The 283,844-nt window shown below is 44.5% G+C and overlaps 21 protein-coding genes, 1 long non-coding RNA gene and 1 other non-coding gene across 31 annotated transcripts in view; 17 read left to right on the top strand and 6 right to left on the bottom strand.

The window, feature by feature from the left end:
- Positions 1–22,978: 22,978 nt before the first annotated feature.
- On the top strand, positions 22,979–25,704 carry LOC143329302 (uncharacterized). The gene is made up of 3 exons (XR_013077878.1): positions 22,979–25,181; positions 25,333–25,385; positions 25,495–25,704. It is a non-coding gene; the product is annotated as an uncharacterized LOC143329302 (long non-coding RNA).
- Positions 25,705–25,716: 12 nt separating this feature from the next.
- On the bottom strand, positions 25,717–38,826 carry LOC143329301 (prohibitin-2-like). 2 transcript variants are annotated; one of them, XR_013077877.1, is made up of 11 exons: positions 38,758–38,826; positions 37,587–37,716; positions 35,817–35,901; positions 34,744–34,823; positions 33,945–34,129; positions 33,013–33,142; positions 32,548–32,651; positions 30,982–31,059; positions 28,800–28,876; positions 27,455–27,915; positions 25,717–27,418 (listed from the first exon to the last, which is right to left on the bottom strand). XR_013077877.1 is itself a non-coding variant. In XM_076745135.1 (10 exons), exons 1-10 carry the CDS (start codon positions 38,776–38,778, stop codon positions 27,900–27,902), a joined length of 906 nt encoding a protein of 301 aa, XP_076601250.1. In that variant the 5' UTR covers positions 38,779–38,826; the 3' UTR covers positions 25,717–27,899. The 2 variants fall into 2 exon arrangements, 1 of the variants encoding a protein (XP_076601250.1); XM_076745135.1 differs by having other exon boundaries at positions 25,717–27,915.
- Positions 38,827–40,438: 1,612 nt separating this feature from the next.
- On the top strand, positions 40,439–52,482 carry LOC143329715 (CYFIP-related Rac1 interactor B-like). 2 transcript variants are annotated; one of them, XM_076745732.1, is made up of 11 exons: positions 40,439–40,554; positions 43,851–43,924; positions 44,040–44,161; positions 44,637–44,742; positions 45,041–45,177; positions 47,188–47,265; positions 47,472–47,588; positions 49,369–49,448; positions 49,589–49,715; positions 50,487–50,557; positions 50,761–52,482. In XM_076745732.1, exons 2-11 carry the CDS (start codon positions 43,852–43,854, stop codon positions 50,828–50,830), a joined length of 981 nt encoding a protein of 326 aa, XP_076601847.1. In that variant the 5' UTR covers positions 40,439–40,554; position 43,851; the 3' UTR covers positions 50,831–52,482. The 2 variants fall into 2 exon arrangements, with proteins under 2 accessions (XP_076601847.1, XP_076601849.1); XM_076745734.1 differs by lacking the exon at positions 40,439–40,554 and adding an exon at positions 42,260–42,345.
- A 12,473-nt stretch (positions 52,483–64,955) lies between these two features.
- On the bottom strand, positions 64,956–68,807 carry LOC143328790 (transcriptional regulator Myc-2-like). Its single transcript, XM_076744111.1, has 3 exons — positions 68,584–68,807; positions 66,382–67,033; positions 64,956–66,060 (listed from the first exon to the last, which is right to left on the bottom strand). Exons 2-3 carry the CDS (start codon positions 67,022–67,024, stop codon positions 65,486–65,488), a joined length of 1,218 nt encoding a protein of 405 aa, XP_076600226.1. The 5' UTR covers positions 67,025–67,033; positions 68,584–68,807; the 3' UTR covers positions 64,956–65,485.
- Positions 68,808–77,354: 8,547 nt separating this feature from the next.
- Positions 77,355–80,389, top strand: LOC143329737 (uncharacterized). Its single transcript, XM_076745762.1, has 2 exons — positions 77,355–77,841; positions 78,360–80,389. Exons 1-2 carry the CDS (start codon positions 77,670–77,672, stop codon positions 79,850–79,852), a joined length of 1,665 nt encoding a protein of 554 aa, XP_076601877.1. The 5' UTR covers positions 77,355–77,669; the 3' UTR covers positions 79,853–80,389.
- A 5,327-nt stretch (positions 80,390–85,716) lies between these two features.
- LOC143329738 (uncharacterized) lies at positions 85,717–88,561 on the top strand. Its single transcript, XM_076745763.1, has 2 exons — positions 85,717–86,182; positions 86,701–88,561. The coding sequence occupies exons 1-2, from the start codon at positions 86,011–86,013 to the stop codon at positions 88,023–88,025; spliced, it is 1,497 nt and encodes a 498-aa protein (XP_076601878.1). The 5' UTR covers positions 85,717–86,010; the 3' UTR covers positions 88,026–88,561.
- A 4,783-nt stretch (positions 88,562–93,344) lies between these two features.
- Positions 93,345–96,491, top strand: LOC143329735 (uncharacterized). Its single transcript, XM_076745760.1, has 2 exons — positions 93,345–93,521; positions 94,046–96,491. Exons 1-2 carry the CDS (start codon positions 93,350–93,352, stop codon positions 95,620–95,622), a joined length of 1,749 nt encoding a protein of 582 aa, XP_076601875.1. The 5' UTR covers positions 93,345–93,349; the 3' UTR covers positions 95,623–96,491.
- A 7,650-nt stretch (positions 96,492–104,141) lies between these two features.
- On the bottom strand, positions 104,142–106,816 carry LOC143329736 (tripartite motif-containing protein 16-like). Its single transcript, XM_076745761.1, has one exon. The coding sequence runs from the start codon at positions 106,460–106,462 to the stop codon at positions 104,774–104,776; it is 1,689 nt and encodes a 562-aa protein (XP_076601876.1). The 5' UTR covers positions 106,463–106,816; the 3' UTR covers positions 104,142–104,773.
- A 2,965-nt stretch (positions 106,817–109,781) lies between these two features.
- Positions 109,782–115,884, top strand: LOC143329582 (immunoglobulin lambda-1 light chain-like). Its single transcript, XM_076745559.1, has 5 exons — positions 109,782–109,824; positions 109,917–110,243; positions 112,566–112,607; positions 113,765–114,067; positions 115,675–115,884. The coding sequence occupies exons 1-5, from the start codon at positions 109,782–109,784 to the stop codon at positions 115,848–115,850; spliced, it is 891 nt and encodes a 296-aa protein (XP_076601674.1). The 3' UTR covers positions 115,851–115,884.
- A 2,731-nt stretch (positions 115,885–118,615) lies between these two features.
- On the bottom strand, positions 118,616–118,780 carry LOC143329920 (U1 spliceosomal RNA). Its single transcript, XR_013077908.1, has one exon. It is a non-coding gene; the product is annotated as a U1 spliceosomal RNA (small nuclear RNA).
- Positions 118,781–127,307: 8,527 nt separating this feature from the next.
- LOC143329597 (immunoglobulin lambda-1 light chain-like) lies at positions 127,308–131,816 on the top strand. The gene is made up of 6 exons (XM_076745576.1): positions 127,308–127,350; positions 127,443–127,770; positions 128,964–129,001; positions 130,487–130,798; positions 130,929–131,003; positions 131,410–131,816. Exons 1-6 carry the CDS (start codon positions 127,308–127,310, stop codon positions 131,556–131,558), a joined length of 945 nt encoding a protein of 314 aa, XP_076601691.1. The 3' UTR covers positions 131,559–131,816.
- Positions 131,817–135,497: 3,681 nt separating this feature from the next.
- LOC143329558 (immunoglobulin lambda-1 light chain-like) lies at positions 135,498–142,367 on the top strand. The gene is made up of 6 exons (XM_076745527.1): positions 135,498–135,540; positions 135,633–135,948; positions 138,873–138,916; positions 140,362–140,673; positions 140,804–140,878; positions 142,039–142,367. Exons 1-6 carry the CDS (start codon positions 135,498–135,500, stop codon positions 142,185–142,187), a joined length of 939 nt encoding a protein of 312 aa, XP_076601642.1. The 3' UTR covers positions 142,188–142,367.
- A 4,486-nt stretch (positions 142,368–146,853) lies between these two features.
- On the top strand, positions 146,854–152,819 carry LOC143329606 (immunoglobulin lambda-1 light chain-like). Its single transcript, XM_076745589.1, has 7 exons — positions 146,854–146,896; positions 146,989–147,310; positions 149,231–149,268; positions 150,550–150,861; positions 150,992–151,066; positions 152,150–152,230; positions 152,663–152,819. Exons 1-7 carry the CDS (start codon positions 146,854–146,856, stop codon positions 152,809–152,811), a joined length of 1,020 nt encoding a protein of 339 aa, XP_076601704.1. The 3' UTR covers positions 152,812–152,819.
- A 5,063-nt stretch (positions 152,820–157,882) lies between these two features.
- Positions 157,883–164,402, top strand: LOC143329854 (immunoglobulin lambda-1 light chain-like). The gene is made up of 6 exons (XM_076745971.1): positions 157,883–157,931; positions 158,024–158,345; positions 161,391–161,428; positions 163,280–163,591; positions 163,722–163,796; positions 164,218–164,402. Exons 1-6 carry the CDS (start codon positions 157,889–157,891, stop codon positions 164,364–164,366), a joined length of 939 nt encoding a protein of 312 aa, XP_076602086.1. The 5' UTR covers positions 157,883–157,888; the 3' UTR covers positions 164,367–164,402.
- A 2,979-nt stretch (positions 164,403–167,381) lies between these two features.
- On the top strand, positions 167,382–176,057 carry LOC143329855 (immunoglobulin lambda-1 light chain-like). Its single transcript, XM_076745972.1, has 6 exons — positions 167,382–167,424; positions 167,517–167,843; positions 173,471–173,518; positions 174,934–175,245; positions 175,376–175,450; positions 175,902–176,057. The coding sequence occupies exons 1-6, from the start codon at positions 167,382–167,384 to the stop codon at positions 176,048–176,050; spliced, it is 954 nt and encodes a 317-aa protein (XP_076602087.1). The 3' UTR covers positions 176,051–176,057.
- Positions 176,058–182,408: 6,351 nt separating this feature from the next.
- Positions 182,409–187,891, top strand: LOC143329856 (immunoglobulin lambda-1 light chain-like). Its single transcript, XM_076745973.1, has 7 exons — positions 182,409–182,451; positions 182,544–182,856; positions 184,950–184,954; positions 185,171–185,212; positions 186,608–186,919; positions 187,050–187,124; positions 187,558–187,891. Exons 1-7 carry the CDS (start codon positions 182,409–182,411, stop codon positions 187,704–187,706), a joined length of 939 nt encoding a protein of 312 aa, XP_076602088.1. The 3' UTR covers positions 187,707–187,891.
- A 6,188-nt stretch (positions 187,892–194,079) lies between these two features.
- On the top strand, positions 194,080–207,537 carry LOC143329857 (immunoglobulin lambda-1 light chain-like). The gene is made up of 5 exons (XM_076745975.1): positions 194,080–194,122; positions 194,215–194,529; positions 203,752–203,790; positions 205,184–205,486; positions 207,064–207,537. The coding sequence occupies exons 1-5, from the start codon at positions 194,080–194,082 to the stop codon at positions 207,237–207,239; spliced, it is 876 nt and encodes a 291-aa protein (XP_076602090.1). The 3' UTR covers positions 207,240–207,537.
- A 5,865-nt stretch (positions 207,538–213,402) lies between these two features.
- Positions 213,403–219,809, top strand: LOC143329545 (immunoglobulin lambda-1 light chain-like). Its single transcript, XM_076745513.1, has 5 exons — positions 213,403–213,445; positions 213,538–213,851; positions 215,978–216,029; positions 217,490–217,801; positions 219,357–219,809. The coding sequence occupies exons 1-5, from the start codon at positions 213,403–213,405 to the stop codon at positions 219,509–219,511; spliced, it is 876 nt and encodes a 291-aa protein (XP_076601628.1). The 3' UTR covers positions 219,512–219,809.
- A 13,704-nt stretch (positions 219,810–233,513) lies between these two features.
- Positions 233,514–238,192, top strand: LOC143329560 (immunoglobulin lambda-1 light chain-like). The gene is made up of 5 exons (XM_076745528.1): positions 233,514–233,556; positions 233,649–233,972; positions 234,604–234,642; positions 236,074–236,376; positions 237,802–238,192. Exons 1-5 carry the CDS (start codon positions 233,514–233,516, stop codon positions 237,975–237,977), a joined length of 885 nt encoding a protein of 294 aa, XP_076601643.1. The 3' UTR covers positions 237,978–238,192.
- Positions 238,193–241,331: 3,139 nt separating this feature from the next.
- Positions 241,332–249,745, top strand: vcpip1 (valosin containing protein (p97)/p47 complex interacting protein 1). Its single transcript, XM_076745387.1, has 3 exons — positions 241,332–244,144; positions 246,362–246,448; positions 246,624–249,745. The coding sequence occupies exons 1-3, from the start codon at positions 241,495–241,497 to the stop codon at positions 247,415–247,417; spliced, it is 3,531 nt and encodes a 1,176-aa protein (XP_076601502.1). The 5' UTR covers positions 241,332–241,494; the 3' UTR covers positions 247,418–249,745.
- A 3,008-nt stretch (positions 249,746–252,753) lies between these two features.
- On the top strand, positions 252,754–258,180 carry dusp28 (dual specificity phosphatase 28). Of its 7 annotated transcripts, none has more exons than XR_013077894.1 (5): positions 252,754–253,037; positions 253,481–253,742; positions 254,599–254,997; positions 255,915–257,749; positions 257,791–258,180. XR_013077894.1 is itself a non-coding variant. In XM_076745806.1 (4 exons), exons 3-4 carry the CDS (start codon positions 254,653–254,655, stop codon positions 256,002–256,004), a joined length of 435 nt encoding a protein of 144 aa, XP_076601921.1. In that variant the 5' UTR covers positions 252,774–253,037; positions 253,481–253,717; positions 254,085–254,652; the 3' UTR covers positions 256,005–258,176. The 7 variants fall into 7 exon arrangements, 4 of the variants coding, with proteins under 4 accessions (XP_076601921.1, XP_076601920.1, XP_076601918.1 ...); XR_013077893.1 differs by having other exon boundaries at positions 252,774–253,037; positions 253,481–253,851; XM_076745806.1 differs by having other exon boundaries at positions 252,774–253,037; positions 253,481–253,717; positions 254,085–254,997; positions 255,915–258,176.
- A 349-nt stretch (positions 258,181–258,529) lies between these two features.
- Positions 258,530–263,203, bottom strand: proca (protein C (inactivator of coagulation factors Va and VIIIa), a). The gene is made up of 8 exons (XM_076745575.1): positions 263,132–263,203; positions 262,532–262,689; positions 262,261–262,285; positions 261,074–261,184; positions 260,411–260,551; positions 259,897–260,015; positions 259,361–259,478; positions 258,530–259,190 (listed from the first exon to the last, which is right to left on the bottom strand). The coding sequence occupies exons 1-8, from the start codon at positions 263,199–263,201 to the stop codon at positions 258,604–258,606; spliced, it is 1,329 nt and encodes a 442-aa protein (XP_076601690.1). The 5' UTR covers positions 263,202–263,203; the 3' UTR covers positions 258,530–258,603.
- Positions 263,204–276,609: 13,406 nt separating this feature from the next.
- saga (S-antigen; retina and pineal gland (arrestin) a) overlaps positions 276,610–283,844 on the bottom strand; it is an 8,497-nt gene continuing 1,262 nt past the window's right edge. The window contains exons 2-16 of the mRNA XM_076745402.1: positions 283,725–283,798; positions 282,580–282,640; positions 281,605–281,649; positions 281,151–281,350; positions 280,668–280,727; positions 280,514–280,581; positions 280,241–280,376; positions 279,959–280,043; positions 279,691–279,763; positions 279,393–279,530; positions 279,230–279,307; positions 278,675–278,689; positions 278,269–278,321; positions 278,104–278,113; positions 276,610–277,658 (exon numbers count right to left, since the gene is read on the bottom strand). Coding sequence (XP_076601517.1) covers positions 277,535–277,658; positions 278,104–278,113; positions 278,269–278,321; positions 278,675–278,689; positions 279,230–279,307; positions 279,393–279,530; positions 279,691–279,763; positions 279,959–280,043; positions 280,241–280,376; positions 280,514–280,581; positions 280,668–280,727; positions 281,151–281,350; positions 281,605–281,649; positions 282,580–282,640; positions 283,725–283,772 — 1,194 coding nt within the window. The 5' untranslated portion in view covers positions 283,773–283,798 and the 3' untranslated portion in view covers positions 276,610–277,534. The remainder of the gene's footprint in view (positions 277,659–278,103; positions 278,114–278,268; positions 278,322–278,674; positions 278,690–279,229; positions 279,308–279,392; positions 279,531–279,690; positions 279,764–279,958; positions 280,044–280,240; positions 280,377–280,513; positions 280,582–280,667; positions 280,728–281,150; positions 281,351–281,604; positions 281,650–282,579; positions 282,641–283,724; positions 283,799–283,844) is intronic.

Below are 283,844 nucleotides of genomic sequence, written 5' to 3'. Positions count from 1 at the left end.
AGGAGAGAGACAGACAGGAGAGAGACAGGAGAGAGACAGACAGGAGAGAGACAGACAGGGGAGAGACAGGAGAGAGACAGACAGGAGAGAGACAGACAGGGGGGACAGACAGGAGAGAGACAGGAGAGAGACAGACAGGAGAGAGCCAGACAGGAGAGAGACAGACAGGGGAGAGACAGACAGGAGAGAGACAGGAGAGAGACAGACAGGAGAGAGACAGGAGAGAGACAGACAGGAGAGAGACAGACAGGGGAGAGACAGACAGGGGAGAGACAGACAGGAGAGAGACAGGAGAGAGACAGACAGGAGAGAGGCAGGAGAGAGACAGGAGAGAGACAGACAGGAGAGAGACAGGAGAGAGACAGACAGGAGAGAGACAGACAGGAGAGAGACAGGAGAGAGACAGGAGAGAGAGACAGACAGGGGAGACAGACAGGAGAGAGACAGACAGGAGAGAGACAGGAGAGAGACAGACAGGAGAGAGACAGGAGAGAGACAGACAGGAGAGAGACAGACAGGAGAGAGACAGGAGAGAGACAGGAGAGAGACAGACAGGAGAGAGACAGACAGGAGAGAGACAGGAGAGAGACAGGAGAGAGAGACAGACAAGGGAGACAGACAGGGGAGACAGACAGGGGAGGTTTTGGGGGGTCACGTGTCTCTGAATGAGGGGTGGAAACATCTGTCCTAAGATCAATAAACGTCTGGGTTTGTCAGGTATTAGGGAGGCGTGACGGTGCTGAAGCTGCAGCTTGTGTGTAACGATGCTGCTCAGCCTGTTAAATGAGCTTAAACAATCGTGTACTTCACGTGGAGTTTGTTGTGATGAATTGCACACGTCACTGTTCAGGGTCTCGAACCTGTGACTGTTGTTAACTTTCATTCATTCATCAGTGAACCAGCTGAAAAGGAGCAGAACCAGAAGAGTAATCTGAATCCATCTCTGTTTTCTAATGTCTTATTCATTTATTTAAAACCTTCTCATTAGATCAGTGCCAGGTCATGTGTTTGTACTGCTACCAGTATTACTATCAGTACTACCAGTATTACTATCAGTACTACCAGTATTACTATCAGTACTACCAGTATTACTATCAGTACTTGTACAAACATCAGCGTCGTTAATATTTAAACTTGATCTCAGCTGTCGACGTCATGTTTCTGGAGGTCAGCAGGTCAAACTGAGGCTCTGACCTCGTTATGATACAGCTGAACTGAGCATGCTCAGTCTGACGCACACGCACACGCACACGCACACGCACACACACACACACACACACACGCACACACACACACACACACACACACACACACACACACAGAGTCAGACAGATGTCCCTGGCTGCAGCTTGCAGCCCATTAGCCATGTTTAATTATTGATCTCTATAGAGTCCTGCAGCAGGCAGATGGACACACACACGCACACACACACACACACACACACACACACACACACACACGATGTTGTCATCAGTCAGTGTGTAATGTACGTCTCTGATAATTTCATTGAGAAGATGATTCACAGCTGAGGTCTGACAGTAAAAACATTTCTGATTTCTGCTGTTTGTGACAACAACAACAAACACGCGTGTGTGTGTTCATCCTGACGTGAACAAACAAACACGCGTGTGTGTGTTCATCCTGACGTGAACAAACAAACACGCGTGTGTGTGTTCATCCTGATGTGAACAAACAAACACGCGTGTGTGTGTTCATCCTGACGTGAACAAACAAACACGCGTGTGTTCATCCTGACGTGAACAATCTGTATTCAAACATGAAAACCATCACTGAAACACGCTGAGCTGTCACACCACTCATATGAACAAACAGACCCGAACCTGAGAGCTCGGACTCGTGAACGGACCTGTCAATCAGCCTGAAAGAGAGAGCGGCATCCAATCCTGTGCTTTGAGTTGTGGAGTTGGGCGGGCTTTAAATTCAGTTCAAAAGCGAATACATTAATGTTTATGTGTATTAATTTCCCCTTTGCTTGATTCTGTTGTGCCTCTAATTTCCTTTCATTGATCGATTGATCAGAAGACGTCCAAGAGGAGCGTTCACTGACCCTGGTGCCACAGTTATGTTGAGTATGGACCATCTTCATCAGAGGACACGGACACTGAGGAGGACACGCTTCGATACCGTCGTACGTGTGATGCTGTTCGACTCCGAGCTGCACCGATTCACTTCAGCACGAGTCTGATGGGACGCTTCGTAAATGCAGAATAACATTATTTTGCCTCACCTGAAGTTGAGTTTAGCTGTGAACCCACTGCACCGAGCAGAACATGGATGACCAAAGCGACTCTGAGTCAACGGTGACATGAGACGTTTGGAGAAGCCTCAGTGTGAAATAGAGGAATTTGAGTTTTCTGCACACTTAGACAAAGTTTTAGCAGCGATAGATTCACAGCAGAGTCGTTGTTCCATTATTATTCCTAAATATGTCTGAGATGCAATTTCAGCTCCACTCCAAAAGATTTTCATCGTATTTGTTCTTGACAGCTTCCTCTTCGACCCAAAGAGGATTGACTCGTTTTCCTGAAATGTCCTGAGAGCCTGTTCTCGATGAGTCGCTCTCCTCCACTTTCCAATCCACCGCTAAGAGTTCTCCATGTGACTGACGTCGTACCAGATTCCAGCATCAGAAAGAAATAAAAGGGGCCCGAGAACGGAACCCTGAGGCATCCCACGTGTAACACTCTGATATAATCCCACCAACATCGAGGTAAGAACTGACCCATGTTACAGTTTAAAACCCGTGCATCGTATCTTTGACGACAGAAAGTGTGATTCACTGTTTTAAGGCTATTTGCAAATCAAGCAAGATCATGCCAACAGACTGTCCTTCATCGCAGATCGTGTCTGAGAAACATGACGTCTGTCCTGGGGTTGCAGGGAGCTGCCTCGGTCCTTTACTGTAAACTGTTATTCCTTTACTGTGTACTAATGTGTAAATCAATCAGAATTTCTATGTTTTGCAGTTTCATTTAAATGTTTTTGAACTTGATTCCCTCAAATCTATAAATGACATTTATTAACGCTGACACAGTACTGACGTATACACTCGGTGTGCACTTCATGAAGTGAACTTCTAAAGTAGTTCAAGTGTTCTGTACGTTCTGCTCTTCCTAATAAAGTTGAGTTTGTTGATGCTGGTTTTGCAGCTCTGGAACGACCTCAAAGCTAAAACGTTTCTTTGGTTTTAACTCTGAGGTCAAACTTAGTTCTGGTCTTAATCTGAACGAGTTTCTAATACTCTGCATCTCTCAACATCCTGCAGTACAACGTCACCTGTAACTGTGACCTCAGCTGTGGTCCAAAGTAACAAAGTACTTTGACTCAAGTTCTGTACTTAAGAACAATATTCAGATACTTGTTCTTAACAATTCATGTTGCTTGTGTCACTTTTACTTCACGTTACCTCTCACTGTGTCTTTCAGTCCACTTCAGATGAAGAGTTTATGAGAAACATATGATCGTTTTATAAAATACAACATATTCTTGAAAATGAAAGCAGTGGTTTGTCACCTTTAACAAAGATCAGTACAGTTTGGGCTGAGGCCGAAAGACAAATCTGATGTTTCACAAAACAGAGCAAATACTCTGTCCAAAGTCCAGAAACTGAAAACTGGTTTGTGTGTCAGTACTATTTAAAGCAGCTCCACCTGCAGCAGCTCCAACAGTAACATGCTGCTCTGACACTGAAGCTTCAGTCTGAACAAAGTGATGAAGTCACAGAATCAGAGGTCAGACACAGGAGACATGAAGCTGACAGTACTGCTGTACTTTTACTGCATGAAGCTGACTGTACTGCTGTACTTTTACTGCATGAAGCTGACTGTACTGCTGTACTTTTACTGCATGAAGCTGACAGTACTGCTGTACTTTTACTGCATGAAGCTTACTGTACTGCTGTACTTTTACTGCATGAAGCTGGCAGTGCTACTGTACTTTTACCAATGACACTTTAACTACATGAATCTGAGAATACCTGTGTACTTTTACTACTGACACTTTTAAGTAAATAAAGCTGGCAATACTTCTGTACTTTTACTTCAGTAGGAATTTGAATACAGGGGATTTCTCTGCAGTAATGTATTGGTATGTGTATGTAGGATGTGAATACTTGGTCCACCACTGGACCTCAGTGGTAACAAAGACTGAATTCTACAAACTTCTAAAGGTGGAATTCATGTCCCAGTTGTTGAGTTGGATTGGAACAGACTGTACAGGTGTACCTAATAAAGTGGCCATAGCAGCAGCATATATGTTAAAGCATTATTCCACATCACATCAATTATTCACATCTACGTTGTCTCTGCATTTATGTTAAACAAAGCGCTTCATGCAAAGCTTCATGTATAATGATGATAAATCTGTATTTTACGTGTTTGGTTGATTTTATTTTTTGGAACTTTCAGCCTTCAGAACCTCATTCAGAAACTCACTGATTTTAATCTGAACGCTCAGCGACGAGCGGCTGCTTCTTCATGTTCAAGCCTCTGCCTCCATCTGCTGGCAGGGGACAGACAGACAGACGGGAGGAGACCGCACGCACACACACACACGCACACACACACACACACACGCACACACACACACGCACACACACACACACACACACACACACACACACACACGCACACACATGCACACACACACACACACACACACGCACACACGTTTTTGTTTTTGTGTCTCCATCTCGTCTTCTCTCTGTCGTCTTACTATCAGCCTGTCTCACTCTATATTAAACTAACTTGCAGATATAAAGTTTGACTGATATTCACTTACTGACAAAATCTTTGTTTTTCTAACCAACCAAGAAACTGAAGCAGGAAAACCAAATTCCAAATTATAATAATAATAAAATCAGTCAAACACTGTGTCAATATTCTTTTTACTGTCAGTCATCAGAATCTGTTCTGATGGACGAACGACAGCATTCTGTCTGTTTAACACTTTGTTTTATGTTTCTGTCTGTTTGTTTTTAATTTTAATTTTTTGTTTCGTTTTCCTCATTTTGCATCTGCTATTATTATTATTATTGTTTTATTATTGGCATTGAAGCATTTTGACTTGTTAAACTCATAATTCTAAGATGTGAACTTCAGTTCACTGAACTTAAAGCTGTCAGATGATAAAAGCTGATTTCATGACATGATTGTGGTGTGTGTGTGTGTGTGTGTGTGTGTGTGTGTGTGTGTGTGTGTGTGTGTGTGTATGTGTGTATACATATACATATATACAGTATATATACACACACACCACGTCAGTGGAGGTTTGTCTGTATCTGCTGCCCTCTGCTGTTCACACTCTGCATCACCCAGCAGACGGTTATCACCTCATGTTAAATAAAAAACTAAACGTGGTTGAAGACTGAACGAGTGAGGATTTACTTCATAATGTCGACGTCCACTTTAAAGACCCATCAGACAGAATACATCAGCACTGTCCTATTTATTTCCTTTATCTGTGCTTTTCTGATTTACATGGTTTCATTTACTGTATTCTACATTTATTTCCCCCTTTTTTTTTTTGCTTTTTTCTCCATTTTCTTTCACCGTATTCTCTGCGGCCTCGACTGGTTTTCATACAGTGTTTTTTGTGTTTGATTGTTGCACTGATTCACACATGTAGGTCTCGTCCTTCTGATCATAAAGACTTTTGAACATTTTTGGTGAATTCACTGCCTTTCTTGTGGAAATAATTCTGATTCTGACCTGAGAGCAGCTTCAGTCCAGGGTTTTGCTCTGTGGTGGGACGTCACTGTTCAGGTTTGATTTATGAGAAAAGCTGCAGAAGGTTTCATCCTGTGTCTTTATGAAGTGTCAAAGTAGACAAAAATCCTGCATTCAAAATGTCACTTGAGTAAAACTAAAAGGTTTTAGCATCAGAATCCCCTGAAGGAGACGTCCTTCTGCTTTCCTGCCGTCTGTACTGTGGCTGTGCACAGGTTCCTGCTCAGTGAAGGATTATTAACATCACCTCAGGTGTGCTCACGCCCAGTCTGGCCTCTAAATAAACTGGCTGAGATCATCTGATCCAGCCCGTCTGACTCCTGTGAGCTGTAGATTCTTCCATCGTTCTCGGCTGATTCCACTGAGACAGAATGAGCCGTCATGATGCACAAATATCCAACGCATTCACAGCAGCGTTCCGTAAAGATGGCCGATCACAGGTAAAACTACCTGAAGTTAAAACACGCGGACAGACTGTCGCGTGTGAAGACGTTCTGTCCCTGTGAGAAGTACAGCAGAGACGGTTTGCAGTGATGGTGAACGTCTTCGGTCGTCAGTACTCGACCGTTTTCCTGCTCAGCTGCGTCCGTGTGGCGGCAGAAGGCCGCCGAGGTCTTCAGCTTCGAGTCCCAACCTGAACTGAACTAACACCAATTTTCACCCATTCCACTTCCATTATCATGTCTGATTTAAGGTGGAAATGATGCGTCAAACAGCTGCTGTGAGGACAGAAAAACTGTTAAAACTCCTCGATTGAAAATTTTACTTCAGTGAAGTACAAAAGTACAGTATTAGCAGTAGGAGATTTGAGTATCAGAATGAAAATATACTTAAAGTACCAAAAGTAAAAGTACTCATTATTATCTTTGGATTAGAATTATTGATTCATTCATGTGTTCATCACTTTAATGTTGCAGCTGTGAATGAGGAGTTCATTTCGGTTTCTTTATGCACCGCTGGGCAGTTTCACTGCTAAAAATACATCACTGTGTTTCTTGGTCATACTATGTGGAAATAATGTACATCTGAAAGTAATAAATAGTGAAAATAGTGAGAAATGTGGTCACAATGAGCCCAAAGTGACGCCTTCACCATGTTTGTCGTCCAAAGCTCCACATGAGTCCAAACACATCCAGATCATTGAGATCATTGAGAGGAAAAACAGCAAATCAGACGTGTGAGAAGATCAAACATCAATGATTCCACAGCAAAAATTCATCAATCAGTCAACCAAGTGATTAACCGACTCGTTTTATCAGCTGAACATTTTCACGTTTCGTGTGTAAAAAGCTTAAAGCTGCAGATGAATGTTGTGGAGTAGAAAGTTTAACTGCTCTTCAGTGAAAACACGTGTCCACGTGTCTGAGGAACATCTTTTATGATTTTATTTTACCACTGAGGGAAACGATGAGATTGTTGCTTTTCTTTGGAGACGTCACACATTTCCAAACACCTCGAACCTTTTCTGTGACTCACAAAACAAGCATCAGTTTAAGATGAAGGCTGAAGGCTCAAACATCATCCACACAGCACAGACTCACCTGAGTGTCCGCAGGCCTGCTGATTATCACAGTGTGCACTCTCATTGAGTTTTTTAAAAGCCTCCAGCTGCATTATTGATAGTGTCATATTGTTGAGTGACGTTGTGCTTAGAGCGGCAACGATTCGCTAATTAATCGATTGGCAGTTGATGAAAAACTGACTGTTTTTCAGCATCTTAAATGTGATGATTTGCTTCTTTTCTTTGAGAATTATTCCAAAAACAGTCTTCCTTATATCACTACATGATAGCAAATGTGTCAAAATTCCTCCAGGTTTCTGTTTTAATGTCACGACCGGAGCTGCAGTGAGAGTCAGGATACGTTTCCCTTTCGAGGACTTTTTAGTACTTAAGTAATCCTGCTATTTATGTAGCCATCCAACTGTACTTTAGCTGTTATTGTGCTGCAGAGGGCTGAAACTGTCAGCTCTGTGGTGACTGTACTGGGTTAAAGTCAGTCTGAACAGGTCATAACCAGGTTGAACTAGTTCACAGACGCTGTAGGAACAGAGAGGAGGGTCCCGGAGTGCCTGGACTTCAAGATGCTGACTGTAATCTGGAGGAAGAAGGACTCAGATGGTGTGGAACCGCCACCATACCAGCTACCATCAGTGCTGACAGGTGTAAGGGGAGGGACTGAGAGCAGCTGTGATTGTTGAGTCAGTGTTTACCTGAGACCAGGTGAAGTCAAAGGAAGGTCCGGTAACCAGAGATCAGTCCGATCATGAACGCTGGAGAGTCTTCCACGATACGAAGAACGATCCGCGCTGAGGGAGTGTGGAGGAGCGGCTGATTGAGAATGAATCTCAGGTGAGTGATCAGGTGAGCGTGGCTGGCAGGAGAGTGAGAGTGGAAAGTGCTGACAGCACAGGTGAACAGTCATGGCTGACCTGTTTTTTACGTCATATATGTAACAGTAAAGCACCTGTTTTAACCCAAATCATGCTTGTTAGTGCAGCAGCTTTGGTGACTAAACCTGAACAAGCTGAACCGTTTCGTAACATCAACAATGTGAGGATGAAGGTCACGAAACCTGGTTCAGACGTTCATGTTCCCCTCAGGATGAACGGGAATAACTCTGGTGATCCTCTGATGTTTTATGTAGCGCCACCATCAGGTCAGTGTTTGAATGTGTCCAACACTTTGGCTTATGAGCAAACACCTGCAGAACTGATGACATCAGCCTCAGCTGTACCTTGACTTTATGCTAACATGCTAAACTAAGAAGGTGAACATAGTAAACATTATAGCATGTTAGCATAGTCTTTGTAGGTGGCACGGTGGCAACACTGTCGCCTCACAGCAAGAAGGTCTGGAGTTCGATTCTCGCTGCGGGCACCGGGGGTGTGTCCACCATGCAAAAAAAAAAGAGGTCTTTCTGTGTGGAGTTGGCATGTTCACCCCGTGTTCACCCCCACTAAAAAACCTGACCAATGGTGACGGCGAAGATGGGTCCCCGGGCGCCGGTCTGGCTGCCCACCGCTCCTGGTCTGCCGTGGAGGAGGGACGACCAGGATGGGTGAAATGCGGAGGACAAATTTCACCTCGTGTGCAGTGTCCTGCATGTACGTGTGTGTGGCAAATAAAGGGGAATGTCTCCCCCCGATTCTTCTTCTTCTTCTTCTTTGTGAGCATGTTAGCATGCTGATGGTAGCATTTAGCTGAACGTGTGCTGCAGAGCGGCTGCAGACCGTCGTCCTTTGCGTCTCTGCTCGCTCCTCACATGCTGCATGTTCCCTTTGATGTTTTGATGATCTGAAGACTATTTTCACTTTCCACTGGTGGACTGCAACTTTTCTTCAACGTTGCGTCCAGTTCATGGATCTTTAGAAATGAAAATTAAAGATCAGTGCAAGTAAAATCATGAACCAGTGACTTCTGGTCAAACAGTTGAACAGTGAGCGTCAGTCCTCGGTGCGCTTCATGTTCTCAACGTGTCTCTTGATGTCTGTAATAATGGCTGAAGCCTCTAGAGGGCGCCAGCAGACCTGCAGTCTGCTCTCCTTTGTTACACACTGGTTCTAAATGCATGTGTGGGTTGACGCACAGTCTTATCATTCTGTGTAATGTAACAGAGGAGGTTTGGTATTCGTGCTGTTTACCATGAAGCCCCCTTCATCTGCTGTCTGTCCCCTCCCAACCCCCCAAAACCAGCCGGCCCACACCGCCCGACATCAAACACTCCTTTGATACGGGATGGCCTTTATGTGTGTGTGTGTGTGTGTGTGTGTGTGTGTGTGTGTGTGTGTGTGTGTGCGTGCGTGCGTGCGTGTGTGGAGGGGGTTGGACCCCGTGAAGGGGGGGTGAAGGCGTTTCCATACCATAGAAGTAAAGATCTTTTCCCCTCTCATTATTTATTCTGGAGTAAAGTCTGAGGTGGATTCAGGTTATGAAGCCGCAGCAGAAGTTCATCTGAGATTTTACTGTTTTAGTGAACAAACTCCACGTTATGTTAGAGCCACGTTAGAGACGTAAAGACGTGTAGAAATCCCTTAAGGACAAAAAAACCTGCAGCAGAAATAAACTATTTCAATTCAGTTCATATTTAGGATTATTTCAGCCATGAAAAGGTGAATTTTATGTTACACAAAAGATTTTGACGTGATTCAAGTGTTTTCTAACAGTCAGAGACACTGAATATGTAAAAATGCCCTTTGGTGCATGAAACGTCACTGAAAACTTGACAAACAGACTCTGTCTCTGCAGGACAATTTAACAGGATGTGAAGACGAATTAAACATGAAACTGAATATTTTCATGAGAACTGATTCATTTTGAGATAAAGCTGGATGTGTCTTTGTGACGGAGAAACATGTTTTATGGAAGTGTTTTTTCAGTTTTCAGAATAAAAATCTCATTTAATGTGAAGCAGATGGACACACCTGTGTGTGTGTGTGTGTGTGTGTGTGTGTGTCCAGCTGACCTTTCCACTCATGAATTTTCAGTCACATGTTAAAGTTGCTTTATAATTTAAAGTAGGCCTACAGTGTGTGTGTGTGTGTGTGTGTGTGTGTGTGTGTGTGTGGTGTGAGAGCGCTCGCATGTCTCTGAATGTAAGAGCTGCATGTGAACGTGAAGCTGCAGACAAAGACAGAGCTGCTTTTGTTCTTCCATGACAGAAAAGGCCTCTGCAGCTCCTGAAATGGCGGCTGAGGAACGAGCCGAGCGGGAGGAGCGAAAGCCCGGAGCGGAGCCGGAGCTCGGGACGGATCTGGAGTCTGATCTGGTTTCAGGTTTTCCACTTTGAAATCAGCTCATTTGTCATCCTGATTGGTGCAGATATCCAGTTTGAAACATGTGCGACTGCCTGAGGAGCGAAGTTTGGTCAAATTACTGCTGACAGAAAAGAAAGTCTGTCCTGCTGAATCCCACCGTGACGACGCCACAGCGAGCAAACACATGGCCTCCACACACTGCGCCGGCCCACAGACACTGTCAGCATTCACAGGAAGCAACGCAATCAGTTCCTTGAAAGACAAAACTCAGTGTTTACGATCAAGGTTTCATTTTCTTGATTCCTGCGTTTGGTCTGAACCATCATGAGATCGACGAACCTTAAAACTCCAAACATCTGGACAGAGTCTGCTCCACTGGTCGAACCTGAACGAGCCACAGCTCAAACTCTGTAGTTTTATTCACGCAATTACTCCTTTGGGTTCATCTTAGCGTTTGGTTTACTTTGAGGTCAGAGGTCACGTCTCTGTTAAAAAGGACTGATTCGTGTCATGTCTGTAGATATGAAGCTACCACCAGCAGCTGGTTAGCTTAGCTTAGCATGACGACTGGAAACGTGAGGAAACTCTGCATGTCGTCATCATGCCATGAGAGTCCAAATGAAGGCAGCAGCATCAGCACCGAACTGCTCCGTCTGACCTCTGCAGCTCAGAGCTGATCTCAGAACAGGACGTGGAGGCGAAGCGTCTGTCTCGCCTTCTGACTCTCATCTTTGTCTGTTGTTACAGCTGACGAGTGAAAGGTGTGAACGAGTGAAAGGTGTGAACGAGTGAAAGCTTCCCGCGGATCGAGGAGGTAGAGGTTGTAAATATTTCATAAATAAAAAACATGAGAGACTCGTCTCGACCCCTCGGGGGAGACACGCCCAACAGGAAGTGAGCGACAAACTGAAAACATGACCTGGCTTTGACTTCCTGTTCCTCGTCTCATCAGATTACATCTTCTGTTTTTCTGTCAACAGTAACTTCGAGTGTCCAACAAGTCCAGGGTTTGTCTCTGAAGTGTAGAGAAGTAAAAAGTAGAAGAAGTACTCAAAAAGTACAAATATGTCAAAATTGTGAAGTACTTGGTTACTGGTCTGGACGAAGATGTTTTTTGTGTTTTTAGTCCACATTCGGATCTGGTCTGTGGACACACTGTGGGGCGCTTTCCAGGTGAACGAAGGAGCGAACCCTCGAACACGAGCTCCGTTATCTCCACATCTAAAACCCGCCGCGCTCTTTTCTCTCCACCCTCCAGAGCGGCTGCAGACGTGCTCCAACAGCACTTCATCTGAAGCACGCCGAGGCCTTTAGGGCCACACAAAGCCACGGAGGCTTGAGGAAGCGAAAGCTGCACTTCATTCAGGATAACTGACCTGCAGTCAGTTTCAAACTGGGTGAAAACAGGTTTTCTGCGGTTCAAGTCAAACCTAGTTTCTGTTTGCTTTGCAAAAAAAGAACCTGTTTCTTCTTCTGACGGAAGAGTTCAGATACTCGACTGAAGTAAAAGTACTTTCTGAGAGTAAAAATCCTACATTTGAAACTGTACTTCACTGATCCAGAATCAGCAGGAAGATCAGGTCAAATGCAGAGTTTCAGAATGGCTTTGTTACTGTCAGAGGAAAACCTCTCATGTACTACATCATACCATTGTACTCCTCGTATCCTCGTATCTCCAATTTTGGGAATTTCCCTGCTTATAAACGAGTGACAGAAGAAAAGAAAAATCAAGAACAGAAGAGACAGAAAAGAGGAGAGAAGTGTGGAAGAAAGGTCCAATGGAAATACAGAAAAGTGGTTATTCAGATTTAATACTGAGAATAAAATCTGGAACAGTAACTTCAGCTTTCAGCTGAATGACGAGCACCAACGTAACTTTTCTGACTGGAGTTTGGTGGAGAAGCGGAGTGGAAACACTCCAGTGAAGCAGCAGAAACTGAAAAATGTGCCTCTCAGTATGTGTGGTGAAGAGGAAGGTTTTGAAGTTTCAGCGGCTCATTCAGCCAACCACCGACAAACATGAAGAGACATGATGATCCATCTATCACTGTCAGCTTTTCCTCACACGGAGACAAAAACACACACACAAACACACACACGCCCTCCTTCATAATAGCCAGTAAGTCTGCGTTTCTAAAAATACAGGACTCGCCCTCCGAGACTCCGGGGAAGCACAGTCACTCCCTGCTGGAGGCTTTTTGGTGGCTGGAGGTTTGAGACGTTTCCCCTCAGACCATACATGGAGTCCTGACTGCAGGAGGAGGAGGAGGAGGAGATGAAGGGTGAGGAGTCCTGAGGAATACACTAACACAACATGAACAGAGGAGCTGCAGTGTGTCTGCATTTTCTCAAATCAACCGAAAAATATCAGACTTTTAAACATGATTTGATACGTGGACGCTCCTCATTTTCCTTCAGCTCCTGACTGTCGAACGGAGGCAGAAAACCCCTGAAACAATCATATAACAAGACAAGTCTGCTGATTCTCCATGTTCCTCATCATCAGACCTCAGGTCAGGCTGATGGATCTTCTTCCTCTGAGCTCCATTAAAAACTCATCAGTGAGCTTCACTGTTGTTCCTCCATCACCATCAACACACACACACACACACACACACACACACACACACCGTCCTGCTGCCTCAAACACTCACTACAGCACCAAACGTGGATTCATCCGCCGCTGGAAATAGTCCCTACAGAAGCTCTACTTGCTCCTGTTCGACTGCAGTAACCACAGCGAGCCGCTGCTGGAGGACTGTTGTTGTGCTTGTTGTTTGTTTTACGTCCTCTGTAGGAACCAATGGGCTTGGAGCCGAGCGACACAGACAGGAAGTGAAGTTGTTGAGATCTGATGATAAGAAAGACTTAAGAGCTCACAGCTTAACGCACACACACACACACACACACACACACACACACACACACACACACACACACACACGAACACATTTACACACACTCATGTTTGTTGTGTTCACATGTGACCGAGTCCACATGAAATGACCTGTTTTCATACAAGTTATTCTGACCTGATGCACCAACATCAGGTCAGAGTTTCCAGTTTAATGAACACTGAGATCAAAGAGGTGAGACAGAAGTGATCTGTAGATATTGATGATATTCCCGTTCCCCAGAGGATTGATCACATGACACATACATATATGATAATCTCTGATCATCTGAGGATTTCTGGAACTCTCCTAACCAATCAGACGATCACGCCCACTTCACGCTGTGATTGGTGGGCTGTGTGGAGGAGAGGAAGGAGCCGCAGTTTGAACTCCTCTCCTCCTCTTTCACACTTCACTTTACATGAGGACGACCGAGCGCAGCATCATGTGCTCAGTTTATATGATTCCTGTACGGATTTCTACCAACAACAAACACAAACAGTCTAATCTAAAATAATTTGCTGTCCACCCACAAACACTCAATTTTCTGTAAATCATCTTGTGAATCAATGTAAAAAGTATATTCATGGATGTAAATAACATTTTCAGAAGTGTTTACAGTCACAAACCAAAATGTGCGTCTGTGGACGAAGGACACGCTCGATGTATCTGGAGTCACAAGCAAAGCTCCTTCTTCTTCTTTGGTGCTACGTAACGCCATGCGTGTGTTCCAAAATCAAACACACACCGTGACTGTACTGTCTGTCCAAGGGCTGAGACGCATTAGCAAAGGCTTCGCTGTCAAGCTTCAGTTCGTCCGTCCACGTTGTTTGACAGCAGGACTTTGTTTTGGTGAGTGTCAGGATGCACGGTGGCAAACACGACCAGGAATCCTACAATATACTGTGAAGCTTTATATTCTGTTGTTATAATACCACAATTCAGTCATATCCAAGTTTGAGAACTGACGCGTGTCCCCCTGTGACTCGTCTCTGTCCTCCGTGTGTCTGTGGCAGACTTGGACAGTATCGTCCAGAGGTCGCACAGTCAGCGTGTCACCAAAGAAGAAGAAGGGGCTTCGCCTGTGAGTCCACAAAGGGACAAACTGCACAACATCTGTCCCAAAATTGCTCAGATACATCAAGCGTGCCCTTAAATCCACAGATGCAGATTTTTCCAGTTTGCAAGCAAAGTGTTTGATTTGTAAATGCAAAAGTAAAGAGAAACATCTGAAAATGTTATTTACATGATGAAGACACTTTTGCATTGGTTGAGAAGATGATCTATGACACGCTGAGAGGTGTGTGCGTGTGGATGGTAAAATATTTGTGGATTTTACTTTTTGGTTTGTTTATTGTTGGTAGAATCTGTCTCTGTGTTCCTGGTGTGGACACACAGAAGCAGTCAGGACACGACCTTTCAGTCAGGACATCCGGCAGGCAGAACCCCTGCAGACGTGGACCGAGGCCTTACCTGTGCAAACAAACCCCTCGTCACAGGTTAAGACCCTCATTAAAGGGAAAAAAGGAAAATCAGCTCGACTTTTCTGGCCTTTTAAGTCCCTCAAACACAATTTTAGAAGAAGTCACTCTCAGTGGATCCGCTCGTATCAGTGATCCTCCTGAGACCTCCCAGATTCATCCGGAGACGCCGGGGGAATCCCCAGGTCAGGAACCAGGAGGGAGAACAACGTGTGTGTGTGTGTGTGTGTGTGTGTGTGTGTCAGTTTAAAGAGAAAATGTAGAGCTCAGATAAGAAGATGCTGAAAGTGATCGTCACCAGGAAGCCACAGGAGACACTGAGGTGACGCCAAAGGACAAAACCAGCGGAGGAAATGCTGGTTTGATGAGCTCAGAAGCTTCTCTGCATAACGAATGGACAGGACAGCGAGGTGTTTCCTGCTGCACCACAGCTCTGGACTGTAGCGTCGTGCTGAGCCTCGTTCTTGTGTCTTCTTGTTACTGACGCTCTTGTGAAAAACGACTCGTCTCTCCTCACTGAGCTAAAATGTCTGCGCACATGTTCCAGCTGCGGCAGTCTGGCTGCGTTCACCGTCTTCCTGTTCAGGATGAAAACAAATATTTGCCGTTTGTTGGCTCTGAGGCGGAAATGTGAAGAATGAGGAAGTGCTGGCGTGTTGGTGTGGAGCAGGCGAGCTGCAGGAGACGGCCCGCAGGCTCTAAAACGTATCGGCTGGCCGAGATCACTCTGCACACTTCCTGTTTTTCTCTGCAGCTTCACACAGAACAGAAACATGAAATCCCCCCGATTGTTGACGCCCGACTGTGAATCTGAGCAGTGAAAGTGATGACAGACGTGAACAGACTGGGGATCTGATTCAGAGCTAAAAATACAGCAGCTCATTATTACCTTTGCACAGGCTGTGATGTGAAAACAACACACTGCTGATCGCTTCAGCTTTACTTTTCTGTCCATGTCACATCTTCAGGGAAGTGCCACACAAGATCAGGTGATTAAGAGGTATTCAACATACATAAAAAGTCTAAAGTCCTAACAGCGTCCCCTGGAGGCTGCAGTGGTCATTGCAGATCATTCATCCATTTCAGTCTGACCAGAGGTGGCGCTAACAAGCGTCCACGGGAATGCTAGCAGCTGCATGCAGCTACACTGAATACCCCAATGATGCTAACTTGCTGCTGTTAATTCATTATTTTAACAGGGAGCAGACAAATAAACCTTGTTATGTACGTCGTTAAGAAGACGCAATGCAGCTGATGTTTTGAGTATAAGACGTCGAGCTGAGGCTGCGGTGAGGCCGTCGTCCCTGCTGAGATTAAAACAGGCAGACAAATAAGGGGGTTGGGGTTAGTACGGGATGGTTCATCACAACCATCCAGCAAGATCACAGACTGCACGCAGCTCCTCCACACTACACACCTAACGCGTATTTAAAGATTTGAAGTGGAATAGAACAAAACAATAAAACTACTTTATATTCACACGGAAGATAATTAGTTAAGATAGTATATATATATGAAATATGTTCAGTATTACAGTGTAATATGAAATTGTAGTGCTAAAACTAGAGGTGGTGGGGCTGAGTTCTTCCTGCGTCAGGTTAGCCTGGAGGATGTCCTGGACTAAACGACTACTCTTCAGATTTCGGTGTTTCTTGTGAATAACTGTGAAGTTTGTCTTGAGTGTGGCGCCGGAGGAAAGGTCAGGAGGTCACCAAAAATCAGCAGCCGCAGGTAATTCAGTGCCAACGTCAACATTTCACCTGATGAGGAACAAACTGCTGCTGCAGCCAGACCTCACTGAGCCTATCAATCGATACGACCGCCATCCTCCATGTCTGACACACACACACACACACACACACACACACACACACACACACACACACACACACACACAACACTCTGTCATCAGGAGGGGAAGGGGGTGGATGTCAGGGGAGGAGGTAATTTGAGATGCATTTCCAGTCTCATGAAGCAGCAGACTGAAGACCGCTGATTGTTTCTTCTGGGTCCTAATGTCCTCTTTCAACCATCAGGTCTCACCTTTGTGTCTTTCTTCAGCGCCTGAACACTTGTGACCTCTGACCTCTGGTGGGCTGCTACTGTCTGAGTCTCACATTGACGGTTGAAGAGGGTTTAGAGAAGAGGTTCAACACAGTTATGGTCAAATGATCTGAACTGTCAGTCAGACAGTTAGACTTGATCCAAGAAGTGCTCGGACATCAACACAGGCAGCAGCATCGTGATGCACCAATCAAAGGCACCCTGTGGAGGTCTGGACCACGGGTAGCACTGCTGAGCAACGTTTTTATGATGGGATCCTGAACTGAAAACAAATTTACTGAATGTAAATTTAGTTCATGTCATGTTTCCTGCAAGTCACTTTGGACCTGAGACCTGCAGCGATTCAACGGGACCAGATCGGATGAGGCTCATTATTTGGACCTGGCTCGACTCGAGTCCTGGGTCAGGTCTCTGTTAGTAGAAACCTCTATTGTGTGTACACAGATTGGCCTAGCTTAGCACAATGACTGAAAGCAGGGGGAAACTGCTAGCCTAGCGCCATCAAAGCTCTGTACAGGGAGCTAAAATGTTGGAGTGCTCCTTAACAGCAACACTTAAATGTGTGGGCAGCAGGGAGATTACAGCCAGCAGCGACGGGGTGTTTAGGTGTCAGTATCTGATGAAAGCTTTCCGAAAAACAAAGCTGGAGAGACTTTAGTTTGAGGCCTGAAATGGTTTCCATCGTCAAAGGCAGTGGTTTCTGATGAGATCCGTTTGTGGCGTCTCAGAGGGGAAACTTTGTGAGGAAACCCCCTCTGCCCACGAACAGGTTCCTGCTGGTTTCTGATGCACCTGAAACCATCTCCCTCCCGTCAACTGTCTGTCTGTTGACAAAGAACGTTGGAGAAAACAAAAGTCACGACTCCACAAACCAACAAAGAAGAAAGGAGCTTCAGGTTTCTCTGTGAGAGTCAACCTGGAGGCGACGTTTCCCACAGTTACACCACCAAAACCAGAAGTCACTGAACACAACACGAAACCTGACAACACATGCTGCTTTGTGTTTTATCTATAGCAGAAGGGTCACATGTTCATCTGCGGGCATCATGACAGCACTCATCGATCCAATGCAAGCCGATGCTTTCTGCTGTGTCTGCAGTGTCTTCTAATTGCATGAGTGAGGGGCCACAAGCTGAAATAAAACTAAATCACTCACCAACCAATAAGAAAAGTAATTTAGCATTTCAGTTAAACAAAGCTGCGGGAGTCCCAGAGGACAGACTACAAACAATGTGAGCAGCAGAGGTGGAGATATCCTGATCTTTACACCACACCTGTTTGCTACTGTGATGACATAAAGCTGCGTTCACAGGCTGTGGGACTAACCATGTTCAACATTTGAGGACTCCTCCTTTGTTTTTTGTATTTCATGTACACGTCTGGAGTCTGGGTGAACCAGCACCAAAAAGGTTTGACTCCCGCCTCCTCATGTAAAAGTACTCCATCACAAATCCAACCCAAATCAAAATATAGAAGTATTATCAGCTAAATTTACTTAAAGTGCTACAATGACAAGTACAGCCGTTATGACTGGTATAATAAAAAGTACATGACTAATACTGAAGCATCAATGTTAGAGCAGCATCTTCTAGTTGGAGCTGCTCCGGGTGGAGCAAGTTTCAACCACTTTACATACAGTTAGCTAGTTTAGTCAACCTATGGGTCAGGCCCCTCCAAAGGGTCACCAGATACATCCGAGGGGTCGTCAGATGATTAAAAACATCATGACAATAATTTCACACTGAAATAAAACCACTTTAAAGACAGACACTCTACACATCATCAAATACAGGCTTGTTGAAACGTTAATGTGGGCGATTTTTCCAACTGAGACATTGTGTTTAAAAACTACTGTCTGCTTAAAGTTAGCTTGTATGAGTCACTATGTGTGTGTTTCTCAGCCCTCTCTAACCGTCATGAAACAGTGAAACTCTGAAGTCTATTATGTATGTTGACCCCCGACTGCGGTAACTGCTGCCACGTTAAATATGGCTAACCTGAACGCTGGCTAACTATAGCAACATTTGTGCATCTCACATATAGCTGCTGGTTGTGTTAGCGAGCCAGATACACACCAGCCAGAATGTACATTAACAAGATTTATTCCTCTGCAGTGGCATTAAACGCATGAGCCGATAACTGTGCTGCATTCAGAGGTTAACGGGATACTGAGGGCTGAGGAGCAGTAATGTTAGCCGTGATAAATAGCAAAGCTATGACTACGTACTGATGCTCACCAACAGATGTGTTCCCAGCCGTTTGCCTGGTAGAGAAGGTGCTAGAAGAACTGTTACCTTTTACCCAACTCATAGAATAGCATTGAGTTGTAGAGCTAACAGTGATCACTATAGCCTAGCTTGTGAATGCTAATACTAGCTTGGCAACCTTCAGTTTTAAATGCATCAGCACTGGTGTCATTGCCTCCTACAAGGTTATGCACAGAACCTTAAATACAATGTAGATCAGAGATTGAACTGTTGACCTGAATAATGATTGAGGTGTCCACATATTTGATTTTAAACAGCCAATCAGAGAGCAGGATTTTCTGCGCCTGAGAGTTAGAGTCTGTAGTCCAGCAAACAACCAGTCTGACAAAGAGTCCCATCAATCAACCGCCAGTCAGCGACACAAAGCTACTTTACATGAGATGGTTATTAGACTATTAGACACGGACTTTAAAACATTCACCAGTTCAAACAGGAAATCCTGACTTAAAGTGAAGCACAAAGACAAGCTATCAATGCAGCCGTTAAAGCCTTCAGCCTGCAGTCATTAGTCCGACAGAGAAAACCAGTGTTTGAGTTACGCTCAGGGATGTGACGGCAAAGATGCTGCGTGAGGAAAAGCTATCAAAAGGCTCGTTTATGTGTCAAACGCACATAATTCAGGAGCTGCTGAACAAAGAGGACGCAGGCAAGCGTGACGGAGGCTGGTGTCTCTGAACTGGGACACCGGCTCCCGATCGTCCCTGCAGACCTTCACGGCAACAGGGAGCAGGAAAGAGAAGCAGGTTAATTAGCTCGATCAGATCAGCAAATTAACAGCAGAGCTCCGATTCAACAGGAGGGCGGCACCTTCACAGTCGACTCGGAGAGCAGACAGGCAGTTCGTGATGAAGCTGAGGTCTCAGCAGGAGGCTCGGTGGGGGGTTTCAAGGGTATTGTCAGGGTTATGTGACCTTTGACCCCCAGGCCCTTTATTATCAGCTCTGATGGCGGCAATCTGGGATCGATTAATGGCTCCTAAGACTTAAAATAAGGTATTATGTTTTGGACATTGCTGTTGAGTGAAGGTTTACTGGTAGTAACTAGTAGTAATATCTGTAAAATTAAGTGTAGTGGATTTATGAAGTAGCATGAAAGGACTCAAGAAAAGGTACAAGTACATTTGGCAGTGAAAATACTCTAAAGGTTAGGACTCACACATCTTTCCCAGGTTTGGTGTGTTTCACAAAAGCGAGACAAAGTCTTTCTCATTGTTCACTGCGCACAAGCTGGTGTGAATCATACCTCGTCTTTTCAGTGGACATGGTCTCCGGTGGGTAAGCAGAGGGAGGTTGACGAAGGGTTTGTGGGTGAAAGCAGAAACAGCAGAGGCCTCTGGAAAACGGACTCTCCTTCACGCTCGGCGAACGCCGTCATCATCTCCAGAACTCATCCCTGCAGGTCACTGTGATATTTCTCATGTGTTGTCATCCTGCAGCAGCCAAAAAATTGCCTGTCTGTCATGAAAACAGGGTCATGTTTGTTAGCGTAGCATCAAGGACACAACAGTGAGGATAGACCGCTGACATCCTGCCCCATGTTACGTTAGCTTCACCTTCTCCATGAACGTTTTACCGTGGGTGTGAAAACTCCCAAAAAAAACTATAGCTAACAATGTCTGACAGTCGCTAGCTCACAGCACCAACTGTAAACACCTGCAGACGTGTTGGTCTTCAAAGAGTAAACAAGAAGAACTTCTTGTTTCTAGCGGACCATCGATTTCCCTAAGAAGACAGCTGCCATTGATTCTAGCTGTAGCTAGCTGGATGATTAAGCTAATGAGACGAATGGTTTCGAGGACCGCTGGGCTAACGCTGGCTGGAATTTAAACTTTCCAAATCCAATACAGATCAGGACAGAACACAGAGCCGTGCAATGTTAGCCATGCTTCTCAGCCTTTAAGGCAACGCTAGCACTCCTATGAGTGTTAGCCACACATGCTAACATTTGTAGCTAACATTAGAACAGACAAACACTCTTTCTGTTAGGCTACAAAAGACAAAAAACATTAAAGTCTTTGTATAAAGAGCGTCCAAACTCAAACCCAAAGCTCGTCAGGCCTCGTTAAGCTAAACTCTGGGGGAGGGACTATGCAACAGTCAGTCCTGGCCAGTATGACGACCAGTACGATGTGAGCCAGGCACTGGGCACGTCACCAGTAAGCAGTCATAAACAGTGGTTTGGTCAGATTGTCCCATTGACTGTGACTCACTCTGCTCTGCTGTTAGCGCCCTCTGCTGCTCACAGCTGAGCAGAACATGTCGTGTTTCCTGTCGACACTGCGGAGAGCTGCAGGGCTCCTTCGTCACAGCCCAGCAGCCCCCCCTCCCTCCACCCGCCTGGCACGGCACGGCACAGCACCGGCAGCAGGTCGCCATGGCGACCAGCCCAGACTGCCGGTCACCACAGTGTGAGGTCAGTGTTTCCATGGCGATGGAGCAGATGAACGGTAATCCGTCCTTGTTTGTGCACCGTGGAAACGGGGGGGGGGGGGAGTCGTGAGCATGTGTTAGCATGAGTGTGTGATCTCTTTCAGTAAAACTGCAGCCCCCCCCCCCCCCCCGTCGCTCTTAATAGTGAATTTGCCATCACGCACTGCAGATGAAGCAGGAACCGGCGGAAGATTAAAAGGTGCTGATGATGAGGAGCAAAAACCAGGTCACCGAAAACAGGCGGCGTTTCACTGCTGCCGCTGCACCATCAGCTGCTGCAGGAAGCTGAGAGAGCTGCAGCAAAGACAGCAGAGGACAGGACGGGAAGGACAGGAAGGACAGTCTGACAGACACACACGCTGAGGGCAGCCTCTGCTGGTACTTCACCGTGTGCGCGCATTGTATGTGTGTTTCCTGTGTGTAGTGAGCGTCTGTGCAGAGAAATATCAGAGCTGTTATCATCTATCAGTCACCTCGTGAAATAAAAACAAATGCATCTTTAAAGGGGGGGGGGGGGGGGGGGTTGTTGGTGATGCTGCAGTTCCGACAGCTGCCACTAGATGAAGAGTCATATGTTACTGGTATCATCTTTAATTGATGAGGAGATTCATGAGAATATGTCGGGGGGGGGGGGATAAATCACACCACCCCCCCTCCCGTCCCAGCACCATCAGCACCACCTGTGATCAGTGCGTAACCTGTTTCAACAGACGTTTAAAAAGCACGTTTTCACCAGCACAAAGTGAAAGTGGTCTTCTTGGCGTCAGTCTGCAGCTCCACACACCTTCTTCCTCCATCGTGATGGGTGGAAAAACCCTGATTACGCTGCCGTCATGTGACAGTCGACCTCACGGTGAAGATCCACGCGCAGCTCTGCAGGTCTGTGTGTGAAAACAGGTGAATTCAGAAAAGGCGTTTCTGGACAAACTGCAGCCGCTGCAGATCAACACCAGCAGCACATTCATCATCTCTGACTCCTCTTTTTTCTTCCCTCCCTCCTCCTCCTCCTCCTCCTCTTCTTTTTCTCTCTGGCATCTTTCAAACGGTGCAGAGGCTCCTGATTGGCTGGCTGACAGGCTTGGTGTGAGGTTTGAGGGGGCGTGGAGCTGCAGCCAATCCGGTGCTCCCTCCGTCTCCCAGCCCCCTTTTTTTCTTTTTTTTTTAAACCTCCCATGAATATTCACCCGCCTGTACCATAACCTCCCCCTCCCCACCCCCTCCTCCCCTCCTCCCCTCCCCTCTGAGATTTAAATCTGCTCCTGCCCTCCCCCGCCTCCTCCTTCCTCTTTCTTATGTAGAAGAACAGCAGCCTCTTGCAACATGGAGGGACGGCAGCTCGCTTTGTGTCACCAACACAATGGACTCCAACAACCCCCACCCCCCAACCTCCTCCCTCCCCTGCCACCTCCTCCCTCCCCTCCCTCTGCAGATTTCAGGTTGCAGTGCAGCAGCTCGGTCTGAACTGCAGCCTCTCTGCTCAAGCTATAAATAACTCGGCGGCCATCTTATCTTTTCTCTTTTTTGTTGTTGTTGTAACCCTGTGTGTGGGGGGGGGGGGACTCTGGGGACAAATATGACGAGGGTCACGTGACCAACAAAATTAGCCGAAGGCCTCGAATCTTCAGCATTGGGGATCTGCTAAAGAGGAACAAGCGACTGAAGACTGATAAATGAACAGATGATGCAGAGCAGATGTCTTTTGTCAAGTTTCTTTAACGTGAATCGTTTTCGTTGTGTGTTTGTGGCTTAAAATGATGCATTCAGGGTCTGAGGATGTTGGATTTTGTTCAGATGGTGAAACCCTCGGAGACAAACAGGCTGTCTTCACAAAGAGTTTGACAAGTCACAGGACGAGAAGCTCGGTGTCAGATAATAAAGTGAATCATGGCTGAATTCCATTTAGCTGACTGCTGTCACTGTCATGGCTTACGAGGACGCTCGAATAGAACACAGCCATCATTAAAGCAGCGATTATCAACACTTTTAAGTGACACTGATAAAGAATGAATGTTTCCGTCTACTGTTATGTGAATATGACACAAAAATACGTCAGTTTAATGTTGTTAGTAGCAGAGTTCTCCTAAACTGACTCATCTCGCTGAAGGTGAGACCCTCTTCTTCCATGGTGACCATCTTTGAAGGTGCAGTGTGTCAAAACTGTTGAATCCATGCTCCTCTAACAAACACGCGGCAGCATATCTCCAGAGTAACTGCTGCTAATTGTAGCTGCCGTTAGCTAGTTAGCTCAGTTAGCCGTGGAGCTAATGGTCATATTAGCTAACCTGGCCTGGCCTGGCCTGGACCAGGACTCTGACTTCCGGGACGCTAGAGACACGGCGGTTCGGGTGAGGTGTGAAGCCGGAGAGGACCGAGAGGGAAGTCAGGCATCACCTCCGGTAGCCTGAGCGGGGGTTACATCGGGGTCAGTCCTGGGTGCCAGGAGCCAAACCCACGAAGAAAACCACTTCAGAGTTGTTGGACTGAGGGCAGACTGGACGCCACAGTGACTCACTATCACCTCTTGAGGTACAGAGTGGTACTGGGAGACAGGACTTCCCGCTGCTGTACCCTTTCCCCCTGGCTCCTCTCCCCGTGCACCATCAGCGGCACCTCCAGTCATCAGTCTGTCCAGCTGCTGACGCTTGTGGATTGCACCGCCCTCACTGGGCTCATCTCTAGCTGGGATGAGTCTGCCTGCAGGTGGAAGACTGGCTGTCTGGAGGCCTGGTGTGGACAGAACAAAGGAGTTCAATGCTGTAAAGACAGCAGAGATGATTGTTGATTTCTGGAAGCAACCACCCCCGCCCGCCCCCTTCACCCTGTGAGACCCCCCCAGTCGACACTGCGGAGTCCTTCCACTTCATGGGCACCATCATCACCAAGAAAGGCCAGCAGAGGATGTACTTCAGCTGAAGTTCATGCTGCCAAAGTCTGGGACGGTGCACTTCTACTCCGCCATCTCTGAGTCCATCCTCACCTCCTCCCTCACCATCTGGTACACTGCTGCCACTGCCAAGGGCGAGGGCAGACTGCAGCGCATCATCCGCTGTGCTGAGGAGGTGATTGGCTGCAATCTGCCACCCCTCCAGGACCTGCACTCCTCCAGGACCCTGAGGCGAGCAGGAAGGACTGTGGCCAACCCCTCCCACCCGGACATAAACTTTTTGAGACATTCGTCTCCGGTGGGCGGCTGCAGTCCCTCTCGATTAAATACACACTTCACGTTACATTAACGTAAAGTGTTCACATCTGACTCAGTGTGACATTAACACACATATTCTTTATCGTTCATGCCGTGAACTTTTGCACATTCCTGCATAAAACTACACAGCTTGTTTATTTGTACATAGTTTTTCATACTCTACTGTATGTTAGCAGTGGTTGACTTGCAGTACTTCGTTTGAGTGTTTTTACTGAATGTTCCCTGCACGGCTCCAGCCTCCACATCACCGTGCAAAGAGTAAGTACAGATGACGGACAGATGGACAGACTGATGGACGGACTGATGGACGGACTGATGGAGCTGTCGTCCCTCTGTCTTAAGGTAGTGATTCCACTTGATGTCCTCAGATTTCTTCTTACTGTCGTCCTTTAAGGCTTTTTGTATTTAAATATTAAATATTCACTTCTTCATCACCCTTGCTCTTTTCTCCACCTTGCCGTCTTGTATTCTTGTGTCCTGTTTATTTTTGTAGCTCATCAAGTGGAGGTGATGTCAGTTTAAAGCGATGGTGGAAGAGGGCTGGAGGTAAGGGAATAAAGAAGTCTTATGATGGGTTTAACTGTAACATGTTAAATACATCAGAGGTTGGTAGCATGAATATTTACGATATGCCGTGTGTTTGTTGGCTTTACAGGGAGGAAACAGTCTGTAAATCAGTCAAGGTGACCCCACGTTCTGTCATAACACACCTGGAACATCATTCGTCTACATGCAGCCTAACCCTAACCCTAACCCTCTGGAAACCGTCACCGAGAGAACACACCGAGCGACTCTTCCCTCTCTGATCAGATCAGTTCACATTTTGAGAATATCTGTTCTTGTGCGAGTTGTGTGTAGAGAAAAGTTTAGAAAGCCACGCTGGCAAAGTTCTTTTTATTAAGGTGAGAGTGAATATTTTCAACTAAAACAATTAAAAAAAATGAGCATGTTCATTTTCTGTGCTGTTTGTCAGCAGAAAATCTCAACATGAAAAATGATTTTGATTACAGAGACTCATGATAACATCTGACAGCTGAGATGTCTCCTGGTTTGGAGAAGTGTGTTATTCAGAGTAAATTAACGTCTGAGCATCATCTGAAATTACTTGAACAATTAGTCGATCGATCCAAGTCCAGCGCCAGAATATTACCCGTCATCAGTCCTGATGCCTGATCGATCATTGACCAATCAGACCATCAGATCACAGACACAGCTTCAGGAGCGACGCTGCAGGTGAGACGTCAGTCCAGGTTCAGAAAACAGGTGAAATCCTGTAAGAAAAGCTGATTATCAGTGTGAGCAGGCTCAGCATTATAAACTCAACTGCTTTCCAGGAAGGACACCGAGGTCACGTCCTTCATTTCCTCTGAGAGTTTGACTATTTTTAGAGACCCCAGGACGAGTTTACGTACGATAACAGATGCACACACAGCCGACTTTTTAAGTTCTGATCTTCTATTGGTTCACATATTTAAATGTCACAGCATACATTATCTGTTCAGGCATATTTCCATGTGAATTTATTGGGTGAATTTTGCTTTAACTGACGTCAGGATGAAGGATTTGGCCCTCTGATGAGACAAAGACGTAAAAAACTTCAGGTATTTGTTTAAGGTAAATTTAATTAGTGCTTAAACCTTGAGGAGCAGACCGGACGTCTGAACCCAGAGTCACACAAACACACAGAACATACAAGCGTTTCATTTACACTCGGCGCCAACAAAGAGAGCGTGTGTTCGCTCGCCCGCGGCCGCGTGTTGGACGAGGCCGCTTCTCCACAGAAATACTCGCTGGTATTAACGACCGTGACTCAACAATGTTCATGTATAGTTTGAGGCTGAGCAGAGGCTTTGCTCAATGAAACGCTTATTGAAGTGTTGCAAAACACAAAAGCTGCTGCGAGAAGCGAGTCAGAGCAGCTTCGACCTGCTGACATTGGCTCCTTCAACGCCGTCTCAGAGGATTTCTGTGGTACCAGACGGTGGTGAAGTCCGTCAGCTGCTTCTCCTCAAACCAACAACATCTATGATCCACAGGCTTCCAGGTTAAACCTTCCCCTCAGACCAGGATACACGACCTTCATCACGTAAAGCGTCAGTTCACCCAAATCACGAAGACATTTTCTAATATCTAGCTTGATTGGAGTCAGAGGAGGCTGCAGCTCGTCAGGGGAAAGTACTGCCGACGGTCTGAAAGAGGCGTTGATTTTAACGTTTTATGCTCCACAAACGAAACTCTAGAGTTCAAGCAGCTAAAATAAAGCACAAATGCAGACAATCGATTGACTTTGATGTTGATGTCATCACTGCGGGCTCTGAACGTGTGACCGACGTTTATTCGGCCAAACGAGGAGAAAAATAATCAAGGGAACAATGAGAAGATTAACACGCAGCTTTACTTGGAGGTCTGAAGCCTCAGCGAACAACCTGCAGCTTTCTGCATGCGTGAAGGATGCAGAGAGTTTCAGGAACAACGTCAGATGAATCTGAGACTCAGACCACCATTCAAGAATGAAGTCCGTCATCATGTAGAGGAGAATTCAGGTTATCTACAGCTTCATTCTCATCCTGTGATCACTTCTCTGTCCTCCCTCAAACAGCAGAACTGAACACGACAAACGTCCTGTGCTGCTGTTTGTGATTTTGGAGAACTGACGCTTTAAAGGATTCCTGGTGTTGGTTAAAGGCTAATTTTTCACATTTTATTCACAGGACGTGTTTTACGTACTTATTTTAAACTCTTTATTTTCAGTCGGGCGTTGGTGTGATCAGCTGAAAAAGTCTCAGCAGGAACCAAAATGACTTGTTGTTTATCAGCTTATTTCAGGAACAAACTGGACTGATGAAACCACAAAGCATCTTTCCAGCTGAAGGCTCACTGAGGATGAAACTCGACTCTCAGACGGAGCGAAGGGATTCACGGGTAAACCTGCAGCTAACTGAAAACCTGACGCCGAGTCACGGTGGCCGAGAGGTGAGAAATGAGTGAGTGAGGAAGAGGAGTTCTTTGTGTAGAAACGGACCAGGAGGAATGATGACAAATCGTCGGGGAGGCGTCGTCTTACTTCAGCAGCAAACTGAAAGAAACAGAGATTTAACGTCACAACTCGTCAGTGACAGTGAGTCCTCGACGATTAGCCTAGCTTAGCACAAAGACTGGAAGCAGGGGGAAACTGCTAGCCTAGCTTTTTCAACAGGGCCAGATTTTCATAAGTTTTTAAACAAACACATTTTCTCTTCTTGTGTTAAACTAAAACTTCGGCCTCATCATCGTCATTACTTGTAGAACTACTGAACTACTAAGTGTACTGCAGTAATTGAGAGAAGGTCCAAGTACACAAAAATCAGTTTTGACTGGAGAAAAGAATCTAAACTTACTGTCAAAGAATGAACAGAATAAAGAAACAAACAGCTGATTAAAAGAAGAAAACACCTTCAGCTCGCTCACTTTTCCACACTTGGCTCGTTTAGATGATGTTTAAACGACCTGTCAATCGATCGATCAGATCATAGCCACAACATGATTAGCAGCTACTCTGATAATTGATTTACCGTTTGAGCCACTTTTCAGGCAGAACTGTCCTGATTCTGATTCTCAAATATTTAAGGAACATTTGCTGTTTCTACACGTGACAGTAAAGTGAGTCATTCTAGATGAAACGACTAATCAACAGAATCACTCCTAATCAGCCTAATCAATCATGAAAACAATCATCTGTTGCAGCTCTAAACATTCAGCAACTTTGGCTTAATTTGTCAAAGTTTCCAAAACTTGTTTCTCTTCCTCAGCTAAAGGTGTGAACTCATTCAGTATTGAGACTCAGGTTTGGTATGGTCACAGTATTACAGACGTTGTATTGACACCCGGCCGACCTCTGGCCGAGCTTTCATCCTCGCTGCTGCAGACGGTTTGTGGTGACGTTTAAAAGGTAAGCTGGACAAAAACAGTGTGTGGACTCACTCGAAGTTGCTTTTATCCTGCAGGTTGAGCACCAGGCTGTCAGCGCTCAGGTAGACTTTGTTTTGGGACTGCGCCACCTGCAGGTCAAACACACACAGTGAGTGAGCAGGAGAGAACACAGGTGGAAGGTTTCTCAGGCCCGACCGAGCTGCTGCTGCTGCTGCTGCTGCTGCTAAGGAGCACAATGGGAACATTGTCAGAGCCTCAACACTGAGCTGATTCACAGCGCGGCGAACCGTCCGTACAGGAAACACACGCCACCGCCGGAGCGCCGCGTCCACATGACGTGACTGTAATCTGCAGGCCGAGGGCGCCGTGAGCTCACGCTGTGAGGTCGAGCCACTAAAAGGCCGCTCAGAGCCGTTAATGAGTGATCTAATCACTGATACTCAGCACAGAGGCTGCACTACACGGTTCAAAATAAAACTTCATGAAAAGCCCCGTCAGAGCTTCCTGTGGAGAGAGCCAGCGGTTAGCGTCACACGCACCAACATGTCTGATAGAAGCATCAAGGTCTTCCTGTTTTATATCTTAACCCCAACCCGAACCTCTCACAGCTTTATCAGACCGTGTGCGTTAGCGTGATTTACAGACCAAAAACATCGTTAGCTTCAGTGCTAATGTTCTATAACGCACCTATTAAGTGTTTATATGGATTAAAAGAAGCGCCAGCAAGCAGGAAATGAACTCCACTGTGATTCCAGCCTCCAGGTTTTCTAATCTTACTCTGTGCTGGCACACTGAAATCATCTGAACAGGTTAACCAGGTATGAACCCCGATCAGGACACGCGCTTTGAAATCTGCAGCTTCTGAGGAGCATCAGGTGCTTTCTCCAGCTGTTTCTCATCTTATTTTGGGATGCGAATGCGTTCCATTGCAGCTTCAGACAAAATGAAATGAAATCCATAAAACATGTTAACTTTTAACTGTAAACACCCAAAGATGAGAAGCTGGAGGTTTGTTTCTGTCACTTCTGTCAAATTCATGCTCAGTTGGCGCCACCTGGTGGCCTCACGAGCTGCTTCACTGCACTGCACCTGCGGTTATCAAACTGGGGCTCCGGACCCATCAGGGGCCACAGGAATGCTGGAGTAAAAGAAGATATTCCATCTTTTAAAGGCTGGTCCTCTCAGAAGACACTGACGCATCACTCAGGACAGGTTCGTCTTGAACAGCACTCAGGTGCCCACGCGAACCCTGAAGCAGGTTTTTCTTGCTGTAGTCGCTCCTCCTGCTCACACTCGTCTTCAAAGATCTCTGCCCAGCATGTTTTCAGTGGAAGCGATGGGGACAGAACCCACGGCTGTCGGGTTCATTCCAAACTGATCTGAAGTCAGGATCAGATCACGTGCAGATCCTCCACAGTGACAGTTCAGAGCATCGAATTCAACTAAAACTACATTCAACTAAAACTACATTCAACTAAAACTGTCACTTTGGAAGAAATCTGCCAGTCAAACTCAGACAGCTGAAGCCTCAAATTATCTCCAGAGAAACTTTTTAATACGTTTCAGCACAAAACGAGGCCTCAGATCGTTTCCTCACATTGAAAAATGATGAAGGAATTGATCTTTTATTGGCTCTATGAACAAGAGGGATGACTGCAGCAAGAAGAACCTGTTTAATGACGCAGACTGTGGTCATGTGACCGGCACACACTCTGTACCAGATACTTCACAGAAAAGGACAATACAGTTTAACGTTGGCGAGTTAGAATGTTTTTCACCTGACGATGTCTGTCGAGCTGACTGTGCTTCAGACGTTCGCGCTCCTCAGGATGAACTGTCATAACTTTATTGATCCCTGACTTTTCATCTAGCGCCATCATCAGGTCAACACCTGAACCTGTCCAGCACTTTACGCATGTTAGCCTGCCGATGTTAGCGTTTAGCTAAAGCACGGCTGCAGGCTCTCAGCCTGGTTTGTGGATAGGGACTCTGGAGGTGGACCTGCTGGGCCTTACTTTAGATGGTCTGCTGATGTCTGGCTCTGAGGGGCTGCTGCTGGCTTTAAAGGGATGAACTCTGCAAACCAAATGTCGTGCCTGAGGATAATCAAGTTTTACTTTCATTCATGATAACTGAGCGTCTTGTGTGCTGCTGCTCAGCGTCCTGGACCTCCCGATGTCCAGACGAGTGTTTCCACATTTTCCTCTTAACCTTTCAGAGCGGCGTTTCTTACCGTCTTGGCGATGTTCTGCGCAGCCCGGATCTTTCGGAGTTTCAGGTAGCCCGGGTTCTTCGTCACGGCCTCGCCCAGCTGCCACACACATATTTGAACTGTTAGTGTATTCACAGAAGAACAGTGTTACACGTCTAACAAAAGTCGACCCGAGGCTGATCCGCAGCAGGCTGAGCCGGTCTCTCCGAGCAGAGAAAACACTGATCATCAGGAGGATCAAAGCTGCAGGCGGCCTCGCCTTTAATATTCTCACGCATGTTGACAGGCAGAAAATAATTACTGCATATTTGGATGAAGTGTTTGTTTAAGTGTTTCTCTGCATAATGATGAGGGCAGCTCGAGTCTGTTCACGCCAGAACAGGAATTTATCTGAGGTCTGGAGGTGGTTCTCAGTGTTCATTAAACAGCTAAATAACTCAGTTAAATGAGTTTAACGCAGTTAGGAATTACCGAATGGCTCTGCAGACACAACACGCAGACATCGTTAAATCTGATCCAAACAATCCTCTTACTTCATGACATGTTTCCATGTTTCACACACTGTGGAAAGAGAAGCCACAGCGTGCTGGATGATCAGAGACATGAACACCTTCTGTTCAAACACCCCGAGGACACAAACAGCAGCAGAAACAAGCAGGCCGTCACCTTCTGGAAGCACAGCTGCTCACCGCAGACTTCAGGCGCCGCCGTTTGTTTGTTAACTACAAACCGTGTTGATCTGCTGAGAGCTTCATTTTCTCCAGCTTTAAGTCTGGGTCAACATGTGATGGTCTCCAGAGCATCCTCACCACGGTAACCAGCTCAGCTCTGCCCTCTCTGTTAATGTCAAACAGTGACCTAAACACAGAGCATGTCTTCTTCTTTGTCTCTCGTGCGACGCGACATTAGAGCTGCAGGTGAACAGACGTCTGTGTATTCAAACTACCTGACCTTTAAGTCAACGCTACTAGCAAGCTAAGCTAACTAGCATTGACCTTCTGAGTGGAAGCTACAGGGCGTCTCTTTTATGTAATGCCACCACAGATTTCTCTTCTTCCATGTCTAATTAACAAAATCTGATCCATACAAATACAAAAGAAGCTGTTCACACGCGGCCGGCGGCAGCGGTGGAAGTAACTGAGTACATTTAAGTACATACAAGTAGTGCATTTAAGCACAACTTCAGGTATTTTTACTTTGCTTGAGTATTTACATTTTATGCTGCCTTACACTGTGTACTTATACTACGTTTCAGAGGGGAATGATAAAACATGAAGCTGTGCTGCAGGTTAACTATCCAACAGCACATAACGTCATTAAAATGAGCTCCATGTCCACCAGCTGTCCCATGAAAACACTGCTACTTTAATACTTTAAGTACATTCTGCAGGTAATACTTTTTCACTAAGTGAAACTGATTTTTCTTTTATTTTTTTTTACTTGTACCAGTATTTTTGCATGGAGGTATTAGTACTTTTGCTTCAGTACAGATCTGAGTACTCCCTCTGCGCTGGCTGCTGGACGCTCGGCGTGGACTCTCAGACCGCCTCCTCCACGCTGACAGAGGACATTATAAACTCAGCTCACCATCTTGGCAGCCTGAGCTTCTCCTTCAGCCTGGATGATCTTCTGTCTCTGGTCCTGTTTGGCTTTTTCCACGTAGAACTGAGCTCGCTGCGCCTCCTGCTGGGCTGGAGAGGAACAGACACACAGTCACATTAGGCCTCTGTGTAACTTGCATTCTGCTTAGTTGTATTATGTTAATACATGCTTCGAGACAGGACTGACAGTTTAGGGCCCTGCTGAGAAACCTTTACCTTTAAACAAATCTTTATGTAAATCCTCCCCCCTCTGCCCAAATAACTTATCTACCACATCACAGTGACGTCACAGTCAAAGCTGCCTGAACCATGGATTATCTCTATTCAGCGACTTTCAAATGTCTGCAGAACTCAGTCAAATGGCAGCCTGGAGGTAAACCAGCTCAGAGTCAGACACGCTCTAGAGCACGATGTCGGCCCGGGGGTCTGATGACTTCCTGTGTTTCCTCACCGACTTGCTTGGCCTCCACGGCGGCGGTGTACTCTCGACTGAAGCTGAGCTCGGTGATGGCCACGTCGTCCAGGATGATGTTGAAGTCTTTCGCCCGCTCGAACAGCTCTCTGCGGATCAGCAGGGACACCTGGAGCGGGACGAAAGCTGGAGGTCATTCCCTCCTCTGAGGCAAGGTCGCCCCTGAACCACATCTTTTCTCTCTGCGTACCTAAACGTTTGCAGTCTGCAGTGCTGCTGGACTGTACTGGAGCTGTTTCTATTATTCTGTGTCAGGGGGGCCTAAATAACAGAATCACCTCTCACACCGTAATCTATCATAAGGTTTCTGCATGTTGTGTCCACTTTATTAGGTACACCTGTACAATCTGAAGCAATCCAGTGCAACTGTTCGGCCATAAAGTCGACTTTTTCTACACCTGCACTGTTCAGCTTGGCGACAACTCAATTATATGTTTTAGCATCGAGGTCACACAATTTCTGTATTTTGAATGTGATTTCCTCAAATTCTACCTATTTATTAATATCGATGCAGTATTGAAGTATACACTCAGTGTCCACTTCATTCAGTAAACGTGTTCAGGCTGAAGTTCAACTGTTCCTCATAAAGTTCAGTTTGTTGATGATGGTTTAGAACGACCTCAAAGCTAAAACAGCTGTTCAGTTTTAGGTCAAAGTTAGTTATGGTGTTACTCTGGGCTGCATTGTATTCACTGGTGTTTCTAATATTCTGACCACCTCTGAATATGACGCGGTGCAGTACAATGGCACGCTGAACTACAACTTCTGACAGCTCCAACAGAAACCGAACAGTACGAGCTTCATAAAGGTAAACGCTGCTGCAGAGCTGTGGTGAATTGTGAACGTGTCCCTAATAAAGTGGCCACTGAGTGTAAACGCTGTTTTTTGACAGTTGTGGGAGCGTTTGGTACCTGTGCTCTCTGCGTGATGAGCTGCGAAGCGTTGAACTTTGCCACCACGCTCTTCAGCACCTCGTTGACGATGGACGGCAGGACGCGCTCGTCGTAGTCCTGTCCCAGCTGCTGGTAGAGGACGGGCAGGTTGGACGCCAGCGGCCGGGACAGAACTCGCAGCGCGATGTTCACCATCTGAAGGTCTGAGCAACGACAGTCAGAACGAGACAGAGTTCACAGCTGCTGAACGAGAGCCGAAAACAACAAACATTTCATCTGGACCTGCTTTTAAAGAACGGAGACGTGGACGAGCTCTTCAGCGCTCTCTGCTGGACAAACTCTGCCACGGAGGCTGTAAATTAAAGAATCCACTGTACTCTTTACTCCACTACACCGAGCTGTCAGCTTCAGCTACTTTGCAGATTATTAACACAAAATATAATCAAGCAATAAATCCTGATATGTTAGTACAGAATAATGGATCCAGCAGTATTTTTTCCAGCCGCAACATGAAAGTGATGAACACATTAATGCTTCAGTAATTATGATCCTATAATACAATAAACATGATTCTGAAATGGGCCATTCTGCACAATGAGTACTTTTACTTTTCTACTGAAGTATCATTTTGGATGCAGGACTTGTAACAGTATGTGTACACTGTGGTATTACTACTACAGTAGCAGATCTGAGTACTTGTAGCACTGGTGCGAGTTAGCGGAGCGTATAAACTGAGTGAAACACACGGCGTGCGGCTGGCTGAACGTTTCCATCAGGACGCTTTCGTCCATTTCAGCGTCACGTTTCTGTGTCTGACCTTTGCTTCCAGTGAGGGACGAGATCTTCCTGGGTCTGGCTCTGATGTCATAGATGATGGGATACTGGAACCAGGGTATCCTGAAGACAACGACACACAGTGCGTTCATGAAAACGACCCATCAGGTCAGCGAGGACGCCGCGTCCACGAGGTGTGTTTAAAAAAGACAAAAACACAGATCTGCAGACGAAGACTCATCAGAAGCCATTTCATGAAACTAAAGGAAGCAGAAAGGTGAAGGTTAGTTTGTGTCATGTCATCATGAATCCTTCTATTCTCTCCTCGCCGTTTGTTTACGTTTAGAATGAATGCGCTCTCCTTTAATTTTTCCTTTTTTTGCAGGTGAGACTTTCCACAGCAACAGAGCGAAGGTGAGACAGACGAGGACATTCTGAAGGACTCCGACCGGCCGAGACAGACGAGGAGCTGCTGCGTCGCACGAACGTTTAGTTTTAGGACACAGACCAGAAACTTCTCATATAAATGACCTATAACTCAAAACGTAGTGAGAGGCCTTCTCATGTGGTCGTTTCATACAAACTGGAAATGATCCATCAAGAAACGACAGAGTGCAGCCTGATCTGCACATCAATCATTCTAACAAAACATCCAGGCTTTTTTCTTCTGATTGTTACAACTTTATTTAACCAGGTGAGGATCACAAAATGTCTTTCACAGTTACAGGTAACAGCTAGTGTTCCTGACTGCCAATCTAAATGTGTTCCAGTGCATCTGCTCGGGGAAACATGGCCGCCTGTCTCTGACCTTCACATCAGCACAGTTTAAAGGAGACGGGGGGGGGGGGGTCAGGTAACTCTGCTTCCTGTGATGTCAGGTGTGTTTATGTCGGTGAACGCCAGCCGACTGATCTTTCTGCCCTGGACGACTGTTCAGTAAATAACGCTGGACTGCAGCATAATTGCCACCTTCTCCTACCTTGTTCCAATTCTGGGTGCTGACTGATTGGCAGTTACCTGGAGGTTAACGTCACCTGTGCTGTGTGTAGGATTTAACGTGCTCTCTTGAGTCAGGTGGATCATCAACACGTGTGCCATCCTGGCGAAGCGTCCTACCTGAAGTGGAGTCCCTCAGCAAGGACCGTGTCCATCTGCATCCCCCCGATCCTGTTGAAGATGATCGCTCTCTGACCTCCTTCAACTGGAGGACACACAAACGCTCACATCAGACCGAGTCCGACAGAAGCCAAAATACTCGGTGGCTGAACAGGAAGTGTTGAATCATTAGTTCAACAGACTAGTGTCTGTTTCCAGGTTTCATTTCGGTCAGAGGAGTGAGACAGCACCATTAGTTTCTACAACAACCTAAAACACAAATAAGACTCAACCATTCCTGTAAAATAAGATCATCTATTGTTCACCTTCACACTCTGACGTCTTTAAATGAGGAGGAATGGCACTGACTCCATAAACTTAACATCAACGGTCCTTGGAAATAAAAACCTGCGATCAGCTGTTTCCTGTTGACATGAATTAGCTGTCTGCACGTCTCTACTGCCCAGCGTTTTGTCTTCAAGGCTGTTTGGCTTCTTTCTGACTGCGTGTCTTTTTCTGATGATGAGAAGTGGACATTATGTCTGCTTCTTATTTAACTAAAAAACAGCTGAAAATGTAAAAATGAGACACACTCTCTTTGTTTTCTTTGCTTTTCCTGGCTCACCTGTCATTCCTTCCTTCCTCTTTTTCCTCTCCTGTCCCCTTCCTCCTTCCATCCTACTAACCCTCCTCATCTCCTTGTTTCCTACCTCACCTCCTGTCTTACCTAAAGACAACAGCAGCAACAGTAAACTTCATGACAGCGGAGTCACTGTACGAACTCGATAATCTCTCACTGGAAGCAAATCTAAAACGTTGGTAGAATAAATCATGTTCTGACATCGCAGCAGTGAAAGAAGTGAAGTTTAGAGAGAAGAAAGTCAACACATCAGTCAGTATCCGTCCTTCCTCGTGTCCTCTGTCCTCTGCAGAGGTGATTCACTGCCTGTAGTTAACGCTGAGATGAGGACTGCTTTGTCTCAGCCAGCAAACTTGACAAGAGTTTACCAAATTTTAACAGCTCTTTAACTACATACAGACAGCTTTTGTCTTAGCTTGTCTGTAACAACTCGCTACTAGCTGAGCTAGCATGCTAATAGCGCAGACGGATGAAAGACCGTAGACTCACTGAAATATGACTTTTCTACATGTTTACATGTTCATGCTGATTGAACAGGGGTCCTGATGTTGTCTCTGCACTCTCAAAGGTTTTATTGCACTCAGAAATGAGTTGTAATACGCTCTATTGCAGTCATATCAGCAATGAAGACAAAACGCTGCTCTGGTGCAGACTCACAGTATGATGACTTTTTTAAATCAACCTTTATTTAGACAGGTCATCTCACTGCAAACACGCAGTCTTATTCTCAACAGAGACCTGAAAAAACTTGGTGGCCACAGACCTTTGAGCCACGATCATCAGAGACAGAATACAGCAGAATAAACGTATTTATTCAAACTGATTTAATACTAGTATGTTTTTTCCAAGCTTGAAAAGGCGTTAATAACATTACCCAGTTTATGTAGGACTTCCACATCACCTTTTGTTTTGTTGCACTGCAAACCACAGAATTACAAACTGTAAATATCAAAGTGATTTTAATCTCAGTCATTTTCTAGAAGACCAGCTGAAAAAGGAACCAAAGGTAACGGTGCAGTTTTGGTCTTGACTGTATATACTCATCACTACACAGCCAAATTCAACTGTTCCAAACAGTCACTTGTGTGTTCAGGTGAGAAACAGATGTGTACATCGTGTATGTATACATGAAAAAACGGACATTACACTACCTGTGTACGTTGCTTCCTTCACTCCATAAGCCAGAGCTCCAGCACCGATCAGCAGTTTGACACCGATCCCTGCGCCCCGAGGTCCTGATGACATCCTGCCTGCTATCTGCCGCAGCTGCTGCAGAAAACCCTGAAACACAAACAACAAGCTTTCAGACGAGTAAAGCAGCTCTTAAACAGGTTACAAACCAAACATCACAACACACGGTGGGCTGATTTTAAGGTAAATAACAGTGTGATTTCGTTTCAAATAGAGTTCTTATTGGTTAAAAATTACACAGACATGACACTGGTGACCTTCACACTGGGTGGCTAACCCTGTTTGACACCTCCCAACAATTTTACTAACGAATTACAAACTCATTCCCACATGTGCACAGGACCTGCCAAACTCCATTCAAAAGTCAATGGTTTGGATGTTTGCTAGCACAAGCAAATGATGACAGTTAACGTTGGTCATAAGCGATGGTCATTTCTTATTTCATGAGCTCTATTCTGTAATTCGTCTGCGACATAACTTACAGAATATAAAGAATAGACCAACATTTCTATTTGCTTGCTTGGTGTCAACCGCTGTGTGAATAGCTTGAATAACATTAGTGAATTAAGGTGCAACTAGTTCGGTTATCCGCCTGATTTTTAAGTTTTTTGTACAAGTTTAAGCTGCTCGGTGTATTGCATGTAGATATACATATACCGAATTGAAGAGGAAGTTCTACAAAAATCTATACAGTTTTAAAGGTTTATTTCATAATGCGTGTTCATGGGCCGATAAGCGAGGAAAAATTGAGTTGGATTTTTAGACGGACGCTGGGATCCCTGCTACCTGACGGAACGAAACTTCGAGACGAACTTACATATTCCTGCAAGGCTGTTCATGAAATGTGAGGCAACCAGCATTAATTAACTTTAACAAACGCCCCACCGTTACTATCAAGCTTCATCTTTGACTTGAAGCTTCCTGAATACAGTTTAAATAACATGATTTTAACTGTAAGCTAGCTTACAACAGCTCGACTCACGTGTGTGTAGCTAACTGCTGTTTTAAACACGCTAATGTCGCGAGCCGGCGTACAAAGAGCGGGAAACAGCAGATCCGTTTAACCGAACTGAGTGCAGAAATGTGACATATATTCATTTAATACACAATTAAAAGCTAAAAAACACTTACACCGGGCTCTTTATTCGCCATGCTCGTCCTTTCCGTCTAGTAGAAAACCAAGTGAAGAAGAGTACCAAGGTCATGCGTGATGACGCACTTCCGTGCGTGCGGGGAAACATGGGAAATGTAGGATTTCAGGTACTATCCTCTAGTACGTACCAGCCCCTTCATGCTACTCATACATTGAACGTAGGCCTGTGTACAAATAGTACAATTAGAATGGAAATACAAATAAAACAATATGCACATATGCTGACATAGATACAATATATAGCTTCTGTATACACTCAGAAAGTATGGGCAGCATAACTCTTCTTTGCCTTGCCTCCTTCTTTCCTTGAATGTACCTCCTCCTTCATATAACTTACCCTCCTGACCTCTTTGTTTCCTAAATCTTACCCTTTCTTTTTCCTCCGGCTCTTCCTTTCTTTTTAGTTCCTCTCTTCCCTATCTCCTCTTTTCATCCCCTTCCACTTCCCTTGCTTTTACTGACTTCCTCCTTTCCTTTCACTTCCTTACTTTTAATTAAACTGTGCTTCTTCTTGACACCTGTATAAAAAACAGCTGTTTTGTGAGTGGAGTTTGGTGCAGTTGCTCTCATTGATGCTGCTGCTTCCTGCTGTTACTGCATCAACAAGGTCTGCATCTTGTTTTAACAAGATGAGAAAATCCACCGTGAGCCAGAGAAGTTTGAACAAAGAAAGTCAACGTAAACATTTCAGCTGTGTATTAAAGATGTTTAAGAACAACTTCCTGTTGTGGATCTTGAGAGTCCAAGTTTGAAATCTTCGGTCAGCATCGTTTCCACAGAAAAGCTGGAGAACGTTTTGATGCCAGATGCACTGCACCCACAGCGAAACAAGATGGAGATTTGTGGAAACGGTGTGGGCAAATTAGTGGAAATCGACGGTATCACGAACAAGACCGTCTACCACAACATCTTAGTACATCATGGAATCCCTTCTGGACTGAATCTGATTGGGCGTGGGTTCATATACCAACCAGACAATGACCCCAAGCACACTTCAGAGCTGTGCGGAGACTTTGACCAAGAAAAAGGAATGTGGAGTTCTGGAACTGATGGACTGAGATTTGAGATTTAGTAGATTCAAAGATGGGTCGCACAAAAGTTTCATCCAAAGCGAGTCTGTGGGAACAGCTAGAAACTGGAACTCAAGAACAAAAGAGACTGTTGAGAAGTACAGAAAAACAATGGCAGCAAGAATGCAAGCTGCTATCAAGGCCAAGCAGGCCGTACAAAATATGAAGTTTTTTGGTTATTATGTGTGAAAAAGGACTATTTAGTCATTTCAGTTTGTTATTTTCTAAATATATAACAATAACATTTTTAGTTTTAAACAAGTTTTTGAAAGATTTCTAAAATATTTATGCTTTCTGGTTTCTATGACAGATGGTCTAATAAAGTTGTTAAGCACTGTATATATTTATATATGTGTATATATATTTATATATATATGTGTGTGTGTGTGTATATGTCTGTATGTGTGTGCTTATGGGAATGTGTGTGTGTGTGTGTGTGTACATTTGTGTGTTGTCAGCTGCGTGAGGTGTCTGCCCTGAACGCAGCTGCTGCCTTCGCGGCCCTCTGATTGGCTCAGGGCTCAGTTCCTCCTGAGGAAATCACTCCTTTTATAGTTAACGGAGCGTCGAGCGGCTGTTTTCCGGGTTCATACCCACTCAGCATGTAGAGGAGGCGGACCGCCGGGAGACACCTGGACCACCGCGGACACGCCGGACCCGCACACACGCTATCGATCCGCACTTATCGATTAGCCATCAGTGAAGGTGAGGAGCGCGACGGGTCGCGTTCGGGGCCGGGAGGGGGGAGTCTGGTGGATCCGGACGGGGGTTCCGTCCTCTCTGGGTGGATCCTGGTCTCAGATCAGACATGTCAGGTCCTGCAGACTCACCAGGAAAGAGCTGATCTGATTTCAAAGTTCAGTTTGACTTTTTATTGTGTTTATTACGAGGCCGAGGAGGCGGTCTGCACGGCTGCTCTGAGATCAGATGTTTGAGAAGGTCTTAGCCGAAGCGACACACACACACACACACACACACACACACACACACACACACACACACGCACACAGAGTGTGAGGTAACGAGTAACCGCCAAACCTGCATTTAGCAGGTAACTGCAGGGGAGGTAACTGTACTTCAAGTATTCCACTTGGTCAAAGTTTGCAGTCTGGAGGACAGAAATGATGAGAAAACTCATCAGACACGATCAATGCTGGAAGAAATATTCAACAAGTATCAATACCACAAGGCAGTACCACCAAACAGCGGGGGAAAAGTACTGTGCTTGAGTAAATGTACTTCTTTTTTGAGTATTTCCACTTTATGCAACTGTGTACTGCGACTCTGCTCATCTCACAGGGAAGTGTTGTACTTTTTACTCCCTGCACGTTTATTTGACACTTTGTACATAAAAACATACAATATGCTTCTAAGATGTGATGCAGTACTACCTATACTATACTACAAATCTACCCATGAGTACACAAAGTATCTAAAATTGTCTCTGTATTGACAGACTATGACATTAAAATGTTCTGATGTGTCTGTGATAAAAACAGAATGATGAAATATTCTAGACTAATAAACTGTGAACGGAGCCTTGATGAGGTACATTTGATACTTTAAGTCCATTTTGGTGGAAATACTTTTTACTGAAGCAACATTTTTAAATCAGGACTTTTACTTGTTTTGGAGTATTTTCAGACTGTGCTTTTTCTACTTTTACTTGAGTACAGGATCAGAGTACTTCTTCCAGTACTGAGAGTTCCTCTGTGTATCCTCAGGAACCCAAAGTGAGTTTTCAGAAGTATCATTACTTCGAAACAATCCCAAGTATTTTAACACTGTGGTATTAATGATTTCATCTTAGTAAATGATGTGAGTACTCCTCCAAATACTGCGTCACACGCAGCTTTCGGACGTCACAGGCGTGACGCTCAGAGTACGAGCAGAGAACGTGACAACGTGATCGTGTTTCCTGACGTTCTCTCGTGTTCTGGACGAAGATCCAGACATCAGATGAACTGAATGCTTTTGCTGTTTGATGCATCCAGTATCTGGCATGTTTGAAAATGACTTCAGCATCCAATCAAAATGGCCGTTGAGTCGTTTTCTTTCGATTGGCTAATTGATTGACGTGGAAACACATCAGCTGTGGTGGAAGACGAGACTCCCGTCCTTCAGATGAAGTAGAAATACTCCCAATATGACAGTAAACAGCTGCTGCGTTCAAAGCCTCCTCGAAGTGACAGGAGTATAACCAGCTGAATGTACTATAAGTACCACAGGTTGAAGTACTCGACGACACTCGCCGGTCGTGTGTTCTGTCGTGCTCGGCGCGGCGCGGCGTTGTTATTGGCACAGTGTCTCACCTGATCTGAGCTCAGTCTGCTTTACTTCCTCTGGTTTAAATTTAGGCCAAACTTTCAGAGACTTCATCACTTCCTCTTTTGGCTTTTTTAACGAGAAGACGCTGCTTCCAGTTCAGTTTGCAGCTCAAAGCTGGTCGCTGTGCAGAGCAGCAGAAAGCTTTCAGACGGTCGACTCTCCTTCACAGTAAGTCCTCTCAGCTCGTTCAGTCAGCGTCAGGTGCAGTTTGCTGTGCAGACTCCATGTTTGTTACTGGAAGTCGTCTGAACGTCTTTCTGTAGAACAGAGCAAACGTTGGACCTTCAGACTTCAGCTCAAACACCATCGTTCTGAACTTTGATTGTCTTTGGGGCTGAGATCATTGGTGAGGCTCTCTGAAGAACTTTAAGAGCAAACACCTGCAGAGCTGATGACGTTCCCATCAGCCTCAGCTGCACTCAGTGTGTGCTGCTGAATGTTAGCATGCTAACATCCTTCAAGTGTCAGCCTGAAGGCCTTAAAACAGAAACTCTGTGAACATCAGATTAGAGAAGCTGCGAACAGCCGATGATGAAGCATTTCTTCAATCATTGAAGTTCTGCCTGTTGATCTCTGCTTCTGTCTTCTTGTACTTTGATGTGGATGTTCCTGATATGGGCCTGAAGCTCTGATCTCTCTTCTCACTTCACAAACTGTCTTCTGTAACGTAAAACTCGGTCAAACTCAGCGAATCGGTGTCTCGCGCTGCGTTCAAACCACTTATATTTCTGACAGACCACAGAAAACGTCACGGCCATTTAAGGCGTTTGACTTTCTGGACGAGGAGTCTCGGTGTAGCACAGCTTGTCTTTAGATCAGCGCTTCTCAAAGTCTGGACCTCGGTCCACATCCGGACCGGGCGGCGAGTCGATCGGGACCCGACCCGTGCCGTCACCTGGCGTCCTGCGGGTCACATCCAGCTCGCCACAGTCCCGTCCGGACCGCAGAACATTCATGACTTCAGACAATGGGCACGTCTGATGTACAGTACTGAGTAAAAGTACTTTGTCACGTTCCTTCACTGGTGTCAAACATCAGATCCTCAGAGGTTCAGCAGATCTCTGGATCCTTCTGTAAAAGCAGCAGATTACTTCCTGCCCAGTGAAAACCACGTATCTCCACATGTGTGAATGTTGACGGATGAAATGTTCCTGAATGAGCGGCGGTCCGACCCGCAGACACCGTCTGTGAACGGCCTCTGCGTGGTCGGCCTCTGTGTGGACGTCTCTGCGTGGTCGTCTCTGCGTGGTCGTCTCTGCGTGGACGGCCTCTGTGTGGACGGTCTCTGTGTGGACGTCTCTGCGTGGACGTCTCTGCGTGGACGTCTCTGTGTGGACGTCTCTGCGTGGATGGCCTCTGCGTGGACGTCTCTGCGTGGACGTCTCTGCATGGACGTCTCTGCATGGACGGCCTCTGCGTGGACGGCCTCTGCGTGGACGTCTCTGCATGGACGGCCTCTGTGTGGACGTCTCTGTGTGGACGGTCTCTGCGTGGACGGTCTCTGCGTGGACGGTCTCTGCGTGGACGTCTCTGCATGGACGTCTCTGCATGGACGGCCTCTGCGTGGACGTCTCTGCGTGGACGTCTCTGCATGGACGGCCTCTGCGTGGACGGCCTCTGTGTGGACACTCATCACTCCAGTGACTGAAACTGTTCAAACTGTGTGTTGGCAGCATGGGGAACCTGATCAAGGTGTTAACCAGAGACATCGACAACAATGGAGGAAACTTCTTCCTGGACTTTGAGAGTGAGACACACAAACACACACACACACACACACACACACACACACACACTCACACACTGCTCTAACGAGACAGCAGAGAGCGTTTGACCTTTGACCTCTGCGTATCTCCCTGCAGACGCTCAGCCCACACAGTCGGAGACGGAGGTGTGGGAGAAGGTGAACCAGGTGCTGACGGAGGCTCGGGTCATCCTGGACGACCTGCAGGCGTACAGAGGGGCAGGAGAGGAAATACGACTGGTGAGTACATTTACAGTACATTTGAGGTAGAAGTACTTCGCTCTTTTCTTTTCATGCTACTTTCTACTTCTACTTCACTCCATCTCAGGGGAATGTATCTGCTAGTTACTTTGACTATGAATCCAGGAGTCACAGTAATCTTTACTGTGCCGAGTACTTTTACTCTGAAGTACATTTGATTATACTGACATACTTTTACTTCAGAAACATTTTCATTGCAGGACTTTAAGTTGCAGTGTGGTATTAGTACACACTTTTCTACTTTACTACTACTTTAAATAAGGATTTGAATCTGTTTTCAGGCTTTTACTGTGAAAAGACACAACTGTTTCCTGATGAGTGTGCGTGCGTGCCTGTGTGTGTGTGTGTGTGTGTGTGTGCGTGCGTGTGTGTGTGTGCGTGTGTGTGTGTGTGTGTGCGTGCGCGTGTGTGTGTGTGTGTGTGTGTGTGTGTGTGTGTGTGTGTGTGTGTTCAGGCCATACAGAGTCCTGGTGTGGAGGGGGTCCAGGAGAAGGCCTGGTCAGCTGTGGTTCCTCTGGTCACTAAGCTGAAAACCTTTTATGAGTTCTCCCAGAAGCTTGGTAAGAACCTGGAGACAAGCTTCAGATGAACGTCCTCTTCTGTCCTCTGGACTCTGTGTGCCTCCTCAGACTCAGCAGGAGGTCGATCAGTGTCCACAGACGCCTCCTGCTGTGGCTGTAATGAGCAGTGCAGCCTGTAGGGGGCGCCGGCAGAGCCTGAGGCTGCCCGAGGAGACGTGTTGGCAGTGTTTCCTGTTACATGTTCAGGAAATGATGTCTGACTTTTACTCATGGAAGAAAACGTACCTGTCCCTCTGTCTCCTCCTCGTCCCCCCCGTCTCCCCGTCTCCCCTCTCAGAGTCCAGTTTGCGGTGTCTCCTGGACGTCCTCACCAGCTCCGCTTCGACTCCCACTCAGCACCTGGAGCAGAAACAGGCTCTGGCTCGTCAGTTCGCCCACATCCTGCACTTCACGCTGCGCTTCGACGAGCTCAAGGTCTGCTCCTGCTCCTCTGAACCTCCTGCACCTCCCCCACCCCTCTTCTTCTTTACCCCCTCTACAACTCCTCTTCTTTACCTCTTCTACTGTTGCCCCTTTTTACCTCCTTCACTCCTCCTCTTCTTTACCTCCTTCACTCCTCCTCTTCTTTACCTCCTTCACTCCTCCTCTTCTTTACCTCTCCTTCTCCTTCCCTTTTTACATCCTTCACTCCTCCTCTTCTTTACCTCCTTCACTCCTCCTCTTCTTCACCTCCTTCACTCCTCCTCTTCTTTACCATCTTCACTCCTCCTCTTCTACCTCCTTCACTCCTCCTCTTCTTTACCACCTTCACTCCTCCTCTTCTACCTCCTTCACTCCTCCTCTTCTTTACCACCTTCACTCCTCCTCTTCTACCTCCTTCACTCCTCCTCTTCTTTACCTCTCCTACTCCTCCCCCTTTTACCTCCTCCACTCCTCCTCTTCTACCTCCTTCACTCCTCCTCTTCTTTACCTCCTTCACTCCTCCTCTTCTTTACCTCCTCCACTCCTCTTCTACCTCCTTCACTCCTCCTCTTCTTTACCTCCTCCACTCCTCTTCTTTTTTACCTCCTCCACCCCTCTTCTTTACCTCCTTCACTCCTCCTCTTCTTTACCTCCTCCACTCCTCTTCTTTTTTACCTCCTTCACTCTTCCTCTTCTTTACCTCCTTCACTCCTCTTCATCTTTACCACCTTCACTCCTCCTCTTCTTTACCTCTCCTACTCCTCCCCTTTTTTACCTCCTTCACTCCTCCTTTTCTTTATCTCCTCTTCTTCACCTCCTTCACTCCTCCTCTTCTTTACCATCTTCACTCCTCCTCTTCTACCTCCTTCACTCCTCCTCTTCTTTACCACCTTCACTCCTCCTCTTCTACCTCCTTCACTCCTCCTCTTCTTTACCACCTTCACTCCTCCTCTTCTACCTCCTTCACTCCTCCTCTTCTTTACCTCTCCTACTCCTCCCCCTTTTTACCTCCTCCACTCCTCCTCTTCTACCTCCTTCACTCCTCCTCTTCTTTACCTCCTCCACTCCTCTTCTACCTCCTTCACTCCTCCTCTTCTTTACCTCCTCCACTCCTCTTCTTTTTTACCTCCTCCACCCCTCTTCTTTACCTCCTTCACTCCTCCTCTTCTTTACCTCCTCCACTCCTCTTCTTTTTTACCTCCTTCACTCTTCCTCTTCTTTACCTCCTTCACTCCTCTTCATCTTTACCACCTTCACTCCTCCTCTTCTTTACCTCTCCTACTCCTCCCCTTTTTTACCTCCTTCACTCCTCCTTTTCTTTATCTCCTCTTCTTTACCTCCTCCACCCCTCTTCTTTAGCACCTTCACTCCTCCTCTTCTACCTCCTTCACTCCTCCTCTTCTTTACCTCTGCTTCATCCACACCTCCCACTCTTCCTCTCCTCATCTGACACGTCCTTTTCCTTTTACTCTACTTCATACTTCACTGCAGTACATGTATCTGACAGCTGTAGTTACTTTACATGTAAACACTTTGCGGCTCTTCATTTTAATTATTGTTTTTTTAAATTAGATTTCTTGTTCTTGACATTTGCAGTACTTTTCTTGTCTCTCACTGTGTTTATTGTGGCTGTTCTCTAATGAAGCACCAGGGCTGAGCTGATGGAGTACGATGCTTCGTTATAAATGAAACAATATGAGAAAAACCTAAATTGAGCTCCAACTCGACCGACTCCAGCAGGAACATCCTGCTTTGACATGAATGAGGAGACACAGTGATCTAATGAGACCAGAGACGAGAGGACAACAGACACAGGGGACACTTTACTGCTCACTCTGTAGTTTTACTTTTAATACTTTTATTGCTTTTACTGATTATACATCAGTTAAGTGACATTTTGAATGCAGTACTTTTACTTGGAAAGGAGCCTTGTTATACTGCAGTATTGCTACTTTTCCTGAAGTAAAGGATGTGAACACTTGTTCCACGCTGTCCTCTTCACGGGCTTCGTCTCTGCTCCAGATGACCAACCCGGCCATCCAGAACGACTTCAGCTACTACCGTCGAACCATCAGCCGCATGCGGATCAACAACCTGTCGGTAAGACGAGCGTCCTGCTGTCTGTCCACTGGCTCAAAATCAAAATCCATTTTTAATCTTGACTTTTTGACTGAAAGCTCTTTTCTAATCTTAACGTTGACAACAATCTGTCATCAGACCAATCAAACGTGGTGATTTTTGGTTTTGTCACAATATAAAACTGATCGCTGAACAGTTTTCCATTGCGACCTGTTGCTTTTTTTCAGGCCGACGCAGGAAATGAGGTCAACAATGAGCTGGCCAATCGGATGTCTCTGTTTTACGCCAGCGCCACTCCGATGCTGAAGACGCTAAGTGACGCTACGTCAAAGTTCGTCTCAGATGTGAGTCCGTCCATAGATTTATATTCCAGCTTTTTATGTAGATTTTATGGTGATTTTATCAACACATTATATGTTTTAATTTTCTACATTTAATTTTCTTATTTTTATTCATTCATTCCTTTTGTAATGAATTTTGACTGGACCTAAATAACCTTTTTGGGTTTCTTGGTCGTTAAAAAAACTGCAGGAGACAAAAAGTAGGAGACAGGAAGACAAACACTCAACAGTTCTGGGTTGGTTAATTCAAAGTTAACGCTGATTTACAGAAAAAAGAAAACGTCATTGAAGGTTTTATTTTGCAGGTGCAATGAGCATTTCAGCCTGTAGGGGTCACTAACGGCGCTGTAGACTGTTTCCATGCTGGTGACAGCTGTGGCTGGAGGCATGACGTCCTCAGGCTGTCTGTCCCTCTGTCCCATTCTAGTCAAACAGTATCAAACACTAATTATGACAAAATTTAGGTAATATGATGAAGTGATGGGCTTTCATATCCCAAAGGTCAAAGGTCAGCTTCACTGTGACATCATAATGCTGTGCAGAAACACTGTCCTGATCCTGAATCAGTGACTGACCTTCAGACTGTCTGATGGTTCAGATCTTCTGCCATCGGTTGAACTCGTCTGTGAAGTGTCCACCTTCTACAGTCTGCAGCTTCTCTGCAGCAGCGTCCATGTTTGAGCATCGTCGTCCAGCAGAAGCTGATTGGTTGAGCAGATGTTGATCTTCAGGTGATGGTCGTCGCTCCCTGTGATGAAGCTCTCTGTCCGTCCTCTGAACTCCTCTGGACAAACAGTCTCTAAGTGAAGACAGCGTGTCTCTACCTGACTCCACAGACAGAACTTCGTTTCACCAACAAATACTCTGAAAACCTTCAATTAAACTCCTTCAGAGTCTTCACTACATGTATGATGTGAGTCTGGACAGACATGATGCAAACTGCAACCATGAGGCAGAATTCTAGTTGTTGTTGTCATAAAGACCAGCAGAGGTCGCCCTCCCTACATGTTCCTGAGGGTTTAACACTGCAGGGGAGTCAAAACGCTCCCAGTGTTTCAGGAAGGTAATGAAAAACATGAAAGGAGTACAAATACACTTTTAGCAGCGTAGTACTATATGACTCAGTTTACTCCAAGAACTCCCATGAATAATATTTAGTTATCATTCTTCCTGTCTTTGTCTCTATATTTGTTTTATTTGCTCTCTATTTTATATTATGATTTTCCCCATTTTTTATTTTATTGTATATTTTTAAAGTACAAAAAAATAAGCAAAAACAGTGGTTGAGTGTAACCAAGTACATTTTCTCAAGTACTGTACAGAAAATGTACTTGACTCCACTGGATTTAGTTAATCTGTTCCACACAACATGTATCCTTAGCATGTACTGACTGTCAGAGGCTGAACTACCCAACAGTAGATGAAGTAGAATTACCTTCAGCAGTACCTGGAACAGCTACAGCGTGAAAATGCCACTCAGACATAAACACAACTGTAAAAATGATTAAATATTCTGAAAGGTAGTTTTTTTGCATAAAGAGTACTTTCTGTACTCCGTTGCTTAAGTTGAAATGAGTATTTTTACTCTGTATTTTACAAGTATTACTACTTTCACTTAATTAAGAGATTTAAATATTTCCCACCACCTAAAACGTCTCCTGTCCATATGGTTTGACGTTCATGCTGATTGTTTCAGTCTGAAGCTTTGATGGAGTTCATGTGACATTTATGAACCTGCCGTGTTTATTGAATCAAACTTTATTGATCTGTTGTTGTGCTGCAGAATCCAGACGTCCCGATTGAAAACACGACGGACTGTCTGAGCACGATGGCCAGTGTGTGTAAAGTGATGCTGGAAACACCGTGAGTCCTGATGTGTGCCTGAACGCATCATCACAGCCACCTGTCTCAGCCATGAACCAACACTCTGTGTGTGTGTGTGTGTGTGTGTGTGTGTGTGTGTGTGTGTGTGTGTGTGTGTGTGTGTGTTTGTTTGTGTGCAGGGAGTATCGCAGTCGTTTTACCAGTGAAGAGACGCTGCTGTTCTGCCTCCGTGTGATGGTCGGTGTCATCATCCTGTACGACCACGTTCACCCAGCTGGAGCCTTCGTTAAGACCTCAAATATAGACGTACGTTAGGGAGACATGAAAATCTGTTTTCTGAAGTGTGTTAAAAGGAGGTACTGGTCTTACAGTCTGAGTTTGTTGGGCAGGTTGTTCCTGGATTCAGATTCTCTTCCAGTGATGGCTCGACCCCTTTAGCCTTACTCTTGTCTTACACACGGGAACAGCTGACAGGTTCCTGCCTTGTGAGGACCCCTGACTCTGTGCAGGGTTATGAGGACGCAGTAACTCAGATATAGTCTGAAGCCACAAAGTGCTTTAAAGTTAATGAGTAAAATTGAGAGCATAGACATCCAGTTTTGAACTTGTATTGGACCATCTTTAATGGTAGACAGGCTAGTGTGGAGTTCAGACTTCGTTGGGACGTACATGTATAGCTGTGTATCATCAGCATATTAGAGGAAGGAAATGCCACCACTGCAAATGATATCACCTGGTGGGAGCTTATGTAATGAAAACTGGAATGGACTCCTGGGGCACTCTAAAGTGTACTAAAGACCAAGATACTGACCCTATGTTCATTATAAAACGCCTTAAATTTAGCTTTTAACTCACTAGTTTTAAAAATTCAGTCATCAGAGGATTCTCCACTGCCTTTTCATGGATGGAACATCATCTGGTCTGTTCTTGGGTCCCTTTTGGATCAAAGATGATCTGGTTTGGGTAGGCTTCCATGGGTCTATCTGGGCCTTTGAAGACCTCCACCGCCTTGTTCCTGTTTCCTGTTTCCAGCTATCTGCTTCAGGATCAGTTAACTCTCTGTTTGCCCGTTTTCAGATGAAAGGCTGCATCAGAGTGCTGAAGGAGCAGCCGCCCAGCAGTGTGGAGGGATTACTCAACGCTCTCAGGTCAGACAGACTCCAGATACCCCACAAATATTGAGTTTAAGAAGTCATAAACATTATCGTCATGTACGAAGTGTCCGAGGGAATAATAGATGAATTGTGATTTTTTTTTTCCCCATTAAACTCCACCAGTAACCTGATGCTTTTCTCACTTGATATTATAATTATTATATCGAATGGTTAATGTGCCTCCTCCATCCCTGCAGGTATACGACCAAACATCTGAACGATGAGGCTACCTCCAAGCAGATCAAAAACATGCTGCAGCCAAATTAGCTCAATGCCTCTTGAGCAGAAGTGAAACTGGAACGATACAGGGAGACAAAAGTGTTTTGGTCCAAATTTCAAATGAACTACTGAACAAACCTGTAGCTGATTTTTCTTTGTTTAACCTCAGTCGTCGTCGTTTTTTAATCTTATTTGAGAAAAGCTGTTTTTTTGTTGTTGTTGTAAAAGAGAAAAGAAGAGAAACCCTTTTCCACCACGAGAACCTTTTCTAGAACTGTTTTCGAGAACCCAGGAACTTCTACACTGAAAGAACCTTCTTCTGGTTAAATTCCTTGGCTGCAGTTCCTACCTCAGAACAAAGTCTCTGTGGCCGAGGTGAAACTTTTCAGGACTGAACATCACTGATTGGTCAAACACACAGAATCTTAAAGGAAAAGTACGCTTTATTACAATTTGGGTTTTATTTTTGTAACTCCGGCCATCAATTCTCTGGGTAATGATATTCATTTGCTCGGCCACGTTTGATGAACCGTGTTCAACCAGCCTCCTACAGCAGCATGAGCAGTGGGTCTGAAAGTTTTGGTTGTTTCATTTGAGAGATTTCTGTTGAAGTGGTGCTCAGGTGGAAAAAATATGTGCTCTAATCGGAGTTAAGCAACATTTGAATCAAACTGAATGACAGCACTGGGATTGTTTTTATGATAAACTCCTAATAAATAATAACAAAGAATGCTTTTTCAAACTTCAACAGTTGCTGTTTTTATATTTAATGTTCAATAGAAAATCCTAAGATTTTAAACCAAGATGATTAGTTTACCTTAATGTCATTACAGATAAAACTGATGGCTGCAGAGTTCTTCAAACATGTTCGGATGCGCTGTAGTTTTTCTTTAACAGCTTCTTAAATGCAGAAAAACAGTTGCTCGTCAAATGATGCCTGAATCCTAAATGTCACCTTGTAATTTTCCTGGTTTGCAGGGGAAGCTAACACAGACATGCTTGCTCTACAATCGTTTTGAATGTGTGACGCTTTGGAAATTTTCCATCTTAGTTTTGAAATAATTTCTATAAAAGTCTCTCTGGATCTTTGAGCATCATGTGACCTGCACTTGCTCACTTCCCTAAAAGGCCACACAGCCCAAAGGATGTACATTTCCTGTGGTTTCTGGATTCTTGGGTGGAAAAAGGTCAAAACGCTCAGTAGCCAGTTTGTTTTGGGGAACTGAAGCAGCTCATTCTTCCTCAGAAGATGAGCTGTTGGCGTCTCTCACATCCAGTAAAACTGTGTTTTGTGTCTTGTTTGGGCTCAGGTGACTTTTCTGCTTTATGTGAAGCCTTTTCTAACTCAGTGTTTCAGTTTTACGAGAGGAGAGGCTTTAGGGACGAGGACTGACTGCAAACATCCGGTTAACGTTCCCGCCGCCATTAAAGAGCAGCTCACAGCTGATTGATGTGATTTCTGTTTTTGCTGTGATAAACTGGCTACTGAGAGCAGTTTGGGATTAGTTTGAGAAGGAGAACCACTGTGAGGGAGAAGATGCGGTACTGATGTGACTGATGCGGACTTCAGTGGAACTGCTGACTGGAAATCTTTCCGAGCTTTGTTTGCCTTGTGTGTCGATGCTGCAGTGTCAGGGATTGTATGGCATTAATTGTTTTAACTGATGTTTGTGTTGGCCAAATAAAGTTTTTACATTTGTAAGAAACATGTGATTCTCCTGTTTTTTTTTTTGTTTTTTTTTTAAATCAGCCTTTTTGAAGATCTAAAGTGAAACACTGCTGTTTTCTGTCTCCATTCAACGATGGATGAGTATCTTCTGCAGCACTGGACAGTCATGTGATCATCTCATTATTTTAACAAAGATTCAGCAACACTGAGAAAAAAGAAAACATCCCATGAGCCTCAGCCACTGCTGCGCTGCAGGAGCTGGACTCCGGAAGCTGCAGTTGATGTTCGGCTTCTTTAAACTGATAATCGTTATACTATCGTTCTGTTGGGCCTCTCAGCTGCTTCTGACACAGCCAATCATTGTGAGTCATTATGAGTCTGGTTACAGTGGTTTGTGTCTTACCCACAACACAGAGCAGTTCCTGTTTGGATTACAAACTTCCTCTTCTACCCATTTTCCTGTGGGGTACCACAGGGATGCATTTCAGGCCCGTTTTATTCTCTATTTTGGACACATCCCCTTTGACTCCTGTCTGTTGACGTCTGTCTGTCGGGTGCGTCGTGCTGTCGATGCTGCAGAACTGGTCGTATCACATGTTGAATGGAAGCGTTTCTGAAGTCGATCAGTGTTTCTCAGCAAACACGTTTCAATACAGTTAAGACGTGTTTCACTGAAAGGTTTTACAAACACAGGACAACTTCAGATACTTTGTGGCTGCAGCTTTATCTGAATAGTGAAAATTAAAGATGAAAAAATGGCACATTCCTGCTTCTCCATCACAGACTTCAGAGGAGAAATGACCGACACGAACAAGAAAACACGTTTTCAGTATAATCAGTGTTTGGTTAAACACATGGTTCGCCTCAGAGGGCAAGAGATAAACGGCTTCAGCTTTTCAGAGAGAAGAGTGAGCAGACGTGACCTCAGGATGAGGCTTGTTGCTCTCTGTCTCCTCTCTGTTGTCCATCAGTCCCACAGTCTACAGTCCAGGTGCTTGTCCCTGTGCCGGCTCGCTTCAGCCTCCTTTCTTTCTGACCTCCTCAGCTCATCACCTCCTCACGTCGATCGTCTGATCGATCACTCAGAGGCTGCGGACGAGTCGGTCGTCATCTCTTCCCTCCTGTCGGTATTTTTAAATCCTTAGTGAGACTCATCGTTTCATTTCTGCTTTTCAGCCGACACAAAATGTTCTCTGGCTACACTATTGTTTTTATTCTGTCTGGCACGCATTTCGCTGATTTAGCGTATTTATTCATCATCTTTTATTATATGAATCTATTTTTAACTCAAGTTATCACCAACTAGAAATAAACTGTCTCGACCCGACTCAGCGTTTCATGTAAGACGCCAGAATTTAACTCCACTCTGATCCTCTCTGAGATTACAGTTAGCTGTGTTTAACTGCACCCAACACACACACACACACACACACACACACACACACACACACACACACACACACACACACACACACACACACACACATACACACGGAATGTGTTGCTTCCTGTCAGATATTTCTTTCTTGGGAATTAATCAGCTCCAAAGAATCTGAAGAGGTGTGTGTGTGTGTGTGTGTGTGTGTGTGTGTGTGTGTGTGTGTGTGTGTGTGTCTTTGCAGACATTGTGGGACATGATGAGAGCAGGAGCCCCCTTTAACTCAAGCTGTGTTTAACTCAGATGACCTTCGACCTTTAAGCTGCAGTCACGTTAAACTTCGCTCAGTTCAATTTAGCCCAAAACGGACCGAACGTCAAGTTTCTGACGAAGGTAAGAGGCAGGTATATACCTCTGCCCTCTCTGCCCTGACAAGTTGAATATTTGGTCCAAATCTGTCGATCTGCAAAATTCAGATCCACAGAAACTTGAACAAACAACATGTTTGCACATGATTTGAGTATTTCATGATGAAATGTGACAGAGTTCAAAATTACAGCATAAACACTGTGTTTGAGTGAGGAGCGAGCGTACGGTGGCCTGCAGGGACAAACACAGTCGGTAACGTTGGATGACTCAAACCTGCACCGTGTTTTCCTCCGCTGACTCCAATCAGGTCAAATATTATCATCATCACATCCGACACGTTTCCTTCACCTGCCAGTCAGAAATAAACCTGTGTGGTTTTTATTATCACACGCAGACGCTCACACAGGTGGATCAGCTCCCACCTGCACTTCCTGTCATCTGCTTCCAAACCGGCAACTGTCACACTTCATTCATCCAGCTCACCTGACAAAAGCTCACCCTCTTCATCACATCCTCCTCCTCACTCTTCCTTTTAAAGCAGTTTTATGAGCAGCAGTGGAAGAAAGACATCTTTTACTTCAGTAAAAGCAGCAAATGTAAAAATACTCTGCTACGAGTTAGTAAACGTACAAAAGTAAAAGTACCGTCAAGCAGAAAGGCCATACCCAATCACGATCCTCTCACCTGTTACTGGTGAACCTGCGTACCTGTGGAATGTTCCAAACAGGTGTTTCGGGAGCGTTCCACGTCGCTCACAGCCGTTTGTTGCTTCTGTCCCAACTCGTTTGAAACGTGTTGCTGCATCAGATTCAGAATAAACAGATAATTACAGAAACCACCGAAGCTGATGAGGAAGAACGTCAAGTCAGGTAAAGTTCTTCCACCAAACTGGAAAAAACATTTCTGGATGGGCGTCCACATACTTTTGGCCATATTTATAGTCGAATAACGAGCCGAACTTGTTCTCCTGAACCACCGGCTGGTTTTGTGCTCTACATTTAAACTTTTTCAGTTTTAATCCTCACATAGTCTGAATTTGCGCACGTGCACAGCTGCCGCCCATATAAGGAGTTTCCTTCCTCCTGGTCAGGGGGGTCGATGCCAGCAGGAAGCAGGAGACCGCTCCTCTGTTTGACTGATAACGCCGCTTGGCATCATGGGTAAACACAGGACACATGTGATGCCTTATCAGCGGGCAGTTTGCAGCTTTATCAGCTCAGCAGCTCGAGCTGTCAGGTGTGGAGTTTTAATTTTAGTGTCGTTGGTTAACCAGACAGCAGCTGTCGGATCAGATTACACTAAAACTAATACGACTGTTTCCTCTTCGTCTTACCTCCTGCAGCCTCGTTGCTGTCGCAGACTCCGACGCCACAGGATGGAGAACATTTACAGCTGCTACGACACGCCATGGTTCTGCTCATCCAGACACATTCAGGAGGAAACATCAGCGTCTGGATGGAGCGTTTCTTTCTTCACATGCACAGATATGAGCTCTGCACGGAGCCGGTTCAGGGTTCAGGGTTCAGGCTCTTTAAGCACCCTTACAGGATGCGTCTGGTCTGATTGTGCATGTTTATTATAGCCATTAAATCTCATGTTCTGTCTCACTTCCTGTCTGCGGCCCGGCGGTTCCGGCTGAACACATAAATCTTTAAAACAGCTCACAAGTCTCAGAAACATTCACTCAACATTTGTTACTTTTAGAAGAAGCGATGTTTGTCAGTATTTTTATGATATTGATTGGATTTTTTTGATTGAAATGAAACCATCAGTGTTAAAAAAAAAAAAAACTCCATTAGAATTTATCATCATCATCATCATCGTCTTGGAATAGTTTATACACTGATGCAGTAAAGTACATTTGTTCAGTCCTGTACTTAAGTACACATTTGTGGTACTTTTTGTGGCTTTACTACTTTTTACTCCACTACATTTATCTGACACCTTTAGTGACTTTACAAATTAAGATTTTTCCACACAAAACATATGAAGAATTTAGAAAATCTGATGTTTTGTTATGAATCAAAATACACAGCAGATACAGCTTGAACGATTATTGGATGGACAGAAAATGAGCTGGCAACTGTTTTGAGAATCCTTTGAAGTGACAGTCTGGGAGATTTCACTCCTGGTTGATTTGGTGCGCCTGCAGTCACTGGTTTTAACAGCTGATGCCGTTTAATTCAGAATTCTGGGGGCGACACAGCAAACTGCTGTTTTCTTAATAAAGCGGTCACACACTCATTTTCTCCTGCTCCCTCTTATTCTATCACTAACTGCAGCTTTTCAAACAGATCAGCAAATGCTGAGAATGACCGTTGTCTTGTTGTGTGGACGCATTTTTGATGAACAGCAGTCAGTGTAAAGCTCGCTGACAAACATGCATTTCCTGTGACTACTTCATAATAAAAGTCTACTTGTGTTTCAGCAGGTAAATGCTTTTAATGTGAAGCCGGAGCAGCAGGAAATGTGAAGTTTGCAGTAGCATCAACATACAGGATTTTTTTGGGGATGTTGGGACAGACACCCAGTTAGTGATACTGCAAATACATAAATATTGCAGTACTTTCATCAGTGAGCCACAGCCTCACTCAATCAGTGACAGACGTTAACAGACATTTATTAGAATCCAAATATTTGAGATTCTAACTTTAAGTCATGTTTGCTGTGGAATCATTGATGTTTGATCTTCTCACATGTTTGATTTACTGCTTTTCCTCTCAGTGATCTCAATGATCTGAATGTGTTTGGACTCATGTGGAGCTTTGGACTGTTGGTTGGACCAAACAAACATGGTGAAGGCGTCACTTTGGGCTCTTTGTCACCACATTTCTCACTATTTCCATGACATGAATGAGGAGTCACAGTAATCTGATGAGATCAGGTAGAAGAGGACAACCGTCTCAGGGGACACTTTACTGCGCTGAACACTTTACTGTCAATACTTGAAGTACACTTTCCTTGTACTGACACTGATGGCAGGACAAAGTGTTTGTATAAAACGTGGCCTGAATTCAAAAAGTCTACGAACGTGAAGAACAATCTGACAAACGGCTGCAGGAAGCAGCTCAGCTGTCTCACCTGAGCTGTGAAGAGTCTGAATAAACGCAGTGGATGTCACAAACCACAGCAGATGAGGCTTCTTTTAAAGGCTGCCTGCACTTCTTAGAAAAACTCAGGTGGAGCGTTTGAAGCTCAGGAAACACTGCAGTATTTTTAGCCGCTGTTTGATGTACTTTTACAGAAAATGTTTGACGCGGCTTTCACTTTGTTTCTCTTCACGCCTCAGCTGTCATGAGTGGAAAAACCGTCTTCAGTGATGGAGAACAGTGAGAGCAGAGACGAAGGCAAGCGAGGTTCGTGCTTTTAAACAACAAGGTGATACAATGTGCTCTAAGAAAGACAATGAAACCAATAACTATGAATAACGAAGCAGCCGTGTTCACCTGGAACCTTTCACTCCACTGAAGGCCATGATGCCTCATGTGAACACTGAATCTGAATAAACTGGCTGATTCTTTGAATACTTCAGTGACGATGATGATCCACTCCACCCGTACTTCAGTTGCTGCACCTGAAGAGAAATCTTGATGTGTGTGACTTCCATCATTTCTTTTGTTGACCCTGTGCTGCGCTCTTTGATCTGACACAGGACAGGGTAGAGGTCTTCAGGTAGACCAGGACCTTCAGCAGGAGACTGGCATTCATGTTCTGTGTGAAACTAAAAGTGAATGTGGATTTCTGTTGTAACTGAAGTAACGTAACTAATGCACCTATTTTAGGCCAAACCATGATCTTTTCCTAAACCTAACCTAAGCCTAAACTTAACCAAAGTACGACCGTTTCTCAACATTAACCGTGTTTATCGTCTCAGCAAGCTTTACTTTGAAAGTCTAACCGGACGTCTCTGACTGCAGGTTAGATAATTATTACTGCTAACTTGACTGCAGAGCCCTGCTGTTAGTACAGACAGTGAACTAACCACAGACACTCCTCTGTCCTGCTGTTAGTACAGACAGTGAACTAACCACAGACACTCCTCTGTCCTGCTGTTAGTACAGACACTTGAACTAACCACAGACCTCTCATGGACTCGAGCTGTGGCGTTTAACTCATGGTGGTCTGTGGGCTTATGGGAAATGGTGTTCGTTAAACAGGTGCTCGTTAAGATGCTACTTTGCATCAGAATAAGCAAAGCGACAAACCACAGCCAGTGTGCACGTGGACGCGCTCGCAGCTTGTAGATGAAGGGATGAAGACGCTTGTATTCACACACAGCTGACGTGATGAAAGGCCTCGTGTCACAGTGCAGAGACAGTCAAGGTCGGCCTGTTGGTGACGTCTTAACCGCCATCGATACTCAGCGAGCATCAAAGCATTGATCCAGCTCTGCTGGTTGTGGAGGAGCTGTGGGCTTGAGAGGAGGTGCTGAGGGGAGACACCCGTGACTCACAGTTGGCTCATGACACATTGACACATTCATTCTTTCCAAATTTCACAGCACGTTTCTTTCTTTGGTCACAGATTTTTTTCCTCAGAGGGAAAATTCCCCTCAGAAATCTTCATCTGTGATGTTTTCTCTCATCAGTCGACCTGAGACGATCGTTCTCTGATGCCCTCAGCGGGGTGCAAACGGAGTACATTCACGCTCAAGTACTCTACCGAAGTACATTTTTGTGGTACTTGAACTTGAGTGTTCAGTTTACTTCATACTTCTTTTTTACACTATATTTATTTGATAACCTTAGTTCCTCTGCAAATTTCCATTAATATACAAAATAAAACCAGCACATAAACAATGATGGAGGTTAAGATAAAATCAAATAAAGTTAAAATTCACAATCAGAATATAAAGCTCTTAAAATGATCTCCACCTTTACCAGCTGCAGCATTAAAGTGCGGTGTGACCACGTTAACTGAAGTAAATGATCTGAGTAAAGCTGAGGACCTCTGAGGCAACGTTTTCGTGGCTCACGTTTCCAAACTTTGCATTTTCAAACTATTTTGTGTTTTTTTTTCTTTCAAATGAAATTTTGTGTCATGAAACAACACAATTTCAAATATTTTCTCTCTGTATTATTGGGTGCTCACTCAGAGTAACTCTGCAAACCACAGTAACAGAAAATCTATTGTGTCATTGAACGAATGCTGCGTCTCTGGAAACTGAGCGCTGTCCTGTGGTCGCAGCTTTTTCTGCTGGTGGTCCGACAGAAGAGTTTCACTTTCCAATCACGCTCAGGAAGCCCTGCTGCAGATGCACTCAGAGGGGCAGGGTGGTGCTCGGGGGTATCATCATGGTATCCCATGGGGGCTCAGCAGGATGGATGGGGAAGTACCGGGTGGTGCCTCGCTGAGAAAATTTGCCGTTGTCAGTAAGCATGTTTTGACAACTTTTAATTTTACCTGCGTTCATACAGGCGGCTCCAAAAAACACCACGCGGGTGGAGAAACCACCGTCTGGAGGCCCCGAGCTGCTCGTTGTTGTTTAAAGGCCCCCATCAGCTCGACCTGATGACTAAAATCGTCACACAGAGGCAGGCTTTTTCAGTTACTGAGGCGGACCAAACTTCATGAATAAAAGTGTGAACTCAGTGGAGCTCAGTCTGTAGGCGCCCACAGTCCTGACAGAGACGCACAGTAAGTGAGAACACCTGTCGGAGGCGATGGCGCATGTGGGGAAGTGAAGAGAAACTCACTGCAGCTATGTCGAAGAGCTTTGATTCAGTATTTCCTTTTTGGCGTGATGGTGGAACTGTTTTAATAATGTATGACTTATTTCCATCACTCACTGGCTGCAGCTCCTCAGATGTCAGGATTTGCTGCTTTTTTGTCATAAATGAGACTAAACTGAATATATTTAGGTTCTGGAGATAATGGGAATTTAAAGACGTCACCTCAGACTCTGGGAAAACAGCCAGTTTCCACCATTTTCACCAGTAGTTGGTGCTCTAACATTCATTGTGGTTTGATCAGTATTCGTTTGAGCAACATCCCCATATCTAAACCTCTGTGGTGGACTCACTTCAGCCAGCAGGATCCCTCAAAACTCACTTCATGTCCTCAGGGGACATGGACACTCTCTAAGTGGCCAGGGGGTGAAGTACATTTTCAACATTGGACAAAAATCAGGAAGAAACGCAAACAGTTCAGACGTCAAATTTACGAATGATGTGATGTGAAACTTGGCTTTGCTGTATGAGGTCATGCTAGCAGCTAAATGCTAACCTGGTGTTAGCATGCTAACAGCTGAGGCTGATGGGATGACTTTAGTTCTGCAGGTGTTTGCTCATAAACCAAAGTGTTGAACACATTCAAATGTTGACCTGGTGGTGGCGCTAGAGTAAAAATCAGAGGGTCACCAGAGTTATTAGAGTTCATCCTGAGGGAACGTGAATGTTTGATCACATTTCATCACAGTCATTCAACAGCTGTTGAGCGTTCCAGTCTGAACACAGCGGTGGACCGACTAACGAACCAGCGGTCAAACACAGATCCATGACGCTGGTTTGAAACCTGGAGAGACGCGTCTGAATGAATAATGAAATGAATCAATGTAAATATCAGATCTCCATAAATGATCTAGCATTCATGAAGAGATGAACGCAGCTGCAACGTCAGATTTAAAACATGGAATAGAAGCTACGACCTGAAAATACTCTGAACGTGAAAAATGATCAAATCCAGCGTCTGAGGGACAGAAGTGAGTCGTCTCTGGTCACAGCTGGCAGCAGCAGCAGGTTTTCTCAAAGATTTCTGTGGAAACGTTAATAAAGAGCTGCTGGTGGATTGTGGCCTGCTGATTTGCATGCTGATGTTTCGAACAGTTAAACAGCTCGAGGGCAGGCTGTTGTTTGCTTTACCTGGAAACACTGTCAGCAGAGGCTCCCGCTCTGTCTGCACACTGCAGACTGTTAACGAAACCTCAGGCTGAGGTGAGAGGGCAGATATCAGGTGGGGCTTCCAGTAAAGAGACTGGACGGAGACTAGAAGCAGTGGGAACCTGCTGGCTGAGCTCAGCTCTGAAAACAGACTTAAACTCCAGATTGAAGCTTTGTTTCCTCTGGGAGACGGATTGTTTCCTCAGTAGTGAGACATCACCTGTTGACCTCTCGTTAGCAGCAGGTTACAGGTAACACAGAGCAAAGCAGCCCTTGTGACACTTTATATGAAGGATCAACAAAACTAAATCTCCAGAGATATTTTATAGGAATCTGTCGTCCTGTTCAGATAGACATTATTATTTTTCAAGGTCATCTGAAAATCATTTTTATTGTTCAGTAAATTATGAAGCGCTGGTGGCAGGAAATTCATAACCAGAATGAAAGTGAAGCAAATCACACTTTAAAACAGAACATTCAGGTTTTATTCATTCGCAGGAAACGAAGCAGCCAAACACGATCCTGGTTCAACCCCCCAGACGTGATAGCGATGGAGCGACACATTGATCAGATTGATTTGTGATTGGAGGATGTTTGTTGCTTTATTGATGACTGTGAACAGGTGTCAGTGTGAATGGGTGTCAGGGTGTGAATGGGTGTTAGTGTGAATGGATGTCAGGGTGTGAATGGGTGTCAGGGTGTGAATGGGTGTCAGGGTGTGAGCGGGTGTCAGTGTGAATGGATGTCAGGGTGTGAATGGGTGTCAGTGTGAATGGATGTCAGTGTGAATGGGTGTCAGTGTGTGAATGGGTGTCAGTGTGAATGGGTGTCAGGGTGTGAATGGGTGTCAGTGTGAATGGGTGTCAGTGTGAATGGGTGTCAGGGTGTGAACGGGAGTCAGGGTGTGAATTAGGCTTTTAATTCACGATGCTGGAACACAGTTTTAATACTTTTGGACCCTGTGAAAAATGCACAACCATGGCCTGATTTTCTTGACTCTCAGGAGTGAAAACATGGTGTTGCACTAATTTAAGGCTCCAATTACTTTTTTCTTCACAGATCTAACGTTCAGTCATCATCCTCTGAGGAGCTCTAGTGTCCTTGTCCCTTCAGGTCACATCTTTTATACTGATGTCCTCTATCGTCCCCCTGCAGGATGCCTGCATGAGCTGGAAAACACGTGGAGATTCTCTGATGACAGAGCTGAACAGTGTATTTTGTATGGACGTCAGCATTTACTGTCACAAACAAACACCTGTTTGGACTTTGAACTTTAAGATCAGGAAAATTCACATTTTGCTTTATTTCTATGTCTAAAGAGCAGAAACACATCCATGATCTGATGTTTGAATAGAAATGTTGACACACCACAATACTGGTATAATCAATTTTGGACAATTTCCAATTTTTTTCCGCCCTATGTGACACACCTGGCCATGTAAAAACAGACCTCATCTCATGTCTGCATCCTGCTTCCTGGATCACAGCACCGTTATGCAGATCACGGCACCAGTTATTAACTCTGGAAATCTCCCTGAACTCTGTGGAGTTAAAATTAAATCTGGTCTGGGCGTTCACCGACGTCCAGCCAGCGCTGCCAGGAAGTCAGTGACTGTTGGCTCTTATTTGAATACCTCAAATGATGCGATTAAACAGGAGGAGGAGGCTGCCTCTGAGGAACCACACTGTTAATTGATTAACCTCTGTTTCAATTCATTTCACACATTTAACACTTTCACAGCAGCTCCATTAAACTGAGACCTAAAACTGTAAAACGGCAGTTTACACGCCGACAAACCAGCAAAGCTTCCCAATGAAGATGTCCGTGAACATTTACTGATATGTTCAGGGTCAGTAATTCGCAGCTTGCCTGATTGACTGACATTTCTTTCTAAATATATTAGTTGTCGCTAATTATTAAGATAATTTCTAGGAAGCAGGTTTCCTGTGACAAAGTATGCATCAGTCAAACTGCTGGAAACCCCCTTTGTGAGTTTTTAACCAGAGCAGGCAGGATCTGACCTTCTTTCTGCAGCTCGTCAACCAGTGCCGCGAAGACAGACAGAGACACAGAGTTGTTGGAGAGTTCAGGGACACTCTGACAGCTGGCTGCCTTCCAGCGTGGACACTCACAGCTGATAGACTTCAGATCAGGTGACACAAACTGCTTCACCTGAAGCAGACTGAAGGTAACGGACATTTTTCTCAAGGATCTCCACAACCATAATGAGCAGCTGAGAACCTCAGATGTCCCTGAAAGCCTCATCTGACTATGCACGCAATGACTCTCAATGAATCAGCCCAAGTCCATGTTCAAAGAATGTTTCCCATCTCCTCTGTCTGTCCCACGGGACCTGAACGCAGCATAAACATGAGCCGATGTGTGAGGTGGCTGAGAGGTCTGGAACGCATTTTTACGTTGTTTCAAGTACTTCAGGAACCTCCTCTGTCACCTCTAGACCCTCAAAAATGACATTTAACGCCCCCTAAAACCACCAGAATCCTCAACAATCCACCAACCTTTCAACAACCTCACAGTCACCGTTCACCACTCAGAACCTCCAAAAGTACATTTAAAACCTAGTTAGACCTCTAGAAACTCCTTAGAGACCTCTGTCTCCTCCTGAAGGTTGTTTTAATCCTTCCAGAACCTCTTCAGGGAGGCCAAACCAAATTATAGACATTTATAGAGCGTGAAGTACTCTAGAACCTCCTCAGTCAGCCCCGCTACCTCAAAAAACCTCTCCACAGGTGAGACGGCAGGACGTCTGCTGGCGTAAGAAAATAATGGGGGAGGTTCATGTGTCCGTCACCGTCTGTCCTCCCTTTCCGAGTCCTTTTCGTCTCTGTGTGGGACGTCGGAGCCCATAGTGTCTTTAGGTGCATTATGTCTCGGTGTGGGGACCTGGGAGTTTATTCTCAGCTGTGAGTGCATCCTGTTATAAACCACAACACGCTGCAACAAGCACAGACGACAGGAAGTGTTTCTGGGGGACACTAAAAAGTGACGGACACGGCTGGGTGACTGTTTTTTGGTGGGAAAAGAAACTTGTTCATCACTTTTTAGTGTGGCTTGGAAACCCTTCCTGTCGTCGTCTGAGCTTCCTGCAGCGTTTGTGTGTCTGGCTGTGTTTTGTGGAGCTGCAGCGTGTTGACCTCTCCGGGCCACCGTACTCTACAGCTGTGCTGCATTTTAAAGGATCATCAGTGACATTTGGGGACTTTAGGTTCTGCTGATTATCTTTAAGATCCAGCTGACCAACGGCGAGGGTTCACAGACGAGCTCATCGCTGACCGTCCTAGACGACGTCGGCATGACTCAGCTGTCTGCACTGTCAGCATGACTCAGCAGAGTCGCTGCGATGCATCATTCTATTGGCAGAAAGACGGCCGTGACACGGTCCAGTCATCTAGTCAAGTCACACACACTGTAAAATCTGAACCAGCAGTGACCGTGTGTGTGTGTGTGTGTGTGTGTGAGAGAGAGAGAGAGAGAGAGATCAGTTTTATGCTCCATCTTAAACATCTCATGCTGGTGTGTTACACTTATGTAAAGTCATTCTTGTTCTCCAGGTAGTCCTGGTCCTGTGAGGCATTGTGGGACGTGAACTCCCAGAATGCACTGTTTTTGTTTACCGAGCGGCTCAACCTTCACCTGGTTTCTCTGAATTTAGTCTGGAAATCACAATGTGACCACATCAACTCGCTCTCGGAAGAAAAGGCTCTGAACGTGCCTGACCTCCCCTGTGACCTTTGACCTCTGGCTCCTAACACAGGGACTAGTTTAGCAACTAATAGAATATAAGTCACTTTACAATTATCTGGTTTTCTTCAAATGACCAATTTTCCTGTGAAGAAACACGTTTCACACACACTCGTAAGTTTGTCAGGACCTCCAACATATGAAGGGCTTTTATTTTGAAGAGCTTGCAAGGCCTCTGATGCACTTCCTCTTGTGCAGCTAATGAATACAAAAATATAAACTATTTGGAAAATGAAATAATTAAAAAATATATTTTTAAAAAATCCATGCTCTGGGGAGTAATTGTTGATTAAATAAGATTAAACTATTGATCATGATCAGCTGGGACTTAAAGTCATGTGACACAGTCAATCAGATGATGAGCTGAAATGTATTTTTCCTAATCCAACGTCTGAGTTTTGTACAAAACATAAAGAAGAAAAACAATTTTAAATTAAAACGTGCACAAGTTGTCGATAAGAATAACATAAATATAAACAGACACAGGTTGACTGAGCACAGACCAGCAGCCACTTCCTGTTTACCTTAGTCATCATTTCTGGAACTTAACACAAAAGAATGAAGCGTTATTCTTGTTAGCTGCAGTCCAGACGATCTGAATCCAGTTTGTGACACAAAAGAGAAACTCGCCTGAAAACTAATCCAGTTAATGTAAAGTCCTCAGCTGCTCCAGTCTGTGTTTCAGCTCTCTGTTCCTCTTCCTCAGCTCGTCCTTCATCGCCAGCAGCCTCCTCTCGTCCTCTCTGACCTCTGCGATGAACTCGGTCGCCTTTTTCAGGATCATCACCTTCGCCGCCTTCTCGTTGTTGGCCACCGCCGGGACTTCGTCCCTCAGAGTCAAGAAGCTCATCTTCAGCTCGTTCCTGCGCTGTCTCTCCAGCACGTTGTGAGTCCTGCGCTTGTCGTCGTCCTCGCCGTCGGACCGTGGACTCCAGCACCTGCGGCCGCCGCTCTGCCTCGCTGCCACCGCCGCCGGGCAGCTCCTCTCCGCCTTCATGCGTTTCCCAGCAGGCTGCTGGTGGCTCGCTGCGGGCTGCGGGGCGGCGTAGTTGTGCTGATGGATGTTGATGTGAGAGCGTTTCAGCACCAGCGGGGAGGCGTCCGGTCTGCTGCTGGCGTCCCACCGCCGCAACGCCTTTCGCCTGTCCACCGTCACCACATCGACCTCCTCGTCCTCCTCACCGTCTTCCTCTTCCTCTTCTTCTTCTTCTTCTTCTTCATCTGGGGAAAAGAAGGAAAACATTCTGGTGGTCAGTGTGTGGAACAAGTGTTGGTTATACTTCTGCTCTGCTGGTCAGATACTGACAACAACAACAACAACAACAACAACAACAGCCACTACTGATTATCAATAACACTAATAACGTTTCTGCAGCACTTCAAGTTTACAGAGTTTCTAATTCAGTGACTGGAGGCAGAAATAAAAAGCAGCTGTACTGAAAATCTGAAGAATTAAACTATTAATAAAAGACAAAGTGTGAAAATAAGACCTGGGCTGTTTGAACATCATTATTATTATTATTCATAAAATCCTGTTTCCACCTGATTCACTGTCACTGCTGCTGAGCGGTGGTGAGTCCACACACAGTTCTGATGACGCCTCCATCGCCGCTCCATGGCAGCTTCTCTCGCTCAGCGTGCTGTACGGAAACACCACAGAGGGGTTGATGCAGTCTGTCGCTGCTGTGTGGAGGTCCTGCAGGTACCCCGTGTTCACCTGAGAGCGGCCCGCCTGCTGATCGGCTGCTCTGTCTGCGGTGGTGTTAGTGTTGCTGGTCGCGGAGGAGTCCCGGCGGGCGCGGAGGGAGGCCAGCCTCTCGGACACCACCTTCTCCAACTTGGTGGCGGCTGCGAAGCTGCTGCTCCACATGCAGTCCTGGATGATGAAGGACTGGAGGAAGGCTGCCGAGGGGTTGCGGTCCTCGTCCAGCAGGTCAGACACCACCTCCAGGTGTTCAGCGGCGGACAGCGGGACGTCAGACAGGGAGGGTCTCCGGCTGGGGGAGAGGGGAGGCGTCGGCAGCAGCTCAAACTTCTTCCAGATGTCCTCGCCCGGGCCTGGGAGGAGCTGGCTGCGTGGAGGCAGGTAGAAGTCCTCCTCCTCGCCATCCAGGAGGAAGTAGGGCTGAATCGTGTCGTAGTCATAATCATAGTTCCTGCTCAAAACGGTTAACACCGGCGGCATTACGGCTGCCTGTGAGGAGACAGACAGGCAGAAATGAGCAAAACAGAAATCACAAATTCTGATCTCAAGAGTATCTGCATGCGAGGGAGACGCCAGCAGCTGCCGCGGTCCACGTTCCTGTGTGAGTGTCTAAGAGGGTAGTCACGGCAGTGACACAGAGATGATCATCAAGCTTCTTCAAGGTCTTCAAATCAACCACAGAGCAACACCAACACTTTAACTATTTCACGCTCCGACAACAAAACGTGACGAGGCACAAACACAACACTAAATGTTACTTGTTTTGATGCCACATGGCAGCATGTAGTGTGATGTTGAAATCCTCTGTGAGGTGGACAGATACACCAAACTCCATTAAAAATGTGGCAGTTTAACATTCTTGAAATGGGCGTTTTCTCATTTTAAAATATGACTCAAAGAGCGGCCTTTTCTCAGGACATCACTCTTATTTGGTGTGTAAATAACCCAGAAACGCTCTAAAATGGGTCATGCTGGATTCAAAGCAGAGATTGTGTGTACTGGGTGTTGTTTCAGTGCGGTTCGTTAAATGGCATGTTTTTACAGGGAGGTTTGGCTGACACAGTTCAACACATTCACACACCATCCAAAAAACTGTCCTTTTCTTTGATGAGCCTAGTTAACACATAAAATAGACTAAAATATAAAGAGCACTTATTAATAGATGACACCTTTATTCAGTAAGTAAAAATCCACCAAAAAGCACAAAACAGCTACAAAAAACAGATATTTATTTGACCAAACGTTAACGAGGTTGGGGTCAGAAATACTACCAGCCTTCAGTTACTGTCATGGCTCAGATGATCTGCTCTAACTCTCTACAGCTGAAGGGCTTTTTGATGACAGTTGTTACCTGTCAATACGGTAAAAACTGTCGGTCTATTCGGCAGCGATAACTTGGACATTAACTATCACACAAGACTTACCCGAAGAAACAGTAAGTTTGAGATTCTTTGGTGTAAAGTTAAAGGTTGTAAGTGCTAAATCTGACTCAAATACAAAGATTCATTATCAGAGGAGGACACTCATCACTCCGGCATGTAAAAAATAACTAAAGAGCACGTGTTAATAAAAATAATAACTAAAAACTCAGACGGTGTAATAAGTCAATACACTCCTCAACAGCTCCCACCATCATTTAGGCTGGCGTAAAAAAAAACTTAACAAACAACTCTTCAAATATGACTAAGAAACAAATTCTGTTTACAGGAAATATACCGAGATTATTCTGCCAGATTCCGTGAAAAACAAGGATTACTCAGGTACTGACAGGTGAGGCTTTAGTGCTCTGCAGTTACGCCAGTTTCCACCATAAAAATATAAAACTCCATTTTAAAACCATGAAACCACCGTTTTAAATAACAGCTATCAAAATACAGTTTGTGACCATGTTGAAAACTGACTGCATGAACAAATTCGGCATGTTTTCATACTGATTTGGCGACAAGCCGTCCCCGTGGGGACAAAACTGTCCCGTAGAGACCCGACAGAGAGCGGAAAGAGTTGCATAACGTTACCCGTTAGCCTCTACTAAAACTCACCGTTACGACTCCCAGAATTAACTTGACGTGAGAACTGAGTGGAGCGCAGATGTTCCCGTGAGTGAAGGCTGAATGTTCAGGCTGCGTTTAATCCAGCAGGACCGGCCGCGAAAACTAAATCCTCTCTCAATCAATAATCGATCGACATAATCTATCAAAGAGCAATCTGAACGCTCCGCTGCTCCTCTGCGCGTGACTCATCTCAACCGGCCGCGGGACATTTAATACTCCGGTCCGGCCTTTTTTTCTTCATCCGCCCACGTCACAATTTTCGCGCCAAATGTGAGCTACGTAGTAAATTAAAACGACTCGTGAGCGTGTTAGCAGCAGCGTGAACACTAATTAAACTATTGTTCCCATAGCAACAGACAACTTTCTAACAACTTAAATAAAACTTTGAGCTCAAACGGAGCAATAAGATGCGCTAAATATGGGAACTATTTTCCTGCGCGGAGGTGCAGTGAAGCGGTGATGTCAGAGGGTGGTCTGTGACCAGTAAATGATGCAGAGGCACAAAGTTCCGGGAATTCAGCTCACATTCAGCCATGAAGTCATAAAAATATAAATAAATAAAATAAAGTAACAAAGAAGAAAGGGAAAACTTAGAGGGGAAATGTGCTAGAACAAAATAACCAAATGAACAGTGAAATGAAATATTCTAAAAGGTCATAAAGATATCAAAGGACAAATAAAATGCAGAAAATTACAAATAACATGAAATGACAGATGATATTATAAAAATGGGAAAAATTGAAAGTTTAAAAGGAAAAATGTGCTAAAATAAAATAACAAAATAAATGGTGTTATAAAAATAACATTCAAAATAGATTACAAAAATATCAAAGGAAAAATAGAATACAAAAACAAAAAACAAAAAACATTACAAATAAAATAACATAAAATGACATGGAATAAAAGTATGTTATAATAAAAGTAAAAAGAACAGAGAAGGAGAAAATGTGCTAAAATTAAATAAATCAGTGAAATATCACAACACAAAACACGGCAGAAGCAGTTAAATAACCAAAATGTTTATGCAGTGACTAACACTAGAACACAACTGGATATGATTTTGAATATTCTCGGACATCAGTGAAGGTTTGTTTACATCAGTGATGGATGTAAACAAAGCAGAGAAACAGGCTCATGGTTCCGGTTCCAGTGAGTTCCTCCTGCGGTGCTGCTGCCCTCTGGTGGCCGCAGCGGCTCACTGCTCCAATCGACAGGTTTTTTCTTTACTGATAATTTCTTCACATTTATTTGATGTAAAATGTTACTTCTAATGTACTCTGTAAAAATTCTCCATTACAAGTACAACTCCTGCATTGAAAATGTCACTTAATTTAAAGTATGTAAGTATATTATTATATGTATATCAATACATTATTCTTATTCATCAATATTTTGAACTATTTTCGACAGGACTGCAGCTATTGATTATTATCAATTATGGATTAATCAGCTGATTATTTTCTTGAATCAAACAATTGTTTGTTTTGTAAAAAATCAGAAAATAGTGAGAAATGTCATCTCAATTTCAGCTGAGACGATGATTGTTTAGTCCAACCAACAATCCAAACCTCAGAATTATTACAAATACAGTCAAATTATTGAAGGGAGAAGCAGCAAATTTTCACCTTTGAAAAGCTGGAAGAATGAAATGTTTTTACATGACAAATATTTAAATGATTATCAAAATAGCTGCCAATTAGTTTTCTGTTGGTTAGTTGTTTCATCTGTGCGTCTTGCAGAGAGTTTATTTATGTCATATTAATTTGTTGACATTTGTTATTGAACTTATGCAGCTGCTGTCAAGAGGGAAATATTCCCCAGATGACCAAACCATCACTCGACAGGATTTCTGAAAATCACTTTTCTCTTCCAAATCAACAGAAGCAGCAGGAGGACGAGTTCCAACTCACAGCACAACTGCAGTGAAGCAATGAGACAAAACACAGGTGAATCTGGTTCCCTCCGATCATCAGTCAGGTGGTACCCATCCGTCAGGTAAATGTCCATCTTTCAGAAAATCCACGTTTATAATTTCTCTTAGTTTAGAGAATGAGAGGGTGCTGCACAGTCGTGGTGGTGTTAATGTTAACTTCTGAAGTGCCAGCGTGGACCAGTCTGTGTGTTTGTCTCTGATAACAGAGCCTCTGCTCTGCACTGGAGTCCAGACAGAACCCTGCACACCTGCCTGCAGCTGGCTCATCACCTGTCCCCGGCTGCTCACCTGCCTGCAGTGCATCCACTCCAGCCCTTCAGCCATTCCTTGCCAGATTGTTGGATTGTTGTGTTTGAGGCAAATTGAATATGCTATTTGTGGTGATTCAGTGTTTTTGTGTTACTAACTCATCACCTGCTCATCACCGACTAGCCTCCAGGCTAACCCCTACCTGCCAGACGTTCATGCTCACACCAGGCACATTCTGCCATCACCTCCACCTCCCTAATTCACAACATACCTGAAATGAAAGCATGCATTACCTTTCAAGCATCATACTGGCCAGGAATGGCCATGGCAATGTTTCCGTACTGAAAGAGTGTCACCTTGGTCACTTATATATAACACACACATCGGCCACTTTATTAGGTACACCTGTTCAACTGCTCATTAACACAAATGTCCAATCAGCCAACCACATGGCAGCACTTCAGGCACGTAGACACAGTGCAAAACTCTGATTATCTTTATGCTGCCTGCTGTTCAGTGGGGCAGCAGAGTAAATGGCAGTTTGACAAGAAACTGACCGCTAAGAGCCTCTGCATCATTGCACTCAGGATCAGGAGAGACGCAGTTCTGACTGAAGGCGGCGGAGAAGCGAGCAGCAGTGGGAGGGTTAATAACCCGGCATCTGTGGGCAGCAGCGGGAGGTTTAACTGAGTTACACACGGCAGCTTCAAAAAGTACAGGCATATGATCTGAGAAAAACACTTCACAGAGCTCCAAGTTAAAACAGGCAAACCATATGATAGAACAAGATCAAGTGTGTGTCCCTGTACAGACTGTACAAGATTAAAAGAGTCGATTATGTTTAAGAAATCCCTGGACAACACACATGAATATTACAATCACTGACAATCAGGACCCGGTCATTTTTCAGCATGATATCAGATAAGAACACAGAGAAGTCATTTAAAAAGCAGTGGCGGCTGGTGAATTTTTGTCTTGGGGGGCACACTTAATTTACCAAACCAAAAAGTGGAGTTGTCAACGCTGGACCACAAGAATTAATGTATATTATGTTTAAAATAGACAGTTAAATGCAGGTGAATGTCACCAGTTAGTGAATCTGAATTTATCTCCCCAGTGTTTGATATGTTTGGCTCCAGATAAGATAGAATTGGTCCACACAAACCCTTAAAATCTCCTTTTCCATCATTAAACAAACTAAGAATGTGTAAATATATTTTTTACTTCAAAAATAAAAAGAGAAACAATTCATTTTCACAGCTTCCAAGAGAACCAAGCGCTTCTTCTGTCCAGCTAATTGTTTGGAACAACATGTTTATATTTACATACTAAATAAATTTAAAAAAAAAAACAAAAAAACAAAACAAATACACACACATGAAACCAACAAACACTGAACGTTTTATTTAAAAAAACAATCAAACCATCAGGCTTAAAGCCCAAAGTGCTTCTGTTAGCTAACATTTATATTAACAACCTTAAATGACAATGAAAACACAGCAAATCCTCATATTTAAGACTATCAAAGCAACAAAACATCGTCCCTTTGTCTAAAGAAAATAAGTGAAGCCATCAGGCTTTAAGCCAAACGTGCTTGATCACGTTGGTCAGGGAAGCCAAATAAAGCAGCTGCCTCACTGCGTCACGTGAGCCGAGACGTCTTCTCAGAGCAGCTCCGTGAAAAAGAGCGCGCACATCTCCTCCCTCTGTCTTCGACTGCTGTCTGATGAAGACGTCCGGCCGTCAGGTCCGAGCTCCTTCACGCTCAGTTTCTCCTCTGAACGGCGCTGTTTTCAGTGGCTTCACTGACTTTTCTCAGTTTATTTACTCCTTTTTCGGCTCTCTCTGTGATTAGCTAATGATCTTGTTTGCTAATTGCTCCGACACTCTGCGCTCAACGTCACTCGCTTGGCGGTTTTGATTACAGGCTCGCGGTGAACAGACCGCTCGCTCTCTGCTGCCACCCCATGGCCGGTGGTGTGTATAGCGATCAGAGGGAGGCAGCGGTCTCCTGTCTCGTATCTCTTGTATTGAAGAGGAACGAACTGCGCATGTCAAAGTTATAACGGGAGTCAATGGGGAAAGATGAGTCCGCCCGTGGCCGGATATATGTCAGCTGTTAGTAACTGCGGACAATGTAGGACATTTCTAATCTGACTATTTAATGCAGAATTTACATTTTAGTAACTCACTTCAGACTATATTATTCATTTTGCCCTTTTAAAGCATAGAGTGTACTTGTAAAAGTCATTTTAAAAAACGTTTTATTAAAGGAAGGGCTGTGTGATTCTACATGATGTGAGACAGAGGGGGCGGCGCCCTAGCGTCCTCTATCGGCCAGCCACCCCTGTTAAAAAGTCTCTGTTGTATTTAGGAGGCCGATAAACCACAGCACACAGCACTGCGTAAGGACTTCCCAGCTCAAACAAACTTGATTCAAAGCTGGGGAGAGCCGATGACGGCGATATCGGTTTACATTGAAAATCGCTTTGAAAAATAGTTGCAATTCCTCCTCCTCGACCAGATGTCCGTGGAGAATTAAAATAGCAACACTCGGCAGGTAAGAGTTCTGTAAAAGCACCGGACTCACCAACACTCAGCCAAGTCTCGGTAACAAAGAGGAAATCCAGTTCACAAGATGTGAAGAAATCCTTCAGGATGAATGTTTATTCGCAAGCGATCTTGTGTTAACCAGGCCAAACCTGGCTAGAACTGGTGGGTCTGGGTGAGCAGCTGACAGTGGGTCCCGGCGGAGAGGCCGCAGGTTCCCCGGATCCACTCCGCGCCAGCGAAGACGAGGACGGCAGGGACCGCGGGGCAGGAACAGGTCATCCGAGCCGGCCACCGGTACCAAGCAGACAGCGACGGCGTCCAGCCAACACCGAGAGACACAAAGGCAAGGCACCACTCCACATCCGCCATGATCAGGACGCACCAACCCAGCCCTCAGCCTCACAAGACAGCCGCCACGCTTACCCCGGCGGCGGTGGTGCCGAGGGAGTGCAGAGTTTGATGTCCATAATGATCTAAGTTGACCAGATCTTCAGTGGAGATTCTCAGATCTAGCAACGTTTGCCGATCATACACCAGCAGAGAGTTGACATTATGTGCAACAATTATTATAAACAGAATAAGCACACACAGTGCCCGGAGCGGCCGACGGAACGCCTCACACACTGGCGCCATCTTCCATCCAGACCACAAACTGTCATGTTTTATGTCATGTATTTCTATTATATTGACTCTTTCTGTCTCTTTCACCTTTGTTGTTCCTTTTTATTTTACATTGTGTTACTGTTAATTAGTTATCTTTGATCAGGACATATCCTTTCACTCCCATGTAAAACAAATTTCAAGGGCTGCCTTCTTTCACCTACGTAACATTGCAAAAATCGGGCACATCCTGTCTCAAAATGATGCAGAAAAACTAGTCCATGTATTAGTAACTTCCAGGTTGGATTATTGCAATTCTTTACTATCAGGCTGCCCAAACTTGTTGCTGAATATTCCCCAGTTGTTCCAGAACGCTGCAGCACATGTTCTGACAATGAAGAGGAAGAGAGATATTATATTTCTCCGATATTAGCCACTCTGCACTGACTCCCTGTAAAATCTAGAATAGAATTTAAAATTCTCCTCTTTACTTAGAAGGCCAAAAATGGTCAGGCACCATCTTATCTTAAAGAGCTCATAGTACCTTATTACCCCACTCGAACACTGCGTTCCCAGAATGCAGGCCTACTTATGGTTCCTAAAGTCTCCAAATGCAGAACAGGAGCCAGAGCATTTAGCTTTCAAGCTCCTCTCCTGTGGAACCATCTTCCAGTCTTTGTCCGGGAGGCAGACACTGTCTCTACATTTAAGAGTAGGCTTAAAACCTTCCTTTTTGACAAAGCTTATAGTTCGGGCTGGCTCAGGCTTGCCTTGGACCAGCCCCTACTTATGCTGCTATAGCAAGAGACTGTCGGGGGACCGTCAAAGATACACCGAGCTCCTCTGTCCTCCTCTCCCTCTCCATCTGCATGCTTTCATGTCCTACCACGGCGTGTTACTAATTTAGCTTCTTCCCTGGAGTCTCTGTGCTTTCTCGTCTCACAGGTTCCCATGGATAGTGGCTGAATCTGGATTGTGGATTACAGCTACGTCTCCTGTCATGGCCCTGCCTGACATCCACTGCAACTGCTACGACTATTATTACATCCACTGTCATTGTTACTGTAATTGCATTTCTGTCTGTCTCTCTCTCTCTCACCCAACCGGTCGAGGCAGATGGTCGCCCACCCACAGCCTGGTTCTGCCTGAGGTTTCTGCCTGTTAAAAGGCAGTTTTTCCTCGCCACTGTTGCCAAGTGTTTGCTCATGAGGGAATTGTTGGGAATGGGAATTCTTATTACTCATCTTCTCTTTTACTGAATCAGAAGCATTCACTTCTTAAAGCCAAATGAATAACCATGTCATATGATTAGGTGTGTGCATGTGCCATAATCTGCTGACCATGACACCACCTACAGTATGTTATTATGCACTGATGAAGTCAACCTGTTGTCTTGATTGTACAACACATTATGACGTGCCTATTGTGTCGACATTGTTCTAATGACAGAACAAAGTGCTCCTGTCTACAAAGATAATGTATTGAATATGTGACAGGTTGATCGATGTTCAAAGTATTGTTGTTCATTTGTTTGGTTAATAGGAGACCCCACAAAGTACTTTTACTGCACTTGCAGATAATTCTATTATTTTCCACAGATCTGATTTTTAAGATTGTTATTTGTGAAGCGTGACATTGTTTTTGTTTCAATATGTTTTGGTAGTTTGGTAATGCTCTGCACAGTCTGTGCTGTACTCACAACACCTGCCTGTGTGCTGCTAGACAGCTAGCGAACCATTTAAGAAAACTCTGTACACAAGGCTTTCATTTCTTGCTTTTATGAAGCCATCTTGTAGTTAACATGCCAGTTAGTGATAAATGATGACAATGGTGACAAATGTTGACAAATGTTGGCAAATGGTAACTGTAACATACAGAAAAATGCAATTACTGTCTATAGTACATGTGGTATGCTAACACAAACATGTAGCTAATACATGTTGGTAACATCGGTATCCGCCAACGGAAACACAATTGACTTTGCAAACTTACTCAAAACACTAATTTATAACATTTATGGTGTCTATATAAGTGCTTTGTACACGTAATACTTACAAAGACGAAAAATTTCCCAAGGCTCAAACGCTCTAGAGTCAACACAGCGTATTATGAGGGTTTTATGATGTTCTTTCTGTCGTACTGCTAGCCAGTCTCTCGTGAGAGAAAAAAACACCAAAGATTGTCTATTTATGAGATGAAAAAAAAAACGATCCTTTACGAAGGGTGTCTCACTCTGATAACTTTTAACCATAGCATTTTAACAGTTTTTAACCATGAAATTAACTTATTTATTTAAACATTATGAACTTATTTGTGACCTTACGACTAACTATTATGAAGTTATTAATGATTTTGATCCAAAGGCACGACACAGTCTTTGTTGCCAGGTGGTGTTCGTGAGCATGTGGCAAGCACCAGGGACAAAAAGAATGGTAGTTTCTGGTAGAATGGTAGTTTTCTCCGGCAGCAGAGGAGACATGCAGAGCAGGCCGACTACTGTGAGATCAGTGTTATGTTGTACACTGATGTTACGATAATAAACCTTGTTGCACTGAAGGCCTGGTGTCCGCCTGTCTCTGGCTGCTGCAACATATATAATCAAACACCTTCTCCTGCTCCGGGCTCTTTCTTGTCATCTCACAATCGAGACAGCAAAAAGGGAGTCTGTCTGCAGGCGTCAGAATAAACTCACAGAAAGACAGTTGAAGTGGTAATAAATAAAAATAAAAATCCAAGGTTCTTACAAATCCACCGAAAGAGAAGAAGAAACTAAAAATCTAAAACAATGTTTTTCTCTCTCTTCTTCTCCGTTTCCTTTTCAACAATGGGTTCCAACAGCAGTGAAAATAAAGCATCTGAAAATGTACCTCTGATGTGTTCCCCCAATATTCGGTTTATGATCACAGAATTTGGTGCTTTGATAGAGACCAAACTGTATTTTCCACGGACTCAGAATGTCCAGATAAACCTGTCAGAACAGACTCTGTGCTGTTCTCTTTATCTGAAAACGTTTAACATCTGAATTATGACCTGTTGTTCTGTGAAGCTAATGAAGCTAACTTAGCTTGCTAGCTGGAAACACGTAGACATGAACGTAGCAGCACATCAGAGTGAGCCAACAGGTTGAACGGAGTGTGTCTGGAGGAAAAGTTGCTGTGAATCAGTAAAAATGTCTAAAGTCCAAAGGCTGAGAGCTTTTGTGGAGCAGCGACTAACTGCGGCTGCTGAAGAGATAATTGAGCTGTTTGAAAGAACGATAGCAGAGTACGAGGAGGAACTTTGCGTCTCACACTACATCCTCCGATACAGTAGGTGGCGATATGCACCGTGTAAGAGTTGCGACCTGCCATCAAATCTCATTAAAAAAAGAAGAAATGGCACCGGAAATAATTCTACTTCTCGTGGCCAACGTGCTCATTTTCCCGTTAATTATCACGCGTCGTTGTAAAACAAAGTCGGAGTGAACCAGCAGAGTTTTTATGTGGACAAAGTTTAAGGAAACTTTCGGAATGTTTCACCACGGACGCATCTCCTGTTAAACCTGTCAGAATAGACTCTGTGCTGCTTTCTTTATTTGAGAAGGTTTGGAATCTGACTCATCTGTTGTTCTGTGAAGCTAATGAAGCTAACTTAGCTTGCTAGCTGGAAACACGCGGACGTGAACGTAGCAGCACATCAGAGTGAGCCAACAGTTTTAACGGAGTGTGTCTGGAGGAAAAGTTTCTGTGAATCAGTAAAAATGTCTAAAGTCCAAACGCTGAGAGCTTTTGTGGAGCAGCGACTGACTGCGGCTGCTGAAGAGATAATGGAGCTGTTTGAAAGAACGATAGCAGAGTACGAGGAGGAACTTTGTCGACAACGAAAACTACTGGACGCTGTTTTCCAGCCTGAAGTCCGGTTACACAGAGCAGGTTTGACTCTTTACTGCTTATTCTCACTGCAAACTGCTGCAAACCTGCTGACATCCTCTGATTTGAGAAAGAGTTCAACTTCTATCAGGACTCTCAACATGTAATATATTAATGAAAGCCTTGAAAATATTACAAACATAAGGTATGTTGGGCTTCAGTGATTGTGCTATATAGTGTCGTCTCTGTCTGCTGTGAGACAGTTTTGTCTGTATTGAAGTTCCAAATGAAAGTAGAAAACACTCAAAGATGATGAAGTGTGTGCGGTATGGTTATCTGAAACCACTGGATTGATAGAAGATGTTGGCTGTGTCGCCCAGCCCTCATTACCACACTGTTATTTTATGGCGTTTGTGCTGTGATGAAATGCAAAGTGCACGATATGTTTGGAGTTTGTTTTAGTTTGAAAGACTTCCAAATATGTTCAACATCTCTCCACATTGAAGAAATTGGTGGTTTAAAAGTTAAGAGGAAATGACCGTTTTCTAAAAGGTGTGTATGTGTTTCATGATCCTCCACAGACGTCCAGCAGCTGTTGGTGAGTCAAGAAGAGGATCCTCCTGAGCAGCAGGACTGTCTGGACAGTCTGGACCAGGAGGAGTCCCCAGAGCTGCCACACATTAAAGAGGAACAGGAGGAACTGCGGACCAATCAGGAGGGAGAGCAGCTTGGAGGGCTGGAGGAGGCTGATATCAGTAAGTTCACACTCAGTGTCCCTGTGAAGAGTGAAGAAGAGGCTGATGAAGAGGAACCTCAGTCCTCACAGCTTCATCAGAGACAAACAGAACAGATGAACACAGGATCTGATGGAGAGGACTGTGGAGGACCAGGACCAGACAGGAACTTTAATCCAGATCATTTACAGCCAGATGCTCATGATACGACTTCAGACTCCTCTGAACCCGAGACGGACGACAGTTGTGACTGGGAACCTCCGTCAGGTTTAAAGCCTCTGCAAAACAATGAAGAATCTGGAAGTGATGTGGAATGTAATAGTGGAAAAACCTCATTTAGCTCTTGTGCTACAAGCCCTGGCTCAAAGGAACATCTGCAGAAACACAATGGAATCCAAACAGGGGAGGATCCCTTCAGTTGTTCAGTCTGTGGTCAAAGATTCACACACAGCTCATCTTTGACCTCACATTTACGAGTTCATAAGGGAGAAAAACCTTTCACATGCTCAGTTTGTGAAGATAATTTCAGTTCCAGAAGCAGTTTGTCCAAACACAAGAGAATGCATAACAGGGAGAAACCATTCAATTGTACAGTTTGTGGTAAAGGATTTGCACAAAAATCACATTTGAGAGGACACTTGACTGTCCACACAGGGGAGAAACCATTCAATTGTACAGTTTGTGGTAAAGGATTTGCACAAAAATCACATTTGAGAGGACACTTGACTGTCCACACAGGGGAGAAACCATTCAATTGTACAGTTTGTGGTAAAGGATTTGCACAAAAATCACATTTGAGAAGACACTTGACTGTCCACACAGGAGAAAAACCATTCACTTGTACAGTTTGTGGTAAAGGATTTGCACGAAAATCACGTTTGAGTGACCACTTGATTGTCCACACAGGGGAGAAACCATTCAGTTGTACAGTTTGTGGTAAAGCATATGCACGAAAATCATGTTTGAGAGGACACTTGATTGTCCACACAGGGGAGAAACCATTCAGTTGTACAGTTTGTGGTAAAGGATTTGCACATAAATCATATTTGAGAGGACACATGACTGTCCACACAGGGGAGAAACCATTCAGTTGTACAGTTTGTGGTAAAGGATTTGCACATAAATCACATTTGAGAGGACACTTGACTGTCCACACGGGGGAGAAACCATTCAATTGTACAGTTTGTGGTAAAGGATTTGCACATAAATCACATTTGAGAGAACACTCGACTGTCCACACGGGGGAGAAACCATTCAATTGTACAGTTTGTGGTAAAGGATTTGCACGAAAATCACATTTGAGAGATCACTTGTTAGTCCACGCGGGAGAAACCATGTAGTTACAGCGTTTGTGATAAAAAGATTCATTGTGTGCTGGTGAGAGCAGTGGAAGTCAATGAAACTGCAGAGATGCTCGTCGAGCCAACTTTTCCAGCAGGATTACGACATTGAAAGCAAGATTTGGCTCAACGCTGATCATTTCAAAACTGTGAAATGGACACTAATAAGTTGCGCTTCATCGTTTCATCTGAGGTGAAGCCACGTGGTCATTTTAACTCTGTTCTGTTTGTGTCTACATGTGCCTTTTGATATTACATGTCGGGCTGTGTACCAAACCAGTTGCTTATCTGGACAGATAACTAAGTAAACTTTGTGGTGCTTGTCATCCGTGATATGTTTCTCAACCATGAACAGATTGTTTACTGAATGCTGTGAGAGTAAAAAAAACCCCACATATCTCAGTGCAGATCCAGCAGTGCATCCGCCCCCATCGTGCAACTTTCTGAAGTGCTTTGGTTTCATTTTTTACAAAACCTCATCGGTTTGCTAAAACATCAGGTCACTGTTTGTTGTGTAATGGGAATTCATGTTATTCATCTTCTCTTTTACTCAATCACTTGCATTCAATGTTTTAAAGCCAACTGAACAACCATGTCATGTGATTAGGTGTGTGCGTGTGCCATTATCTGCTGACCATGTCACCACCTACAGTATGTTGTTACGCAGTGATGAAGTGAACCTGTTGTCCTGATTGTACAACACATTATGATGTGCCTATTGTGCTGACATTGTTCTGATGATAGAACAAAGTGATCCTGTCTACAAAGGTAATATATTGTATATATTCTATCAACTTCTCCTGCTCCGGGCTCTTTTCTTGTCATCTCACACTCGAGACAACGAGAAGGGAGTTCGTCTGCAGGCGTCAGAATAAACTCACAGAAACACAACAAACGACTCTGTGCTTTTTACAAAATTGCCAGAACAAACTTGGCGTTGTCGGCAGGATCACCCATGAGGCGACGTTCGCGACTCGGCGCTGCAGGTTTTCAGTGATCAGCTGGAGTCTGGGACTCCAAAACCCCGACTCTCCCTATCAAAGTCGGTAGAGAAGCGGGGGACCTGACACGTGAGGACCGACGTCCACTCACTGGCGTGATCCAGAGAACTTTTCTGGCACACAACCTTTCTGGTGAGTAAATTTGGAAAGAGTAAAAGGTCCTCACCACTTGGGGTGTGTTGTAATAGACATATTAACAGGGCAGGTTTTGGAAACTGTTGTAGAGTCTGGGACTCATAGATACAGCCCCTGTGCACATTAATAAAGCTTTGAATGTTACCATCAACGAACGTTAAGTTTTAGGTTTGCAGTTGTAAGAACGCAGGGGTTTAGAATAATTTTACATTACACTCTCACTTGCAAAACAAAAAGGGATTTTAGTAAAAATGAAATGAAGGTTAAAAGAAAAAATCTTTAGAGGAAACTACCAGTAAATATCTACACTGATTAGTTGAAGTGGCAATAAAAATAACCCAAGGTCCTTACAAATCCACCTCAAGAGAAGAAGAAACTAAAAATCTAAAACAAATGTTTTTTCTCTGTCTCTTCGTCTCCTTTTCCTTTTCAACAATGGGTTAAAACAGCAGTAAAGATAAAGTAAACAAAGTACTGACCAAATTAAAATCTGGGTTCAGGAGTGTGGGTTCCCATGTACTGGCAGTTTAAGCCTAAACCAATTAGAACACTTGAGAGTCCAACTAACAGCAAAGGAAAAAATCAGTCAGACAAAGCAAAAGAAAAAAGGAAAGCTGTTCAAACTGGGAAGCTTTTGACTGTTGGCTCACTGAAGCCAACATCAGGGACAGAAAACAAAAGGCAGGAAAGCTACACTAACCTCTGCATCTCAGTGCCTCAAACTAGATCCTGATCTGGACTCGGCTCCGTCCAGAAGACAGCCAGCACCAGCTGCGGGCCGAGGAGGAGCGGCCAGCGCTCCGTAAACAACTACAACTACAACTACAGCCACAGCCCAAGCCACACCTTCACGGCCCGAGAGACCAATACATCACCCAAGAGGGGAAAAAGAGAGACCTCCACCTTATCCTACCAAGTACTGCATACCGCATACCCCTCCCCCACGGGATGCACGCACAAGACAAGGCACCACTTTCAAGTCAACAAACTACACAGAGGTCCACAACACACACACAGTGGCCTCCAAAGACCAGCTGCCTTGGGGGGGATCAACCCAGTTACTGCCAGAAGGGGGCAGGCCATGGGGCACCTTGCGCTTGTTTTACGTGTGGAATGATGGGACACTGGACTAGAGAGTGTCCGAAAAACAAGGAAAATGAGGAGACCGAGGCCGATTGACAACGGGCGGAGCAGAGGACAGTGACGGACACAGCAGACCACTCCACACAGCAGATAAGTAAAAATGCATCCACTGACATGCAAAACACAACAGAAATAGACACACACAGGAAGCAACACCTCATTTCACAAGTCATTCAACATCTGAAGTCTACACAATAAACTGGTGAAGAAAGAATTTCTGAAATCTACACAAATTCACACAGAAGGCATACAAGAAAATGCCAAAATACACACTCACATTTGAGGGACAAGACATCACCTTTTTGGTAGACTCAGGTACCACAGAATCAGTTATGCAGAAGATATCAGCCCAACCCCGAAACTAAGCGGCAGGTATGCAAAGACGGTGGGCGCATCAGGCACTCACGTCATAGAGAAGTACACAGCCCCACTCTCGTGTCAGGATAACGCCGAGGGAAAGCTTAAACATTCATTTTTGCTGTCAAAATGCTGTCCTGTGAATCTGTTCGGAAGAGATTTCATGTATCACCTAGACATAGTTTTGGTTTCCACTCCCCAAAGTATTGTTGTGACAAAAAGTCCCCAAACAAAATCCTTTTTGAATACGGTGGGGAAGACCTAGTGTGTGCTTATCAGTGGATGATTCCAGACACTCCACTCAACTCCGTCAACAACACAGTGATACAGGAGGCCAAGACACTGGCTGTAGACACACACACTGACATCATGACATCGCAAAACCTGCACTGCACTTCTCACATCTCTCAGGGAGCAGACAGTGAGTTCGAGGAATCTTGGTATCAGGCAGATCACAACAGGGACACTTGGGCTAAACTGGTTATACTGGACTCATAATCAATGTGCTGTGTCAGTAAATCTGTCTGATCCATCTCTTCAAACCCTGTTCAGGTTACCACACTCCTGCCCCCATGTTTCACTGGTCAAACCCAAAAACGAAAGGTGGAAGGACTTGGGACGTTGGATAAAAGAATACGATGAGGCCTCCGGGTGGGGAAAACATCAGATCCTGGTGTGGATTTCAATATAATATATATAATACTATATATAATATTCAATATTGAATTGAATTGAACCGAAAGAAGAAAAAGAAGAAGAAGAATCAGGGGGAGACATTCCCCCTTATTATCACACAACACTGCACACGAAGGTGAACACGAAGGTGAAATTTGTCTTCCGCATTTCTCCCATCCTGGTCGTCCTTCCTCCATGGCAGACCAGGAGCGGTGGGCTGCCATCCAAGCAGCGCCCGGGGACCCAATTCCGTTTTGTCACCATTGGTCAGGTGGTGATGTTTTACGGAGGATACCCCAGGTGAACACGGGGAGAACATGCAAACACCGAAAAAGGTTTTCTACTGCAGTGACTGCAGTACAGACTGCTGAGCTCACGCCAGAACCAGATTTCCAATCAGACACAGAGGTAAAAGATTTTTTTTGATTCATTCTTTGACAATCACATTTTCATAAAAGACGTCTCTGAAATTCCTGAGTTAAATCAGGTACCATCATGTTTGTGGGCGAAACACAAATATGATGTAGGACTGATTAAGGGCGCCGAACCGGTTGTGATCATAGACCATGCAAAAATCAGTATTTTTTGAAGAAAGATGCAGTCGAGGGCATCAAATCAGTGTTTGATTCCCTCCTTGAAGCAGGAGTAGTCATTCCGTGTGAAAAATCTCCTGTGTGAACACCAACCTTTCCCGTAAAGAAAATCAGAGATGCTGGGCAACCTGATGAGTGGAGATTTGTACAAGATCTGGAAGCAGTAAATGCTGCAGTCCACATGCGCACCAAATGTACCAAATCCATACACGATCCTCTCTCACGTTCCATCCGACAGGAAATGGTTCTCTGTCGTTGACCTCGCAAATGCATTTTTCAGTATCCCAGTGGATAAGGACAGACAATTTTGGTTTGCGTTTCGATTTGAATCCAAAATGCATACTTTCTCGCAGCTCTGTCAAGGTTACAAATTGACGACTTGAGCTTGATAAGTTGCATAACTGTGTCGGCATCTCTGGTTCAGCTTGAAAAAGTTTTCATTTCTACTTTACAAATACATATTTTCATGTCAGCATCAACAATCGTGTCCTCCTCAGATCCCTGCTCTGTGGTGTCCCTCAGGGGTCGGTCCTCGGACCAGTCCTGGTTCCTCCAGCTCATTTGTTCAGCTGCTTTCAGGACGTGTTATTTCACTGTTATGCTGATGATACACAGATCTGTTTATCTGCTAAACCCAATAACCTCAACCAACTGTCTTCCGTCCGTGATTGCTTCGCTGCCACCAAAGAATAGATGTCCCTTAATTTCCTCCGCCTTAACTCTGACTAAACAGAAACTCATTATTTATCCTGATACAACTGATTTTCCTCTGCAGGTGATCAGCTTATTGGTCCATTTCACTCTAACATCTACCGCTAAGAATCTCTGATCAGTTCATGACCTTTGACCAACATGTTGCTGAACTTGTTCAGTCCTGTTTTCTGAAGCAGTCCGTTCAGAATGCAGCTGTCAGGCTCTTGACGAGAACCAGCCGACGTTCCCACGTTACTCCTGTTCTTGCTTCCCTCCTTTGACTTCCTGTGAAATTCAGAGTAAACTACAAGATCCTGATGATTAATCCTCTGGAATCATCTTCCTCATCTATCAGATCTGTTGAATTTTTCTAAAAATTTATTTCTACAGGCAGCCTTTTCATAGATGTTTGTTCTGGGCTTTGTTTTTTGTTGTTTTTGTTGTCTGGTCTGTCTCTCATTGTGCTGTGTTTTATATTGTATTTTTAGCTTATTTGTTTAATCATTTTTATCTTTTAATGTGTGAACAGTACTCAAAATTGCTGTATAAATAAAGCTTTACTTGTACCAATGATGTAACTCTGAAGGCATGATTAAAAAAACACTGCTCCATGATATTAATGTGCACTGAACAGACTTTTTTTCCATTTCCATTTGGCCTGAAAGAAGTTAGCGTAGCTTGCTAGCAGGAAGTAGCCGGAGACAGAACTCAGCCACACAGCGCGAGTCGGAGAAGCTTTGATAGAGACCAAACTGTATTTTCCACGGACTCAAAATGTCCAGATAAACCTGTCAGAACAGACTCTGTGCTGTTCTCTTTATCTGAAACGTTTAACATCCGAATTATGTCCTGTTGTCTTGTGAAGCTAATGAAGCTAACTTAGCTTGTTAGCTGGAAATACGCGGACGTGAACGTAGCAGCACATCAGAGTGAGCCAACAGCTTCAACGGAGTGTGTCTGGAGGAAAAGTTGCTGTGAATCAGTAAAAATGTCTAAAGTCCAAAGGCTGAGAGCTTTTGTCGAGCAGCGACTAACTGCGGCTGCTGAAGAGATAATTGAGCTGTTTGAAAGAACGATATCAGAGTACGAGGAGGAACTTTGCGTCTCACACTACATCCTCCGATACAGTAGGTGGCGATATGCACCGTGTAAGAGTTGCGACCTGCCATCAAATCTCACTAAAAAAAAAAGAAGAAATGGCACCGGAAATAATTCTACTTCTCGTGGCCAACGTGCTCATTTTCCCGTTAATTATCACGCGTTGTCGTACAACAAAGTCGGAGTGAACCAGCAGAGTTTTTATGTGGACAAAGTTTAAGGAAACTTTCGGAATGTTTCACCACGGACGCATCTCCTGTTAAACCTGTCAGAATAGACTCTGTGCTGCTTTCTTTATTTGAGAAGGTTTGGAATCTGACTCATCTGTTGTCCTGTGAAGCTAATGAAGCTAACTTAGCTTGCTAGCTGGAAACACGCGGACGTGAACGCAGCAGCACATCAGAGTGAGCCAACAGTTTTTAACGGAGTGTGTCTGGAGGAAAGTTGCTGTGAATCAGTAAAAATGTCTAAAGTCCAAAAGCTGAGAGCTTTTGTGGAGCAGCGACTGACTGCGGCTGCTGAAGAGATAATGGAGCTGTTTGAAAGAACGATAGCAGAGTACGAGGAGGAACTTTGTCGACAACGAAAACTACTGGACGCTGTTTTCCAGCCTGAAGTCCGGTTACACAGAGCAGGTTTGACTCTTTACTGCTTATTCTCACTGCAAACTGCTGCAAACCTGCTGACATCCTCTGATTTGAGAAAGAGTTCAACTTCTATCAGGACTCTCAACATGTAATATATTAATGAAAGCCTAGAAAATATTACAAACATAAGGTATGTTGGGCTTCAGTGATTGTGCTATATAGTGTCGTCTCTGTCTGCTGTGAGACAGTTTTGTCTGTATTGAAGCTCCAAATGAAAGTAGAAGACACTCAAAGATGATGAAGTATGTGCGGTATGGTTATCTGAAACCACTGGATTGATAGAAGATGTTGGCCGTGTCGCCCAGCCCTTATTACCACACTGTTATTTTATGGCGTTTGTGCTGTGATGAAATGCAAAGTGCACGATATGTTTGGAGTTTGTTTTAGTTTGAAAGACTTCCAGATATGTTCAACATCTCTCCACATTGAAGAAAGCGGTGGTTTAAAAGTTAAGAGGAAATGACCGTTTTCTAAAAGGTGTGTATGTGTTTCATGATCCTCCACAGACGTCCAGCAGCTGTTGGTGAGTCAAGAAGAGGATCCTCCTGAGCAGCAGGACTGTCTGGACAGTCTGGACCAGGAGGAGTCCCCAGAGCTGCCACACATTAAAGAGGAACAGGAGGAACTGCGGACCAATCAGGAGGGAGAGCAGCTTGGAGGGCTGGAGGAGGCTGATATCAGTAAGTTCACACTCAGTGTCCCAGTGAAGAGTGAAGAAGAGGCTGAGGAAGAGGAACCTCAGTCCTCACAGCTTCATCAGAGACAAACAGAACAGATGAACACAGGATCTGATGGAGAGGACTGTGGAGGACCAGGACCAGACAGGAACTTTAATCCAGATCATTTACAGCCAGATGCTCATGATACGACTTCAGACTCCTCTGAACCTGAGACGGACGACAGTTGTGACTGGGAACCTCCGTCAGGTTTAAAGCCTCTGCAAAACAATGAAGAATCTGGAAGTGATGTGGAATGTAATAGTGGAAAAACCTCATTTAGCTCTTGTGCTACAAGCCCTGGCTCAAAGGAACATCTGCAGAAACACAATGGAATCCAAACAGGGGAGGATCCCTTCAGTTGTTCAGTCTGTGGTCAAAGATTCACACGCAGCTCATCTTTGACCTCACATTTACGAGTTCATAAGGGAGAAAAACCTTTCACATGCTCAGTTTGTGAAGCTAATTTCAGTTCCAGAAGCAGTTTGTCCGAACACAAGAGAATGCATAACAGGGAGAAACCGTTCAGTTGTACAGTTTGTGGTAAAGGATTTGCACGAAAATCACATTTGAGAGGACACTTGACTGTCCACACAGGGGAGAAACCATTCAATTGTACAGTTTGTGGTAAAGGATTTGCACAAAAATCACATTTGAGAAGACACTTGACTGTCCACACAGGAGAAAAACCATTCACTTGTACAGTTTGTGGTAAAGGATTTGCACGAAAATCACGTTTGAGCGACCACTTGATTGTCCACACAGGGGAGAAACCATTCAGTTGTACAGTTTGTGGTAAAGCATATGCACGAAAATCATGTTTGAGAGGACACTTGATTGTCCACACAGGGGAGAAACCATTCAATTGTAAAGTTTGTGGTAAAGGATTTGCACATAAATCATATTTGAGAGGACACATGACTGTCCACACAGGGGAGAAACCATTCAATTGTACAGTTTGTGGTAAAGGATTTGCACATAAATCACATTTGAGAGAACACTCGACTGTCCACACGGGGGAGAAACCATTCAATTGTACAGTTTGTGGTAAAGGATTTGCACGAAAATCACATTTGAGAGATCACTTATTAGTCCACGCGGGAGAAACCATTTAGTTGCAGCGTTTGTGATCAAAGATTCATTGTGTGCTGGTGAGAGCAGTGGAAGTCAATGAAACTGCAGAGATGCTCGTCGAGCCAACTTTTCCAGCAGGATTACGACATTGAAAGCAAGATTTGGCTCAACGCTGATCATTTCAAAACTGTGAAATGGACACTAATAAGTTGCGCTTCATCGTTTCATCTGAGGTGAAGCCACGTGGTCATTTTAACTCTGTTCTGTTTGTGTCTACATGTGCCTTTTGATATTACATGTCGGGCTGTGTACCAAACCAGTTGCTTATCTGGACAGATAACTAAGTAAACTTTGTGGTGCTTGTCATCCGTGATATGTTTCTCAACCATGAACAGATTGTTTACTGAATGCTGTGAGAGTAAAAAAAACCCCACATATCTCAGTGCAGATCCAGCAGTGCATCCGCCCCCATCGTGCAACTTTCTGAAGTGCTTTGGTTTCATTTTTTACAAAACCTCATCGGTTTGCTAAAACATCAGGTCACTGTTTGTTGTGTAATGGGAATTCATGTTATTCATCTTCTCTCTTACTCAATCACTAGCATTCACTGTTTTAAAGCCAAATGAACAACCATGTCATGTGATTAGATGTGTGCGTGTGCCATAATCTGCTGACCATGTCACCACCTACAGTATGTTGTTTCGCAGTGATGAAGTGAACCTGTTGTCCTGATTGTACAACACATTATGACGTGCTGACATTGTTCTGATGATAGAACAAAGTGATCCTGTCTACAAAGATAATATATTGTATATAATCTATCAACTTCTCCTGCTCCGGGCTCTTTCTTGTCATCTCACACTCGACACAACGAGAAGGGAGTTCGTCTGCAGGCGTCAGAATAAACTCACAGAAAGACGACGAACGACTCTGTGCTTTTTAGTACACAATTGCCAGAACAAACTTGGCGTTGTCGGCAGGATCACCCGTGAGGCGACGTTCGCGACTCGGCGCTGCAGGTTTTCAGTGATCAGCTGGAGTCTGGGACTCCAAAACCCCGACTCTCCCTATCAAAGTCGGTAGAGAAGCGGGGGACCTGACACGTGAGGACCGACGTCCACTCACTGGCGTGATCCAGAGAACTTTTCTGGCACACAACCTTTCTGGTGAGTAAATTTGGAAAGAGTAAAAGGTCCTCACCACTTGGGGTGTTTTGTAATAGACATATTAACAGGGCAGGTTTTGGAAACCGTTGTAGAGTCTGGGACTCATAGATACAGCCCCTGTGCACATTAATAAAGCTTTGAATGTTACCATCAACGATCGTTTAGTTTTAGGTTTGCAGTTGTAAGAACGCAGGGGTTTAGAATAATTTTACATTACACTCTCACTAGCAAAAAAAAGGTTTTAGTAAAAACAATGAAATGAAGGTTAAAAGAAAAAATCTTTAGAGGAAACTACCAGTAAATATCTACACTGATTAGTCGAAGTGGTAATAAAAATAAAAATCCAAGGTCCTTACAAATCCACCTCAAGAGAAGAAGAAACTAAAATCTAAAACAAATGTTTTTTCTCTGTCTCTTCGTCTCCTTTTCCTTTTCAACAATGGGTTAAAACAGCAGTAAAGATAAAGTGAACAAAGTACTGACCAAATTAAAATCTGGGTTCAGACAGCCAGCACCAGCTGCGGGCCGAGGAGGAGCGGCCAGCGCTCCGTAAACAACTACAACTACAACTACAGCCACAGCCCAAGCCACACCTTCACGGCCCGAGAGACCAATACATCACCCAAGAGGGGAAAAAGAGAGACCTCCACCTTATCCTACCAAGTACTGCACAACGCATACCCCTCCCCCACGGGATGCACGCACAAGACAAGGCACCACTTTCAAGTCAACAAACTACACAGAGGTCCACAACACACACACAGTGGCCTCCAAAGACCAGCTGCCTTGGGGGGGATCAACCCAGTTACTGCCAGAAGGGGGCAGGCCATGGGGCACCTTGCGCTTGTTTTACGTGTGGAATGACGGGACACTGGACTAGAGAGTGTCCGAAAAACGAGGAAAATGAGAACGAGACAGAGGCCGATTGACAACGGGCGGAGCAGAGGACAGTGACGGACACAGCAGACCACTCCACACAGCAGATAAGTAAAAATGCATCCACTGACATGCAAAACACAACAGAAATAGACACACACAGGAAGCAACACCTCATTTCACAAGTCATTCAACATCTGAAGTCTACACAATAAACTGGTAAAGAAAGAATTTCTGAAATCTACACAAATTCACACAGAAGGCATACAAGAAAATGCCAAAATACACACTCACATTTGAGGGACAAGACATCACCTTTTTGGTAGACTCAGGTACCACAGAATCAGTTATGCAGAAGATATCAGCCCAACCCCGAAACTAAGCGGCAGGTATGCAAAGACGGTGGGCGCATCAGGCACTCACGTCATAGAGAAGTACACAGCCCCACTCTCGTGTCAGGATAACGCCGAGGGAAAGCTTAAACATTCATTTTTGCTGTCAAAATGCTGTCCTGTGAATCTGTTCGGAAGAGATTTCATGTATCACCTAGACATAGTTTTGGTTTCCACTCCCCAAAGTATTGTTGTGACAAAAAGTCCCCAAACAAAATCCTTTGTTGAATACGGTGGGTAAGACCTAGTGTGTGCTTATCAGTGGATGATTCCAGACACTCCACTCAACTCCGTCAACAACACAGTGATACAGGAGGCCAAGACACTGGCTGTAGACACACACACTGACATCATGACATCGCAAAACCTGCACTGCACTTCTCACATCTCTCAGGGAGCAGACAGTGAGTTCGAGGAATCTTGGTATCAGGCAGATCACAACAGGGACACTTGGGCTAAACTGGTTATACTGGACTCATAATCAATATGCTGTGTCAGTAAATCTGTCTGATCCATCACTTCAAACCCTGTTCAGGTTACCACACTCCTGCCCCCATGTTTCACTGGTCAAACCCAAAAACGAAAGGTGGAAGGACTTGGGACGTTGGATAAAAGAATACTATGAGGCCTCCGGGTGGGGAAAACATCAGATCCTGATGTGGATTTCAATATAATATATATAATAATATATATAATATTCAATATTGAATTGAATTGAACCGAAAGAAGAAAAAGAAGAAGAAGAATCAGGGGGAGACATTCCCCTTTATTATCACACAACACTGCACACGAAGGTGAACACGAAGGTGAAATTTGTCTTCCGCATTTCTCCCATCCTGGTCATCCTTCCTCCATGGCAGACCAGGAGCGGTGGGCTGCCATCCAAGCAGCGCCCGGGGACCCAATTCCGTTTTGTCACCATTGGTCAGGTGGTGATGTTTTACGGAGGATACCTCAGGTGAACACGGGGAGAACATGCAAACACCGAAAAAGGTTTTCTACTGCAGTGACTGCAGTACAGACTGCTGAGCTCACGCCAGAACCAGATTTCCAATCAGACACAGAGGTAAAAGATTTTTTTTGATTCATTCTTTGACAATCACATTTTCATAAAAGACGTCTCTGAAATTCCTGAGTTAAATCAGGTACCATCATGTTTGTGGGCGAAACACAAATATGATGTAGGACTGATTAAGGGCGCCGAACCGGTTGTGATCATAGACCATGCAAAAATCTGTATTTTTTGAAGAAAGATGCAGTCGAGGGCATCAAATCAGTGTTTGATTCCCTCCTTGAAGCAGGAGTAGTCATTCCGTGTGAAAAATCTCCTGTGTGAACACCAACCTTTCCCGTAAAGAAAATCAGAGATGCTGGGCAACCTGATGAGTGGAGATTTGTACAAGATCTGGAAGCAGTAAATGCTGCAGTCCACATGCGCACCAAATGTACCAAATCCATACACGATCCTCTCTCACTTTCCATCCGACAGGAAATGGTTCTCTGTCGTTGACCTCGCAAATGCATTTTTCAGTATCCCAGTGGATAAGGACAGACAATTTTGGTTTGCGTTTCGATTTGAATCCAAAATGCAAACTTTCTCGCAGCTCTGTCAAGGTTACAAATTGACGACTTGAGCTTGATAAGTTGCATAACTGTGTCGGCATCTCTGGTTCAGCTTGAAAAAGTTTTCATTTCTACTTTACAAATACATATTTTCATGTCAGCATCAACAATCGTGTCCTCCTCAGATCCCTGCTCTGTGGTGTCCCTCAGGGGTCGGTCCTCGGACCAGTCCTGGTTCCTCCGGCTCATTTGTTCAGCTGCTTTCAGGACGTGTTATTTCACTGTTATGCTGATGATACACAGATCTGTTTATCTGCTAAACCCAATAACCTCAACCAACTGTCTTCCGTCCGTGATTGCTTCGCTGCCACCAAAGAATAGATGTCCCTTAATTTCCTCCGCCTTAACTCTGACTAAACAGAAACTCATTATTTATCCTGATACAACTGATTTTCCTCTGCAGGTGATCAGCTTATTGGTCCATTTCACTCTAACATCTACCGCTAAGAATCTCTGATCAGTTCATGACCTTTGACCAACATGTTGCTGAGCTTGTTCAGTCCTGTTTTCTGAAGCAGTCCGTTCAGAATGCAGCTGTCAGGCTCTTGACGAGAACCAGCCGACGTTCCCACGTTACTCCTGTTCTTGCTTCCCTCCTTTGACTTCCTGTGAAATTCAGAGTAAACTACAAGATCCTGATGATTAATCCTCTGGAATCATCTTCCTCATCTATCAGATCTGTTGAATTTTTCTAAAAATGCATTTCTACAGGCAACCTTTTCATAGATGTTTGTTCTGGGCTTTGTTTTTTGTTGTTTTTGTTGTCTGGTCTGTCTCTCATTGTGCTGTGTTTTATATTGTATTTTTAGCTTATTTGTTTAATCATTTTTATCTTTTAATGTGTGAACAGTACTCAAAATTGCTGTATAAATAAAGCTTTACTTGTACCAATGATGTAACTCTGAAGGCATGATTAAAAAAACACTGCTCCATGATATTAATGTGCACTGAACAGACTTTTTTTCCATTTCCATTTGGCCTGAAAGAAGTTAGCGTAGCTTGCTAGCAGGAAGTAGCCGGAGACAGAACTCAGCCACACAGCGCGAGTCGGAGAAGCTTTGATAGAGACCAAACTGTATTTTCCACGGACTCAAAATGTCCGGATAAACCTGTCAGAACAGACTCTGTGCTGTTCTCTTTATCTGAAACGTTTAACATCCGAATTATGTCCTGTTGTCTTGTGAAGCTAATGAAGCTAACTTAGCTTGTTAGCTGGAAATACGCGGACGTGAATGTAGCAGCACATCAGAGTGAGCCAACAGCTTCAACGGAGTGTGTCTGGAGGAAAGTTTCTGTGAATCAGTAAAAATGTCTAAAGTCCAAAAGCTGAGAGCTTTTGTGGAGCAGCGACTGACTGCGGCTGCTGAAGAGATAATGGAGCTGTTTGAAAGAACGATAGCAGAGTACGAGGAGGAACTTTGTCGACAACGAAAACTACTGGACGCTGTTTTCCAGCCTGAAGTCCGGTTACACAGAGCAGGTTTGACTCTTTACTGCTTATTCTCACTGCAAACTGCTGCAAACCTGCTGACATCCTCTGATTTGAGAAAGAGTTCAACTTCTATCGGGGCTCTCAACATTTAATATATTAATGAAAGCCTAGAAAATATTACAACCATAAGGTATGTTGGGCTTCAGTGATTGTGCTATATAGTGTCGTCTCTGTCTCTGTCTCATTTGAGACAGTTTTGTCTGTATTGAAGTTCCAAATGAAAGTAGAAGACACTCAAAGATGATGAACTATGTGCGGTATGGTTATCTGAAACCACTGGATTGATAGAAGATGTTGGCCGTGTCGCCCAGCCCTTATTACCACACTGTTATTTTATGGCGTTTGTGCTGTGATGAAATGCAAAGTGCACGATATGTTTGGAGTTTGTTTTAGTTTGAAAGACTTCCAAATATGTTCAACATCTCTCCACATTGAAGAAAGCGGTGGTTTAAAAGTTAACAGGAAATGACCGTTTTCTAAAAGGTGTGTTTGTGTTTCATGATCCTCCACAGACGTCCAGCAGCTGTTGGTGAGTCAAGAAGAGGATCCTCCTGAGCAGCAGGACTGTCTGGACAGTCTGGACCAGGAGGAGTCCCCAGAGCTGCCACACATTAAAGAGGAACAGGAGGACCTGTGGACCAATCAGGAGGGAGAGCAGCTTGGAGGGCTGGAGGAGGCTGATATCAGTAAGTTCACACTCAGTGTCCCTGTGAAGAGTGAAGAAGAGGCTGAGGAAGAGGAACCTCAGTCCTCACAGCTTCATCAGAGACAAACAGAACAGATGAACACAGGATCTGATGGAGAGGACTGTGGAGGACCAGGACCAGACAGGAACTTTAATCCAGATCATTTACAGCCAGATGCTCATGATACGACTTCAGACTCCTCTGAACCTGAGACGGACGACAGTTGTGACTGGGAACCTCCGTCAGGTTTAAAGCCTCTGCAAAACAATGAAGAATCTGGAAGTGATGTGGAATGTAATAGTGGAAAAACCTCATTTAGCTCTTGTGCTACAAGCCCTGGCTCAAAGGAACATCTGCAGAAACACAATGGAATCCAAACAGGGGAGGATCCCTTCAGTTGTTCAGTCTGTGGTCAAAGATTCACACACAGCTCATCTTTGACCTCACATTTACGAGTTCATAAGGGAGAAAAACCTTTCACATGCTCAGTTTGTGAAGCTAATTTCAGTTCCAGAAGCAGTTTGTCCGAACACAAGAGAATGCATAACAGGGAGAAACCGTTCAGTTGTACAGTTTGTGGTAAAGGATTTCCAGTAAAATCAAATTTGAGAAGACACTTAACTGTCCACCCAGGAGAGAAACTATTCAATTGTACAGTTTGTGGTAAAGGATTTCCACGAAAATCATGTTTGAGCGAACACTTGACTGTCCACACAGGGGAGAAACCATTCAGTTGTACAATTTGTGGTAAAAGATTTCCAGTAAAATCAAATTTGAGACGACACTTGACTGTCCACACAGGAGAAAAACCATTCACTTGTACAGTTTGTGGTAAAGGATTTGCTCATAAATCACATTTGAGAGAACACTTGACTGTCCACACAGGGGAGAAACCATTCAATTGTACAGTTTGTGGTAAAGGATTCACACGAAAATCATGTTTGAGAGGACACTTGACTGTCCATACGGGGGAGAAACCATTCACTTGCACAGTTTGTGGTAAAGGATTTGCACAAAAATCACATTTGAGAAGACACTTGACTGTCCACACGGGGGAGAAACCATTCAATTGTACAGTTTGTGGTAAAGGATTTGTACGAAAATCATATTTGAGAGGACACTTGACTGTCCACACAGGGGAGAAACCATTCAATTGTACAGTTTGTGGTAAAGGATTTGCACATAAATCACATTTGAGAGGACACTTGATTGTCCACACGGGGGAGAAACCATTCAATTGTACAGTTTGTGGTAAGGGATTTGCACGAAAATCACATTTGAGAGAACACTTGACTGTCCACACAGGGGAGAAACCATTCAATTGTACAGTTTGTGGTAAAGGATTTGCATATAAATCACGTTTGAGAGATCACTTGTTAGTCCACGCGGGAGAAACCATTTAGTTGCAGCGTTTGTGATAAAAGATTCATTGTGTGCTGGTGAGAGCAGTGGAAGTCAATGAAACTGCAGAGATGCGCGTCGAGCCAACTTTTCCAGCAGGATTATGAAATTGAAAGCAAGATTTGGCTCAACGCTGATCATTTCAAAACTGTGAAATGGACACTAATAAGTTGCGCTTCATCGTTTCATCTGAGGTGAAGCCACGTGGTCATTTTAACTCTGTTCTGTTTGTGTCTACATGTGCCTTTTGATATTACATGTCAGGCTGTGTACCAAACCAGTTGCTTATCTGGACAGATAACTAAGTAAACTTTGTGGTGCTTGTCATCCGTGATATGTTTCTCAACCATGAACAGATTGTTTACTGAATGCTGTGAGAGTAAAAAAAACCCCACATATCTCAGTGCAGATCCAGCAGTGCATCCGCCCCCATCGTGCAACTTTCTGAAGTGCTTTGGTTTCATTTTTTACAAGACCTCATCGGTTTGCTAAAACATCAGGTCACTGTTTGTTGTGTAATGGGAGTTCATGTTATTCATCTTCTCTTTTACTCAATCACTTGCATTCAATGTTTTAAAGCCAACTGAACAACCATGTCATGTGATTAGGTGTGTGCGTGTGCCATAATCTGCTGACCATGACACCACCTACAGTATGTTGTTACGCAGTGATGAAGTGAACCTGTTGTCCTGATTGTACAACACATTATGATGTGCCTATTGTGCTGACATTGTTCTGATGATAGAAGCAAGTCATCCTGTCTACAAAGGTAATATATTGTATATAATCTATCAACTTCTCCTGCTCCGGGCTCTTTCTTGTCATCTCACACTCAAGACAGCGAGAAGGGAGTTCGTCTGCAGGCGTCAGAATAAACTCACAGAAAGACGACGAACGACTCTGTGCTTTTTAGTACAAAATTGCCAGAACAAACTTGGCGTTGTCGGCAGGATCACCCGTGAGGCGACGTTCGCGACTCGGCGCTGCAGGTTTTCAGTGATCAGCTGGAGTCTGGGACTCCAAAACCCCGACCTGACACGTGAGGACCGATGTCCACTCACTGGCGTGATCCAGAGAACTTTTCTGGCACACAACCTTTCTGGTGAGTAAATTTGGAAAGAGTAAAAGGTCCTCACCACCTGGGGTGTGTTGTAATAGACATATTAACAGGGCAGGTTTTGGAAACCGTTGTAGAGTCTGGGACTCATAGATACAGCCCCTGTGCACATTAATAAAGCTTTGAATGTTACCATCAACGATCGTTTAGTTTTAGGTTTGCAGTTGTAAGAACGCAGGGGTTTAGAATAATTTTACATTACACTCTCACTAGCAAAAAAAAAAAGGGATTTTAGTAAAAACAATGAAATGAAGGTTAAAAGAAAAATTTTTTAGAGGAAACTACCAGTAAATATCTACACTTGATTAGCTGAAGTGGTAATAAATAACAATAAAAATCCAAGGTCCTTATAAATCCACCTCAAGAGAAGAAGAAACTAAAATCTAAAACAAATGTTTTTTCTCTGTCTCTTCGTCTCCTTTTCCTTTTCAACAATGGGTTAAAACAGCAGTAAAGATAAAGTGAACAAAGTACTGACCAAATTAAAATCTGGGTTCAGGAGTGTGGGTTCCCATGTACTGGCAGTTTAAGCCCAAACCAATTAGAACACTTGAGAGTCCAACTAACAGCAAAGGAAAAAATCAGTCAGACAAAGCAACTGGCTACAGGTATGATGGCGGTGTGTGAGTCCTGCCTTCCCACCCTCTCGAAACTACGGGAGAGCATCTCCGGTCTGCGGGCCGACCTCAAGGAGAGGGACAAGATCCTGCTGGACTTCTCCACTGTCGCCACGGCCCAGGCGAAACATATCACCTACCTGCGGGCATCCGGCGCTGGTGACCGGTACATGGCGGCCAACACCACCCACCACCCTGCCGTGGACCGGCTCGATCACCACCGGAACTCCGGCACCAACACTGACCGAGTCCCGCTGGCACCGACAGGGAGCCAAGCCCAAGACATCGGCACCTTCCACTTCCTGCCTTCGCACCGCGGAGTCGCACTGCTTCACCGGGGAGGATGGGGTGGAGGGTCCAGTAAGCTCAACTCCACTCAGGCCAGGGGAACCCTGGTCGGTGGTGCCCCGGGGCGCTGGAGCTCGGCCTTCTCCTCCTCCACCACCTCCGGAGCTGCCACTGGACAACTGGTTCAACATCTTGAGCCTGCAGGATTTCCCTCTCGTGCCTTTTTAAACGGGACAATCTCCACCCCAACCAGGAGGGTTCACGGCTTTTATCAGTCAACATCGATCTCACCGTCCGGTCCAGCATTTCAGCCACCTCCTGACTAAATGGTACGACTCACTCACCCGCACCCTCGCCCACCACATGTTTTACCAACACCATACACACCTTTACATCAGTAACCTCCTCTCAGCCACCAAAAACTCAGGACATTCACCTCATTAGAACCATCACTTCACACAGACAGTTAAAACCCAGGAATGATTTTAGACCCAGCACTGTTCTTAACATTCCTTTAAAACACCATGTTAAGCGCACGTTCAGCACAGATATTAAATTAGCTGTGCTGAATGTGTGCTCTCTTTTAAACAAATCTTTTATCGTAAACTATTTAATTTTAGACAAAAAGCTAGATGGCATTCTCCTTACAGAGACATGGCTTGGCACCGATGCACCTGTTGTTCTCACTGAGGCTTCCCCACCAAATTTTAACTTTTTATTCTCTACTAGGGGGGGCAAAAAAGGAGGCGGAACTGCATCCATCACAAGAATTACAATGTCTGCCAATGCAGTCTCTTTTAACAGTTTTACATCATTTGAGCACCATGCCTTTGTTTTTAGCAGCCCTCCTATTCTCTGCATAACGGTCTACAGACCACCCAAGTATTCATCCTGTTTTATCAGTGAATTCTCCGAATTCTTATCAATCATTCACACCACCTACAACAGGATTTTGATAACTGGTGATTTTAATCTACATGTAGACAACAGCTCAGACCCAGTATCCAGAGAATTTTTAAACCTCTTAAACTGTCTGGATTTTAAACAGCACGTTACGCAGCCGACCCATGACGGGACACACCCTGGACCTGGTCATAACTTATGGCCTGTCCGTGGGTGTGTCCACTGTTGTGGATCTGGCTGTGTCTGACCACTGTTGTGTGTTTTTTAACATCACCAGTTTTAATCAGCGGGAGGCTCCAGTGAGAACAGTGAGGAAACGCTACCTAACTCCTGAAGTGGCTGCAAATTTTATCCAGATTTTACAGAGCACTCCTGCAGAGATTTTACCAGCACCCTGTGATTTTATCGTTGACAATTTTAACAGCAATTTGAAGTCAACGCTGGACTCAGTGGCTCCTCTTTTAACAAAAACAATTAAGAAAAAACCTATACCTCCGTGGAGAAACGAGGAAATTAAGCAACTGACAAGAAACTGCAGGAGTGCTGAAAGGAAATGGAGACAATCAAAACTAACAGTCCACTATGAAGTTTTATGTCAACACCTCAAAACTTACAATAGCACTATTAAACAGGCGAGAATCTCTCACTTCAAAAAACGAATCTTCGACCACGAAAATAATCCCAAATTTCTCTTCTCCACAATTGATCTTTTAACAAACAGTAATTTTAACAGATCTCATAAGACAATAACAAATACCCTGTGCGAAGACTTTGCAGACCACATCAGGTATAAAATTGATAACGTCAGATCCAGTCTTTTATCTCAACAGGTTTTAACCACCAACACGTCTGGATCACAGGTTCTACCTGAGGAAACACTGGAGAGTTTTGCCCTGGTTGATGCGAGGACACTTGGTCGAGTTTTCTCCCAGGTAAACCCTACAACCTGCCTCTTAGATCCAATTCCCCACACTGTTTTTTAAATCACTCTATGGATTCTTTGAGGAACAGCTGTTATACATGGTGAATTGCTCTCTTCAGACGGGTGTCTTCCCCACCTCCTTTAAAACAGCGGTGGTGAAGCCCCTTCTGAAGAAGAGCAATTTAGACCCCAACATTTTGAATAACTACCGACCTGTATCCAACTTACCTTTTTTCAGTAAAATTTTAGAAAAACTAGTTTTTAACCAAGTTAATGACTTTTTAAACAAAAATAACATTTTAGAAAGGCATCAGTCTGGTTTTAGGATGAACCACAGTACCGAGACAGCCCTCTTAAAGATTTTAAACGATATCAGGTCCAACTTGGATAACCACAAGCTCACAGTCTTGGTACTGCTGGATCTAACCGCCGCCTTCGATACAGTAGACCATCGCATTTTATTAGACAGGCTGAGGCACCTGGTCGGCCTCTCAGGTCCTGCTTTTAACTGGTTCGTCTCATACCTCACTGACCGACACTTCTTTGTAAGTTGAGATGCATGTTCCTCAGGAACCCATGAGATCAAGTGTGGGGTTCCCCAGGGGTCAATTTTAGGTCCAACTCTTTTTAATCTGTACATGCTACCCCTCGGGGACGTCATCAGGAGGCACGGCATCAGCTTCCATAGTTATGCTGATGATACGCAACTGTACATGGCCGTGTCTCCTGATGACACGGAGCCAATTGATGCCCTCTTTAACTGCATTTTAGACATAAAGTCATGGATGGCAGATAATTTCCTTCAGCTCAACCAGGACAAAACAGAGGTCTTAGTCATTGGTCCTGGAGGCCAGAGAGAGAAACTTTTACCAAAAGTACAAGATCTTAAAGGTGACATATTATGACAATTTTTCAATAAGTTACATAGGTCTATGATTTCCATAAAACATGTTTTTGATGCTGTTTGCTGGAAATAGCTTTTGGGAAAAGATTCTTGCCCCCCTCTATATCCTTCTTTTTCAGCCCCTTTCAGAATGTGCCGTTTCTGGTGTCTGTAGCTTTAAATGCAAATGAGCTGCTGCTGTCCCACCCATGTCACCGTGGTAACGGGGAGAGCGTAGACTCACGTAGCTCTGCCCGTGCGAAAGTAGCGGACATGACGGTAGTGAATAGACCGAGTTCTTCAGTAGTTCAACCGTACATGTTCTAACCTGGATCGGATCCTGAAGGAGGGAAGGCTCCTACAGAACCTCAGAGAATTCAACAGGACGCTCCTGAAAGGTTAGTCAAAATACATCTTTCTATCTTTTTCTCTTCAACACGGCCTGTACAGGTGGCAGCGTGAGAGGCCCGCAGTTCAGACGGTCAATGCTCACGCTAGGAAGCACCAATCCTAACTTGTAGCATACCAGATTGACGGGGAGAAACTCAGCTAAAAGCCTCTACCAAGGATTGCCACCCAAACAAAACATAATTCATATCGCCTTGTTGGTCAGGCTGACAGCAGACGGGAAAAAACTGTTGTTGTGGCGTGAGGTTTTGGTCCTGATGGACCGCAGCCTCCTGCCAGAGGGGAGTGGCTCAAAGAGTTTGTGTCCGGGGTGAGAGGGATCAGCCACAATCTTTTCTGCACGCCTCAGGGTCCTGGAGGCGTGCAGGTCCTGAAGAGATGGTAGATTGCAGCCAATCACCTTCTCTGCAGACCGAATGACACGCTGCAGTCTGCCCTTGTCCTTGGCGGTGGCAGCAGCGTACCAGATGGTGATGGAGGAGGTGAGGATGGACTCGATGATGGCTGTGTAGAAGTGCACCATCATTGTCTTTGGCAGGCTGAATTTCTTCAGCTGCCGTAGGAAGTACATCCTCTGCTGTGCTTTCCTGATGAGGGAGCTGATGTTCGGCTCCCACTTGAGGTCCTGGGAGATGATAGTTCCCAGGAAGCGGAAAGACTCCACAGTGTCAATAGTGGAGTCACAGAGGGTGATGGGGGCGGGTGAGGCTGAGTTCTTCCTGTAGTCCACAACCATCTCCACTGTCTTTAGAGCATTTAGCTCCAGGTTGTTCTGATTGCACCAGGTCACCAGATGGTCAACCTCCCACCTGTAGGCGGACTCGTCGCCATCAGAGATGAGTCCGATGAGGGTGGTGTCGTCCGCAAACTTCAGGAGCTTGACAGACTGGTGACTGGAGGTGCAGCTGTTCGTGTACAGGGAGAAGAGCAGAGGAGAAAGAACACAGCCCTGGGGGGATCCGGTGCTGATGGTCTTAGCGTCGGAGAGGTGTTTCCCCAGCTTCACGCACTGTTTCCTGTCAGACAGGAAGTCTGTGATCCACCTGCAGGTGGAGTCAGGCACACTCAGCTGGGAGAGCTTCTCCTGAAGCAGAGTTGGGACGATGGTGTTGAAGGCAGAACTGAAATCCACAAACAGGATCCTAGCGTAGGTTCCTGCGGAGTCCAGGTGCTGGAGGATGAAGTGGAGGGCCAAGTTGACTGCATCGTCCTTTAAGGTGGGCATTGGTGGAGGTGACTGGAGCTGGAGCTGTTCAGAGGTGTCGTGGGGGATGGTTGCTGGACTGTCCCTTTGTCTTTCAAAGCGGCAGTAGAACTGGTTCAGGTCGTTGGCTAGGCGTCGATCGTTGATGGAGTGGGGGGCTTTAGGCTTGAAGTTAGTGATCTGCCTGAGCCCTTTCCAGACAGACGCAGAGTCGTTAGCTGAGAACTGGTGTTGGAGCTTCTCAGAGTACAGCCGTTTAGCCTCTTTCACCGCCTTGCTAAACTTGTACTTCGACTCTTTGTATCTGTCTTTGTCCCCACTCCTGAAGGTCTCTTCCTTTGCCAACCTTAGCTGCCTGAGTTGGGCTGTGAACCAGGGTTTGTCATTGTTGTAACTCACCCTGGTGCGTGATGGAACACAGCAGTCCTCACAGAAGCTGATGTAGGACGTCACAGTCTCCGTGTACTCATCCAGACTGTTGGTAGCAGTCCTGAACACATCCCAGTCAGTAGAGTCCAAACACGCCTGGAGATCCTCCACAGCCTCACTGGTCCACTTCCTTGATGTCCTCACTACAGGTTTGCAGAGCTTTAGTTTCTGCCTGTACGCAGGAATCAGGTGCACCATGACGTGGTCAGAGTGGCCCAGTGCAGCACGGGGGACGGCGTGATAAGCATCCCTGACGGTGGTGTAACAGTGATCCAGAATGTTCTCCTCTCTGGTCGGGCATTTGATAAATTGTCTGTATTTAGGGAGTTCGTGGGTGAGGTTACCTTTGTTAAAGTCGCCAAGGACAATAACTAAGGAGTCCGGGTTGGTCCGCTCCACACGCAGTATCTGGTCCGCGAGCATACGCTGTGCGTCCTGCACGTTGGCTTGCGGCGGGATGTAAACGCCGACCAGAATGAATGAAGCGAACTCACGGGGTGAATAAAAAGGCTTACAGTTAATGGTGAAAGATTCCAGGTCAGGAGAACAGTGCTGCTGGATCACTGTCACGTCCTTGCACCAACCACTGTTGATGTAGAAACAGATTCCTCCACCTTTAGTTTTGCCGGAAAGTTCCGTGTCTCGGTCCGCGCGGTGGAGTTGGAAGCCAGCCAGCTGCAGCGCAGAGTCCGGTATTAATCCACAGAGCCACGTCTCGATGAAGCACAAAACCGCAGATGAAGAAAAGTCCCTGTTTTTACCCAACAGCAGTTGTAATTCCTCCAGTTTGTTGGGCAGTGAACGCACGTTAGAGAGAAATATTCCCGGTAACGCTGTGCGTAGTCCGCGCTGGCGAAGGCGCACGAGTGCGCCGGCTCGTTTTCCTCTCCTCCGGCGTTTCACTGCGTGAGCAAGGGTGAGCACACCTTTGACCAGTATGTCCAAAATTTCCACTGTTGGGAGCAGAAATTTAGGAAATAAATCCTCTGGTGTTGCTCCCCTGATGTTCATGAGCTCTTCTCTGGTGAAAGAGCTCCGGGTACCGTCACAAAAAACAGAGTTAAAACACAAAACAAAACAAAACAACGCGCACCAACACACCGAGGCAGCCGTCCGCGGCGCCATCTTGATCGACACCTGGAGTTATACAAATCAAACTGATTTGAATTGAATTGAATCATCTGTCAGTGATCTGCTGACATCTGATAGAGCTCACTTAAAGACAGTGGTGGACAGTTTGAGGTACTTGTACTTTGAGTATTTCCATGTTGTGCTGTTTCATACTTCTACTTTCCGACAGCTCAGAGGGAAACGTTGTACTTTTCACTGTGTAGAAAATTGACATCAGGAGGGTTTTTACAGGCAGAAGCGTGACTGTGGTGGAAAACACACAGCAGCTTCAGCTGAGCCGTCGATCAGCAGCAGCAGCCTTATCTGTCCGCCGCAGGGGCTCATGGGAGGTCCCAGGACCTGTTAGGAACCACGTGGCCCTCCTGTGATCTCTTTCCCAGGAGAGTTGGTGAAAACGTCCCACCAGTGTGGCAGTAATTATGTGTGCTGGTATCAGAAGAAAGACACAGAAACATTCAGAGTGATTCTTTATAATGAGAAAACATCCAGAGAGAGGAAACAGCCGTGATGATGCAGAGGCCAGAGGAGAAGGGCCAGACTGGTTCAAGCTCATGGAGAGACAACAGTAACAGCTGACGACAGGAGACTGAGACTGAGGCTACGATCACGTTTGTTCAGATGGTGGGTTCAGTGACCCTTGTTCATGCACACATTCGATCAGACACACAATCAATCAGTTTGAATCTCAGCTGTCAAAGAAAATAATGATTGACCTCCTCATTGATTACCATCAAGATAATTACAGTTTGATTGAAGCTCGTCGAGCCTCGTTTGTGCGTCGACTTGACAAACAAATAAACGTCAATGTGATCATAGATTTCTGTTCAAATGTACAAAGTGCTGAGGACAAAATGTCTCCGATGGAGGACGGTCTGCTGCTTTCTCTCTGAAGACTCGTGCAGTGGAGGAGAAACAACAACATCCAAACAAATCAATGCAAATATTCAGCAAACATGTGGAGCACAGAGAAGTTTCTGTTTTCATGCAGAGAAAAGTCAGTTCAGGTCAACAACAATCATCCTGAGCAGTGATGGCCTCCATGGCTGAACAGACACAGGAAGGAGCTCCACCTGAAGACACTCAAACACTGACAGAACAACCAATGAGAAGAGCCCAAAGTCCCGCCCACACTGTTTGATTGACAGCTGATCTCTGTGCAGTGAAGAAATGCCACAACAATCAGCTCTCAGCAACAAACATGAAGACAAAATAAGTTTGAGAATGAAAACACAGAGTTTAACCCGCTGACCCTTAAACGACTTCTGACTGTTGGAGTTTACAGAACTCAGCAGAGTCTCCAAACCACCACAACCGAAGTCCAGCATAGAGAGGCTGAGTGAACGTGTTCTGGACTCTGTGGAGGAGAGTCATGGTTTCAGAGACGCTGTAGAAGGACAGAATACCTGCACTGTGATCCAGGTACACTCCGACTCTGGAGGACTGAGGACCTGAGACGGGAGTTTGCACTTTGTTGTACCAAAAGTTATAACTGTTGTTGTTCCAATCTAACGCCCAAGATTTGTCATTGAATCCAAATACAGATTCATTCGAGCTCCCTGATGCGCTGATATTCTTGTATGCGACTGCTACATAAACTCCTCTCCCTCTCCACTCCACCTCCCAGTAACAACGTCCAGTCAGACTCTCTCTACTCAGGACCTGAAACCAACCAGTGAATCTGTCTGGATGATCAGAATAAGACTGTCGTTCACTCATTAATGTTACTTTTCTGTTCCCCTCAGATAATAACAGATATGTGTTTGCTGTGTTTGGATCCAGTGTGATTTCACGTGAATATTTTAAGAATCCAGCTCTGGTCTTGGGCTCTGGTGCTGACAGTAAAACATCCACTTCAGTCACTGTCAGTGAGACGTTTGTCCATTTGTCCCTCAGAACGTCCTGTAGTTTGTCTCTGACTGCTGACACAGCAGCTGTCACGTCCTCAAAGTACCTCAGAGGACGGATATTGATGTTGGACGAGTCTGTAGGTCCACTGAGTGGTGACAGTGAGGGGTAGTTGTGTAGAAACTGGGTGTGATCCTCTGTGTGTGAGAGCTGCTTCAGCTCAGCATCTTTCCTCTTCAGCTCAGTGATCTCCTGCTCCAGCTTCTCCTCAAGCTCTTTGACTCGACTCACTTCAGCTTCCTGCTGGGATCTGACCTGCCGCTTCACTTCAGAGCTTCTGTTCTCCATGAGACGGATCAGCTGGCTGAAGATCTTCTGGCTGTCCTCCACTGCTTTATCAGCAGAGCGATTGATAGCCTCCACCTCCTGCTGAAGCACCTTCATGTCTTTCTGTCTGTCCTGGATTCTCTGCTGGATGTCTTGTCGACTCACCTCCAGCTCTCTCTGCCTCTCAGTCCTTTCTGCTGCAGCTGAGACTGTGTCGTGGCCTTTATGTTCATCCACAGAGCAGAGATAACAGATAGACTGCTGATCAGTGCGGCAGAACATCTTCATCACCTCATCGTGACGAGAGCAGATGTTCTCCTGGAGCTTCTTGGAGGGCTCCACCAGCTTGTGTTTCTTTAATGGAGCTACTTCATAATGAGGCTGGAGGTGTTTCTCACAGTAAGAGGCCACACAGACCAGACAGGACTTGAGGGCTTTCAGTTTCCTCCCAGTGCAGAAATCACAGGCCACATCTTCAGGTCCAGCATAGCAGTGATCAGCAGGAGCAGCTTGGAGTCCAGTCTTCTTCAGCTCCTCCACTAAAGCTGCTAACATGGTGTTTTTCACCAGGACAGGCCTCGGTGTGAAGGTCATCCTACACTGAGGGCAGCTGTGGATGTTCCTCTCATCCTCTTCATCCCAGAAGCTTTTAATACACTTCATGCAGTAGCTGTGTCCACAGGGAATAGTCACCGGATCCTTCAGTAGATCCAGACAGATGGAACAAGAGAAGGTCTCCCGGTCCAGCTGAACTCCTTTCTGCGCCATTTCACCTCTCAGAGTCAACGACTGTGTGAGTTTCACTTTCTCAGAAGTGAAAGCAGTTTGAGCTCTGATCTAAACAGCATGTGTCTCTGCAGTGAATGAGGCCTGTCAGCTCCTGCACTTCACCACATGTTGGTTACACCCATCTTCAAAGTGTAGATCTGAAGGGGAGGGAACCAGGAAGTATGTGGACAGAGTGGAGCTGCTGTGTTTGAGAGCAGGAGGAAGAGGGAGGAGGAAGAGGGAGGAGGAAGAGGGAGGGCTTATCAAGCTCTGATCCATTCAGGAAGAGGAGCAGCTCTGTCAGTTTCACTGTTTCCTGGTTTAGGAGCTTCATTAAAAACCTGCTCCCCATCTGAGAACAGCAAAGGTTTTGGTGATAAAATACTTCTCGGCTCCTTTTTTGATGGCTCCATATTTCTCAAACTCAACTTCTGTTCAGTTTTCTCTTCCTGGTTAAAACAGTTGACTGACAACAGACAGTTTTTGTTATGGTCAGTGGTCGTTGAACAAAAAACAAGGAGTGAACCCAAAAATACAGACTTAACAAAAAGGCTGAGCGGAAATAGTCCAATTGATTTATTTAACAAAATAAAAGCAACCACAATCCACCAAGTCCAAAATCCAAAAACAAAAGCAAAACCAGGAAACCCATCTATTAACCCAACTGGGAAACCAGGACCAGACTGGAATACTCACTATAGCCACGGGGAACAAGGAAAACCACACGCAAGAGGATGATGCCACAAGGACAAAGGAAACACACAGACTTAAAAAGACGGGGAACAAATCAGACTCAGGTGAACACAATCAGAAAATCACACAGGTGGAAACAATACAGGAAGTAAACTAAGGCACAAGAGGGAAGGCTCCCAAAATAAACAGGAACTATGACAAACTAGTCTGGATCCTGACAGTTTTCAAACCAAACTGTCAGGAAATACTTTGTTCTCACATGTTTAATCATCTGCCTCGAAGCATTTGTGATAAAACATTTGATTTTCAGAATAGCAGAACTATGACCGATATTTTGGGGAAACGGAGGAAGGTTTGAGGTGAAAGTGCTTCCACTGACTGAAGGAAATTAAAAGAGAAGACGGTGACTGTGGCGACGCCCTCTGGCCTGCTGCTCGCTCTCAGTCTCTCTGAAAGCTGCTGTCTTCGTCCTCTGGAGACACTCTGTCCATCCGCTTTGGTTGATTCCTTTCTCATGTTCCCCGCCAACACCTGCACGCCATATTTCCCACGCAGCCACATCACACCGCTGACTTCACTGATGGCCACACCTCAGCTCTTTTGGAATTGATATTTTTAACGAATTATTTCATTTTTGGTGGCTCTCCCTTTGTTGGAGCTGGTCACAGTGAAGAAACTCCTGGAATAGATTTAAAGATAAAATGTACAGCGTGTAAAACGTGTCACAGTCGTTGTCATCATGCAGACTCAAGCTCCAGCCCACAAAGGCTCATGAGACAGACGAATACAGCTGCTGTGTTGAAACATCTGTCAGACATGAAGTGACAACTACCTTCAAACTCCACAAGTACAATCAGCCATTAACTTTCCCTACTTGGCTGTAGATACTTGACCACATTGACGACTTTCTGCTCCTCATTCAAGGGACTGAAAGGTGTGGAGTCCCAGTTATTGAACCTCTGCGGGGTCGTTATCAAGGTCATTGACACCACTTGACTCGTTAGTGCTCCTGGCTGTGTAACAGCAGTCACTGGAGTCACCTGAGGACAGGTGTGAACAGCAGATGTAACATGAGGTCAATCATTGTTAAAGGGAAGGGATGAAAGGACAACGTTGTAGGTGGAGGACGAGTGGTGTCGTAGACCTCCTCCTCTGTTGACTGCTGGTTTCCCTGAATGAAGGCCAAGTCAGTTAGTCGAGGCACAGAAGTAGAAGTACTATTAGTACTAGTAGGAGCAGAAGAACCCAGAGGCAGTAGCAGTTAAACTCTCAGATACCTTTGTGTGTGAATTAGTGTGGCCTTGTAGCCACTAGAGGGCAGCAGTGTTCAGGATTTGTTCCACAGAGTAACAGCAGTACAGCAACTCCAGTAAAAGTAGCAGTCGTAGTATTAGTACGAGGTGGTGATGCAGTGTGTGGTTACAGACACTAGAGGGCAGCTGTGTGACAGTTATAATCCTGACAGCAGCAACAATGTGGACCTTTTTCTGGCAGACATTTTGAGCCGTGACAGCTGGAAATGAATGTGGAGTAATTAATAACATTAATAACTGCTGCTTTTCACCTCTGTGTTCCAGTTCTGGGGCCTCGGATTCATTCATGCTGACTCGTTAACATGTCATGAGAACCATCATTAATGTGACGACTGACACCTGAAGTGCACTTTGACATATCTGCTGCAAAACATCAGGACAGGAGAAGCAGTACTATCAGTACCTGTAGTAGTGGTAGTAGTAGTAGATCATGTAGCACAGTTCATACTCTGCTTACATACACTCAGCTTAAAAAAACAGGAACAAAATACATAAAAACATAAAAAGCAGAGGTGGAGGAAGTATTCACATCCTTTATTGAAGTAAATGTACTAATACCACACCGTAAAAGTACTCTGGTAGGAATGAAAGACATATCTGTTCCTTTTCATTTTATTGATAATTTGTATTTATGCTGTTCATGATTATATTTATTATTTACTGTTTGTGTTTCTTTCTCTTTTGTTGTTCATTTATATTTTACATTGTGTTACTGTTATTATTACTGATAATACCCACAGTGTCATGTATCATTAAAGAAATTCTTCTTCTTAGGATGTATTATTATTATTATTATTATTATTAACAGTGGTACCAGTATTAGACAGCAAAAATTAGGAGAAGCATTACTGTATTTCTCAACATCTTTATTGTTTATTTATTCATTTCTTTCTCTTCAGTTTATTCATCTATTCAGTGATCTGCTGACATCTGATAGAGCTCACTTAAAGACAGTGGTGGACAGTTTGAGGTACTTGTACTTTGAGTATTTCCATGTTGTGCTGTTTTATACTTCTACTCTCCGACAGCTCAGAGGGAAACGTTGTACTTTTCACTGTGTAGAAAATTGACATCAGGAGGGTTTTTACAGGCAGAAGCACGACTGTGGTGGAAAACCACACAGCAGCTTCAGCTGAGCCGTCGATCAGCAGCAGCAGCCTTATCTGTCCGCCGCAGGGGCTCATGGGAGGTCCCAGGACCTGTTAGGAACCACGTGGCCCTCCTGTGATCTGTCAGCTCGTCCTGGTTTGGCCTCAGCTGCATCAGAGCCACACTTCTCCCCAGGTTGACCAGAGGAAACACCACTGCACAAAATGCTTCTCCTCCCAGCTGCTGCTCTGTGCTGCCTGTGTTCAGGTGAGTGTTTCCAGCCAGTCGGGAGCCAGAAAAGTCCACCTTTCACCGACACTGTCGCGCTGACCTTGGTCTCTCTGTCTGTGTCTCTGCAGCGCTGGCAGCCATGGCAGCAGAGCTGATTCAGGATGATTTAACATTGACCAGGAGAGTTGGTGAAAAAGTCTCCTTCAGCTGTGGAGGAACTCAGCAGTGTGACCTTCCATATGTATTATGGTTCCAGAAGAAAGACACAGAAACATTCAGAGTGATTCTTGCTATTGACACGAGTAATGGTCAAGTTCAGTCAGATTCCAATCATCCTCAGAAAGATGATTTCTCAGCTGTGAATAAACAGAACGGCTGTGAGTTGCAGATCCAGAAAGTTCAACCCAGTCATTCAGCCTCCTACTACTGCTCCTGTTTGAAGAGCGATCTCCACAGTGAGAAATGATCCCTGCAGCCTGAACAAAAACCAACAGATGAGCAGATGTCAAACAGTGTTTGTGACAGGAAGAGAGCAGTAAACCACAGCCCAGGTTCACATATTTCAGCTCCATCTCAGCCAGAGGCACAAACACACTGAACTGACAGATTCATTTCATATTAGATTCATTCAGATTTCCATCAGATATTCCAGCAGGATTTCTGTAGTTTGACACAGTGAAGACAAACGAACAGCAAAGAAACACCATGAAGGAACCAGACAAGAGGAAACAAGTAAGACATAACACAGACAAAGGCTGAAACAACAAACATCAGTCATTTTTCATTCAGGCATTTTGGACAAAAAAAACAAGAAACTGCAAAGATCTTTGAGATGAAGATGAAAATCCTCGTCTTCGTCCTGCTGCTGGAATAAAGTCCATTCCTCCTCACAACACTAATGTGCTCTGAATGAAAACACTTCCAGCAGCACTTGTTGTTGAAGACCTTTCAGCAGATTTCACCACATCGTTTCACTTCATGACATCTGAAAAGACAAATCTTGGACACGTCAGCTCAGGACTTTGTCCTTCTTGCAGCAGGTTGTGAGGACGCTGATTTTGTTGGACAGATTTCCATCAGTTTCCTGTGGATGTTTCTGGTTCCCAGAGGAGGAACCCTTTACACATTCATGGTGACCTCCTGACCTTCCCTCTAGCGCCACCGTGAAGACAAAAGTGTCTCTGCAGCAACACTTCAGCAGCTTGAAAGTGAATTTCTTGATTTTAAATAAACTGAGTGAAAACTTGAAAGAATTCAGCCCTTTGTGACGTTTAAATCTGCACAAATCAATATTTTAATGTGCTACAAACATGCTAACCTGGACGAGCTGCAGGACAAAGTTAACGCTCTTCAGTGGAGTTTGATGCTCAACAAGCAGCTTCCACAGACCTCATTCTGACAGAGACAGTGTTCTGCAGCAGGTTTGTGCTAAGCTAACAGCTAAGAAGCTGAAACCTCCTTCAGAAGCAGAATTTGTGAAGCAGAGCCTCGTTGCTGCTGTGGAGCTGAGAGCAGCAGACAAAGTCGAATTGTCCAGAGTCAGTTTGTCTGAATAATTCATGGAGATGAAGGAAAAGCTGAGTGAAAACTCAGTGATAGAAAGTGTGTGTGTGATCTGACCTTCATGGTGGACGTGACCAAGAACATCTCAGAGCTGAACCTCGAGCTCCAGCAGCTTCTCAGCCCTCTGCTGAAGCTACAGAGGAAACACTGAGCATGTTCCTGCTCTGAGGAACAGAAGCTGCTGTGACCTCTGAATCTGCTGCTGAGGTGAAACTCCTTCAGGTGTTTGGTGAGAAGTTTCAGGACGTGAAGAGTCGACAAAAGGAACTGAACATGTTTGCTGTTTAAGGTGGAACCAGCTGACGTTTCTGACAACAGACAACATGAAACCACTGAGCTGCAAAGCAACGAGCTGCTGCTGAGAGCAGCTCTGTTCAACACTGACTCATCATCATCATCATCATCATCATCTTCATCATCAGGACCAAGGCCAAGGGGGTCAGGAGGCCTGAGACCACCCTGATGCAGTGAGCCTTCTTCTCCTTCTCAGGTGCTGCCCAATCACCACCAGGACGACACATGAAATGAATCTCATGTGTACAGAACAAAACAACAACAACAACAACAACAACAACAACAACAACAACAACAACAACGTGTAAATTTCGGACGACTGTGTTCCAGACAGACTGTGAACATACATGAAGAATATGAATCAGGGAGGACGTCGAGTAACTTCCAGGTGTCAAACGGACAGAATGTCAGAATGTCTTTAGTTCTGCAGGTATTTGGTCATGAACCAAAGTATTGGACACATTCAAATGTTGACCTGAAGATGGCGCTAGATGAAGAGTCAGAGGACCACCACAGTTATTGGAGTTGATCCTGAGGGGAACATGAACGTCTGAACCACATTCAATGGTCGTCCATCCAACAGCTGAGACATTTCAGTCTGAAGATTAAATATCAAACTCTCATGAAGTTCATCCTCTGGGGACCAAGAATGTCTCAACATCATTTCACGTCAATCCGTCCGTCCATCCTGTGGTCCAGGTCCAGTGGACAGATAGACATTAGCATCCATAGAGCAACACTGCTGCTGTGTGAAAGACAATGAAAGCAGAGACAGTCGTGTTGATGTGAACATTAGAGAAACACATGATGGAGCTGAAATATGACACTGGTTCATCGTTTGGACTCGTTCACCTCAGCTGACACATTCAGCAGCAGACGGGTTTTTGTCTCACTCTGTTTCACTGTGGGGGGAGGTGCAGTCTACCTCATCTTTGGCTCTGGGACTAAACTGTTTGTAACAGGTGAGAATAAACTTTCATTTTCCTTCAGTTGTTCTATTGAACAAGTTGAAAATGTGTTTTAATGAGTTTCTGCTGCTTCAGACTTTCCATGTTGGTTTGTTCATAATTAGCTAAAAAATAATAAATAATAACAAATATGAAGTATTTATATGTATTTTATAATCTGTGAAAAAGTCAAGTGAACAAATGTCAGTAAATGTATTTTGAAAAGCTGATGACTTTAAATCTGTTCTATTAATAAGTCATTTTTAAAGGGTGACATGGACCTCATGGAAACTGTATTTTATATGATGGTACATATGTCTAAGTGGAAGATATATTTATACATGAAGACAAACAGACACTGAATATGATATATATTTCACATTAACACACAACATAAGAACATTTAATATAAAAAAAACAGAAAATGATGCTGAATATAATTTGAAATAAGGAGAAGTAAATATATTTAAAGTATGTGGTGATAAATGTGATGTATTACACAATGTACACAATATAATTACAACAATACATTGTTATATTATATTATATTATATTTGAATTTCCACTCGAGGATCAATAGATTTTGACAATTTTAAATGACAGTATAATATATTGAAGACAAATCATTTTAATTCAGTGTAAAAGTTGAAAATATTGATGTATTTTTTGTTTGCTTTTAATGATTTGATTTAACTTTGTGCTGATAAATATATAATATTCTGAATATGTTGTAATCATCGACATGACAGTTGAGTTTCATGTGAAGATAAATACGGTCTTTGTTCTAAAATGTATTTTCATCCTGATGGAGACAAAATATTTTTCATTCTATCAAACCAAATGTCCTAAATATATAGTTTTATATGGTCATATATTATTAGTAATAGATGTGACGTTATGCTGAATGGACGTGTTATATTGAAATGAAGAATTTCCAAATCCATCATCGTCTTTGTTCCTCATATAACATCTGCTGACATCAGCTGCTCGTTGTGTTTGATCTGAAGCTGAATACAGTACATGTAGTGAACTTTGTGCTGTATTGATGAGCAGTTTAGTGATCAGAGTCCACGTAGTTTCCAGGATCAGACTGAATGCAGTGCAGTGCTGTAAGCTGCTGCTGACTGTGTCAATGTGTGTCTGTGCTGCTTGTTGCTGCCGTCAAACTTCAGATGAGCCCGTAGCGAAGCCCGTGGTGAGCGTGTACCCGGCAGCGTCCGGAGGCCGCCTGGAGGGCCAGAGCTCCCTGCTGTGTGTGGCCTCAGCCATGTTTCCTCCTGTGGTCCGGTTCTCCTGGAAAAGACGGAAGGACAACGGTCCTCTGGAGGAGCTGCGCCCTGCTGAGACGGAGCAGCTGGAGCTCAGAGGGTCGGGACGCACTGCCGCCATCTTGCTGATCCGTCAGAGAACAGAGATCAGCAAATATAAATACCGCTGCTACGTCCAGCACGAGGGGGGCACAGCGGAGGCTACACTGGAACAAGGTAATGAAGGCTGACTGACTGTGTTCAGCAGTAAGGGCTGTATATCAGTCTGTTCACTTTCTGCTCATCACTTCCTCATTCTGAATTAGAATGCACAATATTCTTGTCTTTGACGATGGTCACCGAGTCAATTCAATTCAATTTTATTTATAGAACGTTAAATCACAACTGAAGTTGTCTCAGGACACTTTCCATAAAGAGCTGGTACAGGCTGAGCTCTTTTATCTACAGAGACCGAAGACTTCCCTCATGAGCAAACACTTGCCGACAGTGGCGAGGAAAAACTTCCTTTTAACAGACAGAAACCTCAGGCAGAACCAGGCTTTGGGTGGGCGGCCATCTGCCTTGACTGGTTGGGTGAGAGCGAGAGAGCGAGAGAGAGAGAGAGAGAGAGAATGAGAGACAGACAGAAATGCAATCACAGTAACAGTGACAGTGGATGTAATAACAGTCGTAGCAGTTGCAGTGGATGTCAGGCAGGGCCATGACAGGAGACGCAGCTGTAATCGACAATCCAGATTCAGCCACTATCCATGGGAACCTGTGAGACTCCGGGGAAGAAGCTAAGTTAGTAACACGCCCTGTTACCATCTTTGACAGTCCCCCGACAGTCTAATGCTATAGCAGCATAACTAGGGGCTGGTCCAGAGCAAGCCTGAGCCAGCCCGAACTATAAGATTTATCAGAAAGGAAAGTTTTAAGTCTACTCTTAAATGTAGAGATGGTGTGTGCCTCCCGGATGAAGACTGGAAGATGGTTCCACAGGAGAGGAGCTTGATAGCCAAATGCTTTGGCTCCTGTTCTGCTTTTGGAGACTTTAGGAACCATAATTAAGCTTGTATTCTGGGAATGTAGTGTTTTAGTGGGGTAAAAAAGTACTATGAGCTCTTTAAGATAAAATGGTGCCTGGCCATTTATGGCTTTGTAAACAAGGAGGAGGATTATAAATTCTATTCTAAATTTTACAGGGAACCAGTGCAGAGTGGTTAATATCGGAGAGATATGATCTCTCTTCCTCATTTTTGTCAGAACAGATGTTCAGATGTCACGCAGGAGGTGTGAATCATGGCATCAGATGTGTTGTGTGTGATGCCACGGTCTTGTGTGGTGAACAAGAAAAGAAACGAAAGAGAAAACGTCCGTGGATGCGCTATAACATGAAAAGCAAACCCAAGAGGTGGTGTAAAAGTTCGGCCTATTTGGTCATTAATATACATCGACTGGGTTGCATTTTGATAACAATCAAGACACAAGTCCTCCCCCTCGCCATGGTTGCCTGTCTGCCCTCTGGAGAGAGCACCTGATTGGTCAGCACTCAGGAACATGTGGTAGGAGATGTCCCACTAGGCATGTCAAGACAGAAAAATTCTGACATGCTAGTCTTGTCATCAGGGTGTGGTGAGACAAAATCGTCTCAAAATTAGGCAAGATTCATGCAGTCTGATCCCAGTATTTCAGTGTCCAATGGCACATCCAATCCCACTGAGAGTGTATAGATTTAGGGCATCTGTCCTACATTTAGGGCTCTGAAGGTGCTATAGACTGACCTGGGAAGATTGACTCTGTGTGTGTGTGTGTGTGTGTGTGTGTGTGTGTGTGTGTGTGTGTGTCAGTGTCAGTGTCAGTGTCCTTCCAGTCTCAGTGCAGGGTGAAGCTGCTCCTGCTGCTGTACTCAGTGCTGATCGTCAAGAGTCTGGTGTACTGCTGTGGACTCTCTCTGCTGATGATCCTCAGAAACAAGGGACCGTCCACCAACAGCACACATGCTGACTGACTGTTTTCTGCTCGCCATCAAATCTCATCCCTTCATCTCATCTATCATCCTAAAATATAAATACACATATATATCTGCGGTTATTGAGTGTACATTCTGTGGTAAAGTGTTATTTTGATCCTCTGCTTTATTTCCTCTTTTCATTGTGGCTTTTTTAAGTTTGTACTATTTCGTCTCTTCTTGTTTTTCTTTTGAATACATGATGCTGAGTGTGGCGGGTTTGTCAAATTCTTTCACTCAAACATTCTCAATAAAGTGAAAAATCACAGCGTGTTTCATCAACTTCTCTGTTTTCATGGACCTCAGTTTGGCTTCAGATCAAATCATCAGAAACAGAATCAGCTTCATGGACCATGTATGTTGGCAGCTACAAGTCATTTGACATACTTTCAGACAGCAGCAAGAACAAATGTACAGGAAGACGTGAACGCTAGCAAGCAGCAAAACAAGGACAACAAAGCTCGTTAAAGGTAAGCTCACATGAACACGGAGCTATTATATCCAAGTCAGTAGGTGTGGGTGTGCCACCAGGTTCAGTGCTGACCCCCTCTTCTCACCGTGTCAGTGTGGATGTAAACCTCTACGCCGATGACACTGTTGTTTCCACACATGAACAAACAGCAGGGCGAGCTGCATTGAAGCTACAGCTGCTATAAAATGACGACACGGCAGCTTGATCAGTCGGGCTGAAGAGTGAAGAGATGAATTAGAAACTGTCTTTGAGATGATGTTGTATGAATGTGTGAACACTCTGGTCCTTTCCCACATGTCCTAATATGTTACGCTATGTTACATGTTGAGGTCAGGCTGCAGAAGTCTGAGCCTCTGAGTTGAGGATTTGAGCTGTTTCTCTCACAGATGAATCAGACAGATCAAAGCTGAGACAGTGAGCACTGAGCGCTGAACTCAAACTCAAGTTCCTGGAATGATTCTTTAACCAGAGTCCATGGTTGTAACTGTCATTGTGTTATTCATGTGAAGAAGCACAGCTAACGGTGAGGAGGCTGCAGAGCAGAAAGCCACACAGCCTTCTGCTGCTGGAAAGGAAGTGCTGATTGGCTGCCAGCGACTTTTTCTGAGTCCTAATAACCACTGAGAACAAATTCATATCAGCTGCTGTACACACTCACAAACTCCTCTCCTGCATACATTAAACTCAGAAGCTTGAACTCCTGTTTGCATTTTCACTGCAGAAAGAAGTGAGACATGTAGGATTTCACGTCATTATTTACAGTCAGTTATTATCGAAGCATCTTGACAACATCCTCAATGTTGAGTCAGTCTTCCTGTTTGTTACAGTGCAGCAAACTGAGAGAGGTCAACCTGACAAACACTGACACGAAACTAAAAGAAACAAGGCTGAAGACTGAAATCAACTCAATGTCAAACCAAATTCATCCACTCATCCTCAATGCTCTTCACCTGTAGTTAATCATTACATACACAAGCCTGAAACACAAGCATGTTAGGTTGTCATCATCTTTGGGGATATTAGATCGATTTAGAATCATTTCCTGGAGACTTATCCTCACCATAACCATTACCATGACCAGTACTTGCGTAACCTGAAATGTTTTCATGATGGGCATTTTATCCTCACAAGTATGGCGAGTCCCCAGAGTGTGACTGTGTCAACAGACTTTTGTCCCCACTATGCGAGCAACACAGAAACACACACACACAGAGAAACACACACACACACACACACACACACACACACACACACACACAGATATGGGCCTACAGCTATGGATATTTCATATTCATTCACGTTCACAGTTAGTGAGGGTTGGCTCAGGCTTGCTTAGGATCATGCCTTTGTTACGCTGCAATAGGATTAGACTGTTGGGGGACGTCCAGAGATACACTGAGCTCCTCTCTTTCTTCTCTCCTTCTCCAGCTGTATGCTTCATGTCTTACCAAGGCTTTTTACTAACTTAGCTTCTTCCCCAGAGTCTTTGTGTGTTTTGCCATCTTGCAGCTTCCCGTGGATTGTGTCTTAAACTGGATTATGGATTATAGCTACAACTCCTACCATGGCCCAGCCTGACATCCACTGCAACTGCTCGTACTTTGAGCCATACAAGGAGGTTTGTCCTCAACACTGTTGCCGAGTGAAACACGCGATTTAAATGAATCTCAGACAGGATGGCCTCACTATTCCTTCCATCTTACTCTCCATCCCTCAGCCCCACTGAGGATGTTTTCTCCTCACGGAGGTGGAAAATTTATGATGACCGTCCACATGATCACACGCTTGGACACAGTGAGATAAGATAAGATAAGATAAGATAAGATAAGATAAGATAAGATAAGATAAGATATGACTTTACTTTATTCATCACAACAACATCACATGCATATGCCATGCTTTGGTGAACACACACAAATATCCAACATGCACATGCCATGCATCAGTGAAATTATTTCTTCTACGTTTAACCCATCCTGGTAAGTCCTTCCTCCGTTGCAGACCAGGAGTGGTGGGCTGCCAGCCAATGGCGGCGGACCCAGTTTCTTCTTTTCACCATTGGTCAGGTGGTGATCTTCTTGCATGTTTTTAGTGGGGGTTCTTTATGGAGGAAACCCCAGGTGAACATGGGGAGAACATGCAAACTCCACACAGAAAGGCCCCTTTTCAGCAGCAGGCACCGAAGCCATGGTGGAGGACACACCCCCAGCGCCTACAGCGCCCCAGGCGGGAATCGATCCCGGGACCTTCTAGCTAGACAGTGTTACCACTGGTCCACCGTGCCACCCAAAATGAGGGGAGAGCGCATACGCAGTCCCCCACTACCACAAATTATGCAGTCAAGATTCCCACATGTGGGGAACTCGCACGGGTCAGCACATCCCTCAGTGCAATGGATGCGCCTCGCCATGGGTGAACCACCTTGTTGATCATGGTATCTCCCCTGCCAGGTAAGTATGAAAGCTGAATGTGTGGACATATCTGCAGAAGGTTGTCAGGGATGGCAAAGGTTCTTTCCCAGGTGTTTGACAGCAGAGGACAGAAGGTGTGATGTGGACAAGAACTTGTTCTCAAATGCAGAAGACAGGCTGGACGAGCATTTGTTACGCCCCAGTCTAGGGGAGCCAAGACGCAACATAAAAGAGTGACAAAAAAACAAACTTTGTCTCCAAATCAACAAATATTCTACGACCAAACCCAGGTTCAATGGTAAACAATCAATTTATTGTTATTAACAAAAAGAGACCTGATGTACAGGTAAAAAAGGGCCACAGCCAAAACAAAACAAAATAGTGCTAACTATATACAGTGTTACAAACTACCAACCAAAACCTGGAGAAGATCCAAAACCCACCACCAAAAACCACACTACCAAAACTAACTCTACCACAATCTACAACCGAGATCTGGGGACAAAGTTCTTGAGTCCAAAACGCCAGAAACATAGGAGCCACTGCTGTCAAGCCGAGTCCCCCGGTGAATGAGAAATCCCTGGTTTAAGAGAGGCTGGATGCTGCAGCAGGGACCAATTGGAGCGCAACACCACTTGGCTTACGGAGGAGGGCAGGACCAGCACAGCTGCTCAAAAAAAAAGAAGAGCACACACTCACACACAAAAACATGAACCGGACAAAAGAACGCCACAGGACCACACAGGAACAAACACATAGCACAATACGGCCAGGGCCGTAACACCCCCCTTCCTAAATATCAGACATTCCCCTACTATGTCTGATACCTCAGGAAGAGACACGAGACAGAGCATCAGCTAACACGTTTTCTGTGCCTTTTTTATGTTTAATTTCCAGGTTAAAATCCTGGAGCAACAGGGACCACCTCATGAGTCTCTGGTTTCCGTTTCTCATCCGGGCCAGAAACACGAGAGGGTTGTGGTCAGTGTAGACCATCACAGGCACAGGACTGGAGCCTACATAGACTTCAAAGTGCTGTAAAGCTAACAGCAATGAAAGGGCTTCCTTTTCAATGGTACTATACTGTACCTGATGCCTATTGAACTTCTTGGAGAAGTAGCAAATAGGGTGGTCAATACCACGGTCGTCTTCCTGCAGCAGCACCGCATCTGCACCGCTGGCGCTTGCGTCCACCTCCATCTTGAGGGGGCGCTCAAAGTTAGGAGCAGCTAGAACAGGTGTGCTACAGAGGAGGGCTTTGGCTGCCTGGAAGGCTTTTGTGCAGCCAGAGGACCATTCGAATGGGCGGGAGGTACTGGTTAAACTAGTGAGTGGAGCCACAACATCTGAGAAATTCCTACAGAACCCGCGATAATAGCCAGCCATCCCTAAGAAACGGCGAAGCTCACGCCGCGTCTGAGGCACAGGGAAGTCGAGGATGGTCTGGACTTTATCAGCAAGGGCCCGCACCTGACCCTGACCTACCTGCTTACCTAAGTAGGTCACAGTGGCGCGACCAAACTCACATTTGGCCAGGTTTAAGGTTAGGGAAGCCTGCTTCAACCTACCAAAAATTTCACTCACCGTTTTGATGTGCTCAGACCACGTGTCAGAGTATGCCACAATGTCATCTAGGTAGACCTCACAGCTCTTAACACCGCCTAAGACTTTGTGCATAAGGCGCTGGAAAGTGGCCGGCGCATTCCTGAGACCAAAGGGCATCACAGTGTATTGTAAGAAACTGTCTGGAGTCACGAAGGCAGAGATTTCTGAAGCACGGGGAGTTAAAGGGACTTGCCAATAACCCTTTAACAGGTCGAGCTTTGTGACGAATTTAGCTGCACCAACTTTGTCCACACAATCCTCCATTCGGGGCAGAGGATACGAGTCAGCCTTCGTCACATTATTGACTTTTCTAAAGTCGGTACAGAAGCGAGGAGTTTTGTCAACTTTGGGAACCAAAAGGCAAGGAGAACTCCATGCACTGGAACTTGGGACAGCTAATCCGTTTTCCAACAGATAGGTGACTTCTTGCTGGAGAAGTGCACGTTTTGTGGGGTTGACGCGGTAAGCGTGCTGTTTGATAGGAGGCGTATCCCCCACATCAATGTCATGCGAGATGGCGGTGGTACGAGACGGAGTATCAGAAAACAACGTCAGGTGACTTTCGATTAATTGGGAGATATCTTTTCGAGCAGGCAAGTCTAAATGTTTTAAGTGATGTTGCAAATTTTTCAGGTAGTCTGAGTTTTGGAGACGAATGCACGAGTCTCCATGGCTAAGATGTAAACCGTTGCTCTCGGGGCTGTATTGGGACGGAGGCACCTGCGCAACCGTGGACACTACAGCTGGAGGAACGGAGGGAGAAACTGAGGAACGAATGAAATATGGCTTCAGCATATTAATGTGGCACACACGGGATTTTCTCCGACGGTCAGGGGTGCATATGACATAATCAGTCTCACTCAACTTTTTCTGGATGTCATATGGGCCACAGAATTTCGCCTGGAGGGTGGAACCAGGGATTGGAAGTAGGGACAACACTTTGTCACCAACTTCAAATCTTCTCTGCACAGCTCTTTTATCGAACTTACGTTTCATTTTCCCCTGGGACACTGAAAGAGCGCTGCGTGCGGTCTCGCAGGCTTTGTGCAGACGCTCTCTGAAAGAGCTCACATAATCGAGAACACTTTGGCTGGAGCTAGTCGTTTCTGACAGGTACTTTTCTCTCAGCACGCGCAGAGGACCACGCACGGTGTGTCCGAACACCAGCTCTGCAGGACTGAAACCTGTCGATTCCTGCACACTTTCTCGTGCAGCTAACATGAGGAATGGCAAACCTTCATCCCACTCTTTTCCTGTTTCTAAGCAGAATTTCCTAAGCATCGATTTTAATGTTTGATGGAAACGCTCAAGTGCGCCCTGAGACTGTGGATGATACGCGCTGGATTTTTGGTGCTGAATGGACAGCGACGCCAGGACCTGTGCGAACATTTTTGACAGAAAATTTGAGCCTTGATCGGTCTGAATGGATTTCGGCATCCCGAATGTGGAGAAAAAGTTGATGAGAGCCTTAATGACAGCTTTGGTTTTCAGGGTGCGCAGCGGAATGGCCTCGGGATAACGAGTGGCGGTGCACATCAAAGTCAGAAGGTACTGATGGCCGGATTTGGATTTTGGAAACGGACCTACACAATCGAGGATTATGTGTTCAAAGGGTTCACCTAACACTGGAATTGGATGCAGTGGAGCCGGAGGAATCACCTGATTTGGTTTACCACTTACCTGACAAACGTGGCATGAACGACAGAATCTGGTCACATCGCCTTTCAAACCTGGCCAAAAGAAATAACGCAGGATACGCTGGTAAGTCTTCTTTATTCCTAAATGGCCTGCGAAGTTGTCATGTGCCAGACTAAGAACTTGTGGACGAAGTTTCTGAGGGACCACCACTTGTTGAACTGAATCCCAACCAGAATTTACAGAGGAGGGAGGGCACCAGTTATGCATTAACACACCGTCGTTAATGCTATAGACAGAGGGGCATGTGCTTGTGTTGGCCACAGATGAGAAACAGTCCGCCAGAGACGGGTCAGCTTGTTGTGCTTTGATGAACTCGGTCCTGTTGACAGAAAAACACATGTTAGCGTCAGCTGGTAAGAGGTTATCGTAGACAGACGTTTGACATTTTTCTGGTGATGTTTCTTTTTTTCCAGCACTTTTCACAACATCCCCCGAACACAGAAATGATTCAGATAAGTCTAACACATCACCAAATTTACGCGACTGTGCGCGTGTGACAGCACAAGCGGGGAACACAACAGTCGGGTTGACAGCAGCAGGAACAGAAACACGCGAATCAGCAACAGGGGTTTCAACCACTTCGGGGTTCGGAAAAACTTTTTTCCCTGCCAGATCATTGCCGAGGATCATGGCAACCCCTCGCATAGGCAACTTACTGCGCAAACCAATTTGCACCGGGCGAGAAACAAGTGGCGATCGCAGAAACACAGTGTGGAGTGGCGCTCTCAAAACGCTCATTTTCACTCCCCACACCAGAGCATCAGAACCACAAAATGAATCGGGTGAAAAAGGCAACACTGTTTGCAACATCAGAGACTGTGTAGCTCCGGTATCACGCAAAATTGTGATTGGCACCTGATCCTCCTCTTTCCCTGTCAGAGAGACAAAACCTTTAGAAATAAAGGGCCGGTAACTCTCGTCAATCTCATCTCCGTCGTCAGTGTCGACTGGAGGCTGAGCAGGAGCAGGCTGCACAAAACCCACACTCTTCGGCTTGTTGGCACTCTGACTGTCTTTACGCTGGAGAGCAGGACAGTTGGCAATCAGGTGACCTGTCTCATGGCAGTAAAAACATTCACGAGTGTTAGAAGCAGCGGTAGAGCGCTGTGGGCTTTTTGGTGAAGACTTAATATGTTTACCGGTGCCGATAGCCGGAGTGCGCTCGCGCTGTACCGGTGAAAAAGCTACACGGTGCGTCAAAGCAAACTCATCCGCGCACACAGCAGCTTTGGACAATGAATCCACTTTCTGTTCATTCAAATAAACAACGATTTTTTCTGGAAGACACGTTTTAAACTCTTCCAGCAGCAGCAGCTCACGGAGCTGGGGAAAGTCTGTCACTTTACTGGCGGTGCACCACTTATCAAAAAGAAGAGACTTCTCTCGCGCAAACTCAACATAAGTTTGGTTTGTACCCTTCTCACGCGACCGAAACTTCTGCCGATAGGCCTCAGGGACGAGCTCATAAGCTCTTAACACTGTGGCTTTCACCACATCATAATCTAAACTTTCAGTAATCGACAATGTTGCACAGACTTCCTGGGCTTTTCCCACCAACTTACATTGTAGCAAGAGGCTCCAAACATCTCTGGGCCACTTCAAAGTAGCTGCAATGCGCTCAAAAGCATTGAAGTATGAATCCACTTCGCTCTCTCTAAATTGAGGTACTAGGGCAATGTGCCTGCTAACATCAAACTGTTCAGGAGTGGAGGGGAGAGGCATACTCACAGTGGTTGGTGTTTTTCGGTTTGCTGGATCAAGCTCTAGGGCCCTTATGCGGAGATGCATAAGCTCAACCTCGCGGGTTTTTGTCTCGAGCTCCACCTCTCTTAGGCGGAGGGCCAGCTTCAGATCCTCTGTATCCACACCAGCCTGGATCAGAGCGATCGGATCTGTGCTTCCCAGACTGAATGAAGGAGCCTCCGCTCCAACCTTCACCTGGCCGCTGACAGTGTCTGTGGCCGTGGCAGCCTCCGCTCCCACTTCCTCATCTGACACGTCAGACGCACTGACCGCCTCACGCGCAGACTTCACAATACCTTTCTCCACCAACTTCGCTATCAAACACTGTTTAATGTCAATCTTACGGGCATTTAAAGGCACATTAATTTGGAATAAATTTGCGAACAAAAACAAGTCTGCTTTTGTGCACTTGTCCAGCTTACTTACCGCAGGATTCTGTACAAAATCATCAATATCGAAAGCCATACTATCTGTTCAATTAGGAAAAGCTGCCAACCAAACTTACCAAAAACTTACAAAAGTAGAAAAAGAACGGACGAGCCCCCACTTTATGTTACGCCCCAGTCTAGGGGAGCCAAGACGCAACATAAAAGAGTGACAAAAAAACAAACTTTGTCTCCAAATCAACAAATATTCTACGACCAAACCCAGGTTCAATGGTAAACAATCAATTTATTGTTATTAACAAAAAGAGACCTGATGTACAGGTAAAAAAGGGCCACAGCCAAAACAAAACAAAATAGTGCTGACTATATACAGTGTTACAAACTACCAACCAAAACCTGGAGAAGATCCAAAACCCACCACCAAAAACCTCACTACCAAAACTAACTCTACCACAATCTACAACTGAGATCTGGGGACAAAGTTCTTGAGTCCAAAACGCCAGAAACATAGGAGCCACTGCTGTCAAGCCGAGTCCCCCGGTGAATGAGAAATCCCTGGTTTAAGAGAGGCTGGATGCTGCAGCAGGGACCAATTGGAGCGCGACACCACTTGGCTTACGGAGGAGGGCAGGACCAGCACAGCTGCTCAAAAAAAAAGAAGAGCACACACTCACACACAAAAACATGAACCGGACAAAAGAACGCCACAGGACCACACAGGAACAAACACATAGCACAATACGGCCAGGGCCGTAACAGCATTGTTGTATTTTTATATGTGTGGCTGTCCTCTACAAGTATGTGCTGTAGAGTGAATGTGCAGAGTTTTGTTTTGCATCACTGGAAGTACTTCAGTGTCATTTGTGCAGTTAGAATTACTCTCTGCAAAATGAAATCAAATGAAGCCGATTGAAGCAGGCTGCAACTTTTCTGTGTAACAGCAGCAGCAGTAATCGTAGTAGCAGTCGTAGTATTAGTACGAGGTGGTGGTGCAGTGTGTGGTTACAGACACTAGAGGGCAGCAGTGTGACAGTTATAATCCTGACAGTAGCAACAATGTGGACCTTTTTCTGGCAGACATTTTGAGCCGTGACAGCAGGAAATGAATGTGGAGTAATTAATAACATTAATAACTGCTGCTTTTCACCTCTGTGTTCCAGTTCTGAGGCCTCGGATTCATTCATGCTGACTCGTTAACATGTCATGAGAGCCATCATTAATGTGAAGACTGACACCTGAAGTGCACTTTGACATGTCTGCTGCAAGACATCAGGACAGGAGAAGCAGTACTATCAGTACCTGTAGTAGTAGTAGTAGTAGATAATGTAGCACAGTTCATACTCTGCTTACATACACTCAGCTTAAAAAAACAGGAACAAAAGACATAAACACATAAAAAGCAGAGGTGGAGGAAGTATTCACATCCTTTATTGAAGTAAATGTACTAATACCGCACTGTAAAAGTACTCTGGTACAAATGAAAGCCCTCATTGAAAGTCTTACTTCAGTAAAAGTACGTAAGTACAATCAGGACAGTGTACTTCAAGTACTGAAAGTACTCTGCAGTAAAACGTCCCCTGTGACTGTTCGACTCTTCTGTCTGATCTCATTAGATTATTGTGACTCAGTGAAACTGGTTCCATTCCAACACTTTCAATCAGTTTCTGGAATATCTGCAGCTGAAATGATCAATTGAAAGAAATCGTAACATCACAGCACCAACCTGGACCTTCCTCCCTCAAGCTCAGAGTTCATTAACATCCCCTCTGAAAGAGAACGCCTCTCCAGTCGATGGTAGTATCTCCTCCTGCAGAGAAAACCACTGACATACATACAACATACAACCAACATGAGGGGAAAGGAGAAAACCAAGAGGAGGTGGAGGAGAATCAATAACAACACCAGGAATGATTCTGTTGAGTTTATCTGGATTCATATAATGTGCACATTGATACCAATAACACTGATGATAACATCACTAATTCGAACATATATCGACATATCTGTTCTCATTATTTCTTCTTTTCCTGTATTGTTCATGTTTATTTATACAGTTCATTGTATATATATGATTTATTTCTGTCATATTTACTTTATGTCTCTTTCTCCTTTGTTCTCTTATATTTTACATTTTGTCACTGTTGTTATTACTGATAATACCCACAGTATCATGTATCATTGAAGATGTAATAATAATAATAATAATAATAATAATAATAATAATAATAATAATAATAATTATGGTATCAGTATTGAAAGTAGAAGAAATTGGAAGTAGCATTTGTGTACTTTTTTAATTGTCATTAATTAATTAATTTTCTCTCTCTTTAAGTTAATCATCTTTTTTTTTGACTTATCTCTGTTGCTTTACTCTCCTTTAGTTTCCTTTCTTTCACCCGTCGGCCTCATAGACCGACCATTCAGAGCACACACACACACACACACACACACACACACACACACAGTTAACATTACCCTGTTGTGTGATTCTCTGATTCAATGAAGTGTCCTGAATGTTTTCTCTCTTCTGACTCTTCTTGTCTTCATTATGTTGTTTTGTCTTTTTTGTCTCAATAATTGTGAAAAAGGTGATTTTCCTGTTGGAGTTGGTTGAGGTGGAGCTCATTTTCAACTCTTTTGTAAAGGACTGAAACTAATGATTCTGTTCATTCTGGATCAATCTGCTGATTAGTTTCATTGATCTGCTCAGTATCGACTCGTTTTCATGTTTCAGGTGTAAGTTTGTGATCTGCTGACATCTGATAGAGCTCACTTAAAGACAGTGGTGGACAGTTTGAGGTACTTGTACTTTGAGTATTTCCATGTTGTGCTGTTTTATACTTCTACTCTCCGACAGCTCAGAGGGAAACGTTGTACTTTTCATTGTGTAGAAAATTGACTTCAGGAGGGTTTTTACAGGCAGAAGCACGACTGTGGTGGAAAACCACACAGCAGCTTCAGCTGAGCCGTCGATCAGCAGCAGCAGCCTTATCTGTCCGCCGCAGGGGCTCATGGGAGGTCCCAGGACCTGTTAGGAACCACGTGGCCCTCCTGTGATCTCTCAGCTCGTCCTGGTTTGGCCTCAGCTGCATCAGAGCCACACTTCTCCCCAGGTTGACCAGAGGAAACACCACTGCACAAAATGCTTCTCCTCCCAGCTGCTGCTCTGTGCTGCCTGTGTTCAGGTGAGTGTTTCCAGCCAATCGGGAGCCAGAAAAGTCCACCTTTCGCCGACACTGTCGTGCTGACCTTGGTCTCTCTGTCTGTGTCTCTGCAGCGCTGGCAGTCATGGCAGCAGAGCTGATTCAGGATGATTTAACATTGACCAGGAGAGTTGGTGAAAAAGTCTCCTTCAGCTGTGGAGGAACTCAGCAGTGTGACGGTTCTTATGATTATGTGTTCTGGTACCAGAAGAAAGACACAGAAACATTCAGACGGATTCTACGTGTTGACAGGAGTAATGGTAGAGTTTATTCAGGTTACAATCATCCTCAGAAAGATGATTTCTCAGCTGTGAATAAACAGAACGGCTGTGAGTTGCAGATCCAGAAAGCTAAACTCCTTCATTCAGCCTCCTACTACTGCTCCTGTGGGAAGGGTGGTCTCCACAGTGAGAAATGATCCCTGCAGCTTGAACAAAAACCAACAGATGAGCAGATGTCAAACAGTGTTTGTGACAGGAAGAGAGCAGTAAACCACAGCCCAGGTTCACATATTTCAGCTCCATCTCAGCCAGAGGCACAAACACACTGAACTGACAGATTCATTTCATATTAGATTCATTCAGATTTCCATCAGATATTCCAGCAGGATTTCTGTAGTTTGACACAGTGAAGACAAACAGCAGCACAGAAACACCATGAAGGAACCAGACAAGAGGAAACAAGAGAGACGTGATACAGATAAAAGGCTGAAACAACAAACATCAGTCATTTTTCATTCAGGCATTTTTCCAACAAACTGCAAAGAAGATCTTTGAGATGAAGATGAAAATCCTCGTCTTCGTCCTGCTGCTGGAATAAAGTCCATTCCTCCTCACAACACTAATGTGCTCTGAATGAAAACACTTCCAGCAGCACTTGTTGTTGAACACCTTTCAGCAGATTTCACCACATCGTTTCACTTCATGACATCTGAAAAGACAAATCTTGGACACGTCAGCTCAGGACTTTGTTCTTCTAGCAGCAGGTTGTGAGGACGCTGATTTCGTTGGACAGATTTCCATCAGTTTCCTGTGGATGTTTCTGGTTCCCAGAGGAGGAACCCTTTATACATTTATGGTGACCTCCTGACCTTCCCTCTAGCAACACCACCATGAGGTATTTGGTCATGAACCAAAGTATTGGACACATTCAAATGTTGACCTGAAGATGGCGCTAGATGAAGAGTCAGAGGACCACCAGAGTTATTAGAGTTGATCCTGAGGGGACCATGAACGTCTGAACCACATTCAATGGTCGTCCATCCAACAGCTGAGACATTTCAGTCTGAAGATTAAATATCAAACTCTCATGAAGTTCATCCTCTGGGGACCAAGAATGTCTCAACATCATTTCACGTCAATCTGTCCATCCATCCTGTGGTCCAGGTCCAGTGGACAGACAGACATTAGCGTCCATAGAGCAACACTGCTGCTGTGTGAAAGACAATGAAAGCAGAGACAGTCGTGTTGATGTGAACATTAGAGAAACACATGATGGAGCTGAAATATGACACTGGTTCATCGTTTGGACTCGTTCACCTCAGCTGACACATTCAGCAGCAGACGGGTTTTTGTCTCACTCTGTTTCACTGTGGGCTTCATCTTTGGCTCTGGGACTAAACTGTTTGTAACAGGTAAGAATAAACTTTCATTTTCCTTCAGTTGTTCTCTTGAACAAGTTGAAAATGTGTTTTAATGAGTTTCTGCTGCTTCACACTTTCCATGTTGGTTTGTTCATAATTAGCAGAGAATTCTTGCAGCCGTGCAGCTTTTGTCACATCAAAAAGGTTCAAAACTCATGAAAAGATGTTTAAATCTCACTGCACAACTCAAGTTATTCTTTATTTGTGCAGGACATCAAAGTGATTGATCCAGAAAAAGTTTGATCTGAGCAATGTTACAAATATGAAGTATTTGATCATGTCAGTAATTCAGCATCATCTCTTGTTTTAATGAAACCAGATAATCTGTGAAAAAGTCAAGTGAACAAATGTCAGTAAATGTATTTTGAAAAGCTGATGACTTTAAATCTGTTCTATTAATAAGTCATTTTTAAAGGGTGACATCGACCTCATGGAAACTGTATTTTATATGATGGTACATATGTCTTTAAGTGGAAGATATATTTATACATGAAGACAAACAGACACTGAATGTGATGTTATCATTCATTTATGCAACACAATTACTTTATGCCTGCTAATTTATATATATCTATACATGACAGATGATAATTTCATGTAGAATGTCACACATACAAATATATTTCACATTAACAAACAACATAAGAACATTTAATATAAATATAAACAGTAAATGATGCTTAATATAATTTGAAATATGGAAAAGTAAATATATTTAAAGTATGTGGTGATAAATGTGATGTATTACACAATGTACACAATATAATTAGAACAATACATTGTAATATTATATTATATTATATTATATTATATTATATTATATTATATTATATTATATTATTATTTTATATATGTATGTCCATTCGAGGATCAATAGATTTTGACAATTTTAAATGAGAGTTTAATAAATTGAAGACAAATCATTTTAATTCCGTCTAAAAGTTGAAAGTATTGATGTATTTTTTGTTTGTTTTTAATGATTCAATTTAACTTTGTGCTGATAAATATATAATATTCTGAATATGTTGTAATCATCGACATGACAGTTGAGTTTCATGTGAAGATAAATACGGTCTTTGTTCTAAAATGTATTTTCATCCTGATGGAGACAAAATATTTTCCATTCTATTCTTTTTCAAACCAAATGTCCTAAATATATAGTTTTATATGGTCATATATTATTAGTCATAGATGTGACGTTATGCTGAATGGACGTGTTATATTGAAATGAAGAATTTCCAAATCCATCGTCGTCTTTGTTCCTCATATAACATCTGCTGACATCAGCTGCTCGTTGTGTTTGATCTGAAGCTGAATACAGTACATGTAGTGAACTTTGTGCTGTATTGATGAGCAGTTTAGTGATCAGAGTCCACGTAGTTTCCAGGATCAGACTGAATGCAGTGCAGTGCTGTAAGCTGCTGCTGACTGTGTCAATGTGTGTCTGTGCTGCTTGTTGCTGCCGTCAAACTTCAGATGAGCCCGTAGCGAAGCCCGTGGTGAGCGTGTACCCGGCAGCGTCCGGAGGCCGCCTGGAGGGCCAGAGCTCCCTGCTGTGTGTGGCCTCAGCCATGTTTCCTCCTGTGGTCCGGTTCTCCTGGAAAAGACGGAAGGACAACGGTCCTCTGGAGGAGCTGCGCCCTGCTGAGACGGAGCAGCTGGAGCTCAGAGAGTCGGGACGCACCGCCGCCATCTTGCTGATCCGTCAGAGAACAGAGATCACCAAATATAAATACCTCTGCTACGTCCAGCACGAGGGGGGCACAGCGGAGGCTCCACTGGAACAAGGTAATGAAGGCTGACTGACTGTGTTCAGCAGTGATGGAGCTTCATGTGGACACGCTGTCACAGAGAGCAGAGGAGCAGAGGACGGACATGTCCACCGCCACTCCAAACATCTCCTCCTTTTCTGTTTCAGAGGTTCCAGCTCCAGCAGCTTTCTGTCCACCAGAGAGAGAGCCAGCAGACCTGGAAGCTGTGCAGCAAGCTGACTGTAAGATCACCTGCTGCCTCTCTGCATTGAGGACTCTGAGGGTGCTATAAAAACTGTGGGGATTACATGTTAAAGCTCCACTATAAATGCTTCTGTATTAAGAATGAATGGAAGGACTCTGTGTGAAGTGAAAGGTGTCTCTGGTAGTTGTGAATCCACAGAGAATCATCACCAACTCTGCAGCTCTACGGAGCTTTTTAGCCTCTTTCAGCTCCCAGCTTTTTGTCTTTGATGAAACAGGAAGTCAAATCCTGTTTGGGGCCCATAAAGAGCTCGTTGAGGCCCCGGCTTGTTGTATTTAATAAGGTCCTTTGAGCTTTCCTTCAAACTGTAGCCGACCACTGTCTGACTCTGTGTGTGTGTGTGTGTGTGTGTGTGTGTGTGTGTGTGTGTGTGTGTGTCTCAGTGTCCTTCCAGTCTCAGTGCAGGGTGAAGCTGCTCCTGCTGCTGTACTCAGTGCTGATCGTCAAGAGTCTGGTGTACTGCTGTGGACTCTCTCTGCTGATGATCCTCAGAAACAAGGGACCGTCCACCAACTGCACACATGCTGACTGACTGTCTTCTGCCTGCCATCAAATCTCATCCCTTCATCTCATCTATCATCCTAAAATATAAATACACATATATATCTGCAGTTACTGAGTGTACATTCTGTGGCAAAGTGTTATTTTGATCCTCTGCTTTGTTTCCTCTTTTCATTGTGGCTTTTCTAATAATAGAAAATGAAGCTGAATCATTGGCTGCCTGCTGGATATTTTATTGTTTGTGCTATTGTGTCTCTTCCTGTCTTTCTTTTGAATACGTGATGCTGAGTGTGGCGGGTTTGTCAAATTCTTTCGCTCAAACATTCTCAATAAAGTGAACAATCACAGCGTGTTTCATTAACCTCTTTGTTTTCATGGACCTCTGTTTGGCTTCAGATCAAATCATCAGAAACAGAATCAGCTTCATGGACCATGTATGTTGGCAGCTACAAGTCATTTGATTGTGGTTGGAAGCAGCTCTCCATATACTTTCACACAGCAGCAAGAACAAATGTACAGGAAGACATGAACATCAGCAAACAGCTAAACAAGGACAACAAAGGTCTTTAAAGAAGAGCTCACATGAACACGGAGCTATTATATCCAAGTCAGTAGGTGTGGGTGTGCCACCAGGCACACCCACACCTGCTGACCCCCTTTTCTCACCGTGTCAGTGTGGATGTAAACCTCTACGCTGATGACACTGTTGTTTCCACACATGAACAAACGAGCTGCTTTGAAGCACAGCTGCTATAAAACGATGACACGGCAGCTTGATCAGTCGGGATGAAGAGTGAAGAGATGAATTAGAAACTGTCTTTGAGTTGATGTTGTATAAAATGTGTGAACGCTCTGGGCCTTTCCCACATGTCCTAATATGTTGTATTGTGTTACATGTTGGGGTCAGGCTGCAGGAACTGTCACTAAACTGTCACAATCAGTAAAGCTGTTCGAATGAAAGTGCTTCACTGTCAGAGTCAGTGTGAGGTAATAAAGTGGGATCACAGCAGACTGCAGGAGGTTGAATATATCTGCTTTTATTTCAGCGTTTCAGCTCTGAGTTGAGGATTTGAGCTGTTTCTCTCACAGATGAATCAGACAGATCAAAGCTGAGACAGTGAGCACTGAGCGCTGAACTCAAACTCAAGTTCCTGGAATGATTCTTTAACCAGAGTCCATGGTTGTAACTGTCATTGTGTTATTCATGTGAAGAAGCACAGCTAACGGTGAGGAGGCTGCAGAGCAGAAAGCCACACAGCCGTCTGCTGCAGGAAAGGAAGTGCTGATTGGCTGGCAGCGGCTTTTTATGAGTCCTAATAACCACTGAGAACAGATTCATATCAGCTACTGTAAACACTCACCAACTCCTCTCTTGTATACATTTAACTCAGAAGCTTGAACTCCTGTTTGCATTTTCACTGCAGAAAGAAGTGAGACATGTAGGATTTCACATGTTGGGATGTCATTACTTGCAGTCAGTTATTATCGAAGCATCTTGACAACATCCTGAATGTTGAGTCAGTCTTCCTGTTTGTTACAGTGCAGCAAACTGAGAGAGGTCAACCTGACAAACACAGACAGGAAACTGATAGAAACGAGACTGAAGACCGAAATCAACTCGATGTCAAACTAAATTCATCCACTCATCCTCAATGTTCTTCACCTGTAATTAATCATTACACACACAAGCCTGAAACACAAACTTGTTAGGTTTTCATCATGTTTGGGGACATTACATGGACTTAGAATCATTTCTTGGAGACTTACCCTCACCATAACCATAACCATGACCAGTGCTTGCATAACCCTAAAGGTTTTCATGATGGGCATTTTATCCTCACAAGTACGGCGAGTCCCCACAGTGTGACTGTGTCAATAGACTTTTGTCCCCACAATGCAAGCAATACAGAAACACACACACACACACACACACACACACACACACACACACACACACACACACACGCACACATGCACACACACACACATACATACACACACACACACACACACACACACACACACACACAGGCCTTCAGCTATGGATATTTTAGATTCATTCACATTCATTGTTAGTGAGGGTTGGCTCAGGCTTGCCTAGGATCAGCCCATAGTTACGCTACTATTGGATTAGACTGTTGGGGGACGTCCAGAGATACACTGAGCTCCTCTGTTTCTTCTCTCCTTCTCCATCTGTATGTTTTCATGTCCTACCAAGGCTTTTCACTAACTTAGCTTCTTCCCTAGAGTCTTTGTGCTTTGTTGTTTCGCAGGTTCCCGTGGATCGTGTCTGAACCTGGATTATGGATTTAACCTAGAACTCCTACCATGACCCTGCCTGACCTCCACTGCAACTGCTCGTACTTTGAGCCATACTTCCATCATTGGTGTTTCTGTCCTAATACGTACATATATCACATACATACAGTACATATCACAAAGGTTCCTTCCCAGGTGTTTCACCGCAGAGGACAGAAGGTGTGATGTGGACGAGAACTTGTGGTCAAATGCAGAAGACAGGCTGGACGAGCACTGTTGTGTTTTTATATGTGTAGCTGTCCTCTACAAGTATGTGCTGTGGACTGAATGTGCAGAGTTTTGTTTTGCATCACTGGAAGTACTTCAGTGTAAGTTTGTGCAGCTAGAATTACTCTCTGCAAAATAAAATCAAAGAAAGCTGAATGAGTACGAGGTGGTGATCCAATGTGTGGTTACAGACACTAGAGGGCAGCAGTGTGACAGTTATAATCCTGACAGCAGCAACAATGTGGACCTTTTTCTGGCAGACATTTTGAGCCATGACAGCAGGAAATGAATGTGGAGTAATTAATAACATTAATAACTGCTGCTTTTCACCTCTGTGTTCCAGTTCTGGGGCCTCGGATTCATTCATGCTGACTCGTTAACCTGTCATGAGAGCCATCATTAACGTGAAGACTGACACTTGAAGTGCACTTTGACATGTCTGCTGCAAAACATCAGGACAGGAGAAGCAGTACTATCAGTACCTGGAGTAGTAGTAGTAGTAGGAGTAGATCATGTAGCACAGTTCACACTCTGCTGACATACACTCAGCTTAAAAACAAAAAACAGGAACAAAAGACATAAAAACGTAAAAAGCAGAGGTGGAGGAAGTATTCACATCCTTTATTGAAGTAAATGTACTAATACCACACTGTAAAAGTACTCTGGTAGGAATGAAAGACATATCTGTTCCTTTTCATTATATTGATAATTTGTATTTATGCTGTTCATGATTATATGTTATTTATTATTTACTGTTTGTGTTTCTTTCTCCTTTGTTGTTGTTTTGTATTTTACATTGTGTTATTATTATTATTATTATTATTATTATTATTATTATTATTATTATTATTATTATTATTATTATGTATTGATTATTATTAGGATTTATTGTTATTATTATTGTTGTTGTTATTATTGTTATTATTATTATCAACAACAGTGGTAGCAGTGTTAGACAGCAAAAATTAGGAGAAGCATTACTGTATTTCTCAACATCTTTATTGTTTATTTATTCATTTCTTTCTCTTCAGTTTAATCATCTATCAGTGATCTGCTGACATCTGATAGAGCTCACTTAAAGACAGTGGTGGACAGTTTGAGGTACTTGTACTTTGAGTATTTCCATGTTGTGCTGTTTTCTACTTCTACTCTCCGACAGCTCAGAGGGAAACGTTGTACTTTTCACTGTGTAGAAAATTGACATCAGGAGGGTTTTTACAGGCAGAAGCACGACTGTGGTGGAAAACCACACAGCAGCTTCAGCTGAGCCGTCGATCAGCAGCAGCAGCCTTATCTGTCCGCCGCAGGGGCTCATGGGAGGTCCCAGGACCTGTTAGGAACCACGTGGCCCTCCTGTGATCTCTCAGCTCGTCCTGGTTTGGCCTCAGCTGCATCAGAGCCACACTTCTCCCCAGGTTGACCAGAGGAAACACCACTGCACAAAATGCTTCTCCTCCCAGCTGCTGCTCTGTGCTGCCTGTGTTCAGGTGAGTGTTTCCAGCCAATCGGGAGCCAGAAAAGTCCACCTTTCGCCGACACTGTCGCGCTGACCTTGGTCTCTCTGTCTGTGTCTCTGCAGCGCTGGCAGCCATGGCAGCAGAGCTGATTCAGGATGATTTAACATTGACCAGGAGAGTTGGTGAAAAAGTCTCCTTCAGCTGTGGAGGAACTCACCAGTGTGACAGTAATTATGTTTACTGGTACCAGAAGAAAGACACAGAAACATTCAGAGCGATTCTTGCTATTCACAAGAGTACTGCTGAAATTTATTCAGGTTACAATCATCCTCAGGAAGCTGATTTCTCAGCTGTGAATAAACAGAACGGCTGTGAGTTGCAGATCCAGAAAGCTAAACTCCTTCATTCAGCCTCCTTCTACTGCTCCTGTGGGAAGAGAGATCTCCACAGTGAGAAATGATCCCTGCAGCCTGAACAAAAACCAACAGATGAGCAGATGTCAAACAGTGTTTGTGACAGGAAGAGAGCAGTAAACCACAGCCCAGGTTCACATATTTCAGCTCCATCTCAGCCAGAGATTCATTTCATATTAGATTCATTCAGATTTCCATCAGATATTCCAGCAGGATTTCTGGAGTTTGACACAGTGAAGACAAACAGCAGCACAGAAACACCAAGAAATGATTAGTGGAATTGAGGGTGGACTGGTCATTGGGAGGACCAGGAGGTTTCCCAGTGGCTGTTGTCGAGACCTGGTAGAACTCTATTGGCTGACAATGACAGATCTTGTCTCTGCTGCTGGACACCACAGAGGCTCCTGAACTCCAGGTGTGGAGAACCTTCAGGGAACCAGTGTGTCAAAGTTTGCCTGTGGGGACGAGTTCACAGTGAGGAAGAAGGTGAATCTCAAGAGTCATCACAGCTACAAACATGCTGAACTGGAAGAGATGCAGGACACAGTTAACGCTCTTCAGTGGAATTTGATGCTCAACAAGCAGCTTTCACAGTTTCTGACAGCCGACAAAATGACATGCTAGATGGAAAGTCCAGCTCCAGCAGCTTCTCATCTGTCTGCTGTCAAACGTGAAATCATGTGAAGTGAAACTAAAGCTACAGAGGAAACACTGAGCATGTTCCTGCTCTGAGGAACAGAAGCTGCTGTGACGTCTGAATCTGCTGCTGAGGTGAAACTCCTTCAGTTGTTTGGTGAGAAGTTTCAGGACGTGAAGAGTCGACAAAAGGAACTGAACATGTTTGCTGTTTAAGGTGGAACCAGCTGATGTTTCTGACAACAGACAACATGAAACCACTGAGCTGCAAAGCAACGAGCTGCTGCTGAGAGCAGCTCTGTTCAACACTGACTCATCATCATCATCATCATCATCTTCATCATCATCATCATCATCATCATCATCATCTTCGTCATCATCATCATCATCATCATCATCATCAGGACCAATGCAAAGAGGGGTCAGGAGGCCTGAGACCACCCTGATACAATCGCTGGCCCTCCAGTGAGCCTCCAACAACAACGTGTAAAATTTGGACGACTGTGTCACAGACAGACTGTGAACATACATGAAGAATATGAATCAGGGAGGACGTCGAGTAACTTCCAGGTGTCAAACAGACAGAAAGTCAGAATGTCTTTAGTTCTGCAGGTATTTGGTCATGAACCAAAGTATTGGACACATTCAAATGTTGACCTGAAGATGGCGCTAGATGAAGAGTCAGAGGACCACCAGAGTTATTGGAGTTGATCCTGAGGGGAACATGAACGTCTGAACCACATTCAATGGTCGTCCATCCAACAGCTGAGACATTTCAGTCTGAAGATTAAATATCAAACTCTCATGAAGTTCGTCCTCTAAGGGAAATTCAGGGGGAGGAGGGTCTGCAGTTCAGTGTGCTGAGGATCTCATTGCTTTTTGCAGATGATGTGGTCCTGTTGGCATCATCGGTCTGTGAATGTGAAGCGGCTGGGATGAGGATCAGCACCTCTAAATCTGAGGCCATGGTTCTCAGCAGGAAACCGACGGATTCCCTACTCCAGGTAGAGAATGAGTCCTTGCCCCAAGTGAAGGAGTTCAAGTACCTCGGATTCTTGTTCACGAATGAGGGGACAATGGAACGTTAGATTGGTCGGAGAATCGGAGCAGCGGGGGCAGTATTGCGTTCGCTCTACCGCACCGTTGTGATGAAAAGAGAGCTGAGCCAGAAGGCAAAGCTCTCCATCTACTGGTCAATCTTCGTTCCTACTCTCACCTATGGCCATGAGGGCTGGATCATGACCGAAAGAACTAGATTGCGGGTACAAGCGGCTGAAATGGGTGTCCTCAGGAGGCTGGCTGGCATCTCCCTTAGAGATAGGGTGAGAAGCTCAGTCATCTGTGAGGGACTCGGAAGAGAGCCGCTGCTCCTTTGCATTGAAAGGAGCCAGTTGAGGTGGTTCGGGCATCTGGTAAGGATGGCCCCTGGGCGCCTCCCTAGGGAGGTGTTCCAGGCACGTCCAGCTGGGAGGAGACCACAGGGAAGACCCAGAACTAGGTGGAGATATTATAACTCCACACTGGCCTGGGAACGCTCCGGGATCCCCCAGTCAAAGCTGGTTAATGTGGCCCAGGAAAGAGAAGTTTGGGGTTTCCTGCTGAAGCTGTTGCCCCCGCGACCCGACCCCGGATAAGCGGTAGAAGATGAGGATGAGGATGAGGCTCATTGAGAGTTGCAAGAAGAATTATAGACTCAGTGTGATCAATCAGGTCTCTTTAATACATGCAGCAAGTACTCATGAGACTCATGAAGAGTGTTCTCTGCAGATCTCCACAGTGTCTTGACTTTTATACTGTCTGGCAACAAAAGGACAACTGGTTGTCACATGTACCTGGTGTTGGTCAATCATTCCCTCAGAACAATGACCATTTGGGGCATTCATCCTGTTTCCCAGGGTTTATACAATGAATCGCAGCCTAAATTTCCCCCTTCATCCTGTTTCCCTCATTGAATGTCCTTTTGTCCTCTTTCTCACCTTAGTGAGAAAGGGCCACAAAGACTTTTACAATTCATAGACTGATTCCTGGGATTTATAAGTCATCTAATTCCTACCATCCTCTGGGGACCAAGAATGTCTCAACAATCCGTCCATCCATCCTGTGGTCCAGGTCCAGTGGACAGACAGACATTAGCGTCCACAGAGCAACACTGCTGCTGTGTGAAAGACAATGAAAGCAGAGACAGTGGTGTTGATGTGAACATTAGAGAAACACATGATGGAGCTGAAATATGACACTGGTTCATCGTTTGGACTCGTTCACCTCAGCTGACACATTCAGCAGCAGACGGGTTTTTGTCTCACTCTGTTTCACTGTGGGCTTCATCTTTGGCTCTGGGACTAAACTGTTTGTAACAGGTAAGAATAAACTTTCATTTTCCTTCAGTTGTTCTCTTGAACAAGTTGAAAATGTGTTTTAATGAGTTTCTGCTGCTTCACACTTTCCATGTTGGTTTGTTCATAATTAGCAGAGAATTCTTGCAGCCGTGCAGCTTTTGTCACATCAAAAAGGTTCAAAACTCATGAAAAGATGTTTAAATCTCACTGCACAACTCAAGTTATTCTTTATTTGTGCAGGACATCAAAGAGATTCATCCAGAAAAAGTTTGATATGAGCAATGTTACAAATATGAAGTATTTGATCATGTCAGTAATTCAGCATCATCTCTTGTTTTAATGAAACCAGATAATCTGAGAAAAAGTCAAGTGAACAAATGTCAGTAAATGTATTTTGAAAAGCTGATGACTTTAAATCTGTTCTATTAATAAGTCATTTTTAAAGGGTGACATCGACCTCATGGAAACTGTATTTTATATGATGGTACATATGTCTTTAAGTGGAAGATATATTTATACATGAAGACAAACAGACACTGAATGTGATGTTATCATTCATTTATGCAACACAATTACTTTATGCCTGCTAATTTACATATTTCATGACAGATGATAATTTCATGTAGAATGTCACACATACAAATATATTTCACATTAACAAACAACATAAGAACATTTAATATAAATATAAACAATAAATGAGGCTTAATATCATTTGAAATATGGAGAAGTAAATATATTTAAAGTATGTGGTGATAAATGTGATGTATTACACAACATACACAATATAATTAGAACAATACATTGTTATATTATATTACATTATATTACATTATATTATATTATATATGAATTTCCACTCGAGGATCAATAGATTTTGACATATTTTAATCAGAGTTTATTACATTGAGGACAAATCATTTTAATTCAGTGCAAAAGTTGAAAATATTGATGTATTTTTTGTTTGTTTTTAATGATTCGATTTAACTTTGTGCTGATAAATATATAATATTCTGAATATGTTGTAATCATCGACATGACAGTTGAGTTTCATGTGAAGATAAATACGGTCTTTGTTCTAAAATGTATTTTCATCCTGATGAAGACAAAATATTTTTCATTCTATCAAACCAAATGTCCTAAATATATAGTTTTATATGGTCATATATTATTAGTCATAGATGTGACGTTATGCTGAATGGACGTGTTATATTGAAATGAAGAATTTCCAAATCCATCGTTATCTTTGTTCCTCATATAACATCTGCTGACATCAGCTGCTCGTTGTGTTTGATCTGAAGCTGAATACAGTACATGTAGTGAACTTTGTGCTGTATTGATGAGCAGTTTAGTGATCAGAGTCCACGTAGTTTCCAGGATCAGACTGAATGCAGTGCAGTGCTGTAAGCTGCTGCTGACTGTGTCAATGTGTGTCTGTGCTGCTTGTTGCTGCCGTCAAACTTCAGATGAGCGCGTAGCGAAGCCCGTGGTGAGCGTGTACCCGGCAGCGTCCGGAGGCCGCCTGGAGGGCCAGAGCTCCCTGCTGTGTGTGGCCTCAGCCATGTTTCCTCCTGTGGTCCGGTTCTCCTGGAAAAGACGAAAGGACAACGGTCCTCTGGAGGAGCTGCGCCCTGCTGAGACGGAGCAGCTGGAGCTCAGAGGGTCGGGACGCACCGCCGCCATCTTGCTGACCCGTCAGAGAACAGAGATCACCAAATATAAATACCTCTGCTACGTCCAGCACGAGGGGGGCACAGCGGAGGCTCCACTGGAACAAGGTAATGAAGGCTGACTGACTGTGTTCAGCAGTGATGGAGCTTCATGTGGACACGCTGTCACAGAGAGCAGAGGAGCAGAGGACGGACATGTCCACCGCCACTCCAAACATCTCCTCCTTTTCTGTTTCAGAGGTTCCAGCTCCAGCAGCTTCCTGTCCTCCAGAGAGAGAGCCAGCAGACCTGGAAGCTGTGCAGCAAGCTGACTGTAAGATCACCTGCTGCCTCTCTGCATTGAGGACTCTGAGGGTGCTATAAAAACTGTGGGGATTACATGTTAAAGCTCCACTATAAATGCTTCTGTATTAAGAATGAATGGAAGGACTCTGTGTGAAGTGAAAGGTGTCTCTGGTAGTTGTGAAGCCACAGAGAATCAACATCAACTCTGCAGCTCTACGGAGCTTTTTAGCCTCTTTCAGCTCCCAGCTTTTTGTCTTTGATGAAACAGGAAGTCAAATCCTGTTTGGGGCCCAGAAAGAGCTCGTTGAGGCCCCAGCTTGTTGTATTTAATAAGGTTCTTTGAGATTTCCTTCAAACTGTAGAGGACCCCTGTCTTCATGTAAAGCTGGTTGTCCCATCTGGAACGACATAAGATCAGATTTTATTGATCTCACACCAGGGAAATTTAGTCGTTACAGCCAGCAAGTTACAAAAAGTAAGTACAGTGGCAAAAAGAGGTGAAAATTAAAATGTAGACATTTACAAGACACTGAATAGAAACACGACTACGAATATGTACGTTTGTACAGATTATAAAATAATAGTAAATGACAACAAGGAAAAGTTTTACTCATGAAGATCTGATGATGTTTTAATGAAATTTACTCCGTTGAACAGACTGAAACATTGTGTGTGTGTGTGTGTGTGTGTGTGTGTGTGTGTTTCAGCGTCAGCGGTTCCGGCTCCAGCGCCTTCCTGCCCTCCAGAGAGAGAGCCAGCAGACCTGGAAGCTGTGCAGCAAGCTGACTGTAAGATCACCTGCTGCCTCTCTGCATTGAGGACTCTGAGGGTGCTATAAGAACTGTGGGGATTACATGTTAAAGCTCCACTATAAATGCTTCTGTATTAAGAATGAATGGAAGGACTCTGTGTGAAATGAAAGGTGTCTCTGGTAGTTGTGAAGCCGCAGAGAATCAACATCAACTCTGCAGCTCTACGGAGCTTTTTAGCCTCTTTCAGCTCCCAGCTTTTTGTCTTTGATGAAACAGGAAGTCAAATCCTGTTTGGGGCCCATAAAGAGCTCGTTGAGGCCCTGAATCGTTGTATTTAAGAAGGTCCTTTGAGCTTTCCTTCAAACTGTAGCCGACCACTGTCTGACTCTGTGTGTGTGTGTGTGTGTGTGTGTGTGTGTGTGTGTGTGTGTCTCAGTGTCCTTCCAGTCTCAGTGCAGGGTGAAGCTGCTCCTGCTGCTGTACTCAGTGCTGATCGTCAAGAGTCTGGTGTACTGCTGTGGACTCTCTCTGCTGATGATCCTCAGAAACAAGGGACCGTCCACCAACTGCACACATGCTGACTGACTGTTTTCTGCTCGTCATCAAATCTCATCCCTTCATCTCATCTATCATCCTAAAATATAAATACACATATATATCTGCAGTTACTGAGTGTACATTCTGTGGTAAAGTGTTATTTTGATCCTCTGCTTTATTTCCTCTTTTCATTGTGGCTTTTCTATTAAAAGAAAATGAAGCTGAATCATTGGCTGCCTGCTGGATATTTTATTGTTTGTGCTATTGTGTCTCTTCCTGTCTTTCTTTTGAATACATGTTGCCGAGTGTGGTGGGTTTGTCAAATTCTTTCACTCAAACATTCTCAATAAAGTGAAAAATCACAGCATGTTTCATTAACTTCTTTGTTTTCATGGACCTCAGTTTGGCTTCAGATCAAATCATCAGAAACAGAATCAGCTTCATGGACCATGTATGTTGGCAGCTACAAGTCATTTGATTGTGGTTGGAAGCAGCTCTCCATATACTTTCACACAGCAGCAAGAACAAATGTACAGGAAGACATGAACATCAGCAAACAGCTAAACAAGAACAACAAAGCTCGTTAAAGATAAGGTCACATGAACACGGAGCTATTATATCCAAGTCAGTAGGTGTGGGTGTGCCACCAGGTTCAGTGCTGACTCCCTTTTCTGACTGTGTCAGTGTGGATGTAAACCTCTATGCTGATGACACTGTTGTTTCCACACATGAACAAACAGCAGAGCGAGCTGCTCTTCACTGTCACAATCAGTGTGAGGTAATAAAGTGGGATCAGAGCAGACTGCAGGAGGTTGAACATATCTGCTTTTATTTCAGCGTTTCAGCTCTGAGTTGAGGATTTGAGCTGTTTCTCTCATAGACGAATCAGACAGATCAAAGCTGAGACAGTGAGCACTGAGCGCTGAACTCAAACTCAAGTTCCTGGAATGATTCTTTAACCAGAGTCCATGGTTGTAACTGTCATTGTGTTATTCATGTGAAGAAGCACAGCTAATGGTGAGAAGGCTGCAGAGCAGAAAGCCACACAGCTGTGTGCTGCAGGAAAGGAAGTGCTGATTGGCTGCCAGCAGCTTTTTATGAGTCCTAATAACCACTGAGAACAGATTCATATCAGCTGCTGTACACACTCGCTAACTCTTCTCCTGCATACATTGAACTCAGACGCTTGAACTCCTGTTTGCATTTTCACTGCAGAAAGAAGTGAGACATGTAGGATTTCACATGTTGGGATGTCATTATTTGCAGTCAGTTATTATCGAAGCATCTTGACAACATTCTCAATATTGAGTCAGTCTTCCTGTTTGTTACAGTGCAGCAAACTGAGAGAGGTCAACCTGACAAACACAGACAGGAAACTAAAAGAAACGAGACTGAAGACTAAAATCAGCTCGATTTGTCAAACTAAATTCATCCACTCATCCTCAGTGCTCTTCACATGTAGTTAATCATTAAAGACACAAGCCTGAAACATAAGCATGTTAGGTTTTCATCATGTTTGGGGACATTACATAGACTTAGAATCATTTCCTGGAGACTTACCCTCACCATAACCATCACCATGACCAGTACTTGTTTAACCCCAAAGGTTTTCATGATGGGCATTTTATCCTCTGAAGTATGGCGAGTCCCCACAGTGTGACCGTGTCAACAGACTTTTGTCCCCACAATGCGAGTAATACAGAAACACACACACACACACGGATGCATACACACACAAACACCAACAGATAGACAGACAGACAGATACACACACACACACACACACACACAGGCCTACAGCTATGGATTTTTTATATTCATTCACATTCATAATTAGTGAGGACTGGCTCAGGCTTGCCTAGGATCAGCCCTTAGTTTCGCTGCTATAGGATTAGACTGTTGGGAGACTTCCAGAGATACACTGAACTCCTCTGTTTCTTCTCTCCATCTGCACTTAGCATCCTCCTCAGAGTCTTTGTGTTTTATCGTTTTGCAGATTCCTATGGGTCGTGTCTGATCCTGGATTATGGATTATAGCTACAACTCACACCATGACCCTGCCTGACATCCACTGCAATTGCTCATACTTTGAGCCATACTTCCATCATTTGTGTTTCCATCCTAATCCGTACATACATCACATACAAACATATATCATATATGTATATACTATGATATGTGTACATGTAGAAAAGGAGGTTTTTCATCAACACTGTTGCCGAGTGAAACAAGCAATTTGAATGAATCTCAGACAGGATGGCCTCAGTTTTCCTGCCATCTTATTCTCCATCCCTCAGCCCCACTGAGGAAGGCTTCTTCTCACGAGGTGGAAAATTTATGATTACCGTCCACGTGATCACACGCCTCTCTTGGACACAGTGAGATAAGATAAGATAAGATAAGATAAGATAAGATTACTGGAAGTACTTCAGTGTCATCTTGTGCTGTTGGAATTACTCTCTGCAAAATAAAATCAAATGAATGCTGCAACTTTTCTGTGTAACAGCAGCAGCAGTAATCGTAGTAGCAGTCGTAGTATTAGTACGAGGTGGTGGTGCAGTGTGTGGTTACAGACACTAGAGGGCAGCAGTGTGACAGTTATAATCCTGACAGCAGCAACAATGTGGACCTTTTTCTGGCAGACATTTTGAGCCGTGACAGCAGGAAATGAATGTGGAGTAATTAATAACATTAATAACTGCTGCTTTTCACCTCTGTGTTCCAGTTCTGGGGCCTCGGATTCATTCATGCTGACTCGTTAACATGTCATGAGAGCCGTCGTTAATGTGAAGACTGACACCTGAAGTGCACTTTGACATGTCTGCTGCAAAACATCAGGACAGGAGAAGCAGTACTATCAGTACCTGTAGTAGTAGTAGTAGTAGTAGTAGTAGTAGTAGTAGTTCATGTAGCACAGTTCATACTCTGCTTCCATACACTCAGCATAAAAAACAGGAACAAAAGACATAAAAACATAAAAAGCAGAGGTGGAGGAAGTATTCACATCCTTTATTGAAGTAAATGTACTAATACCACACTGTAAAAGTACTCTGGTAGGTACGAAAGCCCTCATTGAAAGTCTTACTTCAGTAAAAGTATATAAGTACAATCAGGACAGCGTACTTCAAGTACTGAAAGTACTCAGTGCACTAAAACGTCCCCTGTGACTGTTCGACTCTTCTGTCTGATCTCATTAGATTATTGTGACTCAGTGAAACTGGTTCCATTCCAACACTTTCAATCAGTTTCTGGAATATCTGCAGCTGAAATGATCAATTGAAAGAAATCGTAACATCACAGCACCAACCTGGACCTTCCTCCCTCAAGCTCAGAGTTCATTAACATCCCCTCTGAAAGAGAACGCCTCTCCAGTCGATGGTAGTATCTCCTCCTGCAGAGAAAACCACTGACATACATACAACATACAACCAACATGAGGGGAAAAGGAGAAAACCAAGAGGAGGTGGAGGAGAATCAATAACAACAGGAATGATTCTGTTGAGTTTATCTGGATTCATATAATGTGCACATTGATACCAATAACACTGATAACAACATCACTAATTCTAACAAATATCGACATATCTGTTCTCATTATTTCTTCTTTTCCTGTATTGTTCATGTTTATTTATACAGTTCATTGTATATATATTATTTATTTCTGTCATATTTACTCTTTGTGTCTCTTTCTCCTTTGTTCTCTTATATTTTACATTTTGTCACTGTTGTTATTACTGATAATACCCACAGTATCATGTATCATTGAAGATATAATAATAATAATAATAATAATAATAATAATAATAATAATAATGGTATCAGTATTGAAAGTAGAAGAAATTGGAAGTAGAATTTGTGTACTTTTTAATTGTTGTTTATTTATTTATTTTCTCTCTCTTTAAGTTAATCATCTTTTTTTTTTTTTACTTATCTCTGTTGCTTTACTCTCCTTTCCTTTCTTTCACCCGTCGGCCTCATAGACCGACTGTTCACACACACACACACACACACACACACACACACACACACACACACACACAGCTAACATCACCCTGTTGTGTGATTCTCTGATTCAATGAAGTGTCCTGAATGTTTTCTCTCTTCTGACTCTTCTTGTCTTCATTATGTTGTTTTGTCTTTTTGTCTCAATAATTGTTAAAAAGGTGATTTTCCTGTTGGAGTTGGTTGAGGTGGAGCTCATTTTCAACTCTTTTGTAAAGGACTGAAACTAATGATTCTGTTCATTCTGGATCAATCTGCTGATTAGTTTCATTGATCTGCTCAGTATCGACTCGTTTTCATGTTTCAGGTGTGAGTTTGTGATCTGCTGACATCTGATAGAGCTCACTTAAAGACAGTGGTGGACAGTTTGAGGTACTTGTACTTTGAGTATTTCCATGTTGTGCTGTTTTATACTTCTACTCTCCGACAGCTCAGAGGGAAACGTACTTTTCACTGTGTAGAAAATTGACATCAGGAGGGTTTTTACAGGCAGAAGCACGACTGTGGTGGAAAACCACACAGCAGCTTCAGCTGAGCCGTCGATCAGCAGCAGCAGCCTTATCTGTCCGCCGCAGGGGCTCATGGGAGGTCCCAGGACCTGTTAGGAACCACGTGGCCCTCCTGCGATCTCTCAGCTCGTCCTGGTTTGGCCTCAGCTGCATCAGAGCCACACTTCTCCCCAGGTTGACCAGAGGAAACACCACTGCACAAAATGCTTCTCCTCCCAGCTGCTGCTCTGTGCTGCCTGTGTTCAGGTGAGTGTTTCCAGCCAATGGGGAGCCAGAAAAGTCCACCTTTCACCGACACTGTCGCGCTGACCTTGGTCTCTCTGTCTGTGTCTCTGCAGTGCTGGCAGCCATGGCAGCAGAGCTGATTCAGGATGATTTAACATTGACCAGGAGAGTTGGTGAAAAAGTCTCCTTCAGCTGTGGAGGAACTCAGCAGTGTGACGACGATTATGTTGACTGGTTCCAGAAGAAAGACACAGAAACATTCAGACAGATTCTTTATATTAGGAGGAGTAATGGTCAAATTTATTCAGGTTACAATCATCCTCAGAAAGACGATTTCTCAGCTGTGAATAAACAGAACGGCTGTGAGTTGCAGATCCAGAAAGCTAAACTCCTTCATTCAGCCTCCTACTACTGCTGCTGCTGGAAGGATGGTCTCCACAGTGAGAAATGATCCCTGCAGCCTGAACAAAAACCAACAGATGAGCAGATGTCAAACAGTGTTTGTGACAGGAAGAGAGCAGTAAACCACAGCCCAGGTTCACATATTTCAGCTCCATCTCAGCCAGAGGCACAAACACACTGAACTGACAGATTCATTTCATATTAGATTCATTCAGATTTCCATCAGATATTCCAGCAGGATTTCTGTAGTTTGACACAGTGAAGACAAACAGCAGCACAGAAACACCAAGAAATGATTTGTGGAATCGAGGGTGGACTGGTCATTGGGAGGACCAGGAGGTTTCCCAGTGGCTGTTACACAAACTGAAGCAATGAAGCAACAAACAAACAAACAAACAAACAAACAAACATGCTCACAGAGGGAACATGTTCATACAGGTGTAGTGTTAGCCAGGTTCACCATGTTATTTTAGCACGTTAGCATGCTAATGTAACACACTCCCTCTGCACCCAGCGCCTCCAGGAATCTCTCTACCCCCCCGAGACTCTGTGTTGTGTTTCTGATGTGTGGTTGGGTGTCGTGAGGAGAGGAGGAAGCATCGGACGCAGGGTTCTGGATTGTGGTCGAGACCTGGTAGAACTGTACTGGCTGTCAATGACAGATCTTGTCTCTGCTGCTGGACACCACAGAGGCTCCTGAACTCCAGGTGTGGAGAACCTTCAGGGAACCAGTGAGTCAAAGTTTGTCTGTGGGGTAGAGTTCACAGTGATGAAGAAGGTGAATCTCAAGAGTCATCACAGCTACAAACATGCTGAACTGGAAGAGCTGCAGGACAAAGTTAATGCTCTTCAGTGGAATTTGATGCTCAACAAGCAGCTTTCACAGTTTCTGACAGCCGACAAAATGACATGCTAGATGGAAAGTCCAGCTCCAGCAGCTTCTCATCTCTCCGCTGTCAAACGTGAAATCATGTGAAGTGAAACTAAAGCTACAGAGGAAACGCTGAGCATGTTCCTGCTCTGAGGAACAGAAGCTGCTGTGACCTCTGAATCTGCTGCTGAGGTGAAACTCCTTCAGGTGTTTGGTGAGAAGTTTCAGGACGTGAAGAGTCGACAAAAGGAACTGAACATGTTTGATGTTTAAGGTGGAACCAGCTGACGTTTCTGACAACAGACAACATGAAACCACTGAGCTGCAAAGCAACGAGCTGCTGCTGAGAGCAGCTCTGTTCAACACTGACTCATCATCATCATCATCATCATCAGGACCAATGCAAACAGGGGTCAGGAGGCCTGAGACCACCCTGATACAATCGCTGGCCCTCCAATGAGCCTCCAACAACAACATGTAAATTTCAGACGACTGTGTTCCAGACAGACTGTGAACATACATGAAGAACATGAATCAGGGAGGACGTCGAGTAACTTCCAGGTGTCAAACAGACAGAAAGTCAGAATGTCTTTAGTTCTGCAGGTATTTGGTCATGAACCAAAGTATTGGACACATTCAAATGTTGGCCTGAAGATGGCGCTAGATGAAGAGTCAGAGGACCACCAGAGTTATTAGAGTTGATCCTGAGGGGAACATGAATGTCTGAACCACATTCAATGGTCGTCCATCCAACAGCTGAGACATTTCAGTCTGAAGATTAAATATCAAACTTCCATGAAGTTCGTCCTCTGGGGACCAAGAATGTCTCAACATCATTTCACGTCAATCCGTCCGTCCATCCTGTGGTCCAGGTCCAGTGGACAGACAGACATGAGCGTCCATAGAGCAACACTGCTGCTGTGTGAAAGACAATGAAAGCAGAGACAGTCGTGTTGATGTGAACATTAGAGAAACACATGATGGAGCTGAAATATGACACTGGTTCATCGTTTGGACTCGTTCACCTCAGCTGACACATTCAGCAGCAGACGGGTTTTTGTCTCACTCTGTTTCACTGTGGGCCGCATCTTTGGCTCTGGGACTAAACTGTTTGTAACAGGTAAGAATAAACTTTCATTTTCCTTCAGTTGTTCTGTTGAACAAGTTGAAAATGTGTTTTAATGAGTTTCTGCTGCTTCACACTTTCCATGTTGGTTTGTTCATAATTAGCAGAGAATTCTTGCAGCCGTGCAGCTTTTGTCACATCAAAAAGGTTCAAAACTCATGAAAAGATGTTTAAATCTCACTGCACAACTCAAGTTATTCTTTATTTGTGCAGGACATCAAAGTGATTGATCCAGAAAAAGTTTGATATGAGCAATGTTACAAATATGAAGTATTTGATCATGTCAGTAATTCAGCATCATCTCTTGTTTTAATGAAACCAGATAAAATGTGAAAAAGTCAAGTGAACAAATGTCCGTAAATGTATTTTGAAAAGCTGATGACTTGAATATGATGCTATCATTCATTTATGCAACACAATTACTTTATGCCTGCTAATTTAAATATTTCTATACATGACAGATGATAATTTCATGTATAGTCACGCATGCAAAGACACTTTTATCTTCATGACATTAAATATAAATATAATTAACAAATAAAGCTTAATTTAATTTCAAATATGATAAATATTACATGGTGATAAAATGTTTTAATTGGAACAATATATTGTAATATTATATTACATTATATGAGAATTTCCACTCGAGGATCAATAGATTTTGACATATTTTAATTAGAGTTTTGACGCTGGAGTCTCTGTTCACATTTGACATTTCTGAACAAATCATTTTAATTCTGTGTAAAAGTTGAAAATATTGATGTATTTTTTGTTTGTTTTTAATGATTCGATTTAACTTTGTGCTGATAAATATATAATATTCTGAATATGTTGTAATCATCGACATGACAGTTGAGTTTCATGTGAAGATAAATACGGTCTTTGTTCTAAAATGTATTTTCATCCTGATGGAGACAAAATATTTTTCATTCTATCAAACCAAATGTCCTAAATATATAGTTTTATATGGTCATATATTATTAGTAATAGATGTGATGTTATGCTGAATGGACGTGTTATATTGAAATGAAGAATTTCCAAATCCATCGTCGTCTTTGTTCCTCATATAACATCTGCTGACATCAGCTGCTTGTTGTGTTTGATCTGAAGCTGAATACAGTACATGTAGTGAACTTTGTGCTGTATTGATGAGCAGTTTAGTGATCAGAGTCCACGTAGTTTCCAGGATCAGACTGAATGCAGTGCAGTGCTGTAAGCTGCTGCTGACTGTGTCAATGTGTGTCTGTGCTGCTTGTTGCTGCCGTCAAACTTCAGATGAGCGCGTAGCGAAGCCCGTGGTGAGCGTGTACCCGGCAGCGTCCGGAGGCCGCCTGGAGGGCCAGAGCTCCCTGCTGTGTGTGGCCTCAGCCATGTTTCCTCCTGTGGTCCGGTTCTCCTGGAAAAGACGGAAGGACAACGGTCCTCTGGAGGAGCTGCGCCCTGCTGAGACGGAGCAGCTGGAGCTCAGAGGGTCGGGACGCATCGCCACCATCTTGCTGATCCGTCAGAGAACAGAGATCACCAAATATAAATACCTCTGCTATGTCCAGCACGAGGGGGGCACAGCGGAGGCTCCACTGGAACAAGGTAATGAAGGCTGACTGACTGTGTTCAGCAGTGATGGAGCTTCATGTGGACACGCTGTCACAGAGAGCAGAGGAGCAGAGGACGGACATGTCCACCGCCACTCCAAACATCTCCTCCTTTTCTGTTTCAGAGGTTCCAGCTCCAGCAGCTTCCTGTCCTCCAGAGAGAGAGCCAGCAGACCTGGAAGCTGTGCAGCAAGCTGACTGTAAGATCACCTGCTGCCTCTCTGCATTGAGGACTCTGAGGGTGCTATAAAAACTGTGGGGATTACATGTTAAAGCTCCACTATAAATGCTTCTGTATTAAGAATGAATGGAAGGACTCTGTGTGAAGTGAAAGGTGTCTCTGGTAGTTGTGAAGCCACAGAGAATCAACATCAACTCTGCAGCTCTACGGAGCTTTTTAGCCTCTTTCAGCTCCCAGCTTTTTGTCTTTGATGAAACAGGAAGTCAAATCCTGTTTGGGGCCCATAAAGAGCTCGTTGAGGCCCCGGCTTGTTGTATTTAATAAGGTCCTTTGAGCTTTCCTTCAAACTGTAGCCGACCCCTGTCTTCATGTAAAGCTGGTTGTCCCGTCTGGAAAGACATAAGATCGGACTTTATTGATCTCACACCGCGGAAATTTAGTCGTTACAGCAAGCAAGCAAGCTACAAAAAGTAAGCTCAGTGGCATAAAGAGGTGAAAATTAAAATGTAAATGTCTATAAGACACTGAATAGAAACACGACTACGAATATGTACGTTTGTACAGATTATAAAATAATAGTAAATGACAACAAAGAGAAGTTTTACTCATGAAGATCTGATGATGTTTTAATGAAATTTACTCCGTTGAACAGATGTAGTATCTGCTCATCTTTTTGGGCATCCCTTCCCCCAGAGCTTGGAGATTCTTGTCGCTCATAAATACCTTTAACCTAAAGATGGAGAGGCCATGATTATATTAGGCCCTCTCCTTTTGTGCAGTGTATGCTCTGCCATGACCATAGTAGGTCTTTTCAAACCTTTCTGTATTTAGCTGTGTCAACACAACTCCCCTATATAATGCATGTCTGAGATGCTGTATGTGTGTGTTGATTCTATTGGCTGAAACCACCCAGACATAGCATGCTGTCTGAGATGCTGTACTTGCTTCAATAAACCTGTTTATATATGAACAAGACAGTATCGGCGGAGAACTTCTTCATCATCTTCACTTCATTGCTGCATCATTGATACACAACACAGACTGAAACAATGTGTGTGTGTGTGTGTGTGTGTGTGTGTGTGTGTGTGTGTTTGTGTTTCAGCGTCAGAGGTTCCGGCTCCAGCGCCTTCCTGTCCTCCAGAGAGAGAGCCAGCAGACCTGGAAGCTGTGCAGCAAGATGACTGTAAGATCACCTGCTGCCTCTCTGCATTGAGGACTCTGAGGGTGCTATAAAAACTGTGGGGATTACATGTTAAAGCTCCACTATAAATGCTTCTGTATTAAGAATGAATGGAAGGACTCTGTGTGAAGTGAAAGGTGTCTCTGGTAGTTGTGAAGCCACAGAGAATCATCACCAACTCCGCAGCTCTACGGAGCTTTTTAGCCTCTTTCAGCTCCCAGCTTTTTGTCTTTGATGAAACAGGAAGTCAAATCCTGTTCGGGGCCCATAAAGAGCTCGTTGAGGCCCTGAATTGTTGTATTTAAGAAGGTCCTTTGAGCTTTCCTCCAAACTGTAGAGGACCCCTGTCTTCATGTAAAGCTGGCTGTCAGTGTGAGAGAAGACTGACCTGTGTGTGTGTGTGTGTGTCTTTGTGTGTGTGTGTGTGTGTCTCAGTGTCCTTCCAGTCTCAGTGCAGGGTGAAGCTGCTCCTGCTGCTGTACTCAGTGCTGATCGTCAAGAGTCTGGTGTACTGCTGTGGACTCTCTCTGCTGATGATCCTCAGAAACAAGGGACTGTCCACCAACTGCACACATGCTGACTGACTGTTTTCTGCTCGTCATCAAATCTCATCCCTTCATCTCATCTATCATCTTGAAATATAAATACACATATACATCTGTGGTTACTGAGTGTACATTCTGTGGTAAAGTTCCTCTGTTTTATTTCCTCTTGTCATTGCAGCTTTTCTAATAATAGAAAATGAAGCTGAATCATTGGCTGCCTGCTGGATATTTTATTGTTTGTGCTATTGTGTCTCTTCCTGTCTTTCTTTTGAATACATGATGGCGAGTGTGGCGGGTTTGTCAAATTCTTTTACTCAAACATTCTCAATAAAGTGAAATATCACAGCGTGTTTCATCAACTTCTTTGTTTTCATGGATCTCAGTTTGGCTTCATATCAAATCATCAGAAACAGAATCAGCTGCATGGACCATGTATGTTGGCAGCTACAAGTGATTTGACTGTGGTTCTAAGCAGCTCTCCATATACTTTCACACAGCAGTAAGAACAAATGTACAGGAAGACATGAACATCAGCAAACAGCTAAACAAGAACAACAAAGCTCTTTAAAGAAGAGCTCACATGAACACGGAGCTATTATATCCAAGTCAGTAGGTGTGGGTGTGGCACCAGGTTCAGTGCTGACTCCCTTTTCTAACTGTGTCAGTGTGGATGTAAACCTCTACGCTGATGACACTGTTGTTTCCACACGTGAACAAACAGCAGAGCGAGCTGCTTTGAAGCTAAAGCTGCTATAAAACGACGACACGGCAGCTTGATCAGTCGGGCTGAAGAGTGAAGAGATGAATTAGAAACTGTCCTTGAGTTGATTTTATATGAAATGTGTGAACGCTCTGGTCCTTTCCCACATGTCCTAATATGTTGTATTATGTTACATGTTGGGGTCAGGCTGCCAGAACTGTCACCTTTACACAATCAAAAAAGCTGTTTGAATGAAAGTCCGGCCGTCAGAGTCAGTGTGAGGTCATAACGTGGGATCACAGCAGACTGCAGGAGGTTGAACATATCTGCTTTTATTTCAGCGTCTCAGCTCTGAGTTGAGGATTTGAGCTGTTTCTCTCACAGATGAATCAGACAGATCAAAGCTGAGACAGTGAGCACTGAGCGCTGAACTCAAACTCAAGTTCCTGGAATGATTCTTTAACCAGAGTCCATGGTTGTAACTGTCATTGTGTTATTCATGTGAAGAAGCACAGCTAACGGTGAGGAGGCTGCAGAGCAGAAAGCCACACAGCTGTGTGCTGCAGGAAAGGAAGTGCTGATTGGCTGCCAGCAGCTTTTTATGAGTCCTAATAACCACTGAGAACAGATTCATATCAGCTGCTGTACACACTCGCTAACTCTTCTCCTGCATACATTGAACTCAGACGCTTGAACTCCTGTTTGCATTTTCACTGCAGAAAGAAGTGAGACATGTAGGATTTCACATGTTGGGATGTCATTATTCGTAGTCAGTTATTATCGAAGCATCTTGACAACATTCTCAATATTGAGTCAGTCTTCCTGTTTGTTACAGTGCAGCAAACTGAGAGAGGTCAACCTGACAAACACAGACAGGAAACTAAAAGAAACGAGACTGAAGACTAAAATCAACTTGATATCAAACTAAATTCATCCACTCATCCTCAAATGTCTTCACTTGTAATCAATCATTACACACATAAAACTGATACATAAGCGTCTTACGTTTTCATCATGTTTGGGGACATTACATAGACTTAGAATCATTTCCTGGAGACTTACCCTCACCATAACCATCACCATGACTTGCGTAACCCGAAAGATTTTCATGATGGGCATTTTATCCTCACAAGTACGGCGAGTCCCCACAATGCGAGTAATACAGAAACACACACACACGGATGCATACACACACAAACACCAACAGACAGACAGACAGACAAACACACACACACACACACACACACACAAACACACACACACACACACACACACACACACACACACACACACACACAGGCCTACAGCTATGGATATTTTATATTCATTCACATTCACAGTTAGTGAGGGTTGGCTCAGGCTTGCCTAGGATCAGCCCTTAGTTACGCTGCTATAGGATTAGACTGTTGAGGGACCTCCAGAGATACACTGAGCTCCTCTGTTTCTTCTCTCCCTCTCCATCTGCACTCATCTTCTTCCCCAGAGTCTTTGTGCTTTGTCGTCTTGCAGGTTCCCATGGGTTGTGTCTAATCCTGGATTATGGATTATAGCTACAACTCCTATCATGACCTTGCCTGACATCCACTGCAACTGCTCATACGTTGAGCCATACATCCATCATTTGTGTTTCCATCCTAATCCGTACATATATCACATACAAACATATATCATACATGTATATAGTATGTTATATGTACATGTACAAAAGGAGGTTTTTCCTCGACACTGCTGCTGAGTGAAACAAGCGTTTTGAATGAATCTCAGACAGGACGGCCTCAGTTTTCCTGCCATCTTACTTTCCATCCTTCAGCCCCACTGAGGAAGTCTTCTCCTCATGGAGGTGGAAAGTTTATGACAACCGTCCACGTGATCACACGTCTCTCTTGGACACAGTGAAAGCTGAATGTGTGGACATATCTGCAGAAGGTTGTCAGGGATGGATCAGCCATCACAAAGGTTCCTTCCCAGGTGTTTGACAGCAGAGGACAGAAGGTGTGATGCGGACGAGAACTTGTAGTCAAATGCAGAAGACAGGCTGGACGAGCACTGTTGTATTTTTATAAGTGTAGCTGTACAAGTATGTGCTGTAGAGTGAATGTGCAGAGTTTTGTTTTGCATCACTGGAAGTACTTCAGTGTCAGTTTGTGCAGTTAGAATTACTCTCTGCAAAATAAAATCAAATGAAGCCGATTGAAGCAGTCTGCAACTTTTCTGTGTAACAGCAGCAGCAGTAATCGTAGTAGCAGTCGTAGTATTAGTACAAGGTGGTGGTGCAGTGTGTGGTTACAGACACTAGAGGGCAGCAGTGTGACAGTTATAATCCTGACAGCAGCAACAATGTGGACCTTTTTCTGGCAGACATTTTGAGCTGTGACAGCTGGAAATGAATGTGGAGTAATTAATAACATTAATAACTGCTGCTTTTCACCTCTGTGTTCCAGTTCTGGGGCCTCGGATTCATTCATGCTGACTCGTTAACATGTCATGAGAGCCATCATTAATGTGAAGACTGACACCTGAAGTGCACTTTGACATGTTTGCTGCAAAACATCAGGACAGGAGAAGCAGTACTATCAGTACCTGTAGTAGTAGTAGTAGATAATGTAGCACAGTTCATACTCTGCTGACATAAACTCAGCATAAAAAACAGGAACAAAAGACATAAAAACATAAAAAGCAGAGGTGGAGGAAGTATTCACATCCTTTATTGAAGTAAATGTACTAATACCACACTGTAAAAGTACTCTGGTAGGTATGAAAGCCCTCATTGAAAGTCTTACTTCAGTAAAAGTATATAAGTACAATCAGGACAGTGTACTTCAAGTACTGAAAGTACTCAGTGCAGTAAAACGTCCCCTGTGACTGTTCGACTCTTCTGTCTGATCTCATTAGATTATTGTGACTCAGTGAAACTGGTTCCATTCCAACACTTTCAATCAGTTTCTGGAATATCTGCAGCTGAAATGATCAATTGAAAGAAATCGTAACATCACAGCACCAACCTGGACCTTCCTCCCTCAAGCTCAGAGTTCATTAACATCCCCTCTGAAAGAGAACGCCTCTCCAGTCGATGGTAGTATCTCCTCCTGCAGAGAAAACCACTGACATACATACAACATACAACCAACATGAGGGGAAAGGAGAAAACCAAGAGGAGGTGGAGGAGAATCAATAACAACAACAGGAATGATTCTGTTGAGTTTATCTGGATTCATATAATGTACACATTGATACCAATAACACTGATAACAACATCACTAATTCTAACAAATATCGACATATCTGTTCTCATTATTTCTTCTTTTCCTGTATTGTTCATGTTTATTTATACTGTTCATTGTATATATATTATTTATTTCTGTCATATTTACTCTTTGTGTCTCTTTCTCCTTTGTTCTCTTATATTTTACATTTTGTCACTGTTATTATTACTGATAATACCCACAGTATCATGTGTCATTGAAGATATAATAATAATAATAATAATAATAATAATAATAATAATAATAATATCAGTATTGAAAGTAGAAGAAATTGGAAGTAGAATTTGTGTACTTTTTAAATAGTTATTAATTAATTAGTTAATTAATTTCCTCTCTCTTTAAGTTAATCATCTTTTTTTTTGACTTATCTCTGTTGCTTTACTCTCCTTTAGTTTCCTTTCTTTCACCCGTCGGCCTCATAGACCGACCGTTCACATACACACACACACACACACACACACACACACACACACACAGTTAACATCACCCTGTTGTGTGATTCTCTGATTCAATGAAGTGTCCTGAATGTTTTCTCTCTTCTGACTCTTCTTGTCTTCATTATGTTGTTTTGTCTTTTTGTCTCAATAATTGTGAAAAAGGTGATTTTCCTGTTGGAGTTGGTTGAGGTGGAGCTCATTTTCAACTCTTTTGTAAAGGACTGAAACTAATGATTCTTTTCATTCTGGATCAATCTGCTGATTAGTTTCATTGATCTGCTCAGTATCGACTCGTTTTCATGTTTCAGGTGTGAGTTTGTGATCTGCTGACATCTGATAGAGCTCACTTAAAGACAGTGGTGGACAGTTTGAGGTACTTGTACTTTGAGTATTTCCATGTTGTGCTGTTTTATACTTCTACTCTCCGACAGCTCAGAGGGAAACGTTGTACTTTTCGCTGTGTAGAAAATTGACTTCAGGAGGGTTTTTACAGGCAGAAGCACGACTGTGGTGGAAAACCACACAGCAGCTTCAGCTGAGCCGTCGATCAGCAGCAGCAGCCTTATCTGTCCGCCGCAGGGGCTCATGGGAGGTCCCAGGACCTGTTAGGAACCACGTGGCCCTCCTGCGATCTCTCAGCTCGTCCTGGTTTGGCCTCAGCTGCATCAGAGCCACACTTCTCCCCAGGTTGACCAGAGGAAACACCACTGCACAAAATGCTTCTCCTCCCAGCTGCTGCTCTGTGCTGCCTGTGTTCAGGTGAGTGTTTCCAGCCAATGGGGAGCCAGAAAAGTCCACCTTTCACCGACACTGTCGCGCTGACCTTGGTCTCTCTGTCTGTGTCTCTGCAGCGCTGGCAGCCATGGCAGCAGAGCTGATTCAGGATGATTTAACATTGACCAGGAGAGTTGGTGAAAAAGTCTCCTTCAGCTGTGGAGGAACTCAGCAGTGTGACGGTGACTATGTTTACTGGTACCAGAAGAAAGACACAGAAACATTCAGACGGATTCTTTATATTACCAGGAGTAATGGTCAAGTTAACTCAGGTTACAATCATCCTCAGAAAGACGATTTCTCAGCTTTGTATAAACCGGACGGCTGGGATTTGCAGATCCAGAAAGCTAAACTCCTTCATTCAGCCTCCTACTACTGCTCCTGCTGGAAGGGTGGTCTTCACAGTGAGAAATGATCCCTGCAGCCTGAACAAAAACCAACAGATGAGCAGATGTCAAACAGTGTTTGTGACAGGAAGAGAGCAGTAAACCACAGCCCAGGTTCACATATTTCAGCTCCATCTCAGCCAGAGGCACAAACACACTGAACTGACAGATTCATTTCATATTAGATTCATTCAGATTTCCATCAGATATTCCAGCAGGATTTCTGTAGTTTGACACAGTGAAGACAAACAGCAGCACAGAAACACCAAGAAATGATTTGTGGAATTGAGGGTGGACTGGTCATTGGGAGGACCAGGAGGTTTCGCAGTGGCTGTTACACAAACTGAAGCAATGAAGAAACAAACAAACAAACAAACAAACAAACAAACAAACATGCTCACAGAGGGAACATGTTCATACAGGTGTAGTGTTAGTCAGGTTCACCATGTTATTTTAGCACGTTAGCATGCTAATGTAACACACTCCCTCTGCACCCAGCTCCTCCAGGAATCCCTCTACACCCCCCCTGAGACTCTGTGTTGTGTTTCTGATGTGTGGTTGGGTGTCATGAGGAGAGGAGGAAGCATCGGACGCAGAGTTCTGGATTGTAGTTGACACCTGGTAGAACTCTATTGGCTGTCAATGACAGCTCTTGTCTCTGCTGCTGGACACCACAGTGGCTCCTGAACTCCAGGTGTGGAGAACCTTCAGGGAACCAGTGTGTCAGAGTTTGTCTGTGGGGACGAGTTCACAGTGATGAAGAAGGTGAATCTCAAGAGTCATCGCAGCTACAAACATGCTGAACTGGAAGAGATGCAGGACAACGTTAACGCTCTTCAGTGGAATTTGATGTTCAACAAGCAGCTTTCTCAGTTTCTGACAGCCGACAAAATGACATGCTAGATGGAGAGTCCAGCTCCAGCAGCTTCTCATCTCTCCGCTGTCAAACGTGAAATCATGTGAAGTGAAACTAAAGCTACAGAGGAAACGCTGAGCATGTTCCTGCTCTGAGGAACAGAAGCTGCTGTGACGTCTGAATCTGCTGCTGAGGTGATCATCATCATCTTCGTCATCATCATCATCATCATCATCATCATCAGGACCATTGCAAAGAGGGGTCAGGAGGCCTGAGTGTCCTGATCACCACCAGGACGACACATGAAATGAATCTCATGTGTACAGAACAAAACAACAACAACGTGTAAATTTCGGACGACTGTGTTCCAGACAGACTGTGAACATACATGAAGAATATGAATCAGGGAGGACGTCGAGTAACTTCCAGGTGTCAAACAGACAGAAAGTCAGAATGTCTTTAGTTCTGCAGGTATTTGGTCATGAACCAAAGTATTGGACACATTCAAATGTTGACCTGAAGATGGCACTCGATGAAGAGTCAGAGGACCACCAGAGTTATTGGAGTTGATCCTGAGTGGAACATGAACGTGTGAACCACATTCAATGGTCGTCCATCCAACAGCTGAGACATTTCAGTCTGAAGATTAAATATCAAACTTTCATGAATTTCGTCCTGTAAGGGAAATTCGGGGGGAGGAGGGTCTGCAGTTCGGTGTGCTGAGGGTCTCATTGCTTTTTGCAGATGATGTGGTCCTGTTGGCATCATCGGTCTGTGACCTCCGGCACTCACTGCATCGAAGCCGAATGTGAAGCGGCTGGGATGAGGATCAGCACCTCTAAATCTGAGGCCATGGCTCTCAGTAGGAAACCGATGGATTGCCTACTCCGGGTAGGGAATGAGTCCTTGTCCCAAGTGAAGGAGTTCAAGTACCTCGGGGTCTTGTTCACGAATGAGTGGACAATGGAACGTGAGATTGGTCGGAGAATCGGAGCAGCGGGGGCAGTATTGCGTTCGCTCTACCGCACCGTTGTGATGAAAAGAGAGCTGAGCCAGAAGGCAAAGCTCTCGATCTACTGGTCAATCTTCGTTCCTACTCTCACCTATGGCCATGAGGGCTGGATCATGACTGAAAGAACTAGATCGCGGGTACAAGCGGCTGAAATGGGTGTCCTCAGGAGACTGGCTGACATCTCCCTTAGCGATAGGGTGAGAAGCTCAGTCATCTGTGAGGGACTCGGAGGAGAGCCGCTGCTCCTTCGCATTGAAAGGAGCCAGTTGAGGTGGTTCGGGCATCTGGTAAGGATGGCCCCTGGGTGCCTCCCTAGGGAGGTGTTCCAGGCACGTCCAGCTGGGAGGAGACCACAGGGAAGACCCAGAACTAGGTGGAGAGATTATAACTCCACACTGGCCTGGGAACGCCCCAGGATCCCCCAGTCAAAGCTGGTTAATGTGGCACGGGAAAGAGAAGTTTGGGGTCTCCTGCTGAAGCTGTTGCCCCCGCGACCCGACCCCGGATAAGCGGTAGAAGATGAGGATGAGGATGAGGCTCATTGAGAGTTGCAAGAAGAATTATAGACTCAGTGTGATCAATCAGGTCTCTTTAATACATGCAGCAAGTACTCATAAGACTCATGCAGAGTGTTCTCTGCAGATCTCCACAGTGTCTTGAATTTTATACTGTCTGGCAACAAAAGGACAACTGGTTGTCACATGTACCTGGTGTTGGTCAATCATTCCCTCAGAACAATGACCATTTGGGGCATTCATCCTGTTTCCCAGGGTTTATACAATGAATCGCAGCCTAAATTTCCCCCTTCATCCTGTTTCCCTCATTGAATGTCCTTTTGTCCTCTTTCTCACCTTAGTGAGAAAGGGCCACAAAGACTTTTACAATTCATAGACTGATTCCTGGGATTTGTAAATCATCTAATTCCTACCATCCTCTGGGGACCAAGAATGTCTCAACAATCCGTCCGTCCATCCTGTGGTCCAGGTCCAGTGGACAGACATGAGCGTCCATAGAGCAACACTGCTGCTGTGTGAAAGACAATGAAAGCAGAGACAGTCGTGTTGATGTGAACATTAGAGAAACACATGATGGAGCTGAAATATGACACTGGTTCATCGTTTGGACTCGTTCACCTCAGCTGACACATTCAGCAGCAGACGGGTTTTTGTCTCACTCTGTTTCACTGTGGGCTACATCTTTGGCTCTGGGACTAAACTGTTTGTAACAGGTAAGAATAAACTTTCATTTTCCTTCAGTTGTTCTGTTGAACAAGTTGAAAATGTGTTTTAATGAGTTTCTGCTGCTTCACACTTTCCATGTCGGTTTGTTCATAATTAGCAGAGAATTCTTGCAGCCGTTCAGCTTTTGTCACATCAAAAAGGTTCAAAACTCATGAAAAGATGTTTAAATCTCACTGCACAACTCAAGTTATTCTTTATTTGTGCAGGACATCAAAGTGATTGATCCAGAAAAAGTTTGATATGAGCAATGTTACAAATATGAAGTATTTGATCATGTCAGTAATTCAGCATCATCTCTTGTTTTAATGAAACCAGATAATCTGTGAAAAAGTCAAGTGAACAAATGTCCGAAAATGTATTTTGAAAAGCTGATGACTTTAAATCTGTTCTATTAATAAGTCATTTTTAAAGGGTGACATCGACCTCATGGAAACTGTATTTTATATGATGGTACATATGTCTTTAAGTGGAAGATATATTTATACATGAAGACAAACAGACACTGAATATGATGTTATCATTCATTTATGCAACACAATTACTTTATGCCTGCTAATTTAAATATTTCCACACATGACAGATGATAATTTCATGTATAGTCACGCATGCAAAGACACTTTCATCTTCATGACATTAAATATAAATATAATTAACAAATAAAGCTTAATTTAATTTTAAATATGATAAATATTACATGGTGATAAAACATTATAATCAGAACAATACATTGTTATATTATATTATATTATATTATATTATATTATATTATATGTGAATTTCCACTCGAGGATCAATAGATTTTGACATTTTTTAATGAGAGTTTAATATATTGAAGACAAATCATTTTAATTCAGTGTAAAAGTTGAAAATATTGATGTATGTTTTGTTTGTTTTTTAATGATTCAATTTAACTTTGTGCTTATAAATATATAATATTCTGAATATGTTGTAATCATCGACATGACAGTTGAGTTTCATGTGAAGATAAATACGGTCTTTGTTCTAAAATGTATTTTCTTCCTGTTGGAGACAAATTATTTTTCATTCTATCAAACCAAATGTCCTAAATATATAGTTTTATTCAATTCAATTCAATTCAATTCAATTCAATTCAATTCAATTCAATTCAATATTCCTTTATTTGTCCCGTGAGGGGAAATTCCAGAATACAGCAGCATCAGTAAAAATTAATATAAGAAGTGCACGCAAATTAGAAACAAAAACAGTCTATACAAAAGAGTGAGGATTTTAAATAAAAATAAAAACAAAGAAATTGTAAAAAATTGTAAGAAATTGCAGATCGTATTTACAGATTGTTATGTACATGTTTTATTGCACAGCTTATTGTCCAGACTATTGCACTGATTACTTGGAGCAGTTTTTATTGTACAGTCTGACAGCTGCAGGGAGGAACGACCTGCGATACTGCTCCTTCACACACTTTGGACGTAGCATCCTGTCACTGATGGAGCTCCTCAGTGCAGTGAGTGTGTGTTGGAGGGGGTGGGAGTCATTGTCTCCCATCATATATCGTCATATATTATTAGTAATAGATGTGACGTTATGCTGAATGGACGTGTTATATTGAAATGAAGAATTTCCAAATCCATCATCATCTTTGTTCCTCATATAACATCTGCTGACATCAGCTGCTCGTTGTGTTTGATCTGAAGCTGAATACAGTACATGTAGTGAACTTTGTGCTGTATTGATGAGCAGTTTAGTGATCAGAGTCCACGTAGTTTCCAGGATCAGACTGAATGCAGTGCAGTGCTGTAAGCTGCTGCTGACTGTGTCAATGTGTGTCTGTGCTGCTTGTTGCTGCCGTCAAACTTCAGATGAGCCCGTAGCGAAGCCCGTGGTGAGCGTGTACCCGGCAGCGTCCGGAGGCCGCCTGGAGGGCCAGAGCTCCCTGCTGTGTGTGGCCTCAGCCATGTTTCCTCCTGTGGTCCGGTTCTCCTGGAAAAGACGAAAGGACAACGGTCCTCTGGAGGAGCTGCGCCCTGCTGAGACGGAGCAGCTGGAGCTCAGAGGGTCGGGACGCACCGCCGCCATCTTGCTGATCCGTCAGAGAACAGAAAACAGCACATATAAATACCTCTGCTACGTCCAGCACGAGGAGGGCACAGCGGAGGCTCCACTGGAACAAGGTAATGAAGGCTGACTGACTGTGTTCAGCAGTGATGGAGCTTCATGTGGACACACTGTCACAGAGAGCAGAGGAGCAGAGGACGGACATGTCCACCGCCACTCCAAACATCTCCTCCTTTTCTGTTTCAGAGGTTCCAGCTCCAGCAGCTTCCTGTCCTCCAGAGAGAGAGCCAGCAGACCTGGAGGCTGTACAGCAAGCTGACTGTAAGATCACCTGCTGCCTCTCTGCATTGAGGACTCTGAGGGTGCTATAAAAACTGTGGGATTACATGTTAAAGCTCCACTATAAATGCTTCTGTATTAAGAATGAATGGAAGGACTCTGTGTGAAGTGAAAGGTGTCTCTGGTAGTTGTGAAGCCGCAGAGAATCATCACCAACTCTGCAGCTCTACGGAGCTTTTTAGCCTCTTTCAGCTCCCAGCTTTTTGTCTTTGATGAAACAGGAAGTCAAATCCTGTTTGGGGCCCATAAAGAGCTTGTTGAGGCCCCGGCTTGTTGTATTTAATAAGGGCTTTTGAGCTTTCCTTCAAACTGTAGCCGACCACTGTCTGACTGTGTGTGTGTGTGTGTGTGTGTTTGTGTGTGTGTGTGTGTGTGTGTGTGTGTGTGTGTGTGTGTGTGTCAGTGTCCTTCCAGTCTCAGTGCAGGGTGAAGCTGCTCCTGCTGCTGTACTCAGTGCTGATCGTCAAGAGTCTGGTGTACTGCTGTGGACTCTCTCTGCTGATGATCCTCAGAAACAAGGGACCGTCCACCAACTGCACACATGCTGACTGACTGATTTCTGCTCGCCATCAAATCTCATCCCTTCATCTCATCTGTCATCCTAAAATATAAATACACATACACACATATATATCTGCAGTTACTGAGTGTACTTTATTTCCTGTTGTCATTGCAGCTTTTCTAATAATAGAAAATGAAGCTGAATCATTGGCTGCCTGCTGGATATTTTATTGTTTGTGCTATTTCGTCTCTTCTTGTTTTTCTTTTTAATACATGATACCCAGTGTAGCGGTTTGTCAAATTCTTTCACTCAAACATTCTCAATAAAGTGAAAAATCACAGCGTGTTTCATTAACCTCTTTGTTTTCATGGACCTCAGTTTGGCTTCAGATCAAATCAGCAGAAACAGAATCAGCTTCATGGACCATGTATGTTGGCAGCTACAAGTCATTTGACTGTGGTTTGAAGCAGCTCTCCATATACTTTCATACAGCAGTAAGAACAAATGTACAGGAAGACATGAACATCAGCAAACAGCTAAACAAGAACAACAAAGCTCGTTAAAGATAAGGTCACATGAACACGGAGCTATTATATCCAAGTCAGTAGGTGTGGGTGTGCCACCAGGTTCAGTGCTGACTCCCTTTTCTGACTGTGTCAGTGTGGATGTAAACCTCTACGCTGATGACACTGTTGTTTCCACACATGAACAAACAGCAGAGCGAGCTGCTCTTCACTGTCACAATCAGTGTGAGGTAATAAAGTGGGATCAGAGCAGACTGCAGGAGGTTGAACATATCTGCTTTTATTTCAGCGTTTCAGCTCTGAGTTGAGGATTTGAGCTGTTTCTCTCATAGACGAATCAGACAGATCAAAGCTGAGACAGTGAGCACTGAGCGCTGAACTCAAACTCAAGTTCCTGGAATGATTCTTTAACCAGAGTCCATGGTTGTAACTGTCATTGTGTTATTCATGTGAAGAAGCACAGCTAACGGTGAGGAGGCTGCAGAGCAGAAAGCCACACAGCTGTGTGCTGCAGGAAAGGAAGTGCTGATTGGCTGCCAGCAGCTTTTTATGAGTCCTAATAACCACTGAGAACAGATTCATATCAGCTGCTGTACACACTCACCAACTCCTCTCCTGCATACATTAAACTCAGACGCTTGAACTCCTGTTTGCATTTTCACTGCAGAAAGAAGTGAGACATGTAGGATTTCACATGTTGGGATGTCATTATTTGTAGTCAGTTATTATCGAAGCATCTTGACAACATCCTCAATGTTGAGTCAGTCTTCCTGTTTGTTACAGTGCAGCAAACACAAACAGGAAACTAAAATCAACTTCATTCGTCAAACTAAATTCATTCAGTCATCCTCACTGCTCTTCACCTGTAATTAATCATTACACAAACAAGCCTGAAACACAAACGTGTTAGGTTTTCATCATGTTTAGGGACATTACATAGACTTAGAATCATGTCCTGGAGACTTACCCTCACCATAACATCATCACACACACAGGCCTACAGCTATGGATATTTTGTATTCATTCACATTCATAGTTAGTAAGGGTTGGCTCAGGCTTGCCTAGGATCAGCCCTTAGTTACGCTGCTATAAGATTAGACTGTGGGGGGACTTCCAGAGATACACTGAGCTCCTCTGTTTCTTCTCTCCCTCTCCATCTGTATGCTTCATGTCGTACCACTCGTGTCTCAACCTGGATTATGGATTTAACCTAGAACTCCTACCATGAACCTGCCTGACCTCCACTGCAACTGCTCGTACTTTGAGCCATACTTCCATCATTGGTGTTTCCGTCCTAATCCATACATATATCACATACATATAGTACATATCACAAAGGTTCCTTCCCAGGTGTTTGACAGCAGAGGACAGAAGGTGTGATGTGGACGAGAACTTGTGGTCAAATGCAGAAGACAGGCTGGACGAGCACTGTTGTATTTTTATATGTGTAGCTGTCCTCTACAAATATGTGTTGTGGACTGAATGTGCAGAGTTTTGTTTTGCATCACTGGAAGTACTTAGGTGTCAGTTTGTGCAGTTAGTTTGTTTGCAGTCTGCAAAATAAAATCAAGGAAAGCTGATTGAAGCAGGCTTCAATTTCTCTGTGTAACAGCAGCAGCAGTAATCGTAGTAGCAGTCGGAGTATTAGTACGAGGTGGTGGTGCAGTGTGTGGTTACAGACACTAGAGGGCAGCAGTGTGACAGTTATAATCCTGACAGCAGCAACAATGTGGACCTTTTTCTGGCAGACATTTTGAGCCGTGACAGCTGGAAATGAATGTGGAGTAATTAATAACATTAATAACTGCTGCTTTTCACCTCTGTGTTCCAGTTCTGGGGCCTCGGATTCATTCATGATGACTCGTTTACACATCATGAGAGCCATCATTAATGTGAAGACTGACACCTGAAGTGCACTTTGACATGTCTGCTGCAAAACATCAGGACAGGAGAAGCAGTACTATCAGTACCTGTAGAAGTAGTAGATCATGTAGCACAGTTCATACTCTGCTTACATACACTCAGCTTAAAAACAAAAAACAGGAACAAAAGACATAAAAACGTAAAAAGCAGAGGTGGAGGAAGTATTCACATCCTTTATTGAAGTAAATGTACTAATACCACACTGTAAAAGTACTCTGGTAGGTATGAAAGACATATCTGTTCCTTTTCATTATATTGATAATTTGTATTTATGCTGTTCAAGATTATATGTTATTTATTATTTACTGTTTGTGTCTCTTTTCTCTTTTGTTGTTCTTTTATATTTTACATTGTGTTACTGTTGTAGAAAATTGACCTCAGGAGGGTTTTTACAGGCAGAAGCACGACTGTGGTGGAAAACCACACAGCAGCTTCAGCTGAGCCGTCGATCAGCAGCAGCAGCCTTATCTGTCCGCCGCAGGGGCTCATGGGAGGTCCCAGGACCTGTTAGGAACCACGTGGCCCTCCTGTGATCTCTCAGCTCGTCCTGGTTTGGCCTCAGCTGCATCAGAGCCACACTTCTCCCCAGGTTGACCAGAGGAAACACCACTGCACAAAATGCTTCTCCTCCCAGCTGCTGCTCTGTGCTGCCTGTGTTCAGGTGAGTGTTTCCAGCCAATCGGGAGCCAGAAAAGTCCACCTTTCACCGACACTGTCGTGCTGACCTTGGTCTCTCTGTCTGTGTCTCTGCAGCGCTGGCAGCCATGGCAGCAGAGCTGATTCAGGATGATTTAACATTGACCAGGAGAGTTGGTGAAAAAGTCTCCTTCAGCTGTGGAGGAACTCAACAGTGTGACACTGATTATGTTGACTGGTTCCAGAAGAAAGACACAGAAACATTCAGTGTGATTCTTGGTATTGACAGGAGTGATGGTCAAGTTTATTCAGGTTACAATCATCCTCAGAAAGATGATTTCTCAGCTGTGAATAAACAGAACGGCTGTGAGTTGCAGATTCAGAAAGCTAAACTCCTTCATTCAGCCTCCTACTACTGCTGCTGCTGGAAGGATGATCTCCACAGTGAGAAATGATCCCTGCAGCCTGAACAAAAACCAACAGATGAGCAGATGTCAAACAGTGTTTGTGACAGGAAGAGACCAGTAATCAATCACAGATCAAGATGGCGCCGCGGACGGCTGCCTCGGTGTGTTGGTGTGTGATGTTTTGTTTTGTTTTGTGTTTTAACCCTATTTTTTGTGACGGTACCCGGAGCTCTTTCACCAGAGAAGAGCTCATGAACATCAGGGGAGCAACACCAGAGGATTTATTTACTAAATTTCTGCTCCCAACTGTGGAAATTTTGGACATCCTGGTCAAAGGTGTGCTCACCCTTGCTCATGCAGTGAAACGCCGGAGGAGAGGAAAACGGGCCGGCGCGCTCGTGCGCCTTCGCCAGCGCGGACTACGTACAGCGTTACCGGGAATATTTCTCTCTAACGTGCGTTCACTGCCCAACAAACTTGAGGAATTGCAACTGCTGTTGGGTAAAAACAGGGACTTTTCTTCATCTGCGGTTTTGTGCTTCATCGAGACGTGGCTCTGTGGATTAATACCGGACTCTGCGCTGCAGCTGGCTGGCTTCCAACTCCACCGCGCGGACAGAGACACGGAACTTTCCGGCAAAACTAAAGGTGGAGGAATCTGTTTCTACATCAACAGTGGTTGGTGCAACGACGTGACAGTGATCCAGCAGCACTGTTCTCCTGACCTGGAATATTTCACCATTAACTGTAAGCCTTTTTATTCACCCCGTGAGTTCGCTTCATTCATTCTGGTCGGCGTTTACATCCCGCCGCAAGCCAACGTGCAGGACGCACAGCGTATGCTCGCGGACCAGATACTGCGTGTGGAGCGGACCAACCCGGACTCCTTAGTTATTGTCCTTGGCGACTTTAACAAAGGTAACCTCACCCACGAACTCCCTAAATACAGACAGTTTATCAAATGCCCGACCAGAGAGGAGAACATTCTGGATCACTGTTACACCACAGTCAGGGATGCTTATCACGCCGTCCCCCGTGCTGCACTGGGCCACTCTGACCACGTCATGGTGCACCTGATTCCTGCGTACAGGCAGAAACTAAAGCTCTGCAAACCTGTAGTGAGGACATCAAGGAAGTGGACCAGTGAGGCTGTGGAGGATCTCCAGGCGTGTTTGGACTCTACTGACTGGGATGTGTTCAGGACTGCTACCAACAGACTGGATGAGTACACGGAGACAGTGACGTCCTACATCAGCTTCTGTGAGGACTGCTGTGTTCCATCACGCACCAGGGTGAGTTACAACAATGACAAACCCTGGTTCACAGCCCAACTCAGGCAGCTAAGGTTGGCAAAGGAAGAGGCCTTCAGGAGTGGGGACAAAGACAGATACAAAGAGTCGAAGTACAAGTTTAGCAAGGCGGTGAAAGAGGCTAAACGGCTGTACTCTGAGAAGCTCCAACACCAATTCTCAGCTAACGACTCTGCGTCTGTCTGGAAAGGGCTCAGGCAGATCACTAACTACAAGCCTAAAGCCCCCCACTCCATCAACGATCGACGCCTAGCCAACGACCTGAACCAGTTCTACTGCCGCTTTGAAAGACAAAGGGACAGTCCAGCAACCATCCCCCACGACACCTCTGAACAGCTCCAGCTCCAGTCACCTCCACCAATGCCCACCTTAAAGGCCCCCCCCTCCCCCTCCCCACCCACCTCAGTGATGACTCTTTCCATCCATGAAAGGGACGTCAACAGACTCTTCAGGAGACAGAACCCCCGGAAAGCAGCTGGGCCGGATTCTGTCTCCCCATCTGCCTTGAAGCACTGCGCTGATCAGCTGTCCCCAGTGTTCACAGACATTTTTAACACCTCATTGGAGACATGTCACGTGCCAGCCTGCTTCAAGTCTTCAACCATCATCCCTGTTCCCAAGAAGCCAAGGACCACAGGACTTAATGACTTCAGACCCGTCACCCTGACCTCTGTGGTCATGAAGTCCTTTGAGCGCCTTGTGCTCTCACACATCAGAGACATCACTGACCCTCTCCTGGACCCCCTGCAGTTTGCCTACAGAGCCAACAGGTCTGTAGACGATGCAGTCAACTTGGCCCTCCACTTCATCCTCCAGCACCTGGACTCCGCAGGAACCTACGCTAGGATCCTGTTTGTGGATTTCAGTTCTGCCTTCAACACCATCATCCCAACTCTGCTTCAGGAGAAGCTCTCCCAGATGAGCATGCCTGACTCCACCTGCAGGTGAATTACAGACTTCCTGTCTGACAGGAAACAGTGCGTGAAGCTGGGGAAACACCTCTCCGACGCCAAGACCATCAGCACCGGATCCCCCCAGGGCTGTGTTCTTTCTCCTCTGCTCTTCTCCCTGTACACGAACAGCTGCACCTCCAGTCACCAGTCTGTCAAGCTCCTGAAGTTTGCGGACGGCACCACCCTCATCGGACTCATCTCTGATGGCGACGAGTCCACCTACAGGTGGGAGGTTGACCATCTGGTGACCTGGTGCAACCAGAACAACCTGGAGCTCAATGCTCTAAAGACAGTGGAGATGGTTGTGGACAAGAGGAAGAACTCAGCCTCACCTGCCCCCATCACCCTCCGTGACTCCACTATTGACACTGTGGAGTCTTTCCGCTTCCTGGGAACTATCATCTCCCAGGACCTCAAGTGGGAGCTGAACATCAGCTCCCTCATCAGGAAAGCACAGCAGAGGATGTACTTCCTACGGCAGCTGAAGAAATTCAGCCTGCCAAAGACAATGATGGTGCACTTCTACACAGCCATCATCGAGTCCATCCTCACCTCCTCCATCACTGTCTGGTACGCTGCTGCCACCGCCAAGGACAAGGGCAGACTGCAGCGTGTCATTCGGTCTGCAGAGAAGGTGATTGGCTGTAATCTACCATCTCTTCAGGACCTGTACGCCTCCAGGACCCTGAGGCGTGCAGAAAAGATAGTGGCTGATCCCTCTCACCCCGGACACAAACTCTTTGAGTCGCTCCCCTCTGGCAGGAGGCTGCGGTCCATCAGGACCAAAACCTCACGCCACAAGAACAGTTTTTTCCCGTCTGCTGTCAGCCTGACCAACAAGGCCCGGAACCCCCCCGACACTCTTCACATTCCACCTCGGACTCATTCTGTCACATTGAGTGATATAAATATAACTCTATGCGTTACATTAACGCTCAACTGGGACTTCTTTCTGAAAAACAGTACTGTGTTTCTAACAATAACAGACTTGTGTTTATATATTTAAATTGTTATTTTCTATGCTCTTATTTTAGTAGATGTGTCATATTTTAGTAGATGTGTCATGCACCAATTTCACCAGAAAAAATTCCTCGTATGTGTAAAAGCATTCTTGGCAATAAAGCTTTTCTGATTCTGATTCTGATTCTGATTCCGGTAAACCACAGCCCAGGTTCACATATTTCAGCTCCATCTCAGCCAGAGGCACAAACACACTGAACTGACAGATTCATTTCATATTAGATTCATTCAGATTTCCATCAGATATTCCAGCAGGATTTCTGTAGTTTGACACAGTGAAGACAAACAGCAGCACAGAAACACCATGAAGGAACCAGACAAGAGGAAACAAGAGAGACATAACACAGACAAAGGCTGAAACAACAAACATCTTTCATTTTTCATTCAGGCATTTTGGACAAAAAAAAACAAGAAAGAGAAGAAGAAGATCTTTGAGGTGAAGATGAAAATCCTCGTCTTCGTCCTGCTGCTGGAATAAAGTCCATTCCTCCTCACAACACTAATGTGCTCTGAATGAAAACACTTCCAGCAGCACTTGTTGTTGAAGACCTTTCAGCAGATTTCACCACATCGTTTCACTTCATGACATCTGAAAAGACAAATCTTGGACACGTCAGCTCAGGACTTTGTCCTTCTAGCAGCAGGTTGTGAGGACGCTGATTTTGTTGGACAGATTTCCATCAGTTTCCTGTGGATGTTTCTGGTTCCCAGAGGAGGAACCCTTTACACATTTATGGTGACCTCCTGATCTTCCCTCTAGCACCACCATGAGGACAAAAGTGTCTCTGCAGCAACACTTCAGCAGCTTGAAAGAGAATATCATGATTTTAAATAAACTGAGTGAAAACTTGAAAGAATTCAGCCCTTTGGAACGTTTAAATCTGCACAAATCAATATTTTAATGTGCTACAAACATGCTGAACTGGACGAGCTGCAGGACAAACTTAACGCTCTTCAGTGGAGTTTGATGTTCAACAAGCAGCTTTCACAGACCTCATTCTGACAGAGACAGTGTTCTGCAGCAGGTTTGTGCTAAGCTAACAGCTAAAAAGCTGAAACCTCCTTCAGAAGCAGAATTTGTGAAGCAGAGCCTCGTTGCTGTTGTGGAGCTGAGACCAGCAGACAAAGTCAAACTGTCCAAAGAGTCAGTTTGTCTGAATAATTCATAGAGATGAAGGAAAAGCTGAGTGAAAACTCAGTGATAGAAAGTGTGTGTGTGATCTGACCTTCATGGTGGACGTTACCAAGAACATCTCAGAGCTGAACCTCGAGCTCCAGCAGCTTCTCAGCTCTCTGCTGAAGCTACAGAGGAAACACTGAGCATGTTCCTGCTCTGAGGAACAGAAGCTGCTGTGACGTCTGAATCTGCTGCTGAGGTGAATCTCCTTCAGGTGTTTGGTGAGAAGTTTCAGGACGTGAAGAGTCGACAAAAGGAACTGAACATGTTTGATGTTTAAGGTGGAACCAGCTGACGTTTCTGACAAGAGACAACATGAAACCACTGAGCTGCAAAGCAACGAGCTGCTGCTGAGAGCAGCTGTATTCAACACTGACTCATCATCATCATCATCATCATCATCATCATCATCAGGACCAATGCAAAGGGGGTCAGGAGGCCTGAGACCACCCTGATGCAGTGAGCCTCCTCCTCCTTCTCAGGTGCTGCCCAATCACCACCAGGACGACACATGAAATGAATCTCATGTGTGCAGAACAAAACAACAACAACAACAACAACAACAACAACAACAACAACAACAACAACAACAACAAAAATTCCAGACGACTGTGTTCCAGACAGACTGTGAACATACATGAAGAATATGAATCAGGGAGGATGTCGAGTAACTTCCAGGTGTCAAACAGACAGAAAGTCAGAATGTCTTTAGTTCTGCAGGTATTTGGTCATGAACCAAAGTATTGGACACATTCAAATGTTGACCTGAAGATGGCGCTAGATGAAGAGTCAGAGGACCACCAGAGTTATTGGAGTTGATCCTGAGGGGAACATGAACGTCTGAACCACATTCAATGGTCGTCCATCCAACAGCTGAGACATTTCAGTCTGAAGATTAAATATCAAACTCTCATGAAGTTCATCCTCTGGGGACCAAGAATGTCTCAACATCATTTCACGTCAATCCGTCCGTCCATCCTGTGGTCCAGGTCCAGTGGACAGACAGACATTAGCGTCCACAGAGCAACACTGCTGCTGTGTGAAAGACAATGAAAGCAGAGACAGTCGTGTTGATGTGAACATTAGAGAAACACATGATGGAGCTGAAATATGACACTGGTTCATCGTTTGGACTCGTTCACCTCAGCTGACACATTCAGCAGCAGACGGGTTTTTGTCTCATTCTGTTTCACTGTGGGGGGAGGTGCAGTCTACTTCATCTGTGGCTCTGGGACTAAACTGTTTGTAACAGGTGAGAATAAACTTTCATTTTCCTTCAGTTGTTCTGTTGAACAAGTTGAAAATGTGTTTTAATGAGTTTGTGCTGCTTCACACTTTCCATGTTGGTTTGTTCATAATTAGCAGAGAATTCTTGCAGCCGTGCAGCTTTTGTCACATCAAAAAGGTTCAAAACTCATGAAAAGATGTTTAAATCTCACTGCACAACTCAAGTTATTCTTTATTTGTGCAGGACATCAAAGTGATTGATCCAGAAAAAGTTTGATATGAGCAATGTTACAAATATGAAGTATTTGATCATGTCAGTAATTCAGCATCATCTCTTGTTTTAATGAAACCAGATAATCTGTGAAAAAGTCAAGTGAACAAATGTCAGTAAATGTATTTTGAAAAGCTGATGACTTTAAATCTGTTCTATTAATAAGTCATTTTTAAAGGGTGACATCGACCTCATGGAAACTGTATTTTATATGATGGTACATATGTCTTTAAGTGGAAGATATATTTATACATGAAGACAAACAGACACTGAATATGATGTTATCATTCATTTATGCAACACAATTACTTTATGCCTGCTAATTTAAATATTTCTATACATGACAGATGATAATTTAATGGATAATGTCACGCATGCAAAAACACTTTTATCTTCATGACATTAAATATAAATATAATTAACAAATAAAGCTTAATTTAATTTTAAAAATGATAAAAAATCATATGCTGATAAAACTTTATAATTAGAACAATACATTGTAATATTATATTATATTATATTGTATTATATTATATTATATTATATTATATATGAAATTCCACTTGACGATCAATAGATTTTGACATATTTTAATCAGAGTTTGTTATATTGAAGACAAATCATCTTAATTCTGTTTAAAAGTTGAAAGTATTGATGTATTTCTTGTTTGTTTTTAATGATTCGATTTAACTTTGTGCTGATAAATATATAATATTCTGAATATGTTGTAATCATCGACATGACAGTTGAGTTTCATGTGAAGATAAATACGGTCTTTGTTCTAAAATGTATTTTCATCCTGATTGAGACAAAATATTTTTCATTCTATCAAACCAAATGTCCTAAATATATAGTTTTATATGGTCATATATTATTAGTAATAGATGTGACGTTATGCTGAATGGACGTGTTATATTGAAATGAAGAATTTCCAAATCCATCGTCGTCTTTGTTCCTCATATAACATCTGCTGACATCAGCTGCTCATTGTGTTTGATCTGAAGCTGAATACAGTACATGTAGTGAACTTTGTGCTGTATTGATGAGCAGTTTAGTGATCAGAGTCCACGTAGTTTCCAGGATCAGACTGAATGCAGTGCAGTGCTGTAAGCTGCTGCTGACTGTGTCAATGTGTGTCTGTGCTGCTTGTTGCTGCCGTCAAACTTCAGATGAGCCCGTAGCGAAGCCCGTGGTGAGCGTGTACCCGGCAGCGTCCGGAGGCCGCCTGGAGGGCCAGAGCTCCCTGCTGTGTGTGGCCTCAGCCATGTTTCCTCCTGTGGTCCGGTTCTCCTGGAAAAGACGAAAGGACAACGGTCCTCTGGAGGAGCTGCGCCCTGCTGAGACGGAGCAGCTGGAGCTCAGAGGGTCGGGACGCATCGCCGCCATCTTGCTGATCCGTCAGAGAACAGAGATCAGCAAATATAGATACAGCTGCTACGTCCAGCACGAGGGGGGCACAGCGGAGGCTCCACTGGAACAAGGTAATGAAGGCTGACTGACTGTGTTCAGCAGTGATGGAGCTTCATGTGGACACGCTGTCACAGAGAGCAGAGGAGCAGAGGACGGACATGTCCACCGCCACTCCAAACATCTCCTCCTTTTCTGTTTCAGAGGTTCCAGCTCCAGCAGCTTCCTGTCCTCCAGAGAGAGAGCCAGCAGACCTGGAAGCTGTGCAGCAAGCTGACTGTAAGATCACCTGCTGCCTCTCTGCATTGAGGACTCTGAGGGTGCTATAAAAACTGTTGGATTACATGTTAAAGCTCCACTATAAATGCTTCTGTATTAAGAATGAATGGAAGGACTCTGTGTGAAGTGAAAGGTGTCTCTGGTAGTTGTGAAGCCACAGAGAATCATCACCAACTCTTCAGCTCTACGGAGCTTTTTAGCATCTTTCAGCTCCCAGCTTTTTGTCTTTGATGAAACAGGAAGTCAAATCCTGTTTGGGGCCCATAAAGAGCTTGTTGAGGCCCCGGCTTGTTGTATTTAAGAAGGTCCTTTGAGCTTTCCTTCAAACTGTACAGGACCCCTGTCTTGATGTAAAGCTGGTTGTCAGTGTGAGAGAAGACTGACCTGTGTGTGTGTGTGTGTGTGTGTGTGTGTGTGTGTGTGTGTGTGTGTGTGTGTGTGTGTGTCTCAGTGTCCTTCCAGTCTCAGTGCAGGGTGAAGCTGCTCCTGCTGCTGTACTCAGTGCTGATCGTCAAGAGTCTGGTGTACTGCTGTGGACTCTCTCTGCTGATGATCCTCAGAAACAAGGGACCGTCCACCAACTGCACACATGCTGACTGACTGATTTCTGCTCACCATCAAATCTCATCCCTTCATCTCATCTGTCATCCTAAAATATAAATACACATACACACATATATATCTGCAGTTACTGAGTGTACATTCTGTGGTAAAGTGTTATTTTGATCCTCTGCTTTGTTTCCTCTTTTCATCGTGGCTTTTCTGATAATAGAAAATGAAGCTGAATCATTGGCTGCCTGCTGGATATTTTATTGTTTGTGCTATTTTGTCTCTTCTTGTTTTTCTTTTGAATACATGATGCCGAGTGTGGCGGGTTTGTCAAATTCTTTCACTCAAACATTCTCAATAAACTGAAAAATCACAGCGTGTTTCATTAACTTCTTTGTTTTCATGGACCTCAGTTTGGCTTCAGATCAAATCAGCAGAAACAGAATCAGCTTCATGGACCATGTATGTTGGCAGCTACAAGTCATTTGACTGTGGTTGGAAGCAGCTCTCCATATATTTTCACACAGCAGAACAAATGTACAGGAAGACATGAACATCAGCAAACAGCTAAACAAGAACAACAAAGCTCTTTAAAGATGAGCTCACATGAACACGGAGCTATTATATTCAAGTCAGTAGGTGTGGGTGTGACACCAGGTTCAGTGCTGACCCCCTTTTCTGACTGTGTCAGTGTGGATGTAAACCTCTACGCCGATGACACTGTTGTTTCCACACATGAACAAACAGCAAAGCGAGCTGCATTGAAGCTACAGCTGCTATAAAATGACGACACGGCAGCTTGATCAGTCGGGCTGAAGAGTGAAGAGATGAATTAGAAACTGTCTTTGAGATGATGTTGTATGAAATGTGTGAACACTCTGGTCCTTTCCCACATGTCCGAATATGTTGTATTCTGTTACATGTTGGGGTCAGGCTGCAGGAACTGTCACTAAACTGTCACCTTTACACAATCAATAAAGCTGTTTGAATGAAAGTGCTTCACTGTCAGAGTCTGAGCCTCTGAGTTTAGGATTTTAGCTGTTTCTCTCATCAGACAGATCAAAGCTGAGACAGTGAGCACTGAGCGCTGAACTCAAACTCAAGTTCCTGGAATGATTCTTTAAGCAGAGTCCATGGTTGTAACTGTCATTGTGTTATTCATGTGAAGACGCACAGCTAACGGTGAGGAGGCTGCAGAGCAGAAAGCCACACAGCTGTGTGCTGCAGGAAAGGAAGTGCTGATTGGCTGCCAGTCCTAATAACCACTGAGAACAGATTCAGATCTGCTGCTGTACACACTCACCAACTCCTCTCCTGCATACATTAAACTCAGACGCTTGAACTCCTGTTTGCATTTTCACTGCAGAAAGAAGTGAGACATGTAGGATTTCACGTCATTATTTGTAGTCAGTTATTGTCGAAGCATCTTGACAACATCCTCAATGTTGAGTCAGTCTTCCTGTTTGTTACAGTGCAGTAAACTGAGAGAGGTCAACCTGACAAACACAGACAGGACACTAAAATCAACTTCACTTGTCAAACTAAATTCATTCAGTCATCCTCAGTGCTCTTCACCTGTAATTAATCATTACTCACACAAGCCTGAAACACAAGCGTGTCAGGTTTTCATCATGTTTAGGGACATTACATAGACTTAGAATCATTTCCTGGAGACTTACCCTCACCATAACATCACCATGACCAGTACTTGCATAACCCTAAAGGTTTTCATGATGGGCATTTTATCCTCACAGTTACGGCGAGTCCCCACAGTGTGACTGTGTAAACAGACTTTTGTCCCCACAATGCAAGCAATACAGAAACACACACACATGGATGCATACACACACACACACACACACACACACACACACACACACACACACACACACAGGCCTACAGCTATGGATATTTTATATTCATTCACATTCATAGTTAGTGAGGGTTTGCTCAGGCTTGCCTAGGATCAGCCCTTAGTTATGCTGCTATAGGATTAGACTGTTGGGGGACGTCCAGAGATACACTGAGCTCCTCTGTTTCTTCTCTCCCTCTCCATCTGTCGGCTTTCATGTCCTACCAAGGCTTTTCACTAACTTAGCTTCTTCCCTAGAGTCTTTGTGTTTTGTCGTCTCGCAGGTTCCCGTGGATCGTGTCTGATCCTGGATTATGGATTATAGCTACAACTCCTTCCATGAACCTGACCTCCACTGCAACTGCTCGTACTTTGAGCCATACTTCCATCATTGGTGTTTCCGTCCTAATACGTACATATATCACATACATACAGTACATATCAGAAAGGTTCTTTCCCAGGTGTTTGACAGCAGAGGACAGAAGGTGTGATGTGGATGAGAACTTGTGGTCAAATCCAGAAGACAGGCTGGACGAGCACTGTTGTATTTTTATATGTGTAGCTGTCCTCTACAAGTATGTGCTGTAGAGTGAATGTGCAGAGTTTTGTTTTGCATCACTGGAAGTACTTCAGTGTCATTTTGTGCAGTTAGAATTACTCTCTGCAAAATAAAATCAAATGAATGCTGCAACTTTTCTTTGTAACAGGAGCAGCAGTAATCGTAGTAGCAGTCGTAGTATTAGTACGAGGTGGTGATGCAGTGTGTGGTTACAGACACTAGAGGGCAGCAGTGTGACAGTTATAATCCTGACAGCAGCAACAATGTGGACCTTTTTCTGGCAGACATTTTGAGTCGTGACAGCAGGAAATGAATGTGGAGTAATTAATAACATTAATAACTGCTGCTTTTCACCTCTGTGTTCCAGTTCTGGGGCCTCGGATTCATTCATGCTGACTCGCTAACATGTCTTGAGAGCAGGGGTCGCGTTAACTGAATATTTTCCGTTGTTGACCGTTTTTTTAAAACGGTGACGGAAAAATCTGAAGGCCATCTGTCATTTTGACAGATTGCAATTTATACCCGTGACCACTTGGTGGCGAGTGAGCATATTAATTAGCTATTGTCTCTCTTGATGCATGACCTTGTTGGCTTCACTCGGAAAAATGTCGCGGCAGCTGAGTGTCCGAAGTTTCTTCAAAAAGCCCAATAACGATGATGGTGTTGATAAAACAGGTGAAAAAAGAGGGACTGATGCAGTGGAGGATGAAGAACAAACAAGTAATCAGCCCTCGGTAACTACGGAGCGAGCAAGGGGCAGCAAGGAGGTCAGGAGGGAGTACAGAGTTCAGTGGGAGCAGGAGTTCTCCTGGGTGAGGAGGGAGGATGAAAAAATGTTCTGCGACATATGTAAAAAAGCCAATATGAGTAACAGAGTTGTCCGAGGATGCACGAACATGCAGAAATCAGCATAAACTGACCACCAAAATAGCCACAGCCATGTCGAGGCTTCAAGGGTGCTCAACCAGAGTGTGGCTATGATTAAGCATGTGGAGAAATCACAGGTTGCCTGCAACGAGGCATTAAAAACACAACTTAAGGTTGTGCTGCATATGGCTAAAACAAACACCCCAAGCCACCTGTAACCTGACCTGATAAACCTCTTACAGTCTGCCGGCTGTCCAAACCTTAACAGTGCACACACATACACCCACCATGAGACAGTCAGTGAGATGGAGGAGGCCTTAGCGAAGACCATAACCAGCGATATTGATGACCGCATCGCCAACAGCAGATATGTTGGAATAATAGTAGATGAAACCACTAATATCATGGTGGAGAAAATGCTAATCACATCCCTGACACTTCAACAGAAAGGGGAGCCTGAAACTGCATTTATCGGCAATTACGCAATTCCCTCTGGCACTGCTGAATGCATCACAGCAAAAATAAAAGATGTGCTGTCGGGCCGTGGGGTCGCTATGGCTCGGGTTGTTGGACGTGGAAATGATGGAGTGAATGTGATGGTGGGTCGAAAGTGGGCGCACAGCAGTTGCGCCAGAATGACTGTCCCTTCCTTGTAAACAATCACTGTGGTGTGCACAGGACAGCGCTTGCTGCCCATGATGCCTCCACGGCTGTGCGTCAAGTAAGTGCATATGTCACCACTGTTAATAACATATACACATACTACAAGAATTCCCCCATACGAACATACAGACTAAATGAACTTCAAAAAGAAATGAGGGAACACGACCTGCTGAGCCTAAAACAACCATCGGCTACATGCTGGCTGTCGCTGGAGAGGGCAGTTAAGGGCATACGTGCCAACTGGGCTGCTCCGGTTTTGGAGTTGAGGGAGGAGGAAGATGTGAAATACTGCCCGGTAGCTAAGGGCATCAGAAAGCACCTTCAAACAAACACATTCCCTGCTTTGACTCACTTGCTGACTGACGTTTTGCCCGTGGTGAACCGCATGAACCTCACCTTCCAAAAAGAAGACGTTAACATCTCCTCCATCTCACCTGTCGTGAGCATGACTGTGGCCTGTCTGGAAGACTTGATGAATGGGCCAGGTGAGGCAGAGAAAAAATTCAACGAGGCCTCACAAGATGGCAAGTTCTGTGGCGTCACACTTACACATGCAGACGCGCAGACATTTTCAACTTTACACACAGAGTACATCGCGGCGGTAATCAAATCAATCAAAAAAGATTCCCATCAGAGCATCTGAGCATCATCTCTAACCTGGACACCATACTCAATGCATCTCGCTATCCGGGTGCTGAACAGGAGGCCTTGGAGCGCGTCTGTGACCACTACGGGTCACAGACTGGTGCAGCTGAACCACTGGTGCAGAAGGAGCGCATGCTGTGGGATTTCCTCCCGCTGAAGCGAGTGCTTGCGGGATCAGGAAAACCCTCTTTCAGAGAGTCTTGCCAACTTCTGATCACTTCACTTGGAGAAATGTTCCCTGATTTCAAAACTTTGGCTGAAGTGGCACTTGTAATTCCAGTCTCCAGTGTGGCAGCAGAGCGCAGATTCAGCCTCCAGAACAACATCAAAACGGCCATGAGAAGTCGTCTGTCCGAGGCAAAAGTCCAAAACCTCATGACAATAGCCTCTGCAGCAATCCCACTTGAGACATTTGATTACGCACAAGCAGGCACGCAATTCAAGTCCATGTGGACCAGGAGGAAGGTGTGAGACTACGTTCAGGCCACAGCAGGTGAACTGTTCATATTTTAAGACCAATCCTTTAATTGCATTGTTCATATGTAGCGACTGGGGCCACAGTCAGTGGTTTTTGTCACTGCGGAGAAAATTTACATATTCATCTGCTTCATGTGTGATGGCACAATGTGGATTTACTGTTAAGCTTGTTCGGACTGAATATTAATTAAAAATGAATGAAAATTAAATGCTATTGAATATGTCATTATTATCATTTAAAAAATTTGAGTTATGGGTAAAAATAGATTATGACAGGATTTTTATGACCCTGTCAGTCAAAATGACGTACAACGAAAAAGTCTAGCGCAACCTCTGCATGAGAGTCATCATTAATGTGAAGACTGACACCTGAAGTGCACTTTGACATGTCTGCTGCAAAACATCAGGACAGGAGGAGCAGTACTATCAGTACCTGTAGTAGTAGTAGTAGTAGATCATGCAGCACAGTTCATACTCTCCTTACATACACACAGCTTAAAAAAACAGGAACAAAAGACATAAAAATGTAAAAAGCAGAGGTGGAGGAAGTATTCACATCCTTTATTGAAGTAAATGTACTAATACCACATTGTAAAAGTACTCTGGTAGGAATGAAAGACATATCTGTTCCTTTTCATTATATTGATAATTTGTGTTTATGCTGTTCATGATTTTATGTTATTTATTATTTACTGTTTGTGTTTCTTTCTCCTTTGTTGTTCTTTTATATTTTACATTGTGTTACTGTTATTATTACTGATAATACCCACAGTGTCATGTATCATTAAAGACATGATGATGATGATGATGATGATGATTATTATTATTATTATTATTATTATTATTAAGAGTGTTAGACACAGCAAACATTAGGAGAAGCATTACTGTATTTATTAAAATCTTTATTGTTTATTTATTCATTTCTTTCTCTTCAGTTTAATCATCTATTCAGTGATCTGCTGACATCTGATAGAGCTCACTTAAAGACAGTGGTGGACAGTTTGAGGTACTTGTACTTTGAGTATTTCCATGTTGTGCTGTTTTATACTTCTACTCTCCGACAGCTCAGAGGGAAACGTTGTACTTTTCGCTGTGTAGAAAATTGACATCAGGAGGGTTTTTACAGGCAGAAGCACGACTGTGGAAAACCACACAGCAGCTTCAGCTGAGCCGTCGATCAGCAGCAGCAGCCTTATCTGTCCGCCGCAGGGGCTCATGGGAGGTCCCAGGACCTGTTAGGAACCACGTGGCCCTCCTGTGATCTCTCAGCTCGTCCTGGTTTGGCCTCAGCTGCATCAGAGCCACACTTCTCCCCAGGTTGACCAGAGGAAACACCACTGCACAAAATGCTTCTCCTCCCAGCTGCTGCTCTGTGCTGCCTGTGTTCAGGTGAGTGTTTCCAGCCAATCGGGAGCCAGAAAAGTCCACCTTTCACCGACACTGTCGCGCTGACCTTGGTCTCTCTGTCTGTGTCTCTGCAGCGCTGGCAGCCATGGCAGCAGAGCTGATTCAGGATGATTTAACATTGACCAGGAGAGTTGGTGAAAAAGTCTCCTTCAGCTGTGGAGGAACTCAGCAGTGTGACCTTCCATATGTATTATGGTTCCAGAAGAAAGACACAGAAACATTCAGAGTGATTCTTGGTATTGACAGGAGTGATGGTCAAGATTATTCAGGTTCCAATCATCCTCAGAAAGACGATTTCTCAGCTGTGAATAAACAGAACGGCTGTGAGTTGCAGATCCAGAAAGTTCAACCCAGTCATTCAGCCTCATACTACTGCTGCTGCTGGAAGTATGATCCCCACAGTGAGAAATGATCCCTGCAGCCTGAACAAAAACCAACAGATGAGCAGATGTCAAACAGTGTTTGTGACAGGAAGAGAGCAGTAAACCACAGCCCAGGTTCACATATTTCAGCTCCATCTCAGCCAGAGGCACAAACACACTGAACTGACAGATTCATTTCATATTAGATTCATTCAGATTTCCATCAGATATTCCAGCAGGATTTCTGTAGTTTGACACAGTGAAGACAAACGAACAGCAAAGAAACACCATGAAGGAACCAGACAAGAGGAAACAAGGGAGACATAACACAGACAAAGGCTGAAACAACCAACATCTGTCATTTTTCATTCAGGCATTTTGGACAAAAAAACAAGAAACTGCAAAGATCTTTGAGATGAAGATGAAAATCCTCGTCTTCGTCCTGCTGCTGGAATAAAGTCCATTCCTCCTCACAACACTAATGTGCTCTGAATGAAAACACTTCCAGCAGCACTTGTTGTTGAACACCTTTCAGCAGATTTCACCACATCGTTTCGCTTCATGACATCTGAAAAGACAAATCTTGGACACGTCAGCTCAGGACTTTGTCCTTCTAGCAGCAGGTTGTGAGGACGCTGATTTTGTTGGACAGATTTCCATCAGTTTCTTGTGGATGTTTCTGGTTCCCAGAGGAGGAACCCTTTACACATTTATGGTGACCTCCTGACCTTCCCTCTAGTGCCACCATGAAGACAAAAGTGTCTCTGCAGCAACACTTCAGCAGCTTGAAAGTGAATTTCTTGATTTTAAATAAACTGAGTGAAAACTTGAAAGAATTCAGCCCTTTGGAACGTTTAAATCTGCACAAATCAATATTTTAATGTGCTACAAACATGCTAACCTGGACGAGCTGCAGGACAAAGTTAACGCTCTTCAGTGGAGTTTGATGCTCAACAAGCAGCTTTCACAGAACTCATTCTGACAGACAGTGTTCTGCAGCAGGTTTGTGCTAAGCTAACAGCTAAGAAGCTGAAACCTCCTTCAGAAGCAGAATTTGTGAAGCAGAGCCTCGTTGCTGCTGTGGAGCTGAGAGCACCAAAGTCAAACTGTCCAGAGTCAGTTTGTCTGAATAATTCATAGAGATGAAGGAAAAACTGAGTGAATACTCAGTGATAGAAAGTGTGTGTGTGATCTGACCTTCATGGTGGACGTTACCAAGAACATCTCAGAGCTGAACCTCGAGCTCCAGCAGCTTCTCAGCTCTCTGCTGAAGCTACAGAGGAAACACTGAGCATGTTCCTGCTCTGAGGAACAGAAGCTGCTGTGACCTCTGAATCTGCTGCTGAGGTGAATCTCCTTCAGGTGTTTGGTGAGAAGTTTCAGGACGTGAAGAGTCGACAAAAGGAACTGAACATGTTTGATGTTTAAGGTGGAACCAGCTGACGTTTCTGACAAGAGACAACATGAAACCACTGAGCTGCAAAGCAACGAGCTGCTGCTGAGAGCAGCTCTGTTCAACACTGACTCATCATCATCATCATCATCATCATCATCATCATCACCATCATCAGGATCAATGCAAAGGGGGTCAGGAGGCCTGAGACCACCCTGATGCAGTGAGCCTCCTCCTCCTTCTCAGGTGCTGCCCAATCACCACCAGGACGACACATGAAATGAATCTCATGTGTACGGAACAAAACAACAACAACAACAACAACAACATGTAAATTCCAGACGACTGCGTTCCAGACAGACTGTGAACATACATGAAGAATATGAATCAGGGAGGATGTCGAGTAACTTCCAGGTGTCAAACAGACAGAAAGTCAAAATGTCTTTAGTTCTGCAGGTATTTGGTCATGAACCAAAGTATTGGACACATTCAAATGTTGACCTGAAGATGGCGCTAGATGAAGAGTCAGAGGACCACCAGAGTTATTAGAGTTGATCCTGAGGGGAACATGAACGTCTGAACCACATTCAATGGTCGTCCATCCAACAGCTGAGACATTTCAGTCTGAAGATTAAATATCAAACTCTCATGAAGTTCATCCACTGGGGACCAAGAATGTCTCAACATCATTTCACGTCAATCCGTCCGTCCATCCTGTGGTCCAGGTCCAGTGGACAGACAGACATTAGCGTCCATAGAGCAACACTGCTGCTGTGTGAAAGACAATGAAAGCAGAGACAGTCGTGTTGATGTGAACATTAGAGAAACACATGATGGAGCTGAAATATGACACTGGTTCATCGTTTGGACTCGTTCACCTCAGCTGACACATTCAGCAGCAGACGGGTTTTTGTCTCACTCTGTTTCACTGTGGGGGGAGGTGCAGTCTACTTCATCTGTGGCTCTGGGACTAAACTGTTTGTAACAGGTGAGAATAAACTTTCATTTTCCTTCAGTTGTTCTGTTGAACAAGTTGAAAATGTGTTTGAATGAGTTTCTGCTGCTTCAGACTTTCCATGTTGGTTTGTTCATAATTAGCAGAGAATTCTTGCAGCCGTGCAGCTTTTGTCACATCAAAAAGGTTCAAAACTCATGAAAAGATGTTTAAATCTCACTGCACAACTCAAGTTATTCTTTATTTGTGCAGGACATCAAAGTGATTGATCCAGAAAAAGTTTGATATGAGCAATGTTACAAATATGAAGTATTTGATCATGTCAGTAATTCAGCATCATCTCTTGTTTTAATGAAACCAGATAATCTGTGAAAAAGTCAAGTGAACAAATGTCAGTAAATGTATTTTGAAAAGCTGATGACTTTAAATCTGTTCTATTAATAAGTCATTTTTAAAGGGTGACATCGACCTCATGGAAACTGTATTTTATAAGATGGTACATATGTCTTTAAGTGGAAGATATATTTATACATGAAGACAAACAGACACTGAATATGATGTTATCATTCATTTATGCAACACAATTACTTTATGCCTGCTAATTTAAATATTTCTATACATGACAGATGATAATTTAATGGATAATGTCACGCATGCAAAGACACTTTTATCTTCATGACATTAAATATAAATATAATTAACAAATAAAGCTTAATTTAATTTTAAAAATGATAAAAAATCACATGCTGATAAAACTTTATAATTAGAACAATACATTGTAATATTATATTATATTATATTATATTATATATGAAATTCCACTCGACGATCAATAGATTTTGACATATTTTAATCAGAGTTTGTTATATTGAAGACAAATCATCTTAATTCTGTTTAAAAGTTGAAAGTATTGATGTATTTCTTGTTTGTTTTTAATGATTCGATTTAACTTTGTGCTGATAAATATATAATATTCTGAATATGTTGTAATCATCGACATGACAGTTGAGTTTCATGTGAAGATAAATACGGTCTTTGTTCTAAAATGTATTTTCATCCTGATGGAGACAAAATATTTTTCATTCTATCAAACCAAATGTCCTAAATGTATAGTTTTATATCGTCATCTATTAATAGTAATAGATGTGACGTTATGCTGAATGGACGTGTTATATTGAAATGAAGAATTTCCAAATCCATCGTCGTCTTTGTTCCTCATATAACATCTGCTGACATCAGCTGCTCGTTGTGTTTGATCTGAAGCTGAATACAGTACATGTAGTGAACTTTGTGCTGTATTGATGAGCAGTTTAGTGATCAGAGTCCACGTAGTTTCCAGGATCAGACTGAATGCAGTGCAGTGCTGTAAGCTGCTGCTGACTGTGTCAATGTGTGTCTGTGCTGCTTGTTGCTGCCATCAAACTTCAGATGAGCCCGTAGCGAAGCCCGTGGTGAGCGTGTACCCGGCAGCGTCCGGAGGCCGCCTGGAGGGCCAGAGCTCCCTGCTGTGTGTGGCCTCAGCCATGTTTCCTCCTGTGGTCCGGTTCTCCTGGAAAAGACGGAAGGACAACGGTCCTCTGGAGGAGCTGCACCCTGCTGAGACGGAGCAGCTGGAGCTCAGAGGGTCGGGACGCAGCGTCGCCATCTTGCTGATCCGTCAGAGAACAGAAAACAGCACATATAAATACCTCTGCTACGTCCAGCACGAGGGGGGCACAGCGGAGGCTCCACTGGAACAAGGTAATGAAGGCTGACTGACTGTGTTCAGCAGTGATGGAGCTTCATGTGGACACGCTGTCACAGAGAGCAGAGGAGCAGAGGACGGACATGTCCACCACCACTCCAAACATCTCCTCCTTTTCTGTTTCAGAGGTTCCAGCTCCAGCAGCTTCCTGTCCTCCAGAGAGAGAGCCAGCAGACCTGGAAGCTGTGCAGCAAGCTGACTGTAAGATCACCTGCTGCCTCTCTGCATTGAGGACTCTGAGGGTGCTATAAAAACTGTGGGATTACATGTTAAAGCTCCACTATAAATGCTTCTGTATTAAGAATGAATGGAAGGACTCTGTGTGAAGTGAAAGGTGTCTCTGGTAGTTGTGAAGCCACAGAGAATCATCACCAATTCTGCAGCTCTACGGAGCTTTTTAGCATCTTTCAGCTCCCAGCTTTTTGTCTTTGATGAAACAGGAAGTCAAATCCTGTTTGGGGCCAATAAAGAGCTCGTTGAGGCCCCGGCTTGTTGTATTTAAGAAGGTCCTTTGAGCTTTCCTTCAAACTGTACAGGACCCCTGTCTTGATGTAAAGCTGGTTGTCAGTGTGAGAGAAGACTGACCTGTGTGTGTGTGTGTGTGTGTGTGTGTGTGTGTGTGTGTGTGTCTCAGTGTCCTTCCAGTCTCAGTGCAGGGTGAAGCTGCTCCTGCTGCTGTACTCAGTGCTGATCGTCAAGAGTCTGGTGTACTGCTGTGGACTCTCTCTGCTGATGATCCTCAGAAACAAGGGACCGTCCACCAACTGCACACATGCTGACTGACTGATTTCTGCTCGCCATCAAATCTCATGCCTTCATCTCATCTATCATCCTAAAATATAAATACACATACACACATATATATCTGCAGTTACTGAGTGTACATTCTGTGGTAAAGTGTTATTTTGATCCTCTGCCTTGTTTCCTCTTTTCATTGTGGCTTTTCTGATAATAGAAAATGAAGCTGAATCATTGGCTGCCTGCTGGATATTTTATTGTTTGTACTATTTCGTCTCTTGTTTTTCTTTTGAATACATGATGCTGATTTTGGCGGGTTTGTCAAATTCTTTCACTCAAACATTCTCAATAAAGTGAAAAATCACAGCGTGTTTCATTAACTTCTTTGTTTTCATGGACCACAGTTTGGCTTCAGATCAAATCAGCAGAAACAGAATCAGCTTCATGGACCATGTATGTTGGCAGCTACAAGTCATTTGACTGTGGTTGGAAGCAGCTCTCCATATATTTTCACACAGCAGAACAAATGTACAGGAAGACATGAACATCAGCAAACAGCTAAACAAGAACAACAAAGCTCATTAAAGATAAGCTCACATGAACACGGAGCTATTATATCCAAGTCAGTAGGTGTGGGTGTGACACCAGGTTCAGTGCTGACCCCCTTTTCTGACTGTGTCAGTGTGGATGTAAACCTCTACGCCGATGACACTGTTGTTTCCACACATGAACAAACAGCAAAGCGAGCTGCATTGAAGCTACAGCTGCTATAAAATGACGACACGGCAGCTTGATCAGTCGGGCTGAAGAGTGAAGAGATGAATTAGAAACTGTCTTTGAGATGATGTTGTATGAAATGTGTGAACACTCTGGTCCTTTCCCACATGTCCGAATATGTTGTATTCTGTTACATGTTGGGGTCAGGCTGCAGGAACTGTCACTAAACTGTCACCTTTACACAATCAATAAAGCTGTTTGAATGAAAGTGCTTCACTGTCAGAGTCTGAGCCTCTGAGTTTAGGATTTTAGCTGTTTCTCTTATCAGACAGATCAAAGCTGAGACAGTGAGCACTGAGCGCTGAACTCAAACTCAAGTTCCTGGAATGGTTCTTTAACCAGAGTCCATGGTTGTAACTGTCATTGTGTTATTCATGTGAAGACGCAGAGCTAACGGTGAGGAGGCTGCAGAGCAGAAAGCCACACAGCTGTGTGCTGCAGGAAAGGAAGTGCTGATTGGCTGCCAGTCCTAATAACCACTGAGAACAGATTCAGATCTGCTGCTGTAAACACTCACCAACTCCTCTCCTGCATACATTAAACTCAGACGCTTGAACTCCTGTTTGCATTTTCACTGCAGAAAGAAGTGAGACATGTAGGATTTCACGTCATTATTTGTAGTCAGTTATTGTCGAAGCATCTTGACAACATCCTCAATGTTGAGTCAGTCTTCCTGTTTGTTACAGTGCAGTAAACTGAGAGAGGTCAACCTGACACAGACAGGACACTAAAATCAACTTCACTTGTCAAACTAAATTCATTCAGTCATCCTCAGTGCTCTTCACCTGTAATTAATCATTACTCACACAAGCCTGAAACACAAGCGTGTCAGGTTTTCATCATGTTTAGGGACATTACATGGACTTAGAATCATTTCCTGGAAACTTACCCTCACCATAACATCACCATGACCAGTACTTGCATAACCCTAAAGGTTTTCATGATGGGCATTTTATCCTCACAGTTATGGCGAGTCTCCACAGTATGACTGTGTAAACAGACCCACAATGCAAGCAATACAGAAACACACACACATGGATGCATACACACACACACACACACACACACACACACACACACACACACAGGCCTACAGCTATGGATATTTTATATTCATTCACATTCATAGTTAGTGAGGGTTTGCTCAGGCTTGCCTAGGATCAGCCCTTAGTTACGCTGCTATAGGATTAGACTGTTGGGGGACGTCCAGAGATACACTGAGCTCCTCTGTTTCTTCTCTCCCTCTCCATCTGTCGGCTTTCATGTCCTACCAAGGCTTTTCACTAACTTAGCTTCTTCCCTAGAGTCTTTGTGTTTTGTCGTCTCGCAGGTTCCCGTGGATCGTGTCTGATCCTGGATTATGGATTATAGCTACAACTCCTTCCATGACCCTGCCTGACCTCCACTGCAACTGCTCATACTTTGAGCCATACTTCCATCATTGGTGTTTCCGTCCTAATACGTACATATATCACATACATACAGTACATATCAGAAAGGTTCTTTCCCAGGTGTTTGACAGCAGAGGACAGAAGGTGTGATGTGGATGAGAACTTGTGGTCAAATGCAGAAGACAGGCTGGATGAGCACTGTTGTATTTTTATATGTGTAGCTGTCCTCTACAAGTATGTGCTGTAGAGTGAATGTGCAGAGTTTTGTTTTGCATCACTGGAAGTACTTCAGTGTCATTTTGTGCAGTTAGAATTACTCTCTGCAAAATAAAATCAAATGAATGCTGCAACTTTTCTGTGTAACAGCAGCAGCAGTAATCGTAGCAGCAGTCGCAGTATGAGTACGAGGTGGTGATGCAGTGTGTGGTTACAGACACTAGAGGGCAGCAGTGTGACAGTTATAATCCTGACAGCAGCAACAATGTGGACCTTTTTCTGGCAGACATTTTGAGCCGTGACAGCAGGAAATGAATGTGGAGTAATTAATAACATTAATAACTGCTGCTTTTCACCTCTGTGTTCCAGTTCTGGGGCCTCGGATTCATTCATGCTGACTCGTTAACATGTCTTGAGAGCAGGGGTCGCGTTAACTGAATATTTTCCGTTGTTGACCGTTTTTTTAAAACGGTGACGGAAAAATCTGTAGGCCATCTGTCATTTTGACAGATTGCAATTTATACCCTTGACCACTTGGTGGCGAGTGAGCATATTAATTAGCTATTGTCTCTCTTGATGCATGACCTTGTTGGCTTCACTCGGAAAAATGTCGCAGCAGCTGAGTGTCCGAAGTTTCTTCAAAAAGCCCAATAACGATGATGGTGTTGATAAAACAGGTGAAAAAAGAGGGACTGATGCAGTGGAGGATGAAGAACAAACAAGTAATCAGCCCTCGGTAACTACGGAGCGAGCAAGCGGCAGCAAGGAGGTCAGGAGGGAGTACAGAGTTCAGTGGGAGCAGGAGTTCTCCTGGGTGAGGAGGGAGGATGAAAAAATGTTCTGCGACATATGTAAAAAAGCCAATATGAGTAACGGAGTTGTCCGAGGATGCACGAACATGCAGAAATCAGCATTAACTGACCACCAAAATAGCCACAGCCATGTCGAGGCTTCAAGGGTGCTCAACCAGAGTGTGGCTATGATTAAGCATGTGGAGAAATCACAGGTTGCCTGCAACGAGGCATTAAAAACACAACTTACGGTTGTGCTGCATATGGCTAAAACAAACACCCCAAGCCACCTGTAACCTGACCTGATAAACCTCTTACAGTCTGCCAGCTGTCCAAACCTTAACAGTGCACACACATACACCCACCATGAGACAGTCAGTGACATGGAGGAGGCCTTAGCGAAGACCATAACCAGCGATATTGATGACCGCATCGCCAACAGCAGATATGTTGGAATAATAGTAGATGAAACCACTAATATCAAGGTGGAGAAAATGCTAATCACATCCCTGACACTTCAACAGAAAGGGGAGCCTGAAACTGCGTTTATCGGCAATTACGCAATTCCCTCTGGCACTGCTGAATGCATCACAGCAAAAATAAAAGATGTGCTGTCGGGCCGTGGGGTCGCTATGGCTCGGGTTGTTGGACGTGGAAGTGATGGAGTGAATGTGATGGTGGGTCGAAAGTGGGCGCACAGCAGTTGCGCCAGAATGACTGTCCCTTCCTTGTAAACATTCACTGTGGTGTGCACAGGACAGCGCTTGCTGCCCGTGATGCCTCCACGGCTGTGCGTCAAGTAAGTGCATATGTCACCACTGTTAATAACATATACACATACTACAAGAATTCCCCCATACGAACATACAGAGTAAATGAATTTCAAAAAGAAATGAGGGAACACGACCTACTGAGCCTAAAACAACCATCGGCTACATGCTGGCTGTCGCTGGAGAGGGCAGTTAAGGGCATACGTGCCAACTGGGCTGCTCCGGTTTTGGAGTTGAGGGAGGAGGAAGATGTGAAATACTGCCCGGTAGCTAAGGGCATCAGAAAGCACCTTCAAACACACACATTCCCTGCTTTGACTCACTTGCTGACTGACGTTTTGCCCGTGGTGAACCGCATGAACCTCACCTTCCAAAAAGAAGACGTTAACATCTCCTCCATCTCACCTGTCGTGAGCATGACTGTGGCCTGTCTGGAAGACTTGATGAATGGGCCAGGTGAGGCAGAGAAAAAAATTCAACGAGGCCTCACAAGATGGCAAGTTCTGTGGCGTCACACTTATACATGCAGATGCACAGACATTTTCAACTTTACACACAGAGTACATCGCGGAGGTAATCAAATCAATCAAAAAAGATTCCCATCAGAGCATCTGAGCATCATCTCTGACCTGGACACCATACTCAATGCATCTCGCTATCCGGGTGCTGAACAGGAGGCCTTGGAGCGCGTCTGTGACCACTACGGGTCACAGACCGGTGCAGCTGAACCACTGGTGCAGAATGAGCACATGCTGTGGGATTTCCTCCCGCTGAAGCGAGTGCTTGCGGGATCAGGAAAACCCTCGTTCAGAGAGTCTTGCCAACTTCTGATCACTTCACTTGGAGAAATGTTCCCTGATTTCAAAACTTTGGCTGAAGTGGCGCTTGTAATTCCAGTCTCCAGTGTGGCAGCAGAGCGCAGATTCAGCCTCCAGAACAACATCAAAACGGCCATGAGAAGTCGTCTGTCCAAGGCAAAAGTCCAAAACCTCATGACAATAGCCTCTGCAGCAATCCCACTTGAGACATTTGATTACGCACAAGCAGGCACGCAATTCAAGTCCATGTGGACCAGGAGGAAGGTGTGAGACTACGTTCAGGCCACAGCAGGTGAACTGTTCATATTTTAAGTGCAATCGTTTAATTGCATTGTTCATATGTAGCTACTGGGGCCACAGTCAGTGGTTTTTGTCACTGCGGAGAAAATTTACATATTCATCTGCTTCATGTGTGATGGCACAATGTGGATTTACTGTTAAGCTTGTTCGGACTGAATATTAATTAAAAATGAATGAAAATTAAATGCTATTGAATATGTCATTATTATCATTTAAAAAATTTAAGTTACGGGTAAAAATAGATTATGACAGGATTTTTATGACCCTGTCAGTCAAAATGACGTACAACGAAAAAGTCTAGCGCAACCTCTGCATGAGAGTCATCATTAATGTGAAGACTGACACCTGAAGTGCACTTTGACATGTCTGCTGCAAAACATCAGGACAGGAGGAGCAGTACTATCGGTACTTGTAGTAGTAGTAGTAGTAGATCATGTAGCACAGTTCACACTCTGCTTACATACACACAGCTTAAAAAAACAGGAACAAAAGACATAAAAATGTAAAAAGCAGAGGTGGAGGAAGGATTCACATCCTTTATTGAAGTAAATGTACTAATACCACACTGTAAAAGTACTCTGGTAGGAATGAAAGACATATCTGATCCTTTTCATTATATTGATAATTTGTGTTTATGCTGTTCATGAATATATGTTATTTATTATTGACTGTTTGTGTTTCTTTCTCCTTTGTTGTTCTTTTATATTTTACATTGTGTTACTGTTATTATTACTGATAATACCCACAGTGTCATGTATCATTAAAGACATGATGATGATGATGATGATGATTATTATTATTATTATTAATATTATTATTATTATTATTATTATTATTATTATTATTATTATTAACAGTGTTAGACACAGCAAACATTAGGAGAAGCATTACTGTATTTATTAAAATCTTTATTGTTTATTTATTCATTTCAATGTCTTCAGTTTAATCATCTATTCAGTGATCTGCTGACATCTGATAGAGCTCACTTCAAGACAGTGGTGGACAGTTTGAGGTACTTGTACTTTGAGTATTTCCATGCTGTGCTGTTTTATACTTCTACTCTCCGACGGCTCAGAGGGAAACGTTGTACTTTTCAATGTGTAGAAAATTGACATCAGGAGGGTTTTTACAGGCAGAAGCACGACTGTGGTGGAAAACCACACAGCAGCTTCAGCTGAGCCGTCGATCAGCAGCAGCAGCCTTATCTGTCCGCCGCAGGGGCTCATGGGAGGTCCCAGGACCTGTTAGGAACCACGTGGCCCTCCTGTGATCTCTCAGCTCGTCCTGGTTTGGCCTCAGCTGCATCAGAGCCACACTTCTCCCCAGGTTGACCAGAGGAAACACCACTGCACAAAATGCTTCTCCTCCCAGCTGCTGCTCTCTGCTGCCTGTGTTCAGGTGAGTGTTTCCAGCCAATCGGGAGCCAGAAAAGTCCACCTTTCACCGACACTGTCGCGCTGACCTTGGTCTCTCTGTCTGTGTCTCTGCAGCGCTGGCAGCCATGGCAGCAGAGCTGATTCAGGATGATTTAACATTGACCAGGAGAGTTGGTGAAAAAGTCTCCTTCAGCTGTGGAACTCAGCAATGTGACCGTGACTATGTGTGGTGGTACCAGAAGAAAGACACAGAAACATTCAGAGTGATTCATGGTATTGACAGGAGTGATGGTCAAGTTTATTCAGGTTTCAATCATCCTCAGAAAGATGATTTCTCAGCTGTGAATAAACAGAACGGCTGTGAGTTGCAGATCCAGAGAGTTAAACTCCTTCATTCAGCCTCCTACTACTGTTGCTGTGAGAAGAGAGATCTCCACAGTGAGAAATGATCCCTGCAGCCTGAACAAAAACCAACAGATGAGCAGATGTCAAACAGTGTTTGTGACAGGAAGAGAGCAGTAAACCACAGCCCAGGTTCACATATTTCAGCTCCATCTCAGCCAGAGGCACAAACACACTGAACTGACAGATTCATTTCATATTAGATTCATTCAGATTTCCATCAGATATTCCAGCAGGATTTCTGTAGTTTGACACAGTGAAGACAAACAGCAGCACAGAAACACCATGAAGGAACCAGAGAAGAGGAAACAAGGGAGACACAAAAAAAAGACTGAAACAACAAACATCTTTCATTTTTCATTCAGGCATTTTGGACAAAAAAAAACAAGAAAGAGAAGAAGAAGATCTTTGAGGTGAAGATGAAAATCCTCGTCTTCGTCCTGCTGCTGGAATAAAGTCCATTCCTCCTCACAACACTAATGTGCTCTGAATGAAAACACTTCCAGCAGCACTTGTTGTTGAACACCTTTCAGCAGATTTCACCACATCGTTTCACTTCATGACATCTGAAAAGACAAATCTTGGACACGTCAGCTCAGGACTTTGTCCTTCTAGCAGCAGGTTGTGAGGACGCTGATTTTGTTGGACAGATGGAGTTTGATGCTCAACAAGCAGCTTTCACAGACCTCATTTTGACAGAGACAGTGTTCTGCAGCAGGTTTGTACTAAGCTAACAGCTAAGAAGCTGAAACCTCCTTCAGAAGCAGAATTTGTGAAGCAGAGCCTCGTTGCTGTTGTGGAGCTGAGAGCAGCAGACAAAGTCAAACTGTCCAAAGAGTCAGTTTGTCTGAATAATTCATAGAGATGAAGGAAAAGCTGAGTGAAAACTCAGTGATAGAAAGTGTGTGTGTGATCTGACCTTCATGGTGGACATTACCAAGAACATCTCAGAGCTGAACCTCGAGCTCCAGCAGCTTCTCAGCTCTCTGCTGAAGCTACAGAGGAAACACTGAGCATGTTCCTGCTCTGAGGAACAGAAGCTGCTGTGACCTCTGAATCTGCTGCTGAGGTGAATCTCCTTCAGGTGTTTGGTGAGAAGTTTCAGGACGTGAAGAGTCGACAAAAGGAACTGAACATGTTTGATGTTTAAGGTGGAACCAGCTGACGTTTCTGACAAGAGACAACATGAAACCACTGAGCTGCAAAGCAACGAGCTGCTGCTGAGAGCAGCTCTGTTCACCACTGACTCATCATCATCATCATCATCATCATCAGGACCAATGCTAAGAGGGTCAGGAGGCCTGAGACCACCCTGATGCAGTGAGCCTCCTCCTCCTTCTCAGGTGCTGCCCAATCACCACCAGGACGACACATGAAATGAATCTCATGTGTACGGAACAAAACAACAACAACAACAACAACAACAACAACAACGAGTAAAATTCAGACGACTGTGTTCCAGACAGACTGTGAACATACATGAAGAATATGAATCAGGGAGGACGTCGAGTAACTTCCAGGTGTCAAACAGACAGAAAGTCAGAATGTCTTTAGTTCTGCAGGTATTTGGTCATGAACCAAAGTATTGGACACATTCAAATGTTGACCTGAAGATGGCGCTAGATGAAGAATCAGAGGACCACCAGAGTTATTGGAGTTGATCCTGAGGGGAACATGAACATCTGAACCACATTCAATGGTCGTCCATCCAACAGCTGAGACATTTCAGTCTGAAGATTAAATATCAAACTTTCATGAAGTTCATCCTCTGGGGACCAAGAATGTCTCAACATCATTTCACGTCAATCCGTCCGTCCATCTGTGGTCCAGGTCCAGTGGACAGACAGACATTAGCATCCATATCCAATCCATTTTATTTAAAAAGCGCAATTTTAAATAAACACAAAGGTTTCCAAAGTGCTGTACAGTAAAATCAACACAATAAAACATAATAAATAAAAAGATTAAAAACATAACAAGATAAAATGTTAAAATATCTGTGCACATCAAAATCAACAAACTAAGTGGTGTAAATAAAGAAAAAAGGTGCGTTTTAACAAGAGTTTTGAAATTAGACAATGAAGAGGCCTGTCTAATGTGCAGCGGCAGTTCGTTCCACAATTTTGGAGCTGCAACAGAAAATGCCTGATTCCCTCTGAGCTTCAGCCTAGTTTTGGGAACCCTCAGGAGCAGCTGGTCTGCTGACCTAAGAGATCGGCTGGGTGTGTAGGGGTACAGAAGCTCAGAGAGGTACGATAGGGCAAGACCATTTAGAGATTTAAAAGCAAATCAAAGAATTCCATCCATCCATCCATCTTCTCCCACCTATCCTGGTCCGGGTCGCGGGGGCAGCAGTCTGAGCAGGGACACCCAAACTTCCCTCTCCCTGGACACTTCCTCCAGCTCATCCAGGGAGATCCTGAGGCGTTCCCAGGCCAGCCGAGCAATATAGTCACTCCAGCGTGTCCTGGGTCTTCCTTGGGACCTCCTCCCGGTGGGGCATGCCTGGAACACCTCCCTAGGGAGGCGTCCAGGGGGCATCCGGTAGAGATGCCCGAGCCACCCCAGCTGGCTCCTCTCGATGTGGAGGAGCAGCGACTATACTCTGAGCTCCTCCCGGGTGACAGAGCTCCTCACCCTATCTCTACGGGAGCACCCTGCCACCCTGCAGAGGACCCCGTTCTTTTGGTCATGACCCAAAGTTCATGACCATAGGTGAGGGTAGGAACATAGATTGACCGGTAAATCGAGAGCTTCGCCTTTCGGCTCAGCTCCTTCTTCACCACGACGGACCGATACAGCAACCGCATTACTGCTGCCACTGCACCGAGCCGCCTGTCAATCTCACGCTCCATCCTTCCCTCACTCGTGAACAAGATCCCAAGATACTTAAACTCCTCCACTTGAGGCAGGATCTCTCCTCCAACCCGGAGGGAGGAAACCTTTTTCCGGTCGAGAACCATGGCCTCGGACTTGGAGGTGCTGACTCTCATCCCAGCTGCTTCACACTCGGCTGCGAACCGCCCCAGTGCATGCTGAAGGTCCTGGCTCGATGGAGCCAACAAGACAACGTCATCTGCAAAAAGCAGAGATGAAATCTGCCGGCTCCCGAACCGAACCCCCTCCAGTCCCTGGCTGCACCTAGAAATTCTGTCCATAAAAATAATGAACAGAACTGGTGACAAAGGGCAGCCCTGGTGGAGTCCAACATGCACTGGGAACAGGTCCGACTTACTGCCGGCAATGCGGACCAAGCTTCTTCTCCGGTTGTACATGGACTGTACAGCCATCAGCAGAGGGCCTCCAACCCCATACTCCCGGAGCACCTCCCGCAGAATGACCCGAGGGACACGGTCAAATGCCGTCTCCAAGTCCACAAAACACATGTGGACTGGTTGGGCAAACTCCCATGAACCCTCAAGCACCCTATGGAGGCTATAGAGCTGGTCCAGTGTTCCACAGCCAGGACGAAAATCGCATTGTTCCTCCTGAATCCGAGGTTCGACTATCGGCCGGATTCTCCTCTCCAGTACCCTGGAATAGACTTTCCCAGGGAGGCTGAGGAGTGTGATCCCCCGATAGTTGGAACACACCCTCCGGTCCCCCTTTTTAAACAGAGGGACCACCACCCCAGTCTGCCAGTCCAGAGGCACCGTCCCCGACTGCTACGCGATGTTGCAGAGGCGTGTCAACCAGGAAAGCCCTGCAACATCCAGTGACTTGAGGTACTCAGGGCGGATCTCATCCACCCCCGGTGCTTTGCCACCAAGGAGCTTGCAAACTACCTCAGTGACTTCAGCCCACATGATGGATGAATCGACCTCCGAGTCCCCAGCCTCTGCTTCCTCTACAGAAGACATGACAGTGGGATTGAGGAGATCCTTGAAGTATTCCTTCCACCGTCCGACAATGTCCCCAGTCGAGGTCAACAGCTCCCCACCTCCACTGTAAACAGTGTTGACAGAGAGCTGCTTCCCTTTCCTGAGGCGCCGAACTGTTTCCCAGAATTTCTTCAAGGCCAACCGGTAGTCCTCCTCCATGGCATCCCCGAACTCCTCCCAGACCCGAGTTTTTCCTTCTACAACCCCTGAGCTGCCGCACGATTGGCCTGCTGGTACCCGTCAGCTGCCTCAGGAGTCCCATGAGCCAACCAGGCCCAATAGGACTCCTTCTTCAGCTTGACGGCATCCCTTACTTCCGGTGTCCACCACTGGGTTTGGGGATTGCCGCCATGACAGGCACCGGCGACTTTACGGCCACAGCTGCAGACGGCTGCATCAACAATGGAAGTGGAGAACATCGATAAACAGAACGGCATCGATGTCTCCAACCTCCTTCGGAATCTGGTCGAAGCTCTCCCGGAGGTGGGAGTTGAAGACCTCCCTGACCTCCCTCCCTGTTCCGCCAGACTTTCCCAACAGACTCTCACAGTAGGTTTGGGTCTGCCAAGTCTGTCCCACTTCCTCCCCTGCCAGCAGATCCAACTCACCACCAGGTGGTGATCAGTTGACAGCTCAGCCCCTCTCTTCACCCGAGTGTCCAAGACATATTGCATTTTATTTGTTTTATATATTTTTCTTATAAGAAAATACTTGAGTTTACTGTTCTTACCACTGATTCCAGAGTGAGTTTTGGTTATTTCATTCATTAAAAAAGCACTTGGGTTTAAAGTAACTAATAACTTTACAGTTAATTTGCAGTGATTAAAACCCTCAAGACACCTACAAAACTTAAAGGGTAATAGAGAACAAATTACATTACCAGTCTATTATTTGTTGTGTATTATTTTCCTTTAGTTAAAGAACTCAGGGCCCTTCCCTGATATATTAGGGGATAGGTGGGCTACACTTGTACCAGATAAAAGACGTGCAGCTGCGTTCTATACCAGTTGAAGACGTGCGATGGAGGACCCACTAACCCCCATATAAAGTGCATTACAGTAATCCAGTCATGTGGTCACAAAGGCGTGGATTACTGTTTCAAAGTGCTGTCTCTGGAGAAAAGGTTTTATTTTTGCCAGCTGCCTCAACTGGAAGAAGCTCGTTCTCACCACAGCTTTAATCTGGCTGTCAAACTAAAGATCTGCGTCAACTTTTACCCCCAGATCATTAACAATAGGTTTGGCGTACTGGGCCCAGGAACCCAGATCGACTGGGGGGGGGGTCACCGAGGTCCACTTCAGTCTTGTTTTTGTTAAAATTTAAAACCCAGGCCTTGACATCATCTAAACAATTTAACAGTGGCTTAAGGGAGAATGAATCAGCCTTTTTCAGAGGGACATAGATCTGGCTGTCATCAGCATAACAGTGGAATAAAATGCCGTGCTTCCTGAGAATGGAACCAAGTGGGAAAAGATATAAAGAAAATAAAAGAGGGCCCAGCACTGAGCCCTGTGGGACCCCACATGAGAGAGGAGCAGCGGAGGACACAGAGTCACCCAGGCTGACACAGAACATCCGATGAGACAGGTAGGACCTGAACCATTCCAGCGCCGAGCCCCTGATGCCCACCCACTGCTCCAAAGGAGCAATCAGGATGTCATGGTTGACTGTATCAAATGCTGCAGTTAAATCTAAGAGCACAAGGATTACACAGCGACCAGAGTCAGTAGCTAAAAAGATATTGTTAAAAACTCTTAAAAGAGCAGATTCTGTGCTGTGCAATGTTTTAAAACCAGATTGGAAAATTTTAAGAACATTTTGTTCATTTAAAAAGTCCATGAGCTGAGAGTAGACAACCTTCTCTAAGATTTTTGAAAAGAAGGACAATTTAGAAATGGGCCTAAAATTAGATCCAGTCCAGGTTTTTTAATCAGTGGCTGCACAACTGCATGTTTAAAATTTACAGGAACCACTCCTGAAGACAGACTGCTGTTAATAATGCTGTGTAAATATGGCCCAACAGGGGGAAAAACCTCCTTAAAAAGTTGAGGAGGGACCGGGTCATTGGGCGAGCCTGATGGCTTTAAATGCCCGACAGTCTCCTGTACAACAGGCAGGGTCACAGGCTCAAATGAGTCAAAGACAGCAGAACAAGGGACAAACACTGAGGGGTCATAAGCAGGAGGTGAAATAAGTGCTCTGGTAGAAGTGACTTTAGCAGTGAAGAATCGCAGAAAGTTTTCACACACAGGGGGGGAGGCCTCATTTCCCACAGTCTGTGGTGCGTTCAGAGCAGAGTTTATCACTTTAAACAACACACAAGGTTTGTGACAGTTTGAGACAATAATATCGGAGAAGTATTTTCCTTTAGCCTCTTTCACAGAGGATTGGTAACGACGCCAACAATCTCTCAATAATTGAAAGGACACTTCCGGCTTATCCTTTTTCCACCTGCGCTCAGCTCTACGACATCCCCGCCTGGCAGCGCGGGTTGTTCCATTCAACCAAGGCTCTGATTTAACTTTATGCTGCCTGCTCTTCAGTGGGGCAGCAGAGTCAATGGCAGTTTGACAAGTGTCAAGAAACGCGCTACGAGCCTCTGCATCATTGCACTCAGGATCGGGAGAGACGCAGTTATGACGGAAGGCGGCGGAGAAGAGAGCAGCAGTGGAAGGGTTAATAACCCGGCATCTGTGGGCAGCAGCTGGAGGTTTAACTGAGTTACAGCACACAGCAGCTTCAAAAAGTACAGGCATATGATCTGAGAAAAACGCTTCACAGAGCTCCAGGTGAAAAACAGGCAAACCATATGATAGAACAAGATCAAGTGTGTGTCCCTGTACAGACTGTACAAGATTAAAAGAGTCGATTATGTTTAAGAAATCCCTGGACAACACACATGAATATTACAATCACCGACAATCAGGACCCGGTCATATTTCAGCATGATATCAGATAAGAACACAGAAAAGTCATTTAAAAAGCCTCTGTTGTATTTAGGAGGCCGATAAAACACAGCACACAGCACTGCGTAAGGACTTCCCAGCTCAAACAAACTTGATTCAAAGCTGGGGAGAGCCGATGACAGCGATATCTGTTTACATTTAAAATCGCTTTGAAAAATAGTTGCAATTCCTCCTCCTCGACCAGATGTCCGTGGAGAATTAAAATAGCAACACTCGGCAGGTAAAAGTTCCGTAAAAGCACTGGACTCACCAACACTCAGCCAAGTCTCGGTGATAAAGAGGAAATCCAGTTCACAAGATGTGAAGAAATCCTTCAGGATGAATGTTTTATTTGCAAGCGATCTTAGGTTAACCAGGCCAAACCTGGCTAGAACTGGTGGGTCTGGGTGAGCAGCTGACAGTGGGTCCCGGCAGAGAGGCCGCAGGTTCCCCGGATCCACTCCGCGCCAGCGAAGACGAGGACGGCAGGGACCGCGGGGCAGGAACAGGTCATCCGAGCCGGCCACCGGTACCAAGCAGACAGCGACGGCGTCCAGCCAACACCGAGAGACACAAAGGCAAGGCACCACTCCACATCCGCCATGATCAGGACGCACCAACCCAGCCCTCAGCCTCACAAGACAGCCGCCACGCTTACCCCAGCGGCGGTGGTGCCGAGGGAGTGGCGCTGACGTGCGGCACAGGTATGCTGGGATGTCCGACAGGAGAGGAGGCAGAGTTTGATGTCCATAATGATCTAAGTTGACCAGGGGCCCGTTTCACAAAGCAGGTTTAGTGAAAACTCCGGGTTTGTTAAGCCTGAAATGAAGGAAACTCTGAGTTTTCCGTTTCACAAAGGGAGGAAACTCAAACCAGAGAAAGAGGGGTAACTCTACCTGTTTCACAGAGAGAGGTAACTTAAGCTCTTGGTCAGTTACCATAGTAACAGACTCTATGAACCTAACCTGGTCGGGACCAGGTTTTTCTCAATGAACCTCGAGTTTCTCTCTGTCTCCGCCCTCTGTCAGCCACACACGGTGTTTGATTTCCTCATTCATTCGTCAGCAGGCGAGTTTTGGGATAACATAGTTCTGCCGAATGTTATTTAAAAAAATCAGTCAGTAGGCACTTTTTTTCACTAACATGTCCTTTTGACAACGATCCCGTGGATGAAGGTGCAGCATTACTGCGCAGGGAATTAAATATTCGTCGGGAGATGGTTATCAGACCGCGCATAGATGTTCTGGCATTTCCAGACAATTATGTTTTTGAACGGTACCGTTTCACGTCACAGTCCATCATCTACATACACAACCTAATCCGTCCTTACATTTGCAACATGACCAGCCGGAGTCATGCTCTCACATCCCAGCAGATATTGTGTGTTGCGCTGCGTTTCTTTGCGCAGCTTTATGTTGGTGATAAAACAACTGCACAGTCAAACAGCCACTTAATATTTACTTTATAATATAACACATGATCAAAATGAGGTACCCCCATTAAATTATGCCGTGTCTTACCTGTTTGAACAATGTTTTTATGTTTCATCTTGAGCTGCTGCCAAGTGCGCTTCTCCCCCGCGGGATTGCGCCTACATGAAATAAATTAATGAGCTACCATTCAAGCAGTTTTCCCCTGTAATATTATTGTGATTGCAAAGGACTACACTTAAACTTACGCATTGACCCGAGCAGCAATGTTCCCCCACGCCGCCTCCCTCTCTTTTGCAGCTGCAGCGGTGTTACACTTTTTTCTAAAAACATGCTCAAATTCACGCATTAAGATTTCGAGTTCCAGTGGGGTAAAAAACGCAGCCCTTCTCTTCCCCGTCGCCATGGTGACTCGTCGAATCGGCTCCACTGATGTTGGCTTTTTATAGTCGTGGTGCACGCGCTTAACTCTGAGTTAACCTACTCTGAGTTGACTGAACAAACTCAAATCACCTGTTCTGAAACCGGAAACTCGGAGTTTCCTATCTCAGGGTAGATCAACTCAGGGTTTAGGATTAGACTCGGAGTTTGTTGAACCTCCTTTGTGAAACGGGCCCCAGATCTTCAGTGGAGATTCTCAGATCTAGTAACGTTTGGCGATCATACACCAGCAGAGAGTTGACATTATGTGCAACAATTATTATAAACAGAATAAGCACACACAGTGCCCGGAGCGGGCGACGGAACGCCTCACACACTGGCGCCATCTTGTTTGTATAAGCCCACACACAAACATCCATAGAGCAACACTGCTGCTGTGTGAAAGACAATGAAAGCAGAGACAGTCGTGTTGATGTGAACATTAGAGAAACACATGATGGAGCTGAAATATGACACTGGTTCATCGTTTGGACTCGTTCACCTCAGCTGACACATTCAGCAGCAGACGGGTTTTTGTCTCACTCTGTTTCACTGTGGAGGCAAACAGGTACTACGACATCTTTGGCTCTGGGACTAAACTGTTTGTAACAGGTAAGAATAAACTTTCATTTTCCTTCAGTTGTTCTGTTGAACAAGTTGAAAATGTGTCTTAATGAGTTTCTGCTGCTTCACACTTTCCATGTTGGTTTGTTCATAATTAGCAGAGAATTCTTGCAGCCGTGCAGATTTTGTCACATCAAAAAGGTTCAAAACTCATGAAAAGATGTTTAAATCTCACTGCACAACTCAAGTTATTCTTTATTTGTGCAGGACATCAAAGTGATTGATCCAGAAAAAGTTTGATATGAGCAATGTTACAAATATGAAGTATTTGATCATGTCAGTAATTCAGCATCATCTCTTGTTTTAATGAAACCAGATAATCTGTGAAAAAGTCAAGTGAACAAATGTCAGTAAATGTATGTTGAAAAGCTGATGACTTTAAATCTGTTCTATTAATAAGTCATTTTTAAAGGGTGACATCGACCTCATGGAAACTGTATTTTATATGATGGTACATATGTCTTTAAGTGGAAGATATATTTATACATGAAGACAAACAGACACTGAATATGATGTTAACATTCATTTATGCAACACAATTACTTTAAGCCTGCTAATTTAAATATTTCTATACATGACAGATGATAATTTAATGGATAATGTCACACATGCAAAGACACTTTTACCTTCATGATATTAAATATAAATATAATTAACAAATAAAGCTTAATTTAATTTTAAAAATGATAAAAAAAAATCACAAGCTGATAAAACATTATAATTAGAACAATACATTGCAATATTATGTTATATTATATTATATATGAAATTCCACTCGAGGATCAATAGATTTTGACATATTTTAATCAGAGTTTGTTATATTGAAGACAAATCATTTTAATTCAATGTAAAAGTTGAAAGTATTGATGTATTTTTTGTTTGTTTTTAATGATTCGATTTAACTTTGTGCTGATAAATATATAATATTCTGAATATGTTGTAATCATCGACATGACAGTTGAGTTTCATGTGAAGATAAATACGGTCTTTGTTCTAAAATGTATTTTCATCCTGATGGAGACAAAATATTTTTCATTCTATCAAACCAAATGTCCTAAATATATAGTTTTATATGGTAATATATTATTAGTAATAGATGTGACGTTATGCTGAATGGACGTGTTATATTGAAATGAAGAATTTCCAAATCCATCGTCGTCTTTGTTCCTCATATAACATCTGCTGACATCAGCTGCTCGTTGTGTTTGATCTGAAGCTGAATACAGTACATGTAGTGAACTTTGTGCTGTATTGATGAGCAGTTTAGTGATCAGAGTCCACGTAGTTTCCAGGATCAGACTGAATGCAGTGCAGTGCTGTAAGCTGCTGCTGACTGTGTCAATGTGTGTCTGTGCTGCTTGTTGCTGCCGTCAAACTTCAGATGAGCCCGTAGCGAAGCCCGTGGTGAGCGTGTACCCGGCAGCGTCCGGAGGCCGCCTGGAGGGCCAGAGCTCCCTGCTGTGTGTGGCCTCAGCCATGTTTCCTCCTGTGGTCCGGTTCTCCTGGAAAAGACGGAAGGACAACGGTCCTCTGGAGGAGCTGCGCCCTGCTGAGACGGAGCAGCTGGAGCTCAGAGGGTCGGGACGCACCGCCGCCATCTTGCTGATCCGTCAGAGAACAGAGATCAGCAAATATAAATACCTCTGCTACGTCCAGCACGAGGGGGGCACAGTGGAGGTTCCACTGGAACAAGGTAATGAAGGCTCGCTGACTGTGTTCAGCAGTAAGGGCTGTATATCAGTCTGTTCACTTTCTGCTCATCACTTCCTCATCCTGAATTAGAATGCACAATAATCTTGTCTTTGACGATGGTCACCGAGTCAATTCAATTCAATTTTATTTATAGAACGTTAAATCACAACTGAAGTTGTCTCAGGACACTTTCCATATAGAGCTGGTACAGGCCGAGCTCTTTTATCTACAGAGACCGAAGAATTCCCTCATGAGCAAACACTTGCCGACAGTGGTGAGGAAAAACTTCCTTTTAACAGACAGAAACCTCAGGCAGAACCAGGCTCTGGGTGTGCGGCCATCTGCCTCGACTGGTTGGGTGAGAGGGAGAGAGGGAGAGAGCGAGAGAGAGAGAATGAGAAACAGACAGAAATGCAATCACAGTAACAGTGACAGTGGATGTAATAACAGTAGTAGCAGTTGCAGTGGATGTCAGGCAGGGCCATGACAGGAGACGCAGCTGTAATCCACAATCCAGATTCAGCCACTATCCATGGGAACCTGTGAGACGACCAAGCACAGAGACTCCGGGGAAGAAGCTAAGTTAGTAACACGCCGTGTTACCATCTTTGACAGTCCCCCGACAGTCTAATGCTATAGCAGCATAACTAGGGGCTGGTCCAGAGCAAGCCTGAGCCAGCCCGAACTATAAGATTTATCAGAAAGGAAAGTTTTAAGTCTACTCTTAAATGTAGAGATGGTGTGTGCCTCCCGGACGAAGACTGGAAGATGGTTCCACAGGAGAGGAGCTTGATAGCCAAATGCTTTGGCTCCTGTTCTGCTTTTGGAGACTTTAGGAACCATAATTAAGCTTGTATTCTGGGAATGTAGTGTTCTAGTGGGGTAAAAAAGTTCTATGAGCTCTTTAAGCTGAAATGGTGCCTGGCCATTTATGGCTTTGTAAACAAGGAGGAGGATTATAAATTCTATTCTAAATTTTACAGGGAACCAGTGCAGTGTGGTTAATATCGGAGAGATATGATCTCTCTTCCTCATTTTTGTCAGAACAGATGTTCAGATGTCACGCAGGAGGCGTGAATCATGGCATCAGATGTGTTGTGTGTGATGCCGCGGTCTTGTGTGGCGAACAAGAAAAGAAACGAAAGAGAAAACGTCCGTGGATGCTCTATAACATGAAAAACAAACCCAAGAGGCGGTGTAAAACTTCGGCCTATTTGGTCATTAATATGCATCGACTGGGTTGCATTTTGATAACAATCAGGACACAAGTCCTCCCCCTCGCCATGGTTGCCTGTCTGGCCTCTGGAGAGAGCACCTGATTGGCCAGCACTCAGGAACATGTGGTAGGAGATGTCCCACTTGTGGTGAGACAAAATCGTTTCAAAATTAGGCAAGATTCATGCAGTCTGATCCCAGTATTTCAGTGTCCAACAGCACATCCAATCCCACTGAGAGTGTACAGATTTAGGGCATCTGTCCTACATTTTGGGCTCTGAGGGTGCTATAGACTGACCTGGGAAGATTGACGCATGTGTGTGTGTGTGTGTGTGTGTGTGTGTGTGTGTGTGTGTGTGTGTGTGTCAGTGTCAGTGTCAGTGTCCTTCCAGTCTCAGTGCAGGGTGAAGCTGCTCCTGCTGCTGTACTCAGTGCTGATCGTCAAGAGTCTGGTGTACTGCTGTGGACTCTCTCTGCTGATGATGCTCAGAAACAAGGGACCGTCCACCAACTGCACACATGCTGACTGACTGTTTTCTGCTCGCCATCAAATCTCATCCCTTCATCTCATCTATCATCCTAAAATATAAATACACATATATATCTGCAGTTACTGAGTGTACATTCTGTGGTCAAGTGTTATTTTGATCCTCTGCTTTATTTCCTCTTGTCATTGTGGCTTTTCTAATAATAGAAAATGAAGCTGAATCATTGGCTGCCTGCTGGACATTTTATTGTTTGTACTATTTTGTCTCTTCTTGTCTTTCTTTTGAATACATGATGCCGAGTGTGGCGGGTTTGTCAAATTCTTTCACTCAAACATTCTCAATAAAGTGAACAATCACAGCGTGTTTCATTAACTTCTTTGTTTTCATGGACCTCAGTTTGGCTTCAGATCAAATCAGCAGAAACAGAATCAGCTTCATGGACCATGTATGTTGGCAGCTACAAGTCATTTGACATACTTTCACACAGCAGCAAGAAGAAATGTGCAGGAAGACGTGAACGCCAGCAAGCAGCAAAACAAGGACAACAAAGCTCGTTAAAGGTAAGCTCACATGAACACGGAGCTATTATATCCAAGTCAGTAGGTGTGGGTGTGCCACCAGGTTCAGTGCTGACCCCCTTTTCTCACCATGTCAGTGTGGATGTAAACCTCTACGCCGATGACACTGTTGTTTCCACACAAGAACAAACAGCAGAGTGAGCTGCTTTGAAGCACAGCTGCTATAAAATGACGACACGGCAGCTTGATCAGTCGGGCTGAAGAGTGAAGAGCTGAATTAGAAACTGTCCTTGAGTTGATGTATGAAATGTGTGAACGCTCTGGTCCTTTCCCACATATCCCAATATGTTGTATTATGTTACATGTTGGGGTCAGGCTGCAGGAACTGTCACTAAATTGTCACCTTTACACAGTCAATAAAGCTGTTTGAATGAAAGCGCTTCACTGTCAGAGTCAGTGTGAGGTAATAAAGTGGGATCAGAGCAGACTGCAGGAGGTTGAATATATCTGCTTTTATTTCAACGTCTCAGCTCTGAGTTGAGGATTTGAGCTGTTTCTCTCACAGATGAATCTGACAGATCAAAGCTGAGACAGTGAGCACTGAGCGCTGAACTCAAACTCAAGTTCCTGGAATGATTCTTTAACCAGAGTCCATGGTTGTAACTGTCATTGTGTTATTCATGAGAAGAAGCACAGCTAACGGTGAGGATGCTGCAGAGCAGAAAGCCACACAGCTGTGTGCTGCAAGAAAGGAAGTGCTAATTGGCTGCCAGCGACTTTTTATGAGTCCTAATAACCACTGAGAACAGATTCATATCAGCTGCTGTACACACTCACCAACTCCTCTCCTGCATACATTAAACTCAGAAGCTTGAACTCCTGTTTGCATTTTCACTGCAGAAAGAAGTGAGACATGTAGGATTTCACATGTTGGGATGTCATTATTTGCAGTCAGTTATTGTCAAAGCATCTTGACAACATCCTCAATGTTGAGTCAGTCTTCCTGTTTGTTACAGCGCAGCAAACTGAGAGAGGTCAACTGACAAACACTGACAGGAAACTAAAAGAAATGAGACTGAAGACTGAAAACAACTCAATGTCAAACTAAATTCATTCACTCATCCTCAATGCTCTTCACATGTAATTAATCATTACACACACAAGTCTGAAACACAAGCATGTTAGGTTTTCATCATGTTTGGGGACATTACATAGATTTAGTATCATTTCCTGGAGACTCACCCTCACCATAACCATGACCATGACCAGTACTTGCACAACCCTAAAGATTTTCATGATGGGCATTTTATCCTCACAAGTACAGGGAGTCCCCACAGTGTGACTGTGTAAACAGACTTTTGTCCCCGCAATGCGAGCAATACAGAAACACAAATACACATGGATGTGTACACACACACACACACACACACACACACACACACACACACACAGACACAGACACACACACACACACACACACACACACACACAGGCCTTCAGCTATGGATATTTCATATTCATTAACATTCATAGTTAGTGACGGTTGGCTCAGGCTTGCCTAGGATCAGCCCTTAGTCACACTGCTATAGGATTAGACTGTTGGGGGACTTCCAGAGATACACTGAGCTCCTCTGTTTCTTCTCTCCCTCTCCAGCTGTACACTTTCATCTCCTACCTAGTCTTTTTACTAACTTAGCGTCTTCCCTAGAGTCTTTGTGCTTTGTCGTCTTGCAGGTTCCTGGGGATTGTGTCTGAATCTGGATTATGGATTATAGCCACAGCTCCTACCATGGCCCTGCCTGACATCCACTGCCATACTTCCATCATTAGTGTTTCCATCCTAATATGTACATGTATCACATATATACATATATACACACACTGTAGTATAATTTTTTTCCAACAGACCTGTGAAGAATTGAGTAAGACACTGTAATCAATGGTAGATTTTAGTAGCAAGTATTGTAGCAGAAGTTTAATAGTTCACTTGCTTAAAAGTACAAGAGCAATGGAGAAATGGAGAAGAGGCACATATAAGGTCAAGATGGTGATACTGTGCAAGGCTGATACTGCGCAGCAGAAATCAAGAGATCATGAGGGCAGGGCGCCTGTATCATGGATCTTTGGTGTTTTCCATGGCTTTGTAGGTGTCTTTGCAGCTGTCTTAGCTGGTCTCGGCCGGTTTAGCCGGTGTTATCTGTGACCTTACATAACCCTGTGTGTCCTTATATAACCTTACTGTATTCAATCCATATTTGAATGTTTGTCATAATCATGAAAAGCTGATGATATTATAATCACACTATGATTTACTATGCTTTAGTGAATGCTAGTTTGGGATGATTCAATATACTTTACTATGGTTAATATATTCTCCAAGTGCACTTAAAGATAAATGTGATCGTGTGAAATGTCTTTATACCTATGCAACTATGGCAATAAATTGTGATTTGGTAATATTTTTAAAAAATAGAGCCCATGACAATCAGAAGCTAATGGTGTAATTTTAAAGTGAATAGAAAGAAAATAAAAAAGAGTACCTATAAGCCCAGGCTGATACGTAATGGTGTAAAAAATAGAAGAATCTTAGAAAAAAGAGAAGATGCCCCAAGGGCGGGGGTGACCTTGAGCTGAACTGTATAAAAGACAAAGCACTGACCCTTGTAAGTCGGAGAACTTCACTGGAGTTACACCTTGTGTGTCTCTGAGTGTTTTCCCCTTTGTTTTCGACAATAAAGCATTTTTGCTTCTCGGACCCCGACTCCTGCAGCTCTTTTTGAGCACTTTTCTCGGACAGCTGAATTTGACTTTCTCTGACCTGTTGTGGGTGGTATATTCGGCCTTCCATTCCACAACAACACGCACACAAACACACACGTATATGTGCGTGTGTGCATACATACATATATATATATATATATACATATATATATATATATATATACACACACACACACACACACACACACACACACACGTATATACGTGTATGTATGTGTGTGTGTGTGTGTGTATATATATACTATCCTATATTTACATGTAGTTGAGAATCTATTATGAGAGATGTCATTTGTTGCATTTCTGTCTGTGTTCCTCTCTCTCTCTCTCTAACGCCACCGGTCGAGGCAGATGGCTGCCCACCAATATCCTGGTTCTGCTTGAGGTTTCTTCCTGTTCAAAGGAGATCCTCGACACTTCGACACTGTTGCCGAGTGAAACGAATGATTTGGATGAATTTTGAGCAGATTATTTCTTATTTCCCTATTTATTATTTTTAACAGTCATACATAATTAACAGGCTTCTTTTTTGACAGATTTCCTATTTTCTTCTCCCTGACGGTCTGCCATTGTTCTATTGGCTCTGTGGTTATTTTAACTGTGTACTTCTCTGATGCAGGTGTGGAGATCTGCCCTCCTTTTTCCCTGTGTGGTCCGGTGTTTCCCCTTCCTTGTGTCTCCTGTCTGTCTGGCCTGTTTCTGTCTGGTCTGTGTGTGTATTGCTGCAGGGCATGGCCAGAGGGTTGGGGACCAGTCCCCTGAGCACACCTGTGCTCAATTATGGACTCACCTGCTCACTCAGTATAGAAGCACCCAGATTACCACCAGTATTTGTTGTATTGTTGTTTTTTTTTGTGATCAACTTTTTTATTCGATTTTGTCAGAAAAATAAAGGCATAGATCCATAGTAAACCAATGAGTCAAAAAATATCTATTCACATAGAACCATACCTGAACATATGTACAAATGTGTGGAAAGTGAACAACAAATCTAGAAAAATAAAAAAGCAGGAAAAACAACATAAAAAAAAAATAATTTTTTTTTTACTACCCCCAGAAACATCCCACCCACCCCCTGGATCCAGACTCCAAGCTTCCAACATACACTACAGTTGAAACGCATGGAGGGCAGTCAGAAGTGAGTACCAGGCCTTTATTGTGGATTCTTTGGCTCCATGTACTTGAGCTATTGACAGCTCTAAATAAACAATGTCCAGGTATGTTAAAAACCATGCTTGGAAGGAGAGTAAGTGTGGAGGTTTCCAGCGTGTGGCAACTAGTTTTTTTGCAGCTGTAATTCCCGCCAGCAATGCTCTCTTCTTGTCCCATGTCAAACCCAGCCCTGACAAATCATTTAAGATTAGTGTAGCAGGCGAACAGGGCAGCCTGATCTCGAACAACTTGGACATTGTTTGCCTTCCTGTGTGGTAACAAGCAGACCTGAAGTTTGTGCTCAGTCCTCTGTCAGTATTTGTTGTCTTACCAGCCCTTGTGTTCATAATTGGTTGTTGTCCACTGGCGACCCCTGGTGGTTAATCACTTTCACACAAAATGCTTTCAGTGACCACGTTTGTCAAATTTCATGGACTGTTTTCTCACTCAGACTCAACCACCACCACCAAAACTCTGTGGACTTACTTTGCACATGTTTACATGCTATTGTCACAAATGTTCAATGAACATTCAAAACCTAACTAAGACAAATGCATCAATCAATGGAAACTCCGAATGGGGACAGCGAGCACCTGCTGTGGTTCCTTGAGGACTCAATGACAGACTTGTACTGGGTGAGCAGAGGGTGCAGGTGAGGCAGGATCCAGAACATTCTGTCAATACCATGTGATCACACGTCTCTCTTGGACACAGTGAAAGCTGGATGTGTGGACATATCTGCAGAAGGTTGTCAGGGATGGATCAGCCAACACAAAGGTTCTTTCCCAGGTGTTTGACAGCAGAGGACAGAAGGTGTGATGTGGACGAGAACTTGTGGTCAAATGCAGAAGACAGGCTGGACGAGCATTGTTGTATTTTTATATGTGTAGCTGTACAAGTATGTGCTGTGGACTGAATGTGCAGAATGTTGTTTTGCATCACTGGAAGTACTTCAGTGTCATTTTGTGCAGTTAGAATTACTCTCTGCAAAATAAAATCAGATGAAGCCGATTGAAGCAGGCTGCAACTTTTCTGTGTAACAGCAGCAGCAGTAATCGTAGTAGCAGTCACAGTATTAGTATGAGGTGGTGATGCAGTGTGTGGTTACAGTGATTCTCTGTCTGATTCAATGAAGTGTCCTGAATGTTTTCTCTCTTCTGACTCTTCTTGTCTTCATTATGTTGTTTTGTCTTTTTGTCTCAATTATTGTGAAAAAGGTGATTTTCCTGTTGGAGTTGGTTGAGGTGGAGCTCATTTTCAACTCTTTTGTAAAGGACTGAAACTAATGATTCTGTTCATTCTGGATCAATCTGCTGATTAGTTTCATTGATCTGCTCAGTATCGACTCGTTTTCATGTTTCAGGTGTGAGTTTGTGATCTGCTGACATCTGATAGAGCTCACTTAAAGACAGTGGTGGACAGTTTGAGGTACTTGTACTTTGAGTATTTCCATGTTGTGCTGTTTTATACTTCTACTCTCCGACAGCTCAGAGGGAAACGTTGTACTTTTCGCTGTGTAGAAAATTGACTTCAGGAGGGTTTTTACAGGCAGAAGCACGACTGTGGCGGAAAACCACACAGCAGCTTCAGCTGAGCAGCAGCCTTATCTGTCCGCCGCAGGGGCTCATGGGAGGTCCCAGGACCTGTTAGGAACCACGTGGCCCTCCTGTGATCTCTCAGCTCGTCCTGGTTTGGCCTCAGCTGCATCAGAGCCACACTTCTCCCCAGGTTGACCAGAGGAAACACCACTGCACAAAATGCTTCTCCTCCCAGCTGCTGCTCTCTGCTGCCTGTGTTCAGGTGAGTGTTTCCAGCCAACTGGGAGCCAGAAAAGTCCACCTTTCACCGACACTGTCGCGCTGACCTTGGTCTCTCTGTCTGTGTCTCTGCAGCGCTGGCAGCCATGGCAGCAGAGCTGATTCAGGATGATTTAACATTGACCAGGAGAGTTGGTGAAAAAGTCTCCTTCAGCTGTGGAGGAACTCACCAGTGCGACCGTGACTATGATTATGTGTTCTGGTACCAGAAGAAAGACACAGAAACATTCAGAGTGATTCTTGATATAAACAGGAGTAATGGTCAAATTGATTCAGGTTACAATCATCCTCAGAAAGACGATTTCTCAGCTGTGAATAAACAGAACGGCTGTGAGTTGCAGATCCAGAAAGTTCAACCCCGTCATTCAGCCTCCTACTACTGCTCCTGTGTGAAATATGATCCCCACAGTGAGAAATGATCCCTGCAGCCTGAACAAAAACCAACAGATGAGCAGATGTCAAACAGTGTTTGTGACAGGAAGAGAGCAGTAAACCACAGCCCAGGTTCACATATTTCAGCTCCATCTCAGCCAGAGGCACAAACACACTGAACTGACAGATTCATTTCATATTAGATTCATTCAGATTTCCATCAGATATTCCAGCAGGATTTCTGTAGTTTGACACAGTGAAGACAAACAGCAGCACAGAAACACCAAGAAATGATGGGTGGACTGGTCATTGGGAGGACCAGGAGGTTTCCCAGTGGCTGTTACACAAACTGAAGCAATGAAGCAACAAACAAACAAACATGCTCACAGAGGGAACATGTTCATACAGGTGTAGTGTTAGCCAGGTTCACCAGCATGTTAGCATGCTAATGTAACTCACTCCCTCTGCACCCAGCACCCCCAGGAATCTCTCTACCTCCCCGAGACTCTGCATTGTGTTTCTGATGTGTGGTTGGGTGTCGTGAGGAGAGGAGGAAGCATCGGACGCAGGGTTCTGGATTGTAGTCGAGACCTGGTAGAACTCTATTGACTGACAATGACAGCTCTTGTCTGTGCTGCTGGACACCACAGAGGCTCCTGAACTCCAGGTGTGGAGAACCTTCAGGGAACCAGTGAGTCAAAGTTTGTCTGTGGGGACGAGTTCACAGTGATGAAGATGGCGAATCTCAAGAGTCATCACAGCTACAAACATGCTGAACTGGACAACCAAAGTTAACGCTCTTCAGTGGAGTTTGATGCTCAACAAGCAGCTTTCACAGACTTCATTCTGACAGAGACAGTGTTCTGCAGCAGGTCTGTGGAGCTGAGAGCAGCAGACAAAGCCAAACTGTCCAAAGTGTCAGTTTGTCTAAATAATTCATAGAGATGAAGGAAAAGCTGAGTGAAAACTCAGTGATAGAAAGTGTGTGTGTGATCTGACCTTCATGGTGGACTTACCAAGAACATCTCAGAGCTGAACCTCGAGCTCCAGCAGCTTCTCAGCTCTCTGCTGAAGCTAAAGAGGAAATACTGAGCATGTTCCTGCTCTGAGGAACAGAAGCTGCTGTGACCTCTGAATCTGCTGCTGAGGTGAAACTCCTTCAGGTGTTTGGTGAGAAGTTTCAGGACGTGAAGAGTCGACAAAAGGAACTGAACATGTTTGCTGTTTAAGGTGGAACCAGCTGACGTTTCTGACAAGAGACAACATGAAACCACTGAGCTGCAAAGCAATGACCTGCTGCTGAGAGCAGCTCTGTTCAACACTGACTCATCATCATCATCATCATCATCATCATCATCATCATCAGGACCAATGCCAAGGGGGTCAGGAGGCCTGAGACCACCCTGATGCAGTGAGCCTCCTCCTCCTTCTCAGGTGCTGCCCAATCACCACCAGGACGACACATGAAATGAATCTCATGTGTACAGAACAACAACAAGAACAAGAACAAGAACAACAAGAACAACAACAACAACGTGTAAAATTCAGAGGACTGTGTTCCAGACAGACTGTGAACATACATGAAGAATATGAATCAGGGAGGACGTCGAGTAACTTCCAGGTGTCAAACAGACAGAAAGTCAGAATGTCTTTAGTTCTGCAGGTATTTGGTCATGAACCAAAGTATTGGACACATTCAAATGTTGACCTGAAGATGGCGCTAGATGAAGAGTCAGAGGACCACCAGAGTTATTAGAGTTGATCCTGAGGGGAACATGAACGTCTGAACCACATTCAATGGTCGTCCATCCAACAGCTGAGACATTTCAGTCTGAAGATTAAATATCAAACTCTCATGAAGTTCATCCTCTGGGGACCAAGAATGTCTCAACATCATTTCACGTCAATCCGTCCGTCCATCCTGTGGTCCAGGTCCAGTGGACAGACAGACATTAGCGTCCATAGAGCAACACTGCTGCTGCGTGAAAGACAATGAAAGCAGAGACAGTCGTGTTGATGTGAACATTAGAGAAACACATGATGGAGCTGAAATATGACACTGGTTCATCGTTTGGACTCGTTCACCTCAGCTGACACATTCAGCAGCAGACGGGTTTTTGTCTCACTCTGTTTCACTGTGGAGGCAAACAGATACTACTTCATCTTTGGCTCTGGGACCAAACTGTTTGTAACAGGTAAGAATGAACTTTCATTTTCCTTCAGTTGTTCTGTTGAACAAGTTGAAAATGTGTTTTAATGAGTTTCTGCTGCTTCAGACTTTCCATGTTGGTTTGTTCATAATTAGCAGAGAATTCTTGCAGCCGTGCAGCTTTTGTCACATCAAAAAGGTTCAAAACTCATGAAAAGATGTTTAAATCTCACTGCACAACTCAAGTTATTCTTTATTTGTGCAGGACATCAAAGTGATTGATCCAGAAAAAGTTTGATCTGAGCAATGTTACAAATATGAAGTATTTGATCATGTCAGTAATTCAGCATCATCTCTTGTTTTAATGAAACCAGATAAAATGTGAAAAAGTCAAGTGAACAAATGTCAGTAAACGTATTTTGAAAAGCTGATGACTTTAAATCTGTTCTATTAATAAGTCATTTTTAAAGGGTGACATCGACCTCATGGAAACTGTATTTTATATGATGGTACATATGTCTTTAAGTGGAAGATATATTTATACATGAAGACAAACAGACACTGAATATGATGTTATCATTCATTTATGCAACACAATTACTTTATGCCTGCTAATTTATATATTTCTATACATGACAGATGATAATTTAATGGATAATGTCAAACATACAGATATATTTCACATTAACACGCAACATAAGAACATTTAATATAAATATAAACAGTAAATAAGGCTGAATATAATTTGAAATATGGAGAAGTAAATATATTTAAAGTATGTGGTGATAAATGCGATGTATTACACAATGTACACAATATAATTTGAACAATACATTGTAATATTATATTATATTATATTATATTATATTATATTATATTATATTATATATGAATTTCCACTTGAGGATCAATAGATATTGACATTTTTAAATGAGAGTTTATTTTATTGAAGACAAATCATCTTAATTCTGTTTAAAAGTTGAAAGTATTGATGTAATTTTTGTTTGTTTTTAATGATTCGATTTCACTTTGTGCTGATAAATATATAATATTCTGAATATGTTGTAATCATCGACATGACAGTTGAGTTTCATGTGAAGATAAATACGGTCTTTGTTCTAAAATGTATTTTCATCCTGATGGAGACAAAATATTTTCCATTCTATCAAACCAAATGTCCTAAATATATAGTTTCATATGGTCATATATTATTAGTAATAGATGTGACGTTATGCTGAATGGACGTGTTATATTGAAATGAAGAATTTCCAAATCCATCATCGTCTTTGTTCCTCATATAACATCTGCTGACATCAGCTGCTCATTGTGTTTGATCTGAAGCTGAATACAGTACATGTAGTGAACTTTGTGCTGTATTGATGAGCAGTTTAGTGATCAGAGTCCACGTAGTTTCCAGGATCAGACTGAATGCAGTGCAGTGCTGTAAGCTGCTGCTGACTGTGTCAATGTGTGTCTGTGCTGCTTGTTGCTGCCGTCAAACTTCAGATGAGCGCGTAGCGAAGCCCGTGGTGAGCGTGTACCCGGCAGCGTCCGGAGGCCGCCTGGAGGGCCAGAGCTCCCTGCTGTGTGTGGCCTCAGCCATGTTTCCTCCTGTGGTCCGGTTCTCCTGGAAAAGACGAAAGGACAACGGTCCTCTGGAGGAGCTGCTCCCTGCTGAGACGGAGCAGCTGGAGCTCAGAGGGTCGGGACGCACCGCCGCCATCTTGCTGACCCGTCAGAGAACAGAGATCAGCAAATATAAATACCGCTGCTACGTCCAGCACGAGGGGGGCACAGTGGAGGTTCCACTGGAACAAGGTAATGAAGGCTTGCTGACTGTGTTCAAATGTAAGGGCTGTATATCAGTCTGTTCACTTTCTGCTCATCACTTCCTCATCCTGAATTAGAATGCACAATATTCTTGTCTTTGACGATGGTCACCAAGTCAATTCAATTCAATTCAATTTTATTTATAGAACGTTAAATCACAACTGAAGTTGTCTCCGGACACTTTCCATATAGAGCTGGTACAGGCCGAGCTCTTTGATCTACAGAGACCAAAGAATTCCCTCATGAGCAAACACTTGCTGACAGTGGCGAGGAAAAACTTCCTTTTAATAGACAGAAACCTCAGGCAGAACCAGGCTCTGGGTGGGCGGCCATCTGCCTCAACTGGTTGGGTGAGAGAGAGAGAGCGAGAGAGAGAGAGAGACAGAAAGAAATGCAATCACAGTAACAGTGACAGTGGATGTAAAAACAGTAGTCGCAGTTGCAGTGGATGTCAGGCAGGGCCATGACAGGAGACGCAGCTGTAATCCACAATCCAGATTCAGCCACTATCCATGGGAACCTGCAAGACGACCAAGCACAGAGACTCCGGGAAAGAAGCTAAGTTAGTAACACGCCGTGTTACCATCTTTGACGGTCCCCTGACAGTCTAATGCTATAGCAGCATAACTAGGGGCTGGTCCAGAGCAAGCCTGAGCCAGCCCTAACTATAAGATTTATCAGAAAAGAAAGTTTTAAGTCTACTCTTAAATGTAGAGATGGTGTGTGCCTCCCGGACAAAGACTGGAAGATGGTTCCACAGGAGAGGCGCTTGATAGCCAAATGCTTTGGCTCCTGTTCTGCTTTTGGAGATTTTAGGAACCATAATTAAGCCTGTATTCTGGGAATGTAGTGTTCTAGTGGGGTAATAAGGTACTATGAGCTCTTTAAGCTAAAATGGTGCCTGACGATTTATGGCTTTGTAAACAAGGAGGAGGATTATAAATTCTTTTCTAAATTTTACAGGGAACCAGTGCAGAGTGGTTAATATCGGAGAGATATGATCTCTCTTCCTCATTTTTGTCAGAACAGATGTTCAGATGTCACGCAGGAGGTGTGAATCATGACATCAGATGTGTTGTGTGTGATGCTGCGGTGTTGTGTTGCGAACAAGAAAAGAAACGATAGAGAAAACGTTCGTGGATGCTCTATAACATGAGAAGCAAACCCAAGAGGCGGTGTAAAACTTCGGCCTATTTGGTCATTCATATACATCGACTGGGTTGCATTTTGATAACAATCAGGACAGTCCTCCCCCCTCGCCATGGTTGCCTGTCTGCCCTCTGGAGAGAGCACCTGATTGGTCAGCACTCAGGAACATGTGGTAGGAGATGTCCCACTTGTGGTGAGACAAAATCGTTTCAAAATTAGGCAAGATTCATGCAGTCTGATCCCAGTATTTCAGTGTCCAATGGCACATCCAATCCCGCTGAGAGTGTACAGATTTGGGGCATCTGTCCTACATTTAGGGCTCTGAAGGTGCTATAGACTGACCTGGGAAGATTGACTTTGTGTGTGTGTGTGTGTGTGTGTGTGTGTGTGTCAGTGTCAGTGTCCTTCCAGTCTCAGTGCAGGGTGAAGCTGCTCCTGCTGCTGTACTCAGTGCTGATCGTCAAGAGTCTGGTGTACTGCTGTGGACTCTCTCTGCTGATGATGCTCAGAAACAAGGGACCGTCCACCAACTGCACACATGCTGACTGACTGTTTTCTGCTCGCCATCAAATCTCATCCCTTCATCTCATCTATCATCCTAAAATATAAATACACATATATATCTGCAGTTACTGAGTGTACATTCTGTGGTCAAGTGTTATTTTGATCCTCTGCTTTATTTCCTCTTGTCATTGTGGCTTTTCTAATAATAGAAAATGAAGCTGAATCATTGGCTGCCTGCTGGACATTTTATTGTTTGTACTATTTTGTCTCTTCTTGTCTTTCTTTTGAATACATGATGCCGAGTGTGGCGGGTTTGTCAAATTCTTTCACTCAAACATTCTCAATAAAGTGAACAATCACAGCGTGTTTCATTAACTTCTTTGTTTTCATGGACCTCAGTTTGGCTTCAGATCAAATCAGCAGAAACAGAATCAGCTTCATGGACCATGTATGTTGGCAGCTACAAGTCATTTGACATACTTTCACACAGCAGCAAGAAGAAATGTGCAGGAAGACATGAACATCAGCAAACAGCTAAACAAGAACAACAAAGCTCTTTAAAGATGAGCTCACATGAACACATGAACGCTGACTCCCTTTTCTGACTGTGTCAGTGTGGATGTAAACCTCTACGCTGATGACACTGTTGTTTGCACACATGAACAAATGAGCTGCTTTGAAGCACAGCTGCTATAAAACAACGACACGGCAGCTTGATCAGTCGGGCTGAAGAGTGAAGAGATGAATTAGAAACTGTCTTTGAGTTGATGTTGTATAAAATGTGTGAACGGTCTGGTCCTGTCCCACATGTTCTAATGTGTTGTATTGTGTTACGTGTTGGGGTCAGGCTGCAGGAACTGTCACTAAACTGTCACCTTTACACAATCAATAAAGCTGTTCGAATGAAAGCTCTTCACTGTCAGAGTCAGTGTGAGGTAATAAAGTGGGATCAGAGCAGACTGCAGGAGTTTGAACATATCTGCTTTTATTTCAACGTCTCAGCTCTGAGTTGAGGATTCGAGATGTTTCTCTCACAGATGAATCAGACAGATCAAAGCTGAGACAGTGAGTACTGAGCGCTGAACTCAAACTCAAGTTCCTGGAATGATTCTTTAACCAGAGTCCATGGTTGTAACTGTCATTGTATTATTCATGTGAAGAAGCACAGCTAACGGTGAGGAGGCTGCAGAGCAGAAAGCCACACAGCTGTGTGCTGCAGGAAAGGAAGTGCTGATTGGCTGCCAGCAGCTTTTTATGAGTCCTAATAACCACTGAGAACAGATTCATATCAGCTGCTGTACACACTCACCAACTCCTTTCCTGCATACATTAAACTTAGACGCTTTAACTCCTGTTTGCATTTTCACTGCAGAAAGAAGTGAGACATGTAGGATTTCACATGTTGGGATGTCATTATTTGTAGTCAGTTATTATCGAAGCATCTTGACAACATCCTCAATGTTGAGTCAGTCTTCCTGTTTGTTACAGTGCAGCAAACACAAACAGGAAACTAAAATCAACGTCATTCGTCAAACTAAATTCATTCACTCATCCTCAGTGCTCTTCACCTGTAATTAATCATTACACACACAAGCCTGAAACACAAACGTGTTAGGTTTTCATCATGTTTAGGGACATTACATAGACTTAGAATCATTTCCTGGAGACTTACCCTCACCATAACATCACCATGACCAGTACTCGCGTAACCCTAAAGATTTTCATGATGGGCATTTTATCCTCACAAGGACGGCGAGTCCCCACAGTGTGAATGTGTAAACAGACTTTTGTCCCCACAAAGCAAGCAATACAGAAACACACACACACACACACACACACACACACACACACACACACAGGCCTACAGCTATGGATATTTTGTATTCATTCACATTCATAGTTAGTAAGGGTTGGCTCAGGCTTGCCTAGGATCAGCCCTTAGTTACGCTGCTATAGGATTAGACTGTGGGGGGGACTTCCAGAGATACACTGAGCTCCTTTGTTTCTTCTCTCCCTCTCCATCTGTATGCTTCATGTCGTACCAAGGCTTTTCACTAACTTAGCTTCTTCCCTAGAGTCTTTGTGCTTTGTCGTCTCGCAGGTTCCCATGGCTCGTGTCTGAACCTGGATTATGGATTTAACCTAGAACTCCTACCATGAACCTGCCTGACCTCCACTGCAACTGCTCGTACTTTGAGCCATATTTCCATCATTGGTGTTTCCGTCCTAATACGTACATATATCACATACATACAGTACATATCACAAAGGATCCTTCCCAGGTGTTTGACAGCAGAGGACAGAAGGTGTGTTCAAATGCAGAAGAAAGGCTGGATGAGCACTGTTGTATTTTTAGATGTGTAGCTGTCCTCTACAAGTATGTGCTGTGGACTGAATGTGCAGAGTTTTGTTTTGCATCACTGGAAGTACTTCAGTGTCAGTTTGTGCAGTTAGAATTACTCTCTGCAGAATAAAATCAAGGAAAGCTGATTGAAGCAGGCTTCAATTTTTCTGTGTAACAGCAGCAGTAATCGAAGTAGCAGTCGCAGTATTAGTACGAGGTGGTGAGGCAGTGTGTGGTTACAGACACTAGAAGGCAGCAGTGTGACAGTTATAATCCTCACAGCAGCAACAATATGGACCTTTTTCTGGCAGACATTTTGAGCTGTGATAGCAGGAAATGAATGTGGAGTAATTAACAACATTAATAACTGCTGCTTTTCACCTCTGTGTTCCAGTTCTGGAGCCATCAATAACGTGAAGACTGACACCTGAAGTGCACTTTGACATGTCTGCTGCAAAACATCAGGACAGGAGAAGCAGTACTATCAGTACCTGTAGTAGTGGTAGTAGTAGTAGATCATGTAGCACAGTTCATACTCTGCTTACAGACACTCAGCATAAAAAAAAAGGAACAAAAGATATAAAAACATAAAAAGCAGAGGTGGAGGAAGTATTCACATCCTTTTTTGAAGTAAATGTACTAATACCACACTGTAAAAGTACTCCGGTACAAAAGAAAGCCCTCATTGAAAGTCTAACTTCAGTAAAAGTATGTAAGTACAATCAGGACAGTGTACTTCAAGTACTGAAAGTACTCAGTGCAGTAAAACGTCCCCTGTGACTCTTCGACTGTTCTGTCTGATCTCATTAGATTATTGTGACTCAGTGAAACTGGTTCCATTCCAACACTTTCAATCAGTTTCTGGAATATCTGCAGCTGAAATGATCAATTGAAAGAAATCGTAACATCACAGCACCAACCTGGACCTTCCTCCCTCAAGCTCAGAGTTCATTAACATCCCCTCTGAAAGAGAACGCCTCTCCAGTCGATGGTAGTATCTCCTCCTGCAGAGAAAACCACTGACATACATACAACATACAACCAACATGAGGGGAAAAGGAGAAAACCAAGAGGAGGTGGAGGAGAATCAACAACAACACCAGGAATGATTCTGTTGAGTTTATCTGGATTCATATAATGTGCACATTGATACCAATAACACTGATAAGAACATCACTAATTCTAATAAATATCGACATTATTTCTTCTTTTCCTGTATTATTATATTGTTCATGTTTATTGAATATATATTATTTATTTCTGTCATATTTACTTTATGTCTCGTTCTCCTTTGTTCTCTTATATTTTACATTTTGTCACTGTTGTTATTACTGATAATACCCACAGTATCATGTATCATTGAAGATATAATAATAATAATAATAATAATAATAATAATAATAATAATAATAATATGAATAATAATATGAATAATAATAATAATAATATAACAATAATAATAATAATAATAATAATGGTATCAGTATTGAAAGTAGAAGAAATTGGAAGTAGCATTTGTGTACTTTTTTAATTGTTATTAATTAATTAACTAATTAATTAATTAATTTTCTCTCTCTTTAAGTTAATCATCTTTTTCTTTTTTTTGGACTTATCTCTGTTGCTTTACTCTCCTTTAGTTTCCTTTCTTTCACCCGTCGGCCTCATAGACCGACCGTTCACACACACACACACACAGAGCTAACATTACCCTGAATGTTTTCTCTCTTCTCACTCTTCTTGTCTTCATTATGTTGTTTTGTCTTTTTGTCTCAATAATTATTAAAAAGGTGATTTTCCTGTTGGAGTTGGTTGAGGTGGAGCTCATTTTCAACTCTTTTGTAAAGGACTGAAACTAATGATTCTGTTCATTCTGGATCAATCTGCTGATTAGTGTCATTTATCTGCTCAGTATCGACTCGTTTTCATGTTTCAGGTGTGAGTTTGTGATCTGCTGACATCTGATAGAGCTCACTTAAAGACAGTGGTGGACAGTTTGAGGTTGAAACGTGCGTGTTTTGGACCCAAATGCAGTACTACGGAGAGCAGGATCAGTTGGTAATAACTTTTATTTATACCACAGGAAACTCGGTATGGATCAGAGAAAGTCACTCGGAGCAAAGTTCGTTCTCCGGACTGAGAGTTCACACAATGTCCCTGGGGCTCAAGCGAGGGAAAGAGAAGTTGCTTACTGGAACCGCTGATGACGAGGAGGAAGCTCCGCTGCCTGAAGAAACAGCTGATCGAGTCGGCGTGCAGCGGAGTAACTCTCTTCAGCCGCTGATGACGAGGAGGAAGCTCCGTAGCCTGAAGACACAGCTGATCGAGCCGGCGTGCCGGCGAGGAGAGAGCAGAGGAGTGGTCGGAGGCAGGCGGGGGGGTCGAAGCCAGGTGAGCAGTCCACGGAAGCAGGAGAACCGAAGGGGAGCAGGCAAGAGGAAAGTCGAAGCCAGGCGGATGAACCGTTTCCAGCAGAGCAGTCAGACACCAGAGACGCTGAGGCAGAGCACGAGGTCAGGGACGGAAGGCAGGTAAGTTTACCGGGAGGCAGACGAGGAGAGCAGGTCGGGAACAGGCAAGGTCGGCAACGGGTGATCAAACTGGAAAGCGCTGGAAAGTCTCGCATAATGCAGAAGAACGATCTGGCAACGGGTGAGAGTGCTGGAGAGGCTTAAATGCAGGGCTGATAGTGATGAGCTGCAGCTGTGTCGGCAGGTGAACAGAGTAGAGCTGATGAGATGGGCGTGGCTGGCAGGTAGAGTGGAGCAGAGGGAGTGAGAGACCGAGATTGTGACAGAGGTACTTGTACTTTGAGTATTTCCATGTTGTGCTGTTTTATACTTCTACTCTCCGACAGCTCAGAGGGAAACGTTGTACTTTTCACTGTGTAGAAAATTGACTTCAGGAGGGTTTTTACTGGCAGAAGCACGACTGTGGCGGAAAACCACACAGCAGCTTCAGCTGAGCCGTCGATCAGCAGCAGCAGCCTTATCTGTCCGCCGCAGGGGCTCATGGGAGGTCCCAGGACCTGTTAGGAACCACGTGGCCCTCCTGCGATCTGTCAGCTCGTCCTGGTTTGGCCTCAGCTGCATCAGAGCCACACTTCTCCCCAGGTTGACCAGAGGAAACACCACTGCACAAAATGCTTCTCCTCCCAGCTGCTGCTCTGTGCTGCCTGTGTTCAGGTGAGTGTTTCCAGCCAATCGGGAGCCAGAAAAGTCCACCTTTCACCGACACTGTTGCGCTGACCTTGGTCTCTCTGTCTGTGTCTCTGCAGCGCTGGCAGCCATGGCAGCAGAGCTGATTCAGGATGATTTAACATTGACCAGGAGAGTTGGTGAAAAAGTCTCCTTCAGCTGTGGAGGAACTCACCAGTGTGACGGTGACCATGTGTTCTGGTACCAGAAGAAAGACACAGAAACATTCAGAGTGATTCTTGCTATTAGGAGGAGTAATGGTGAAATTTATTCAGGTTTCAATCATCCTCAGAAAGATGATTTCTCAGCTGTGAATAAACAGAACAGCTGTGAGTTGCAGATCCAGAGAGTTGAACTCCATCATTCAGCCTCCTACTACTGCTCCTGCTGGAAGGATGATCTCCACAGTGAGAAATGATCCCTGCAGCCTGAACAAAAACCAACAGATGAGCAGATGTCAAACAGTGTTTGTGACAGGAAGAGAGCAGTAAACCACAGCCCAGGTTCACATGTTTCAGCTCCATCTCAGCCAGAGGCACAAACACACTGAACTGACAGATTCATTTCATATTAGATTCATTCAGATTTCCATCAGATATTCCAGCAGGATTTCTGTAGTTTGACACAGTGAAGACAAACAGCAGCACAGAAACACCATGAAGGAACCAGACAAGAGGAAACAAGGGAGACATAACACAGACAAAGGCTGAAACAACAAACATCTGTCATTTTTCATTCAGGCATTTTGGACAAAAAAAAACAAGAAACTGCAAAGAAGATCTTTGAGATGAAGATGAAAATCCTCGTCTTCGTCCTGCTGCTGGAATAAAGTCCATTCCTCCTCACAACACTAATGTGCTCTGAATGAAAACACTTCCAGCAGCACTTGTTGTTGAACACCTTTCAGCAGATTTCACCACATCGTTTCATTTCATGACATCTGAAAAGACAAATCTTGGACACGTCAGCTCAGGACTTTGTCCTTCTAGCAGCAGGTTGTGAGGACGCTGATTTTGTTGGACAGATTTCCATCAGTTTCCTGTGGATGTTTCTGGTTCCCAGAGGAGGAACCCTTTACACATTTATGGTGACCACCTGACCTTCCCTCTAGTGCCACCATGAAGACAAATGTAGCAACACTTCAGCAGTTTGAAAGTGAATTTCTTGATTTTAAATAAACTGAGTGAAAACTTGAAAGAATTCAGCCCTTTGTGACGTTTAAATATGCACAAATCAATATTTTAATGTGCTACAAACATGCTAACCTGGACGAGCTGCAGGACAAACTTAACGCTCTTCAGTGGAGTTTGATGTTCAACAAGCAGCTTTCACAGACCTCATTCTGACAGAGACAGTGTTCTGCAGCAGGTTTGTGCTAAGCTAACAGCTAAGAAGCTGAAACCTTCAGAAGCAGAATTTGTGAAGGAGAGCCTCGTTGCTGCTGTGGAGCTGAGAGCAGCAGACAAAGTCAAACTGTCCAAAGGGTCAGTTTGTCTGAATAATTCATAGAGATGAAGGAAAAGCTGAGTGAAAACTCAGTGATAGAAAGTGTGTGTGTGATCTGACCTTCATGGTGGACGTTACCAAGAACATCTCAGAGCTGAACCTCGAGCTCCAGCAGCTTCTCAGCTCTCTGCTGAAGCTAAAGAGGAAACACTGAGCATGTTCCTGCTCTGAGGAACAGAAGCTGCTGTGACCTCTGAATCTGCTGCTGAGGTGAATCTCCTTCAGGTGTTTGGTGAGAAGTTTCAGGACGTGAAGAGTCGACAAAAGGAACTGAACATGTTTGCTGTTTAAGGTGGAACCAGCTGACATTTGTGACAACAGACAACATGAAACCACTGAGCTGCAAAGCAACGAGCTGCTGCTGTTCAACACTGACTCATCATCATCATCATCATCATCATCATCATCATCATCATTATCATCATCATCAGGACCAACGCCAAGGGGGTCAGGAGGCCTGAGACCACCCTGATGCAGTGAGCCTCCTCCTCCTTCTCAGGTGCTGCCCAATCACCACCAGGATGACACATGAAATGAATCTCATGTGTACAGAACAAAACAACAACAACAACAACAACAACAACAACGTGTAAAATTCAGACGACTGTGTTCCAGACAGACTGTGAACATAAATGAAGAATATGAATCAGGGAGGACGTCGAGTAACTTCCAGGTGTCAAACAGACAGAAAGTCAGAATGTCTTTAGTTCTGCAGGTATTTGGTCATGAACCAAAGTATTGGACACATTCAAATGTTGACCTGAAGCCAGCTCCAGCAGCTTCCTGTCCTCCAGAGAGAGAGCCAGCAGACCTGGAAGCTATGCAGCAAGCTGACTGTAAGATCACCTGCTGCCTCTCTGCATTGAGGACTCTGAGGGTGCTATAAAAACTGTGGGGATTACATGTTAAAGCTCCACTATAAATGCTTCTGTACTAAGAATGACCGGAAGGACTCTGTGTGAAGTGAAAGGTGTCTCTGGTAGTTGTGAAGCCACAGAGAATCAACATCAACTCTGCAGCTCTACGGAGCTTTTTAGCCTCTTTCAGCTCCCAGCTTTTTGTCTTTGATGAAACAGGAAGTCAAATCCTGTTTGGGGCCCAGAAAGAGCTCGTTGGGGCCCTGAATTGTTGTATTTAAGAAGGTCCTTTGAGCTTTCCTCCAAACTGTAGCCGACCACTGTCTGACTCTGTGTGTGTGTGTGTGCGTGTGTGTGTGTGTGTGTGTGTGTGTGTGTGTGTGTGTGTGTGTGTGTGTGTGTGTCTCAGTGTCCTTCCAGTCTCAGTGCAGGGTGAAGCTGCTCCTGCTGCTGTATTCAGTGCTGATCGTCAAGAGTCTGGTGTACTGCTGTGGACTCTCTCTGCTGATGATCCTCAGAAACAAGGGACCGTCCACCAACTGCACACATGCTGACTGACTGTTTTCTGCTCGCCATCAAATCTCATCCCTTCATCTCATCTATCATCCTAAAATACAAATACACATATATGTCTGCAGTTACTGAGTGTACATTCTGTGGTAAAGTGTTATTTTGATCCTCTATTTTGTTTCCTCTTTTGATTGTGGCTTTTCTAATAATAGAAAATGAAGCTGAATCATTGGGTGCCTGCTGGATATTTTATTGTTTGTGCTATTTTGTCTCTTCTTGTTTTTCTTTTTAATACATGATACCCAGTGTAGCGGGTTTGTCAAATTCTTTCACTCATTCTCAATAAAGTGAAAAATCACAGCGTGTTTCATTAACTTCTTTGTTTTCATGGACCTCTGTTTGGCTTCAGATCAAATCAGCAGAAACAGAATCAGCTTCATGGACCATGTATGTTGGCAGCTACAAGTCATTTGACTGTGGTTGGAAGCAGCTCTCCATGTACTTTCACACAGCAGCAAGAACAAATGTACAGGAAGAAATGAACATCAGCAAACAGCTAAACAAGGACAACAAAGCTCCTTAAAGATAAGGTCACATGAACACGGAGCTATTATATCCAAGTCAGTAGGTGTGGGTGTGGCACCAGGTTCAGTGCTGACCCCCTTTTCTCACCGTGTCAGTGTGGATGTAAACCTCTACGCTGATGACACTGTTGTTTCCACACATGAACAAACAGCAGAGCGAGCTGCTCTTCACTGTCAGAGTCAGTGTGAGGTAATAAAGTGGAAACAGAGCAGACTGCAGGAGGTTGAACATATCTGCTTTTATTTCAGCGTCTCAGCTCTGAGTTGAGGGTTTGAGCTGTTTCTCTCACAGACCAATCAAACAGATCAAAGCTGAGACAGTGAGCACTGAGCGCTGAACTCAAACTCAAGTTCCTGGAATGATTCTTTAACCAGAGTCTATGGTTGTAATTGTCATTGTAGAAAAGGCCTCAAAGTCGCCAGTTTATTGTATTGCCTATTGTTGATATGCCTTGATTTACACATTTCTCAGTGTCACGGGTCTGTTGTGAGTGACGTCACACGGTGAAAAAGTGAGTGCGTGAGGTACAGCTGTGCAGGACTTCAGTGTGAGTCGTGTGTGCGTGAATGACGAGTGAGTACTGCTATTGTATCACCTATGTTATGTTTCTGTGTTGATGTGGTTGTGCATTGTTACGGCCCTGGCCGTATTGTGCTATGTGTTTGTTCCTGTGTGGTCCTGTGGCGTCCTTTTGTCCGGTTCATGGTTCATGTTTTTGTGTGTGAGTGTGTGCTCTTCTTTTTTTTTGAGCAGCTGTGCTGGTCCTGCCCTCCTCCGTAAGCCAAGTGGTGTCGCTCTCCGATTGGTCCCTGCTGCAGCATCCAGCGTCTCTTAAACCAGGGATTTCTCATTCACCGGGGGACTCGGCTTGACAGCAGTGGCTCCTATGTTTCTGGCGTTTTGAACTAAAGAACTTTGTCCCCAGATCTCGGTTGTATATTGTGGTAGAGTTAGTTTTTGGTAGTGTGGTTTCTGGTGGTGGGTTTTGGATCTTCTTCAGGTTTTGGTTGGTCGTTTGTAACACTGTATATAGTCAGCACTATTTTGTTTTGTTTTGGCTGTGGCCCTTTTTTTACCTGTACATCAGGTCTCTTTTTGTTAATACCAATAAATTGATTGTTTACTATTGAACCTGGGTTTGGTCGTAGAATATTTGTTGATTTGGAGACAAAGTTTGTTTTTTTTGTCACTCTTTTATGTTGCGTCTTGGCTCCCCTAGACTGGGGCGTAACATGCATAACTGATACTGGCTGATGCAGACGAGAATTCAGCGCTACATCGCTTTAATTACCTGCTGTGTCGCTCGTTGTCCATGCCTGCTAGATAAGCACCTAGCTCACCTGTGCCTGCACTAAATACATTGTGTTTATTTACAATTATACGTTTATGTTTAGTAACTGTTTCAAGTACAGTTTAGGGGGTGTTGTCGCTGCACTAAAAGGCAGGATAACTAGTTTAAAGTAGCATTTATCGCCAATGCGTAACGCTAATTGTCACCGGAAGTAGGAGTAGAAATGGACTTTCACAATAAGAGCACCATGCCAGTCCGGTTACCGGAGGCAATACGTGCAAATGATGGTGACTTGATAAGTGAGACAGTTCTTTGGAATCTGTGTGCTGAGTGTTTGTTTATTATCTACCTCATTTGATTGTTGTCTGTTCATATTAGACTGTTGCTATGTTATAGGTTGAGTTAATTCATAGATATGTTTATTTATCCTTCACTAAGTTGTGTTTGTTATTCTTTCTTGTAGAAAAACCACACACATACTCACACACACCTGCCCACCCAAGGTTGTACCCTGTATGTGATGATCCACAAGAAAGTAAAGGGAAGGAAATACCACATCTGCCTCTCAGTTCTTTGTCTGCTCATACTCTGAACGGCCTTAAGTAGTGCTCTGGCTGGCACTCCCTGGGTGAACCTGGCGATAAAACACTGAGCCAGCCCCTACCAAACTGAATAGAATTCTCTCCACTACAGTCATTGTGTTATTCGTGTGAAGAAACACAGCTAACGGTGAGGAGGCTGCAGAGCAGAAAGCCACACAGCCGTCTGCTGCAGGAAAGGAAGTGCTGATTGGCTGCCAGCAGCTTTTTATGAGTCCTAATAACCACTGAGAACAGATTCATATCTGCTGCTGTACACACTCACCAACTCCTCTCCTGCATACATTAAACTCAGAAGCTTTAAGTCTTGTTTGCATTTTCACTGCAGAAAGAAGTGAGACATGTAGGATTTCACATGTTGGGATGTCATTATTTGCAGTCAGTTATTATCGAAGCATCTTGACAACATCCTCAATGTTGAGTCAGTCTTCCGGTTTGTTACAGTGCAACAAACTGAGAGAGGTCAACCTGACAAACACAGACAGGAAACTAAAAGAAACGAGGCTGAAGACTGAAATCAACTTGATTTGTCAAACTAAATTCATCGACTCATCCTCAAAGTTCTTCACCTGTAGTTAATCATTACACACACAAGCCTGAAACACAACCATGTTAGGTTTTCATCATGTTTGGGGACATTACATAGACTTAGAATCATTTCCTGGAGACTTACCCTCACCATAACCATCACCATGACCAGTACTTGCGTAACCCAAAAGGTTTTCATGATGGGCATTTTATCCTCACAAGTACGGCGAGTTCCCACAGTGTGACTGTGTAAACAGACTTTTGTCCCCACAATGCGAGCAATACAGAAACACAAACACACACGAATGCATGCACACACAAACACCAACACAGACAGACAGACAGACAGACAGACACACACACACACACACACACACACACACACATGCAGGCCTGAAGCTATGGATATTTTATATTCATTCACATTCATAGTTAGTGAAGGTTGGCTCAGGCTTGCTTAGGATCACGCCTTTGTTACGCTGCAATAGGATGAGACTGTTGGGGGACGTCCAGAGATACACTGAGCTCCTCTGTTTCTTCTCTCCCTCTCCAGCTGTACGCTTCATGTCCTACCAAGGCTTTTTACTAACTTATCTTCTTCCCTAGAGTCTTTGTGCTTTGTCGTCTTGCAGGTTCCCATGGGTCGTGTCTGATCCTGGATTATGGATTATAGCTACAACTCCTACCATGACCCTGCCTGACATCCACTGCAACTGCTCGTACTTTGAACCATACTTCCATCATTTGTGTTTCCATCCTAATCTGTACATATATCACATACATACATATATCATATATGTATATACTATGTTATATGTACATGTACAAAAGGAGGTTTTTCCTCGACACTGTTGCCGAGTGAAACAAGCGATTTGAATGAATCTCAGACAGGATGGCCTCAGTTTTCCTGCCATCTTACTTTCCATCCCTCAGCCCCACTGAGGACGTCTTCTCCTCACGGAGGTGGAACGTTTATGACGACCGTCCACATGATCACATGTCTCTCTTGGACACAGTGAAAGCTGGATGTGTGGACATTTCTGCTGAAGGTTGTCAGGGATGAATCGGCCATCAGAAAGGTTCTTTCCTTGGTATTTGACAGCAGAGGACAGAAGGTGTAATGTGGACGAGAACTTGTGGTCAAATGCAGAAGACAGGCTGGATGAGCACTGTTGTATTTTTATATGTGTAGCTGTACAAGTATGTGCTGTAGAGTGAATGTGCAGAGTTTTATTTCGCATCACTGGAAGTACTTCAGTGTCAGTTTGTGCAGTTAGAATTACTCTCTGCAAAATAAAATCAAATGAATGCTGCAACTTTTCTGTGTAACAGCAGCAGCAGTAATCGTAGCAGCAGTCGCAGTATGAGTACGAGGTGGTGATGCAGTGTGTGGTTACAGACACTAGAGGGCAGCAGTGTGACAGTTATAATCCTGATGGCAGCAACAATGTGGACCTTTTTCTGGCAGACATTTTGAGCCGTGACAGCAGGAAATGAATGTGGAGTAATTAATAACATTAATAACTGCTGCTTTTCACCTCTGTGTTCCAGTTCTGGGGCCTCGGATTCATTCATGCTGACTCGTTAACATGTCATGAGAGCCATCATTAATGTGAAGACTGACACCTGAAGTGCACTTTGACATATCTGCTGCAAAACATCAGGACAGGAGAAGCAGTACTATCAGTACCTGTAGCAGTAGTAGTAGTAGTAGTAGTAGTAGAAGATCATGTAGCACAGTTCATACTCTGCTTACAGACACTCATCCTAAAAACAAAAGAGGAACAAAAGACATAAAAACATAAAAAGCAGAGGTGGAGTATTCACATCCTTTATTGAAGTAAATGTACTAATACCACACTGTAAAAGTACTCTGGTAGGAATGAAAGACATATCTGTTCCTTTTCATTATACTGATAATTTGTATTTATGCTGTTCATGATTATGTGTTGTTTATTATTTACTGTTTGTGTCTCTTTCTCCTTTGTTGTTGTTTTATATTTTACATTGTGTTACTGTTATTATTACTGATAATACCCACAGTGTCATGTATCATTAAAGACATTATTATTATTATTATTATTATTATTATTATTATTATTATTATTATTATTATTATAATCAACAGTGGTAGCAGTGTTAGACAGCAAAAATTAGGAGAAGCATTATTGTATTTCTCAACATCCTTATTGTTTATTTTTTCATTTATTTCTCTTCAGTTTAATCATCTATTCAGCGATCTGCTGACATCTGATAGAGCTCACTTAAAGACAGTGGTGGACAGTTTGAGGTACTTGTACTTTGAGTATTTCCATGTTGCGCTGTTTTATACTTCTACTCTCCGACAGCTCAGAGGGAAACGTTGTACTTTTCGCTGTGTAGAAAATTGACATCAGGAGGGTTTTTACAGGCAGAAGCACGACTGTGGTGGAAAACCACACAGCAGCTTCGGCTGAGCCATCGATCAGCAGCAGCAGCCTTATCTGTCCGCCGCAGGGGCTCATGGGAGGTCCCAGGACCTGTTAGGAACCACGTGGCCCTCCTGTGATCTCTCAGCTCGTCCTGGTTTGGCCTCAGCTGCATCAGAGCCACACTTCTCCCCAGGTTGACCAGAGGAAACACCACTGCACAAAATGCTTCTCCTCCCAGCTGCTGCTCTCTGCTGCCTGTGTTCAGGTGAGTGTTTCCAGCCAATCGGGAGCCAGAAAAGTCCACCTTTCACCGACACTGTCGCGCTGACCTTGGTCTCTCTGTCTGTGTCTCTGCAGCGCTGGCAGCCATGGCAGCAGAGCTGATTCAGGATGATTTAACATTGACCAGGAGAGTTGGTGAAAAAGTCTCCTTCAGCTGTGGAGGAACTCACCAGTGCGACCGTGACTATGATTATGTGTTCTGGTACCAGAAGAAAGACACAGAAACATTCAGACGGATTCTACGTGTTGACAGGAGTAATGGTGAAATTTTTTCAGGTTACAATCATCCTCAGAAAGACGATTTATCAGCTGTGAATAAACAGAACGGCTGTGAGTTGCAGATCCAGAAAGTTCAACCCAGTCATTCAGCCTCCTACTACTGCTGCTGCTGGAAGGATGATCTCCACAGTGAGAAATGATCCCTGCAGCCTGAACAAAAACCAACAGATGAACAGATGTCAAACAGGGTTTGTGACAGGAAGAGAGCAGTAAACCACAGCCCAGGTTCACATATTTCAGCTCCATCTCAGCCAGAGGCACAAACACACTGAACTGACAGATTCATTTCATATTAGATTCGTGCAGATTTCCATCAGATATTCCAGCAGGATTTCTGTAGTTTGACACAGTGAAGACAAACGAGCAGCACAAAAACACCAAGAAATGAATCACTGAACCACATTCAATGGTCGTCCATCCAACAGCTGAGACATTTCAGTCTGAAGATTAAATATCAAACTCTCATGAAGTTCATCCTCTGGGGACCAAGAATGTCTCAACATCATTTCACGTCCGTCCATCCTGTGGTCCAGGTCCAGTGGACAGACAGACATTAGCGTCCACAGAGCAACACTGCTGCTGTGTGAAAGACAATGAAAGCAGAGACAGTCGTGTTGATGTGAACATTAGAGAAACACATGATGGAGCTGAAATATGACACTGGTTCATCGTTTGGACTCGTTCACCTCAGCTGACACATTCAGCAGCAGACGGGTTTTTGTCTCACTCTGTTTCACTGTGGGGGGTTACTACCTCATCTTTGGCTCTGGGACTAAACTGTTTGTAACAGGTAAGAATAAACTTTCATTTTCCTTCAGTTGTTCTCTTGAACAAGTTGAAAATGTGTTTTAATGAGTTTCTGCTGCTTCAGACTTTCCATGTTGGTTTGTTCATAATTAGCAGAGAATTCTTGCAGCCGTGCAGCTTTTGTCACATCAAAAAGGTTCAAAACTCATGAAAAGATGTTTAAATCTCACCGCACAACTCAAGTTATTCTTTATTTGTGCAGGACATCAAAGTGATTGATCCAGAAAAAGTTTGATATGAGCAATGTTACAAATATGAAGTATTTGATCATGTCAGTAATTCAGCATCATCTCTTGTTTTAATGAAACCAGATAATCTGTGAAAAAGTCAAGTGAACAAATGTCAGTAAATGTATTTTGAAAAGCTGATGACTTTAAATCTGTTCTATTAATAAGTCATTTTTAAAGGGTGACATCGACCTCATGGAAACTGTATTTTATATGATGGTACATATGTCTTTAAGTGGAAGATATATTTATACATGAAGACAAACAGACACTGAATATGATGTTATCATTCATTTATGCAACACAATTACTTTATGCCTGCTAATTTATATATTTCTACTTATGACAGATGATAATTTAATGGATAATGTCACGCATGCAAAAACACTTTTATCTTCATGACATTAAATATAAATATAATTAACAAATAAAGCTTAATTTAATTTTAAGTATGATAAAAAATTACATGCTGATAAAACGTTATAATTAGAACAATATATTGTAATATTATATTATATTATATTATATTATATTATATTATATGTGAATTTCCACTCGAGGATCAATAGATTTTGACATATTTTAATTAGAGTTTATGACGCTGGAGTCTCTGTTCACATTTGACATTTCTGAACAAATCATTTTAATTCAATGTAAAAGTTGAAAGTATTGATGTATTTTTTGTTTGTTTTTAATGATTCGATTTAACTTTGTGCTGATAAATATATAATATTCTGAATATGTTGTAATCATCCACATGACAGTTGAGTTTCATGTGAAGATAAATACGGTCTTTGTTCTAAAATGTATTTTCATCCTGATGGAGACAAAATATTTTTCATTCTATCAAACCAAATGTCCTAAATATATAGTTTTATATGGTCATATATTATTAGTCATAGATGTGACGTTATGCTGAATGGACGTGTTATATTGAAATGAAGAATTTCCAAATCCATCGTCGTCTTTGTTCCTCATATAACATCTGCTGACATCAGCTGCTCGTTGTGTTTGATCTGACGCTGAATACAGTACATGTAGTGAACTTTGTGCTGTATTGATGAGCAGTTTAGTGATCAGAGTCCACGTAGTTTCCAGGATCAGACTGAATGCAGTGCAGTGCTGTAAGCTGCTGCTGACTGTGTCAATGTGTGTCTGTGCTGCTTGTTGCTGCCGTCAAACTTCAGATGAGCCCGTAGCGAAGCCCGTGGTGAGCGTGTACCCGGCAGCGTCCGGAGGCCGCCTGGAGGGCCAGAGCTCCCTGCTGTGTGTGGCCTCAGCCATGTTTCCTCCTGTGGTCCGGTTCTCCTGGAAAAGACGGAAGGACAACGGTCCTCTGGAGGAGCTGCGCCCTGCTGAGACGGAGCAGCTGGAGCTCAGAGGGTCGGGACGCACCGCCGCCATCTTGCTGATCCGTCAGAGAACAGAAAACAGCTCATATAAATACCTCTGCTACGTCCAGCACGAGGGGGGCACAGCGGAGGCTCCACTGGAACAAGGTAATGAAGGCTGACTGACTGTGTTCAACAGTAAGGGCTGTATATCAGTCTGTTCACTTTCTGCTCATCACTTCCTCATCCTGAATTAGAATGCACAATATTCTTGTCTTTGACGATGGTCACCAAGTCAATTCAATTCAATTTTATTTATAGAACGTTAAATCACAACTGAAGTTGTCTCAGGACACTTTCCATATAGAGCTGGTACAGGCTGAGCTCTTTTATCTACAGAGAATTCCCTCATGAGCAAACACTTGCCGACAGTGGCGAGGAAAAACTTCCTTTTAATAGACAGAAACCTCAGAACAGAACCAGGCTGTGGGTGGGCAGACATCTGCCTTGACTGGTAGGGTGAGAGGGAGGGAGTGAGAGAGAGAGTGAGACAGACAGAGAGAGACAGACAGAAATGCAATCACAGTAACAGTGACAGTGGATGTGATAATAGTTGTAGCAGTTGCAGTGGATGTCAGGCAGGGCCATGACAGGAGACGCAGCTGTAATCCACAATCCAGATTCAGCCACTATCCATGGGAACTATAAGATTTATCAGAAAGGAAAGTTTTAAGTCTACTCTTAAATGTAGAGATGGTGTGTGCCTCCCAGACAAAGACTGGAAGATGGTTCCACAGGAGAGGAGCTTGAGAGCCAAATGCTTTGGCTCCTGTTCTGCTTTTGGAGACTTTAGGAACCATAACTAAGCTTGTATTCTGGGAATGTAGTGTTCTAGTGGGGTAAAAAAGTACTATGAGTTCTTTAAGATAAAATGGTGCCTGACCATTTATGGCTTTGTAAACAAGGAGGAGGATTATAAATTCTATTCTAAATTTTACAGGGAACCAGTGCAGAGTGGTTAATATCGGAGAGATATGATCTCTCTTCCCCATTTTTGTCAGAACAGATGTTCAGTTGTCACGCAGGAGGCGTGAATCATGGCATCAGATGTGTTGTGTGTGATGCTGCGGTGTTGTGTAGCAAACAAGAAAAGAAACGAAAGAGAAAACGTCCGTGGATGCGCTATAACATGAAAAGCAAACCCAAGAGGTGGTGTAAACCTACGGCCTATTTGGTCATTAATATACATCAACTGGGTTGCATTTTGATAACAATCAGGACAGTCCTCCCCCCTCGCCATGGTTGCCTGTCTGCCCTCTGGAGAGAGCACCTGATTGGTCAGCACTCAGGAACATGTGGTAGGAGATGTCCCACTTGTGGTGAGACAAAATCGTTTCAAAATTAGGCAAGATTCATGCAGTCTGATCCCAGTATTTCAGTGTCCAACAGCACATCCAATCCCACTGAGAGTGTACAGATTTAGGGCATCTGTCCTACATTTTGGGCTCTGAGGGTGCTATAGACTGACCTGGGAAGATTGACGCATGTGTGTGTGTGTGTGTGTGTGTGTGTGTGTGTGTGTGTGTGTGTGTGTGTCAGTGTCAGTGTCAGTGTCCTTCCAGTCTCAGTGCAGGGTGAAGCTGCTCCTGCTGCTGTACTCAGTGCTGATCGTCAAGAGTCTGGTGTACTGCTGTGGACTCTCTCTGCTGATGATGCTCAGAAACAAGGGACCGTCCACCAACTGCACACATGCTGACTGACTGTTTTCTGCTCGCCATCAAATCTCATCCCTTCATCTCATCTATCATCCTAAAATATGAATACACATATATATCTGCAGTTACTGAGTGTACATTCTGTGGTAAAGTGTTATTTTCATCCTCTGCTTTATTTCCTCTTTTCATTGCGGCTTTTCTAATAATAGAAAATGAAGCTGAATCATTGGCTGCCTGCTGGATATTTTATTGTTTGTGCTATTTTGTCTCTTCTTGTCTTTCTTTTTAATACATGATGCCGAGTGTGGCGGGTTTGTCAAATTCTTTCACTCAAATATTCTCAATAAAGTAAACAATCACAGCATGTTTCATTAACTTTCTTTTTCATGGACCTCAGTTTGGCTTCAGATCAAATCAGCAGAAACAGAATCAGCTTCATGGACCATGTATGTTGGCAGCTACAAGTCATTTGACTGTGGTTCTAAGCAGCTCTCCATATACTTTCACACAGCAGTAAGAACAAACGTGCAGGAAGACATGAACATCAGCAAACAGCTAAACAAGAACAACAAAGCTCATTAAAGATGAGCTCACATGAACACAGAGCTATTATATCCAAGTCAGTAGGTGTGGGTGTGCCACCAGGTTCAGTGCTGACCCCCTTTTCTCACTGTGTCGGTGTGGATGTAAACCTCTACGCTGATGACACTGTTGTTTCCACACATGAACAAACAGCAGAGCGAGCTGCTCTTCACTGTCAGAGTCAGTGTGAGGTAATAAAGTGGGATCAGAGCAGACTGCAGGAGGTTGAACATATCTGCTTTTATTTCAGCGTCTCAGCTCTGAGTTGAGGATTTGAGCTGTTTCTCTCACAGACGAATCTGACAGATCAAAGCTGAGACAGTGAGCAGTGAGCGCTGAACTCAAACTCAAGTTCCTGGAATGATTCTTTAACCAGAGTCCATGGTTGTAACTGTCATTGTGTTATTCATGTGAAGAAGCACAGCTAACGGTGAGGAGGCTGCAGAGCAGAAAGCCACACAGCCGTCTGCTGCAGGAAAGGAAGTGCTGATTGGCTGCCAGCAGCTTTTTATGAGTCCTAATAACCACTGAGAACAGATTCATATCAGCTGCTGTACACACTCACCAACTCCTCTCCCTCTCTGCAGTCGTTTGTCTTTTCTCTGTTTGTCATGAAGCCTTTTTCCCACCGAGCCCTCCACCCACACAATGCTGAACTAACGGCCCACTTGGAGGTCACATCCAAACACTGTCCTGTAAATAATGCTCAAATATACCATGACAATCTTTTCTTTCAGTGGCTTTCAGCTCTGTTAATTGAACATTTCATGACAAAAGCAGCTCATTTTCTCATTTAATACTTTCTGCAATTTTTTTTCAAATTTCCTTTGAATTGAGGAACTCTGTCAAACCAAAGCAGACTGTTAATTAGGTCCTTTATCAAAGTTAAGGAGCAGTTATGATAATCTTATTTTCAGGTATGTTTGTTCTATTCTGTGTAACTTTGAAAAGTTTGATTGTATTGTACATTGAAAACTAAAAACATGACATATTAACAAAGAAAGCAGCAGAGACCCAACACGAGGTGCCATCTTTATTGATCTTTAATCATTTTCATCATGTAACAGTCAGAAGAACGACATCCTGCGGCTGTCTCACCCCAGGAGTCATGTGTCACATTACATTTGTCTCTTTATGGTGTCAAAACAATAAATCAGCTCCTCCACCAAAGCTGGGTGGTGGATTCATCATCTGGTGGAGGTCTGTTTCCTGCTGGTGCTGACATTAAACATCAGAGAGAAACACCACCACCCTGTGGTCAGTCAGACTCAGTGCAGGGATATCCAGACGATGTGCAAGATGGTCACCATGACGACATGATGATGCTTTTACCGTTTAGTTTGCGCACAGTGTCATCTAGTGGATTAAAAAACAGAAAATAACTAATATTATGGCATTATTGTTATTATTCTAAGTATTATTGTCAGATTCATGTGTTTTATTTTGTCCTCTAAGGCAGTTTGCATCAGTTGTTTATAAAGCACTGATGAATATAACTGACGTGACAAATACTACAAGAACTTATGTTGTACTTAGTGCATTTGCATTAGAAAAGAGATGTAGCCAGTTCCTTCTGAATAAGGTTTATAAGAACTCTCAGGTAAATTCCCAATTTATTTTTATTTCATTATAAACACTTAACATAGATCACTTTGCAGACCCATGCAGGTAGCTACTCAGGTTTTGGCACGCATGTCTCAACCAGACTCCATTCAAAAATCTGTCATTTCAAGACCACATGTCTGAAATTGAGTCTTCATCTGAATGTAGTTACACAATCTCATTATTCCCTCAACCATCTCTAACTAAATCACACAAGCAGCTGTGTGAACCATAGTTCCCCCAGATCGGATTGAAATAAGGGCAGTTGGGGCTCAGATATCACATGTTGCTCAAACGTCCGTCAACGGTCACATAATGCATTTAGTATGTTCTTTGTTGTCTGTTTTGGCAGGTAAGCAACGCAACATTAAATTGCTAGATTTCTGAATGGGGTTCGGCGACAGTATTTTTCTCTCCAAACTTCAGGTCTAGACACGAACAGTTTCACTCAATCAGTCAAAAACTCAACATGCTCTGCCTGTCACCTGCACCCGTCAGTTAGCCTAAACTCTGACTTGTTTGAGTCTGAGCCGTGATTTATTGTGCAAATGAACCGGGGGCTAACGTCATAGAATCGCTCGTTAGCAGCGCTGTCAAGGCAGTCTACGATAACTGCCGTTTCTTTTTAAAGCCATCGGATGTTCAGAGGTTACCTGGCACGTGCTTCCCGTGCTTCTACTACAGTAAGAATACTCTGTTCTGGTTTAGCTGCACTCTGTTACAGTTAGCTATCCACCAGACTGCTAGCTAAACGAATTAGACGTGTTGAAAGTACCGTTGATCTTAAAATCAGCTCATTTTATGCCCGTAATCATACAAACCACACTGCGCCATAAAACTGTACGACTACCTGGAGCCAGACAAGGCTTTTAATACATTTTGGGGACCAACTTAATGAGATACTTTGAGAAACAATCCATTCTGCTCAGAGTGCCATGATTCTGCCTTATTGACTTCCTGACACAACAAACGTCGCTGCAGCGTGTTGCATTCTGGTAAATGTAGTCAACTGAATGTTAATGTTGCTTATTTTAATCATTTAACAATAGATGTGTCTTAAATTAAATAGATTTCCTCTCGTATTTAAGTGTAGTTTGTATAAGAATCGGTTTAAACGTAGTCATTATGATTTCTAAGTTTATTATTGACAAGTAGCTACACAGTACAACTACAAATCCCACAATCTTACGTCGTTACGTAGTTACGTTTAGCAACGGTCAGTTGCTAAAGAAAAAAACAGCCGCTTCCGTGTTGTTCTTGTGTTATTCTGGCAAATAACTATCGTTAGCAGAGTCAAAGCTCGTCTGACAGCCTCGCCGGAGTGTGACTATCATGATTTTGTGAAGCTGACCGACAGTTTCATCTTTTTTCATCAGAAATGTCGCTGCTGCAGGGCTCAAAGAAAAAAGACAAGCGTATTTTGTCTGGTACCTGCCCAGACCCGAAATGTCAGGCGAGGCTATTCTTCCCTGCTTACGGCTCCATTAGCATCGAGTGCACGGAGTGTGGTCAACGCCACGAACAGAAGAACCTGTTAAATGTCGAAGAAGTGACTGATCCAGATGTTGTGCTTCACAATCTGCTCCGAAACGCCCTGCTCGGCGTCACCGGGGCCCCGAAGAAAGGGACGGAGCTGGTGAAAGTAATGGGGCTTTCTAATTACCACTGCAAGCTGCTGTCCCCAGTCCTCACCAGGTATGGCATGGACAAACAAACCGGCAAAGCCAAGCTATTGAGGGACATGAACCAAGGTGAGATGTTTGACTGTTCGCTCTTGGGAGACAGAGCTTTTCTGATTGAGCCGGACCATGTCTCCACCATGGGCTATGGCAAGGACAGGTCAGGAAGCCTCATATACCTCCATGACACTCTGGAGGAGGTCAAGAAAGCCAACAGCAACAGAGAATGTCTCATCCCAGTCCATGTAGATGGAGACGGGCACTGCCTGGTCCATGCTGTGTCCAGAGCGCTGGTGGGTCGAGAACTGTTCTGGCACGCCCTGAGAGAAAACCTGAAACAGAACTTCAAGCAAAACCTGGACCGCTATAAAGCCCTCTTTCAAGATTTTATTGATGCTGCAGAGTGGGAGGACATCATCAATGAGTGCGACCCCCTGTTCATCCCACCTGAAGGTGTGCCGCTTGGACTACGCAACATCCACATCTTTGGCTTAGCCAACGTCCTCCATCGACCTATAATCTTGCTGGACTCCCTGAGTGGAATGAGGAGCTCTGGGGATTATTCAGCCACCTTCCTGCCCGGGCTGGTGGCTGAGGAGCAGTGCAGGGGGAAAGATGGGAAGCTCAACAAACCCATCTGCATCGCCTGGAGCAGCTCCGGCAGGAACCACTACATCCCTCTGGTGGGAATCAAGAACACTGTGTTGCCCAAGCTGCCGGCTCGCCTGCTGCCGAAGGCCTGGGGCGTCCCTCAGGAGCTCATCAGGAAGTACATCAAGCTGGAGCCAGATGGGAGCTGTGTGATTGGCGGCGACCGCAGCTTGCAGGATAAATATCTGATGCGGCTGGTCAACGCCATGGAGGAAGTGTTCATGGAGAAGCACAGCATCCACCCGTCGCTGGTGGCAGATGTGCACCAGTATGTTTACAGACGGACCGGTGTGATTGGAATCCAGCCCGAGGAGGTGACAGAGGCAGCAAAGAAGTCAGTGATGGAGAACCGACTGCACCGCTGCCTGACCTGCGGTGCCCTCTCTGAGCTCCATGTCCCACCGGAGTGGTTGGTTCCTGGTGGGAAGCTCTACAACTTGGCCAAATCCACTCATGGCCAACTGCGACCGGACAAGAACTACAGCTTCCCCCTCAACAACGTGGTCTGCTCATATGACCCCCAGAGAGACGTCCTCATCCCAGATTATAAACTGAGCTCCCTCAACACCTGCAACTGGTGTCACGGCACATCGGTGCGCCACATCCACGGCAGTGGGTCGGTGGTTTACCTGGATGGGGACAGAACCAACACTCGCTCCCAGGGTGGGAAGTGTGGGTGTGGCTTCAAGCATTTCTGGGAGGGGAAGGAGTACGACAACCTCCCAGAGGCCTTTCCCATCACGCTGGAGTGGGGGGGTCGGGTGGTGAGAGAGACTGTGTACTGGTTCCAGTATGAGACTGACCCAGCTTTGAACAGCAACGTGTACGACGTGGCCATGAAGCTGGTCACCAAGCACTTCCCGGGGGAGTTTGGCAGCGAGATCCTGGTGCAGAAAGTAGTCAACACCATCCTGCATCACACCGCCAAGAAGAATCCGGACGAATACAACCCGGTGTCCATCGACGGGGCTCATGTCCAACGTCTCACTGACACCACGGAGACTCAGCAGGCGGCGGACCCCCAGCCGCCCACTAAGATCATTCTGACCGGTCAGAAAGCAAAGACACTCCACAAAGAGGAGCTGACGATGAGCCGAGCGGAGCGCAGCATCCAGCAGAGCATCAGCGAACAGGCCTTCGTCACTCAGAAGCGACGGACTGACAAGCTGAAGCAGGAGCAGAAGGGCCACGGCCGGACGTCTTCCCCCGGTGGATCACCGGAAACGTCTTCCTCTTCAGCTCCGGCCACGCCCACTAAATCCTCCTCCCCCTCTTCGTCCAATAAGGAGAAGAAGATCCGTGTGACCACCAGTGACGGCAGGCAGGCCATGCTGACCCTGCAGGCCCACACCACCTTCTCAGAGCTGCAGAGGAGCATCGCCAACCAGTTTGGCGTCCCGCCGGCGCAGCAGTGCATCCGCTATGGCTTCCCGCCCAAAGAGCTGGTCCCCCCGAAGGACAGCGAGGAGAACGAGCCAGTGGCGCTGCAGCACGGTGACAGGGTGACGGTGGAGATACTGAGGGGCCCCGAGGACAAGAGCCCCGCGGCCTCCATACCCCGAGCCTCCAGCTCGCATTCCGCCCTGCACTCGGTGAAGAGCGAGGACACCGTGACGTCCGGCAGGATGAGCAGTCGGGAACTCCAGGACAGCATCGACCTTGAGATGTCCTCCCTCTGTCTCCTAGCAACCTTGATGGGTAAGAATCAAAGAGTGAGACATGTAGGTCGCCTCCTGTGAGGTCTCCCCCGCCTCCTCACGAGTTCAGTTCTGAGAGCAGATCCTGAACTGAGTCACATCATCCAGGTTACGTGTGGCAGGTCGCTCCATCAGCTGAACTGACGCTGCAACTAATGATTGTTTTCATTGGTGATCAGTCCATTGATTATTTAACTAATCAGTGAAACAGTCAGCAGATACTGAACAGAAACAAGCTGAAAATGTTTGAACATTGGCTGGAATATCTAAAACTGACATTTTTAAAAATATAGTTTTAGCACTTTGATAATTTTGTCATTGAACTTATTGTTTGAGCACTTTACAGACCTCCATAGTTCTCCTGCGATTAGTCAGAATGAGAAGTTACGTCACATCAAACTGTTTGGTTTAACTCACACCTCAAACAGCTGATTCAGCTCAGTGGTCGTATTTGAAGCTGTAGTTTACAGAGGTGTGTGTGTTCATGTGATGCTGTAGAGCTGCTCTAATTCTTTCAGTCCCCCCTAAAACAATAGCTCAGTGCTCACACGAACTGATGAGACAGTTTTTTCTGGCTGTAATCATTCCTCCTGTCCTGTCCTGTCCTGTGCTGGACGTGTAGAGACAGATCCCTTCAGAATGAGCATCTAGTGTGAGAGAAGGGGGACAAAATCCAGAGTCCTCGTTCACATTTCAAAGAAGTTAATATGAGGATTCATCAGGCCGAGTTAATCAATAACGTGGATTTCTTCCACAGTGACTGTCTTTTCAGCGTACATGTCCTCTCTGTGTACTGTGTTGACTTGTTGATCTGCACCTGGCAGACTGGAAAAACTCTGGACGTCTGGAGGTCACACAACCTTGACCTCGAGCAGCTGTGTCTTCACTTCATTATGTAGCCAGAAACTGCTGCTGTTTCACGCCGTCGTCCAGGTGTACAGTGCACATGCACACTGCTTCCTGATTGGTCACTGTAGGCAGATGAATAGCAAACTGCAGGTATCAGCTGAGCTCACAGGCTGCAGGTGACGCCCATCACGGTCTGTTTCTGATCAGCTGCCCTGACTGTTACCAGAAAGTGTGTGTGTGTGTGTGTGTGTGTGTGTGTGTGTGTGTGTGTGTGTCTCAATGTGCTGACTCGGACATCTCGTCCCCTCCCCGTCTCACCTGCCAACAGGGTCAAAGGTCGCGGCTGCGTTCAGATAAACAGATCTGCCTGCCAACAGTCAGCGTCTGTCGATATTCAGGAAGGTTTCATCTGCGCTCTGAACGCTCCGCAGGCCTGACGCTGCACTTCCTGTTAGCTCCCGTTCAGTGATCCTCCAGCCTGGTTCAAAACAAAACCTCAGCACAGCGTTTGTGAACGGAGCTCTGAGACGGTTCACACAGCTGAGTGTCACATGCTAACATGCTAATGTCCTGTTAGCCTGAGTGAAAGTGCACAGTCATGTGTTTCAGAGCAAAGTGCTGATATCACAACACTGATGAGACATCTTCAGTGATTTTTGCCTGCTTGGTGTCTTGTTCATCCCTAGAAAACAATGAATAATTCATTCAGGTGTGTCACATGAAAACGTCAGGATCCCTTTAAAGACTGAGGCAACTGTTTTACCAGCGCAGTATTTTTACTGCGGCGTCTTCCGTTTGATGGCGAGTCGTGTTGTTTCAGACACTCTGAGACGTGGTGACACAATACAGGAAGAAGACACTAACTGCAGCTTTCACTCAAAGCAGCGTGTTGATTCATCAATCGACAGAATATTAATCACCAGCTGTGTCCGTCATTGATTAATCTCTGAAGCTGAACTGTGAGAACATGCTGCTTTTCTTTGTCTCGTATGAGTTACCTGATTATCTGTTGGTAGACAAACAGGACATTGAAGACGTCTCGTTGGACTCTGGGAGGGTGGAACGTTCTGTTAAGACAACAACATGAAGAGAGAAAATGAGATTCACGCTGGAGAAGCTGGACTTTTTCTTCTTCCATCTTGTGACCCTTCAGATTCATGTCGTGGCCTATTTCGGGGCTGCCGACCTCCAGGTTGGAGAACCTTTGAGCACACAGAGCTGCCCTCACCTGCGTCCTCTCTGCTGTGTGTGCATACAGTCTCATGACGAACATTTGAAATGTTTTGTTTTCGTCAGGTTGACTGTGTCAAAGGTCTGTCTGCCTGTTTCACTCCTCCTGTTCCTCACTGTTCCTCTCTTTCTGTTTCAGGTGAGGATGTTTGGTCGTACGCAAAGAAGCTGCCGCACTTATTCCAGCAGGGTGGTGTCTTCTACAACATAGTCAAGAAAGACATGGGTATGTGTTCTGCCTTAGATTATTAGCTTATTAGATATTTGAGAAATGATTGTGATCAGTTGGTGTAATTATCACACAATGAAAGATCAAATATTCACCATTCGTCGAGTAATTTGACTGAAATGACTGAAGTGTGTTGATGTGCTGAAGAGTCTGTGGTCATCCTCTGTCTCAGGCCTGATGGACGGGAAGCACTGCACGCTGCCTCACCTGACGGGGAAGACCTTCGTTTATAACGCGGCGGAGGAGCGTCTGGAGCTCTGCGTGGACGCCGCCGGTCACTTCCCCGTCGGCCCTGATGTGGAGGAGCTGGTGAAGGAGGCTCTGGTCCAGCTGCGGTCGGAGACAGCCACCAGGGGCAGCAGAGAGGGGAGTCCGTCCCACGGCGTCCTGCGGCTGGGCAGTGGCGGCGTCGTCCTTAAGAAGGAGCAGCTGCAGAGCGTCACCGCCTTCCAGGGTAAAGGCCACTCTCTGGGCAGCGCCGGGGGCTCCTCCCCTCCAGAACACCGGCCTATCACGCGGCAGCACAGCAGCGGTGTGGACCTGAGCGCCAGCGTATCCCGAGGCCCCCCGGACTTGTCGGACATCCCTGAGGATGCCACCAGGGAGCTGGTCCGCATGGCTCCGGGCTTCGTCACCATGAAGGACGGTCGAGGACTGGACCCCAGCCTGATGGAGCAGCAGCGGAGGAAGCTGCAGGAGATGGTGTCCTCCATCCAGGCCTCCATGGAGCGCCACCTCAGACAGCAGCAGAGTGCCGCTGCTGCAGGGGGCGGAGCCAGCCAAGAGCAGACAGGCGGGACTAAGACGGGCACGGGCCAACCAATGTCTACGGTCCACCACGAACCTCCAGCTGCAGCAAGTGTGACGGCGGCCAGCAAACCAGACGGGAAGTCGGAGGAACTGGAGGAGATGGAGAGTCAGGACGCCGAGCAGAACAACGCCACGGAACCCATGGATCACTCCTGATTACGCCTGACCCCAAGCACCGCCCCTCCCCCGCCCCGCCTCGCTGGCGCCTTTGGGTCATAACGCCTCAGGTCGGATCCTAAAGCTTTGGTCTTCATCGTGTTTCGTTGACTTTACTGCATGACTAGAGAGCGAGCCGACCGCCCTCACCTCTCTGCAGACGGGACGATAATCCACATAGTGATATATTGTGACACGCCGTCTGCGGTACATCATCGATACACCAACATCAAGGCGCTGTCGGCCTGTCGCTGCGTGTGTGTCTAAACTCCACACACTCATCTCAGCTGTCCAGGTGAAAGAACACCTGATTGATTCCCGCTTCTGAGAGACGTCATTTTGCCTCCGTAGGTTTCCTCCTCATTGATGATGTATTGTGAACGCCCGTCTTACAGTATATTGCAGAGTGGCGTGACAGGATTGTATCTTTAGCCCCACCTGCAGACATCTAATCCTCTCACTCTAAACGCACCGACGTCTGAGGCCGAAAACCCGCTCGGCTTCACGTGTGAGACGCATTCCTGTAGATAGAAGAATCCTCTGAGTCTTAATCTGCCGGCAGGAGAGCTGTCGGTCGCCTGCAGCTTCACGCCTGCAAACATGCTTCCATCACAGTGCACGCTGGGAAAAGTGCACCGGCCTCCACGCGTCAACGCCTTCATCGCTGAAACCTGCTCGTTCGCCGGTCGTCCGTCAGTCCGAGGGCGGGGACGACTCTGATCTGTGTTTGCTTGACTGTCTGACATTTAACGTTCCTGTTTTCCAAATGGCTGATGTGAAGCACCTGAACGCAGCTGCAGAGCGACCTGCGCAGGTGAGCAGAGGAGCAGCCGCTGTCATGTGAGGCTCGAGCCACCTGCAGGTAAAGAGAGGTTTTATTTTTTACATTCTGAAACGTCTGTTTTTCTGACTTCATGCAGAGCAACATCACGTGTCTGCTGATGAATCTGAAGTCATTTACAAACAGTTTGTTTTCACACAGAAAGCTCACAGCTCCTTCATAACCGACTTTAAATTTCCTTCTGAAAGATATTTGATAACGATATTGCTGATTTGTGATGATCAGTATTGATCGGGGCTCCAGCTGTTGTGCAAAGGACAGATAGAAATGATCGGTGTCGGCTTACTTAGTTCTTTTATTCTGAATATATTTAATCATTATATGTATTATTTGAACTCTAACGTAGTCGTTCTTTTCTTGTCGAGTGTTCGTTGGCAGAGCAGTTTGCTCGGACCGTACGCTCCTTCCACAGATGACAGTATTTAGACGCATTTGTCTGCTGGTCAAGTGCCTGAAAATGCTTCACATGTCGCCGCGTCATTCACGTCTAGAAGCAAGCAGAGGTCAGTGTCAAGTATGAAAAAGCTTCAGAGGCAAACACCGTGTGTTTCACAGCTGGAAGCTGAGTCTGTTTCAGTTTGTGTCTTTCATATCAGCTGGAGTCATATTTGTACAAACCTCACACACAGAAAACTATAGTAGCAACACTCTTTACCTGCAGGTGGCACAATTTTACAGGTGTCTTACAGCGAAGTCCTGCCTCTGTTCCACCTGGTTCTCTTTCTTCCACTGTTTCTGAACAGCCGAAACACTAAAACAAAATGGTACGTTCTGAAATGGACAGTGAGATTTAAGCAGCTGATCGTTCTAACAAAGTAAAACACGAGAGCTTTTTGAGTTTCTGTTATGATTCGGAGAAAAACCTCCAGAGAGAAAAGGTTTTTTTGTCATGAGTGACGGCTGAAGGTGCTCAGTGACGGTGCTGCAGGGCTGCTGAGCTGCGGTGAGTAAACAGCGCCCCCCTATGGAGGATTTCTGTTAAAGTGAATTGTGAGTTTCAGGCCAGTTGAATGAGGTGCTTCACATCTAAAAGCAAAGAAAACATTAGTGGATCAGCTGCTCCACGTTTGGCTTTCTGAAGTCCCAAATATCAAACTGCTAAGAGTTTCTTTAGTCAAGGAAAACCATCGTTTATTTCCCTGTTTTTCCAGAAGTGACGTCTCCTGCGGCTGTGAGTGTTTGTTGCTGAGCAGCAGTTAAAGTCGGCCGGTGGGAAGTGAGAGATTGAAGAAGAAGAAGTGTGATTTGTTTAAGGAACGCGGTCACATGATCAGCTGAACTGACCCTCACACAGAGCTGATGACGGCGATCACAAGCTGGTCGCCCGTGTGGTACAATGATGACTTCTCATTGGTTGGTTGGCTTTATGTTTGGAAACCCCCCCACTGAGAAATCAGAGCGTGGCCAAAGATGAACCAGGTTCAAGTTTAAAGACACTATGTGGGTCTGATATTTGGTGAAGAGGCCTGACGGCTTCTGTCCTATGCAAAAGAAAAAGAAACCCCTAAAACTTTATTTGTACATGTGAGAATCACATTAAAGGTGGACTCGCAGCACGTTGACAACACCAGAGAGAAACAGAGAACGTTTGGCTTTTTATGTCACTTCTCTGCAGCCATCCAATCACAAAGCTGCTTCATGCCAAACATGGGTCAGGTGACATTTTGCAGCGTGTTTGTTCCTCAGTCATAATCAGCGATTCTGATTCTTAACAAAACTCTGATGAATGATTGAACAAACATCCTGAAAGACTTTTTATCCTGCAGCTACAAACTACACCGAACGGCCAAAAATATGTGGACAGCCTGTCCTCACAGAGCTGCTTTGGTCTATTTATGGATCAAATGACACGTTAAAGTGAAAACAGTTGTGTCCTGGTTTGTCCTCCCGACTGAAAGCAGGAGTGTGGAGGCTGTCGGGCTCATGGAGGCTGTCAGCTCGCCGGGGCGATGCCGGGCTGCTCTCGTGCTTTTGGCCGTGGGATGTACGTTCCCTCTGTGGGCCCTCAGAGTTTTGTTTGGCTCTTTGCTCTCTTCGGGAAAATGTTTTGCAGCAGCAGGATAAAAGTCTTTGTCTCTGCTGGCTGTAGGTTTTATCAAACGAGCTGCTGCTTGTGTCTTGAGTTGGATTTCTGTCTGCCGAGAACTGACGACACTGAAACGTTCCCTTTAAACATCTGCGGCGTTGCCGTTCAGCTCCTCGTCAGCTGGAATTGTTTTACTTTTTCTGATGTAATAAAACAGATTTTGCGAGTTCTTGGGAGGCAGAAAGATGTGCTTTGTTTCCTGGTTTTGTTTTTGATGAAGACAGCAGCTCATGTCCACGATTCAAACCCCCAGACCCAAATGTCCAAACGATGAAGACGAAAGAGGCCGAACAGTTTGACGCCTCAGGCCTGTGGCTGAGATGAACGGCGACACCTGAAGGACCCCCTGAAGCTGTGATTAGAGGCTTAGAACGACCTCCCAGCATCCTTTGTGTCTAAATACAATGATCCCTTTTAGGCCTCCAGGAAGAGCAGAGATTCATTTGAACCTCAGAAGGTTCGTTTAACGGAACAGTTTGACATTTTGGGAAATGTGCTCACTCTCCCTCCTACTGTGAGTTAGATGTTCAGACTGGTCTCGTTCTTAGCTTAGCTTAGCATAAAGACTGGGAATGGGGGCAAACAGCTAGCATGGCTCTGTGGAAAGGTGACAGAGTCCTCGTACCTGCAGCTAGAAGCTTGCCGACTACAACGTGTTTGTCGTTTTAACCTGAAGTGTAAAAACTTCACGTCGTGGTTTTCTGCTCGACTGCAGACGGCAGACACACACACACACACACCACACACACACACACATACACACACACACGCACGTTGTCCATCAGCAGTCGTTTCCCAAAGTGTTGAATTATTCCTCTGAAATGACTGAAAGTCAGTTTACACTTTTGTTGCCAACAAACAGTTTTTCCACGTCTCCGTGTTGCTTCAGGAAACACATGGTGCTGCTGGAGGAACTGATGGTCAGGCCTTAAATCTGTTTGTGTTACATCAGATCCCTTTGTTTTACTTTGAGCTTCTTTCTGTTTTATTTTTAACTGTGTTGATTTTACACCAGACTCCATTTGTTTAACTTAAATCCTCATATTCGACCCTGATAATCGCTTAGTTTGACCTTCTCGTCTTGTGGTTTTGTGGAAAAAGAAATCTCGTTCTGAAAATGTGAATCAGCCTTTTTGTTTTCTGCTCTCTGAGGTTTATTTTGCATTGAGGTGAACAAATGTAAGACTCAGCACTTTGAGAAAAAGAGGGAATGTTAGCGTAGCACGCTCGTGGTAGCTGCACCCGAATCGCCATCGGTCAGAGAGGAAACAGGTCGGCTGCTCGGACGAATCAAAAGGAAGAAGTTTGCTCAGACGACACTGCTGTAACAGACTTGAAGTTTTTCTTTGTGACTGCTGTACTAATGACATGAAATGTAATCCAGTTGTATAATAGTACATATTGTAGTATATTTGGACCTGTACAGAGACTACAGAAACACAGATTGTTCAGTTCCTTCGGTTCTTTTTTGTTAACTTCTCTCTGGTTTGCTAATAAAATATTGATGATACACGGCTTCAACATCGCTGTTTGCATGTGTGATGAATTTTCAACCCCAACAATAAAATCACTTCCTTCACTTGTTTTTGTATTTTGTCATCACTGACAGATTTTTCTGTTTGTCTTTCAGAAAAGAGGAGAATGTGTTGATGTTTGTGCTTTACGTCAGTGTTGTTGATGCTGTATGTGAGCGTGTGACTGATGCTGCTTTCACTTTGTTTCTACAAAGATTAACTGAAAATGGAAACTGCACATCAGTGATAGTAATTTACAGTTTATTGTATCGTTAATTCAGAAAAACCATTGTGTCATGACGATACGATCTTAAATTACAGCTCTTCATGTTTCCGTTGTTCAGATTATTTTTTCTGAACACATTAAAAACCGAAAGACGAAGAAAAGGTTTTTTTTGTTGGTTTGTTTCTTCTCATGCAATCTAAAACAGGTGAATACAGGGCTGTGAATAATGGATTATTTTACACGTGATTTTGCTTACATTTGTATGTCAGTGTCATAGTCTCCTCATCAGTGGTGTCATAATGATTTCAGTTATTGTGGCTGCTGCGAACATAAACTGTAGCTTCAGCAAACTCAAACCTTTTTAATATTCAAATTAATTTAACTGCAATTCTTTCTTAAAAGAAAAAAAAAAAAAAAAAGCCCTGAAATGCATCACAATAGTCCCATCAGGTCTGTTTGTTCCGGATGTTCCTGTACGTGAAACGTTTTATTTCATTTGTTTGTTTGTTTCGGGAACCAAAACTGAACTTAAGAGAAAAACATGTTAATAAATAGATTAATTAAATAGACATTATAAAGAAGAAATGACAAAATGTATTTTACAACACGTGAAATTGATGAGAAAGTGTGGACTGAAGCCGTTTCCGGTGAAGGAGGAAACGCTCTTCCGGTCACAGAATCTCACGGACACAAAACGGCGGAACACTTGCGGCTCGTAAACAAACATGGCGGACAGAGAGCGCGAGCTGGAGGCTTTTCACGTCCCTCTGACTCTCAGGTCCAAAGCATGGCCGCATTTTTCACCTCAGCGAAACCGAACAAGTTAATGAAACGTTTCCTGTAACTTAAAGCTGCTCTGAAGACACGACTGACTGAACAGCGACAACCTGCGGAGGAAACAGCGTCTCCAGCGGCTAATCCTGCTAACGATGCTAGCGACGCTAACCGAGCAGGTGAGGACTTTCTGCCTTTCACATTATGAATCGTTTTGTTTTGTTCATTATAAACTGAAAGTTTTGGGGTTTGGAGCAGTCTTGTGGACAAAATGTCTCCGGTCTGTGGAAACTTGTGATGGCTGTTTTCCCACTAATCTCTACATTTTTAGACTAATCAAACAAAATGATCATTAGCTGCAGCCCGAAATGAAGAGTGTCAGATAAAGACATTTGTTTCACTGTTTGTTTCATCTCCACCCTCACTGAGAAATCCGCAATCTAGAAATATCTCCTCGAGGAGAGACCACTAACTGGAAACAGGTTCTGTCTTTCACTGGTGATCATTTTCAGACGACCAGTATGAGCAAAACACACGATAGTAGCTGGAAAAACAACCAAAAGGCTAAAAAGTACAGCAGCACTAAAACCATCATTGTTTGTCTATTTTCGGACTGTCACAGGTTCCACTTGCCCGTGTGTCATCTGTGAGCCATGGATGTGACCAGCATTAGGACCCAGAGCGCAGCAGCTGTCACGCTTTAAATATAGCGGCAGTGTTGGTCTGGGCAGTTCGGGGTCACGGGGAGACCTGAACAGACCGGATCAGCCTGAAGCTTCAGTCCTCCGTGAGCAGGAGCCCACAGGAAACACTCCCCTAAAAAAGCCCTCAGAGAGAGTTTATCTGGAGCGAGCGGGAGGCTGAAGACCAGCCCCCAGCTGCACGTGAGTCCGTCTGTCCTTGTGAGAGGGTGAGGCGTTCGCTGACCGCTGCCTCTGAGGCTCCACGGCACATGTGTTCTATACAGCAGTGATCATTCGTTTTCATACACACGTGGGTGTACTTTATATTTTCATCCTACTGGCGATTTCCTAGTTTGTGTGTTTGTTGGGAGAAGTGTGAAAAAGCGAAGTGCAGCTGTGCAGTTTAACAGATGTTTGGGACACAGTCAGACAGGATTGAACACGGTGGATGTTATTTTATCTTTCGTTACAAGGTGAGCAGCAGACACTCGTTCAGGTCACAAAAGTAATCTTACGTGATTGGCTGATGCAGCACCCTGTCAGATGATGCTGCTTTGCGGCAGAATTGGGTCCGTTTTTTTGCAGGACGACCTCTAATCGCTTCAGTGGTTCAGTGCTGATAAACAAAACACATATTCAGTAATGAAAGTGTCACAGAACCACTGAAAACAGCATAAAAGCAGACTGAGATTAAAATAAAGTGAAATCTCAGTTAACGGGCTCAAAGAAACAAAGTTCTGCTTGTTCTCTCGTTTCCTCTGTTTCAGTAAGCGAGCTCACAGTGAACTCAGACAAAGTATAAGTATTTATTTTTACAGGACAAAATGTCCAGAGAAAAAACAACATAAAGATGTTAAGAAACTTCCCTCCTGCAAAAATTTATTGAAACTTTATTGAAACTTAAAGCGCTTTTCCTTCGCAGCAGCTACGAGACGTTCACAAAGGTCTTGAAATGTTTCTGGACTTCTGAATTAATTAAGGAAAGCAGAAGTTAGGCGTCTGTTGGAGGAAAGTTCATTGTTAGCCTGCATGCTAACACGCTTCTCTGTCTGACCAGCTGCTGTGAGTCTCAGTGTACAAGTAAGGAGGCCTGCGAGGGTCATTCTCCAGGATGCTGCAGTTGTGTAAAGTCACCAAGGATCTGTTCATCAGTAATGCCCGTTCGGCCTGCAGCGACGAGCTCATCCAGCAGGAGGCGGTGACGCTCTGCATCAACGTGTCCAAGCAGCAGCCGTTTCCTGCCGCTAGCATCAAGAAGCTGCAGATCCCCGTTTACGACGACCCCAACGAGGACCTTTACAGCCACTTCGACCGTTGTGCTGACGCCATCCAGAAGGAAGCGAACCGTGGCGGACGCAGCGTCGTCTACTGCAAGAACGGACGCAGCCGCTCAGCCACCATCTGCATCGCCTACCTGATGAAGCACCGCAAACTGACGCTGACGGACGCCCTGCAGGTGGGTGACGAGGACGCGGTCCATCAGTCCTGTCGAACAGGAAGTTAAAGACAATATAAATGAGTCAGAGCGCAAGATGCTGAAGTTTATTGTGTTTGATTTTTGTGTGAGCTCAGAGCTCCTCCTCCGCTGTCGTGTTTAGGTGAGAGCGAGAACACACAAAACTGCAAAGTACAAAGAAACAAGAAGAGACACTGAAGTGAAACTGAGTCTCACAGACCAGGACTCATCGTTAGAGCAGCGGGTCTGAGTCTGGAGGTTTAAGGTTTCTGTCTGCTCTGGCGCTTAGAAGCCATGGTTAAACGTGTGTTTGACACATTGAAGTAGCAGCTTTTATTCCTTTTGTTGGGGAGTCGCTGTAAAATACCTTCAATCTCTCTGTGCTGCTTTGCATCGATCATTTATGGCTGAATGTTGGTGTGTAGGAAGCTGCACCCACACAGTCTGTTTATTAGTATGAAGTGAAAGCTGCTGTTTCTGATCTTATTAGCTTCATTTCCTGCCGCTGGTTGGACAGCGAGAGCAGTTTTTGTCAGCAGAACATGAACATGTCTCGCTGTCCTCTGAGCTGCTGTCAAAAGCAGATTCCTCCTGTTCTGAGGTCAGAAATATCCGCGCTGCAGCAGCTGGCCTCCTGAAACCGGAGCCTGTGTTGAAGTCTGTATTACCAAGGTGCTCTTGAGCAGCATCGGAGCGACCGAACGCGACAGTCAGCTCATTCTCATTGAACACAAACGGCTAAAAATGAGGTTTGACTTCCGGTTGTTTTAAAATGAGCCGTCTGTCCTCACGAGTCTGCGTGAAGGTCTTTCATTGATGCATCTTACGTTCTGGATGTGCTTTGTCCTTGAAAATGAAATTTGTGTGACAGAGTTCAGAGACAGACGTGATAACTCAGCTCCTGTTTCTGTTTCCAGAAAGTGAAGACGGCTCGTCACGTGATCGATCCAAACCCCGGCTTCCTGTCGCAGCTGCAGAGGTACGAACAGGAGCTGAAGAAGAGGTGAGGACGGACGGATGGACGGACAGATGGACATCCAAAAACGTCCAAGCTGTCCTGAAGCTGCTGATGTGATGACAGCCAGCAGGTGAACGAATTGTTCTCCATCCACCTTCATGCTCTGCTGCTGTAGCTGAACACTGACGTGAAACACAGCAGACGTGAAGGTCTGCGAGCTTCGTCTCACTCTTTCAAAGTGAGACGTGTCAGAATGAGTTTGTTATTGATCCCAAAGTTTCAGCATCTCTTAAAGACGGCGAAAACAAACGAGGCAGCTGAAAGACAATTAGCTCAAATAATTTCAAATAACCAGACGAGACTAAATGAAAAATGACTAAAAAACTGTGAATAGACCATAAAGTAAACTGTAACATGTGCTGATATACAGATATAATCCAACATTAGACAGTAGAACTTCTCTTAACGTAGTTACAAAATGCTAAAACACAAGCGACAGTGAAGGTGAATAAAAAGCAGATAACAGGAGTTAGTAAGTTAGTTTATTCTGCAGGTTAGGAGCCAAATTCACGGTGAGTAAAACATGTAGATGTTAACAGAAGGGCCAGCAAACCTGAAGCACAGCAGAGCAGAAAACAGGTTCTGTGCACTAATATTTATTGAGAATTCATATTCAGCTTTGGTTTGCAGAGACAGCAGAAACAAAAAGCAAAGATAACGACGAGACGCTTTTCTCTTAATCGTCCCGATGGTGCAATAATTCTGAAAAGGCTCGTTGAGGTGTGATGCGCTTCCTGTTTTAAATGGCTGATGGCGTGTTCGGTACCTCGAGCTCGAGTGCGTTATGCTAAGCTAGCTGTCACAAACTGAAGCTACGTCACAGCTAGCGGTCGCCTCAGTGCTGATGGTCGCAGGATCACAGAAACAGGAAGCATGCTATGTTATTTTTATTTATTTATTTATTTATTTTCAGGGAAAACCTGTCGAAGTCAGTGAAAATAACTCCAGAGTTCGATGTGAAAATATTCCGTCCCTACAGGTTTTGAGTTTTATTTTACTTCCGTTTCCCCGTCGTCACACTGGCCTCCGTCGGTCTGGGAGGTTGTTTTTGGTTCTAATCGGATTCTGTTGTCCGCCGTGTAAACATCAACAATCCCCTTCTGTCAGGGCAGAATCTAGTCTGCTAACAGAGCAGCTAGCTGCACAGCTGACTGAGCTAACGAGCTAACAGCAGCTACAGCCAAAGATTGCCTTTGACAGGTGGCCACGTCTTTAGCCTTTAGCGCTACCAAGTAAAGCACAACTTTCAGAACAGCTGCGTGTTAGATTTAAATAAGTGTATTGAAGTTCAAGAAATGGAATAAATATAGTTCCACATGTCGCCATCGCTCCTGAAACCAAACCTGAACAGACCTCATCAGTCAGAGTAACTGAAAAAGTACTAGAATTTAAGCCTTCAGACCAGAGCTCATCTGGGTTTCATGGGTTTCCTCTTAATGTTTATTTATTTTATTTATTTATTCAAACAAGCTATCAAATGTCTTAAACTGTTCTGGACTTTGTAAATAAAACTCAGGTTTAAAACAGGAAGAAAAGTAAGAAACACTTGTTGTAACGTTGAAGACAGTGAAGTCTTTGAGAGTTTGATGAGCAGCGAGTTTCAAACGTTCAGCGAAGGATCACAAAACAATGAAAGTGAATGACGAGGACTCGGTTCAGGTTTCACTTTTATCTGTCCATTGACTGGATGTTGATACATGAACACACACACGTGCACTTCAGGTGTGTGTGTGTGTGTGTGTGTGTGTGTGTGTGTGTGTGTGTGTGTGTGTGAGAGAGAGAGAATCTCAGGTGTGTCTTCTTCATTTTGTGGTGCTGCCATTTAGATCTGAATTAAAAGCAATAATTTAAGCTGAGTGTCTCCATGAAGCTGTTTGTGTTTGAGTCTGAAGCTGAAACGTACCTGCAGCTCTTAGGCACATTGAATGCATCACGATGCTGCTGTGCTGCCGTCTGTGTTCCAGTTAAAATGAAATAAAGTTGTCTTCATCACTCAGTGATCAGCTTTGTCAAATAATTTCTGAACATTCGATCAATATTCAATCACGTCGACTCGCTGCGGCTGCGTTCACTGTCGTCGTCACATCAGCTGATTAATGTCCCTGACCAATCACAGCTTGGTCGTCAGTGACGTGACGACGACACTGAATTTTCAGTTTTCAACTAGCGAGCTTTCCTCTGCTCAGTCCTCATTGGCTGTTATCCCACAATGTTTTGAGAGGCGATTCTCGTTTCCAATCAAAACTTTGAAGGGCCTGCGACAAGCCCCTCCCACCACTGAGGAGGTGGTGGGAGGGGCTTCAGACTCTCGACCAATGGTCAGAGGATCTCATCCGTCTGTCGGATTCATCCTCAGGTGAACATACAACGCCTGAGACAAATTTCATGCCAGTCCAGCCAATAGCTGCTGAGCTCTGAACGCTCACCTGTACGACCTGTCACGGCGCTCGCTGAGGTGACAAAGGAAACGAAGCGTCTTGAGTCAGAATCAGTTTATTTATAAAGTGTGTTACATCTCTGCTGCACTGAGCGGCCTTAAAGTGGGTTTGACAGACCAGACTGGATCACCCGCGGTGGGCGGAGGTGGTTCATACAGGTGGGGGTCCTCGTGGATGTTGGCGTTTGTCCCAGTCTTCACGCACTCTGTCGATCCACTCGTTGTAGTTGGACACTTTGGTGTAGATGCCCAGCTTGTCCTCCCTGCCGCAGCCCTCCCCCCAGGACACCAGGCCGATCAGGAACCAGGTGTCTTGGTACACAGTGACCATCGGTCCGCCGCTGTCCCCCTCACAGGCGTCCATCCTCTGTCCAAGGACCCCAGCGCAGAGGACATTATTCGAGATATTATGGGACATCTGGCGGGCGCAGATGTCGCGACTGACCAGCGGGACTTTGATGACGTTGAGTGCCGAGCTGAACTGGGAGCTGTCCAGGTCGTCTTTGCCCCAGCCGGTCACCACGGTGAGGGTGCCGTTCAGGTGAAGCACCTGCTCGGCCATTTTGCGTCCCGGCAGGCAAATGGGGACGATGTAGTCGGAGAAGGGGGCGGGGGTCTCCAGCCGCAGCAGGGCGATGTCATTGTCCACAGTCCTGCTGTTGTAGTCCGGGTGTTTGAAGGTTTCGACGACCCTCAGCGTCACCTCGGTACCTTCGTCTCTGAGACGCTCGTAGTCGCCTGAGGAGACAGATCACAGGAGCCGTTAGTGGAGGTGGGAAATGTGTAAACCTGCAGGAATCTTCAGGACGTGGACGTGTTTCCTCGAGTTTAAAGACCTGCTGCTGTGACTTTGGAGGGAAACTTCAGTTGTTGTCTCAGTGTTTGTAGTCTGCAGAGAGAAAACTCACCCAGCCGCACTCTGAATCTCAGGCTGCTGTCGAGGCAGTGAGCGGCGGTCAGGACCCAGCTCTCATCGACGAGGACGCCTCCGCAGTGGAAACGTCCTCTGGCGTTCAGTAACAGCACCTGTGCACAAAAACACATGACAGAGGACATTTTTAGACAAGTAAAAGTCAAAGCTTTTTACAGAAAACGTCTACTGAGGGATCACGGCTGATTGGTGCACACAGGTCCAGACATCACCTTTAAACACCAATAAATCTTTGTGAAATCAAGCTGTTACAGGGTGACGACCTTCAGGTGAGCTAACTCGCTTTGATTGGCCTCTGTGTCGCATGATGGGGAACGACACCGCCTGCCTCTCTCTGTGGGAGGTCACAGGAGGTTTCCGTGTCGACGTGCGTTCATCATCTAGAAAACTGACCGATTTGTCACATTTTTTCCTGTCGGCTCGTCCCGCCCGCTGATCCTGGACTGTTTTGTCTCAGCTGCAGGTGAGTTTCTCAGTCAGCTCAGAGGATCGGCAACAGTAAAAGTCAGTTACCTGCCAGGGACTCTCCCCCTTCTTCCCCACCTCCCCTCCCACCATCCAAGGCAGCAGGCCGTCCATGGGCTTGGTGTACGACGACCTGCCGATCAGCAGCTGACCGCAGGACGACGGACCTGCCGTGGAAGTGGACAGAGGTTGTAGTAGGTAAACTTACAGGAAGTCTTAAAACAACATTTAATCTGTCGCTGTTCGTCCTGCTCGCCTGCTGCTAACACTGAGTGCTCGGCTCTGAACAACCTGAAATCTCACTTCCTGACGTGCATAAATTAAGACCTTTGTGCACTTTACAGCGTGAATCACTAATTTGTGTGTAAAAACTGTAATTTAAAAGCACAAATGAAGTGATTTGAGAGCACGATTTGCTCATTTGTGCCCACAAATTAGGTCTGTTAGTGGACTCGGAGGCTCAGCTGAGATGTTTGAGTATGAAACGAGGAAAACGCCTCCATCCATCCAGCAGCTCACCTCACATCTGCAGCCGATGCAGAAACGTCACCTGTTTTCTCACCTGTGGGCTCGCACTTCCTGGAGTTGTCGTGCAGCTTGTATCCGCTCACGCAGCTGCAGCTCCTCGTCAGGCCGTCCTCACTCTCCCAGCAGTCGTGGTCACAGCCGCCGTTATTCACGGAGCAGTTAGTGGCTGTCAGAGCTGGACGGCAGCAGACGACACCCACCGTTAGCTTCACGTTTACACCGCAGTGCGATCGATCGGCCGACGGACAGAAAATTCATTGGAACTAAACGTTCCCTCATTTCTTCCTCTTTTGAACCTCTTTAAAGACTCACTTTTATAAACTGACAAACTTTCTAATCACTGTCTGCGTCAGATTTTGTGAAGTGGTACATCAACAGAGGCTTTTTTATCATTTAAAAACTTCCTCCAACATAAAGAGAAAGTCTTTCTTTAGCACGGTGTAAAACGTTTGAAGTCTCTCTCTCAAACGTCCAAATATTTTTGCTGATTTTCAGGTTTTCGTGTGGTTTTCGTCTGACATTCACACCGAAAACACCAAAAACTTCAGACAAAGGTTTCTGGAAATACAGTCAATGTTGTTGAAAGGTAAAATAGTGCATTAGCGCCACCATCTGGGAAGTGTTGATTGACTTTTGAAATGTTCCTTCAGAGATGTCAGAGGATCACACTGACAGTCTGTTGGTGGTCCAGACTCACGCTGATCGCAGTATCTTCCCTCGTAGCCGTGCTTACAGCGGCAGGCGTAACCCTGGTACAGATCCACACAGGCTCCGTGAACACACAGGTTGGAGTGACACTGGTTCCCATCTGAAACAGTCAGCTCAACATGAATACACTTCCCACAATGCTCTGCAGGTGCTGCAGCACAGCCCGGTCTGTTGAGCCATAGTGACTGACAGAATGCATGAAACACGTCATAATCGGCCATGTTCACATTAGACCTTTAAAACGTCATTACGAGCAGCTTAGGGGGAAAAACTAGACTTTTAATAGCTTGTTCGCAGATGGAGGGCAGGAAGCACTTCAACACACTCAAAATGCAGATGTTTTGTGTTGTTTACAGTTGCTCAAAGAAAAGCTTTTATTGAGTACCAAAGGTTGTTGTTCATAGGGGTGAAAAATGCAAGAAATTGGCTGAAAAACGCCAGAAAAAATGTCGTTAACCGTCTGCGGTCGGGAGGAGCCGAGTCGGCTAATGGTGGAAATGGTGTAACATTAGCTATGGTTTTAAATCTGTGGTGACAGATTTAAAGTGACAGCTACAAGAAACACGACAAATACTTGTTAATTTAGCGTTAACAGTTTCACTTAAGACAGCTGAACGTAAATAAGGTACCGAGATGATCCACGTCTTTAACCGAGCAAACGACTGTAATGTAAACATCAGCATTCAGCACCACGTTTGCTGCTCGGTTAATCCACAGGACATTAAAAGCTACACGCCCTTGAAAAACCAAACGACCGTCATCCAGAGCACTTTGGTACCGAGGTCATGGACCAACTGCTAACAAGAAGGTTGTTTGCCTCCAGACTTTTGTCTGTTTTCATTTGATTTCTAGAGCAGAACGACTCGAGATTGTGGTTTCCACTTCCTGACCTCCATCTGAGTTTAATGTCACGTGACTGCAAACAACCTATTCAAACTTCTGACAGTGGTGATATTTCCAGCTGCTGGCTGAGCGACGTTTTCCTGGACGTTCCCTCCATCAGCTGACAAAGATGGAAACTGTCACAGGGACATTTTAAAGTCTCAGCTCTGTTAATAATGTAAGAAATCAGTTTTAACTTCAGAATTGTTCAAGCTTCGTTCATGTTTTTAATGTCTGTGAATGTCTCTGAATTTAGACGTTCTGAAGCACTTCAAGCGGTTCATGGTCTCATACCTGTGTACACCGTCCAGAACTCCAGCTGCAAACACACAAAACAACAAGTGAGAGATGAAACTGGACTTTTCCTCTTCTGTAACAGCGAGGATTTATTTTGAACCTGGAGCATCAGAGAGCACACTGAACAGCTGACAAACATCTCCACGAGGCTGCAGCGCATCAAAACATGAACTGAAACCAACCTGCAGACGCATCAGTTTGAAATGACGCGACACGACGTGCACAACGCCGCCATGCTGGCTGCACACGCTCACAGGAAGCATCTTACCGTCGCTTCCCTGGTTTGGAAAATCTCTCTGGCTTCTTCAAAGTCACATTTTTCCTCCACACATTCACGCTCCATCGAAGCAGGTTTGAGCTCCTCCAGGAAGGAGTTGGCCCGACGGGAGCGGAGCAGCATGTGAGCGTCCGGACGGTCCGAGAACACTGAACAGAAGACGAGAGAATCCGGCAGACACGCAGAGGACGTCAAACCTGGAGCTTTACTGAGTTGAATCCTGCAGCTCTCACAGCGAATCACACACAGTGCATGAAAATAAGGACTTACATTTACAAAATACAGCTTTTGAGCCTCTCAAATTGTATTTTCTTGCCAGCTTGTGATACTACAGCGACTTCCTGTTTACAAAGACGATTGCTCTTGATTGGACCGTGCTTCAGATTTACCTTGCAAACAGGTTACATATTACTAAAGTCTTTAGCTGAGATGTTTCGGAAGTTTTAATCATGCTGAATGAGTAAATCGGTGGTTTGAAACTGGCTGTTCAAAGAACTTCAGGCTCGTTTTCAGTGATGGATTCACGAAAAAAAACAAACAAACCAATCAGGACGTTTCAAACAAGACACAAAGATCAAACGTTCATCCGACCTGACAGGCTGAGCGCTGACGCCGACCACAGAGCCGCGATGACGGGCACACACAGGACGAGGCGGGACATGGCCTCAGTCAAACCTGCAGCCAATGAGACGTGAGCAGAGAGGAGCCAATCGTGTCGTCCCCTCAGCGTCTCCAGAGGAGCAAAAACTCTGATGCACACATTAACATTAATAATCCACATCTGAATGATGGTTAATGTGAACTCACCAAAGTGAAGCAGGATGAAGACAGACGAACTCTGGACGAGCTGGAGACGAGACGGGACGAGAGAATCACAGTCACGCCATTTTACATCCTGGAAACTTTGTTCTGATTGAATATGTGATCGACTCGCTGCGTCAGGAAAACATTTCTACAGTATTGATCATTTTCATCCGACAACACCGAGGCCTCCAAACACACACAGCCATGTTTGAACCTCGACGACCTTTGACCCCACCACCTGAACGACAGGGGCCGCAGAGCCTCGAGCGAAGCTGAGACTTCGTCCTAAAACCGTCCGGACATCACGAAACCAAGACACGGCCGAACAGCCGGACCTCAGAGGAGCGTTTTCGTACTTACGTGTGACGAATCGAGGCCGCGGACAGAGACGACGGTTTGCTGCTTCTGCTGCGTTAATGACTGACGGCCAGTGTTTACTGAGAGTCCACAGTCTGCAGCTGAGCCCTGCCAACACACACACACACACACACACACACACACACACACACACACCTCCACCCACTCACTACTGCGACAGATCACAGAAGTCCAAGATGTTCCTTCTAAAGTCGTCAAAAGTGTCCAAACCTTTTCAATACGCGTGTAAAACGATACGAACGATTCATTACACCCTCGATCACACTGAGGGTACAGAAGCTGTTCAAAACAAACAAACAAACAAACAAACAAACAAACACACACACACACAGATCTACAATAAGATTTTCAATCCAGGGCAGCACAGAGGAAACAGTTATCATTAGAAAGAGTTTGGACTGTGTGGAAAGTGTCCTGAGACAACTTCTGCTGTGATTTCGCGCCACATAAATAAAATTAACTGAACAAACGTGTTTGTATAAAGATTGTTAAAAAAACACTTCTTTTCTTTTTTGTTTTTGGTATTGGAACAGGCCTCGAGGGCAGTTTCTGTGTCCTTGTACTGAATTACTTAAGAACAGTTGAAGTAGAATTGTGGTATTGTGACATTACTTCATACTGACTTCTGTCAAACCTGGAGTGATGCTTCACACACACACACACACACACACACACACACACACACATGCACACACACACACACACACACACACACACACACACACACACACACACGCACACTCCTGCCAGTACTACACACTGTTCAACTGACCATCAGGTGGTGCTAACGTGCTGAGACGCACAGTAACGTGCCAACAAAGGCAGCGAAGACACTAAAGCTTGACAACGTGCACACATTCGCTAACTTTCATGCTAATTATCACAAACAAAGAGCAAAAAACCGCGTCAGCAAGCAGCTTCTCTTCAGTGAAACATGTCTGCACTGAGCTGCAGGTGGAGGAGAGCATCACTGTGGCTTCTGTGTTGTTGTCGTTCCAGACAAATCCAGCAGGGGGACACATCTCACCTCCACCTGCCCGCCTCACCTCACGTCCTCCAGGTAAACTTCAAGTAGAGAAAAAGAAGATGCTTCAGATTTAGAGTCGATAGCTGTTAGATTTATATTCACTTAACATTTAGGTATCAGATCAGGATGTGTGTTTGGATCAAACAGTCACATATGAGAGCAGGAAGAACACACGATCCACCAGTTGACAGCGTCTGAGCTGCAGACGGCTGACAAGCAGCCAGGAGGACGCAAGAAAATCCACACACACACACACACACACACACACACACACACACACACACACACACACAGAGAGAGAGAGAGAGAGAGTATGAAGACTTGAACACCTGTGTGATTGAAAGGCATCAAGAGTCAAATAGAGGAGAAGTACAAAAAGTTGTCACTTCCTCATTTGGTGCATTGACTTACATTCATTCCCTGGAGACTAAATCCTGAACCCTGACGCGTCCCTGACTACGAGCGAGTCCCGTGGGGAGCAAAGCTCGCCGGTCCACTTTCAGAACCGTTAATCTGGATTTACAGAGAAATCAAATCACACATTTTTACAGGAAACTAAAGTCCAACACATCTACGTGACATTGATGACTGAAACTCCATGTACGTGTCAGGGTGGTCATGTGACCCTCTATAAACGTGACCTCTCTCACACAGATCTCAGTTCTTTGCATGTCCTCCATCAGCGGAGCCTCAGCTGACCTCAGGTTGCTCGCCAGCGCCCCCCGGACGCAGTAAAATGCTTCAAACATGAACGCAGCTCTCGTTGTTTACTGTGAGCAGGTACAGGTGTGAAACCCGGGCTGGCCTCCGGGGTGTCGATGAGCGCCGCCGGCTGCAGAAACCAGGCCACCTATCCAGGTTAACTATTCATCTCCTTGTCTTCCTTTGTGCCTCAGCCTTGTTCCCTTAGCTCGGTTTACCTTTGTGTCTTCAGCTGTTTTGATTTTTCAGAATAAAAGATGGAGCATAAAGGAGGCGTCTCGGGTTCCGAGGCCGACCCCGCGACGGGGGGGGGGGAGCGGTGATGGTGACTGTGAGCCTGAAGCAGCTTCCTGATGGTTCCTTCACTTCCATCAACTGTTCATGAGCAGGGTTTGTGCAGTTTGACCGACTGAAACAGATTCTGACGCACAGTCGATGCTTCTGATCCTGTTTGTTACGATAGAAATAAACATGCTGATCCAGATGAGTTAATTTCATCAGGCAAAAAATACTGGAGAAGATTCAAGACTGACATAAACGTCAGGCCCCTACAAAACACCACCTGACGTTAAAACACCACCTGACATTAAAACACCACCTGACGTTAAAACACCACCTGACGTTAAAACACCACCTGACGTTAAAAGAACAGGTTCTCGACTCAAATCTCTTCAGGAGCCAAACGACTGAAATGAGTCTCATTCATCGTGTGTGCTTTACTTTGAGGAGCTGAAGATGACTCCTCTTCAGGGCTGCGCTGAGCGCTCATCATCTGTGAATCTTACTATGACTTTCTCAGTTTAAATATGAATCATTTTGACTCTAAAATTTCATAAAGGACTGGAAGTTGTCCATGCAGGCCAGTCTGACCATCAGCTGTCACTCTACTCTCAGATCACCTGAAAATACAGACTGTTTCAAACATGCACAACAGTCGAACTACAGTTTAACTGCTGGAGGGTTCTGTCTTCTTTCAGTCTCTGAGTGTGACAAAGAAAAGTCAGAAAGGGAGAGGAAAGGAGATCCAGAGATGGAGGTGAAGAGGAAAGAAGAAGCCTGCATTCAGCGTGTTACTGCAGTAAAAGTACACAAGTGTCAGAAAGATATTTAAGTGATTATGTGCCAAAGCTGAACACCTGATGTCTGACAGGAGATCAGTTCATTCTGGTTCGTCACAGTTTGAATGATGATGAATCCAGAATGAATTTTCATGTTTTCTTCAGATCACGTGTTGAGATGGGGGGGGGGGGTGACTGAATGTGCTCATTGTCCTGTTTGTTAAGTTTGTTTAAAAAGAAAAGTAGGCTGCTCATTGTGAAGAGCTTTCACTGTCAGACCAGCAGTACACTGCAAAAAATCTGCCCTCCCCCACCCACACACACACACACACCCACCCACACACACAGGAAACAACACGTGTTCTCATTTGAAAGTCCTCCGGACACACAGTCAGACATAAAGTTCTCTATCAAGTTGCAGCAAATATAATGAAATGACTTCGGTTAGCTAACGGCTCGCCATAAACCTCTTACTGTTCCAGCAGCCCATCAATGGATCGTAGAGGACATTACTGTTGTTTATGTTCATCCTGTTTATGACACAAACGCTACGTTCACGTTCATGCTCACACTGAACACTGTTAGAAAGCTTCACGTGAGTCGACTGACGGAAACCATTTCAACATTCAGTCAACAGGACGATCAATAAAGCAGAGGAACAACCGTTTCTAAAACTGACTCAACTCACTGATCAGCGGCTCTCAGAAATCCACAGATCGAAGATCGAGCCAATCGGCACCGAGTTTGCTGATGACTGACGCTTTGAATAGCCAGTGAAGTTCTGAACACCCTGATCTGTCACTTCAGTGGTTATTTACACTTCAAATCAAAGATTTCAGAGCTTTCAGGGATTTTATACACAGTGAGATAAAGTGATAAATATAGTAAATCACATTAATATAAAGACATACAGCCAAATAGGTATAGATACCATAGAAAATTTAGATTTCATGAATATGAGTACAGGCACTTATGTAGATTAGTATACGGTAAATTGCCTTGTTTTGAAGGATGCTTTATGACTTCTGATGATTTATGGGGATCCATTGGTGGAAATACAATATTCATAGTTATGTTTTCAATAGTGTCCAATCACCTGAGAACAAGAACGAGACACAGCGAGGCAGGTCGCTGCACAATAATCAGGAAAACTTCATTTATGAATAATTATTGATGATGAAATGTAACATACGTGTAAAATAAGATGGAGAATAAAACCCACCTGATAATGCTGGTAAGATGAAAGTAAGGATGAAAAATAGAGACTACAGAACAGAAACACTTTGACTACTGCGCCTTTATGAGTGAGTCTGAGGTCATGTCAGATGTGCTCCTCACTTTAGTCATTTGAGAAGTAAGAAAGAAAGAAAAGAGCGTCATCATGTAAATCTGAACTCAGAGTGTTTAAAGAAGAGAAGTCGACAGTGTGGAGATGCAACACGTCTACCTGCTGACTGATAAATTCATCTCAAAATGAATCTCCAAACTTAAACAGCCATCTGATAAACGTTGTGGAGTAATAAGTCATTTTTTCCTTCTAAAATGTGGGTGAGGAAAAGTCGCCCAAAACAGAAATATTCCAGGAAAGAAGCAGAACCTCTGAACTGGACTGAAGTCCAGAACACACCTGTTCACTTCACCTGTCGGCTTCAGAGCTGCTGAACACTGACCCATCGCTGATGAGGTGTAAGCAGATATTCTCTGTTTGACTTATTACCAGAAATCTCCGCTGCAGAGCTGAACCAACAGTGAATGGATCTACTAACAAGTACCCGATGTGCCATAGAGCTCCATCAAAAGAGCACCAAATGGATTAATCCGCCACTGAAAATAGTCCCTAACAGATGTACTATTTCGTCCTGTTTGTCTGATAAAGACGACAGCGAGCAGCTGTTTGAGGAAATGATCAAACCTTTTCTTCTGGGGTTTGTTGTAATAAGAAGAACTTCTTAAATCCTCTAAAGTGGACTTTGGTTTGGTTTTATCGTCTCTGAGGTGTTTCCTGCCTGTCTGACAGGAACCAACTCGGCAGGGACACAACACAATCTATTAAAAAGGCAAAGTGATCAAAGCTAAAGTCAAACTGCAGCAGATCCAACATTCCACAGATTACAGAGGGATGATGAATGAACGAGTGGGAACCTTAAAGTGGGAATGTTTTTCTCTGAAAGGGCGATGGGAGAAAAGGAGGGTGCAGAACGATGGAGAGATAAACCCAGCGGTGTCTCCTCTTTCTGCTCTGAATATATTTTTGCTGTTTCATGGTGAAGGAGGTCACGTCGCAGGCAGGAGGCCCAGTTCTCCTCCAGCAGGACAATGAAGACGGGCCTCCCCTCCCTGCCCCTCCTGCCCCCGTCCTCAGCCTTTGTCTGCAGGTGAGACGCAGCCTGAAAGACGTTTTGTTTGGGCCGAGGTTTATAAATGGATCAAAGCCTCCTCCGTCTCGCTCATCCCAGACCTCCAGACGATGCTGCACGACTCAAAGAGAGCGGTGAGTCTTCCCCAAAACGCTTCACAGGATTTTACTTTTAAAAATTCTGAAAAAATGTTGACACATTTTCTTCCTGTCAAGCCAAAGCCCTTAGAAATATTTCAGTTTGTCAGTTTTTGTTTGAGTCTTGAGGTACAATTTGGAAAATTGATGGATGTATTTAATGCTTTCATGGATGATGTGCCTGCTGTCTCTTCAGTCCCAGACTTTCAATGTGCCTTTAAGTTTGAATGTTTGAACTTTCTCCTGCGTTACACTCAGAAGTGACCCTGGAGGGGAGCTGAGGTTTGGTCGTCTTCAGGCTGAAGGTTTGATATCAGGGTTTCGAGGTCTGAAGGTTAGCGATGGGTGAAATCGGTCAATGTGGAAGCAGCTTTGGATGCACTGTGACCACTGAGTTTTATCCTAAAATCTGTAGGAAGATAACATTTACACTTTGCATTTCAAGTGTTTCGAATCCAGAATCCAGATGAGCCAGATGTTGAAAAGGTGTAAATGCGTCCATCTCTCTAAGATGCTTTCACAGTCTTTATTCCTCCCAACTGAACTTCATCAGTAGTCAGACAGTGGAAATCTAAGAGCTGCTGAAGTTGCACTCAGACTCAGACTCCCATATTTCAACACAAACAGTCCAACAGGAGACGAGGAGAGCTGCCGAAACGTCAAAAACGAACTGATCTGTAGCTCATAAATGTGACTCATCCGTGTGTTTGTGGACAGCTGTTAGCTTTCCAGCTACGCTGTTTCCACTGTGACTAAACTGCTGTGTGCAGAAGTTCTTCTGCTGTTTCTGTCGGTTAAAGAGATTCAGGCACATGACCACGGCCTTCTGGACCAGAGGACAGCCGACCCTGATTCACATGTAGACAGGAAGACCAAGACAGATGCTATCAGATTTGAGAGAACAACAGAGACATACGTGCATGAGGCTAAATGTTAATGACAGTGTCTCAAATCTCACCTGGATATTATCTGGATATGAGACACTTTGTAAAGTGGGGTCCCTGCACACATGTAAGCCAGTCAGGTGAGATCATTTCACCTGCTTCAGATTGTTTCAGTCTGCTGGAAGAGGTCAGAAAGATTTAAAAGAAAGAAAGAAAGTTTCTGAAGAATTCCTGAAACAGCCTGATCTGAGTGAGCTCACTCTCAGGAAGTTTTTAAAGATTTTAAAAAAGGAAATACACAAACAGACAGAACACTCAATCAAATGATGCATCTGATCTTAACTCCTTCTTCTGGGCTCCTATCACCCTCCTCTTCCTCCAGATGTTGCCCAGCCTGCTGGGACTCCTCGCCGTCTCCTCCCTCTGCTCAGCCATGCTGCTACAAAACACCACCATGATGGAGTTCATGGAAGAGGACAGCTCCACTGAGGACCCCAACACCGTCCACTGGTCCGGCACAGATGAGGAGGAGCTGTCTGAGTTACTGCCCTCTGCCCGCATGAACCCCCTGCAGCTGCCCCCCACAGGACAACCGTGGGAACCCAGCGGCAACATGACCAACAAGCTCCGGATGCTCGGGGCCACCGACTCGGCGATGCCCCCCGTGCCTGACATGGCGATCTGTGACATGCTGTTGAACGCACCGGTGCCGCCGCCAAGTGACCAGATTCCTTTTTTCTGCCTCTGTGCGCACTGTAAAGGCACCATGGGGCCCAAAGGGGACCGCGGAGACCGGGGCCCTCCAGGTGTGCGGATCCCTTTCAATGACCTGTTTGAGTTCTGGTGAAAAACAGGCTGCAGTAGAGAGCTGACGGCAGCTGTGGATGACTCTGCTCACATGGAGATATCAAACTGTGTGATCAGTGGCAGCTCGTGTCTGCACGTCTGAAGCATCCAGCACTCAGTTTAATACACAAAGTGCAAATGCAAATGCTAAACTTAAAGAGACAAAAGCTTTTTGTAGAAAGACTAAATCTGATGTTTTCTTATCAGTGACTGTCAAGCACAGATGGCCACAGATTATTAAACTTATTTCAAGATAACTGGACTTGATTTCTCTCAGTAAGACATTCAGTCAGTTTTATTTTGCTTGAGAAGCGTTGGTCTCTGCAGGAAGTGAGGACTGTGATATCAGCAGCAAGAGTCAGTGAAAAGTTTGTGTAGAAACTCACCTGACTGTAATCTTTGACCAGGTGCACCTGGGAGTCCAGGGAGAAGAGGAATGATGGGGTTCAAAGGTCGTCAAGGATTCACAGGCCCTCCGGGGATGAAGGGTGAGTTCTACATGGCCGTGACTGCACTGTGCACCTACAGGCCAGCCTGGACTGTCACTGTAGACTTCCAGTCATAACCAGAGCCCATCACTTACTGTCCAATCCTGTGGACACACAACCACAAACACCTTACAATAAATAAACAGTACAATGATAAATGAGAAGATGGAAATCAGTTTCAGCACAGAGAAACCAACTGTTGGGTCTGGAAGTTGAATCTGGAGCAGGGAAACTAGCAGCCCTGTCAAAAAACAAGAAGCATCCACCCTCAACAACAAATCTGTCTGACTGAGTCCATCCTCTCGTCTCACTCTGGACAGAAAAACTATGCTGAACTGCTCTTTAAAAGCACCTGCAGTCTCAGTGCGGCTGCCTCGCTTCAGCTTTGTGGAGGCGTCGAATCGTATTCACATCCTGCATACAGCGGCTTTAAATTCCACTGTAGACAATGCAGATGTCTTCTCAGTGTCATTTATTATTCCTTGTTATGTTCTGTACTACAGGAGCTACAGATGAAAATCTATTGTTAGACACTGTCCAATTATTTTTCTATTTGTCTCATTTTGCTGCTGGTGGATGCATCTTCAAAGGATTCCTCAAAACCGACCAACAGATGTTGCCTTTCCCTTAACACAACATGACTTTAGTGCATCTTAACACTGGTCATCTCATCCTGCTTTTCCATTTTTTTGTAGTAATTTCCATCTTTGTCTGTTACAGGTCAGAAGGGAGACCTTGGGGAGAAAGGGCAGTCTGGACCTGTTGGTTTCACCGGGATGAAGGGCGACCGAGGCTTCAAAGGTCTGCTGAGATCACTCTATGTAAAGGATCATTAGTGTCACTTAAACCCCATGACACCACTATCACTAACAGTGTTATCATCTAAGGTTAAGGTTTGGTTGGGTTCAGGCACTATCATGACAATGAGGAAGAAGTATGGTTTGAGTGAAGACAGTTACTTCATTAATGTCAGTGGACTTCCATGAAACTACAGTAAATACCTAATTGGTTAGGTTTAAGGAGTGTTGGTCATGGTCAAAAGAATGTAGACTGATGGTAAGAAACAGGAAGTGAACAGCAGTCATCTCGTGCGATTAATTAGGCCGATGTTTTGTTGACCCATCCCTGCCTTTCGCAGCAAAACGTCATTGCAAAAACAAAACGGTTTTGTGATGTGACAGCAGAGTGGTTAAAGTTGGATTAGGTTTCAGCACAACAATAACTCTCAACTGTCATCCCTCGAAGATCACGGTTTGGGTGAAACTACTTCTTTAAGGTTTGGGGACGATCATGGTCATGGTTAGAAGAAACCAGCACTGACTCTTGGTAGAAAACAGGAAGCCAGTGGTGATATTCTGTTGACCCATCAGGCCTCCTGCCTCTGCAGACTTTGTGGCACAATACCTTTGTCACTCTTTGTCCTCCTTTGCTCATGACAGACAAGAGTCATACTTCCTACGACCACAAGAGGGCAATGTTATTTAACAGTAAACACACTTAACATTGGTTGCATTGACTGCTGCTGACGTGGGGAGAACAGTCTCACCAACAGACTTTTGGGTAGAGAGGCACATGCAGTCTGAGCAGATGATGACTGAACTGTAGCCTCGACAATCCTTAACACAGGAAGTGACAAACAATGTGGAGATCCTTGGAAGGAAAGTGATATCTGATATCTGCAAGTGGGGTAACTGAAATTATAATTTAATGCAAATCTTCTTGATGTGTTTTTCCAGGAGAAAAGGGGGACAGAGGATTGGTTGGCCCCACAGGTGCACAGGGCCCGCAGGGCGAAACTGGCACGTGCCCTGCCTCCTGTGAGAGTGTTGAAGGTCCACCAGGTCCACAAGGCGTCCCTGGACCAGCTGGAGCTCGGGGCCTGCCTGGGGTCCAGGGACCTATGGGATCCAAAGGTTTTAAGGGCAATAAGGGTGACCTGGGTAGACCCGGTGACCCTGGGATGGACGGCCAGAAAGGTGATCAAGGTGAGCAGGGGATGTGTGAGTGCACAGACGGCAAGGATGGGAAATCAGGAGAAAAGGGGGCTAAAGGGGACAGAGGTGAAAGCGGTGACCCAGGTGTACAGGGTGTACAGGGTCCCACGGGGCTAAAAGGTAACCTGGGTCCCATGGGTCTCATGGGGCCACGTGGGCCCTGCTCCCCAGCCATCCAATCGGCATTCTTCGCATGCCTTAACAAGTCGTTTCCAGAAGAAAACTTACCTGTTCCTTTCACACTTGTCCTGAGCAACCACCAGGGGCACTTCAACCATATCAGGGGCATATACACAGCCCCTGTCAACGGCACCTACATCTTCACCTTCCACCTGGCGGTCGCCAAGAGGACTCTTAAAGTCGGCCTGTTCGTCAACTTCTACCCTATAGTAAGAGCAACAGAAGGAATGGACACGTCCACCACGAGCCAGACTATCGTCCTCCACCTCAACATGGGAGACCGGGTGTGGATTCAGGTGAAGGATAAAACCACCAACGGCATGTACACCGACAACGAGAGCAGCAGCACGTTCTCTGGGTATCTTCTGCACCCCGACTCCTGCGACATGCCTTTGGGCCGACACCATCACCTGATGACAAACACAGATGATACGGAAATCTTTAGCTGGGATGGTCCTAAAGGCACCACCACCACCACCACCCCCCCCCCATAGCAGGCTCCAGTCAGTCACACAGTTAGATGAAGAATCCACACACACCTAATCAAACTCTCAGTGTATTCATAACTGCACGTTTTAAAGGAGGGGTATTCTAGAAAAGCAGAAATGCTCATTTTTGAGTTTTTCTGTCAGAAAAGTTCTCGTGGCACTGGAACTCCTCACTGCTGGTTTCCAGTCAAATAACAATTTTCACACAAGCAAATCAGAACTGCCCCTAAATGTGATGCCACACAGGCAGCAAGCCATGATATTTAGTGTTCAGTCTCCTCCGGTCGTGGGCTGAATCTGGGTCGTTCTGCACGTGGTCGATGGGAGGCGGTTAAGGGGCGGGGTCAGCAGAACTAATAGTCAATACACTGCAAAAAGTGAAGCATAACTTCTAACGATCAGTGACTTGAGATTGACATCTGTGACTGAACAGTTGGATGACTGTGATGAAAGGTGGTTCAGATGTTCACGTTCCCCCTCAGGATGAACTATATTAACTTTTGGTGACCCTCTGACTTTTCATTTAGCGCCATCATCTGGTCAGAATCAGATTTTGATTTTAGTTGTTTTGTGTTTTTGGGGTTTTTTTGTATTGGAGCTCTGGAAACCAAAAAACAACTTGAAGAAATACCCCCCCTTTAAATGTGGAGATCGACGCACTGCTATGATTCAACTGAAATATGAGCATGCATGTAGGCTCACACGTGCCAGCTTGAAAAATGCATCTGATCATGCACTTCATACACTTAATACACGGCTAGATCACCAAGCTGGCCGCAGACTTTTCCAGTCATTTGTAGAGGTTTTACTCTCATAGTAAATGTTTTAAAAGCACTTTGCATACTCACAGTGAATTTATTCTTAGTCCTTGAAATCACCTTGCTGCAGTTTAGTGTTAGAGCCTTTATCATTTTGTCTTTTCAAATGTTGATGATGCATAAAGTTTAATGCTCAAGAAAAGAAAAGAATTATATTAAAATCGCAACCAAAGCAGCTGCTTCCATCATGAGTCCTCTGACATTTTGTTTTAGTCGTTTTAGTTCAGACAGAAGCAACAAAAAGTAGAGTTTGACAAACTTTATGGCAGCAGATTCAGAGAAGCTACAGTAACAGAAAAGACACATCTCACACAGAAACATCCAGGCGAGCATGGGAAGAAGATCAGGCGACACACGTATGAATGTTCAGTTTCACATCTTGGATTTTGCCTCAGAAATCTTTAAATTAGCTCTGCTGGAACCAGCTTTACAGCCCAAAGAGGAAAAGGAAACACGCAACATCAGTCCAAGCTGAGTCACACCATCAAAAATTATGATTTGGAAGAAAAGTTTTTACCTTTTTACTGTGGGAGCTAAATCTGCGTGTGACCTGAAGGTTGATTCTGTTTGACACTCGTATTAATTCAGCCTCATGTCACTGTTTCAAAGCTCAGATCAGTTATCTCTGTGACCTCTACAGTGATGGCAGTCAGTGCAATGTTGTGCTAACCTCACCGGCAGCCAAAATGGCCAGACCTGATAAATGTGGCGTCAGAATCAGCCATATTGTTGGCTGATCTCATGTTTGGTGGCCTGAGAGTGGCTGATTTGCACCTTCTCACTGATCCAAGGCCTTACAAGCCTACAGCCCTGCCCGGCCCACATTAAATCTGTTTTCTGTTGCCAGAACAGAGCTGACTGATCCGGCTACGTGGATCAGATATGTGAGCCAAAACTATGAACAGCAGCCCTGAACTTAAGTGTTTAGTACTCAAAATAATTCAAAGTACTTTTTCTACCTGCATGCAATCAGAGGGCTGATTTAGCAGCAAAGAATTTTATTTTTGATAAAAATGTAAATATGTGCATTGCTCTGAGCTGTTGAGACAGAGGATTGATTAGATGAAGAAGTTCACATGACGAAGGAGCCGATGAGCAGGTAAGGAAGGACGCTGTGAAGGAGAAACCAAGGAGGCTCAGGATGAAGCACTGAGCCACGTCCAGGCCGGGTCCTGAGCTGTTTAGAAAGCCCTGGGTGTAATGTGTCAATGCGTCGTTAACGAGGATGAGCTAATTGTAAAATTCTCCATAAAATGAGCTAAAAGTGACACAAACTGTGAGACTGCAGGACTCAAACAGTCGTCCAGGTTAAATTTGGGTCCAAAAATCTTGTTTTGTGAAACAAACATGGAGAAATGAGCCAGTGGAGTATTTCAGTAAATAATGATGATGATAATGAGCAGGACTGCACAGGGAACAAGAGGAATCATTAGATTTCACGTTAAGATGTTCAAAGGTGAGTTTTTTGCATCATGATGTACTAAAAATCTGTAAACTGATCAGAGTCTGAAGAAACGCGCCATCAGAGGGATCAGACGTCATCTTCAGCTCAGCTGTTCATGTACTCACGTGTCACATCTGTGTGTGCCTCAGTTTTCTGTGCATTGTAGTTTTTGTCTGAAATTAAAAATAATCTCTGGAGGCTCGTGTTTGGCTCTAACTGGCTTTTTTGTTTCTTCCATAATTCAGCTGATATCAGATCATTTTACAGATAAACAATGCAAGAATTTCCTAGAACTAATGTGTAGATTTGTACAAGGTAATCCTATTGATTTATAGATTTCTAAAGCATGAAGTATCAGTACACCTGTTGTCAAAGAACCCTCTGAATATCAGGTGACCCCAAGAGGGAGCCACGACCTGCAGCCTGAGAAACAACATTACACCAAGAACGAGCAGCTGACGAAGGACGGATCAATCAGCGTTTATTGTCAAACTGCAGTCACACGGAGCATCACATCTCCTCTAAATGCCACATGAAGTTTAGCCTTCTACATAAATGATGCTGCAGTAAATCTGAAGACATCAGCAGCAGCTTTACTGTCAGCGACACAACAGACACATCAGCTGACTCTGATGTTACAGTTAAAGCAAACACGACTGATGCCCATATTATTTATGAGAGTTTGCAGATCTTCATAACATTCAAATACTGTTTAACTAAACCACTGCCTTTACATCCTTCTGCTTCACACTGTCCACTTGTTGTGATTGGACAGATGAGCAGTGACGTTACTTCAAATCTAAAGAATCAGCAGCTGTGTTTCTGAAAAAGCACAAAAAATATGCTTACAAATTACAAGGGATCATCCCTTACTCTACTGAAGGACCAGGTCGGTGGTTTTGCATGTTAGCTTGCTAAGACCAGCAAACCGAAGTCATGTGGGAATGAGATTTAGTTGCAGTATGAAATGTTGTGGGCTACTATTAGCTTCCAACCACATTATTACTTCCTGCTGCAGTGTGGGTGTTAGCAGTCCTCATGGCTGTACAGACACATAAAGCACATGTGAGCTCATCAAAGCTGCTTTCCTACAGACAGAAACCAGCTGGTGAAGAACGTGGAGCATCGAGCAGCTAAAGAGACAGAACCTGTCCTCAGGAGCTGGTGGAGACCAAAGCAGAGTTACAAGGAGTCTTCGGTTCAGCGGGTATGCTAACATGTTAGCCTGAGCAAAAATAAGATGGTGGTACTCAGCGTATTTGGTGAAGTTCATCTAAGTGGTGCTAAAACATGCTAAATCACAGACACGGTCCTTTAATTAATCAACTTCTAGCACAAACTCGGAGGCGACTCAAACTCCCAGCTGCCTTTGTTCCAGCCGCTGTCACTCTATTTCTCTTTGGGCGCCATGTCGTCACCACCCGACACGTTTCCATCTTCGTCGTCTTCATCGGCCATCCCCTTCAGGTAGGAGCGCTTGAACTCCTGGAACTCCATCTCCTCCTCAATCTCACTGCAGACAACACAGACACACCACAGCAGTGCTGTGAGCTGCTGGCACAGTCATCACGTCGGTGAACTCACAACACGCTGTTTTACCATTTGTCTGCAGTTTCTGGACAGTTTTGTCTTCTCCTGTTAACCATGACTCCCAACATCCGACCAGCCAAACATTCTGTCGTGTGTGCTGCTAATGGTGGCTGGAATTTCAGATTCTGGGTCAGTTTTTGGATGAATTCAGCAACTACAGCACCGCGCCTGATCATCTCACAACAGGACGACCGATCTCTCCCACAATGAAACAGCCAGTCCCATTCATTCATTCATTCATTCATTCATTCATTCATGCATTCATTCATTCAGAACTCCAGAGGACTGATGCTTGTTTGACAGGCTAACGAGATTAGAACACATTCAAAGGACTTTCTTTCTTTCTTGTTGGTCTGGGAGCAGCTTACCTCTCCTTCACTGTCAGCAGCAAAAGAAAACAGAAACACCAAAAGCTTTAGATTCAGACTGACGGTCATCTGTCCGCTACACACATGAATAAAAAGACAAATAAGCTACACACACACACGCACACACACACACACACGCACACAGTGAAATGTGTGTTTCCTTACCTGCATCGGGTTTAGGATGCATGAGTTTGAAGGGAACTTCCAGGCCGACCTCACTGCAACACAAACCCAAACTAACGTCTCTCACTGCAACATGTTGATGAATTAATGCACATCAGCTAATTATCATATGAACACAACATGTTCAACAAAGAGTTCACCTTGATAAATATGTGCCATCCTAAAAAAAAAAAAGATTAAAAGCCTCAACAGGTTTAAAATTATATCTCACTGTCTCATCTTTAAAGGTGGAGGAAAGTCGAGCAGCCATGTTTGTTTTCAGTAGTAAAGACCTCTCAGGAGGGAAAACACCTGCTGAGCTACATTCTGTCATTCTGTGCTAAAAGTAATGGGATGGCACACACGTGTCAGACGAACACACACACTCAGTGAACAGACATCGACCCACCTTGATCCCATAATCCTGTGAGCGTGGCAGAGACCAAGAAGAGAAACAGGAAGTGATGTTGAACAGTTTGACGAACACACCGACAGCAAACATTTGAAATCCTGCAGCAGTCAGGAGGCGGTGAGTTCAAGGTCCACCCAAAATAAGACGACTTTACACAACAAGATATAACAAGTTAATGAATAAAAGCATCTTAGTTAAACCTGTGAGTCCTGATTTCTTTGGTGATTTAGGGGCAGCAGAAACTGCATCTTTAAGAGGATATGAGGAACCTGTAAGCAGTTATTTATTTCCACATCCAGCAGTTCAGAAACAACACGATCGTTGATTTGCAGACGTGTTTGTGTCGCCTGATCAGCGTCAGTCTGTTTCTGGTCTCTACCATCTCCTGAGGGAAACGTCCAGTCAAAGCCTCATTACTCTAACCAGACTTTAACCACAGCACTGTCACAACATGAAACTGAAAACTTAAACGTCAAGTTTCAACATGTCTGTGGTTACGGACAGCTGACACACACACACACACACACACACACACACACAGGGGCGACTCACCCTCCGACGATGAGCTTCACCATGACTCTGTATGAAACCATGATTCCCAAAACTTCCTTCAGCACACCTTCCTTGATGCTGAAAGAGAAGACGATTAAAATGAGTCAGATCGCCACGCGTGAGTCCCTCTGAGGAGGCGGCGGCGTCTCTGACGGTCGCTCACATGCTGGACGAGGCCAGATTGGTGTCTTCGTGCTTCAGTTTGCCGTCCAGAGCGATGCCGCGTCTCTCCCTGTTGTAGGCCAGCAGAGGCAGCAGCGTGTAGTCCTTCTGCAGGGACGCTCCCGGAGACACAGAGTCCCTGAGACACGGAGACAGAGAGAGACATTAAACAGCAGAATACAGCAACCAAGAGCTACACCAACACCTAACCCATCTCTTGGATTAAACCAGTTTATCCTGTCATCCCAGTGAAAAGTGAACGGTCCAGAATAAAAGGGACACTGATGAAGACCACATACCCAGGCTCCTCGATGGCCACACACTTGACGTAGCTGTCATTGGAGTAGAGCACCACCGTGGCGACCTGATCCACTGAGGACGACAAGAGGAGTCACGAAGGAACAAGTGTGTGTGCGTGTGTGTGTGTGTGTGTGTATGTGTGCGTGTGCGTGCGTGCGTGTGTGTGTGTGTGTGTGCGTGTGTGTGTGTGTGTGTGCGTGTGCGTGTGCGTTTGCATGTCCTTCCTCCTACAATGAAAACGAAATGAGCGGGAAGCGTCATGTTTACCAGAGACGATGATGTTCTTGATGTTTTTGTTGGAGTTGTTTGTGACGCTGACGTGCACTTTGACGGGCTCGCCGTGGTAGAATATCTGGAAACAGCATCAACGGTCAGGCAGGAACAGAACACGTAAAAACTGATGTCAAAGGATGTCAAAGGCAGAGACCAGTGGATGTTGTCATTACAGAAGCAGCTGTGAGGAGCATCACGTGAAGAACACAGCGGGTTTACAGAAGGTACTGATGTGCACTTCAGTGTCTGTGAAGTTCACGATGTGAAGGAGCTCACCTCTTTGTCCAGACTGGCCTTGACATGAAGCGGTTTTTCCGACATGACGAAGTCCCTGCTGGTTTCAACAGAGGGCGCCACTCCCTCGTTCTCTGGAGCATATTGAACCTTCCTGAGCATCAGCTTCACGGTGCTCCTGTTGGACAAAGCAGAGAAAATAAACACAAAGTCTGGGTGAGACTGGTTTCCTGATACTGACTCGGCGTTCTTTCAGTGCCACCCTGCACGTCTCTTCCGGTCGTGTAAAGCCTGCACAGGTGAGCAGAGACTCACCTTTTGCGTATTTTAGCGTCCTGGCTCTCAGCGCTGAACGCTTTGATCTCAAACTCCACAGCACATTGCTACAGGACGAGAGAGGAGAGGCGTCAGCATCCTGTGATGTGTTGGCCCCATCAGCACCGCTTTGAGTCCTCAGTCTGGATCTTACCTTGCCGACATCGTGGGGCGCTGGCTGGAGAGCCACTGAGCAAGGCAGGTTGTCAGGAAACTGAAACACACAGGCAGTCAGCAGATCAGTGCTTACTTACTTTGGAGGCTCATTAAGATTTCCTTTTGTGATTGACTGCATTAATCATAACGTTTGTATACAAGACATCAGTGTGATCAGAGCAAACAGTTTGTGCATCGATGACGTCAAACTGTGACTTCAGGACATAACTGTCAGAAGAACAAAGAGAGCAAAACGTTTTCCCACTGGTTTAAGCCTGTCCCTTCCTCTTCTTCTTCAGCTGATCTGAAAGCTGCAAAATCCCCAAAACTGGACATACAAGGATTTTTGAGTGACTCCCCCCCCCCCCTGCTTATGGTTAATTAAGATCTGAAGCACAGGACTTTCACCTGTACCTGTGTGGCGTTTGATGCTTCCTACACAAGTGATGCATTTCTGCTTGCTGGCCAATCAGCGTCTCACCTCGAAGAAGAACGGGTAGGCGTTGTCTCCCAGCTTGCGCAGCAGTTTGGCCTGTATCTTGGTGTGGATTCCCTTCTCGCGGTCCTGCAGGGGCGGGTACACCTGGCGGGTCGACAGGTACAGCTCCCGGCGGAAGGCGATTCCCATCACATCCATGTCATCTCTGCCGTAGCGAAAGGTGCAAGACAGGGTGACGAACGCTGGAGGGCAGAGGACAGACGGCATGAGCATCAGGTGTCATTCAGAACACCTGTCCATCATCAGTGTCATTCAGGACACCTGTCCATCATCAGGTGTCCAAACTGCTGGACTGTCTTGTTGATGTATGATTGTATGAATGTACGAGGTGAACAGTATCCTGAGCTGAGATCGACACCTGCTGAATGGTGTGTGTGTGTGTGTGTGTGTGTGTGTGTGTGTGTGTGTGTGTGTGTGTGTGTGTGTGCGTGCTGACCTTTCCTCCCCTGCAGAGCCTCAGGATCAACGATGATGACGCCATCTAGTGGTAAAGAGAAAAGGTCAGAGCTCTTTAAGTGACTAAAATAAAAGAGACTTTTTATGTCCATACTCCAAACACTCAGAGGAACATGGCGGACCAGTAGGTGGCGATAAGTCACATTACTGGTACCTCACTGGGAGCCTTTGGGATATTACCTGACCCCCCCAGAATGTGGTTCTGGCTCCAACAGACCAGGCGGTCGTCACTGAGCGGCCCACACTGATCGGAAACGGTGACGCCGTGTTGGTTTGATGGGAGCTGATAAAATCATGTGACTGCTGGTTTACTCTCTTATAGGCAGTCACATGATGTTAAATCCAGATGGAGGACAGGAAGTGAAAAGCACAATGTAGAAGATGGAGGAACGTTCTTCGTGTGCTATTATTACGAGACAGAAAACCAGAACGTGTGTTGGATGTGACTCAAACAAACATTCAGCGCCGCGGTGCTGAATGTCGACGTTTACGTTACGGTTGTTTGCTCGGTTAACTGCTCATTAAGGTCTGCTGAAACGCCACTAAAGACGTGGATCGTCTCTAAACAAGACAGAGTGCGTTATTTACGCCCAGCTGTCTTGTCTTGAAACCGTTAACGTTAACGTAACCAGTGTTAGTTGTGTTGTTTGTAGCTGTCACTTTAAATCTGTCACCACAGATTTAAACTATAGCTAACGTTACACCATGTCCACCATGAGCCATCTCGGCTCCTCCCGACCGCAGACGGTTAACAAGACATTTTTTCTGGCATTTTTCGGTGAATTTCTTGCATTTTTCACCCTTGTGATCAAAACATTTTCAGTGTGTGTTATTGCGCTTCCTGTGCAGAAAATCACTTCCTGCCCTCCATCTGCAGTTCACGCCACAGCAAAAGAGTGACGTGACGTCAGATGCAAACAAGTTATTGGTGGATGTTTTCAGGAGGTGAACTCACCCACTGGGTCCACGGAGTCAATGCGGTCGACAAAGTCTCTTTTCCCCATGTAGACTCCAACCTGCAGCAGAAGAGGAGAGGCGGTGAAAGTCTGCAGCATCGCGACATCTGTGGTTCTTCACGGCAGCAGAGAGCAGCTTCACATAAAGAAGCAACTGGTTGGTTTTTCCAATGTTTTACATGTTATCATGTAAAACATTGGAAACATTCACGTTTGCTGACTCGACATATCACATGATTACCTTTCTAATGCCTCAGAGGAGCTCTGAGTCAGTTTTCAGTTTTCTTAGGTTTATTCATTTTATATCAGTGGAACCATCCTCTGAGCAGAAGCCTGTAAACTGACCAGAGTCCTCTACAAACCTGAAACTGTCTGATTCCTGCATCAAATCCACATGACCATCAGTTCAAACACTAAACGTCTGCTCAGACATCACCGGTAACGTGACATCAAGCTCAGTTCGGCTCACGTTGACGTGACTTTGTGCCGACCTCGTCATGATCGGCCGGACGAGCAGCTGATCCGCTTTACAGAATTAAATGCAGCGAGATGGAAAATATCACTGAAAGAACAACAACTGTGTCTGAGCTCCTCGTCCTCTGTGGCGTCGCACCAGTACGAGCAGCAGACGCTTTAGGAGTAAATCTGCTCTCATCATAACGTGCACGTGGAGGCCGTGAAGAACTCCTCACAGTCCACCTTCCTTTGGCGGACGGGTTGCCATGTTTGAGCTCTAGAGCCAGCTAAACCCAGCTGGTTTGAGCTGGTTCAGTTTTTTAATTGAATTTTATTAATGTAGCACCAGATGACAGTAAAAGTTATTCTACGACACTTTCTGTGTAGAGCAGGTCAACACCAAAACCTTTCATTTACAGAGAGCCTCCGTCGCCTCATTCCCCCCCTCGAACACAACAATCACACACACAGCTGTGGAGCATCTGGAAGCTGGATTTCGCTCTTTTGACGGAGGAGTTTCCCTCCTGCTTCTAGTCCTGGATGCACAGACACGGAACTGGTGTCCACCTTCATGTCTACCTCTGGTCTCCATGCATGGCAACAGGACATCTACACTTTAAGACGTGATCCTCTGAAGAACATAACTCTTCTCATCAGCAGTCACGTTCATCTGAGGAGCTTCACTCACCGACTTGTCCTTGCAAATCTTCTTGAAAACAACATTTTTTGGGCTCATGTTGATGCAGATGGAGTCAGCAGCACCTGATGGAGAGAGCGAGACACACGGACGTCTTCAAACACCAAGTCC

The sequence above is a fragment of the Chaetodon auriga genome, chromosome 12, assembly GCF_051107435.1.
Source record: "Chaetodon auriga isolate fChaAug3 chromosome 12, fChaAug3.hap1, whole genome shotgun sequence".
Lineage (NCBI taxonomy): Eukaryota > Metazoa > Chordata > Actinopteri > Chaetodontiformes > Chaetodontidae > Chaetodon > Chaetodon auriga.
This window is presented reverse-complemented; position numbering and strand designations above follow the sequence as displayed.

Coding starts and splice junctions, on each gene's coding strand:
- LOC143329301 (XM_076745135.1), bottom strand. CDS start 38,778: ATGGCGAATAAAGAGCCCGGT. Junction 35,902..37,586: donor GAAGGAAGCAACGTACACAG/GTAGTGTAATGT, acceptor TGTGTCCTCCAG/TTGAAGGAGGTCAGAGAGCG. Junction 34,130..34,743: donor GTCCCTCACTGGAAGCAAAG/GTCAGACACAGA, acceptor GTCGTTGCTCAG/ACCTTCAGATGGTGAACATC.
- LOC143329715 (XM_076745732.1), top strand. CDS start 43,852: ATGGGGAACCTGATCAAGGTGTTAACCAGAGACATCGACAACAATGGA. Junction 47,589..49,368: donor CGTCAAAGTTCGTCTCAGAT/GTGAGTCCGTCC, acceptor GTTGTGCTGCAG/AATCCAGACGTCCCGATTGA. Junction 50,558..50,760: donor GGATTACTCAACGCTCTCAG/GTCAGACAGACT, acceptor CCATCCCTGCAG/GTATACGACCAAACATCTGA.
- LOC143328790 (XM_076744111.1), bottom strand. CDS start 67,024: ATGCCGCCGGTGTTAACCGTTTTGAGCAGGAACTATGATTATGACTAC. Junction 66,061..66,381: donor CAGCAGTGACAGTGAATCAG/GTGGAAACAGGA, acceptor TCTTTTCCCCAG/ATGAAGAAGAAGAAGAAGAA.
- LOC143329737 (XM_076745762.1), top strand. CDS start 77,670: ATGTCTAAAGTCCAAACGCTGAGAGCTTTTGTGGAGCAGCGACTGACT. Junction 77,842..78,359: donor AGTCCGGTTACACAGAGCAG/GTTTGACTCTTT, acceptor GATCCTCCACAG/ACGTCCAGCAGCTGTTGGTG.
- LOC143329738 (XM_076745763.1), top strand. CDS start 86,011: ATGTCTAAAGTCCAAAAGCTGAGAGCTTTTGTGGAGCAGCGACTGACT. Junction 86,183..86,700: donor AGTCCGGTTACACAGAGCAG/GTTTGACTCTTT, acceptor GATCCTCCACAG/ACGTCCAGCAGCTGTTGGTG.
- LOC143329735 (XM_076745760.1), top strand. CDS start 93,350: ATGTCTAAAGTCCAAAAGCTGAGAGCTTTTGTGGAGCAGCGACTGACT. Junction 93,522..94,045: donor AGTCCGGTTACACAGAGCAG/GTTTGACTCTTT, acceptor GATCCTCCACAG/ACGTCCAGCAGCTGTTGGTG.
- LOC143329736 (XM_076745761.1), bottom strand. CDS start 106,462: ATGGCGCAGAAAGGAGTTCAGCTGGACCGGGAGACCTTCTCTTGTTCC.
- LOC143329582 (XM_076745559.1), top strand. CDS start 109,782: ATGCTTCTCCTCCCAGCTGCTGCTCTGTGCTGCCTGTGTTCAG. Junction 109,825..109,916: donor TCTGTGCTGCCTGTGTTCAG/GTGAGTGTTTCC, acceptor GTGTCTCTGCAG/CGCTGGCAGCCATGGCAGCA. Junction 114,068..115,674: donor GGGCACAGCGGAGGCTACAC/TGGAACAAGGTA, acceptor GTGTGTGTGTGT/GTGTGTGTGTGTCAGTGTCA.
- LOC143329597 (XM_076745576.1), top strand. CDS start 127,308: ATGCTTCTCCTCCCAGCTGCTGCTCTGTGCTGCCTGTGTTCAG. Junction 130,799..130,928: donor GGAGGCTCCACTGGAACAAG/GTAATGAAGGCT, acceptor TTTCTGTTTCAG/AGGTTCCAGCTCCAGCAGCT. Junction 131,004..131,409: donor AGCTGTGCAGCAAGCTGACT/GTAAGATCACCT, acceptor TGTGTGTCTCAG/TGTCCTTCCAGTCTCAGTGC.
- LOC143329558 (XM_076745527.1), top strand. CDS start 135,498: ATGCTTCTCCTCCCAGCTGCTGCTCTGTGCTGCCTGTGTTCAG. Junction 135,541..135,632: donor TCTGTGCTGCCTGTGTTCAG/GTGAGTGTTTCC, acceptor GTGTCTCTGCAG/CGCTGGCAGCCATGGCAGCA. Junction 138,917..140,361: donor GACTAAACTGTTTGTAACAG/GTAAGAATAAAC, acceptor GTCAAACTTCAG/ATGAGCGCGTAGCGAAGCCC.
- LOC143329606 (XM_076745589.1), top strand. CDS start 146,854: ATGCTTCTCCTCCCAGCTGCTGCTCTGTGCTGCCTGTGTTCAG. Junction 146,897..146,988: donor TCTGTGCTGCCTGTGTTCAG/GTGAGTGTTTCC, acceptor GTGTCTCTGCAG/TGCTGGCAGCCATGGCAGCA. Junction 152,231..152,662: donor AGCTGTGCAGCAAGATGACT/GTAAGATCACCT, acceptor TGTGTGTCTCAG/TGTCCTTCCAGTCTCAGTGC.
- LOC143329854 (XM_076745971.1), top strand. CDS start 157,889: ATGCTTCTCCTCCCAGCTGCTGCTCTGTGCTGCCTGTGTTCAG. Junction 161,429..163,279: donor GACTAAACTGTTTGTAACAG/GTAAGAATAAAC, acceptor GTCAAACTTCAG/ATGAGCCCGTAGCGAAGCCC. Junction 163,797..164,217: donor GGCTGTACAGCAAGCTGACT/GTAAGATCACCT, acceptor TGTGTGTGTCAG/TGTCCTTCCAGTCTCAGTGC.
- LOC143329855 (XM_076745972.1), top strand. CDS start 167,382: ATGCTTCTCCTCCCAGCTGCTGCTCTGTGCTGCCTGTGTTCAG. Junction 167,844..173,470: donor CTGGAAGGATGATCTCCACA/GTGAGAAATGAT, acceptor CTGTGGGGGGAG/GTGCAGTCTACTTCATCTGT. Junction 175,451..175,901: donor AGCTGTGCAGCAAGCTGACT/GTAAGATCACCT, acceptor TGTGTGTCTCAG/TGTCCTTCCAGTCTCAGTGC.
- LOC143329856 (XM_076745973.1), top strand. CDS start 182,409: ATGCTTCTCCTCCCAGCTGCTGCTCTGTGCTGCCTGTGTTCAG. Junction 185,213..186,607: donor GACTAAACTGTTTGTAACAG/GTGAGAATAAAC, acceptor ATCAAACTTCAG/ATGAGCCCGTAGCGAAGCCC. Junction 187,125..187,557: donor AGCTGTGCAGCAAGCTGACT/GTAAGATCACCT, acceptor TGTGTGTCTCAG/TGTCCTTCCAGTCTCAGTGC.
- LOC143329857 (XM_076745975.1), top strand. CDS start 194,080: ATGCTTCTCCTCCCAGCTGCTGCTCTCTGCTGCCTGTGTTCAG. Junction 194,123..194,214: donor TCTCTGCTGCCTGTGTTCAG/GTGAGTGTTTCC, acceptor GTGTCTCTGCAG/CGCTGGCAGCCATGGCAGCA. Junction 194,530..203,751: donor CTGTTGCTGTGAGAAGAGAG/ATCTCCACAGTG, acceptor CAAACAGGTACT/ACGACATCTTTGGCTCTGGG.
- LOC143329545 (XM_076745513.1), top strand. CDS start 213,403: ATGCTTCTCCTCCCAGCTGCTGCTCTCTGCTGCCTGTGTTCAG. Junction 213,446..213,537: donor TCTCTGCTGCCTGTGTTCAG/GTGAGTGTTTCC, acceptor GTGTCTCTGCAG/CGCTGGCAGCCATGGCAGCA. Junction 217,802..219,356: donor GGAGGTTCCACTGGAACAAG/GTAATGAAGGCT, acceptor TGTGTGTGTCAG/TGTCAGTGTCCTTCCAGTCT.
- LOC143329560 (XM_076745528.1), top strand. CDS start 233,514: ATGCTTCTCCTCCCAGCTGCTGCTCTCTGCTGCCTGTGTTCAG. Junction 233,557..233,648: donor TCTCTGCTGCCTGTGTTCAG/GTGAGTGTTTCC, acceptor GTGTCTCTGCAG/CGCTGGCAGCCATGGCAGCA. Junction 236,377..237,801: donor GGGCACAGCGGAGGCTCCAC/TGGAACAAGGTA, acceptor GTGTGTGTGTGT/GTGTGTGTGTGTCAGTGTCA.
- vcpip1 (XM_076745387.1), top strand. CDS start 241,495: ATGTCGCTGCTGCAGGGCTCAAAGAAAAAAGACAAGCGTATTTTGTCT. Junction 244,145..246,361: donor TCTCCTAGCAACCTTGATGG/GTAAGAATCAAA, acceptor TTTCTGTTTCAG/GTGAGGATGTTTGGTCGTAC. Junction 246,449..246,623: donor CATAGTCAAGAAAGACATGG/GTATGTGTTCTG, acceptor CCTCTGTCTCAG/GCCTGATGGACGGGAAGCAC.
- dusp28 (XM_076745806.1), top strand. CDS start 254,653: ATGCTGCAGTTGTGTAAAGTCACCAAGGATCTGTTCATCAGTAATGCC. Junction 254,998..255,914: donor CGCTGACGGACGCCCTGCAG/GTGGGTGACGAG, acceptor TTCTGTTTCCAG/AAAGTGAAGACGGCTCGTCA.
- proca (XM_076745575.1), bottom strand. CDS start 263,201: ATGTCCCGCCTCGTCCTGTGTGTGCCCGTCATCGCGGCTCTGTGGTCG. Junction 262,690..263,131: donor GTCAGCGCTCAGCCTGTCAG/GTCGGATGAACG, acceptor TCTTCTGTTCAG/TGTTCTCGGACCGTCCGGAC. Junction 261,185..262,260: donor GTTCTGGACGGTGTACACAG/GTATGAGACCAT, acceptor TGACTGTTTCAG/ATGGGAACCAGTGTCACTCC.